The sequence below is a fragment of the Oryzias latipes genome, chromosome 9, assembly GCF_053564925.1.
Source record: "Oryzias latipes strain Hd-rR chromosome 9, Olatipes_Hd-rR_3.1".
NCBI lineage: Eukaryota > Metazoa > Chordata > Actinopteri > Beloniformes > Adrianichthyidae > Oryzias > Oryzias latipes.
The window spans coordinates 28,042,713-28,331,070 of record NC_136245.1 but is presented as its reverse complement, the minus strand read 5'-3'; the positions used below and the strand labels follow the sequence as shown (position 1 = coordinate 28,331,070).

Genomic DNA, 288,358 nt, shown 5'->3' with positions numbered 1-288,358 from the left:
CCGCTCAGGCTTTTCAACAATATGGACCATGCTGTGGGGAGACGGCCTCACATCCAAAGGCCCCTAAAAGACAGGCAATACAGAGTTACTGACTGAAGAACAACACCTGAACTTATCTCCTGATATTAAAATCAAATAAAGCATTTATAAACAGATATCAATTTAGTCATCACTGGACTATCATGGGATTATACCTGCAGTCTGGACCAATCACCAGGAAGCTTGGGCTCAGGTATGTCTGGATAGAATGCTTTTTTAACCCTGGTGCAAGAAAAAAACGCGTTGTGATTCATTCATTCAGAAAACTATGTAGTAACATGTCTAAATGCTTTCCATTGAAAGCAGAAATAGAAAAACGACTTCACACAGTTTTGCAAATAAATGTTGTCCATGTAGCAATATTTTGAGGATACATAATAATGAAAAAGTCACAAAAAAACCCTCACCAATTTCTTTTTTTGTAGCATATAAAAGTAACAATGATGAGTAATATGGTAATGGTTCCCAAAGCTCCCAACATTTCCAGGATCAATGCATCTGCTGTTGGAACAGAATATTTGAAACATTATTTTTGAAAAGAACAAAAATAACGGCTTAACCTCATATTAATGTATAACTGTAAACCATCTGGTCACATACTGAATGGTTCCAATGTAATAGAAGCAGTGCTGCCCGTGTCCTCGCCTGCTGATGTGTATGATTTCACCGTGAACTTGTAGTTGCCAACAGAGAGACCCTTCACTACATAACGCCTCATTTCACTGCTGGACAAATTTGCTAAAGGAACAAAGCGGAAACCAGAAGGTAATGAGAAAATGTCAGTTCAAAAGGTGATCAAAAAAAGTCTTAAAGGTACAAATGCATATTTTGGTCCACATTTCTGTCATCTTGACGTGATACATAACAAGTGTTTGGTTTCCAACAGCTTTTACCTAGTAGAGCAAGCTCAGAACCGTTGCTGATGTAAACGTTGTAGCCCAGGACGAAGCCTCTTCTGTCAGAAAGAGGAATTTCCCCCCAGGTGATGACAACCTTTGAATCCTGGCTTTTGACAGAAAGTGGGACTGATCTGGAGGGAACTGTGGAGACCACAAGAAAAAGATGAAGAAATTAAAGACAGGTTGTCGTGTAACAAATAGGAACACAATACAGCGGTGCATCGCTATAATGCGTTTCACTTTTTGTGGTCTCGCTGTTTTGCTGAATTATTTTCAGTGAAATTTTGCTTTTTGCTTTTTTTGATAGTGTCCTGATTGGCTGTATATCATTGTCAATCAATCCCCTCCGCGCCACGTCTCCTGTATAGAATGCATTGAGCTCGCCAAATCTACATAAATCTTTGATCATGAGCTGATCTTTGGTTTCATTCTATAATATTGGACTTACTTTTCTATGAATGTTTAAACTTAAAGATTTTAAACAGGACACAAAAGTGTGGAAATGTTCATGTCTGTCTGAGAAAAGTGTACAAAGTGAGGGGTTTAAAGGCTTACAGCAGCTATAATAACTGTAAAAAGATAAAAATAAAGCTGGCTACATCTCGGTTTACTACCGCAACAATAAAAGGACCATTGTAACACTGTCTTGACCGTCTTGAGACAGCAACACACTTACCAAGTTCCTGAGTGTATCCCTGCCAGCGCGTGATAAGCTGTGGAGAATCTGAAGGGCAGCTGTACAGGGAAAAGTTGTATCTCACTCCTGGCTTGAAGTTCTCTGATGGTAAAAAAGAAAAAAAATTCGTAATTTTAATTATTTTGTCAGATATTTGTGCTTTTAATATGTGAGACGCCCAAAAATACAAACATAGCAGACTCAAGCCTATGTCAACAGTGACATTTTGCAGCATTTAAAACTAGGGTTGGGCGATGTCCCTTAAATTGGCCGTTGACGATGTTTGCTGTCAACCATCGGGATGGACGATGACATCGTCGGGGGGGGGGGTATTTTTACATTTTTCGTTCTTATATAATTGCTATTCGTTATTTTGCTTTTTTCATTTTATTTCCCAACTAATGACTCATCCGCGATGATCCAGTATAAACTGAGGGAAGTGACTTTAACAAAAAAAGTAACAAACAAAATAGAAAAGAAGTAGTCCGCTCCCGCACTTCACTAGTGAAGTGGACCGGCGGAGCGCGGACTTGCAGCTTTGTGTTTGAGGGGAAGGGGTGGGTGCTTTGTTACATGAGCGGTATGTGTGGGAGATTTAAGACTGCGATCCGTCCCGCAGCTCTAGGGGTACAAGCAACCGAACTCAGAACCGGTTCTAAAAGTGTGTGTCTGAGCACAGCTCGGATCGTCAGCACACACAGCGGTTAGAGCTTCAAAGCAGAAATGTCGCTCAGTCCTTAGAAAACATTCAAACAATCACGCGGATTTGTGTTTCCAGTCGTGTCCCGACTAAATAAAGGCTGATGTTATTCCCACGTTTACGTGCAGCCAGCAAGCAGCACCACCCAAAGCTAATGTTGTTAGCCCGTGTTAGCATACTGCTAATCCTGGCTTCGTTCAGAAAAAGCACTGACCACACGGATTAAAATTCAAATGATGAGCGAACAGGTGTTTCATAATAACCGTAACATTATTAAAAGCACGTTTAGAAGATCATCTCGTATTTTACCGAGCTGACATGTCAATGTATATAGCCGCTCGGCGCTGTTTAACATTGTTTTGTATTGAATTGCTAGATTCAATAAAGTTTGAAAAAAAAAGCCGCTCGGCGGAATCTATATCCTTCCGGTTTTCAAACCCTACTGCGCATGTGCGAATGATTTATTCCGACGGAAAGTGTGACCTTAGTGAACGTTTTTATATTCTGAAAACATTTTTCTGGGCCCATATACACGGTTGGATTCTAATCCGACCATTGATCCCATCAAGATATTTTGTACATGTAACCGGGCTTATGGTGTCGACGCGCAATGTGGGGGGGGGGCGTGGCACCACGATGGTGGTCTCTCCATCGGGATGTCAGTCACCCATCACGATGGACGATGATATCGTCCATCGGCACAACCCTATTTAAAACTAAAACAACAGTCCCTTTGTAAAAGCTTGCATGCCTGGCATACCTGACTCAATGGAGACATTTGTGCTCCCAGCAGCCACTCTGATCCATTTCACAGGGCAATCGTGCTCGCAAGAGGTATCAAGCCATTCTACCAAATAATTACATGTGTTGGTGGCATTCTGCTGCCAAAACAGAAATAACCTGTTATTGGTAAAAACAGGCTTGGACAAGACCAAGGGTTGCTCATCTGTAAAGACAGAAACACATTTGATTCATTACATTTCATACATTTTTATAAATATATCAATAACTTTATAAAACATATTTTGCTTTTTCAAAACTTTTTTCATGTGGACTCAGTTTCTACCAACCTATAAATCGTAGAGGCACACGTGAAGGAGGAGACGCTCCTTTGATGTTTTTCACAACGACGGTTGCAAAAACTTTCTTGTTGACGCCAAGAGAAGCCATTTCTGTGAGGTTGACTCGAACAGAATAGGTGTTGGGTGGCAGGATTTGTGTGTGTTGCTCAACGTCTTCTGGGTTCCAAAGAGTTACTTCAAAACCTGTGACTCGACCGTGGCTTTGTTGGTAACCCAAAGGCTAAAAGCAGTCAAAAGAAGAAAACATTACTATAGAGGATTTTTGAATTTCACGGTTGACATATCAGGCTTCTTAATGTCATATAGCTTCCATTTCAACCACAATCCAAAAACTTCAAGAGTACCGTTTTTTTCTGAGCATGAGTTGTGTTTTTTTGTGTAGTTTGACCAAGGGTGTGACTCAGGTGAGACTTATATGTGATTTTTTGTTTTTTTTAAATAGATAAATAATTATAGGCTGACATGTTCGTTATTTTCCCACTAACAACCAGTAGAGGGCACTGTAGGTGTGTGTATCAGTATTTTCTATTAAAAGTGGTGCACAAGAAGAAGCACCAACCTGTCTAGCGCAAGACTCGAAAGAGTTGTTTTAAACTCCAGTGCGACTCATATATGACTTTTTTTCTTTATTACCGTACGAGTTTCTTGGTTGCTGAGACCTTTACTCTGGGGTGACTTATAGTGCAGAAAACATGATACTTGATTTAGCGGTCATTTACCTTCCAAACAACCAGCCCAGTCCTGTCTTTGTTCATCCACATCCACACGTCAGGAGGATCTGTGACTAAAAACACAAAGACGTTTTTAGACTAAAAAGACTAAAAACACATTCTGTTAGACTGCTTTTAAAAGAGTGCAGTAACAAAGAAGTATACTTCTAAATCCTTCAAATATTCTGAAGTTGTCTGAGAGTTTGGGTTTACAAACATTACCCTTTAACTGAATAACTGAATCTGGTCTAAACAATATCCCAGTTATTTGACTACCGTGGTTGAATTCACGTAAAGCAAGAAAAACTGATGACTAATTACTTAAAAAGTGACAATTAGATTATTTACCATCAGTTTGGGTTTTGAATGAAAACGTCTGGCTCCAGTTTCCCCATTTCCAGAAATATTTTTGATGTCCACAACGAACGCGAACAGTGTAAGCCTGATCAGGGTGCAGGCCAGACAGCTTCACAGACCGAAGCCCCACACCAGAGAAGACATGCTGCACACACAACATATACAATTAATGGGTGGTCAAAACGTTTCAAATGCTGTAAAAATTAATGATAGAATTAAAGTACACATTATGTTTTTTTTAATGTAATGCTAAACTTACAAGGGTTTTGGACTCATGATTGGTGGACTCCACCTGGCAGTTCAGATCCAGGGTGAAATAGCTTTCATAGGTCCACTGCCACATCACAGTAGCATTCCAGGCATTGACAACGGAGCTTAGATTAACTGGTGCAACAGGACGAACTGAGAAGAAAAAGCATAACTTGCAGACTTGAGTCATTTTGAATAATTCTACAATAGAGCAAAAAAGTATTTGACTTTCACTAATTTTGCATGTTGTGTCACGACAAATAATGAGTTTAGTCTAATGTAATGTTAATCATTGAAACAGTTCAACTGTAAAACACAGACTGGAAATAAGAATCCAGGAAATCCCTTTTTTCATTTTCAACTAATGTATTTGTATAATGGCGCAGAAAATAAGGTCAACAACCCTGGTTGGTAATGACAGAGGTCAACGGTTTCCTGTAAATCAGGGCAACCCAACCTTGATCCTCACTCTGCTTGTTTACCAGCTGTCCCTGCACTTCTGGCTGTTGATTACCTGGATCAGGTGTGCTCAGTCAATTAGTTTGAGGAGACACTTTAGTTCAACTATAAGTAAAGGATAATCTCCGAAAAAGTGTCCATCATCAGAAATTAACGCACACCATGGAAGCCTGAACCGTCCGACGCAAATGCACCGACCTCGACTGCAGCGGCAAAGGAAAACAATAAGAAAAACAATATATATGCTGATCGTCACGACGGGTTAAATAAAGCATCAGATCAGAAAGTTCACCTCTTTCCGCTTGTTTTAGTCAAGATGATGAAGCTAAAGCTTGTTTCAAAGAAGCCAGCGCAGTGATATAGAACATTAAAACTATGTGACCGGAACTTCCTTTTTAGGTTTGCATCATCACTGTGGATTATCACTTTTTAATTCAAACTCAGCAGCCAATCAGAATCGAGTATTCACCCGGACCATGGTATAACGACCATTAAACACTTCTCTCATCTTTTCATGTCGGGACAACTTGTAGAATTATTGACTGACAATTACTTTTTGCCTCTGTGTAATTACTTTATTCTACGACTACTAAAAGTTGGAATTTACAATAAACCAACATGAAAAACATTTAAATGTGCTCTGTATGGGTAAGGGTGAAAGAAACCAACTCAGTACCTCTATGAATAAGCTCAGCCGAGTCACTGAGACTGTAATGTCCGAGGCTATTCTCAGCCATCAGTGTCCAGTTACCATCCCACAGAGGCAGCCTGCACGTCAGCTGTAAATCCACATTACAGTTCCTAGAGGGAAAACAACAAAACAAGAACAATCAAATCTGATGCTCTGTTGAATTAAAGTGGAATATTGTTTTTACATCCTGAACCACAGGGAGACAACACAGAATTTTAACGCACTTTCAGACTATTCCTGTAAATCCATCAAGAAGTCTAACTATAGACATACAGAATGAGGCTTTTAATCATGCTAAGTGTTTTATAATTCTTTTTTTTCCCGTACATTGAACACTTTTAGGAGAAAAGCAGAAGGACACATCATAAATGATTCAGAGATAATATCTGAAAAGCTAAGTGACATGGGACAGTTGCTTTTCCCAGAAAAAACCCTTTCACTTCTGCAGATAGAAATCTGTTTTTAAGTGTCCAGAAGGAGCAAGGTGCATTGCTTTATACCATTTTGATGGTCAACTTTGTCTCACAAAATAACACAACACTTTTATAACATAACAGTAATTGTTAAATGCGAAAAACAATTAATTAATGATTTATTTGGATTTAACAACTCGTGTTTATGTCACAGTTTAATCAAAAACCACTCTGTGAAAGACATTAGAAAAACTGATACCTGGAGTTCAGCTTTCAAACGTTTACACATTTTTTTTTTATGTATTCACTTTGTCAAGTTAGACTGTACCTGCTGTTTACTGAGTAGCGTGTTCTTCTACGCCCACCAGTCAAGTGACTGTCGCGAGCCTCTTTCCAGTGGCACTCAGCAGATTTTAAATCCTGGGTCTCGCACACAAAATCACTGGGAAGAGGTGGATCTGGAATTTGGTCAATAAGAGCAAACTTAGAACACTGATATAAAACAGTAAATTATATTTAATGTATATTTAAAACCAGCTGTGCAATAGTAAACTACCTTCAGAGGTATTGGGCAAAGAATTTTTATTTTAAGTGTTAAATAAAAACTTTTGTTGTACTCTCATTATTGTCATTAACTTATTCTAGAGAAGAAAAGATCATCTTCCTCTCATGAAAGCATGTACATCCTAACAAGTCGAAGCATTTTTCTTACATCCAACAAACATGACAGCTCCGTCCAGTGAGAGATCCTCTAGACGACAGACAATGTTGCTTCCTGATACGCCAGTTGGTTCCACATTGACCAGCGTTGTGGCATAACTCCGTCGACTCAGTCGTGTAACATTCATGACGGTGTTGCCGTAGAGCATCTCTTTAAAGGTCTTTCCCTCCTTCACGATGCAGCAGAAGGTCATGTTGGAGCCCACTTCTACCACTCTGTCATGTGGATACATCTGCAAAGTGTTGTTGCTGGGAAGATCTCGTCCTGAAAAGAATAGATTAAAGAATAATAAAGGGAAGATAAAAAATACAGTGAGTTGGGATCTGAAGCACTTTTATAGACGAAAAGCAAAAGTTAAAGTAGCTTTGGTGAATTCATGATTTCCAAACTAAGATGAAAGATACAAATTTTCATATTTATTACTGACATTCATTAAAATACGTGAGTGTAATAAATATCCAGTTAACCTGGAAATGTGTCCATCTTGCTCCATTCACTTGTTGCCAGTCCATCTCTTGAGCGGATTCTGACCGACAGTGATGTACACTCCAGAGGTTCAGCAGAGGTCCATTTCCACTCATGTCGACCGCTCGCCTGATTCATTGTTGCTGAGATTGTGTCCTACAAACGATGCAGGGAGGACAATGTCATGTTTGATGTTAAATAGCTTTAGCAGGAATAAAATCAACGTTGAAACCGGGTGCACCAAAACCTGTCCACTATGACTGGGTATCACTGGCAAAATACTAAATTAATACAACTTTGGACTCAACCCACTTTAAATATTTGTTTAATTAGTTTTCAAATTCAAAATGTTCCTTTATAAATTAATGAATTTGTCAAAAATTAACAAAATTGTCTGATAAAATACAAGAAATTGCTTTAAAATAAAAGCAATTTATTGCATCTTTTAGGTTAAGTTTAATTTTATTTTATTTTTTCATGTTTTATTTATAAATGTTTGTCAATAAAAACAAAAGCTTCTGAATAACACACATGAAAGGCAAAGCTGTAAGTTGTATTTAAAAATGCTAATTTTACCCTTTCAATCCTGACTTTAGTTCCAGGTATAATAAAAATATGTTTTAGTGTTTTTTCCATTCGATGTGATGCTAAAATAAGCGGAGTCTTGAATTAGCGGTAAATGCTATGTTTAAAATTAGCAACATAAAGGGGTTAAGAATTTGTCTTAACAATGTTTAACACCTATTTCCTCAGAATTTGTTATTTTCTCTACATTCTGACTCAAATGTAACAACCAAACGGAACTGAACATAAAACAAATGTTGTGTACGCACATAGAAAACACTGGTATTGAATTCTGTTCTCAGAATGATGAGGTCAAAGGTTGAAGCAGCTCCTCCAAACCAGGATATGGTCAGCTCCTTGACACTCAGGTCAGCTGAAAGGCTCACTTGCTTTGGTACAGTAGGAACTAGGAAATCAATTCAAAACAGTATAAATACAATGTAACCCAAAGAGTACAATATTAAAGATCAAAGTTTAGCAACAATAATAATAGACTGATCACTTGTACTTTTTTAAGAGTAAATGGAGCATCAACTTAATCTAAAATAAGAGCAAAGTACAAATAATAATACTAATAATAGGGTGAATAATAATAAGGTAATTAGTTGAGTTCTTACTGGTTTGGGCATGGGTGTTCAGGGCCAAGAGGTTAACAAGGACACAGATAAGCCAGGGAAAGCTACAGTTAAGCTTTAGGGTGTGTTGAAATATTAGCTTGGGCATGATTTTCAACTGGCGATGGCAAAGCTGATGTTAACACAGACGGCCTCTCCACTACGGCACACCAAGCATTCTGGGAGACAAGATCCAGGAAGAATAGCCCTGCAGAAAAATACAGAAAAACAGTGTCAACATCAGGGACTGAAGGTGTGATGGTCACAGATCAAATGAGTCAAGTCATCCGACAAAGACTTTTAATGGACCGTAAAACTCTTTTAAATGTCAGAATTATTTCCATTAAATATATCGGTGGGTTTTTGTGCACCTAAAGTTTTTAATTCATGTTGTTTGGGTACTTAGGTTTATTCCCGTAAATCCAGAAAGGGTGTTGTGTCTTTTTATTTTAGAGCCCAGACTTGTCTCCCTGGTGAGTTTGTTGATGACACAAGCCAAACCGAGAGGTACCACTGCCAGGAAGAGGGTAAAGTCAACATTAGAACACCCACACAATCCTGACAGGTGCTGTCATGTCAGACACTGATGTCAACAAGTGAGGAAACTTGTTTTAGATCAGCAGCTCACCTATTCTCCTCTATTAGAAAGGCAGGCACATTAAAACTGAATAAAAATGGGAGTAACCAGCAGTCAAACCTGAATTTCAAGCACACACATCAATTACAATACTTGGTGGAAAAAGTGACAGCCTTTTTACTGTTAGCATTTAGTCACACTGTGTTAAAGATTTTATTTTGTACAGCTAAATCACAAAATATTGATAAATGACACAAGTATGTCAAAATATCAAGATTTATGTGTGAAGTCTAATTTTAAAAAGTGATAAGAAAAATATGGACCACGTCCCATGAGCAACATGCAGCAATGGAATTAGAAGAAAGTGTGTGTTCAACTAATTCAAACGGATGATCTCAATAGAATTAAAACACTAACTGTAAAAGTTTGAGTCATGAAGTAGCTTTAAATACAAAAGACTCTTCACAAGATTAACACAGACAGAATACATGTAACCACAAGAAGAGCTATTGTCCGGCATAATCTATCCATCGTGGGGAAAAAAAACCAACGTGGAGTAATTGTACTAAAACATCAACAGGGCTTTGCCACTGGGAAGTTGTAGCTTGATCCTTGTGTTGTCTGGAACTGCTCGAACTGCGGTTTGCCTTCCTCCCCATGAAATACAGTGTTGGCAGCAGCATCTAAATATATTTATAGACTCAATAAAGTGGATTGTAGTTTTTTTGGGGGGAAAGCTCTGACAGATACTGTATACAGCAAAAGATTTGCCAAATTTTTTTGAAAATTCAACCTTTTATTGCTGCCCCACCTTAATATTGCAATAAAAAAAGGCATCAATAAATTGTCATGAAACCTTTGGAAAGATCAGCTGCATCATGCATTTTTACTTTTGTGGATTTTAATCAAAGATAACAACAAGACAAACAAGTGTGCTGTTTTTAAGTGTTTCTAAATGTAAATTATACTGTTTTTTTTTCTGTCTCACAGTTCTGAGACAACCAATCTTGTTTTCCCTTCAGGCAAGCAGGGGCAAGTCCTGAAGCATTTAACAATCCTCAGAAGAAACAAAACTATGTTTATATGGACAAGAAAGACAACAACAAGCGACAACAAGCCTGGTCTTTATTATGGCGCAAATGTGTTTCAGACTCAACTGATGTTTTTTTTAAAGTACCACCATCTTCATTCCTCTGAAGAATCAAAACAATTTACAGTACTACTGTTTATACATCACAATTGTCTTTTTGCATCATTTTAAAACAAATGATTTTTGCTACACACCCAAGAAAACTTTTCCTTTTTTCAACATCTTAGTTCTTTCAGTCTTTTGTTAGAGCCAAGAAGATGGGAAAAACATTAGGCAAAAATGAAACTGTACTGAAATCGTGTAATATTCTTAGGGGATTATTCACATTCTTTGAAGGCCTTGTTGGTTTTCTTTTTTTCTCTTTTCTAAAGCAATAAGGAATTAAAGTTCCTTTGGGGGAACATAAGAATGCATCTGATCTTAAAGCAGGACATGAAGTTATGCAAATAAGAGGCTATTAAAGCAAAGAATTCTCTTCTCTAACATTAAATTTTCAACATTTCCAAATGAGCTTTTTCACAGGGTCTGATGGGAAAAAGAAAACTGTGCAAAGACTAAAGCAAGATTTTATGAGAGGCTTTTGCAAGACGCAATGAAACCTAAAATATAGCTTTTAAAGAGGGGGGGGGGGGGGTAAAAGTTAAAGTCACACTCAGAGTCCAACAGTTTCTGTTTAAGCCGTACAGAGGACTTTCTTGGATTCTAAAAATTTTAAGGAATTAACAAACTAAATCATAGCCAGTCTCATTTGGTGACATCATTTGCTTTGATTAAAAGAGATTTCAAGCCAGAAGCATGACAGACATCAGGACTCAAAACCTGATCTTCCATTGGAAATAAAATAGATCATCTTAAAAACCATTGACCTGAACATCTATTATTTCCATTAATAACCATAAAACAGCTTTTTAACACAGAAAATCAATCTGAAGTGCTTAATGAGATACATACACATTGCCAGCATTTATAGCATTTATATCACCAATTAAAATATTAAACTGAAAAAATATCAAGGACAGTCTGAAATTCAGAGTTTTGGGTCAGTTTCCTACAACTACAACTAATCTGCAGCAACAGCCTTGGATTTGAATTATATTCTCTACCTCTCTAAACCCTGGAGGGAATAAAGGTGGGACTTATGGGAAGTAGGGGGAAAAAAAGAGTGGGATTCTGGGAAACCTCATCAACAAACTGAAAGCTTTGGACCCCCCTCCCTCCCCCAACATATACAGATCAATACCTCTCCTGTGGGCTCTCATTCTGGTCCTTGCATCAGTAATAAATGTGACCACAAACACAACCGCAAAGGCACTGTCTGTACTTAAAAACCAGATACAAACACCATCAATGTGCATCCAGTTTTTAGGGTGGAAAAAAAAAAACACAACTAAAATTCCCATGTATGACTTTCATTATGACCGGCTCTACACAGGACCCTTTGACTGTTTTACTCTTTCACTTTGCAGCTTGCCAAAGTCTTGTGGAATGAAGCATGGAAAGTGCGACAGATGTGATCACATAGAAAGTAAAATGTTAAAGACTTTCAAGCATTTATCTAAATACTTCTTTTTCATTTTTTCAACTATCAAATTTGTATTTGCAATGTTTTACAAAACCAGCGTCTCAAAGCAAGTCAATACGTCAAATATCTTATGACGTGCTGACAAGTCCGTTTCACAAAAGAAACTATTATTTCTAAAGCCATGAGTACCCATGACGTTGGCTATACCTGTTAGACCGCACGTGGATATAAATTCTCAATATGTCAGTAAGGAAACACATTTAACTGTGCAAAATTTGAGAAAAGCCAACTTATACCGGTACTTAAAACAGACATCAGGAAAGGTAAACATGATGATTTAAGAAACTTGCCTAGAGAGAAGGCCACAAAGCATAAATATCAATTTCAAAACACCTAAATCTTACTAATAGGACAACTAGTTCCTAAATCAAATTTGCTTAAAACAAAAACAAAAAATCAACTTTAATTCCCTATTAATTCCTGCCTCTGTAAAAGCAAGTAAATTAAAGTACAACCCAGGAAGGTCAGAAAATCTATACAGTGGTACTTTGCTATAATACAGTTCATCTTTGATGGCCTCTGAATTTTTTCTTTTAACAACACATTGTGTTATGTGTTCTGATTATCTTTAGACGATTGACGACCAAGCCCCTCTATGTCTCCTGATGAGCACAGAATAAATTCATTCTCCAAAACTGACATAAATCTTCAACCGTGAGCAGATCTTTGTTTTCATTGTACAATACTGGACATATTTTTCTATGAAGGTTTAAACTTTGAGAGTTAAAACGAAAAAGAAAAGTGTGAAAATGCTAATGTCTGAGAAGTTCATAAAGTGTGTAATAAGCGGTTTAACAGCCTTAAAACATCTATAACTGTAAAAAAAGAAAAGAAAAGCAGACAATTTCACGGCTTTTGCCTATTGTGGGTTATTTTTAGAAAGTAACCCCCATAATTACCGAAGAGTGTATTTAACAGTACAACTACACATTTACTTTCCCACTGTGATAAGAAAATGTGTAGGTTTTTCGGATGAACATAATAGACCTTGAAACACAACTCTTTCCATAATTGGAACCACAAATAAATCAAGAATCAAAACACCTGAAAGTAAATTCCCCCACCAGAAAACGAGAGAAGCTTTCTGCTACTTTTTTTGCCAAGAGACGCTCAGCAACATTGTCATTATCCTGTCGCAGAATGGCCACTAGAGCCAAAACGTAAGCACACAGTGGCTCTCATGCACTATAAAAGTCAGAGGATATTTTGAAACATGAACTAAAGAAGCTGCTAATTATCCTTGACCTTAAAATGTGACGAGAAGACCGGATGCTGCTGAGAGACTAAATGAACAGGGAGAGTAGCAATCATGGAATGGTTGTCCTCTGACCTCACTGGAAAAAGGGACATTCAGTTCTTTGTGTGTGTGCTGCTCTTGGACTACATCCAGACAGCAGTTCCTTCCTTCCTATTTTACCAACACAAATCTTTGGAGCAACAGGAAGAGAGGAAAACTTAGCCTCAAATAAATTATATTTAATATGAAAATAACCACCTTGTTTATGACACACAGAGTCACAAAAACCATTTTTAATGCTGGCAAAAACAAAATATCTGTTTTAATCTGATCATTTAAGTTTAGCTGCTTTCTAGGAAGACATTTTTACTCACTTTCCTAATTTTTAATCACAGTTGATTACAGTTACATATCTTTAGGTAATAATTACAAATATTATGCGACATAAAGTTAAAATGGTCTTATAAAAAAGGTTTTTCTACCTAAGAAATGTCATAACATACACATATAAATGTATTTGATTAAAAATAACAAGAGGATAAAGTTAAAAGAACTTTCAGATTCAGGTTAACCCAAAAATTTAAAAAAATAAATAAAAATAAGAATGTTATTAACATGTTAAAGGGCTGGTTAACATTAAGTTATGGAAATTGTCACATGTTGTCTAAATTGTCTAAAGCACTTCTTAAACACAATCCCTTCATTTCATGGGCTCGTAAGTAATTGGACAATTGACTTCCATGCTATTGCGTGGGCAGGTGTGGGTAATTCCCTTGTTATGTCATTATGAGTGAAGCAGATAAAAGGCCTGGAGTTGATTAGAGGACCCGTGCTTGCATTTAGAAGATTTTGCTGTGAACAGACAACATGCAGTCAAAGGATCTCTCCATGCAGGTGAAAGGAGCCATCATTAAGGCCTGTTCACACCGGGACGAATTTCGCCGGCGATTTTCGCCGACGTTTAACGCCTCGTGACTAAACAAAGGGCACCAATGAGAGTGTGCACACCGACGCGAAAAAACGCCACGCGACAAAGCGTCAAAAAAAAAAACGCCTCGGGTTCGTTTTTTTTTTTTTCGACGCGTCCCGTCGAAATCTATTCGACCAATGAGAATGGCGCTTTTGCACACGTGTCTGGAGCTTCTGAAGTTACAGTAAAACACAACTTGGGGGCGCTCAAACACAAAACTGCCTTGCTGAGCACACATACCAGCGAAGAAGATAGACGCCAAGTAGCGTCAACACTGCCGCAAAGAAATAATGACGGACATTCTTAAGTATCCCCTTACCAAGTACCAGTTGGAGCTACTGATGCTTGAAATATTCATGTTTTCTTTGTATTATTCTGACAAGCGCGTAAATACTTGCTATCTTCTTCTGAGTGAAAAGCGACTTTAAGAAGTGTAAAGTTGCGCAGCGCCACCTTGTGTACAGGAGTATTTCTGTTTACATTAAGCGCCATCTAATGTCAGGGAATGAAATTGCATGTTCGCTCGGCTCACCGTCAGCGAAAATCGCCTGGGTGTGAACACAAAAAACGTGGCGAAAAACGCTGGCGAATAACGCCTGGCGAATATTCGTCCCGGTGTGTACGGGCCTTTAAGCTGAGTAAACAGAAAAAAACATGCCAGAAATTGCTACAGTATTAGGAGTGGCAAAATCAACAGTGTGGTACATCCTGAGAAAGAAAGAAAGAAAGAAAGAAAGCACTGGTGAACTCAGCAACGCAAAAAGACCAGGAAGTTCACGGAAGACAACAGTGGTGGATGATCGCAGAATCATTTTCATGGTGAAGAGGCACCCGTTCACAACAGCCAACCAAGTGAACAACTCTCCAGGAGGTAAGCGTATCAATATCCAAGTCTACTATAAAAAGAAGACTGCATGAAAGTAGATACAGAGGGTCCACTGCAAGATGCAAGCCACTCATAAGCCTCAAGAATAGGAAGGCTAGATTGGACTTTGCTAAAAAGCATCTAAAAAAGCCAGCACAGTTCTGGAAAAACATTCTTTGGACAGATGAAACCAAAATCAACCTCTACCAGAATGATGGCCAGAGAAAAGCATGGAGAAGGCGTGTAGAAGCTCCTGATCCAAAGCATTCTACATCATCAGTAAAACACGGTGGAGGCAGTGTGATGGTCTGGGCGTCCATGGCTGCTAGTGGCACTGGGACTCTAGTGTTTATTGATGACGTGACACAGGACAGAATCAGTCCAATGAATTCTGAGTTGTTCAGAGACATACTGTCTGCGCAGATCCAGGTGAATGCAGCCAAACTGATTGGGCGGCGTTTCATAATACAGATGGACAACGACCCAAAACATACAGCCAAAGCAACTCAAGCTTATTAAAGCAAAAAGTGGAATATTCATGGATGGCCAAGTCAGTCACCTGATCTTAACCCAATTGAGCAGCATTTCACTTGTTGAAGACTAAACTTCAGACAGAAAGGTCCACAAACAAACAGCAACTGAAAGCCGCTGCAGTAAAGGCCTGGCAGAGCATTCAGAAGGAGAAAACCCAGCATCAGGTGATGTCCATGAGTTCAAGACTTCAGGCTGTCATTGCCAACAAAGGCTTTTCAACCAAATATTAGTAAGGACCATTTTATTTTCAGTTATTTCATTTGTCCAATTACTTGGGAGCCCATGAAATGAAGGGATTGCGTTTAAAAAATGCTTTAGTTTTTCACATTTTTCTGCAATCTTTTTGTTCAACCCATGGAGTAAAAGCTGAAAGTCTGCACTTCAATGGCATCTGAATCCTTACTGTATATATGTTTATATTTTATACTATATAATCTTTAGAATAAATTATGAGTCCCATATTGCTGCCACTACAAACTGGTTTTCTAATGTATTATTGGATTATGTAATGTATTATTTTTGATAAACAGATATAAAGGAAATAGGATTTTATTGTTGATAAAATACATTGAACTTGTTGTTTTTGTGGTTGTAAAAACCTAAATTAATAGTCCCAATTACTTGGGGTTCAGACGGCGCACATTTGTCTGGTCAATGTCTACCACATATTTGATAAAATGACCATCCTAATGTTGTAGTGGCTCATTGATAATATGTCGCCCAGATATTGACCTGTGATCCAAAACAAGGGTGGGCTGATCACTAAGCGATCAATCATCAAACTATATTTTGAAGAAAAACAAGAAAGAAAAAACGAGGTGTATGTGGTAAACTTAATTAGTTTCCTATCCATGTAGCAATTAGGTCTAAGCTTCCATGATGACATTTTTATACAAGTAGACAACACGTCTCCCTAATAGGGAGGGATGTGTGTTGAAAAAAACTTCCTTATTTCATTTATTTCTGTTTTTACTCCTTAAGACTTCTCTTCTAAGCTTGCAGAAGAGTCCATGTGGATCAAGCTATAGCCAATCAAAGCTTTAGACTGTCAAAGCCTCCACTGATGCAACAACTTTCCGGAAAATCCCCAGAAGACAAGAGTTTTGAAAATGTTAAAACATCAGCAAAAGCATCTTTATTTATCACTCATGGTTTCTTTAAATCAAGCTGACAGGGAATAAGATGGAATAGTGAAATGCAGCTACTAAAGCCCTATTTGTGATGTTTCTCGTTATGTACAGAAAAATGATGCTGACCGTTAATGATTCCATCAGGTTTGCTCCTATCTTTATTTTTTTAAAGATGAGCATATGATTGATCATTTTAAGATCAGCCCAACATTGGATCAGAGGCTAAAATCTGGGTGACATCTTGCCAGTGAGCAGACTCTCTCCCTGCAACGTCAACATAGCGATTAGTTTTGCTAAACACCTGTCCAACCTTGGCTGGACGTACCTGTGCTGTCTAGATTCAATCTCACGCCTAGATGAGGTCAAAGCATTGGTTTTCAGATACGTAGAGAAGAAGGAAATTGGGACGGTGGGTTTGTGTGATGAAAATTCTAAGGATGGAGTTAAAGGGAGAAAGATGATTTTACTATGTTGATCCTTAAAGAGCGCAGCCAAAAACAAAAAGATATTTGTTAGTCTTTTAATAAGACGTGTTTATATTATGCAGTAGAATTAAAAATGTAATTTGTATCAATACCAACTGTGATGTAATGTTTGTAGGGACCACAAGCCACAATTTTACAAAGTCCGGAGATAAAGGTTGGTGACCACAAATGATAGAGTTTCCAATTCTGGACACAGAAATAAATTAAATAGCAATTATTTTACGTCTTCCTAATCGCCTTTGTTTTGCGGATAGAAAACAATTGGAAAACTCGGTAATCACAGGTAGATATGTCAAGGGGTTTATTGTCTCTTTCGATAAGAAAAGTGGCTGGGAAGCTCGGCTGGTAGAAGGCTGCCACGCAGGAATCCGGGGTTCGATTTCCAGAGGGAAATAAACAATGCTACTGGGAGCAATTACCATATCAATGGTGAGAAATTAACATCACCCAGTGGGGGTCCTTCGGCGAGACCCTTAACGCTGCCTCCCGAGCGCGGTTCGGCTGCAGCTCACCGCTCCCCCAGAGGATGGGTCAAATGCGGAGAAGAATTTCCTCATTGTGGAATAAATAAAGTATCAATTATTACTATTATACCACATCTTCCCTATCTGTGCTCTTAACACCATAAATTTGTCACAGGACATTATTCAAGTGATTCCACAACTTTTAATATTTTTTTGAAGATCATTCAATTTATGTTATTAGGTGCTTTACGTCTGCAGAGTGCAGCTTATTATTCTGTATTAAGGCCTTGAACCTCTGACTGTTCCTTACCCCGCTCATTAACATTTTTTGTCACAACGTGATGTGTGGGATTCAGGTCTGCAACGACGAACATTGCGCATTACATCAAGTTTCCTTAATGTTTAGGGGGTGGTTTGGGGCATCTAATTTATCTTGTTCCTTTCAGGAAGCTGTGAAGTTGTTTCGACGTCATGAGATAGCTGCCGTTGGCTCACAAATGTCTTCTAAGTCCACTGTTCTGAATCGAAACCAAAGTATAAGCTATCCCAGTAAGCAGTGCGAGCCATATTTTAACACTATACATTCTTCAATGCAGAAACCAAAATCGGAAATGAACTGAACATGCACAAACGGCATGCACAGTGACACCCTTTGCAGTACTTAATGTTTGTCTTGCATCAATATGAGGCAGGCTTGGAGGTCAGGGATGTTTGCTACGTCATCATGAATGATTGGAAGCTGAATTTTGCTCCAAGTAAATGTGGCAAGAGGTTGGAGAAGATTGTTTTTCCTCCTCCACTTTTTACTATTGATTCTATAGCTGGTGAAGCAGCAAAACCCAAAATCTTTAAACAGGATACTTTTGAACAGAAATTGAGGTATTTCTTTTTTTTTTTTTTTTTTAGTGTTTACACTTGTCTATCTCATTCATAAATAGTCATTGTAATGCACAAATCATAGTTATTGTTTAAATGAAATGTAAGTCACTATGTATTCATTTGAACCTAAACCTGAAACATCTGAGCCATCAAAGGGAAATAATGTGAGAAAGAATACTTTTTTCATTTATAAAATAATTTAGCCTTTGTGAACATACAAGCATTATCACAATAGGTCTGATGGAAAAACAAACAAAAAAAACGTTTCAGACAAAATAAGTGAGTAAACCAAAGTGAAGAAAACATAGAAGCTCGGATACGCTTAAATCAACAACCCACGACAAAAGAAAGAGCTGTCATCACGCTGACATCCAAACGTGTTGATCAAAACAGCCCAAAAAGAAAACAAAATATCCCAACTCAACCATCACCCTTTCTTTAAATGAACTAGATTTTCCAACGAATATATATATTATGTCCAACTTCATCCTCATTGGACAATTGCATCATTAGCATTAGCATGTGAGACCGACGACAGATGATGGACTAAAAAAAACACAAAATAAAATAAAAACTGGGCAATGTCTTTTAAACATTTTACAATATATAAACTGCTGTTTTAAATATTCAAAACTGACATTTAGCGTTTACTTTGCTTCCCATCTCCATACAGGCCACTGCTGTCTGGGGTTTAAAAAAAACACATCGCCAGTTCGGGCAGCGGCCATCAACAAACTCAACGGCTAAATAGATATAAAAAGGTTTTGAAATAATGTCGAAATTACCTGTTATGCAGGGAAATGTCTTTCACAGCAACCGACCAGCGGTATTTTTCGTTACTAATCGAGCTATAAAGACGTCTGAGATATTTTTAACTTGGTGCCCCCACGTTCCGCAACGTAGTTTTGACTTTTCCCTACCTCTCCAGAGTAAAACTGGGATTCCTGGCATGAAGCTAGCTTGGATCATGACTGACGTTGTTTCTGACCAATGGCCTTTCGCACAGTGAGCGACTGGGCGGGGTCTGTGCTGCGGTGTGACGCAAGGCTAAAAGGCGAGAGGCAGAGGCGAGTGTTTAGAGACCTTGAAACCAGGCAGAGAATTCAAATGTCGATGACACTTATTTTACTGAACTATACAGCAATTATGAACATTTATTTAGCAGAAGCTACTAAAGAAGTCACAAAGTCGGATTAGCTTTTAAAGTTTAAATACACTGCTTGATGTAGAGTAAACCAGTTATTACAAAAAAATCAACCCAGATTTAAAATATCATTAGAAAACAAGTAACTTTTGTTTCCATCAGGTAAAAAAGAGGAAAACACTCTTACTTTGACGTAATTTAAAAAAGGCCCCAGGCAGACAATAATTTTGCTCAGCACTGTTTTTTTAAGGCTCTGATAATACTGATAACAATACAAGTTTAGTTATTTTACAACCAACCTTGTCTAAATTAGTACTAAAGTAAATGTACATGTTTAAGTCTCAGGACAAAATTTAGGGGGAAAAAAGGCAGACACCAACATTTAACTCTATAAAAGCCATTTGCAGTAATAATAACCCCTAAGAAACACTCATCAACCCAAAGTGGTTGACACATATCAAACAAAATGATCTGATTAGGATTTGAGTAAAAAAGCCAGGGAAGCAAACTGAAAACAAATTAAAACCAACACGTCAATTTTAATTAAAGGAATTTTAACATTAAATTCAGATTTTTTTTTTTTGACAACAGATTTCTAATTTTATTTTATTTTTCATATCTGAAAAGTTTATTTTATTTTTGTAAATTTTTAAACCAAATTCAAATAATCAGTAGACCTGCCTTTTTGTTGCTTTTATGAAAGCGTTTCTGTAGCATAAAATAAAAATAAATGTCAATACCAGAAATGCTTTTTCATTTTCAAGAGGAAGCTGCATTTTTTGACTCAAAATTAAAATGGAAAAGCATTTCTGGTATTGACTTTACTTTTTAATTATGCTACAGAAAAACCATCATATGCTTTTCTTGATCTGACATCAGCATAACAGTTTGTATTGTCAGAGGAGTAAATACACCTCCCAGCCAGTAGGTGGCAGTGTGTTGTTTTTACTGACACCCCGATACCAGTGTTGAAGACATGTGGGCGCGGTTTTGACGGTGCAACAGCGCCACTTTTAAGCATTTAATAACAACACAAGAGGAGACTACAGAGCGGTTTATACCGTGGAATTTGACAATAACAGAGGGTTCAGTTATGCCCGAAAAGGTAAAGCTCGAATGTTTTCCGGTAGTTATTACTGGATAACGTGTTGAAAACCAGATGAAAACTGATTTTTAAATGTTTTGTCCTCTGCTGCATCCAACAGTTGCTAGGACGAGCTGAGCTTGGCTTGCTAACGCCCGCGTATCTTTTCTATAAACACCAATCAGAACCAAAAGATTTGTTGAGTGCACACTATTAATTTTAAATGCAAGTTTGTTGTATCTTTCTTAATAGCCAATTTCTTGGTTTTACTCACATATAAAGTTTAGTTTGCAGAAACAGAGTTTTTTTTTACTTGCTTTGATTGCTGTTCTGGAAAACGCAGGAAAACTTTTCGTTTTTCCCCCCTTCTGGTTAATCTTTAAGTATTTGTAATTGTTCTTATTTTTTAATTTTATTTTTTATTTGAGCATTTTGATAGTTTAACACAAATTGTCAGTGCAATCAAAAATAATGAGTTTACATTTACTTGCTTTTAATTGAAGTACTGTTAAATACATCACGTGTAATACCTTTGTTTAAAAAGGAAACCTCACTGCGTGCATGCATAGAACAAGAAAATAGTCAATTTGTCTGTTATTCTATTAGAAACATGGTGGCCTAAATGAAGTAAAAGTATTGGGTATTTTGATTGAAGGACTGCCTTATTATCATCCCCAGGTCAGACAATATGGTTCAAGACAACGCACAGATTCGCCAGCAGGGTGCCCAGGACTTTATGGCGTACTATGACTTCGCCTGTGCCAAGCAGGAGACTTTTCCTGTCCCTGCTGTTAAAGTGAACCTTGACAAAGGGATGCTGAACTTTAATGCAGACCGGCTCAAACTATCTGACTGGCCACCCATTCTGCAAGCAATATCTATTAACAAGCACCTTCACCACATCGCTATAAGCAGCACTTACCAAGCTAGTAACACTTCAGGAGATACAGGTAAGCCTGAAAGTAACAGCAGTGGTAATGGTTAAAGAAAAACAGCATGTGTGAGTATATGGTCTAAGTTTGGATAACAATACCAACTGTATGAACCGTCAGTTTTGAAGAGGAGGCAGCATAAATCCACCTTTAAGAGGAAGATTCCAGCCATTCGCTCAAAGGAGATGACATTCAAGCTGTGCAAAGCCTTGGGAGACTGTTTAACTGTTTCCTCCAACCTCAAGACTCTGCAGCTTCATGGACTTCTGCTGAGAGAAAGGGACCTCATCGCTTTGACAAAAGTAAACAGACATATGGTTATTATCAGTATTTTTTTTTTTGCAAAGAGAAAAGGGCTAATATATTACACATTTATTATAGGACAAGGATAAGCTGAAGTCTGATAAACAGAGTTCTAACTGCATGTATATGTCCTGTTCCAGGGTTTGGCAAAAAGTGCTTCTTTGAAAAATCTCTCTTTAGCTAACTGTCCCATCTCAGATGAGGGATTGGAAGGTATGTATTATTATTGTAGTAACATTTATTTATACTTAATGCCTTATTCGTCTATATTTATCTCTGTTTGGATGTAAAACTCTGTTGATTGTATTGTTTGTGCATTATTCTTGCTTTGATTGCTTGAAATAAACCATTTCTAATCCAATATTTTCTAAACTTAAAATAAATTAATCACATGTTAAGTCTTTATTTTTTGTAATATCTGTATGTTCCAGTCATTTGCCAAAGTGTGAAGTACTCTACAACCATCAAGACAATTGATTTCACAGGATGCAGTCTTACATGGAGAGGGGCAGAGCATTTAGCCAACATTATTAAGGTATGATAGATACAATTACATTTTTTTATGTTTTCTAAAAGGCAACACAAAAATCAAATGGAGATTTATTTAATTGTTTGACTCTTTTTTTTCCTTCTTTCTTTTCTTTACCAGCTAAATACTTCATAGACATTTTTCTGAGATAAAATAAACCAAGGGAAACAGGCAATATGCAGGGAGTGTTTTACATGTTGACACATCATCAGTTTTCTGGCTTCCATTTTTTTTAAATGATTTGATTGTACTAATTGATATTGCTTATTAAAGATGATCAAATCATTTTTTAATAATGATGAAAAAATGTATATTAAAAAGATGTTTATAGCGTTTGGTTTTTCAACTATTAGTACATCTACTGTAGTCGTGAAATGAACAAAGTTTCGCATTTCACTTCCAACAAATGAATCGATTTGATTTCAGTTCCCACGCTCACAATTCAAGTTATTTTTTCTTTGATTTAATGTCACTATATTTGAAAAAATATCTATTCCGTAATGAATTTCTAGTTTTTTTTTCAAAACAAAAGGAACAAAGAAAGAGAAATATGTCATACATTTGAAGAATCGATATTGCAATTTCTAAATGAAGATTGATTTCATTGGCTAAACTATTTAAAATTCCAATCAAAGGTTCAGATAGCAGCATTGTCCATTGTTGTTTCAGTATCAGGGAATGCAGAGACATGGTACAGCATGGGCAGAGTCTTTGCGGTATCGCCATCCACAGCTGGAAGGAATGAGCGGTCTTCGGCGAATCACTCTTAACTGTAACACTTTGATTGGCGATAGGGGTGCAGCTGCTCTCGCTCGTGAGCTGGCTGAGGACCTCTGGATTAAAGGTACATAACCATTAATCATATTCCTGTACAAAGACTGGCTGTGGTGTGGGAACTTTACATTTTTTTGTCTGATTGAACAGCTTTGGACTTACAGCGATGCGGCCTATCTAATGAGGGAGCTCGCCGTTTGCTGGAAGCCCTGAAAACAAACTCCTTTCTGTGTGTGCTGGATATCCGCAGTAACCCTTTAGTTGGTAAGACTATTCTGTTCTTTGTTTTCCACATCACCGCTTACATACGCTGTTAGTTTGCATTTAACTACTCATTTATAAAAGCCTCAAGATGTGATCAATTATTTTTATGATTGCATAATTACTCTGTAAAAATTAGGATTTTGGGGATGTTTTAAGGCATCATTTCTCCACAGATAAAGCTTTGATGAAAACGGTGATAGAGAAAGTAGAAATGAATGCAGACGGGCAACCACTGGAGGTTAGTTTCTGGAAGTAATGTATTTTTTAAAATGCATCCATATGTTATTTTATATATAGACTTAAGCCATAGCTTTTAATATTTTATTTTGTTGCAGTACCACTGGATCAAGCCGGCTGCTACAGAATCGCAGAGAGTTTCTTCACTAAGCAAACTTCACTCAGTCAGAGAAAAAACTTTGTTTAAAAAAGGTATAAACATTCCCTCCTTTTGAATCCTCCTGCAGTCTGTCCAGAGCGAAAGAGGGATTGGTTTGAGGCTTCAGAGGAGTCAAAAGGTTAGGGGTGTGGTTACCACAATAGGAGACAACTGCAAAGGAGATAGAACCTCTAACAGGCCCACTTAAGTTTGAGGGAGGAAGTCTCAAACAGCTGTTTGTTTAATTTCATGGACCCATTTTAGTTGACTGTTAAGTCAAACACGAGAGCAGATCCATTTGTCATGATCTGCGTTATATTCTGTTTATGTGGGCGAGTCAAAGTTTCATTTTTAATTACAAAGTGGCGTTTATTTTTGTCAGGTAAATCAAAGGTTTTGCTATTTCCAATTCCTGTGATTGAACAGTTTGTTCTGCAAACGGTTCCTTACATCAACTTGTCTGTGTAATGTCTTTTGTCATCTCCTGAGAACTTAAAGACGAGAAGAGAATATGTTTACTGTATGATCTTTTCTGACTAATGTAGCTAAAAAAATTCATAGAATTCAGATGAACTGCTATGGAATGAAGAAAGTTTTTGCAGAAGTCAAGACAAAATTAGGCTTTAGATTTATTTTAAAAAAATTAAAGACTTTTTAAAGGATTAAATATCAGCTAACTTGAAGTTGTTCTTATCTTTTTATTGCTCACTGGTACAAATATAAAGAAAAACAGGGTTGCTTATTTTTTTAATAGTTTTTTTCTTTAAAAGTTTATTTATAAAGTTGTTTTGTTTTTTTTATAATTGTCAACAATCTGTGTGCCAAAATCTGTCCACCCTCTGAAGGGAACTTCATGTTTTTGTCTATTTAAAGTATCTTATCTCTGTATTTACAGCTACAAAAACTCTTGCTTTCTTTTCTTTCCTGCTCCAGTCACTGCTAAAGGCACATCTCCCGGAGGTCGATGTTCGGGTGAATCTAGGACAAGAATCAAGAATTCCCGCTCCTGCTCTATCCCATGGCGGGCTGCTGCCCGAGCCGGGCGTCAGAGGTGAGATGTCAAACTCTCAAGTGAACCAACCAGAACAATTAAATGAAAGTTTACTTATTTAAAGCACCGTTTGGATGCATTAGTCATGTGAAGGCTTCAAGATGGGTAATGCCTTTTTTTCAGAGGTCTGCCTCCTGGAGTAACAGTAACAGACCACAGTTTTCAGGTATTTTTCTTTTCTTTACATAAAAGGGAACAGAAAAATGTCAAAACATTTTCCAAAACAATGAAATATTAAGCATTCAAGAGGCTGCGAGTCCTGGTGTTTATTATGCTGTTTTAATGTTTCATTAGGCTGCAGCTACTGTAAAAATCACGGTGGAGGCCGATTCAGAAGAAGAGGGCAATGATGATGAACAGGAGGAAGTGGCGGCGGAACCGGATCAGAGAACATCTTTTTATTTCCGGGACAGAAACACTGAACGACAGTTTGAGCGCCTCCAGGTTGGTCCAATCACACTTACATACTGTTGCTCCAAAAATGATTTGATACTCCTGTTATATTAGATGGAAGTAAGAGTAATTATTGTTTGACAGATGAATAAAGGTGGAAAGTGCAGATATTTACAGTGTGAAAATGTTTAGTTCAGATTATACTTTGTAATTTGAATGTGGTAAATTATTTACTATAAACACTGAGCAGGTTTATTTAAAAGCTAAGTAGAGTTTGGGTTTTATTAGAAGTATGTGTAAATATTGAAATATATATGACTAAGGCTTAATAAATGCAGAATATAAACATTTATTCTTGAAATGTGCGTGCATTTGTGTCTGTGCTTTAGAGACACGGGGTGATTGGGGAGAGTTAGGGATTAAGGGTCAGAGTTCATTGGGGACACTCCACTTCCTCAGTCAGCTGATCCCTGTTGAAACCTTTAGTTTTATCTCAAAAACAGGATTTTGGGGGTAAATTGTTGGCTTTTTAGTCTTCAGCTGATTGTGGTATGGTGTCCATCCCCTAGATGGAGCTGAAAGAGTATCGTCTCAGGCTGGCAGAGGAACGCAGGGCCAGGCTGAAGGCTGAGTCAAGACTATTGGAGGTCATTTTTTGTATTTCTGCTTCTTCATTAGTTATAACAAAAAAGAAACTCAAAAATGTACAGTAAGTCAGACGTATTGAGGTGATAATGCTCCCCTTGCTACACTGTCCTCTTCTTTCCGGACAGTTTGAGTTGGAGAGTGCTCGCCTTCGTGATGCCAACCGCTCCCTGACAGAAGCCCTTACAGCCGCTCGCTCAGCATCAGCACCGTCTGCTTTCAGCGCTTTTGAAGATGAGGCGGTCCTTCAAAGCATTGAGAACTCGTTCACTAAGTTCCATGCTTTCCTGGATCTCCTTAAAGATGCTGGGTGAGACGCCACCTGTTTTGTTTTATCCATAAATGACATGTAGCTTGGGTAAATCTGTTCACTTCTGGTGTCACAGTTTTCTTTACTTTTGGCTGGAGTCCTTTTAGAATTTTTTGAATAATTCTAAAAAATGTGTTGATTCAACAAAAATAATTTATTTTATTTTATTTTGGTGGGGTTGGATGTTTAACTGGAAAGAAATGCAAATTTCATTTCTAACTAAATTCTAAATTTATTGGTTTGGCTTTTTTTTTTTTAAACTTGTTGAGAAAACTTTCATTTATGACATAAAAACAATGTTTTGGAGGTTGCATGCAGGCTTCATGCTCTATTGCATGCAACTTAAAATAAAATCCAGCTGTAAAAGTTTTGGTTGTAGGCCAGGTAAGACAGATAATCTCACATGTCACAATTGTTATGAGATTTTGAGTGACAGAAGGCTTGTGTTCTGCTTTTACACGCAGACAATTTTTATTTCCAGCATTTGGAGGAACCAGCCATTTTTTAAATTTTGTTTGTAAATTCTCTTTTTTTTACCTACCGTAGTCTGAATTTGCAATTTAAAAATATAGTTTTGTATATTTTAGGTTCCTAAATTTTGTATTTTATTTTTGAAAAGAATTTTCATTAAATCTTATTTTTTTCTTTCTGTTCATCATGTCTTTTGTGTTATTTTCCTAATCTCAGCTTCATAATCTTCATAAATTTCTCTGCCTAAAAATTCAATTTGTGCTTGATGATCCCAGATTTCAATAATCACTGATTAACTTTGAATCTTTAATTTGATTGATTGATTGATTGATGGATTTCTACAATATCACTAGACTTGGTCAGATAGCGTCAATGGCCGGCATTGACGGGTCCGATTTCCAGCCTTTTGGGCGACCTCAGCTCTCCTCAACAGTTGGACCACATTTCGAAGGCACTGCCTCCCTCTCCACCATCGGGCCCAGAGATGTCCACACAAACAAAGATGCTGACCTTTTGGTAAGGATTGCAATTAGTTGTTACACTCTGCAGGTTTATTGTTTGGTGGTTTTTTTGTTTTTTTACACTAGTTTATTTATGTTAACAGCAACACTTTAAATTCCTGCTTTTTCTGCAGCACGTTTACAGAAATAGATTTTTAGCTCAAAAGCAAGGCCAAATAGTGTTTATTTCTGTGTGGAATTGCATTCATTTTAACCAAAAACTTTTCACTTTTGATTGTTTATGGAAAAGAAAATTGTTGCACAAAAAGCTGACTCTCAAAGTCAAAGGATGACCGATCTGATCAAAATTTCAGCTGAAATCATTTTCCATCTCATCAGATTTGTGAGATGCCATTCCATGAAAACCGAGAATCTCTTTTAATTCCATTGTAATTTTAAGTTAGCTTTTTTAAAGCTTGAAAATGTCTTTATTTATGGGTTACTCCATTTTTTTTATGTTTTTGGCCTTTTAGGGTTCCAATGGGATTTCTTCTGTCCCTGCTGACACAACACCCTGCAGATCCCCATCTCCCGTACGGCCATCTTTGAACACCGACAGCGGGCTTCTTCCATGCAGTCGAGCCGTTGCCCTGACAAGAGACTCTGCAGTGAGCGTAGAAAAAGAACCTCATCAGTATTTAAAGCCTGATTTCGAGCCTGAGTCTGTGTGTGAGCGCAGTTACAGCAGCCAGAAATCCTTTGGTAGTAATTACTTTAGCAAAACCTTCCAGACTCACCCAAACCCACATGAGAGCACTCGCAGCGGTTCCCATGGATACAGCCCCAACAGCAGCTTTGAGCACAGACATGCCTCGAGACAGAGCAGCGTGTCCCATGTTGGGTCATCCGAAAGCGTCTGTGACATTTTGAGTGACAAATCCGAGTCTGTGAGGTCCTTTGGAACACGAAATGGAAACATGGTGGCAGGTGGTCCGTCGGAGTCCGAGATCAGAGACAACATTTTTCTCTGGGAAAGGAAGACTGGAATCTAGTCGACAAAAAATGTGAAAGTTTCAAATATTGTTCTGTTTTTAGCATTTTAGTGCTGAGCGATGAGGGATAAGCTAAAGTGTGGAAAAAGTTTTATGGGATTGAGTAGAAATAATTTTTTTATTGGAACATGTATTTTGGTAAAAGAAGAATGTTTGTTCTTGAAGTCTTCTTTGTCATTTATTTTCTCCAAATGTAAACAATAAAACATTCTTGTTTATATTTCCTGCAATATTTTTTAAAGTACCAGTATTGTTTGGTGAATATCGATGGTGATCTAAACTATTTCACTGCTTTTAAGTTGTTTTTGTCCAATGAAATTCCTCCTTTCTTGACGCCACCAACTCAACCTCAGATTCTCAATTGTACCGGGGTTTAGTTATATTTTATAGGGTTAGGGTTAACCCTAACCCTGTTTTCACCCCTTTTCCAATGTTTTAAATAGTTTATATATATTTATATTCTTCATTCATTTTAAGTGGAACAGCTAGAAATGCTAAAGGCCTCTCACATTACACCGCAGGACCTTTATCAGGTGTGCGATAAAGACAAGCCTGCAGTGCAGCATATGCACAATGTGTTGAATGAGTGATTTCCTATCAATGTACTGATCCCTCCGATAGATGGATTATCAAAGCTCTCCCGCTTTTATGGCGTTATAGAAAGTTCGACGACATTAGCTTATTGTTATCGTTGTAAGGACACAGTCCCAGTGTGGCTGCAGCCTGGCAGGTACTTTCAGTGGAGCTGGATCCACATTTTATGACTTAACAGATCTGCGGATACAAAGACCACTGAGGGAGCATGGACTGAGTTCACAATGTTATCCAGGAGGAAACAGATAAAAATGCATTCTGGGGAGTGAGATAAAGGAAAAACAAAACACAAACTGTGACACAAAAGTGACCCACTTCAATATTTAGTAAATAGTTTCTACATGGGAGCTTTCTGCTACCTGGTGTTTGCTGTGGAGGCCGTATTTGACCCTGCTTGGGTTAATATGCCATGCCTTGGAGTGATTCTGGCATCTTGTGTGTGAATTAAACTCTTGTTTCATTATTACATAAGTCTGGCCCTCCAACTACACAGGAACGCCAAAAAGGAGAAGACGATTTACCCCACTGGTAGATTTCAGTAAACGTGGAAAGGGAAAAAAAAGTGACGTTTTACCCAATCTCAAGATATTTTATTTCTTTAGCTTTATTTTTAATCAGCAAAGTCCTGAGATAATAATCTCTGTTTCAAAGGAGCTCTGGGAGTGAAAAGGGAGTCACTCCTACACAAACACGCCAAAGGACAATCAACGATGAAATTCATAAAACTATTTAAAACATTCTCATTTCCAGTTTTTTTTTTAAACTGCCCTGTAGGAACAGTCCCTTCAACTCCCAAGTCCTTTTGGAGATTGTTCCTCGTTGTCAGTACAGAATACTGAAAAGCCACTTTCCCAGCTTCCATTCAAACGTTTGGTACTATTAGTAGCAAAGATTCTTGCAATCTTTAAAAAAAAAAATCGAGATATGAAAGAAGCAAATGCAGAATACCTTTATATACTAACATGCACCAATGAGTGAGTCTACAGTACTTTAGTGCTGACCAGCCCACATGTGTGTAAAGTTCACAGTGGTGAGTGTGTGGCTTACAGTTTGTGATGAATCGCATGATACACAGATACCAGAAGTTTCTATACTTGATTTGGGGCATTCATGTAGATAAGATCTCCATAATCTAAAATTGATTTTAAAAAGTGGCTTCCACCAGTTTAATTTTGATTTTTAAAAAAATGCTGTTTGTAAGAAAGGAAAGTGTGAGTCTCTGTGTGGCTCTGCACTGGACCTCTGTACCCCGCCTTTGGCCGAAAGCAACCGAGAACGCTGCAGCAACCCCGAGAAAAAATAGATGGATGGATGGACGGAAGAAAATTAAATGAAAAAAGACCCCTTTTGTGTCCAAACTTGTTTCCTGTTGCAACAAGTGAACAGTGCGGTTTCAATGTCAAGCCAACCTCCTTGACATGAACATTTGAACCAGTCAAGACTGTATGGATCATTTCAAAATATTGAAATTCTGCTGTTTCTAAAGGGCCAGACTTGTTGAACTGCTAAAAACAAGACTTGATATGCTACTATCGCAGAACAAGCCACATTCAGCCTTTATATGACCCGTTATCAGTCTGATAGCTGCATTACACACTCTCATCAGGGGGTACCTGAGGTAATGTCTCGCCCAATAGCAGATCAGCATTCAGACCGTCAAGGCCAAGAATCAAAGCACCAAGTCACCGATCAGCTCTGTTTCTTTTAAGTTACAGTACAAGATGTAGTTTTGTTCTCATTTCTATTTGTGAATTTGCACCATTTGTCATTTGGAAAAAGATTTTCTGATTTATGCCAATCTAAGTTCATAAAGAAACTTATTGTTGCCATGAAAGTATAAAACATGACCGAAGACCAAAAACAATACTTCCAAAGTAGAGCAAAGAAAAAAAAAGCTAAGCAAACAGAAATCTGATTTACAACACGTAGTCCTTAGTTCTTCTTGATACAAGTTTAATTTTAGATTTGTGCAGGTAAAAGATTACATGAGGCTGACCTAAAACAAGAGATGAGTCTCTGCACGTATTCCCTTTTCAACATCACCTTATCATTTCAGTTAGTGGTGCATCCACATTGTGACGCAGTCACTTTGATCAGCTACCAACCAAACAGAAACACAGTATTCTTTAAATACTGTTATCAGTGCGGCATTAATGTAATCTGTTTATAGGTTGAGCAAATGATCAGTCAATAGTTCCATCAAACCAAAGTACAGACCAAAGTGCACCTATATTAGGGCATGCTTATGTTGGTGGTGTTAATAAACTACTGGAATAATTTTATGTTGCTGCAGGAGATCAAGTTGAAAGCTAATATTCTGTCAAATGAAATGAGAATACACAGGTTCTATGAAAGGACAAGAGTATTTAATGGTTTACAATTTTATTACAGCATCAAATGTAATGACAGCTATGAGAAATCGGACCGTTAATGTACAGCTCCACTCCTGAGAGACGTTTCACCCAAACTCACCGACTCCCATAAGAATATTGCATCTACATTAACGACTATGAACACATGTAAGATGTTTGTGTTTTTTTGATTTATAAACGTCTTCACTAAACAGGAAACCCTGCAAATAAATTACAAGCATCGCAACATCACAACACTGAAGCTTTACATTTTACGACACACAACATACATTTGTAGTTAAAACTGTACAAATATTGCCACTTTCCTTGACAGTTTTCAGGAAAAACAATTTGAGTGGTATAAATCACCATTAAGTACAACAATAAAATTATGATTGCAGTAATTTTTTTTCTAAGAATAACCTTTTTTTTTTTTTACTCTATTACAGCAGTGTTCCTTTTTTTTTTTAAATGCAAAAGCTCTACATTTTCAGTGTGGGCCAGAACTGTGTGGTTGCACAGGATAGACAGGAATGTTGTTATTGGGAAAAGGGTCTCTTTGGGCCCAGCAAACAAAAGGCAGATTCAATCCATGTCCGAGCCCATTCATGCATTCGTCCTGTGCTCATCAGTATTTGCCAAGCTCACACTGAGCAGCAATAAAGCCATTCTAATTAGCGGGTTGTCCGCTCGAAACAAGCCCCCTCTTGATTTGAAAATGGGTTGCTTTCTCGTAGTTGGTCCACATTTCGCTTCCCCGGCAGTTCCTGCTTCATAACATTTTCAAATGCATGTCTTCCTCGTCCGCAGCCTCCTTTGGTGACCGTTAGTTGTTTTCCTGAGAAACTGCGGTCTCCTAAGAAATAAAAGCGACACAGATTGACTCGTCAGCATCATTAGTCAATGAATTATACCCTTCAGCCACGCTTTTCCAGAAGTTCAAACATTGCGCGGAGCGGAGCTCCATGTGGACAAATAAAATTTTCCATTCAAACGTGCCTTGCTGGATGACCCCAAAAAGACAAAATCAGACCACAAAACCTGTCCCGCACTTTGGGCATATTTACTTATCTTATCTTCACTGTTTGATGTTGCAATCAAATGAACTAACGCAAAAGTTAATGCTCAAAGTGTGCTTATACAACCTGAAGATAAGCTCATGTTGGCAGGGTGGCTAAACAAGGTAAACGTCTACCTGTAGATGACGCTTTCAGTCAGAACAAACTTGTTTCTGAGTTCATGAGCCTCCAACGAAAGGGCTCAAATCATTGAAACACAATTTATTTTCCTTTGCTAAAAAAAAAAGTTTACTGTGAGAAAGATAGTTTGTTGGAAAGGAAAGGAAGAAAGGAAACTTTCTTTAAGCCATTTGCCCAAATCTGCCTCAGTTGCTAACAAGCTGAGTTTAACAACAGTGGAAAACTATATAAACCTCCCACTTCCTGCCTCTTTTGTGAGGATGCCTGAGTTAAAACTTTCCATAGTTCCTGTCTGGACGTGTTTGTTACAAAACAAAACTGTTATTTTATAGGAACACATGATTTATGCTACAAATTATGGATCTAATCCAACACTGTTTCAAGGTTGCAGTAAAAGTTTTGCACAGATTTTATTTTACTGACATCTTTTGTTAAACTATTTATTTTGTGGTGACTTTCGTATGAAAAGTGCTATGTAAATAAAGATGGATTTGATTTTGATCTTCGTACACATTAATGCAATTAAAGACACGAGAAACAAGTCTTACAAATGGAGTCCTTTCTCCGTATTTGCTCCAGAAGGTCATTTTGACTGTGTTCTTGTGTCCTGTCCGTTGGTCAAAAGTCTGGCAGGTCTCAAACGGGGGGCTGTACAGGTGCAGACTCACTGCACACTCTGTGTGGCTGACATTTTCCACGCGATGCAGACCGATGGAATCTGAAACCGGCACGAAGAAGAACATTTATGGTACAAACTTTTGCCTGGCTCCACTGAGATCAAATCAAGATTTCCAGCAGTACAAACCAAACATTGCACTCTACTGTAAAAAAAAAAGTACGTTGATACTGATCTAAGAACAGACGTTAATGATCAACTCAATCACAAAAGGATCTGAAGAAACAAATCTGTTTGGTTTCTTACCATTGATGTAAGCAACCTTGTTTTCTTGGAGGACTCTCTGGGACTTTGTGACCATGTCTCCCTGCGACTTGCCGTCCGGCCAATGAAAAAGCGTCTCCTTGAGCTGGCCCTGCAACAGCTTCATGAAACAGTGGGAGTTTGTGTGATCGTGGATGCTACTGCAGAGTGGGAAAGAACAAACAAGCGTGCAGCATCAGAACATGTCCTCAAGTACAGAGTTGATGGATCGGCATATCTAAATGTATACTTGTTCAAAAATCTCTGTGGTAATGTATACATTTTCTGAACCATAACACCTTAAAATTATATATTTTTTTTGAATCAGTGAAACTCACCTTCCATGACCTTCACCCCAGCAGAGAATCATAAGATTAAACTTGTCGTTGCCTTTATCCACCAGGTTCCTCGTGTACCTGTGGACAGGTGAATAAACAGACGCGTCTCTTAAAATCCAAGTTTTTCTGAAGTAAAAAAAAAAGAGACTTTCTACTTTCTAATCTCTCAGAAATTGTATCTCTCAACAAAAATTCAGAAATTGGGATTTTCATAATCAAAATTTCAGTCTAAGGTAAAGCAGGTTTGACAATTTGTAATCATCCCAATCCCATCGATCTGTCAACTGCTCTTCAGCCATTGACTGCTCCCTCATTCTGCGGGTGTGTTTGTGTCCTCAGCATTGATTGGATGGCGCAGTCACAACAATCCACGGGACACTGCAGCAGGACGCTTTTTGAACAAAACCTCCAAAGAATGAAACTAAGAGTTCTGGAACGAGGAAAGAATCTGTTCTTCATCCTCCAGACCCTCAGCCTTTCAGTTTGAACTAATCCATCAAAGTATTCTTTTCTGCCTTAAAAATTCAATGACATTTAAATACAAAATACCCTTTCAGTGTGATTAAAATAATATTAAGTCAGTATTCATTCTAATTTAGTAAAAAAAAATGTTAAACAAAATAATAAAGTTCAAAGATGCATCTGTGTAATAAAAAAGTTATTATTGCAGCATAAAATGTTGTGAGTTGAGAGGCTGGATCTCACCTGTACTGGTCAAACTTTGCATATTTCCTCCACTCGTGAGGCTTGCTCTCATAGGACTCCATGAGGTTCTGCACCTCCTCCACATTGATGCGGTCGCTCTGGAAGATCTGGTGCAGAGTTTTGATCAGCTCGTCTAGAGTTTCGGGCTTCACCAGCTCGGTTTGCTCCATCTCTGTGCTGCAGAGGGGTGGGGGTGGGGGGTTCTCTGTCCGCGTGCGTTCCACTTCGGCCTCAGGGAAACTACTACTCAGTACTTGTGCCAACTTCGCACGCTCCTTTAGTTTTTATACGCTGGGACCAAAATTTGGGGACGAACCGTTGAAGGACTGTACCATTATTGGTGGGGAAAAAAAGGTGAACGCCCACAATTCACATACATATTTAAATAAAGTTAGAGACTACATACTACATAATACAAAACAAACGATTGTTTATTTCCTCCACATAAACAGTTGTATTTATTTTAAAGTACATGGGGTTTTAAAGGGAACAGAGTCATTTCATAGCTTAACTTTCACTTGGACTAATCCTTTGTGATTTCTGTTTTACCCAACACCCCCTTCTAACCCCTCGTTTTCGTTTCCCATCAACTCAAACAATTTATAAATCACTGCAAAATGTTTTTTTTTTAATTGTTATTATTTTATTTTTTTAAAGCGGAGTGGATATTTCTGTTTAAAAGAGACATTTTATTTATTTGGACTGATGGTTTTGTTGAGGGGACAAACTCTTGTAGTTCTGTTCAGATTATTTCACAGATATTGTCCAGTAAAAAATATTTAATAATTTTGAAACTGATAAAAAAACCAAAGTATCAAAAATACAAACTAGTTGACCTATAAAAAAACTGTTTCATTTTCTGCAGATAGATGGTCAAAATGTTGCTCAAATCGTGAAAATCTGTAAATATGTTTTTGGATGGTCAAGATTATTTAGACTTTTTTCTCATCAAAATGTTGTTTCGCTCTTTGGAGTTCTTCTTCCTTCAACTGTAAATCACTCGGAAACACAAACATGTCAGCCTCTCACAGTTCTTTGTGTCCTCCACAGCGATAAAAGCTCTTATTGTGAAAAAGAGTTAATTGCTGGTTAAGTGAGGTGAGAACAAAATGTTCACTCTGTGTTTATTGTCTGGAGTTCTGCGTCGGTGAAATGCAAAAAATATTTCAAATGGAAATAAAATGCTGAAAAAAAAACTACTTTTATTGGTGCCACTTCTATTTAAAAAATACCAATATTTTTTTAAAATCATAATTAGAAGTTCAGAACGTATTTATTCATTCAATTAAATTATGCAACTAACTGCATTTTTATCAGATCTGTAAGAATAGTGAAGCATAAAGCTTTTTTTACCCGACATTTGACAAATGTTATTATCCTGTGTGGGTGAGGAGGCGTCTAACCAGCAGCATGGAAAGTGGAGAACTTTCTTTAAAAAAGTTTCGCTCTCAGCTGCCACATCATCAGTCCCAGATGTTTTCCAGCCCCAACCCCTGGCATGAACCTCAGTCTGGGACACATGAAACAATAAACCTTATGATTATGTTTTACAGGCTGAACAGTAGGGCATTCCAGATGCTTCCTAATAGTGCAATAAAAAATGCTTATGCAATACTACAAATAACAATTATAAATTTGAGCAGAATTAAAAGTTAAATATGTGTCAAGCATATAACTTGACTTAAGAAAAAGGTTTACATTTAAGTAAAAACAACCAACAGGCAATGAACTTATTGCCAGAAAACTGAAAAATAACATAGTAATTATAATTAAAATAAAAGTGGGATCTGTGAAAATGTTAATTTTATTTGGACCTGAACTTTTGTAGCAACCCAATAGAGCAGAAAAACACCTAAATTAAAGAGCAGACAAAGTGACCCGAATGAGTGAGAATATTTATAGACACTTCTCTTTGGAGTTTCCTATCGGGAACCAATAATTACCTCAGATTGCAACGTTTTGTCTAGATCTTCTTAATGCTTCTTAATGTCTCAGGCCATTTACACTTAAGGCTTTTTATTCATTTAATTATTCATACACTGAATGGTGAAAGTTTTTTTTCTTTTTAATTAACTCATCAAAACATTCATTTCCTGACGGTGGGAGATGTCTGTTACTTTGCATTCCGTTTTTTAAAAAAATATAAATCAAATTAGACTGTTTTTTGTCTTTGACAGCTTATATGACCACAAGAGAAAGGTCCCAATTTAAAAAAATGACATTTAAAACAAAAATAAAAACAAGAACACTTTTTTTCATCACATATAAATGCGTTTGTGTTTATGTGTAATTGAACTTTAACAAATATGCCATTTAGACCAATGTCATCCTCATTTTTGCCTCACATTTTAGTAAAAAAACTAATATTTAAAACCAGCATACATAAGATTTTTACTACAACATTTTTACCACACCCCCAAATGCAAGATGGGACATTTGCATAATTCTAGTTTTTTCTGAGCATTTTTTCAAGAGTTTATTGGTATTTCAGTATGAGGTTCCATTTGCACAAACGGAACCTCATACAAATGGAACCTCATAATTTGAAGCCATACTTTAGGTAATGTCAAACATTTGTGTGTGAAGAGGATTTATTAAAAACGAATGCAATTTTAAAAAAATGGGAGTAAAAAAAACAGTTTGACATATTATTAATAGAATATGTAGTAAAGGCACACAAAAAAACTAATAGAATTAAAAAATAAATAATCAGTAAAAGCAAAAGAAATGTATGGTATAAATGTTCTTTTTGCTTACTTGTTTGTTTTCTAGTAGCTTGAGTTAGATGTGGCATTATTATAAGAACAAGCTGTGACAATTGTGTTGTACGCTCAAGTATGCCCCCTTGTGGATACATAGCAACATTATTAGATAAATTGAAGTTGATGTAAAAATGAAACCCTTGAAATAATAATTTAATCCACATAGATCTGCACTAAAACACAACTATAAAAAAGTGATAGAGCTAAATAAAACACTTGACTGATAGAAACTTCCACTGTGAACTGTAAAAGTCCAAATCCCTGCTTACACGTTCAGCACCTCTCTTTTAAAAAGCTATTTCTGATATTGAGTTTTAATAAACGGTCTAGATTTGGGATCTTTGAAATTGATAGCACCTTGAGTTAACATTTTAATTTTAAAGAAATGTAAATTAAGCATTGATAATTTGAATTTCTTTAAAATTTACAGTAACAGCTTGCACAAACATAGTTACAGTAAGAGAGGTTAGTTTCATCAGTAAATGTTAATTGCAAACACAGTTTATTTTTTTTTTTTTATTTATTTTTTTTTTTTTAACTTGTCCTGTCCAACAGCTAGGCAAACAGATGAGAGCTGAGGGCCTCTTGTGTTGGACATATTTTACTTTAACAAGAGGGGTTATTAATCTTCAGACAAACCAAAGGTATGTCTGAATAAACCCCTTTTGTAATTGAGGCCAAAATTTATTAATTTCAATCATGTTTGAAAATCTTTGGTGTTGGACCGGACGGAAAAGGAAAGAGGGGAAGAAGAGAGAGGGACGTTAGAGAGGGGGGGGGGGGGGTAGGAGGGTGATAATAGGAGGGGAAGGGGGGTAAGACCATGAAGCAGCATAGAGCAGACAGGCTTACTGGTTGTTTATCGTCACGGTACGGTTCAAATGTAGTACAAAAAGGGCGGGGCCTGTTCACACACACTCAAATATTATCAACACACCTGCTAGCCGCAAAAATGTCCACATGTCAACATGCACACAAAACAGATAGTGTTCACGAACGCATACCTATGCCTTTAAACCAACTAGTGTGAAATCTTTCATTCATTCAATCATGCAAACTATTAGTGCAAAGGTGAGCTAACACCTGTGCTCAGGTGAGTGTTTATGTTCTTCTAAAATGGATGGTGGAATGTGAAAAGAAGGAGGAGGAGCGCCCAGCCACCCCCACACCCATACCCCCGCCGCAGCAGCAGCGGCAGCCGGAATTCCCCCAACGCCACACGGGAACAGGCAGGGAACAACCGCCCCCCGGGCGACCAAGACCGCCACCCAGGCCAGGGCAAACACAGTTTACCGAAGAAACTATACCCTTTGAAATGAAAATTTGAAGAAAAAAACAAGTTTTTTAATAGCATATAAAAAAAGACTTCAAAAATCAAAATCAAGAAATATCCACACTCTGTACTTATACCCAAGCCTTTATCCGGCTGTCAATAAGGCAAAAAACAAGGTCAGCCCAGCAAAGGTCAGTATTCAATCACAGGGCATCAAAGGGACAACATCTCACACTAACTCCAAAGGGCAATTTGAAAGGACCAAACACCCTGAAGCATGTTTTGAACTGAGAAAGGGAGCCTGAGTAATCCTACACCAGACTAGGAAGAACATGCAACCTCTGCACAGGCAAGACACATTTTTGGATTTGGCATAAAAACAAAAACCCAGAAAAGCCTTTGGGCAATATCCAACCTCCAATTTATTAAAAGTTTGTACATCTTCATGCAGTTCCTAATCCAAGTGTTACCGGCTTTACAGAAATATTGTCTGATTCTCTTATATGCAATTAATTGAAATTTGTAGACCTTAGATTGTGCAAATCTCTTTAGAAATGTGTTACATTTAGGGCCGTGGGAATTAAAATGACCTCAAGTACATATTTGTTGCAGCTTTTATTTTGAAATTTTCTCAACTTTTCAATGATCCAACCCCATCCTAATTTCTCCTCATACGTTATGCCAGAACTACTGAGCAATTGAGGTTTTGAGTGGGTGGAGTTAATGTAAATGGGAAATAAATGTGTGGGGGAAGCAAGACATCAGCTGACTCACATCTGACAAATGAATTTCCATGTTTCTTCAATTTACTATCTTGTGTTACTTTTTAGCCAACTCAATATTACCATACTTGCCATTGCTTTTGTACTGTTATATATATAGACATACTTTGCAGAAGTGACAGGTTCTGTACATCAAGTTCACTCTGATGTTTTACAAGAGAACTTTAGAAGGCTGGCTTTGGTCTGGAACAATCTTTTGGATCATTCCCTTGTTGACTGACCTAGTTTTGGACCAAACTGTGTGGCTCTAGAACAGATGGCCTCATGTTTTAGTCTGTGGAATGTTTTGGTCCACTGAGGAGTTCATGGTCATGTCAGTGACTGCACCGTGTCCAAGTTTTGTCCAACACAAACCCGAGCTTGACTGTCTTGCTTGATTTGTTGGTCTGTTTTGGCAAAGAAAAACATCAGCATCTTTACTTTTTGTTGCCAGTACAAAAGAAATTGTTCCATTTTTAGATGTTTTTTTTTTTGCCAAGCCTCACTTCTGCTCCCATTTTTACTTCAACATTTCCTGACAATTCCCCTGAAAAAATGACTCCACGTGTTCGTTTTTTCCACATTGTATTTGCTTTGTCATGGAATTCATGTCATTTATGCTCCATGACAGCTGTTAGGGTCTACAAAGCCCCTGGAGTTTGATATTTTTCTGAGCATTTTCTGACATTAGCAGGGAAAAAAACTTTTTTTTTGCAGAAAATTATTTTTACATACACGTCTCTAAAGCAGACAATAATCAGGCTAACAAAAGCTGATGTTAACAGATACCCTGTTTGATTATCTTGACGCAGCATCCATTTCTCATGTTGTTCTTTAAACTTTTGTTTTGTTCTATTGCTGCTAAATTACTAATAATTGGATGAAAAACAGATGCTGCATGTATGAAATTATATTTATCAATTAAAACATGCTGAGCTCAATGCAAATTTTTATTTGTGTCTTAAAAAGCAAAAGGTAAATCACAGAAATGTACAACTTTGCATAGTGTTCTAAGAAACAACGTCTTAGCCTAAAAATAATGTTTTTATAATTTGATTTCTTCCAGATAATTGACATTTTTTTCATTTTAATTTTTTTTTTAGTTTAAAGAGGGAGGAAAAAAAAGGAAAATACAAAACATGTTAATGACTTTTTTCAAACTTGATGTCTTTTTGAAAGATTTTTGGTTTTGAGGATTGAAGGAAAAATATCCTAAAGTGTAAACAGATCATTTACATAAACTTGAACAAATGATCATATAAACAAGCTGACTGTTGTGATTCAACTGGTTGTTGAGCATTGTTGTGTGTTTGATTGTTGTTGACTTTTATGGTTGTCTTCCGAATTGCATAATGTAGTTAGCTGGTCAACAGTTATCTATGGAATGACCATCATCAAAGAGCTGCACAAATGAAGTGATAAGACACACTGATGAAAGCGTAGGGTAAGACACGTCTGTTGGTCTTCTTTGTGAGGTCTGCTTGTGTTTGTTCACAGCCTCTCTGTCACCTTTGGTATACCAAAATCAGTATTTGTTTTTTAAATAATGCATTCTTTGTTGAATTTTTTTGTCTTGTACCTTCTAACAAATGCAAAACAGTTTATTTTTCACAAATTTAATATTTTTTACACAAAGCCGCTGCAAGGAACTGTACAAAAAATTAAAAGTAGGAAACAAAAACATAGCAAAAAAAATTTAATGAAAATTCTAAAATGAAATCCCATATCAATAACCTCAAAACAAAAAAAGCAACTGCAGTTTTACATACCAGTAAATGTTAGTCAGCTCTGGATGACAGAGCATGTCTTTGTAGTGTAACTCCTTGATAGTTCCATAAATAAATTACTGTACTGAAATTTGCGGAAACTGATCTAAAACATATACTTAAGTTCAACCTTTATGCAACAAAAAAAGAAATAAGAATTATCTCTGGCAGTTATTAGTTCCGCCCAATCCATTAATCAGTCAATTAAAAATAATGAAATTCAAAGACACAGTTGATCAAAGTATTTCAAAATCAATGCATAAAGCACATCAGTTTTATCTGCCACTCAATATGCAGATTTAAATAAGACAACCTAGTTTAAAAGGATGTGAGCTTTTTCTCATTGTGAAAATTCACAACAAAAACAAACAAAAGATGTGTTTAAATCATTGACTGTATATGAGAACATGCTGTCAAGAACAATAGATAAAAAATGCACAAATAATCATTTTAAGACAACTATTACAAATCACCTGCAAAAACTAGTTAGAAATGAATTGCTTTAAAAATACAATCTTTGAACCTTGTTGCTTAATTTTGACTGATTTTGGAAGTAAGACACAAAGTTGTTTGTGTTTTTCTAAACTTAATGTCGTGATATAAACCGCAAGCATACTACATACACGCTGTGTTACAGACAAGTTTAAACACAGTACCTTTTTAAAAAAATAATTTATTTTCATATTATTTATATATATATATATATATATATATATATATATATATATATATATATATATATATATATATATATATATATATATATATATATATATATGTATTTTATTTTGGGGCTTTCTTTTCAGAATGTAAAAGAGGCAGACAAGTAAGTTCTTCTTTCTGTTCCCTTTCATTTCATCTACTTGTGTAAAATCTGTTGTTTTTGCTTTTATAGAGAAATGAAAAGATATAAAGGATGTAAAAGGGGTTGGCAGTTGTAAAACAAAGAAGCACTTAAAAAAACAAAGATTAAATTCCAGCAAATCCCTGGGAATATCATTTTTTAAAATCATGTATTTTTATTTATTTATCTGAACGTGTAAACATTTTTGGAAAGGTGTCATCTAAACTAAAGCAGGGTCAATAATAATATTAAAGCAAAAATGTAGAAAAAAATCTGCTTTTTTTCAGGAAGTGTGTTTAAAAATATCTTCAAAGAAAAATGTTAAAATAATAAAAAGTACAGGTAACTTCCTTTAAAAAACACACACACCGCTTTAAGTCACAGACGACAGAATTTTGGCCTATTGCGGCTCCTGTAGACACAGGACGAAGGAAGATGACTGGTCCTTTGACGTGGAATATTTCCGTACAGAGACGATGGAGGAGTAGCGACTTGCAAGTCGAAGCCTAACCCGTCCTAACTTCACATCCAGACGGGATATTTTAGCTTGAAATCCTGGGTTTTTCTGAGTTGACGAACAGCAGTCAACGATAAACGTCTCCACCTGTTTCGTTTTAGCTACAATCATGATTAAAGCCATTTTAATTTTTAACAACCACGGGAAACCAAGACTTTCTAAATTCTACGAGCATTATGTGAGTAACAACAGCTTGCTGTATGTCATAAAAAAGGTTTTTGACGCCCTCATTTTAGCGAAACCTTTTCTGTGTAATTGTTTAATTATTAAGGCTACGGGTTAGCCAATAAAATGTACACATTTTGTATTGTTTTGACTCCTTTATGGCTGTAAATGAAAATGATGATGAACGGAAACGGTCAAATCGCTGTTTCCGCTTTAGCAGCGCTCTTGTAAAATTCTTCAGACGTAAAGTCCGCGTATATATAATCCAAGATGTTCCTTTTGAAATATGAATAATTTATTAAACGAGCGAAGGTTTCACATTCGGGCTCGTGCGAACAGAATCTCCTTTCTCCTCGTCTCGCGGGTTTTCACCCTGACTCAGTTTTGGTGATGATCATCATCATTAGTAACTAAGTTTATTGTGTGTGTGTCACATGACTGAAACCACTTCCTTGTGAGCAACTCGTGTTCCCTTTAACCTTGCATCTCTGTAGTCTGTAGAAATCAGGCAGCAGTGATTTGAAATGATAGATTTACATGGTAATTCATCAAAAACAAGCCATGTCCGCTTGATCCCATAAGTGGATTAAGATCTTTGTGCAACCTGTACATGAATATTACAACATCAAGAGGTTGGCCATTAGATACCACAGAGAAAGCAATTGCTTTAATCAAAGTAGATGTCCTTGTTTTTTCTGTTTTTTTGATGCTGCAGATCAACAGAGATTTAGGTCTCTTTCAATTTTCTGACTATTAACGACACAAAAATAAGCTTGTTCTAACAAATTACATGTTTAAGTTTGCTGTGCACAACACAGAAAATGTTGTTGCTTTATAAAAAGTATAGAAATAGCTGTAAGTTGCAAAAAAAAAAAAAAAGGGGGTGACGAATCTTCAGACCTAATTTGAAAAAATCCTGTTAGCAACAGTGGATTGCATGTTTTATGAGACTCCAGGCGGTGCACAGGAGGCACAGAGGGTTGTTTGAACAGCCGTACCACCCTGTAAACACAGCTTTTACCAGAGAAATCTGACTGACGTGGAGCATTTCAAATCAAATTATTAACATGGATAAGTTATTTGATTTGCTTAATACAGACAGACCTACATTTGCTTGTATTTCAGAAGGATCATTGCAAATTGATCGGATTACACGCGAGCTGCACAATCGCCATCTGCCATATTCCAGGCTGAGGTGTTGGCTTAGTGGCTGCTGGGATATAATATTTCACATGGTCACTACAATGAGCTGTTCAACATTTGTTGTTTGGTTTGCTGAAGTCGCTGTGCAGGCACAGACCATAGAAAATGCTCACATGTTGTGATCGAACTGTAAATGCATTCTGGTACAATCAGTTTGGTTGCATCAGCCATTAAACTAAACCATAAAGGGAATAGTTTCTAGATGGGCAGAGCAAAACTAATTAAAACAGTAAAGTTGAAAGCATTATCTTTCCATTATCTCGTCCAAACACAATGTTTCCACCCATAAAGGTCTAAATTACATTTTGCTAGGCTTCTAATACATTGTTGCTGTTGTGTTCAAATGAGTTTACAAGGCAACATGCTAAGAATGCATCTTTTTCTATTTCTTAGCAGTGTATTACCATGGAAACAAACTTTATAAAACACTACCATATTAAGCTGAATGGTAGTGTCTCCTTTTTACTCACAGGAATGAAGGAAAGGCCATGAATAATGAATTAGTTGCATGTAAACCTGATATTGAATGACTCTTAATTCCCGTCCGAGAAGCTATAACTGCCAACCTATGAGAGGCATTAGTGTTTAAAGCATTTGTTCACAGTTTTAACAAATTGTTCAGCCAGAAAAAAACTAAAAACAAATTAAATAAGCTGACGTGTGTTTCAGTTATAGATTGCAGAAAACCAGCTGTTTATCATAGATCACCTGACTCCGACTCAATTAAAGACTAGCAAAACCAACAAAAGTAGTTCAGGGTTCATGTGTGTGCTGCTGCAGCAGCCTCACTGCTGCGCTGGCTGGTGTCATGAAACTGTGAGGACGGCTAAAGCTGCAGGTCTCATGCCAAGTGTCACATGGTGTCTTTAGACTTGCAGGCATCTGCAGCGAGCACAGCTCTTTCTCCAGTGGTGAGCCAAAGGAGAAAATAATAGCTCATAAAGGCTTTGAGAGGACATTAGCAGCCGACGGCCTCACTGTTGAGTTTTCGAAATAAATATCACTTTAGCAATATATTCCCTGTAAGTTTATTTTGTGCTTTTATCTCCATTTTTATAATGTTATAAACCTTTTCAGAAGGTCAAACAGAAATGCCTTTAGCTCCTTTATTCATTGTGTCAGCTTGTCATAATTCCTGCTTTCTGTCTGACTGGATGATAACTGGTGATTTAAACAAGTTGCAGAAAAAACTCGAGTGACATGTTCTTTTTCCAGCTCGGTCTGGCTTTATGCAAATGAACAAGGTTTTATACATGAACAAGATTTATTTATTGTCTATTTTGTTGTTTATGTTGCCTATTTATCCATTTTATCTTGCAGAATGAAGACACGGAGCAGCAGATCATAAGGGAAACCTTCCACTTGGTCTCAAAAAGAGATGAAAACGTCTGCAATTTCTTAGAAGGAGGAATGTAAGTTCTGCGATGCCAGGATGTGGAAATGAAAAAGGAGCAAAGGAACATAATCTTCAAAATGCTGTTTTAAAAAAAAAGTTAAAGACCCACTCTGAGGATTTTTTTATGGTGTTTTAAATGTTATTGTAGCATTTTTCTAATGATGGACATATATTAAGATCATTGGGCGTAAAATTGTATCTTTGAGTATTTGTTAATTCAAATTGCTGTGAATCGGGAGCAGATGAAAAAGATGCTGTTTGAAAAAGATTGAACAGTTTTCTCCGCGTATTCGTGGAGGTTAGGGACCAGAGACTTCCGCCAATATGCTGCAATCTTAACTCATCAAAAACCCTTCTGAAACATTTCTGATACTCTGTGAAACATTTATTAAAGAACGTTGCTCAACATGGTTTTTTTAGTCATTCAGAGTAATAGACTGTACTGTAGCGTACTTTATAATGCACATTAGGAGTGCCAGTCTGTTTCTCTATGCCTAGAAAGCAGGAGCCCGTACTTCCTTAAGTGCCAAAGGGCATCTTCTTCCAGAAGAGGTTGGTTTCATCCATCATTCATTCATCCAGATGATAATTATACTTCCTCAGCGTATTAGGATATTTTCAAGCTGCTTTTGAGTCAGCTGATGCCATTGGGGCACAAACTTTGGTTATAGCGATTCTGGAACCAGCTGTTGCTCGCTGGGAAATATTCTTCCGCAGCCGGGGGGAGGCCGACTGGCCAGCTGGCTCTTCATCTCCCCGCTCCCCTCCTTAGAAATTCCCGCAGCACAAGTCTCATACAAGCATCTTGAGTTGTCTGAGCTTTTGTGACGAACCAGAGGAGTCACGTGATTAAAAAAAAAAAAAAAGGAATCTGCGAACACGTGAAACAGCGAATATTGAAACCCGAATTGGCGGAGGAACACTGTAGTTGTGATGTAGAAAATACGACTGCTCCACTTCATTCTGATGCATCCTCTTGTAGATGAATAGATCCATGTACATCTTTGTTTTCCTCGTCTGAGCTGTTATCTGGCTCAGAACTGGACATCTCCAATACTTCTCTCCCTTTGTTGTTGCACCGATCATGTTAGGTTGGGGTGAACTCCTGCCGCTCTGCTGAAACTATGTCCTAGAAAACGGCATAATCATAATGAAAAGACCACTCTCACTGGGAACGCTTTAACAACAGATTAAAAGATGATCAGAGTGGGTCTACAAGAATCTGAGTTGCAACGCTTTGCTTTGTTGGCTTAAAAGCTTTTTTCTTTTCTTGCTCTCTCTTTATAATAAAATGAAAAACTTCAGACAAATTATATAAACACTTAATAATAAATAAAAAAACATAGGTTTAGCAAACAAATACTCCAAAAAACACTGGATTTTCTCTTTAGTGAGTTCTCAAAAGTTACAAGTCTTTTTGTGAGAGAAGAAAACAGTTGAGGAGCTCTTGTCCAACCCAGTTACAAGCTTTATCTCTTCCCGTCTTATCTCCAGCTATTCGGATATATTGTGGGCAATCTTTATACGCCTGACTGAAAACATCCTGTTTTTTTTTGCTCCCTCAAAATTCTGTCGTAACATGTTTACGGTACCTTATTATACTAGGTTGGGCTTTTGATAAGAGTGTTTTTTTTTTCTGCTTGTTTTAAAGAATATTACCTATTTTATGCTCTTTTCCAAGAGATGGTGATAAAACCTGAAGAGAGTTTCAGGAAATGTGCCGTCAAGAATGTTTGCTAGATATTTTCCCTTCGCTGTCATCGTGTTCTTTCTGTGTTCCAGGCTGATCGGGGGTTCGGACTACAAGCTGATCTATAGACACTATGCCACGCTGTACTTTGTGTTTTGTGTCGACTCTTCAGAGAGCGAATTAGGCATTTTAGACTTAATCCAGGTAAAATAAATCGGACTTTCAGAAGAATGTATACTCTTTAGTTATCTTCTCTCTAACTGTTCCCTTTGTTTGTCAGGTATTTGTAGAAACGTTGGACAAATGCTTTGAAAACGTCTGTGAACTTGACTTAATTTTCCATGTAGACAAGGTAGGAAAATCTTTCACCTCTCTGTGATGTAACACGTTTATTAGACTGTTTGTTTCAGCCTACCAATCCCTTTGACCCTTTTTCTTTGTAATAATTTCCCGTAGTTATTATTGCCTGTTATTATCTGATGACTTTCTGTTTCGCAACTGCAGGAACTTTTGAGTCAACCATAAATACCATACCTGCTTTAGAGCCTCCACAAATAGAGAAACCTTTAAACCAAAATGAAGTTTAGCCTGTTTTCATTTTATTAAGGAAGTTTGAAAAAAAATGTGTTGTTTGAAACGAGCTGAAACTCAGGGAAGTCTTGTAGAAACTTTAAATGATTGATGATTTGTAATTTGGGTTTATTTCTGCAGGTCCACAATATTCTTGCTGAAATGGTGATGGGTGGAATGGTCTTAGAGACCAACATGAACGAAATCATCACACAGGTGGACGCCCAGAACAAGATGGAGAAAGCTGAGGTATGAGGTTATCTGTCACTTTGTTCTTTCCTCGGCCTCCCTGAGGAATGTTGCACAGTATGCAGGCATGTGTGTACGCTGCACTCTGCATGCTACTCTTGGTCACTCTGTGGATGCTCCCCACCTTCTCTCAAGTGTTTGTGCTCTTTTCTGGCCTCTTCTTTGACTGCTTCTATGCTCTCAACGCAGCTCAAACCTCAGTAGATCCTATACTCTAACCCAAATATACAAAAACAGATCAATTCACCTCCAGAATCAGTGACCATTAAATCCTCCTTACCATTGAATGACATTCAGCTACATACTCATCACGTTGAGGGGAAAGTTTGGAGATTTAGATTTTCTTTTCTTGAGCCGATATTTTCAAAGTCTTCGCTCAGATATCTGTGCTCTGCAAGTACATTTGTTTGTTTTCCATGCAGCTTCGGTCAGAAATCCGCTTTCATTTCTCTATTGGAAAGACAGACAGCCAGAGACAATTTCACTAAATGATGGTTTTCTTTTTCTACGCTCAGTGTGGATTAGAGCCTCTGATCGATAAACTGAGTCAAAAATATGTCCAAGCACGTTGTGTAATGTCTGCACATTCATTTTGCAAATACTTTATTTCCTGTTGAGAAACGACCCTTTACAAAATGTGTACCGTATTTTTCGGAGAATAGTTACATTTGATTTTTTATAAATCAACCGCTAGAGGGAACTGTAGGCAAGTGTGTCAGTATTTACTACTGACCGTAACACAGAAGAAACGCCGCTCAGTCTTACTCCGAGCTTGACAGATGAAGACTTTAAAGGATTTAGGGATTTAAAGTGATATAAAGGGTTTAGCTGACTTGTTGTCATGCTGCGGTTATCTTATTAATTGTTCATTTACTGCGATAATATACTAGAAACTTATTCAACTCCTCCTATGTTTTATGGAGCTAAATACGGTTATGGTAGTGAAGCGTGCACATATTCATTCTATTATTTGTTATCTCTTCCATTATTATGATTTGCCTTTCAAGATGAAATGTCCGATTTTGTTTCCGTATTTTGTTAAATAAATTCCTCCTAAAAGTGTGACTTATAGTCCAAAAAACACTGTTTTTTCTAAGCTTAAAGTCAATGTTTGTATTATTAGATTTTTTAGAGGCTGTTCAGCTGTGTGTGCTAACTGTAGAGTTGTAAAATCTGAGCTGCACTGTTTGTTTTAACCCGACAAAAGCTTCTTGTTGAACAGAAATTGTGTAAGGAGAGTTTTTTTTTACTGTTCTTGTATCATCGTAGCTGCTCTGTCTCTTCCCTTCTGGACCTATCGTAGGCCACAGAACGCTCAGAACCAGGCACTTTTCATAGAACAGTGTCTGTCAAGTCTCATCAATAACCAAAAAAATCCAATTTAGTGGCAGACGTCATATCTAATATTTACCTGAATCTTTCGTAGCAATGTGTTTGAACCAAAAGAAACTTCAGCATTGAGCGAAAGTATCAGCAATACGTTTGCAGATGTGGCATATGATGGGTCCTATCACTTTCTGTGGAGATAAAACTGTTATTACTTTAACCTGCTTTAACATTCCTCATTCCTCTTTTTTCCTGACCCTGTCCAGTTCTTTCCATTCTTCTCTCTCTTTACAGACGTTTATCTTTCAGTCTACCAGGCAGGACAGGTAGACACAGGTACTGCTAAATTTACAACCAAACACCCTAACTCTAACTTAGCTTCCCTTTGAGTCTCTCCTCATGCCCCCCACCCCCACCCCATGCAATTCTAGACGGATGCCACTAACAAGAAGAAGGAATCTTTCACAACAGACCCAAAAATATTACAGGTTCTCTCTAAAATCCAAAAATACAGGATAATACTCAGGCATTTGATTGTGCCAAACACAATAATCTTGATAAGAAATTCTAAACTGACATCCTGTAGATTAGTGTTAATGCTTTGTAGGCAGGAGCACTGCAAGATTTCATTTTAATGTCGGGTTAACCTTTTTAAATCTTATGAGTGAAGTATCCCCTCCTCACTGCCAGATCCAAAATGTATTTGTCCACATCAGATTAAGTTCTTTTTAAAATTTACATACAGGATAAAAAAAACCCAGTAAAAACTCAAAGTAATCAAGCTGAAATTGTTTTTCTCACTTTCCAGTGTCCTACTTTGAGGTGTCCTAATGTTTAGCTTATTGGACATTACATGTGCAGCAGAGTATCTTTCCTGTTGGCTCTCAACACAAATACTTTTTTTCTTTTTTCTTTTTTTTACAAATAAGCTGCTCAAACTGTTTTTAAAATCAAACATGCAGTTTTCTAAGCTTCCATGACGTGTTGCAAATTTTAGCTGCAACATGTTTGTCAAACACAATAACAGAAGAAGGTGGTCTTTATTTCAAACACTTACATTTTCTCACCACCAAGGGGCATTTTTTTTTCTCTCCATTTCATCTGATTTAAGTCCCACTCCGATCTATATATTTTAAAGGCGTTCCCAGATTATGATTAAATATTTTTTTAAATATGGGGTCATTTTCTAGTGTCTGCAGAGCTGCAGTAGTTCATTATAAATTGTCTTCTGAGTCGTTGACATGACCATTGGAGCAGAGCAATGCCGCTCCTCCTTCCCCTAAGAGCTCACAGCCCCTCACACACATATTGGAGCTATTTAGTTGTATAATTTTGAGCCAGATACCAGCTCGAATGAGCAAAATGGAGACGTACGTAGATCTTGTCGTCTACAAGTGGATGGATCAGCATGGATCAGCGATGGTAGCTTGTGACCCACCCGGCGTATTTTCTACATCACGAACAAGCTCGTTATCAAACACTTTATTTTAATCATTGGGAATAAAAAAAAAAAGAAATACTCAAAAATCTGAGTTTATTCTTCGTTTTGCTCATACATGACCTCCTTCATCACAAAAATGCCAAAGGAACATGTTAAAAACACCCAAAACACAATTTTCATCAGAGTGGGCCTTTAAGCTGAAGTGAAAATTAAGGATTGCAACCGACTCGCAGTGTTCATATAGCTTTACCTGAAATCAGTGGGAGGCATTAGTAGGTCTTTATCTTCACGTAATGTTTATCTTTATTTCTGATCAAATGAAAAACAATAAAAAAATTAAATTTTCCTTTATTCCACTTAGTTTAATTCTGTTAATTATCTGGCTCCTTGAATGATATCTTTCACACATAAAAGTCTAGAAAAATGAGATATTAAAAAAAGGCCCCTAAAAAGTAAAAATAATGTTGGGTTAAAAGAGTGTTGGAATTAAACCCAATACATCTGACATGAATAAAGCTGGAAAAAAAATAGGAATCCCAGGAATCAATTTGCCTCTGAAAAAAAAAAATCTTTTGTCAATATAATTTTACTGTATTTCTTCTTTTATTATTACGCATAACATATGTTCTGTCGTAACAGGGTACATAAGTTATTACTTACTTTTTTACTTTTCCTATTTTTGCACATTTTGAACACCCCTCATTCTTTTGCACATTGCTGTCATTCTTTTTGAACTGCTGTAACAATTGAATTTCCCCAATGTGGGATCAAAAAAGAATTTCTCTACATCTCTATCTCTATCTTAGATGAACACAATTCCATTGGATATATTTTGGATGTTTTTGGGTCTGTCGATAAAGATTCATTTTGAACCTCTCTAACTGCAGTGGTTCTTCAAAGTATGCTCACACTCGACTAAAAAAACTAATTTCATTCAGTTTCCACAGATGTGAATTTGCTCCAGACAAGCTACCTTTATACCCTTGAATTTTGTGTATTACATTTCACCATTGACATTCACTGTTGGAGGGCATTGCATAATTTTCCTATAGCAGTTTAGCTGCTATAGGCTTCCCGCCCTCTCAGTTATGTAAACAAAAGCTGGACATGGCGCAGCATTCTCTTTCCTCTGTTCCAACTATGCATTTAGACAGAAACATGCTGTCATGTTTAGGTTTCTGTGAGGTCATTTAACCCAGTAAAGGTACAGTATCACTTTTAATTATCGGTATTGTAAAAAGTCAAAACATACATTCTTTACATGCATCTATCAAAACATAAACGTCCATCTTCATGTCCAGATCCATTTTTCTGCTTTACCAAATCCTATCCCTCTTGCTCTTATTGGTCCTGAAGAGTCCAGTAGGGTCCTTTACTGAGCATATGTCTCTGTAACTAATGTCCTCAAAAGTTCTGAATTAGTGGATAAGAAGTCTTGTACACCATGTCCTCACAGTTGATTCTTAATTGGCTCTGGTTGTGATGTTCATTTTTTCTAAAAGTTAGTAATGCATGTGCATAAGAAGCTACAAGGCATCTGAATGTATGTTTGCACATGTCGTCTGTCTCAGTGCTTTTGCATTTTGTAAGCAGTAGTTTCTCGTCCAGGTGTTTGTGTAGCTCTGTCCGTCCTGTATTCACCGTTTAGTGTTTTATTTATTTACTTTTTGGTTCTTTGTTTCACTGCTTAGTTTCTTATCAACCCTCTTGTGTGTTTTGTGTCTGCGTCGTCTGTGTGCGTAGGCCGGTATTGCAGGAGCACCCGCTCGTGCTGTATCCGCTGTGAAGAACATGAACCTGCCGGAAATGCCCAGAAACATCAACATTGGTGACATCAGCATAAAAGTGCCAAATTTACCTTCCTTCAAGTAGTGGCAGTGAGATCCAGAACCTGCAGATGTCCACCACCGTTTACCATGAAGTAATCTGTTTACCAACACCTAACTTAAATCAAAAAAGTTTGAAGGTACTGAGTGATTTGACACTCCCTTTATTTCTGTTTTTTTCCTGTTCAAAGATAAATGTAAAGAGTTTTAGCCATTTGAAAGGAAAAAATATATCTATATAATTATCTGTGTTACATTCCTGACACATACATTCACCTTTAGCAGTTCCGACTTATTGCAGTTTCTGACTAAAACCATTTTACTTGAACAAATGTTTCGCTCCAAAGACAAAGCAAGACAATTTGTGACTTTTTGGTTGATTTTTTTTCACTCCAGATTAGAAAAGTCAACCAAAAAAAGACTTGTAAATGGGGTAATATCCATTTCAGAATGGGGAAAAGATCTGTTGACGTTTAAATATGAAATTCAGAATACAAACATTTCAGATACTGTCTGAAAAACATGGCTTTATTAAGTGTGTATTTGGTGACAAAAAAGTTTTTTTCTTATTTGCACAATATTGTAAAAATATTTATCATCTCTTGTCAGATGTTTCTAAGTTCTTATCTATTTCTCTTCTTTTTCAACAATAAATGATGAAAATCCTTCTTTGCTGTTTGTTGTTTTTGATGTTTTTTGTGTACCTAAAGTGTATCTAAAGCGTCCAAAATGTTTATTATCATGTGTGAAACTTTATCTCATTAAAGTAGACCAATAAGAAGACCAAAAATAAATGGCTAAAGATCCAAACCAATTTTTGTAATCCCATTTTTGGAGCTAAAGTCGTAGATGTGTTGGTGAATAAAACTTATGTCCATTTTAAAACTTCTGTTAATGTAATCTCTATTTAAAAAAAGCCCTTGGTGAATAAAAGTTGAGTAGATGTTAACATTCAGGTTTATATTTCTGCAAAATTGTAATTTTTCATTCCAAATTATTGCTTGTCATCTGTTAGAACATTATAAAAAGAGTGACCAGAAGTTTAAAACAGTTTGAAAGCATGAATGATTCAATGTAGAAAGCTTTCACAATGGTAAACCAATCAGTTACAGTTTTTCAGTTCTGCAAGATTTCCCACTTAAAAACGGAGAGGTCTTCAGTATTCATCATACATTCATTTTAGCTGTGTCAGACAGAATGTTAAAGAAGAATCTTAGAAACTACATTTGAGAAAACACTAGATTGCTTCTGCAAACATTTGTAAAGGAACGTGCAGCTCTCAAAAACGTTGAACTATAGCATGGTACTGGATTAGGACGCCACCTGTCACACTACTTTGATTCAAAATAAAATGAAAATAATCGAGAACAGCACCTCAGGGAGAAAGTGGCAGTCCTCATGAACTAACAAATGACTAGTGAGCACAAAAGTTGGCAATTTGCGGCAAAGTCAATCGCTGTTGAACTCCAAACTTCATGTCAGCTCCAAAGGCATGGGGTTTATGGGGTTTAATTGATGGACATTTCTGGGTTTAGAAGTTGCCAGGAGACCTCTGTCTGACTACGTTGCGCAGAGTGTGAAATTTGATGGGGGGAGGATTATGGTCTGGGCCTGCTTATCAGGAGCGGAGTTTATCATAGATAAAAGGAACTTCGAACGCTTTAACAATTTTTTTTATTAACAGTTAGAGGTGACTCTTGAATCTATTTCAACATGGCCATCCATGGGTGCACAAAGCAAGATCCGTAAAGGCATGGATAAGTGAGTTTGGTGTGGAAAAAACCCAGCTGGCCTGCACTGAGACCTGACTTCAACCTGATGAAAGACCTTTCATGATTCATTACAGCGTAAATTGTGAGTCAGGCTTTTCTGTCCAACATCAGTTTGTACTTCAATTGCGCAGACTTCCCTATAAACACATTCTAAAACCTATGAACCTATCCAGAGGAGCTGAACCTCATATAGCTAAGGGTGGACTGACATCAAAAGCAAAAGAACAAATACTTTTGGGACAAGGGTGTCAGTTTTCATACATTATAAAAATGTATTTACTGTCACATTTTTAAGATAAGACATTAGCTAAAGTGAACACTTAAAAAGGGAAAAATGAAAAAGTTTTTAATCACCAAAGTCATCTGTTTAGGTTTTTCTAGGGAGGAATGTGACATTGGCTTCCAACTTACAATGTTACGTTCTGAGTAAATGCATGAATGTCTGATATCCAGGAAGTAATATGGATTCATGTCCATAACCTGTCAATACATTTGGAAATCTGCGGTTATTTAGGATATTCATTTTCTTTAGATTTTCAATGATGTAATGTCCAAGTTTTTGTTTAATTTTATTTTTGTAAATAACCATCGTCCTTCATTTTTAATACGTTTCGTTTCCTCGCAACTCACTGCGCATCCTTACTGCGCAGCATTGACTGTCACGTGAGCGTCATCCGGAAGTAAAAGTGTCAACAGTTAGGATGATGCTTTTTTGATACTATTTCTCAAAATACAGAATTAAAAAACGGGGGAAATGGCTTCTGTCTTAAAAGAAACACAAAGGTGAGTCCGTTACGATTTAATTAGTAAATAACCTATCTTCGTGGTGCTAATCTTGTTCGTAAAATACTTAAGAGCAAAACACATCATTAGCAACATGCAGTTGATGCTAAAGTATTAAATCCTTGAGTACAAATAAGTTTATTTTGCTTAAGAAAATAAATTTGCTCCCTTGTAGTTAGTTTTGCTGACAAAACGTGACAATGTTGTGCTCAACGTGATCATCATGCACGACTGACCATGATACAATATTCTTTGTCAATGGTAAAACCTGGTGATAAAATGAAACAAGTAATACATGTACTTATAAAAACCTGTCATTTTCAATGTGCCAGATACAGACTTTGATCCCTGAACACTAGAAACATTGAGGTTTTCATTTTGCAGCCTTATGTAAATGAAATTAATTAAAAAAAAACATGATACACTATGGTAGATAGATCAAGAGTTGATAAGACAGGATGCAGAACTTCTGTGGAACTGATCATAATAGTTGTGATTAAGTATCAGTTAATTTCTGATGTTTTGAATCAAAATCCAAGCAAACCAGATTAAGATGATTAGGACATACAGTAGAGGGACAGTAAAATTATTGGTAAAAGAATGTTGGGGTTTGAGCTGCTTTCAAAGGGGTCCAGAGGAACACTAACTAAAAGGAGCTTCAGTGATTTGGAGCCAAACTTCTAACTTTTCTGTTTAAAAAAAAAAAAAAAGAATTTTAACAAAACTCAGACTGAGATATCCATATCAGTCTGATTGTTAAAAAAAATGGTAAAACTTTCTGGTCATTTTTAGAACAATTTACCACCTTACTACTCCTTCACAAACAGCATAGATTATAGTTACTCTATAATCTATTTTTGACAGTCACACACTATCAACAGTGACTATTTTTCTTTATAAGATTGTAGAAAGTAATGTGATCCTAAAGTAAAAAATGAATCAAATAAGGCATTAACTACAAAAAGGAACTTGAAAAAATTAATCAACAAGAGAAACTAAATGAAAAAGATTAGAAAAAAGACACACATTTTAACTGAAACATTCAACTAGACATTGAAAGAAAATTGATCTAATGGCAAAAACTAGTATTTAAGTTTTAAATGCTTAAAAATCTGATAAATTTTCTTTTGAAAGCCAACATATTTCAGCAAGAAATGCCAGTTTCTCAAAAAAACTAACAAAAACATAATAACTGGTTTTACACAAGCCTTAAAAAGTACATTATATTTACTGTGAATAAATAATAGTGGGATTCAGTGATGAATCTTAATTCTGTTCTGGGGAAGGAGACGAAGTCTGGGTTCAGAGAAACATGCACACTTTCATGATCATTCCTACTTTCTGGTTGCATTTTAGGAAAAAAAAAAAACACGAGGAGAAACAGGATTTACCAAGTCTGCAGTAATAGCTCATCAACTCGTTAATAAAATATAAATGGAACACTGAAAAGTCTGTTTTAAACTAATTCAAGCTGCAATCAAAGGCGATGTTTTTATTTTATTTTTTGTATACCTGTTTAGTGGCTGTGTCTGTAGAAACCCTTTACACCAGTTATTTATGCCTAACCCAATTTTTGGTTGCACCTTTCACACTTAATTTGCTGGTCGTATTTACTCTGAGCTGCACAGAGCTGGTTCACATGTATTGACTTGTGCCCATATCAACTCACGTATATAAATACATAAAAGCATCAAACCTGCATACTAACCAGAATAGTTTTCCCCAATGTAGAAGTCTGAACCCATTATTCATCAATGTTTTTGACACTTGTGTCTGTTCTGTCTAAACAGCATTAAAGAGGCGGTGACCTTCATCAACACGGTTGACTTGAATAAGTTCTCCAAGCTCATCTCGCGGATCATTCAAAAGCTTCATTTGAAGGTAAAAGGAGCACTTCATTCTTGTGAGGAAGCGATGGCGTGTCAGAGAGAGCCGTCTGTGCCTAATGACAGTGGAGCATCTGTCAGGCCTTGAATTCCCATGTGTGACATGCTGCTGTTTACCCCACTGGAGATGCCGTCCAGCTTCCTTTATACCTGCTGTGTTCACTGACCTGTAACATGCTGTATGACGATATGCAATAAAATATCGTTAAATAAAACAGGTGTTAATGATATTTGTGGTGATAAAAGTTTTGCCTTTAACCACATGACTTTTTGTTTTTTATTTCACCTTTTTCATATTATTTGTATCAAATGATGCTTTTGTTTAAAACTGTTTGTGCCTCATTTTGTTGGTGAAACTTTAAAGTGTTGAAGCTAATGCTAAAGTGTTGAAAGTAGCTTTTCAGTGTGACTTGTTGAAAGTTAAATTTATGGACAGATGTGTTTTGATAGTGACAGCCATTTGTTTTCTTCACAGGGGGAAAAACCATTCAGTGAAGAAGAAGAAGAAAAAGTCCAGGTTGCTCTCTCATTGGACAAACGGGGTCTGAATTTAGTCCTGGAGACAACTGCTTTTGTACTTGAGCAGGTCGGTGTTTGACCTTTTTTGACAGATTTCTTACACTTTGAATTCAGTTAGTATAAATGTTATACTGCTACTTTTTAAATGGCTTAATGTTCTTGAGATATACAAATATTGAAAGAAGACCAACTAAAAGTAGTCCTGCGTAATTAGACTCAATTGGAATAATTAATAAACATATATTTAATTTTTATTGCCTGTTTTTTAAAATCTTAAATGTTACTCAAAGTGGGTTTTGTTGGAAGGTCATTAGCATAAACCAGAACTGGTTTTGTTGTAAAAAATTAAATGTTAAAAATTCTGGTTTAAACTTTGCCTAACAATATGTAATTTAAGATTTTTTAGCCTTAGACAATATCCTGCATTTCCAGCAGGGGTCAGTGTTGTATTGTTGATGAGTTTGTCTGGCAAAGTTTTGATTTTTCCTACCAGTGCAGTGTAGTTTTATTGTCTGTTGCCTTCTGTTCCTGCTTTTAGGCAGCTTACCATAACATAAAACCAGCATCTCTGCAGCAGCAGCTGGAGGGGATTCATGTGAGCCCAGAAAAGGCTGAGGTGTTTGCGCAGGCTTGGGCCACAGCTGGACCTGACCTCCTGGAGAAGCTAAAACGTAACATTTTTGCTCCTAAGAAGGTAATATGATTGGATTTCTCATCTTACACAGATTGTGTTAAATATGTGGGAAGCAGCACTGACGTAACACAGTTCAATAAATATGGTGTTTTTGGCCAAAATCAAAACCGTCGTTGTTTTGTAGGATAAAGTTTCTGCAGTGCGATAGTTGTTCATTAAAAGTTCACCTCCGCAAGTTGTGGATGGGACTATTTCTGCGTAGCAACTCCGGCCCCCTTCCCCTCCCGGTTGCTGAGAGCGCTTTGTTTACACTCTCTCCCACTAGCTTACAGCCCCTCACATCCCCAACCTAAAGTTACAGATGAAACAAAAATGGCGAGCTATCCAGCCGTACAGTTTTCAGCCAGATGCCAGCACATTTTTTATCAGAGTGGGTCTTTATATCAAAGAATGCACATTTGTGTCTTAAATTCAAAAGGTTTTTCGTCATTTTTGATGGTAAATTGTTGCATTATACAAAAAAGAAGTTTATAATGTTTTTATTTTTGCTGTATTTAAAAAACAACATATTTCTAAGAAAATAAAAAAAAAATATTACTTTTCTGATGCCTAAAAAAGAATCTCTATTAGAGTTTAATTTATATTAGACCTGCTCGGTTGAACAAGTGCAATTTGTACAAGTGAGTGCCTAAAAATGGCTTAAATGAACATAAAAGCACATTGGTGCTTTTAAAGCAATAAGATAATGTTGATTAATGCTCCTGAGGAAGCATGAGACTGCTTCCAATTGGATCACATGAACCATGATAAACTAAACTATATTGGATTATTTTTTTGTCATTATTTTGTTGTTTTTAAGATGGTGAGTAACATGTATAGCTCAAGGCGTCACTGGAGGCTTTAAGATAATCTTTCCTCTGCTGTTCAACAAATTAGTCACATCAACTCATCACTAATTAGCTTTTTCTTTCCCATATCTACCAACAGCAAGTTACGTGACAAAATGTCCCTGTTTTCTGTTGTGATTGCGAAGGAACTCTCTGAATTAATGTTTTTTTATTTAAAATATAATCCTCTTAAAAAAACACAAACAGAAATGTTTCTAAATTTAGTGGGATAGGATTTAAAGTGGAAAAAAAAAACCTATCCAACATTCAACCAAATGTCTGTGCTTTTTTTAGTAAATTAAATTCTCATGCGTTTAGTTAGATTTATTTTCCTTCTACTAAAATGAAATTGGATCACATAATGGAGCTGTAATGTCAAAGACTTGAAAAATGTGGCCAAGCCTTTCCCTTCCTCACACCTGTCCTCTGATGCTGTAGAAGCATCCAAACCCAATAAGTCACATCTGTTTTATTATTATTATGGCCTCTGTCTGCATCATAAAACACTTAAGTGCCTTGCCTTGACTCAGTGCTGCTAATTCATCACACTGCTGCCGCTGACTGATAACATTTCCCCTCAGTAAATCACACCAGCAGGTGGGAGGTTGCTGAGATGAGTGTGATGGGACACTACAAGGTTTAAAATCCCATGGGCTTGTCCATAGATGTTTTATAAAAAATAAAAAAAAGGGTTGGACAGAGGTCATTAGCAACCCAGTAACACAGGATACAAGATAACTGGTACACATTTTAAAATAAATTTTGTGTTAAAATCAACTTGTGGAAACATCTGGATTTATAAAGCACCAGTTTAAAATTGAGGTTGTCTCAAAGTTCGACACAAAAAGCAAGAAACATCAAGTTTTAATAATTACAATTCAGTCACCATATCATTCCATTAAGGTCTGATTATAGTAATTGTGTAATAACAGCCTTTATAAATGACCAAACCAGATTACATAGAGGGATTTTCAGTGTAATCCCTGGATTGAGGAAGCAAAAGGGGACATTGGAAAAGGAAAATCCTCAATGGAAGATGGAAAGAAACCACCAGCACAACCAGACTCAGCATTCAATTCAATAAATCAAACAATACTAGTTAAATAATTGAGTGAACATGTCTCTATAGGGTAATATTTTATAGACCAAACATAAAGTTACAGAGCGATAAATGAAGACATTTTTGCTATCAATCTACATAAACATATTTAACAAATTGGTTTTTGGTGTGATCTTTTTTTTTTTAAGTTATCGTTCCAGTCAGTGAAGGGGAATCCAAACCTTTTGCAAAGAAGGTCAGGAAAATAGCAGAAATAGTTATCTTATTTAGAAGTACATACCATTGTGGTTTTCACAGAAGCAAATAACTTCTGTTCTTCTCGTTTGGCCCTTAAGGCTCTGAACGTCAAGCAGCCACAGGCTGTTGACACATGTTTACAATGCCTATAACATAATTTAGCCAATCACAAGAAATGTTACTTCTCATGGAAATTACTGGAGGCTTTATATTACTGATTTTATGACAGGAGCCGGTAGAAATTTGAACGCCTGGCGCATTGGGCCCAGACTTTGGACATGCCTGTTTTAGTGTTTAGTGTTATACAGAATCCTAAAGTAAATGATTGTGTTTGGCGGAAAAACCTTTAGTCTCTGTTAGTAATTCAAAGACTCTCATATGCTAAAAATCCTCTGAACCCATCTACGACTCAGAAAACTCAAGTTCTGATACTTTTTGTTTCACTTTTCACAACCTTTTGATGTTTTTTCCCCACAGTCAGTAAAAGAAAAGCACAGAGCCGTCTTTCCATGTTCCCGTCACCTCCTTTGACTGTTCTCAGTATGTTCATGAAAGTTCTCCTTCTTGCACATCAAGAAACGTGTCACCACTCTTCCCGGTCGCTTCCTCACTCTCAATTTGGGAATTTAACTGTTTCTGCTTTTCTCATGAATAGTCCTGATGCTCTTATTTAACATGAAACACAATAAAATGACCAAAAAAAAAGAGAAACTTTTATGCATTAACAGTGTAAGAAGGCCAACAATTGCTGGTCTTTGTGAAATCCACCTGCAGTGTATTTATGCAACAGATTTGGTAAAACTAATTCTTGTCTGTTTGTCTTCTAGCTGGATTATGTTGGCTGGCAGTTGAACCTACAGATGGCCCAGTCCAGCCAGGCCAGACTCAAGTCTCCCAGCGCTGTCCTTCAACTGGGGCTCCGCAGCGAAGACTCTGTGGTATGAGCTCATGGTTTGCAGATTCCTGTTTGTCTCTTCCCTTTATCTCATGCCGTCACCGTGTATGCATAGCAGCCGCAGCATGCAGTGCAATTAGGTTATTATTTTGCACTCAAACTACCCAAGAAGAATCTCCCGAATGCCCTTCTCTAAACAATAAGCAGCAAACTTCATTCTGTTTGTCTCCAACAAGCTTTGGAGTGACTGGAGCGTAAAGACCAGAGATCAGGGAACTTGTTATCTGAAACAACTAGGGTCTCTTTGTGGTCTAGAGAGCCTTAACTAAAATCATGCAGCATGTGTGTTTATTCTGGAGATGAATTTAAAGTCCATTAGAGATGATTAGCTTTGCTCTCCACATTCTATGCAGTTCTTGCATATTTTAAAAAACCCATTTGTGAAATACCCTGATAATCCCTCAGTCCAAGGCAGTTGTAATATAATAATAAAAATAAAAAACACCAGGAAATCTGAAGAAAATATTGTTTTGACAGTAGATTTGGGTAATGCCACATGCTTACTCTGACTGACAGGACTTTATAATCCTCTTTTACTCATTTCTGTCTTTTCCTCTGGGAGAAATGCTGCTCTGCTAGCTCCTCAAAATCGGTTTCCTTGTTACGGTAAACAGTTTTCAACCTTTGAAGCGCGTGGCTTACATTTATTTATACTTAATCTTTTATTTCTCCTAACAAGATCTCAACAGTTACTCGGTGAAGCTTTGTTGGTGTTTTAACAAACAAACCTAAAGACTGTAAAGGCTCCATGCTACTGTTGTCAAGGATACAGGAAATGTTAGTTATGGTCTTGAGGCATTCATTCTTTTAAAACAGTTTCTGCCTCAAATCTGTGAGGCTGATTATCCTCTGAGCCTGGATAGTGTTGTTCCAGCTGACTAGCCAAGTGTTTTTCCTTGAGTGCTGCTTTGTATTCAGCCCCTGGAGAATGCCGGCTCAGCCTAAACGTGGAATTAACCATGACATATTTAAATTCTGCCATCTTAAATGTTGGCCTATAGGCAAAAGCTAAAAAAAAAAATGTCTTTCTTTATCTTTCTGAAAGCTGCTGCAGTGAGACTCTTTTAATGTTTGGGACTGTTTTCTGCTGTTTTCCTTGGGCTTAAAAGGGAGATTAATTTATTTAAATCCACTAACACAATTCCCCTTGTGGGAGAAGATAGCTTTGGGGCTAAAACAAGGCAGGGTAAACGAGGAGAATCACTCAACTTCAAGGTGCACTTCTACTTTTGACCTGCTGAGGGCACTATTGTCTCACAGATAGTTTAGCATCTCATGTGAACAGAAATAAAAAGCATAGAATTCCTCTCACTTTGTATTGACTCTTTTAATTTTCTTAGGTGTTTTCTGATGAATGTTTCCTGACAACATCTTAGTTTTTTCTTTTACCCTGAAGAGTTTTTGTGTGTGGTTTCTTTGGAATTTTAAATGTAAATTAGTGAAATGAACACAATTCAGTAGAAACTGTCATACTAATTTTTTTTTTTTACTTCTTAGTGTCCTAAAGAAAGAGACTATAAGGAAAACAGCAAATTGGGGAGAGTAGAGGATTATGATGACGAAAACCTGGGTGTGAGTAATGAATGCAAAGAGGATAAAGGTGACAAAATTAGCAGTAAGGAATAAAGACAGTAGCACTTTATGTTGATTTCCTGGAACCCAAGTAGAGATTGGGGCTCTCCCCTTCAAACAAGCCTTTTATTTCATTAAAGCTGTCACCGAGGAGGGGGAGGACTGCCAGAGCGTCTCATATCTCTTTCTCTAAACAACATGTGACATGCAGAGCATCTTGAGTAAAGTAGATCTGAGAAGACACTTGAAATTAAGAGAGCTCTGATTTTAAAGACCCACTCCGGTGAAAATTGTGTTTTGTTTTTTGACATGTTTTTGTGGTATTTTTCTGATGATGGAGGACATCTATAAGTCAAAAAGAGTCAAAGAGTCAAAGAGTATTTCTTTATTTAAATCATGCGGGACCATGACCAAGAGCAGATACAAAAAAAATGCAGTTTGAAAGTATTTGTGACGTAGAAAATACGCTGGGCGGGACACAAGCTCCCTGCTCCCAGTGAAAGGGAGGAAAAGGGCGGGCGGGGTTGCTACCATGGCGTGGTCCTGCCCACAAGTCAAAGGCGAACTTCTAATGAACTACTGCCATACCGCAAAAACTATGCTTTTTATTTTGGCTAAAATCTGCATATTCATTGTTAAAAGACCTCTGGGAATGCTTTTAAAATAGCTCAAAAGGTGATTGGAGTGGGAAAGAATTAGGTGCCTTTGCTGTAGGTTTACAAGCATGTGTGGACTGGACATATATTGTATGATAAGATAAATAAATCACCCTTTCTGCGTCTGTATAGAAGTCACTGTATCACCCCACTCAAGGGAAACACTTTTTTAAAAATACATTGAATTTGTTTGAACCGTGTAAATGCATTGCTGGACCTCATTGGCCAAACAAATGAGTTGTTTCTGCCAATTCCTATAATGTTTTAAGAGCATGTTTACAGCGCACCCATAAAGATCAGTGTTTTATTTGATGCAGATATGTCACATCACTTGTGGCGTAGTTTGCTCCCCTGTGGAGGGAAGAGCTGACGCAGAGAAATAGTGTGATTGATCTGCTGTCAGAGGGGGAGTTAAAGAGAAGATTTGATTCGAGCAGAGAATGGAAGGGAGAGGTAGAGGAAGAGGATGCAAGCAAAGGTGAGAGGAAGGACTAAGTCGCAGGAAGATTTGAGATTGACAATGAAAGGATGACAGCGGGAAGGCGTTAAGAAGTAGTGAGAAATGTTCTAAAAGTTTTCATGGACCCAGCTGAAATAGTAATAATTTTTAAAATGAAGTCCAACCAACTGGGAACTAGCTTTATTGCTTGTTAGACTACAGTTACGTTTTACTTTTTATCAGCACATTCTGATGTCTTTGTAGTTTTTGGATTTTTTGATTGGTAGTTCTGGGCCTGTATAGAAAGAGACTCTTTCTGTTTTTTCATGGTGCATAAACCCACTGCAGAAGGCAGCATGTCCTTTTTTTTTACATGATCTTTCTGTTTAACATTGAGATAATGAAGGAAAAGAGCACTCAGAAACATAGGTAAACTTTCCTTAATTTAAAGTGTTTGCCTGTGGAGAATGAATAATGTACGATGTGAGCACAAAGACCAGCAAGGATTGGAAAACATTTTCACTTCAGGGGAGAAAAATCCTGCTTAATAAATGTTAACCTGTGGTTATTAGCTTTTATGAAATTTCTAAATTCTTTATATGTTTAATACATTTCATAACCATGTCCTTTTTCCAGCTCACCTAAACCATTTTCTGACTTCCCTGTTGAAAACCAGTTGCTCAAGTTTGAACAGAGTGCAATAACTGTTTGAACGTTTTCATTTACCTTTTTTCGAATAGCGTTTACCATAAAAAAACAAGATAAATAAATAAACTGACAAGTTGCCAAGTTATCTTGAATGATACAATCATTTACTATTATACAAAGTGGATAAAAAGAAAAAAGATTAAAAAAAAAACCCACTAAAGACAATGAAATCCAAACAAGTCAAATAAAAAAGGTAAATAAAATAAAATAATTTGCCACTAACTACTTAGTATTAAAAGCCTGTCTAAAAAAATGTTTAGTTGAAAATTGTAATTGTTTCGGTTTGATATCATGCACATCTCTTAGGATATTATTCCAAAACCAGAGTCTGGCACCGGTATCTGCTTGGTGTACCCACCCCCCTTGGGTACACCCCAAGGGGGGTGGGTACACCCCCCTTGGGGTGTACCCACCCCAAGGGGGGTGGGTACACCAAGCAGATACCGGTTGGAAGACCTTAAAACTCTAGAATGGCTGCAAACAGTTACAGGCCGGAGGAAGACGATTGAGAGGTTTACAAACAAACAAAAGTTTAAACTCAACTCTAAAAAAAGACATTTCTCTAGAAAAGTGGGCCGTTATGGGAATAGTGGTCCTTCAGTTAAGTATTGGTGAAGTCCTGTGGTTGCTGAACTTTTTCCAGCTTGCATTGTGTGGACAACAAAGCAGTGGAGCAGCATGTTGAAGCTGAAATATGGATGAGATTTACTCATAAATTGAACAGTGACTGATGGCTCATCTGCAGTACCAGTTGTTCCATTATAAAAATTTGGCCTTGGAATCATTAGCTAAGCATTAATAATGCAGTTGCAGCGTTGCACTTGAATATATTGCAGTCAGAAAAGTCTTGGGTGAACCTGGAATGACTCAGACGGTGTCTTTAAAGAAAAAAAAAAGCAAGAATTGAAGAAGGATGCACGCTCTGGCAGCTGATCAGTTTTTAATCTAACACTATATGAACTGGAAATGCACAGACAAATATTAACCACAGGGATCCTTTAAGCAAAAATATATAATCGGTTAATCAGAAGGGTGTCAGACTTAGACTTAGTGATAATAAAGTAATAATTATAAATTTTATCACATTTATACAACTTTTTTTATTAATTTATGCCTTAAAATCTCTTGAATGTCAGACCCACCTCACTTGTATCTTGTTGCTGCTTTAATTAAATTTAAAAAGCTGAATTAGAAAATTGGATTAGCAACCAACTGTTTGTTATGTACAAACATGCCTGTCACTCTGATGCATCAGAAAGTTAAAATAACTCGCTCCTTTTTTTTTTTTACTTTGAAAGGAGCAGCTGCTCCTCTGCTCAAAGGTACGGTGACATTTATAAACCTGTCCATGCGCTGGAAACACTGCCACTGGAGGTTTTAATATTCACCTAGCCAGGCTGCAGGGGCAAGCTGAGAACTGCACTAATACAGCTGCTGCTTCTTTTGGCTTTTTCTTACCCTCCACTTGGGCTTCAAAGAATATCTGTGGTTGCCAGGCTTGATGATAGTTGATAACCTACAACTTTTCCAGGTTTCAAGACTCGTAGGAAAATGAATGTACAAAATGCTTCCTTCAGTAAAAACTTGCATTTTCTTTTCCTCACCCTACAGTGCCTTTCATCAAGATTTATAGGTAAGAACAGCTTTTTAACAGATCAGTGATCTCCATTATGGCCAATTCTGCTCCTCGCTGTAGAAAAACTAAAGTACACTGTCAAGTTTTATATATATATAGACCAGTTTTACAAATCTTCCTCTCTGCCTTTAGGGGCTTTACTGTCTACAGCATTTTATACCTTTTTTCCTTAAACCCTCTGCGCTTATAGCACTGGACTTTTTCCTTAAAAAACACAAATAGAAGAGTAGTGGAGGGCAGAAAAAGCAGCTGAAGAAGAACCCCTGCTGCGGGGACACTGAAAGCAACGGATGTCAGCGAGGAGAAGCACAATAAACATTGGGGAAATAAGATCTTGAAGGAAGTCAAGAATCTTCCAGGTGTTGGAGATAAAAGCCTTTCCTCTCACTCCATGAATGAGTACCCAAAAAGAAACAAACACTCATACTCAAAGATCACTTCCTTATGAACCAGAAAAAAACATCCAGTGTTTTGAAAAGGTCATTTAATTAGAAAGACGATTCATGTTTAAAGGCCCTCTGCAATGAAAATCCTGTTTTTGGTGTTTTTAACATCATCTTGGGGCATTTTTCTGATGATAGAGGACATCTATAAAGAAAATTAGTACAGGGGGTGGGCCACAAGCTCCCAGTCCCGAGCTCTCAGCTACAAGAAGGGGAAGGGGGGCGGGGTTGCTCTGCGCCAATCGTCCTGCCTACAACGATCAGGCAAATTTCTAGTGAACTAGAGTACTGACACTATACAGAAACTATATCCTAGAAAATAACACAGATTTATTTTTATTTAGGCTAAAACCGACATAGTGTTTATTAAAAGACCACTGGGATCGCTTTAAAAATAGATTACAAAAGATGATTGGAGTGGGTTTTTCAGCTAAATATTTAGCTTAGTCATTTTCTCCCTTTTTTTTTTAACTCAAAACTCAACAATTCAGTTTTTTGGGGATCAAAACATTACTGGAATATCTTTCAATCACAAACTCATTAAAGTCTGAAAACTACAGATTGTCGTTCCTCCAGGTCATCTTTGTCTTTTAATGGCTTTACAGAAGAGCCTCTTGTTAATGTCTTGGGTTTTTACTGGGCAGCCTGCTCTTTAAATTCTGTTAAATTCAAATGCATGACTTCCTCCAGCTTTAAATGCCTCAGTTCTTTTCTTAAAGGTCACACATTTTAATCAAACCAACAGACTGCAACACAAACTATGTTTTTGACTGGATAAAAGAGATGAGGCATTTCATTGTCTGAATGGAGATAACTCTTTAAACATCAACTTTTAGTTAAGTTGTGACTTCAAGAAATCTCAAACTGCACTCATTTTAAATTTCTCATCTGTTGAGAGTCTGTAAGCATCTTTGTAGCCCCGCTGTTAATTGCACTCATTCACACACACACATGTCTCTGAATTGTCAAGGGGATGTCATTTCTGTCAGATCAGAGAGTTGCAGCATCTTTGACTTGCATTACGCTGCTGTTCAAGTTTCTCTCTTGCGGCTCCCAAGACAAAAATCACCATTCACGGTTCCTTCCTTTCTTTTATTTAAACCTTATTCATAAGTTAAGATCTAGCTTGTTTTTATTTTCTTCAGGAGAAGTTTTGTGTCAAGCTGTCCCCAGCTATCTACATGCATACTCTGACAAAACTCCTGTTTGTGGAAACCTGCCTGTTTGGTTATCAAAGCTTTCAGACTTGAAAGGCTTTTTCTTCCTGTGATTCTAATTTACTCTCTCTGTTATGGCTTACAGCCCTGGTGCTGTAATCAGAGAAACGGAAGGTCTTTGTTCCAAAGAACATAGATTGCCCTCGACATACATTTCAAGCAATCCAAGTGAAGGGTGCACCTTTATTTGTAAATGCAGTTAGCGGAAGAATGCAGTCAACAATCCCTTTTTGACTTTTTGCAAGGAGGTTCTGTGGATAAAAGCCCTCACCTTGAGCATTGCATGATGTTTCTGTCAATCCTGCATCATGAGCAGCAGGCCAAACTTGAAAGTCAGCTCAGTGCTTTCATGATGAGTTACATAAATCCCGCTTCTTTCCTCCCACATGCTGTTGTCATGTCGACTCTGCAAACAACACATCCTGCGTATATCCAACCTGTTCATTTATCGTTTGAGGGATTACATGACCCAATCAATATATTGGAGGGTTTAGATGTAAATAGTACCATGTTCAAATCCTTCACTCAATGCCACCCACCAGCCACAAAGCACAAAAGCAGCTTTGTCTCAGTCTCTACTTGCCTTGCTCTACATGTCCCAAGATGCTTTGTTACTTTGTGTGCACATCTTTTTAAGAGTCCTCCTTTTCTCTCTCCATCTCTCTCTGTCTTTTTCTCCATCCCTCCCTTGCCCTTTCACTTTCCCACTGGTAATTTGTTTTTTTTCTCTGGTGGGATTTGGGATCCCATTCATTGGGAGCACATTGTTCGGCTCTTATCCACTGCGGCGTTTGGGCCCCGAGAGGCAGAATGGGTGACTGTGGGTGCTTTCGTCTCTTCCTCCCTCTCTCTTTCTGCCCCCATCTCTCACCAGCTCACTCCCTGCTTCTTGCCATGCGATGATGTCATGGCTTTTATTTGCTGTGGGGTACCCATTGATTCTCTCTCCTTATTACCCACTCCTCATACTTCCCACTTCTATCCTGCTTTCCTCCAATCCCCAATCCTATACCTTTTATTTTCCTCTTTTCCAGATTTTTTTACGTCTCAAAAGGCACTGGGGGTATTTGTAGATGCTTGGATGTTGTTTTGCACACCCACAGAACATGTTTGACACCTAGATAGGAATGGCATCAGGATCTCAAATCCTACCGCAATTCCTATTTACATATCATTGGTTTAATGTCTCCCTTTATTCCTGTATCACCCATTCCTGTGATTACTATTCATCCCTCACCAGGCTGCTCAGTTCAACACACAGCTTCTGCACTAATCATTAATCCGTTGATAGCATGGTGCCATTCTGCCAGAGCTTATGACGACAGTGGTAAAGGAAATCATTTCAGTTTTTTGTTGTCGTTTATTTTGGAGAAGCTGCTCTGCTTCTTGGCTGAACTGTGGGTGAGAAATCTATTTCAGTTTAGACAAGACGCACTGATTGCAGAAGCATGGAGCCAAATCACATTCATTCATTTCAGAGAAAATTGTTTGATGGGCACAAACGGCTGAAAAAAGATGTGTTTTTATCATCTGGGTTTCCATTTAAATGCTAAATACTAGTAATAATCTAGACCTAATAGAGTACAATGAACAGGTTGTATTCTCTGGGTTTTTGCTTTTTCCTTTTTTTTTGAGTCTGGGAAGTATTTTGTATGCTTACATCACAGTAGATCTAAAACAAATCAAAGGATATGAGCATCAGGCCTCTTCTGTGCTTTGAAAATCTGAATATAATGAGTGGGTTGCAGCTCAGCACAGTTGTCATTCAGCATACAATGATAGAGTGCAGAGTGCTTCCTTTTACTGTATGAACAAATTGTCAGTGTCTTACTGAAAGGCCAGTGTCTTTGAAGTTCCACTGGCATTTGAATGTTATGATAAAAAGTAGCTTCAGGATGACGCATGTTTATCTCCAAGATGGGTGTAACAGTATATAGTATAAAAGCTCGCTGTGTGTCAGTCTGAAAGTACCACAGCCAGCAGACAGCTGGATTGATTACACGCACACAAAGTTAGCACAAAAAGGACGGAAATGTGTGTTTGGTCGAACGTTTCTTGTTATGACCACGTTGGAAAGGAGCATACAGTATAAACCAACTCTGTTACCATTGTATTTTAGAATTGGAAAAGAAGTGAAACGTCTTCAATAATGAAAAATAAACCAAGTCCAGTAGATTCCTTTTTTCCCCCCTACTACTTCAGTTTGCAACAGTAAAAGCTTTATGACTAAGAAGCCTTGCTCAATTATGCGCTATTTCTTTACTGCATATGTGAAATTGACGATCTTCAAATCGGTAAAGCATTGGGAATGCCCCATAAGTTTTTAAAGACCCTCCAATGGTGTTTTTAACATGCTTCTGTGTAGGCCTGCACAATATACCGCAAATTTATCATTATCGCAATATCAAGCTGTGCAATATCCATATCGCAAAAGACAGCAAATTTGCAATAAATGGTTACCTTAGATGTGGCCAAACAATCTTATAGCAGCTTGAAGTGTTTAATGGATTGAAAGAATCCCTTTCTGCATTTGACCAATCAGATGGACCCCTTCACGTTGTCAACTAATCGGATGGCGCCCTATTATGTTGTATGTTCGCCTCCTATGTCAACAAGGGTCATTTGCAGTATAATTTTTAAGCTGTTGTAATGGAATGGGAATAATATTTTTGGTTGTTTTGCTAATTGTTTATATACCGCAAATTATATCGTTATCGCAATATTAATCACTGATATCGCATATCGCAAGTTTTCTTCATATCGTGCAGCCCTAGTTCACATCTATCCAATTGAAATCCAGCTGGAAACCAGACGGCTTTCAGCGTGTCTTTGGGTTGTGTCAAACAGCCACTACCTACATTTTGCGCTTTTTCCTGGTATGAAATGTCGTCCTTTCGTGATCCATGCGTGACATCCATAGATCAGAAGTGTTTCTGGCGTTCGTCCATGTGTGTCGAGGGTTTCGGCCGATTTACGTGAATTTAGTTTTGAGCTGTTCAGAATTTGTTCAGAATTATTTGTCTGTTCAGAATTGTACAGTTTGTATTTTCCGTAGTTTATACGCTAGGCCTGCACAATATACCGCAAATTTATCGTTATCGAGACATCAAGCTGTGCAATATGCATATCGCAATAAATGGTTACCTTAAATGTGCTAAAACAAACTCACGGCAGCTTGAAGTATTTAAAGAATCAAATAAATCCATTTATGCGTTTAACCAATCGGAAGGACCCGTTAATGTTGTTAATCAATCAGATTAGCCCTTTATGTTTGATGTTTGCCTCCTACGTCGACAAGGGGTATTTGGAGTATGATTTTTAAACTGTTGCAGTTAAATGGAAATGATGTTTTTGGTTGTTTTGCTATTTGTTTATATACCCCAAATCATATCGTTATCGCAATATTGATCACTAATATCGCATATCGCGAGTTTTCCTCATATCGTGCAGCCCTACTCCTGTGGCATTTTTCTAACAATGGAGGGCAAATGTGTGTCATGATTCATATCATGGTGAATCACGAGCAGACGAAAAAAATGTTGATGGAAAACGCTTGTAGCTGTGACGTAGAAGTTAGTACGGTAAGCCACAAGCTCCCTGCTCTGCTCCATTCTGATGCATCCACCTGCAGACGGCTAGATCCATGTACGTTTTCATTTTCCTCGTCCAAGCTGGCATCTGGCTCAAAACCGCATGGCTGGATGGCTCTAATATTGCTTGCTATTTTTGCTGCACCGGTAATGTTAGGTTGGGGGGTTTGAGGGGCTGGAAGCTAGTGGGAGAGCGAGTTAACAGATGGATGATTGAAAGTGGGGGTGGAGTTGCTCCATGCCAGCAGTCCCCCCCACAACTCAGAGGCAAATTTCTACCAAACTTCTGTCGTTGTGCAGGAACTAAGTCCTAGAAAATGACAGGATTTCTGATTTTGGCTAAAAAAAGCATAATCTTAATTAAAAGACCACTGGGAATGCTTTTAAAATAGATCATAGATAATCAGAGTGGGACTTTTAGATTTAAAAATGTATGTTTATCGATTTTTACGAGTATTTTTATTTAGTTTTTGTTTAATTTGCATTTAAAGGTAGTTAGATTTTTTTAAAGGGAAATTGTATCAACACCACTTACCCATTAAGTCAGGGGTGTCAAACTCATTTTCACCGAGGGCCACATCAGGATAGTGACTGTCCTCAAAGGGCCAGATCTAACTCATACATGTAACTAAATGTAATAAAAACTAAACGTAACTACTCCTTAATGTTAAATTACTCATTTATTTATTATAACTTTTTAAAGTGACAATTACAGTTGCATAGAAAACATATGTTTGCTTGTAACTCTAGCATAAATCCTTTTAAATTTAATCCTGTCAGGTTAGGTTACATGGACAGTGTTTAAGTCGTAATGTGTAGTTGCACAATCCGATATTTCAAGTCCAATTCCCCCTAGATATGAATAAATACACACCAATTTTTATTTTTTATTTAAAGAAATGAAAAACTTGTATGCTCTTGTGGGCCACATAAAATGACATGGTGGGCCACATCTGGCCCGCGGGCCTCGAGTTTGACACATGTGCATTAAATAAACGTAAAAAGTCCTTGGATGTTGCAACTACAGTAATAATAAAATATTAAGATTTTGCTTTAAGCTGTTGGTTAGAAAGAAAGTTTTCTGGATTTGATGGACAGCTCTGTGGTTGCAAGTTACTGTAACTTCTTTTCCCATCTCCTTCTCTCCCACACAAATTTCAGTTCCCTCCCCACCCTTCCCCCTCCTGATGTATGAGAGCGACAGTGTCTGCATACCATGGGGGCACAGGGTGGCTGCCTTGGCAATGGCCTAACTGTCACACAGAGGGGGAAACAGCCCTTACAGTCGTAGAGTAGCCTTTACTCCTCTTCTGTGGGCTCTCTCTTTCTTACAAAACCATCCATCTATATAGATGCAACTCAGTTGCCAATGCCCTCCCTCTATTCCAACCTTGTGCCCGCCTAATACATTAAAATAGCTACTGTTTCAAAATGGGGACCTTGGCTGCAGGGGTTGAGTGGCTTTTATCTGAGGACTTGGCACAGTCATTGTTAGCCAAAACTCCCACTTTAGGATGTTGGCTTGCGGATTTCTTTCTTTCTTTTTTTTTTTTTTTTAAAGTTAAGCCGTCCCACTTGCTTTTTGGAGATTAAAGTTTGCCACTACTTTTTTAGATGCTGCCTTAGTGCTAGCATTAAGTTTAAGGAATAACTTGACCTGTAAAACTTGGATTTGTGTAATGCATCCAAATGCATGGTTGTCATTTTTGAAAAAAGCCAGAACCTCAAGCAGGATTCTCTAGTATTAATTCATATTATGCATTCAGAACCCAGCCAGTGCAGCTTTCTTGTGGTGGCTGAACTTCATTATCCAGCCCTGTTGGAATGGAAACAGAGAGTATATGTTTGGCAGCAGAAGCTGCTACATGACAAGGCAACCTCCCTCTTTCACCATATCAGACAGCGGTTACTTGCTGCCACCAACATAATCGTCTTGTTATGGCTTACAAACGGCTCGTGTTCCTTGGCTTGTTTACCTTGGCTCTTGAGCTGATCATGTCTCCATTTTCTCTGCCTTCCAGTGTGGCGCTTCCTGATTTAGAGGCTCTTAAAAACGAGTGGTTTCAGCATCAAATAAAAAAAGACTATGGATACATTTAGGAAACTGTTAATATTAGGAACTTGGGTGGTTAAAATATCATTTGACTTTTATTGCCACTTTGGTTTTCTATGAGTCATTAGGCAGTTATTCATTTGTATTTTATAAAATGAATAATCACTTAAGCTTAACACATTTATAATTTCTAAATAATGTTTGTTACAGTAAAAGTCTTGCATCAGAAATCCAAGAAACCTGTTGGCTTTTTCTTTTTCAGACCAAATCAGTTAAAAAATATGGACTTTTTCAGAGTAACCAGTGTTTCCAGTGTTTTGGGATGATGCGATCACACAAATTTCCACAAATTCAACCAATTCCCACAGCTTTTTTCTCAACGCAGCAACTTCTTCCAGTCACTGTAACTTTGCCACAGCTTTGGCCAATCACTTTCATTTTGAACAAGTAATGTTGCACTCTTTACATTGTAATTATAACATCCCCACTTCCATGTGATAATTGAGATTAAGTCAACTCATAGAAAACCTAATGATCTGTTGATAAAGATGTGTAAACAAAAGCACTAAATGTACAATTGTTCAATTAAACGGTTATAAACAACTATTTTGAAACAAAAAATAAGTACTCTTAGGCACGAGTTGATCCTTTTGTGTAAATTTAATCAAGCATGCTGCTAAATGTAATTGTTTGAGGTTTACAGTTGCTCCCGCACAAACATGAAACAAAAGTTTGCTTTATTTTAAAATAAATGACTGTTTAATCTGGAATCTCATGAATGCCGTGCATTTCTGGGGTGACATAAAGTTAAACTTCAATAAACTTGGAAAAAAAGAAAAAAACTTTCAAATTTGTATGTCTTCCCTGCAGGCTTTAGTTAAACAATATTATTGAAAAATGTCCCAACTTTTAGTTGGAACTTGAGGCTTTTTTGTGATGCAGCAATCATTAAAAAATCTCCACAAGATCCTGGAGGAGCTGAGTATCTAAATAGTGACTGGACAAGACTTCTTGGTCCTTTTACCCTCTTTGTCATTTTATTTAGCCCCAATTTTGTCGATATTACCAACATTTCTAGGTATTTATGAGGCAGTTTGTGGATATCATTGGTCTGCATTACAACTCCAAGTGGTGCAGCAGCAAAACAGATAATTATGACCTTTCCAAAAAGAGATACTTGACTTAATTTAGCCTTTCACATGACTTTTTTTGATGTAGTCAGTAATTAGTTGCCAGAAGCTACAAGCACCCCACCTGAGATCCACTCTGTTGTGTCGAAACAGAAATTAAGCCGGTTCTAAACAAAAGATGTATTAATTAAACTGCATTGTGTTTTTTCTCTGGAATTCTTTTGGGCAGTTGAAAATGCGACATGAAATTAAGATAATCAAATCAAGTGATGCTATAGTTTGTTCTTCAAGAACTATAAACTTAGTTATTGATGAGCAAAGTCTGGATGCAAGTCAAGACTGGAAATTAAAATGATTCAAATAAACCAAAGAGTATTGTTTTTTTTGTCTAACATTTAATCTCAAGCAGCATCCAAAATATTCTAAATGCAGTACCAAAAAAACCAATAGAAATTGGACAAGTAGCCCACAGAGGAACTGTTTCCTGTGCCCACAGATAAGCTGTCAGCACTCATTTCAGTTCAAGGTTAAACAGCTGGTAGGTGTCTAAGGTGATTTGTTTCTTTTCACTGTTTTCACTATCCATGCAGGCAGTGTAGGAGGCGTAAACAGCATGGAAGCATTGAGGCCTTTCAGGAAAAAACCTGGCGTAGTTTTATTTTGACCACAAGAAGATTTTTGTCAGTATTTTGGCTCATTGAGGAGTTTTCTACATGGCTCTCGTCAACAGGAACCAAAACCTAAAGGCTGATTATGGAGGTAAAACATTTGACACAAGCCAGGACCTCCTGACTTTAATTGTAGCAGGGAACCTTTGGGAATGGTGAAGTATTCTCAGCCCTTCTGTTAAAGTCATCTCTGTCATGATTGCCACAATCACTTAAGATCTTTAAAAATGTGTCATAAATAGAAGTTTAACTCTTAGTAAACACACCATTCATACTCAGTAATTTATGCCAACTCTAATCAGATGAGAAGACGCAGGCACACTGAGCCGCGGTGGTCCAGTGAGCCTCAGAATTGAGGCAGAATTTTGAGAAAGTAATGAAGACGGCCAATTTAAAGAAATAAAATCTGAGCAACACAACGTTTATTCCTGATTTGTTTATCCAAAGCAGATATTCACAAATTAAACATACTCATGCCACTGAAGTGTAGAATGGTTATAAGCTTAGTTACAGTTAAAGTGCCGTTTCTTGTTTGACGTGTTTGGTTTGTAGGTTGCTGTTTGAGTACTGTGGTAGTCTGCACTTGTGCAAGGAGTATCAGGGTGGAGTACCTGTCTTCACTGTACTTAATTGGTTTAATCCACCCAGATTCTTGAAAATCAGTGGAGGATTAAAACAAAGTTCCGGGTATTTTTGATCAAAAAGTGCACTGTGCTCTGTTGAAAACTGGTTTTATATAATTACATAATCAATATGGCAAATTTCCAAAGTTTTCATGAGATAAATATTATTTATTTATATTTTTTCTTAGTTAAACAACTTTAATTGAAAGCGTTTAGCAGTTTATTTTTAGTTATTGAGTAGAAGTCAAATCTATTTTTGGCTGATCTGCAGGATAAAAGGTTATCACATGAATAAATGTAAAACCAACTTTGAAGCTTTTTTTGTTCATATTTGCTTCTTCCCTTACCACATTCTCACAATTATTCGTGCGTTTTGCTAACTTTGCCAGTTGTGCCATCACTCATGCATCTGTTTTTGACTCAACCCTTCTCTGCACATTTTCTGCTCAGCTTTCATTTGCATCAAATGATGCATTCAAACCAAGCAGTTTTCACGGCTGTTTGAGGGTTATCCCGACTGCAGAGTCTACTAAAGACTTTGAGAAGCCAAAACAAACAAACAAAAGAACTTCATTTTTTCCTATCTAATAGGCCCAGAATGGAATGTTGAAACCTGTGTGATAATCTTTGAGCTATATTTTATTTTCAAAAGCCAACCTTTCCAACTCTTGTTTGAAAGGCTGACATTTTAGGAATGCTCTTTTTTTTCTCAGATGGAAAAGTGTGTTTTCAAAAAGCCAAAATGGCACTGCCACAGTTGTCCACTGTTGTGGGTCATCTGTGACAGACATTTAAAGAAGGTAGACTCCTTTTGTAGACGTATGACCTGTTTAGAAAAAATGAAACAGATGCTTGCACTCCAACAGCACCTCTAATGAACAAACATCTATTATCTCCCAGAAGAGCCGGGCTTATTTGTCCACATAATAATTGCAGAAGGGAGTACACTAGTGTCAAAAGCCCATTACAGCTTTCCTATTTAATATCAGCAACTATCAACATTCTGAAACATATTAATTATATCACATGCATGTCTCTTTATTAGGTTGCTGCATGATAGACTCACAGGAACAGGCTTCAGGTAGCCCTTATGCAACCCTCTACAACATGATGCCATTCTTGAAAAATATCTGCTTCATGCGTTAAAGGTTCAGACTGTTTCAGTATTGTAACTGTATCCAACAAGCTGAGATGTTTTTATAGGTTCAAGATCAGATTAGTGATTAATTAGAAGTTTATAGACTGGAGGCAGCCTCTCTCTCTCTCTTTCTCTTTCTCTCTCTCTCTCTCTCTCTGTATATATATATATATATATATATATATATATATATATATATATATATATATATATATATTATATTTATATAACTTGAATACTCAAGTTAGCCCATATTAGGATAAAGAGGCATTACATCTATGACTTTTTTCACTGAGTCATCTTTTTCTCTTATTTTAGTAAGATTTTTTGTCAGTTTTTATGTCAAGTGAAATACAGCTGCACGGTGGAGCAGTAGTTAGCCTCACAGCAAGAAGGCCCCTGGTTCAAGTCCCAGCTGGGGGACATGAAAACAGAACAACAATGAGGGACCTTTCTGTGTGGAGTTTGTAAGTTCTCCCTGTGCATGCAGGGGTTTTCTCCGGGGACTTCGGCTTCCTCCCACAGTCCAAAAACATGCTTCATAGGTTCATAGGTCACTCTAAATTGTCCATAGATGTGAATGTGAGTGTGCATGGGCGTGTGATTGTGGCCCTGCGACAGACTGGCGACCTGTCCAGGGTGTCCCCTGCCTTGGCCCGGTATAGGCTCCGGCAGCCCCGTGACCCTGAAAGGGAATAAACGGAAGAAGATGAATGAATCAAAAAATGAAATACATAGAGGTCAGAGCAAGAGATATGTAATATTAAACTCTCATTTTCAGCAACACCTCTCTGCAAGCCTAAAATATTCAACAACAGTGAAATTGTGGATGCTTGCAGGAAATCCTACCATTTCCAGACTAGGATTTTTTTTTCTTAAATAAACGTGAAGAATTTTTTTTTGTGACCATCACCTCACAATCCCTTTTGAAAGGTAACAAACTTCCACCCTACTTTTTTCCGCAAATTGAGCAAATGAGTCCAGCTTCTGCCCATGTAGCAGGAAGGTAACCTCAACATGCAACACCTATAAATGTTTAATTAAGTTCTTTCTGAGCGTGATTGGAGTTTCTACAGTTTTTTCAGTCTTGCATACAGGCTGTCTTGTCTGAGAATGGCCTGATTACAGGTTTCTATCTCAGCGGAAAAAATATGGGACAGTTTGAAAGAGCCTTTGTTTCAATACAGACAGTGCAGTGAATCATATTCAAAGCTGTTTACAAGGCTGTCTGTTTTATGATAATGTGGGTCAGAGAAAATCTATCAAGATGGTGAGAGAAGAGATGGTAAAGTATCCCTCATTTTTCACTCTTGTTTGTCAGTTTGTGCTCTTTTTCCTGCCACCTCAGTCTTTAATAGCGTTCATTATGCCCATATGCTAGCTATTCAGATAGAGTATATTTGTAGCTGTATAAACCTTGTATGTCTGATTTATTCCAAATCAACCATTTAGCTCCTGTATGAATAATGAAATATGCTCCAAAAAGTCATTTTCTTTGGCTGGACGTTTAAGACTGATAGGCACAGTGCAGACACTTATACAGACAACATGCATTTATATGGAAATGTGTAAACACTGATTCATATCTCTGATTATGGAAGAACATAAAAGTTGTATACAATAGCATCTTTAAAATCCTTTTTCTTTTATTTTTTATGCTAAGATATTCCTGCAGTAATTTAAATGTGTAACTTAAAATGTAAAGATACATCAGATTTACCCTTTGAGTTTTTACATGTTACCCCATGATAGGTTTGAAAGGGAAGGGTCATTTTTAGGAAACCAAGGTTCGTCTTTTTTTATTATTTTATTTTGTCTAAACCTTTAACTCTCTCCATTAGTTTAAGATCGTAAACAGGCTTTTCTGCTTTGTGCATTTAACAATATTAAGATATCCTCCACTAACTAGGTCCAAGTTTTTTCATTAAGAATTCCTGTTTAATTAAACTGCAATAAACTTAAACACACAAAAATGCCCTTTAGAGTCCTCCTGAATCAAACAGTTAAATAAGCCGCCTTTTTTATAGCACTTTTCATATAAACGTTTACAACACACAGGGCTTTACCCCAAGTACGATACACACTAACAAAACACAATAAAACACACAAACAGATAAACAAAAATCATGTAAAAACTGAAAAATAAGAGAAAATAAGAATTTAATTACAACACTGCCATCTACTTTTTATTAAAATCACGACTAAGTAAGGAGATACTGGAAATAAAAAAAAAATAATAACAAAGGTAAAAGGTTAAAATACAATGTTAAAGATAATTAAATAGATATATAAAAAAATGATATTAGATGTTAATAATTAAATTTGTAGTATGTACTGTAGTGCGAGTTAAAAGGTTTTTTTGTGGTAAATTTCATCAAATAAATGTAGAAATAAAAAGGTTCAAATTTAATATTTTTAATGTTAGATAAACCACATCATGGCTTGAAAATAATGATAAGCAAAACTAGTAAAGTACTAAAATATATAAAACTGAATCCTACATGTATATTTATTTTAAAAAGATAAGTTTCCAAAGTGAATATGAAAATCTCTTTTGAAGCAGAAGGTCTCAGATGCTCAGGGAGGTGAGTCCACAGGCATGGACCAGCAGCCTCACCAAGAGTTTTGGTTCCTACGGTGGGAATTGTTATCAAACCCACACCCGAGAACCTAAACAGTTCTGAGTGAAAGATGGAGAACATTAAGAGATTCAAAAAACCCAAAAACGGATTCTTAAAATTGATCCTAAAGTAGACAGACAGCCAGTACAAATACCTGAAAACTGAGATAATGTGAGCTCTCCTGTTAAGAGGCGAGCAGCTGAGTTCTGCACTTATTCAACTTTGTTTATCAACTCCTTAGCAAGACTGGAGAGGAAAGGAGACCATTATAGAAATCAAGCCTTGGAGACAAAGTCTCTATCAGTGAGATAGGATTTATGTGTAGGATTTATATCATGACACCAGTCATGATATACTTATGTTTGGCTCATGTGTTAACATCTTATCACTATTAATGTTGGCCTGTCTGTGCAGCTAATAAACTACAAATCCCACAATGCACTGGCAGTGTGTTTGTCTTTAAATATATATTGAATGTTTTGCAGACTTTGTTCATTTCAGGTTGAATTTGTGCTACTAGGTCATGTGGAAGTTTTCAAAAACACTAAACTAGTCCAGTCTTTGACTTGGACAATTTTAGTTAATATTGGCACGCTCTGTTTTTTTGTTTTAAACTGACAAAAAAAGGTTGAACATCATCCACAATATTTACATTTTTTTAGATGTATCTGTTTAAAGTGAAAAATGCAAAGCCGCATGATGTGTCATAACCTGATAGTTGGTTAATTCCTATTTCACAATCATGCCTCTTCTTATCTCAAATGTGTTTTGTGACTTAGTCCTCTCAACTGCCACGTGCTACTAAAATACAAAGTAGCTTGGAGTCCCAAAAAGAGAAAAGTCTCGAAGCAACTCCTTATTTTAAAATTTTCTGTCTCCCCCATAAACTCTTTATTAAAGTGTATAGTTGTGCAAGGCTTTAAGATATTGCTGCATGATTTAGATAGTATATGAATACAATTTCTACCTAACTGGTTTTCTTTTTAATGTCTGTGTAGACTGATTAATGATAAGTGCTTCTTACAGCAGCAGTAATTGTATTCTGAGGCAATTAGCAGTCCACAATCTGCTGTCTCACTGTTACTGTTTTCTAAATGATATAGGAGGAGAGCAAAAAGTATGAGCACTTCAGTTATCATTTCCTATCAGATCCTTACACCCAGAGTCCTTTATCATATAAACCAACAGTAGAGGCAAGCCCGGTCACTTTGATAACAGTGGAAAAACGAAACAGGAAAACATAGAAAACGCCTGTTGTTTTTTGTAAAGGATCTTTTTGTAATTTTGTTCTTGCCAGGATTTTTTTTTTGGAAGAAAAAAAACAGACATGCAGACATTCAATGATGATTTTTCTTATACATTGTTGCTAAGTGCACAATGCTATTGCTTCTGCTCAGAAGAGTCTTCAGAATCTGTTTTGATGCATGGATTTGATGCAGGAATCTCTCAAACACAGTAGGGTTGATGTATAATCAGTTCATCTCGTCTATAATGCATATCCAAAATGTCCATCTTCATTTTCATCTTCCCCACCGAATACTTCCACTTACTCTGACAGTCTCCTTGGTCGTGTCTTCTCCTCGCATTGGAGGGGTGTGCAGACATGTCTGGACTCCCTTCTGGATGTTTGAAAGTGTGTTTCAAAAAGTTTCTCGTCAGCTATAAATATTAGAGTGAGCTGAATCTGAAAGTAAAAGCAGTCAAACTGACAGCCTTGGCTTTGATGGTTTGGTCTTTCAAACAGAAGGAACCAAAAGGTGGGTCAGGGAGCTGGGGAGCACGGCAGTGTTGAACTGAGTGCTGTGCTTCTGTCATCTGCAACTTAAGCCAACATCATGGAAAACCAGTGTTGTCTTATTTCTCTGACACTAAGACAAAAATGGCACATATTCAGGAGCAACAGAAGCGCTCAGCACTAGGTTTCTGGGTGGCCTGGAACCTTTAATATTCAAAATTTGAAGTGAGTGCAAAAAACCTTTTGAAACATTGCAGAGTTTCAGATTAAAATATTTAATATTTTAGCTGATAGCTTGAATGGAACAGAAAAAAAACAGATAAAATATGAATATTGTGCATTTTTTCAGCTTTTACTTGTGTTTTCAGTTTAAAAATATTATTGCTTCTTAAGACTGTTACTTAAATTGGTAAACACACATTTGACCATATCGTTATTTTTAAAGCTATCTATGATGCAAATTGTATTATTAGTTGGTAGGCAATGAATTTAAAAAAGACATTATAAATATGCAAGTTCAAGTGTGGTATTTTTGAACTAGTTGTGATTGACTCAAAAAAGTAATTGAAGCTGAATATGTGTTAAAATCTATTCATCTGTGTTTCTCTATGTGTCATATTAGCCACACTGATCATCTTTGATCTATTTAAAAGTGTTCCCAGTGGTCTTTTAAGTATGATTCTGCCATTTTTAGCCAAAAAAAAACCTGAGTTATTTTCTAGGATGTACCTTCTGCAGAGCAGGAGTAGTTCATTAGAAATTTGCCTCTGAGTTGTGGCTGTTGGAATGGTGTAAGGCCACCGTCTTCCCATCATCCATCCGTTTACATGCTCTCCCGTTAGCTTAAAGCCCCTCACAACCCCAACCAAACATTACCAGTGCAGCAGAAATGGCTAGCAATATTGGAGCTTTCCAGATGTACAGTTTTAAACCAGATAGCGTTTGTAGCCCACTGATTGAAATGCTATTTTAAGTGTACTTTTCTTTTTACACGTCCTCCATCAAAAATGCCAAAAGAACATGATAAAAACACCCAAAACATGATTTTCATTTGAAGCAGGTCTTTAATAAAAACAATAAATGTATTTATCAGTAATTTTTGTTTTTTTGTGCCAAATGTTTATTTTCACCTTAAGGATTTTAATTTGTACCATGCAATTTAGTGCTGATATTTTTTGGGGACAATGTTGTGCAAAGAAGGTTGTAATTGGAGGTGAACAAATTCTGCATTTGTCAAGGAGGCCATTTTTCTCATGAGGACATTTCATTTTTTACCAGACCAGAGACATCTTCTCACTGCTGCATATGCCATATGGTAAAACCATTGTGTGAATCAGTATAAAGAAGAATGCCACTAAATGAAAGGGCGGATGTTTTCTCTTTCAACAGTTTTGGAAGATTTTTCTTTGTAAATTATTAGGCCTGTAAGAAGGACCCTGTAATCTTTTATATTCAAGAATTGAACAAGTGTTCACAGCTGCTTGCTGCCACTGCCTAGCCATTCTTTTCAAAAATCCATTGTTCAAACTCTTTGGTAGAAGTAGATTGGTCTTTTCTGCCTTCAACATTACTCAAGTTAACTGACATTTCATTTTTTTCCTTCTACTTTAATTTTTTTTAACAATTGCTCAAGTTTAGGTAGCCTCCAACATACTGGTTGACTGGGTTGTAGCTGAAATCTGTCTTCCAGGAGAATCCCGTCTAACAGCTGAGCGACTGAGATAGCTGAAATCCTTTCTTTGAGCTGTCTCAGTTTGACCTCTCAACCCGCCTCATGCTGCCACCCCATCAAGGTGCTCAGCTTTGGCCTTTTCAATAATGCGGCCCCAGATTTGCAGGGATGAGTCTGATGTTAGTCTAACACTTTGCTATTAAAGTTAGTCCATGCTCTAATTGGAGTGACATGCGATCTCCTTCGGTCTGCGCTTATTGTCAGGAGAATAAAGTCCAAATACCAAGAGCTGTCACAGTTCCAATAGCTAGATTGAAAGTGGCAGAGTAAACTGTGGCTGACCTGTCAGGGATTCATGTGATTAGTGCGACACACTGACACATTCCCTGCCTGATGCACTTTATCAACATCAGCTATTCATTCAGGCTCATTCTTTCTTATAGAATAAATCAGTTGACATGCATATTTAAACTGCTCTCCACTTCTATTTTTACAAATATTTGTCACCAGTTCAAGGTTCTCTTGTTTTTAAAGGCCTGATTTAATATAAAATGCCATTGTGACCCATGTACTGCTTCACCTTCAGCCCCATTGTTGTTCTCTTGGAGCTAGTAAGAAATTTTGAAGGCGTGTTTGCATTTTAACTAATACACGGAACCAAAGAGCTCTAGCTTACAAACATGTGTGTCATGGAGAGGTATAATTACAGTCTGAAATGTGTGTTTTACATTTAGCTTGCAGTAAAACTGACCTTCCATTCACACATAGACGTAGAAAACCGGTAATTGCTTTTCAAGACTTAACTCAGTCTTAACCTGCTGTCATTACTTGGTCATTCCAGTCACTTTTAAACCTTTGAAAAGATGATTTTAACCATTTACGCCATAGATTATAGCCTTTTTTTCCCCACCACTAATCTCAATTAACCAATCTCCATGTAACATGTTACAGCGAAAAACAAAGCTATTTTCCCATGTAACTATTAAGTCAAATGCACTGGCACGGAAGGAGCTAAAATCCTTAATTACCACTCGTGATCTGAATATATTCCCAGATTTTTAATGCACATTTTAAATGCTTCCAAATGGCTTCATGAATTGGTGGTGGTTCAAACCCCTTGAGGTTGCATTGCTTTTCAAATAAAGCTGTAGCATTAAAGGAAACACATGTATAGATTTTGGGGGGGCAGAGGATATTTTCCAGGTACTTTTATGACTATTTAATTTACCACTGTTGACATTGCATTGCCGATGGCATTACAGATATATATATTTTGTTCACTGCTAATAGTACGGAATGGTTGTAAGGTAGATATTTTAAATGCAAATATCTACCATAGCCATCTAAGAGACTACCAATGGTTGGAATGATCTGCTGCACTACTGAGGATTTCCTCAATTCTCGGCTCTTCCCTTGCACATTTGTCACTGTGCTTTTGCACAGAGAACAATGCAGAACTTGACAGTTTGTCAGATGGGCCAGAACATTCCAGTATGGTGGGTGTAAAGGAATAATCCTCATTGTTTTAAGACTAGTACAAGTGTCAGAACCCACTTGTTTATGTAGGCGTCTTTTGTTTTTATGTCTCAGAAGCTTTTGCCCAACCATACATTTTCTTGTGCGTGCCTGCAACGGAATAAAAAAGCTGAAATATTGTAGACATGCAAGGGAACCAACAACTCTTTGTGTCTTCCTGTTTTGTGTTTTGCATTTAAAGAGGCAAGAAACTCTAATTGCTGTGACTTACCGTAACTATATTTAGGGGTGTTGGAAAAAACTCAAAGGTTGAAAAAGGTAAATGTTTTTTGATACAAGATTGACCAAGCATACAATCAGTTCATCCATGATAAACGTTAAGTATAGAACTCTTTCTGACTGTAGAACTTTACAGATGTCACATTTTGGCTTGAATAAAATGCCTTTCAATAAAATTGACCAAATACATTTTTTTTGGGAGCTAATGCTGTTGTAAAGTTGTATAGGGCTAGTGGTAATAACAGAGAAGATGATTATGTTTTGTTTTTTTAAAACGATTTAGGGGAAACTAAAAGCACGTAAATTATGCTTAGTCGGTTTTGCTTGCTGGGTTACAGAAAAATTTGGAAGTAGAATGTGTCGACAATGGCCAAAGGTGTTGGGAATGTGAGCTTTGATATCAGGCCTGCTCTGTATAGTTATCTCACCATTTTCAGATATTGCCTTAAAGCTTTTGCCAAATGTTCAACCTTTTACTTCCTATTGATTAATGTTGTGTAGCTTCTAGATGCTACAAGAACCAAAGAATTCTTAAAATATTACAATGATTGTTAGATTTAAATGAAATGTGTACCATAAATTGGTTTTACATGACTGCATGTGTCAACATTAAAAAAACCAGGGGGTAAACAGGAAAGTCATAGACTTCTTCTCGACTTTTTCTGTAAAGGCTTGATAATGGCTGTTTATAATAATGCTCAGACAGCATAATTTGTCCTAAATAGTTCCACTATGGATCATGGACAAAACTTCTAAATAGAAAACAGGATCTTGATTGATTAACAGATAAATATTTGGCCTTTATTTCTACTGGAGGTGCTTTTAGTAAGCTCTAATTAAGTTGCCTAGAATGTTGCCAAATTAGAAATTGAAGTGTCATTAGTCAAATATCATGCTTGAATAAGTGAATTTCATTTTTGAGCGTTTGTAAAAAACAGTTTAAGAACAAATAATATGATTGGAAATGTATTTTAAGATTGGAGTTTAGTGCAGAATGGCTTAAATGGCTCTTGACATGTTCTGTGAAACTGCAGAGGAAATGCTGTGTAGAATGAAAGGTGAAGATGACAAAGACAGAAGAAAAAAACATTAGACAGAAATGCAGGTTAAACGTTCTTCCTGCAATTTCAATGGGAATTTATTGTTATTTCCATGCTAAAAGGTGCTGAACTGCACTTGTGTCCAGTGTGAAGCCTGTAATATTAGCAAGGGGCTAAGAAAGACGATAAAAGAATTTTCTAACATATCCAAATATTGCATGTGCTTTTTGATATGGAAACATCCATTAATGACTATTTTAATGAGCAAAAATGATGGGAAAAAAAGCACATTTCCTCCTAGATGCATACTCAGTGCATATGATGCAAGATGTTTTCATAAGGTCATTCCAGTGTGTTTATGTGCTTTCATTTCATCCCCAAGTCAACCATTAAGAACAACAGGTGTGGTCTACATTGCTGGTCTAATTCTCAGCACCTGCAGAGACTGAGAGAACAATGAACAATGAACAAAACTGTCTGCATGTCTCTTCATGCTGCCTAAAATGGTTTAGTGCTGTCTGTTTTGACATCTCTTTTCAATCTGTGCTGTGGGGAATGTTTTCTTTTTTTTTTCTTTTTTTAACTGCAGTTACATGACTCATCACATTTTGGTCTTTACCTGCACCACAATAATGTGCACTTCTGACAAGAAATGTAATCATCGACAGTTGGCTAGGAAATGACAAAGTTATTTAAATCGAGTGGTTTCATGAATACTTCAAAAAACTGTTGTTTTAGTGATTGCATTTGTTTCAAAGCCTACCTTTTTTTTTAAAGAACAAATGGTATTTTGGCTTTCTATTAAAAATAACATCATAAAATCCTATATATATATTTTTTTACAATTAAAGCTGCTAACTCTGTTTTTAGGTCACTTTTACTAACACAGAGAAAAGCTAAATCCTATTGTGATATTGTTGTTGCAGTTATTAAAAGGGTGAAGTCATCTATTTATTGTGAAACCCTACTTAGCTTAAAAAAGGCTGATTTGTATTGGAATAGGTTCATTTCAAGCAATCAAAACAAGAGAATACTAAAAAAGACGAACAAAAATAAAAACTTAAGATGATTCATTAGAATTTTAATGGAAAATACAAAGTTAAATCTGAAGAAGATACACTTCCATATTTATATATCAACATATAAAAATGCTGTTATAATTACTCTTAATCATTAATAGACATATTTGCACTTTTACATACATAGTACATGGCACACTATATCAATTAAATGTGAAGTTTGTCAAGAAAAGTTTATTTAATGGCTTGATTAGGAGAAGGATTTCAGGATATGGGTTTACATTTTTTATTTAAATTTTCATTAATTCTTTTTTTTTGCATAATTTGATTCCTAATTTTTAAGATCCATATAAAGAAGTGAACCAGACATTTGCTGAGGGTTAATGAATTATTGGGTGTCTCTGCATGAGTGGTAAATGTGGTTGTTTGGTTAACTCGTCAGCCTCGCTGAGATTGCCACAAGGCAGATAGCTGAGACTGAGGTTAGTGACGGTTCCTTCTGCTCATCCCAGCCTGCAGACCTGCGAAACCTTGATAAGACATTTGGATTTTAAAGACTTAAAAAAACTCTGCGGTGTGAGGAGCAGGACGAGGTGATTGTCAGGAGGAGAAGGAGGAGGCAGAGGTAGACAAGAAGGAGAAGAAGGTGGAGGAGGAAATCACATTGGAAATTGATCCAATGAAGGCAGTTTTCTCTTTCTGTTGCCATCCACGTAAAAAAAAATCCCCTCAATCCTTTTAGTTACAGTAGAGATGGTAGAAACCCTCTCTGAGAGAGATGCACATTGAAAAAAAAAATCTGCCTATTTAAAAGTTCATCTGTACATGCTGGTGGGTTGGAATTGTTAATTCCATCTGAAGGCATATTTTAGCTTTTGGGCATTTTTACTTATTAAACTTATACTGTTTAAAATTGACAAACTCAACTTCTAAATTAGGTGTCCAAAAAATTAAGGTGACACTTCAGCTCATATCTCTGCAATGACAAACAAGATTGTTATTAAAGCAGACAGTATAAAACATCATGGATAGCTTTTTACTCCCTCCCTACAAATAAGGGTTTCAACTGGAAATTGCATCTTTAGTACAGCACTTAAGAGAGGAAAGTCATCCATCTTTAAAAATATGACACATAACCTGCTCGCCGGAAATTCTTTTGCATCCCTCTGCAAAATGTTCCTGATGAGCTTCCTGCAAAGGAAATCACCTTTTTACCTGAAAGAGCAAGAGCCCATTTTCGGAGGCTCTGCAGATGACATACAGCAGCAAACTCTTCTGCGTTTAAAGCCCTAACAATTTGTTTAAGGAGATGGGAAAAGCAGGTGAGGATGTTGGTTATGGATGTGTCTCGTCTGTGTACAAGCTTGTTCGACTGTGCAGACATGCAGCTAGAATAATTTAGATGGTAGAAACGCATTTATATGTCTGTGCATGAGGCATAGTGTGCTGTCAGGTTAAAATAACATGAATTGATGGATAGTGGGAGGATTGGGTGGCAAAAGGAAAGCTGGTAAAAGCGTTGACATTGAGGATGGTAGTCACTGGGTTTGTTTTGATTTGCTCATGAAAAAGTTTGAGATAAAGATGGAATGCAAAAAGCCTCCTTCTGTTTTGGCTTTCTTTACACCTTTTCACCCTCCAAGGGTGAACCAACAGTCAGAGCATTGAATTGTGACTTGAAAACATGAGGAAATAATAACCACATCCTGCCCAACGGAAATACATTTTACTCTTCTGCAGAAATGTTCCATTTTACCTGTTTTTGAAAAAAATGCAATAAAACAATTTCCCTGTAGAATATCTGCAATAAGTAAAATCATTATTCTTTTTACAATTGTTACAGATGTTAAAGTCTGTCAAGGCTTATTTGTCAAACTGAATAAATTCTGTACAGTGGATTGATTGACAATTGTCTACAGCCAATCAAAACACAGTGTGCTGGAAAATAAAGAAAACGTGAAATTTAGGCTGAAAATAATCTTCAAAACAGCGAATTCAATGAAATTCAGTAGGTTAAAGCTGGACGTGAGAAATCAAACCCAAAAAACTCTTGGACGTTTAGTTTTTTTTTAATCAAAGACAGTGCTAGTTCTTGAACGTATACTTATCCAGATGGATTTCTTCTGGATTGTTTTTTTTTTTAAGTGCGGCTAAAATAAACAGGTGGACAAGCAATTTCTAACTGTTTTAGCTGGACAAATTAAAATACTTCTTACATTTCAAGCCCTGACCTGCTTTCTTGCGAAGGTAAATAATAATCAAAGTATACCAAAACAACATCTTTCTCCGTCTAACTAAATATATACCATTACTTTAGAGACTCTGGCATTATCATATTTTAAAAACAACTAGCAATAATGGCGTATGTTTTAGGCGGCTTAGACTATCAATGAGTTTCTCTTTCAAGTTGTTGCAATTGTTTGATTTGCAGAAAAAGCAGCAGAGATACCTTTGGTTTCTCAGCAACCACTGTGTGGTCAAGAAAGGCCTCTTTAGCCATACTTAATCCTGAAGCACTAACATTCATTTACTCCATGTCCCAAAATGTTTTTCTGTTCCTTTAATGTTGCATTTCCAGGGTTTTAATTCAGTGTTATTTCTTGCACTCACCTCATCCACCAGTGTGTCACTGGCTGAGACACCTGAGACATACCACAAGAGGTGATTGTTTCACTTGTGAATGAATCTCACTGCACAGACTGAGCTCATTATGCAGCGATTTAGAGCTCCGGCTGCCAGCGGCCTCTATTCTGTATGCTTCATATATTATTGAATTGTAGTTTTACATAAGTAAAGCATCCAGTTGGCTTAGGGCAACGTAACATGGTACTATAGGAGAACCATGCTTAAGTTATTTATTTATAAGACTTTCAACAAACAGTATTATTTGTACAGAAGTTTCTAGTCTTCTGGCAAAATGTAGTTTATATATTTACATCGGTTACACTGAACAAACTTGTCAATATTTCTAGTTTATTCCTTTTTTTGTTGTAACTTTATCAACATTTTGTCCGTATTCTGTCAAAGTTTTCTTTTCAAGTTTTTCAATTTTGGTGTGTCAAATCTGTGAAAAATATTCACTCCTAATGGTGTCATTGGGCAGAAATGCAATGCCCAATGACAGCATTGCATTTTTCCAGTGCTTTTACACTTGCATCGTCAATGGAAGTTAGCTGCAACTAGCCTTGAAAGTAGTATTTTGGACTATAAGTAAAACATAAAGTGGGGCAGTATTTAGTCAGCCACCAATTGTGAAAGTTCTCCAAGGAAATATAAATACAAATACATCCTTGCAAGGATGTATTTGTAAATTATGGTGGAAAATAAGTAATTGGTAAATGTGGTAAAAAACAAAAGGGGTAATAACTTTGTTATATACCCTTTGTTGGCAATGATGACAATCAAATGTTTTCTGTAAGTCTTCACAAGGTTTTCACAAACTGTTGCTGGTGTTTTGGCCCATTCTTTCATGCAGATCTCCTCTAGAGCAGTGATGTTTGGGCCTGTCGCTGGGCAACAATTTTGTTTCTGCTGTCCTTACACAGCTCTTTGATCTTGGCCGTAATGGAGTTTGGAGTGTGACTGTTTGAGGCTGTGGACAGGTGTCTTTATATAGATATCCAGTTCAATCAGGTGCCATTATTGCAGGAGGATAGAGGATTGTCTTACAGAAGAAGTTACAGGTCTGGGAGAGCCAGAAATGTTGCTTGTCTATAGGTGACCAAATACTTATTTTCCACCATAATTTTGAATAATCTTTAAAAATCAGACAATTTGATTTTCTGGATTTTTTTTCTCATTTTGTCCTTCATAGTTAAGGGATACCTATGAAAATTACAGACTTCTCTTATCTTTTTTAAGTGGGCGAACTGGCACAATTGCTGATTAACTAAATACCGTTTTGCCCCTTTGTTTATAAAACTGTAGTTTGTTCTTGCTTTGCAGACCAACTAACATTTTACCTTTTAGAAAAGGTTAAAAAAAAACACGAATCCACGTTTTACATGAACTTTTGCTACAAGGGGATTTTACTTGTAACATCCTATATTAATATGACTTAAGTGAGCCTCAGTTCTTGAAGGGTTTTGTCACATATTCTTCTCAGTGTAGAATAAAGCGCGGCTCATTAGCCTAAAGCACATTGTTCACTCTGAGTGATTCCTGGCCAAAGCCAGCTCACAGTTTGGAGGTGATGATAGCTGTGCCAACCTTTAGATAATCGGCTTTTCCCCAAGAGTCCATTAAAAAGAAAGAGCAGGTGCCTGTAGCATAGTGACACAAAGTCTCTAAAAGAGTTTGGTAAATGGGTTTTCCATTTCTTATCCTCTTATTTTTGTTCCTAGTTGTGAAATAAAGAAAATCTTTGAAAGGATTTTTGTTGTTTCACTTTTATTTATTATTTCAGTTGTCCCCAATCAAACACATAACAAGATTTATACAAAAAAGTTGTGTAGAGTCAGTACTCTGACAATTAAAAAAATGAAGTAAATGTTAAGAAAACTATGTTACTTAGTTTATAAACCGTTCTAAAATTGTTTAAATTTAATTTAGTTATGCTTTCTGGTTTGGTTATCTTTGATTTAATACATTAATCCTCACCTCGGGTGTTTACTTGACACAGTTTGCTCATTGTATTTCCAAAAGCATCTTTTGTTGTTAGATTGTTTTAATTTGTATTGTGTATTTTTATATATAATAGTTGTGGTGTTATCGATGTGCTTTGTGCATCGGTAGATTATAGGAAAAGCACTGAGCACTATAGAATAAAGATTTATTTATTTGTTTTGTTTTTGGAATGTGCGTGCTACATATAACCTTATTTAGAATAAATTATTTTTGGTATTTTCAGTGATCTTGAAGACAGATCTGCATTTCTGCCATTGGTGGATTTCTTTATGAATGATTATGTTATAGGAATTTTAGTATCCTTAAACTTAGAACATGACCCAGATTATTTCTTTGCTATTGTTATTATTAACCTTTATTTAACCACATAATAAAACCACTGAGATCACAATCTGACCATGAGGTCTTCAGCACATGTTATAAAACAAAGCTGTTAAACAATAAAAAAGACAATAAAAATAAAACTATAGAAGAAAATAAAAATTGTACATAAAACAGGCTTTTTAAAGGTAAAAAAGTTCTGGCTTATTTCAGTTTGTTGTGTTCGAGACAGAAGATGCAGCAGATCTAAAAGCTAGTTTCCCAAGGTCCTATCACACAGGAAACAAGCAAATGTTATTAGTCACTTGAACAAAGAGCATAATGACTGATTGACCTTGGCAGGAGAGAACCTAAATAGATGGAACAAGGCCAAGCTGAGTTTTGCTGATCAGTCCTCCAATGGGGATACCTTTGGATGCTCATTGAGGGCCACTTTGCTCTGGTATACAGTTCAAATTCACATTCAACTTTATTTATATACCGTAGCACTTTTTTCTGCTAAAAAGCATCTCAAAGTGCTTTAGTGCTTTACATCATAAAATAAATAATAGTAAGATTGAAAAAGTTGTTAAAATAGAAATCATAACAAAAAATAAATAAAAACACATAAAAACCCAACACACATCCCACATACACAATCAAAATAAATTAAATGAATTATCAATAAGATTAATAAAATCAAATTTAAACATGTTGACATGTAAAATTTACGTAAAAGCTATACTAAAAAGATGAGTTTTGATTTTTTTTCTTAAAAGCCTCCACAGTGGATGAATGAGAGGACGACAGCCTGCTATAAACCACCAAGCACATATGCAGGGTTTTGAGACGGAAGGCTTTTTACAAAACATCCCCATAGTCCAACAAAGATAAGAAATGGGCAGACACTCTGAGTTCATGTTTTCTGAGGGGAAAACCTAATTTTATTTCTCTGACAGAATCCAAGCTTCACCCTCAGCTTACAGATCAAATTTGCAAAATGTGCCTAAAAAGACCAGTTTTGATCTGATGAAAATCTGAGGTGCAAAGTGCTTAAAACCGTTTTTATGCATTTACTTTGGATAGTTTTTACCAGTTTGAACTATTTATGTGAAAATACCACGACTTAAATTTTCTCAGCACTGAACGTCAATTTTAGTGAGTGCAATGAGATTGAACAGCTGAGAAGGCCAGCAGTAGGTACTGGGTAACTGAGGAGGAGCAACAGTAAAGGATCCTATCATCGCCATACAAGTGATATACATATATATATATATATATATATATATATATATATATATATATATATATATATATATATATCACTGTATATATATTTGACAAATTACCTTATGAGCATAAATAAAAAACAGAATGAGACTTTAAATTGAGTCTTGAGGTATTCCTTTTAGATACCTAAAAAAAACAAAAGGTGGATCTATGCATAATACAACAATCAGTAATTGTTGAGTTTAGTTTTGTATGGAAACATTTAACATTTTTAATTTACATACAAATTTGGATCCATGCCTTTAGCTTGACCTGCCCTATAAGCTGCTTGACCGTTTCAGATGTTTGTTCACCTCTCGGCTGTGCCAGGTCTCCTCTCCTGAAAGTGTCAGGCTAATTAGGACACATTTCTGGTTGTGTTGAGGCAGGCAATAAAGATTTTGGACGTTAAGAAAAGGCCAGCATTATTCAAAGATGCAAGAGGTGATGGAACAACAGAGGAATGATGGAGCAATTTTAAAACCATGAACAGAAAAAAGAAAAAACGCAGTTATAGACATTCAGGGTAACATAATTTATAATTTACCACACAAAGGTTCTTGTATCTTCTCCAAATTGAGTCCATCTTCTCCTCACCACTTATCTTTTACTTTGGTCTCTGCCTGCTTTTTAGACTGTGAAATGGAGAGTATTTCCCCCGTTTCTCTCTGTATGTTAATGAAGCGCTAATCTGTTCCTGAGCGAGAGCCTTAATGAGGGCGACGTGCTCCTTATTCTGCAGGCTAGCTCCTATTAAGCTACCATTATGGAAATAGCTCTGTACTTCGTGCCGTCCAGGGACTGGACTCAAATGTATGCCTTATTTCCACTTTTGAAGCTTTCTTCTCGTTCCTTAACAAGGTTGGGTGTTCCTCAGAGGGAGCCCGCTGCAGATAAACAAACAGTAATGACGAGCACAGGGAGAGGCTTCACACACTTTGAGGTCTGGCCTTTTTCAGATGCTGAATACTAGCAGAGCAAAATAGGCCACTGAGGAGAAATTTTTGGAGAGTATCATACGTCTATTCAAAAATATGCAAAAGTTGGCCACGTTATCATTATTTAACATTATAATGATTTGTAGGGCTTTTTTTTAATTGCGCTGGCACCTAATTCATCTTGTAATCTCCTGCTATTTTATGAAGTACATTAAGAAACTGAATTAACAGGGATTACTTACATTATTTTCCACTGAATTAGTGCATTCCGTTCATTGCGTCTCATCCCCCCACCGTTAACGCCTGCTGCTGATGATAATTCTTGGCTTTATTTAAAGAAACGCCCAAACCAGATTAAAAGTAAGAACAGATGCTGCTTGAAGCTGAAGACATTTCAAAGCTCAAATCAAAGGATATTTTCATTTTATTCGTTTTGCATGTATCTAGGCCAGCCCAGCCCCTGACACTCCCACAGACCACATATGAGAGGTGCTGGGGTGGGTGACTGGAAAATAGATTTACCCTTTTACTGGCTTTGATCAAAACTACACTTTTACATTCAGCTTTTACTCTTTTTCTTCCTCTCCTTGATTATTCTCGCATATTTTTTGTGCCATTATTTGTTATTTAAGTAATACATGTGTGTTAAATTACAGTATGGGCATTAACCAACCTTCACACCATTCTAACTTTCTCTTTTGTTTGTGGATCACACATTTGTCAGGTCACCTTTGATCACTGTGGAACAGAGAAAATGATGCTACATCATAAATATGTTACAAAAGCAGATGCTCTGCAAGGTCCTAAAACAGATCTGGCCAACTTTTATATTTTTATTCTTGTAGTTTAGCTATTCTCCTAATTTCAAAAAGCACTCACTCAATCATTTCCTTGTTTTACCTAACTTTAGCAAGACTGCATGCTGTTTCCCTATACCTCCCTTAAATTCAAATGACTTACAATAAAGCAGACTTTTACAAAAACAAATTCTACCTTCTTAGCTCTTAGTTTACATACAAAGTTGTGAAACTTTAAAATTAACAAATGTATTAACTGAACCGTACCACTTTTTTGATGTAGTGGGCAAATGTCTGTTTTTCTTACAGAATGTTTTTTTTTTGTCTTCATTTTTTTTCAGTTGAGGGGATATTTATGTGTTGTCAAATAAATCTAAGTGTTATCTTTAATTTTGGAACCACTTTTATTTGTGCAATGCTTAACTCCTTGAATCCTTACATCAACTTTTGTTAGTCAATAAAATATTTGTATGTAGTTTCTGCAGGAGTTGAGAAGTTTAATAATACTTTCCCCATTTTATTTTATATTTTAATTTGTTTTATTCAAACATTTTTGTCAGGTCGTAGTAAAGATTATTGTTTACACTGTGTGTAATTTTTAGAGAAAATTTTGAGATGGTTATTTTTGATTTGAAATATCAATTTTTCCTTTGAGTCGTAACAAATAAGTAGCCGGGATTTCCTCCCAAAAGCTTTCTAAATGATTATTTTTCAGAACATATGTTCGCTTATTTTGCTGCCGTGCCTTAATTGGAGCTTTAACTAACGCAAGTTATAGGATCTGGCTAATACATAAATGTATATGAGAAATGTTATTTTTATTTAAAAAACCCACAGTTTTATAAACATACTTTGGCTTATAAATTAGGAATTACCATAAAAGCTTGCAAGATCGATTTGTCATAATTTTTAGCAGATATAAATCCACATTTGGATGAGGCAGTGAAACTGTGTCTAATCAATAGAGCAGGCTTTTCTCCCTGATATATAAGTTTAGACTTAAAGGCTGTTGTGCCGCTGGCAAGCCAACAGCCGCAGAATATGGAAGATGATTCTGTGCAGACGTAACTAGAAAGCTGATCAAAGAAAAGCTCTGTTTCTACTCTGCAATGACCACAATATTGGGAAAGGAGAATAGTGGATGAAGATTGTTCCTATTTCCTCAGAGAAGAGAGTTAAAGAATCTTCTGCGGTTGAATAATTATCGGGCTGTACTGTATCTCCCCATGGGGTTCATGAAGGGAGCAGGGAAACTGGAACATTTGTCCCTCAGTTTTACAAGAATCCCTATCAGTACAGAAAGAACTTTATTGTCTTTAACCCCATAAATATGTTTTTAATTAAAGTTGTGGCTTCTGAACGGCTTTCCTGAAGGATGTGGTGAGGATGTTGATCTCAGTCATTCTCAGTTGGCTCACAAACAGCACAGAGGAGCCCAAATATCCTCATGGGTCCTCTAAAGCTCCACCATTGAACTCCTACTGCAAAATGTGAGTTTGATAAGCACAAACAAATATTTGAGCCTTCTTGAAAGTTTGTTTAGTAATATTGGTACATGATGAACACAGAAACTTGAAACTCTTCCCCCTAATCTGCTTTTGCCTCGGTAAATAATTTTTAAAAAATGGATTAGATTTATCTGCACTTGTCCAGACACTCAAAGTGCTTACAATGTCTCAATTATTCATTTGCTCCTCATGTATATTTGGTAGAGGATGAGGCATGGCTGCCAGTACGGCCCCTCTGACCATCGCCAGGACATTTATACGCATTCACACACCAGTGGAGCCTCACTGGAGGCAGGGAGGGTAAAGTGTCTTGCCCAAAGACACAACGACAGTTGACTGGGGGAGCGGGGATTGAGCTGCCGACCCTTCGATCATTGGACGACCTGCTCAACCTCCTGAGCCACCGCCGCACCCAGGTGTCAAATCCCAGTTACACCTTTGAGCTAAAGGCCGTGTAACACAGCCACTACGTACATTTTGCGCATTATGTCTGTGTGACAGACATAATGCATAAGATATCTGTCGATGGTTTTGCCCGACGGGTCTTTATGTGAAATTGGTTTTGAGCTGTTAAAATGTTTTGGTTTTCGCGTATTTTATGTAGTTTACATGCAATTACTATGTAAATCTTACGCAATTGTGCATGATTTTTGTGAGATGTATACACACATTTGTGGCTTTCCACAACAGTCTTGCTTATCCACATATCTCTAATGGACTTTTCATGCATGTACTACGCATGATATGTGCGCGTATATGGCGCACATATCACGTTCAAATTACGCAATTGGCGCAGAAATTACTACTGTATGACATATAAACAGCGCAATAATCATACACGTTCATTTTCTACGCTGATTTATGTGTTATTTGCGTGGTTTATTTGTACTTCTGTGGTCTTATCGTGGTTTATTTGTGATAAAAATTTCACGTAAAGACCACAACTTTTACACTTTTCCTACTTATATTCACGTTTGTCCAAGTTTCATCTGTGCAAAATACACAAGGCTGTATGACAGCCCTAAGGTTTTAGCTTGTGTAAAGAATTGACAGGTATTTCTCTGTTTAAAGCCTGAAAACAACTCTAAATTGTTGTAAAACCTCTTATTTCGCTAGAATATTTTTTAAAGGTGTCCTTACACTTTGCCAATTTAAAAAAAACATTTTTTTTTGCTTATCCTCAAAAAGTATGTGTATTGCTGTGTTGTTATTTACATTGTGGGCCTCAGAACAACAGGGCTTTTAGGTCTTTGAGTTACAGAAACACAACTCTAGATGCTGTGTGTATTTGTGTGAAATGCCTGCAGTCAGAGAGTGAGTGAGTTTCTGTCATTCAGCTTCATTGAGAGACCAACTGGAAGGACACAATCCCAGCTTTGTGTGCGCGTCCTGCTGCTATTCTCTGTACTGTACTGAAAGCTCTCTTGGGAGTCAGGCGTGTGAAAATCCCTCCCTTTGCCCACCTAGAGACTTTGAGCAATGTATCTCTGTGTTCATGCTAGACAGAGAGAGTAGCAGTGTGAAAATCATAGCGATGTGTGTGTGTGTTGCTGTGTGTTTTCTCTTGTGTAGGTTGGGATGTGGTGGGTGAAACGGAACACTGCACAACAAACAGCCACTGTCTGTGTTGGACATCATAGAGAGATCCTGTATTCATCTTTTAATTTATTAACTGTGGAACATAATGACCTGGCAAATGGTCCCTTTTATAGTTTTCTCTAACTTTTCCAGACTTTACGACTTTGATCTGCACCCTACCTCTAAACCTTTTCATCATATAAAGCTCTCTTGGCGATTCTCATGGCACGTTTTGACACACCGAAGTTGGAAATTTAATGATGTGAACTTTTCTATTTCGTAGTGTTCTGTAAACAGTAAGTTTTGAGAAAAAATGTTGAAAAACCCAAAATTTATGGTTTCAAATTTGTGTCGTGAGAAATATTTATAAAGTTTAGTTTGGCTTTCTGGCATAGCCCCAATGCAATATGCAACATGAAAATTGTATTTTAAACATTTACAAAAACATTTCTGCTGATTATTCAAATACAAACAGAAAACATTAGTGGGCTTTAATATTTGATCTCATGGTGCATTATATTTTTACTTTCATACCAAAGTTCAATTACTGAAAAGAAGTTACTTAAAAGCACAACTACAATATATATATATATATATATATATATATATATATATATACATGTATACATTTTTCACAAGTCCAAAATAGTCTTGATTGCAATCAAAACAACATTAGGACGAACTCTTTAATTCAAATCTTTGGCTAAGACGTTTGATTAAAAAGCAAGTCCATCCATCCATTCATTTTCTGAGCCTGATGAATTTATTTCAGTGAAACCGGGTTGCTGGAGCCTATCCCACCCACTGGTGGGCAAGTACACCCTGGACAGGTGGCCAGTCTATTGCAGGGCCACGCTAGCATTTTAACACTTCAGGACAATTAAGCATCATCAATTAATCTCTGAAGCATGTTTTTGGACTGTTGGAGGAAACTGGAGTGACAGGAAAAAACCCATACATGCAAGACGAGAACATGCAAATAGAAAGGTCCTACTTTGGATTGAACCTGGGCCTTCTCACTGTGAGGTGAGAGCGTTGACCACTGCGACACCATACAGCCAACAGCAAGTCATTTTTTTAAAAGTATTTTTTTAGCCATAACATTTTGCAATTGTTACTTAAATAATCTAGTGGGTCATCTGTGTAAGATCCAGTGCCTATAACTAAAGTCAACAGGAGATAAATCTGTGGTTCATGAGGTTCCAATTGGCCAATTTATGCCCTAATATAACATCAGTCTGTTATAATGGAAGTGTTTTTCCAGATGCAAAGGTTTGAGTACGCCAACTAAAATTAGTAACCAAAATAGAGGAAGACAAAAAAAAAGCCCCATTGAGGTAGGAAGATATCTGGCACTAACATCACTGTGTCTTCCTGTTTTCTTTTCTCGGCTCTGGGATTCTGATTTGAATGGATCCGACACAAGGAGCCTTTCATCATAAACAAGGCGCTCATGTCCATGTTGTTTTGCCAAATAGCATGGGAAGAGTCGAAAGGCATATGTGGGAACTGTAGGGTTGGAAGCCCGGTCACGTCTCATTGTGCCCTACCACAACACAGGATGGGGTGGATTCCAGTTTGGATGGATGGTGCACGAACACAAGCAAATAACGATTAAACACATGCACTTCCGCGGGACTGACAGGACATAGGTGACCTCATCCACGTGAAGCAAAACCACAGGCAAAATATCCAGCATCCAATTCAGTCCACCGCGAAGGAGGTTATTTGTTTAGCCACAGGCGCTGCCTCCTGCTGCTGGTGGTAAATGTCAAGCCTCATCATTACTGAATTCGAATTTAGTGTACAATTTAGCTCTGTAGTGGCAGTGTTGTTCAGCTAAATTATTTGTAGCTTTGTTCTTTAAGTTTTTCTTTCTTTGAGTTTTTTTTGTCCCCGTTTTCTTTTTTCTTGCCTCCACTTAGCACTGTAGATAGTGTCTTCTTTTCAGGGGATCGCATATTGGAGAGATTGATTCACTCTTCGCTTCCGCTGTACTTTCTTCTGTACTTTCTTCCATCTGTCTGCCTTTTCGGTTTTGGTATTTGTTTGTGTTTGTGGCCTTGCCTCCCTGAGCATGTAGACATGTGCCCTGTTCTTCCTCTAATTGGTTCTCTGTATTCATGAGGGGATGCAGAGAGAGACAGCGAGGCTGCAGCCAAAGCTGACTCTTAATAAATGTCAGTCCACAGCTGGGCTATGGACCGACGGCTCACTGATGGGCTGCTTATTATAAAGAGGCAGTTAATGCAAGAGGAGACAGCAGCTGAGGCGAAGTTTCACAGATAAAGAAGAGGAATGCATCTAGGAAGGAGGGGGGGGGTGGAAAAGGGAAAAAGATGAGGCAGAAATCAGAAATACTCCTGCAGGAAAACCTCACCTCGTGCCGTTGTGGCTTAAGGGCAGTGATTGTGAAAGCGCCTGGTGCGTCTGACCGGAGGGAGGTCACACACAAGCAGGGATGGACCTTTTGTTCGTCTCAGCAAGCTTGTGATTTACGTGCATTTTTCCCCCTGTGCTATAGAGTGAATACATGTTTGTTGCCATTCAGCAGGGTTTGTGCAGCTCTTTGTTTGTGTCTGCAGGGGGATTGTTAGGTATGTGTACATGTCTGGTGTACTTCCACATATTCATCCTGTCAGACTTGGAGTGACTCCTCTCCTCCCAGCACCTGTCTTCTCACACAAGTCCCAAGATTGTTTATTATCCCTCCCACTGCTTTTTGTCTGATTGTTTCAAAGTCAAACAGTCCCTCCCCGACATTTTTCTCAGTATTTATTTTTTTATGGTTTATTCTACATAAAAGCGTTAAGAAGACGATTTTATAGAAATTAATGAATAGAAAAATACATTTAACTTTAGAGTACAGTCTTTACTTGCCCATTTTTTCCTTTCAAAAGTAATCTGATTAGACTTGCATCTGGGAAATGGTTTATTTTACCAACTCTTATATACGTTTGGTCGCGCCTGAGTTTGTGTGCATTTAACAGCTTGTTCTCATTTATGCTCAATGTACCAGAGGTGACTGACAGTTTGGCATGTTTGGCTTTGGCCGCCTTTATTTGTTGCAGTCAGTAGGCTTTTTTTTTCTGAATAGCAGGCGTTTTTGAGTCCCCTGTCTGTCACTGTGCAGGGGCTTCAGGGCGGTTTTGTGGACAGTTGCTCATACCCGAACCCCTCCCTGCAGCCTCCATGTTTACTGCATACGGGACTACTTCAAGCTGTTTTTGAACGGTTTGGATCCTAAAGGGGTTCGGATTAAACAAGAATCCTTAGTTTTCATTTCTGTTTTCTTTTTATTTGTTGAGATCTGGACCATTAAAAAAAGAAAAGACTAACCCTGCTTTTGCAAATTGCTGTTTTTTCTGTTGGATAAAAAAGAAAAAAGTACTGTGGTAATTGCTTAACCCAAAGCCTCTACTACCAAGAATTCCTAATAAGGTTCTAGGTCTAATTTACTGTTCACGTAAAAGAAAATGTCCCCCTGCACTTCTCTGGTGTCAATGGAGCAAGGTTATTATGCAGTTTAGCTAAGTTTCATTCTACTTTTAAATTTTAGTAACGTTTCCAAGGTTTCAAAAATGTATTGTTATTCGTATTATTTTTTTAGAATATGTGGGTGTAAAGCTCTTTTTCCTTACTCCACTTTTGTTGGATTTTAGGAACATAAAAACCATCAAACAGTAGCATTTTTGCAAAGTGCCTTTTTTTCCAAAAGTAAAACTCTAAAAAGGCCTCTTGCATTGTGGAGCCAAAAGAAAAAATGACAAAAAATGTGTTAATTGGCAAACCTCTAAAAGTTAATGTCCAGATTCTAAAACAAAATGTTTGCCTTAGCATTGATTATTCTGTTCTTTTTTAAATGAAACTTTGATATTTTTCTACAAGCGGATACATGTTTATAATTTGTTAGACTTGTTGGGTTTTTTGGGGGTAAATTGCAGTTGTTATAATCTAGTGCAGATAAATGCCAATCCTTTTGTCATTTGTTGTGTTGCTAAATGCTAAATGAATTGCATAATAGAAGAGTGCAGCATGGCTGTATCCGATAAATTCAGATTTTAATACATACTGACATTTTCCAAATGTTAGGAGTCAGACATTAGTGTGTTATGGCAGCCATTGCTTGTTTACAACATGTCGTAAGATTACATATTTATTTAACAAGTTGTTCAATTGAGTTAGATTTGATTGGCATAATTAATAGGAAGCTGTTTAATAGAGGAAAAAGCTTCAGGCTGAAAGACCTCAGTATCGTCTAGTTCATTGTTACCCTTCAGTAATGCTTACAAACCTTATCTCACTTTTTTCTCTGCTGCTCAGCCTCCAGTCATAAAACTCTTTCTTTCTTTTTAATCTATTTCAGAACATTTCAAGTAGTCTATTTAATTATAATAATGTAGTTTTTAATTCAATTCAATTCAATTTTATTTGTATAGCCCAAAATCACAACAACAGTCGTCTCGATGGGCTTCGAAGTAAAACATGAAATCAAAAGGATCACGAATACAAAGAGTTCAATAGAAAAATACTAAAATGAACTAACAAACTGACTAAGCTATACTGGCATCCCTGCCCTTAGACCCCCCTTCGCGGTAAGGAAAAACTCCCCAAAAAACCGGATTCCGGAAAAAACGAAGAAACCTCAGGGGTGCCCACATGAAGGAGGGATCCTCCCCCAGGACGGACAGGCGATTTACCAGAACTCTTAGAGAAGAATTAACTTATCTAAATCTACAACTACATATATAAAAGTCCAGCAGACGAGCTTCATCCAGCCGTGGTTGTGGGGACAGTCAAAGGCGCGAGTCGAGCCGGAGACAGGAACCACAGCCAGGTGTAGGAGCAGGAGCAGAGACGAGGTACTCGGTCAGGTACAGAGCAGAGACGAGCCAGAGATGAGCCAGAGGCAGGATCCACAGCCAGGTGTAGGAGCAGGAGCAAAGGCGAGGTAAACGGTCAGGAACTGGAGCACGGATGAAACAACTGGAGTCTGGAAGCACTCCCACTCCCCAGGAGGGAAGAGGAAAAGAGGGACAATACATGAATCGCACTGTACCAGACAGAGGCATGGAGAACTAAATGATAAATTATGATCAAGAATAGAGGAAAGGAAGGGTAGAAGTAGAAAAGAAAAGAGGACAGAACCCCAGTGCACCATAGTTACCCCAGCTTCAACTTCTAGCAGCCTTTTAAAAGAAATAGTTATTATTAAGTTTAATTTAAACAAATTAACATTAAGTTAAATAATCTCTGAATATTAACTAGTCTGACAATAAGCCTGTCCAAATAGGAATGTTTTCAGTCTAACTTTGAATGTAGAAACTGAGTCGGCCTCTCTTACATGAGCTGGGAGTTTATTCCATAAGACAGGGGCTTGGTGGCTAAACGCTCTACCTCCAATTTTAGGCAAAATCAAAAAGCCTGTGTCGTTTTTTTAGGACATAGTTTCTACAGAGTGGCAGGAGTTCATTTGAAATTTGCCTACGAGTTGTGGCCGGGACTGTTGGACAGTGACTTCCCATCATCCCTTCATTTACACACCTTCCTACTATCTTACAGCCCCTCACAACCCCAAGCTAACATTAGCGGTGCAACAAAAATGCCGAGCAATATTGGAGCTATTCAGCCGTACAGTTTTGATCCAGATGCCAGCTCGGACGAGGTAAACAAAAACGTGAGTGGATCTATTTGTCTACAAATAGATTTATCAGAACGGAGCGGAGCAGGGAGCTTGTGGCCTGCCGATTGTTATTTGCACTTATACCATGGTCCAGGTAAATACTTTATTCTGATTGACTGCTAGGTGTGGATTAAAAAGTGATAACGCACAGGGATAATGCACACCTAAAAAAGAAGTACCGCTCACAAAGCTTCTATTATGTTTTAAATCACTGCGCTGGCTTCTTTAAAATAAACTTTAGCTTCATCGTCTGGACAAAAACAAGTGGTAAGAGGTGAACTTTCTCTCTGAACTGATGCTTTATTTACACCCATCGTGATGATCAGCATATACATCGCTTTCCTTTGCTGTTGAAGTCGGCGCTTTGTCATGTTACCGTACTTGGTAACAAATAGTCCGCTTTTTGTGAAAAAAAGTGATCCAAACTGAAACAATAACAAGAATAAAGTTATAAAAACTGATTGAATATTTATTCATTTTGTAAGTGACCATTGTATAAGCAGGACAATGGGCTTAAAAGTCTGCATTATCAGAAATTGATGCACCTCGCGGAAGCAACCATCCTCCTCTTCGTGTCAGATGGTTCAGGCTTAAAACTCAGTTTTGATCTCAACTTTATATACTGTATATATAGGTATATATATATATATATATATATTCATTGGAGTGGGTCTTTAACCCTTGTGCTATCCTAGGCACTGTAACATTGGGAGTTGGGTCATCTAGACCCACTAGACAGTGCGCTGAACCTTTATTCTTCAATGATTTGTGAACCTCACTGGTGTCCATGGATTACATGAAATCTTTACACCTTTATCCACCTTTGTCATGGTAGGGAGAACACATCGATACAAGGGTGGGGTCTTCTAAGATAGCTAAAGGGTTAAACTTCCCTCCATAGCTGCTAGAATATAAATTTCAGTCAACAATGTTTGCCTGCCGACTGTTAGTGGAGTCTGTAATGTAAAGCATTCATTGGTTTATTCTTCCTCTTGACCGCCGCTTTCCTTTCAGGAATTTCCACTGCTACTGTCACTCCAGAGTTTCAAGCAGCTTCAGTCCAGGCTGCTTTCATTTGTTTCTGCTCACTGTTGGAATGAGCAATCAGATGCTACCACAGCAGGCCTGTGTCTCTGCACCTTCAAGACACTCTGGAAGACTTTCCTCAGGGAAAACTGACATCTTCAGCACACTAATATGATCAAACAGCACTTACCTTTAACTTCCATGCATGCTCTGCCTATTGATTTGGTGTGTAATGTGTATATCATCATTTCCAAAGCTTGAATGTTGTTTCTCACTAATAACATACTTTGGATAAATGGGTCTGTTAGATGACTGAATACATCAAACTGGCATTCTTCCCACCCACCTGAGGTGCTTAAGGTGGGCCAATGTTAACAGGGTGTATTAGACACATGGACAGACATGACTGATTTGACACACCTTTTACACAAAAGACAACAGCCGAGATCTTTGCTTAAACAAAAAAAGCAGTTTTCTAAGCACAGCTGACTGTCAGTTTGAGTGTCTGTAAACCATGTAGCTGCAGAAACATGGACACAAACATCAGAAACATCCCTGCAGGAGGGGATTTTTTAGAAAAGACAAAGATTGAAACAAAACTTTCTGTTTTTTAGTTCTAAAATGAAGAACTTAATTTGTATTAATATAAAAATGTGTTACGATGGGTTTGGGGAAAAAACAAAACCTCTACCCAGTTGCATCCACGCATGCAAAACCAAGCTCAAGCGTGTCCCTCCTGAGTGACTTCTGGTGATCATCCATCATCCAGATGACAGAATGCAGCTCCGTCAGGGAGAGTTTGTGAACGCACAGACAGAAAGGTGACAGACAAGCTGTGAAAGAATTGCAAACTGTACGTTTTTTGACAGACACAACTGCACAAAGAGTTGACCGACAACAGGGTTAGAAAAGTAGCCAAGCATGCAGACAAACTGTTATCACTCATCTCATTTTGTTTTCTTCTGTTTTTACATTTGTACCCATGGAAACGTTGGAATTTACAAACAAACTTTATGGTGGTTTGATTGATGACTGTCTGGCTGTCTAGTGAAGCAAAGCCATACAAGTTTGTATTTGTGTAAAAACTACAGTTATGGCAACCAAAAAATGGGTGTATTTGTTTAGTGTATGTCTGTGTTTGTGTATCTATATGTTTAGACTTACCAAACTCGGACAGCCTCATTCTCCTGTGATTTTTATCTTTCACTCTGTCTATTTATCAGACGTTGTCAAGATTTCTCTGTCTGGGAGAGGTTGACGACCGAGCAACGAGTCCAGTTGGACAAACTGTCAGGAATGTCTAAGCAGAGGAATCGTAATGCTCCTAGGTCACTGAAGACATCCCTTTCTGTAAAATCATCAGCTGGTGAAAGTACAGCACCTTTTCATTCTCAGGACTGTTATCTTTTCATGCTGGAAATAAATGTAAAAGATAAAATAGAATGTTAAGAATAGGTCACTCTCATTACAGAAGTGCAACTACAACAATTCAAGATCTTTGAAATTAATGTTTGCACTTTATATTTATTAATTGTCGTAAATTATGTCACTCCACCACATTTTTTTACATGTCCATTTATGGTATCATGACAGTTATCATTAACTTAATTAAAAAAATAAAAACCATACATGTAAAAATCTTTTTAGTTCTTACATTTTCACTGTAAAGCAGAAAGAGCAGTGGAATCGGTGTTTATGGCATTCTTGTTACCAGAAGGAGCAGGAACCTTTTTGCTTTGTAGATTCAGAGCTGCACTGCATCTGTGATCAAGTCGGATCCTCTGCTTGTTAGAGGAAATTAAAAATGACCAAGAAACAAAATGGAGAAGCTATAATTGTTAACATCACTCAACTTATTTTTTCTCAGTTTCTTTTAGGAATTAAATGATCTGATGGTGTTTTATTTCATCAAGATATCATAATTTGAAATAAAGTTTCCACCATATATACTCAAAAACTAAAAGAGTCTGTACGTTTAACTTTTTCAGTTTTTACAGCCATGACCTGGTGTGAATATGACACATGTCTAGATAAACCGACAAGCTCTGGGTTAAAGGTGCTCCTTATGGGCCCCATCCAGCCCTGCAGAAACAGCCATAACAGCCACCAAAGGGACCTGGTTTTCTTTCCTACCTTTAATGTTTTTGACACGACTGGGTCCTGGCAATTTCAGCAGGTCTGACAGTATCAGCAGGATAAGGATTTCATGTAGGTAAACGTGTGGTAGCTGCAGAAATGTGAATCTTCCTCCTGCCTGAGGGTTAGGCTGACTAAAGACTGAAGCTTCAGGATTAAACAGGGCTCCCTTTTTATTACAAGTTTACACTGCTGTTTGCAGCAATGCTAATTATGACAAAGTTCTAATTTCTCATAATTAATTGCAACATGTTCCAGAGATGCAAATGCAAAGAAGCTCACGGACAGAAGACAGCACAAAAAACGAACTGAATTAGTTAGAACTCATCAACTAAGATGAAACGAAGAGCAACATCAATAAAGACCTTTAAAAGTCTATAGAATCAAAAACCTCAAGTTTGTTGCATGAAGTCAGTTGTAAGATATTTAATCAATACGTGAGTTCTTGTACTTTACCTACAATTGTTTATTTATACGCATCTACAATGCAATTCAATATTTTGCTTTCTTCCAAACACATTGATTGGCACTTCACATCGACACATGGGCCTTATTTCTTTTTTTTGCAGCTGCTGGATATTGACTCTTTCCATTCATGTTCCATTCATGCTGCACCAAGGCAAATGTGTGACATTCAGCTTTCTTGATATTTTACCAAAACCTTTGAAATCACACAAAATAGATGAGAATTAACGTTTGTCTTTAAAACAGGTTTGTTTTAAGATGCAGTCACTGAATGTCACTATGCCATTCATTTCTTCCCTCCACGCTTCATCTTTTTTTTTTTGTGTGCCAACTCTCAGCTCCGCTGTCCCATCATCCCCTCCGTGTGCTTCTTAGTCCGAACCATTTCAGTTTCTTAGAAGCACTTATGAAACCAAATTAAGTTTAAAAAAAACTTGGCTATGACAAGGGCATCAGATGTGTGCTATACTTTACTTCACTCCAGTAAATAATTGATGGGGAGCTCCATTTTGCTCCAACCCAAACCCATTCACAAAATGTCCTTGTGGTATTTCACTTCCAAGTGTTGCACTGAACACCACAGTCATATAAAACTGATGCATCTGATACTTCTCTGCATTTGATCAAATAAGGGCAAAGTTTTCCCTTATTTGTTTTTTTTCTTTCTTACTTCTTGTGAGACTAAATAGACACTTTTTGGGCGGGTTCTTCTTCTTTCACTCCAAATGTAGCTTCAGTGTGGTCTTGTATTGCAGACTATCATTTAAAAAAACAGGGAGTAGCAGGATTAAAAGTTATGTGGTCCCCAATCCCCGGGCCGCGGACCGCTATTGGTTTATGGGACAGTTGGTACTGGGCTGCAGGGCAAAAAAGAAAAAGAAAAACACCCACCTTTTTCCTGTTTTATTTATAATCTGATTCTGAAGGTCTTTTTCGTAAAGCTACTGATTCTCTCCACTACATCTGACTTATTCTTGACGCATGTCAAATCTCTCTGTTACCTGTCAAAAATCCCTCCGCCACTTTTCCAAAGTGGCAGTGCCGACCACTAAATTGACACCTCCAAGCAAGCAAAGTTAACATAAAACTAAGGTATTTTGGAAAATTTAATTTAATGTGTGTCAATATTTCCATGGATTGAAGTGGGCATCCTAATTTTTTTTTCTAGCTTCCAGTTTCCTTTAACGTTTGAGAATAAAATGTATATCTTCATCATCTTTCTTGTCTGTGTCGTTTAAGCAACTTTATTAGCGGCATCCTCTTAACATTAGACAGCCAGTCGCTGAATATTCTGCATTATTCTAATTCTGTGGAAACAAAAATGTTACAATAAATCCATATTTGGAGTAAAGACTACTGGTTCTGGTAAATGCAGCTTTCTATGTTCTTTAAAGTCATAGGCTTCTCTTCTGTTTCCTCACTGGCTCTTTTCTGCGAAAACGAATCCAGTAGTTTTGCAAATTTTCTTCAAAATCAGTTTAAATAAAATGGAAAAAATGTAGTTTTTTTTTTCTTCTCTGTGGCCAGATACTAATCCCTGGGGGATCGGGGACTGATCGTATAGAGTTTGATGATATTATAACTGCTGGTTATACCTAGGGTTTTCTTACTTGCAAAAAAAACCCCATATATTTATATGTTGTTAAAAGTCATTGAATGATTGTCTTGTATTCTTGCTGCACTGTTGTTTTCTTGGCGATAAAGAGGCGGTAATGTGTGCACATATATGTGTGTGCATGATGGCAGCCTGGATGATGCATCCTATCCCCATTAGTGCTAGCCTAGATCTGTCAGAGCGTTGTTGGGTTACTGCCTAGGAAAATCTCAACCCTCAGGAAGAATATGATGGGCCAAACAAACACGCAGAAGTACAAACATGCCCACATCCTCCAGATTTCTCCTGATCTCACAGGCTGCACTTTTCTGATAATCTTTCCAATCTAACAGCCAGTCACATATACGTTTCCACACTTTGATTCTTATGTGTAACGTTTGGTAAGTTTCACTTTTTTTGATGCTCGGTTTTGACTGACACATGTCGAAAACATCACATTTTAACTTCTGAGAGCAGGCTGGTGCTTCTGGATTTCTCGTTGCAATGTTACTGTGCCCCTAGTGCGGCAAAGGGTATTAACCAATATAAATCATCAATCCTCACCGCTTTCTCGTAATACTGTTTATCACTGTGGAGATCAATAAAAGAAGTGTGATATGAGCTGAGATAAGTGCTGCTGGTAATGCAAGCCATTCCTCATTCAGATAATTTAATCACATCTATTCCATCAAAACAAACTAGTTTTCAAAAGTCTCCTGTCATATGTTTTCCTTTTTTGCTCGCTTTGATCTGCATCTTTATGGCATCCCAACTCGCTCAGTTACAGCACATTACCAACGTTTTTCTTTTCTTTTGGGGGCTGGCTGCTGCCGCTGTTTGTAAGTAAACACTGAACTGTCCTACATTTTCCCTTATCGGCGGAGCTGCTGTGCTTTGACAAGAGCTTTGTGCTCGCTTTTAACATCTCTTCTAATTAATTTATCTCTCATTAATGTGCTGTGACACATAGCCTCCCTCTATCAAACCAACCAGTCAGTCTGTTAACTCACAAGCCCCGAAGCCCCCTTTAATCCCTCAGTGTCAGACCTTTGGGAGGAGAACTTCAGATAAGTCAACAGTCAGTCGCTTCACTTGTTGTTTTTCCCTCTCCAAGCATATATTCCCTTTCTCTTTTTGTTTTTCCTTTATCTGTCTTTTTACACTTTCCACTATCCTTACCTGTACAAAAAAGACTATAAATGATCAGAATTCATTGTTGCAGTAAAGCGAGGGTCTTGCTGTAAAACCTGCTCATGTTGATAGATTATTTCCCTCTGATTGGAGGGATGATTACCGGAACGATGGCTGCTCCTTCAAAAGCCTGAAAAAAAGGACAAGCACATAATGAAAATGAAGTCAATTGCTTTATTATAAATTTTAGTGTTTTAAAGTGGAAGACAGATGCAACAAAATGGGGAAAAAAAATATTTTAACTTGAAATTCATGGGCAAAAACCTCTGCTGCTCTTGCCTCATCAGTAATTAAGGGATTTCGTTGTTACCCACACAACAGCCGTGTGTTGTCAAGCTTTGAGCTTTCTGTTTCATAGCCCTATTTCAGACAATGCTGTCAGCTCATTACACTGATTTTCTCTAGACTGTTTTTAAGGTCCAGCCTCAATAAAATAGCTTCCAAAAAAAAAAGGAACTGCATACTTGCAGCAGTTTCCAAACTTTTAAAGATTTTTGAACAATGTTTTTATAATTTATTCAGTTATTTCTCTGTTAAAACTCTTTGTGAATATGTGAAAGTGTGCACCTTTTTTGGCCTGCCCCAGTCAACTGAGTTTATAAAAAAGAATTAAGATGGAAAAAATGTTTGTTAATTTCAAACATGTGTAAAACAAATAAATAGCTGATTTTTCTGCTTTTTATGATTAATAATACAAATAGGATCAAATTGACTGAAAATATAACTATAACATTATTTGTAGTTACTAATTTAATCCACAATATAAAGTTTGAAAATTTATAAACTGTGATTTTCTTGACATCAACTGGTGCTAAAAAACGAATTCAAGTAGAAAACAATTCTGACGGACTAACGGAAGTTAAATGCTTTTATGGTCAAATATGGAAGCTGTTTCCTCCAGGCGATGGGGAAAAGGAGCCATCTGGCTTTTTGTCATCACTTTACATAAGCTGGTTTGGGGGAAACATATGGTGCAATTTGGAAATCTTCTAAGAAAAAATACCTTGATCATTGCAAAACAATGCCAAACCACATTCCTGACGTACTCAAACAGCATTGTCCCATCTGTAGAAAACCGTGGCGGTTAAACTGGCAGCAGCATCACCTGTCATCACCTGAATACATTAGTGAAAGAGTTGGGACACAAATGAGGCAATGCACTTTTAAACTTGTTCTGTGGGAAAATATCTATCTTTAAAATGGGTAATTATGGGCCTCCCTACAGCGTGGGGGCGGGTCTTCCCGAGGGGGCCCTGACTCGTGCCTGGGGCTGGGGCGGAGGGATGGTCAGGACTCCTGGGTGGTGGCGGGCCGCCTGTCTGACGCTTGGGGTGCCCCCCTGGGGCGGTGCCCCTTATTGGGCCCCCCGGGGCGCGGTTGGGAGGCTGCTCTACGGGTCGGGCTGGGGCTTGCACTCTCTACCCCCTGTGCCCCCCTGCTCTTTGGCGTTGGGGGCCGCTGTAGCGGTCCTGCTGGCCCTGCCCGTGGTGGCGAATGCAGGCTATCTTTCTCTATCTGCTGTGCTGTGCGGGTGTTGGGGGGTCCTGGCCGCCGCTGCTGCTGCGATGGGGGCCTTGGTGGGGTTGCGGCTGGGTTCTCTCCCTCTTTTTACTTTACAGCACAGGTGCTATCTCACCTTTGCACAAACAGTTTGCGTAACTGAAGGAAATGTTTCACATGTGTTAGTCTGAATGCATAAGTATGCGTGTGTGAATGTTATTGGTAGTATGTCCAGGTAAACTTGTGTGTGAACACTTTTGGAGCCAACAGGTGTGTTTGTAACGTTTGATGGTGTGTGTGTGTGTGTGTGTGTGTGTGTGTGTGTGTGTGTGTGTGTGTGTGTGTGGACAGGCCCCGTGAGCTTTTTTAATATTAATAAAGTTTAGCTGAAATTACAAAAGGGGTTTATTTAAATAGACATCTGGTGTATCATGAGAAACATAACCCCTGTTGTAAAAGTAAAATATGTCCAACACAAAAGACTTTCAGCTCTCATCTGTTTGCTTAGGTGTTGGACAGGACAAGTTAAAAAAAAAAGTAGTTATTATGTCAGAATATAATTTTACAATATTGAACCTGTCTCAAAAACTTGCATGTATCTTTTCTGCTTTGTTTTTGCGTGTGTTTGTGTAACAAAAGAAAGGATGAGTACATAGAACAAACTTAGTTTTAGCTACTGATATTTTCTCTTTAGTCTGTCTTCATTAAATATTATGGCTTAATTTCAAGACATTCTTTTTTTATTCATACATTTTCAAAAGCAGCTGAAGATTTCCAGGAAATGGGGGCAGCAAGTGAAGCAAAAGGAAAGAACATTGAAGTAAAGCAGAGTGGAGAAGAAACGGTGACGTTTGCTTCTGTTTATTTTTAAGCACTCTGATGGATAAGACTTGGGGATGGTACATGCTGTTCAGAGCACAGTAATAATTAATGAAGGTTTTTATGAAAGAGCACAAGAAGCCAGCTCAGCAAGTTTCAGTTATGACCCTTTTGCTTGTGCTCTTATCTGTTTTTTCTAATCTGCTCTGTTGTTTTCATACACCTGCATCCTATTTTTATTTTGTAGTTAGTTAATGTTGGTCCTCTTCTTTGTCTTTACAGGCTCAGGAGAACGTCTTTGTTGAGTTTAACCACGACGAGCTGCTTAAGTTCTACAAGCAGGTCTGTTTATGACATATGTATATCTTCATTTATATGCTTATTTCTTTTTCATTTCTTCTTCATAATTTTGTCTAAACATTGTTTATCAGGTTCTCAAAAAGTTTTCCTTTTTTTCTTTCAGCTTGAAATGGTGCAAGGACAGTTGGATTCCCTAACTTAATGCCTGGTACTTTATGTGCAAAAAAAAACTGTTAGCGTGACAGTGACTGCTCTTTCAGCAGATAAAAATTCAGAAACTCTTGTTTTTTTCTTTGATTTATTGAGTGATGGGCCAAACAGGGAGTTATTTCGGAGTTCTCTGCAGTCACCTATAAGTTGTTAGTCAGTAAATAAAATGAGATTTTATGGTGGAAAGCAACTTTTCTTTACATCAATATGAATTTCCCTTAAACAAGCTTCTTAGTGGCAATTTTCTATAACCTGCTTTGAGTATTGCTGGATATTTTTTATGTATTACTTACAAAATGTGATATCAAATAACAAACCAATGTATGCAACTTGATACAGAACAAAGTTGTTATGTAATTTTGAAAAAAACAACAACAATGCTATTAAATTTTTCAGTGAAAATGAAACAGCCGTTCAGGCTGTTGTTGTTTAGTTAAGCCTCATTATTTCTAATTAGAACCAACCTGGACCTGGTGGTTCAGCAGATGGGAGTTCTGGGATGCTCTACGGACCTTCGTTGTGTGTTTGTGCGCTGATGGACTCACACTGTATTCTTGTTTGTGTTTTTATCCATGAACAAGGACATATTGACATCAGCGGTGTTGGTAAAGAGGAAGAAGGTGAATCTCAGTGTACCTGCCAGCGAACATATGTCGCAAACACAAGCAGGATCGTCATTCAGCAATAGGATTATTAGCTTTGTGTCTTATCGTAAATACAGGAAATGGGCTATTTAAAATCATTTAGGGTCTGATACTTTCAGGCAATTTATATTAGGAAAAGGTTTAACAGCTTAATTTGTTATTAAGACAATTAAGCTCAAAATATTATTTCTGAGTATTTCTTTATTCGTTGAAAATCAGGAGCCACCAAACAATAGTGTTTACAAAAAAAGGGTATCATTGACAAAGATAATACAATCGGCAGACTACAAGCTCACTGCTCCGCTCCATTCCGATGCATCCACTTGTAGACGACTAGATCCATATATGTCTGAGCTGGCATCAAAACTCAGAATGTTGTTTTGGATAGAACTAATTTTGTTAAGTTGAGGTTGTGAGAGGCTCTAAGCCAGAGGTGGGCACTGAGGGCCGCATTCCTGCATGTTTTCCAGCATACCCTGCTCTGGCATGTTCTAATTGGCTGGACACACCTGAACCAGGTAATCAGTCATGAGTAGGGCAAGGCTATCTTGAAATCATGCAGACACACCGGCCCTCGAGGCCTGGAATTGCCCACCCCTGCTCTAAGCTAAAGGGAGAGGGTATAAACAGAGAGCTCTCAGCAATGGGAGGGAATGGGAGGCGGGCTTACTCTGTGCAAACAGTCCCGCCCACAACTTGGAGCCAAATTTCAAATGAACTCCGGTCGCTTTGCAGAATTTATGTCAGAGAAAACATCTGTTTGTTTTTTTAATTATTGGCTACAAATGGCATAATCATAATTAAAAGAACACTGGGAACAGTGTTATAATAGATCAAAAGATGATGCTGAATGTGTTCGATTTAAAAATCTGATGAGTCAGTTAAGTAAATGGTTCACCATGATGAGGGTAGATGCTGCAGCTGCTAACTCACTATAACTGTCCCACTTTTTTTCCCACAGGCTTCCTTCAGTAAATGTTTCTCCATCTGTAATGGCTTTAACAGCTTACCTCATTTAGCCTAAAAAGTCATTAGGTCAATTTGAAAGAGGTCCCATTTCCAAGGTTTACCTCTTGATGTTAGTCATTCTGCATTTAGTCTGACACTTAATTTTTCAACATTTTCCCAATAAATGCAGCATATTTCTTGAAAAAGTTCATTATTTTAAATAATATTTTGTCATAATATGTTTTAGATAATTCTGTTGAATCAAACCTTCTAAAATGGATTTTTAGCTGTTATAAAGTCCCACTCCAAAAATATTTTTATCTCTTGTAAAATCCTTCTCAGTCGACTTTTTATTATGATTATGCAGTTTTTAGCCAAATACAAAAAGTCTGTGTTGTTTTTAAAGGCATATTTTCTGCAGCTCGGCAGAAGTTTACCAGAAATTTGCTTTTAATCGTATCAAATACTTTTTCTTACTCCAATTTGGTATATACTTGTTTAATAATTGATAACTAAATTATTATGTTGTAGATGTCCTCATATACAGTATATACTCTGTTATACATGTTCTATTTGCCACCATGTGAGACTGCCTGCAGCCAGAGGGAACACCTTGTTCCACAGCATGTGAACAGATGGCAGGGCCAGGCAGGGCCCGCTCCCTTAAAAAAAGCTCACAGAAAAAGAATCTCACACGTCAACACTCACACTGAGACCCAGCAGCACCAACCAGACACAGTCCCAACACGAGCGTCACGTCTGGTGAGCTCTGTCCCGGCATGTCACCTGTCTAAGCTGTTGGGTTTGTGCTATAAAACAGACATGTTTTTGTTCGGACTACACATAAATGCTGGTAACTGTGTAGCAGTTAGTTGGGGTGTGTGTGTGTTTTTTTTAAATACACGTCCAGTGGAATTACCTTAATACCTTAATTACCTTAATATTTGGCTGTGAGTGACAAAACGGAACTACAAAACAAAAGCCTTTTTTCTTCTAGCTTTGGGATGTGGTGACTGTGGTTATTGTGCTAGGTCCATCTTTGGAGGAGGGCAGGTTTTTCTGTTAACATGAAGATAGAACACTGCTGCAACTCAGTCCCAGCTGCCTCTGCGGGTGAAAAAATGGGGCACCCAGGTGGCCAGCACAAAATATCAGGGTCGTAGACCTCTTGGTGAGCCCCTCGAGCGAAATAATGCACATTTTTCTACAGGCATGCTGTGGGGAACAGGTTGCAGGGAACCCTTAAACAACAACCCCTTATACATGCAGGCCTTAAAATAATTAAGGTTTTTCAAAAACAAGATTGTTGCATGACATCTTTAATTATTCCATGAGAAAAAAACCGTATGCAACAACACAAAAAACAAGGAGTTAAAAAAAAACAAAATGCAAGAAAAGATCATTTAAAAAACATCTTTTAGATTATTATGTAATTTAAATACTTCAATAATCTGTATACCTGTGGTTGTGCTTTTGAACACAGTCTTCCTCTGGACAGCAAATAACCATACGAGTGTCTTGAAATGTCACCACCGCTGTATGAGGAACAGTCCTTCACAGTGGCCGAGGAAGCTGAAAAGCACCTAACGTCGTGGCCCAACAGCGGAGTCGCATTAAAGCCGTGCAGTGTCAAGATCAATCTGGTTTTTCGTGCCGCCTTCTCCTATGTGCTTGGTAAAATATTTAGCACATCCTCACTCACAGATGATGGGGCAACAACACTTGAAAATCTGACCCACTTTTCAATGTGGCTACGATCAACTTCCACTGTTTAGTCTGATTTAATTTAGATCTTTGCTTCCAGGTCACAGACAGTTCAGCCCACAGAAAACACCTAATATGCTTTTTAATTAGAGTCTGTCAATTAATCGTTTTACATGATAACAGGTGTTCCAAGTAAATGCCTATGTAGGAAGACATAAACAAAACTGTCTAGGCCCCTGATCCAGCTCATGGGGAACTAAATCTGTCTTTTAGCATACTATTACTAAAAGAATTCAATTACTGATTCAAATATTGGTCAAATTTTAAAATGACAACAAAACCTATAAAGGTACCTACTGTGGAACAGTGCTCTGCTTGAGCTGCATTACACGAGTATTTTTTCATCTTAAATGATCATCATGCACTGATTAAAGGAAACATGTCTAATATTAAAGACAAAAATTGTTTTTCTGAGGTAGACTGGTTAGATAGTTTCAATTAAACAAAAAACAAAACCTTCAAGCTTTCATCGTGGAAGATTGATGCCATAAAACCAACCAACCAAACAGATCTTTAGTTCTTGGCATAAAACTGATCCGGTGAAATGAGCTGAGATCTGAGAATGAACATTAAAGGTTTCCACTCTTTTTTTTAAAAAAGTTGTCTTTATTATTTTATTAGGACTAGATTAAAACTAATCTAAAAGTGCATTTTCTGATGTAAGGAGCAGAAAAATCTAAACAACTTCATAAGCTGAACTATAACATATTGTGTCCTGAGGGTATAATAGATTGGGAGCATTTTCAGGCACGGTACACCACTTTACTGCAGATAAGTGAGTTCAGCACCAAATGACATGTCACTATTTTTCTCCCTAAAACACATTTGAGGTTGTAAGTGCCTTTTTATAAATGTCCCCGCCGTTTTTGTCTAATAGCTGAGGCATGAATCTAACGACCTTCTTTCTTGTATATCGGATCAAGGCGTTTTTAAAAGAACAATTTTAGGTATCAGAATTAAACTGATTGACATTATCTTATTAATACGATGTGTTAAACCAAAGAAAATGATTCTGTTTGATTGAAAACTGCTCAACTTAAAAAGATTTGTTCAGGTACTTCCTGATATAATAATGTAGATCCACTTAATGATGATTTTGTTTTACAAAATACTGTTATAGAATGAAGTAGGATCTTTTTTTTAATAACACTGACACAATTTTTATTTTATATCATTTTAATTCCATTCCAGTTTTAGCAGGCATGTATGTCTTTTTATGGATTACGATGTGTCTATGCTTCAGATCTCTATTTGGATTTAAAGTATTTCATGGCTTTTATGGTTTATCTTTTGTACATTTTTACCTTTTCTATCTTTTAACCTATACAGCGCCTTCTCAAACCTTTAGCCACAGCATTTACCTCCATTTTATATTCATCTTTTGATTGTTGTTGTTTTTAGTCTAAGGTGTTTTATGACCTTTTACTGTGTTTACTGTGTCTGTGTGTCAAGTACCCTTTGTGTACCACGCATGATGAAAGGTGCTTTACAAATGAAATGATTTATTGACTTTCTGTTGGTTGGCTGGATATTTGTCTTATTCTACCTCTTTTCTTTTTGGATCATTTCAACTTATTTTCCATTGTTTTGTGTTTGTTATTCACAGGAAATTGCTTTAAAAGGGATGTTGTCATGTTTCCGATTGGATCCGTTGTTGAGTAAAATAGAAGTTCCAATTATCTTGTTGAACCTCAAGTCTTCTAGGTGTTGTGGATTTAATTTTGCTTACATTAACACCTTGCAAAAGTGTAAAAATGTTCAAATCTATTATGCAAATCCTAAGAGAAAAAAAAGTTTCTACTGAAAACTGTCTAAATTTAAAATACCGGTAAGTATCTGTTCATATGTAAAACTTAAAGTAGTATGACCATTTTTTATTTAAGGCATAAAAACACTAGTAGCAGTTCAGTTGCTTTCACTGTTGAGAAAAAAAAAGTAATGAAGGTAAATTTAGTATTATAACAAAAAATATCACCAATTGTTACTTTTTTTTGATAAATCTGTTTATATCAAACATAAAAAAAACTTTTTATTCTTAAATATAGTGTACTTCTTTGAGGTGAAATCAGGAAAACACATAAACACACATAAAGTTTCTATTGTTTTTAGGGAATCAAAGAAGATGTAAGAAAAAGGACTTTACTGGTTTTAATCAGCAGAAAGGATTTGGACCAGTACATGCAAATATAAAACACAAATAAAAACTAACTAAATAACTTTTATTTAAAGAGCATAAGGCACTGTAGCCTAAACTACTTTAAAGCACTTGTGGCTGATTTTTTCTTTTTCTTTCACAAAGTAGCTCAAAGGGAAGCCTTTGCACAACTCACCTGGTTACATTAATTTAACTACGTGTTGATACTCCCATTAAAACATTATTGTCTTCATTAAAACCATTGCTAATCTAATCTAATAGATTATTAAAGCAGGCTCTGCTTCCTTAGAGTTTACCAACCAAAACCAAACCCTTGTCACATTTCCGAAGCAGATCCTGTCTAAAACGGAGAAAACTTAAGTAAAAAACAAAAACAAAAATGGCTGCATCACTTCCATTAAACTGATAAAACGTATTTTTTCTAAGATTTTCTGTCTGCACTCTTCCAAACGAGCCACATCACAAATGTTTGTTTTCTTCGGAAATGACTTTTCTCCTTTGAATCCTAACAGGTCATCTGTGGTAGCCCTCTATAAAAACAAACATTTTCTTTCCTAAACTGTATTTTGCCAGTTTTTAGCCCTCTCTCAGTTATTACCCTTTTGAGTTTTGCATCTTGCTGTTGTTCAAAAAAACAAAAGATGTCTTTACCTCATGTTTATACAAAGTGTGCTAAATTCCACCTAAATCCCATCCCAGTTCTCATTAAATGAACTTGTACTCCTTGCCGCTCCCTTAAATCTGCTTTATTTTTCCTCTTGCAATGATTGCACTCATGTTTTTGAACATCCCTCCAGGAAGATCATGTGCTCCACCCAGCCTTAAGCTGACCCAGCAGTCCTCAAATTCCTGTACAGATAACTCTGTGTTTCTCTGCCCATAAGCATTTAGCAGATTGAATTGCATTTAAGCTTTTGTCAAATCACAATAACAAAAAAATAAAAGCTTTTAAATTAAAGCTTTTAATTCCAGCCTAACATGTGCCACATGCTTCTGCAACATGTGGCACAATTTAGTGCTGAATAGTTTGTTTTGTCAAATGCATTAACAAATGGCTTCAGTATGCTAACATTCTGGTACTTTATTAGCTTCAGTTCTCCCATCATCATGCTTTTATTTCTTTGCCAGCCATCCTCTAGCTCAGGTTCTCTGATTTGCTTCCCGCCTCACAGGGTGCTGTTTTCCTCATTCATGGTAGTGAAATGAAAATGAACTTGATGATTGAGGCTGGAAGCTGGACTTAGATCTGTCACAGTTGGCAGCGAGTTACCTTTATTTCCATGCCAAAGCTACACTTATATCTTGTGGGTGCGTCAGCGCTGGCAGCTGCAGCTCTGAAACTTCTCATTGGTTTCCATGAACTCAATGGGTTCCTGTTCATCAAGATCTCAGAAAACAATCAGTGTGGACAATGAACGGTATGCACTCTAAAAACTCATACGTGGATGAAATTGTTCTTTTTGAGCAAATTAATTAAATTTGCTAATTTATTTACTCAAAAATAACAGTTTCATCAGTGTCTCAGTTGCTATGGTAACAATGCAAAAATAAGTCAATGCACTTATTTTTAATAATCCATTTTTAAATTATTTGATGACCTGATTAAGAATCATGCAACACTGGAAGTTACTATAAACAATTACATGTTTTTTTTTTCACATTGAATTGGTAAACAAGAACTACTTTGTGTCTCATATCTATATACTTAAAAGATCTAGTTTTAAGAAAACAAATTTATTTCTTTACAGAACATTATTGCAATTTTGAAGTTGGGTATCCCTTTTTTCTTTGAATTTTCTGCATGATCTTATTTGTTTCTGTGCCTCAGACACTCAGAGTACTTTCAGGAATCGTATACCAGTGCCACATAACAGCTCAACCAAAAGCTACAACATGGCATAGCCTCTCCATTCCTTTGTGTAGGGCAGGGTCCATGTGATGTGACCAGAACTGCAAGCTATAAATTATAAAGTACATATTTTTTCTTCCAGGGACAATGTATTTTTAACCTGAAACCCAGAAGAGGGAGAGCGGGGTAAAGAATTGAAGGGACTGTGGGAAACTGAGGTATCTGCAGCCACGTCACTTGTGCTCAGCTTGTACATCGTCATGTAGCATTAAGCTAAACAAGAAATCAACTGTCATCTGAATATTCATGTCAATATATAATAAAACAGAAACTCAAGAACAATGAGGCTGCCTCATTTGGCTGCAATGGTTTGAAAATTTGCTTTAAAGCTGGACCAAACAAAAAGTAAACTAAAGTGTGCGGGCGTGCCTTTCTGCTCAGGTAACAAAGTAAATGCTTCTTCATTCATGAGTCCACCATCCTCCTTGTGGAAAGCAGATCAAGTCTGATCTCTTTTGATCCAAGTTCTTATCCTCCTTTCGACCCTTTTTACTTTTTCCAAGTCTGAATTCCTCCAAACCCTCCCAGCTACAACCACGATGTCTTCCTCCAACTGCCATCTTTCCCCATCTCTTCTGCTTTTATGCTGCCTTGCAGGCTGCACAGTTGGCAAAACAAATAGCCACTCATTCAGCTTAGGCTTCTTTGGACCACTGGCCTTGGTGGCAACTCTGGGCACCCAGCCCATTCTGGCTGGGTGGAGTCTGGTTCCCATTATGGAGCCAATCAGGACCTGTCGGGCCTTACTCATGGTGCACATCGTTTGCTCTCCCCACCATTACTCGAGTGAGTCATCTTTTCATCTTGCTGCCAGCCACAACGCTTAGCCAGATGGGCAGATTTTCCAATAAACAAGTTGCTGTTTTGATCTCGCATACGATTTCATAAAAGTCGACCTTGGCGCGCGCAAAAAGCACCTGGTCCAAAATATGGGAAGTTAGCTGTTGCTTCACTGGACATGTTTACTTTCCACTGCTTTGATGCATCATTTAGCATTTGCTTTTTGATCAAGTTAGCTCCACACTGAGAGTCTGAATAAATCTCAAAGACAAGCCTTCATACAACATGACACCAGAAAGTCACATCATTTCAACAAAGTAGAAATGATATTTTGCCATTCTTTCACAGATTTGTTTACTACCAGTATTTAATAGTTTACTAGTTGATTGGGCAATAGAGAACTGCTCATTTGAAATGGAAAAGGATTAACTTATATGTGCATGGATCATCAAATAACATCTGCACACAAAGAGGTGACAGAATTACACTCTTGGACAGGAAGATGCAAATGCATGCACTAACATGCACTCTGGAAAATGTATTTATTCTTTGGTTCTCCATTTTTAATATGTGTTGCAATTTTGTTCTTTTATTCACATGAAACATATTTTATTTACAAATATCCTAAGACCAAATTAAACATATCAGTAAGACTTGCCAATGATTCCAAAATAATTAGAATTTAAAATTTGCGCCTGACAAACTTCCATAACTAGGTGTTAGAAATGATTAGGCTTTGATGAGTTGTTTATTATCAGACTTATAATATTAGGCGTTTTGTCAGTTTGCTGATGTGGTAATATAATGTAGAGAGGGAAATAGATAAAAGATGTATTTAAGAAAGCAGTCCTTCTTCTCTGAAGTGTTTGTCCCAATATCGTCATCTAAAGTCTTACTCCACTGTAATACAACTGTATTTTAGTTCCTACACACTTTTTTGGGGGGGGGTTACATTTCAGTGATAAAATGTTGGGAGGTTTCTTCCTTCCTTTCACTTTTGATGTAGCTGTAACTGTTGTAGCTTCCATCCTTCCTTTGTTAAAATTCATTTGTTTTTCTTGGTTTAATGTTATTTCTTCTATTCTATCTAGATGTAATGTTTATTTGTTTGTTTGGTATTGAGCACAGGGGCGTGAACAGGAAAGAAAAACGTTGTCATGTACAGGTTTATGTCATTGCTAAGCGCTTCAGAGAAACGGACAAACAAAAGAAAACTAAACAAGTATTGTTTGCTTGTCTGTGCTGTCAGACAAGTATTTCCAACCAGCAATGAATGAGTTTCCTAAAAATATGTCTGCACCACATGACACTCTGAACAATGACCTGTTGTCAGATGAGAGAAGTTGGGTTTTAACCACCTGCATCAAAGAATTGACAGAAAATTCAGTTTTTATTGAATTGAGATGTTTTTAAAAACCTCAGATTAAATCGACAAAAAAATTCATTATCTATTTTTTTAATGAGATATAGACAGTATCAATTATGATACGTGTAGATATAGGTACGTTTTTGCTCTCAACAATGTATGTTCAACAGTGAATGTTCAGGATAAAAGCACCTTTTTTAGCCACCGTCTCAGATTTGATCCACACATGGTAACTGTATTACAATAAATCAATTATAAATTAATTTTGAATTCTTTCAACATGGCAGGTAGTCATTTAAAAAAACACATAACAATAGATGAGTTATTCTCACTATAAAGTTTTTTAAATTAGCTAAACTTTTCCTGCCAAAAATGAGATTTTATTGAAGCAGCCATTTTGAAATTTGACAGGAACAGCTCTCCCACTGCAATAAATACTGGAAAGGTTAGATCTTGCTGAAGAGATAGGGGGCTCAGAAATGTTTGTATAAGATAAAATAGTTATATAGGATTACTGTAAAACACGTTGGTAGAGGATTTGGGCTTTTTTTTTTTTTTTTTTTTTGCTGCTGTAGATAATGGGGTTAGGATCTTACATTCTGTGCTAAAAGCAAGAACAACCAAAATAAAACATGAATTTATTGATGAATGTATACGTATATATATATATATGAATGTATTGTGTTCAGAAATATATTCAGCAAAAATTACTCCAAAACTTGAAAAAATACCCTGCTGTGTAAGATCCAAGCTAAATGTGGACACTTGCTAATGGGAGCAATATTTCTTTTTAAAGGTCGGGTGATGATAATTTTAGTATTTACAGGGAAATCTCACATCTTTGTCTCCTTTCTGTGGACATGAGCTCTGATCTGGCTCAACACAAAGAGCTGGGGTTTTAAACTGCGGTGTCGGTTGAAGACATCTCCACAGGCAGCAGGCTCCACCAAGACATGACAGCACCGTCTCCCCGTCTCCCCTTCAGTGTTTTGTGGCTCTCCTTCACCCTTCTTTCTGTTTCTCCCACACTTGTTTGCTTCTGTCCTCACAAGCGCCTCCACGTCTGCTCTGTGAATGCATGTGACATCACCTCTGTTGTTTGTTCTTTCTTGTCCGTTCTTCATCCTTTCCTTGGTTCTCTTTGTTCCCGGGTTGTACAGATACAGTGGCAGCTGCCTCCCACTCCTTTGTTTACAATCCTGCAAAGTAAAATCGGTTTTAATTAGCGTTTTGATGGGATTTTGAGCCTAATGACAGACAGCAGCCGATGGCTGTCATTTTTATTTAGGGTAAAATGAAGTTGCAGGGCAACAAGTGATGGCAGCAACACAAAGTCATTTATTCTGGCATTGTTTTCCAGCTGCTTTGTTGCCATTTATTGGTAGTTAATTTTTGCAACAGTTGTTATTTATGTTGATTTTTTTCAGAGCACCGTGAAATGAGGCACGTGAGCCGCTCTGCCCTGCTATGAACTCTATAAGGTGCTACATGGTGTGTGTCCGCTGCATCTGTGCGGTGTGTTACATAGATAGTTACAACACAGATGGTGCAACATTCCTTTGCTCACGGCAGAATCACAGACATCATCATCTCTTTTATTTGTCTGTCAGTGTCATTGTTTGTCTTTCTGCAGTGGTCTCATTGTCTGTTGTGTTGTTTTGCTTGTCTGACTGTTCCTTTCTCCTTCTGCAATCTTTGTGCCACCTGCACTGCAAGTCAGGCAATTTAGAGAAAGTTTTGGTTTCTGTTGTTTGAGTTTTGGATTTTGTTGGTCCTGTTCTTCAAAAATACACCAAGCATATACAGTTGGGTGTTGTGGTGTTTTATAGGTAAACTAGTTGCACAAACGGGTGGAGCTTTTGTTATGACAATTGAAAAATGAAAGGCCTTATCTTAGCCCTGTCTGTTATTGATCTCGTGGGATGTGTGGACATATTCTTATATGTGGTTTTGCCTCTAATTTGTGTTTTTGTTTGGTTTTCCCCATTTTGTATTCCCATCACTTTGATTCATTTTGTTAAGTCCTTTCCAGCCACATGTATTTTATCTCCTCTGTACGTCGTACAGCAGCGTGCACCAGCATCATGTTCATGTTCCTGATCTACCTTCCAGTTATAACCCTTTTCTGAGCAGCTTTTCTTTACCACTGCCTCTTCACAATAAAAAGACTTTGTGCAAATCCCAGGTATGTCTTTTTTGGGACCTGCACTGCTTTTTTTCCTCAAAACATGTCTGGTAGTTAAATTAGAAATTCCTAACTTCCCTTGTGATTTGAGTGTGCTTAATGTGCCCTGGTGATTGACTGAAGACCTGTTCAGGTGTACCTACCTTAGCTGAAAGACAGTTGAGACTTTCTTCAGGAATACATTTGACCGGACCTTGGCCAAAGCAGATTTAGAAATTGGATTAATGGAGTGTTAGAGTGCAGAATTGATATGAGGAAACCAAAGGATATAGTAGATCTCTTCAAAATGAGAAAGTGAAGGATCCAAGCTTCTTGGAGCTCCATCACCAAAACCAGGTAGGCCACAGAAACCAGCAAGCTGCTTCTTCCCTTTAAAGGAACTCGTCCTTTCAGAAGGCACATCAGGGAAAACAGAGTGTAAATTGAAGCAACATCAAGCAGTATTCTCCTGCGTTCATCACAATGTGGCATGCGTCTACTTACCTCCTCAGCTTCTTTTAGAAGGCTAGTAACTTAGGAGCTGCTGTCAAAAGGTTAGAGTTTGGCCTTTAAAACCTCTTTTTCTGCTTTCCTGGAGTTATCCTAAAGGTTTGGAGCAGTTTTTAACATGTTATTGTGGCGTTTTTCTGACATATTTTAAGAAAATTAAGCATAAAATTGCAGTTCTGAGTACTTATTCATTCAAATGTACGTCTTCGTTTACCTCATCTGAGCTGGAATCTGGGAATCTGTACTAACAGTTCTGCCCACACTTCAGAGATGAATTTCTCATGAACTCCTGCCGCTCTGCAGAAACTATGTCCTAGAAAATGACAGATGTTTTTTTTCCAGCTAAAAACTGCATAATTATAATTAAAAGACCACTGGGAACATTTTTACAAAAGATCAAAAGATGATTGGAGTTGAGTTTTTAGACCAGCGTGACTCCAATTTAAAGTATAAGCATTTTTAAGAGATGCAAAACATTTATATGAGATTTTTTTGTGTATGTATAATTTTAATGTAAATATACTACATTGCAGTTTTTATCAAAGTTCCATAAAATGGGATTTTATCAAGTCATTCAATGTGAACAAACAAAAACTGCCTTTTGTTGGAAAATTATGAAACGTTTTTCTTGAAATGTGGTTTAGAACAGTTTCCTCCGCTATGTTCTCATTTTTGAGTGAGATTTTGTGCCGAGACGTTAACGTTAAAGTCCCATCACTTGTCAAACACCCGTTAGTGGGAAATGTGTTCTCTGAATTGGACCCATCCCCTGAAGGAGCGGAGAGCTGCAGTCACAGCTGCTTTAAGGAACCCTTTGGTGGACTTTTAGAAACTGCAGCTAAAGGAGACTTTTGTGTGATGATTGTTTCATAGCAGCAGTGGCAGAGGAAAGGTGACTCGTCAGTTCACTAAAACCCAGGGAAGTGATCTTTTGAGCTGCTTCCATGCACACCAGCTTCTATTTTAAAGTGCTTGGGACACTGTTATGATGAAAGAGACTGTTGTTCCAAAAACTTGCAGATCTAAAGAAGAGAGGGGTGGGGGAGGTGAATGGCTTAAAAAACGAATTTCCTTTACTTACTTTACAGAAGCAGCGTAAAAACAGGAACAAAAAACTTTTCTCCTGACTGTTGCATTTTAGCTGAATTTTCTCAAGTATATCCCAGAAACCTTTTTTTTTGCTACTCACTGGAGCTTAAAAGCAATCCAGGAATCCAGTGCTGCTGTTTTTAGTCTGTGACAGAGGAGTTTAGGTGCGGGTTGAAGTTAGAGGGTGCAAGAATTTGAGAGGAGGTGAAGGATGAAAAGCAGAAAAGTAGGACAGAGAGCTGGCTGACTCCTGCTGCTGCCTTGACTGGTCTCATGTTGAAGCTGATGGCTTTTGAGCATGGCATGCAACCAACCAATTCAGTCCAAATTTTCTGGAGTTGGAGATGAGGAATTCAGCTCGCTGTCAAGCAATTGCTTCTATTTCAGCAGCTGCCAAGTCTAATTTAATGCTGTTACTGCAAATATTTCAATTAACTCGTCATTTTAGAAAAGGAAAAAGGCTGAGTTTACTTTTTCTAGTTTTCAAAAGCACATAACCCTCAAAATGCTATAAACAGAAAAATGTTTGTTGTACCAATCCTCAGATAAAGAATGAACAATAAAGATTTTCAGCTTGTAGCCAGCCGACTGAAAAGGATCAATATGAACATGTTTGACCTTAAACTTAGATCCATCCAAAAAAAAAACAAATATGACATTTATAAGGCACTATATCTACTAGAATAACTAAAAATGAAAGTGTACCTGTGAAGGCTTTGAGCAGGGGTGGGCAAACTTTTTGACTTGTGGGCCACAAAGGGTTCTAAAATTAGACAAAAGGACCAGACCAGGAGCAGAAGCATTGAGTGTTTTGGTAACCCAATTCATGAGAGAAAGAAGAGTAGCATAAGAGAAAGAAATGACAACGGATCTTCATGAACACATGTTTTACTTTAGCCCTTTTTAAATCAATAACACCAGTAAAAAAAAAAAAAAAACACTGCTGGCTGAGAAGAGATTTATGGAAGATCTTTTCTTGAAATCGGAGGAAAGATGGAGGCTAAGATGAAGATGTTGAGGTTGGATTGGATGGATTTAGGAGACGGTTCAGACAAGTTGAGAGGAAACATGACAAAATGTTTGTAAAAGGAGGCTGAGGTAAGAGCTGCCAGAAAGTGGTGAACAGGAAGACCAAAGCTGCTGGATGCTGCAAAGGTGATCATGATGTTATTTAAAGTAAAAGCAGAGAGTTCAGAGGAAATGGTTAAATATGAGAGAATATGTTGTAAAATTGCAACATACTGGAGTTATTTGCCTTTTAAGTTGTATTTATTTTGTTTCGTAGACTCTAACAAAATAGTTAAACTGGAAATATTTTATTTACCACAGACAAGACCTACCCAACGTATCTGAAGAAAAGTGAAAGTTAGACAAATAAATCCCAAAGAAACTCATGTTTGAACTTTCATTGTTGGTTTCTGCAAAGCCATGGTGCAGTAGAAATTTAGCACAATATTTCTTTAGCCCCAGGCAGTTTTTTCCAAAGTATAAAAATACAACTATGTTGATATATTATGATGAACTTGATTGGGATGACGTTTCTTCTTAGAAGTGATTCATGCGATTGATGTTTTTCTCACTCAAAGAAAACAACACACTCTTCTTCCACGCTTGTGTTTTTAACAAAGGCAGCTGAAGATTCCCCGTTTCTCATTTTACTTGGCAGCTTTGTTGCTTTGTGCACATTTTTAAAAAAAGCATCAAAGATTTCTGTCAAAAGCAGAAGAACTTTATCTCCTGCTTTCCTTCCCTCCCATCTTGGCCTCCTTGCAGAGCAGCAGCTTGATCACATGCAATGCTTGCATGCACGAGGGCGAGCGCTTTTAGAGGTGATATTGAGTCGAGTGGCTCCACACATCAAGTGTGCGTGGAGGTCACAGTTATATCATCTGGTGCCCTTTGATTTATGTGTTAGCTCTGTTCCTTGTTGCTGTATTTGTACATCTGCAGTTGGAAACATTCACATATCAGATGAATCTTCAGTACTTTCCCTATTTTAATATTGCTGTATTTTTCAGAGCTCTGGGAATAGCAGGACGCATAAAAAGATGCTGCGTATGGAGTCCTATACTGTTCATAATTAAATAAATAAATATTTAATTAAATAAATAAATATGACCTCATGCAAATACACAATAAACCTATAAATCTCTCATAAATATATAAAAAGATCATGAAATTGTGAAAAACCTGCACACAGATTTTAAATTAGCCATTATATTATTCAATATATTTCATTTTGCTTTAAAAAACCTGTTCATTATTTTAAAAAAGCATTTTAAAATATTCATTTTTAATCATGTTGAATATTATTATAATTCTGTCTTTTTTCAGAACCTCGGATTTCAAAATCAATATTTTCCAGAGTAGCTTTGTTTTTATTTCATGTTGCTGTTTTTCACAATGGCTTATTTATTTCATGAAGAGCTTTTTCAGGAGAATGGGTCTGTCTGTCAATCAGTGAAAGTGGGCGGGATCTAAACGTTCATTGGCTCATCCATGGAAATCGACTCATATTCCTCGATTCCCGCTTAGCAGTGTGCCAGTCAGAGAGATTACATGTTTCAGTGATATCTGCACGGCTTTGCTGACATTAGAGATCAAATAGAGACAAACAATCTGTCTGCTGCACCAAACATTGACAACTCTGTTTTTGTAGTTTGAGGGTTTGTGTGGACCAAACCACAGAGGAGCTCCGGTCGTCCACCTCTCGAAGTCCCCGGTTGAAACACTCCTCATTCTTACGCCATTCACTCAGAGCTCACATCGTGCCTGATGTCGGCTCGCAGGAGGTGAGCTGGCGGACCGACAGACTCAGACCAGGCAGCTGCGCAAAGCGGGACAAGCCTGCTGTCAGGCCTCCTGGACCTTATGATACGTTTCTATTTTCATTGAGACAATCATTATAATCAGGTCCTCTGATTTTATTTTTTCCTCTCAGGGAAAATGTTGAACCTTTCCTGCGATGACTTTTCTGACATCTTAACACTCTCCATGTGCATTGTGCATCCATGCATTGTTACTGAGATAAGCACAAGCAACCGCTCCATGTGGCTATAAGGCTAAAAACATTAGCTGGTAGCCCCTCCCACACGCGGCATGTTGCGCTCATGGAACTCTAGTTCATAGAAGCTTAGTGGAACTCCAACAACCACTCAGCCTAACTTAGGCCACTACTAGATGTTAATGAGAAGAAAAAAAAAATGCCGAACCGACCACAAAATCACCTGAATTATGCACATTCGCCCAAAGCCACTTTTATTCGCAAATTTAGAACCAAAACTGCCCAATTTCGTGTAACACTGTGGATGTGTTGAGGTGCATACTCCCCCTAGTGTTGAGGGGTGTGCATTGCGCCGTCACGTTTGCTGAAGCATCTTTTTTTTTTTTTTTTTTTTTTTTTTTCTTTTTTTTCTCAACTTGTCCTGTCCAACAGCTAGGCAAACAGATGAGAGCTGAGGGCCTCTTGTGTTGGACATATTTTATTTTAACAAGAGGGGTTATTCATCTTCAGACAAACCAAAGGTATGTCTGAATAAACCCCTTTTGTAATTGAGGCCAAAATTTATTAATTTCAATCATGTTTGAAAATCTTTGGTGTTGGACCGGACGGAAAAGGAAAGAGGGGAAGAAGAGAGAGGGACGTTAGAGAGAGGGGGGGGTAGGAGGGTGATAATAGGAGGGGAAGGGGGGTAAGACCATGAAGCAGCATAGAGCAGACAGGTTTACTGGTTGTTTATCGTTACGGTACGGTTCAAATGTAGTACAAAAAGGGCGGGGCCTGTTCACACACACTCAAAAATTATCAACACACCTGCTAGCCGCAAAAATGTCCACATGTCAACATGCACACAAAACAGATAGTGTTCACGAACGCATACCTATGCCTTTAAACCAACTAGTGTGAAATCTTTCATTCATTCAATCATGCAAACTATTAGTGCAAAGGTGAGCTAACACCTGTGCTCAGGTGAGTGTTTATGTTCTTCTAAAATGGATGGTGGAATGTGAAAAGAAGGAGGAGGAGCGCCCAGCCACCCCCACACCCATACCCCCGCCGCAGCAGCAGCGGCAGCCGGAATTCCCCCAACGCCACACGGGAACAGGCAGGGAACAACCGCCCCCCGGGCGACCAAGACCGCCACCCAGGCCAGGGCCAGCCGGACCGCCGCGAGGCCCCCAGAGCCAGAGAGCAGGGAGGCGCAGAGGGAAAGAGAGCGCCGCCCCAGCCCAGCCAGGAAAGCAGCCCCCCGCCGCGCCGGAAGAGCCCAACGCAGGGCCCCACCGGAGAGGGACGCCCACAGCCCCAGACGAGCACCCCACCACCACCCAGGAGTTCCGGGCATCCCCCCGCCCCGACCCCAGGTACGAGCCAGGACCCCCCAAGGGAGACCCGCTCCGCACTCCAGGCAGCCACCCACCCGGCCCACGGTTGGTCCAGGTAGGAGCAAGGCAGGGGCCCGCCGCCCCCGCCCAGGAGGGGGGAACCCCGGGGAAAAAAGGGCGGCCCACAAGGGATGTTATAAATATGGCCCGACCAGGCTCGGCCATGTTGGAAGTTTGGCGGGGCCCAGCGCCCAGGGGCAAGAACCAGGACCCACCCCCCAGGGACACGAACACCCCCGGCTCAGGTGTAATATGAACCCCCCCACCGTGCGGAGAGAGCACCGCCGGGCCCAGGGAGCCGGCACCCAAGGGACACGGCCGCCATCGCCAAGGGGCCCGCACCCCCCACCAGGGAAGGGGTAGGGGACAGATGGACCCAGGTCCCACCTTCCTTGTAAAATGTGTGTGCGTGTATGGGTGTTTGTGTGCATGTGTGTGTGTTTATGTTTGAATGTATATATTGAAGGGGGAGGGGTGTGTGTACTAAGGGGGGTGCAGTTAAAATTGGCGAGTAGGGCACTAAGGGGACATCTCCTGATTACTCACAGTGATGTCCCCTCACCCTCCACACCAAGGGGCCCTAAATGTCTAAGGTGCGGTTAAAATTGGCGGGTAGGGTGCCAGGAGGACATCTGCTGCTTGCTTGCAGTGATGTCCAAGCACCCCCCCTACCAAGGACCCTACATGTCTAAGGTGCAAATAAAACCGAAAGAGGGGGGGCCCACTCCATACGGCAACCATAGGAGGGGGGCCACTCCCAAGTAGCCCCCCCCCAAGGCGCATCGCAGGCTAGACCCCCCACCCCCTCACCCTAATATGAGGTTATATAAGGAAGGGGGTAAGTTGGGGACAGCTGGTAGACTGTCCCCCGGTGGTCAAACAGCCGTCCCCCAGCCCACCCCCAGCAAAGGGGCCAGGGCCACCCAGCCCAGGGGCCCACCCCCGGAGGCGCCGACACCCCAGGCCCGGCACCACCCACCCCACACAGAGAGAGAGGAGCCAGAAAGCGTCGCCCCCCCCCGGAGCAAGCCCAGGCCCCCACCCCCAGACGCCGGCCCTAGAAGAGCTCTGGTCAGGCCTCGACGGGACCGAGGAGGCCAACCGGCCGAGGCAACCACTGATTGCCTCAGCGGAGACCCCGACCCGCTAGCCCCCCCGACCCGTACTAATAATGGACAGGAGTGCAGAACCACAGTGCGTGCATGTAGCTGTCGGGTAGATTATTATCACAGTGCTCGCAAATGTCTGAGTTACTGAGACCCATCTTGAACATCCTCTGTCCAGTGTAGTAAATTCTGTGAAGAGTTTTGAGATGGATTAGCTGCAGATTTGGACTTTTTGTCAGTTTAAAGGTGTTTAGACAAAGTTCTGACCAGAAGCTTTCATCTGTGCTGATGCTCAAATCTGCATCCCATTTTTTTGTTGGAAGGGCAATATTGTTATCTAAATTACATAAAAGTTTGTATATTTTGGAGAGAGTTCTATTCATTGAAAAATTAATCAGAGTGGTAACTACATCTGGTAGCTTTAAATCGTCGTCTTTAATTTTATACTTTTTAGTAATACTTGATTTAAGTTGCTGATATTCCAAGAAGTTATTTATTCCATGTTTGTCTTGAAGTTCCTGGGGGGTTATGAATCTTCTATCAATAATTACGTGCTCTAGTTGTTTTATGCCCCCTGCTTGCCAAGCTGGGAAGTGAATCATTTTTTTGTTAATAAGGATGTCCGGGTTGTTCCAGATGGGTGTCATTTTGCACGGTTGAATTGATGATTTTGATATTTTGAGAAATTCCCACCAGGCTGTTAAGGTGGCATTTATATTAATGCTTTTGAAACAATCCTGTTTTTTAACTGTTTGGCTAATAAATGGTAGCTGTGACAGGTTGATCTTTCCACATAACGCCTGTTCCAAGTCTAACCATGAGTTGGTTTCTGGATTATTTTTTAACCATTTTAAGATGTATTGTAATCTATTTGCAAGAAAGTATTTGTGGAAGTTAGGTAATTCTAATCCTCCACAGTTTTTTGCAGATTTTAAAGTTTTTAGACTAATTCTTGCAGGTTTGTTGTTCCATAGAAAGCTTGATATGGATGAGTCTAATGTTTTGAACCATTTTAATGGCGGTTGTGTGGGAATCATTGAGAAGAGATAATTAACCTTGGGTAAGATTTTCATTTTAACCGTGGCTACCTTGCCCATAAGGGACAAACGCAGGTTGGTCCAGCGTGTTAGATCGTCCTGTATGCTTTTCAGTAATGGGGTGTGGTTTAGCTGCACCAGTTCTGATAGTTTGGGGGAAAAGTAGATACCCAGATATTTGATATTTCCTGTTTTAACTGGAATTGTGAGTCTTTGTTCCATATTCCTGTTGAGTGGTAATAAAACAGACTTATTCCAATTATTGGAATAGTCTGATATGGAGGAGAATTCATTTATGATCATTGCTGTTTCATTTACAGAATGTAAATTCCTTAAAAACAGTAATATGTCATCCGCATAAAGACTAATTTTATGATGGCTGTGTTTGGTTTTTATTCCTATAATGCTCTCATTCTGTCTTATTGCTGCAGCTAAAGGCTCAATGAATATAGCAAAAAGAGAAGGAGAGAGTGGGCAGCCCTGTCTGGTTCCTCTTCCAAGAAAAAACCTGTTTGAGGTCTGTTTATTAGTTCTAACTGATGCATTGGGGTTGTGATATAATATTTTGATCCAATTGATGAATGCTTCTCCAAAACCAAACTTCTGGAGGGCAGCAATAAGGAACTTCCAATTAACTCTGTCAAAGGCTTTTTCAGCATCCAGCGATAGTACCGTCATTTCCTGGTTTTTAATGGTGGCAAAGTCTATTATATTAACTAGTCTACGGACATTATCATCCGAGTGTCTGCCTTTGATGAATCCAGTCTGGTCGAAGTGAATTATGTGAGGAGTGATTTTTTCTATTCTCTGTGCTAGTGCTTTGCAGATAATTTTTACATCTGCATTGATTAGAGAAATAGGGCGATAGCTTGAAGGACTAGTGGGATCTTTGTCTGGTTTTAGAAGAAGAATTATGTTGGCTGAGTTCATGTTAGGTGGCATTGATTGGCTCTCATTAATAGATGTGACAGTTTTATAAAATGTTGGTGCCAGTTGTTCCCAGAATTCTTTATAAGACTCAGCAGGAAAGCCGTCAGGCCCTGGTGCTTTACCATTGGGCATAAGTAACAGAGCTTCATGAAGTTCAGACGGCGAGAGCGGAGAATCTAAGTTTGTGATTTGATCCTCATTTAGCCTGGGTAGGTTTACATTATTAAGAAATGAGTCAATACTTTGCTCTGACGGATTGATCTGCGGTGTGTACAGGTTTTTATAAAAGTTTTCAAATGCGTTATTAATTTTGACCGGGTCATGGGTGACATTTCCTGTTTGGTCCATAATAGAGGTGATTGATGATTTTTCTCTGTTAATTTTAAGCTGATTAGCCAGAAATTTGCCAGATTTATTAGAGTTTTCAAATCTTTCAAGTCGTAGCCTTTGTATTTGAAATTGTGTTTGTTTATTAATGATGTCATTTAACTGCAGCTTTAAATTTTTCAGATCTCTCAGAATGTGTTCCTGTGCAGAAGCAGCATAAGCAGTCTCCAGGGTTTTGATTTTATTTTCTAATTCTAATAAATCTGCTTTCTCTTTGCGTTTTTTGTGCGTTGAATAAGAAATGATTTTCCCTCTCATGACTGCCTTTGCTGTTTCCCAAAGAACGCACGGTGGGATGTCTGGAGTATTGTTGAAGTCTAAGAAGGTTGCCCACTCTTTTTTAAAGAATTCAAGAAATTCCTGGTCCTTTAACAGAGACGTATTAAACCTCCAGGTTGTACCAGAGGGTGTGGATTTTTCCCTAGAAATGTTTACAGAGACTGGTGCATGATCACTGATAATAATTGGATGGATATTGGAGCTTTGAATATTTTTTAAAAGAGAGTTACTGATTAATAAATAGTCTAAACGGGAGTGTGAATAGTGAACTGGAGAAAAAAAGGTGAACCCTTTAGTGTTTGGGTGACATGAGCGCCACGCGTCGCAGAGACCCAAATCATTCATGTACTGCTTTAGAATACTTGCAGATCGCCATGTACGCTGATTTGCTGCTGTGCTGAGTCTGTCAAGTTCAGGGTCCAAAACAAGGTTGAAGTCTCCTCCTATAATGATTGTGGAGTCAGAGTGAACTGAGAGTGAGGTGAAGAATCTGTGAAAGAAGGAAGAGTCGTCAACATTAGGACCATAAATACTCACTATACAAAAGTCCTTATTCTGAATGGATATATTAATGATTACAAATCTGCCTTCTGGGTCAGTAACTGTATCCTTATGAGTAAAATTAAGATTTTTATTAATTAAAACAGCAACTCCTCGTTGTTTGGAGTTGTAACTGGCAGAGTATATAACTGGAAATTGTAAGCAGCACATAAGGTGATCCAAAGAATTTGATAAATGGGTCTCCTGCAGTAGAGCTATATCTGCTTTTAGACCATCCAGGTGATTTAACACTTTCAGTCTCTTTGGCTCAGAGCCAAGTCCACGCACATTCCAGCTAACGATGTTAAGACTGTTCATAACTGCTCTGACTGAAAAGGTGTAAAGCTAAGTAGTGCTTGTGTACCAGTCCGTGTGCGCGTGCCCGCATTGAGAAGCGCTGTGCGCGTGAACGTTTTCTGGCTATGTGAGCTGCGTGTCGCGTGCGTCCTATGAGAGCCTGTGTGAGGTGATTGCAGTATGTCGGCGTGTGTGTGCGGGATCGCATGTGCACGCCCCTGTGTGCGCTTGTGTGTGCGCGCGCCCGTTCCGTGAATAAATAAATACTTACCGAGGATGAGTTGCTTCCAGGTGATTTACATATAATGAGGGGGGAGAGGGGGGGGGGGAGTAAAGGAAAGAAAAAAAGAGATAGAAGGGAAAACGAAAACAACAACAAAACAACAATAGAAACATCAGTGGGACTGAGGTGACGAAGAAAAAAAAAAGACTGTTTTCCTGCGATCGAGGTGTGGATTATTGATGATCCGGTTTTCCATTCATTGAAGTAAGTTTAGCGGGTTTCTTCTGGGCAGCGCAGATGTTCTCAGCGCGGATCTGAAAGCCTTCAGCACAGCCAGGGGGTGATCTCCGGGTCCCGGAACAGCCGGCCGTCCACGTAAAGTTTGTCAACGGCCACAATCGCTCTCGAACCAGCAGCAAGATGCTTCCTCCTCAGCGGGAACAGGATCTTCCTTCTACGGAGGATTTCTGCCGGGAACTGGTCATTCACGCTGTAATGCGTGCCTCTCAGTTCCCGTCCGCGGCCCTTCACCAACTCCTTCTGTTTGAAATGTTCGAATTTAGCCACAATAGGACGCGGGCGCTGGTGGTCGGACCTTCTTCCTCCGAGGCGGTGAACCCTGTGGAAGGAGATCTTCTGCACCTCCTCCTGGGGGAGCTTCAGGTGGACCTGTAAAAAGGATCTGACGGTGGCCTCGGGGTCTTCTCCTGCCTCCTCTGGAACCCCCGCGACCACTAGATTGTCCCTCATGCTCCTCGACTGAAGATCCAGGAGGGTTTCCTTTATGGATCGGTTCTCCTCGGAGAGACGGGCGGTGTCATTGCTCAGGGTCTTCACGGTCTCTCTTAGGGCCTGGTTCTCCGCTGCGAGCTCCCGCACCTGCTGCTGGCTGAATTCCAGAGACTCCCGCAGACCTTGAAATTCTCTATGGAGGATCTCCAGCAAATTGAGGCGGCCATCAAAGCTGGAGAGCTTTTTGTCAATCGAATCCAGGATATCGCTCATTCCGCTGCCCGGAGAGGACACAGCCCCGGGAGAGTCCTCAGGCCGTTCACGCTTGGCGGAGGGGGTGGTGGTGGCGGTTCTGGGCTTCACCATGTTGCAGGTATTAAAACACTCGTCAATGAAATTCTCCAGGTCCTCCAGGCTGACAGAAGCTTAATACTCTTAACAGGTTGTGTTAGTTAGCAGGAAATATTTTAATATGGCGGAAAAATGAAACAAGATCGAAAATGTTTGTTCAAATGCTTACGCGCCGCCAAGTCGACTCACCACACTCGTCTCGCTGGGTCTCGCGATACTACAGCATCACCCGGTCGATGTAGTTGGGGTGCTGCTGCTCATGTCTGAGTAAAGGAATAGCCAATCACAAAAGTGTCTCCACCTTGTTTAGTTTGATTGACAGACAGACCCATTCTCCTAAAAAAGCTCTTCATGAAATAAATAAGCCATTGTGAAAAACAGCAACATGAAATAAAAACAAAGCTACTTTGGAAAATATTGATTTTGAATTACGAGCTTCTGAAAAAAGACAGAATTATAATAATATTCAACATGGTTAAAAATGAATATTTTAAAATGTTGTTTTAAAATAATGAACAGGTTTTTAAAGCAAAATGAAATATATTGAATAATATAAAGGCTAATTTAAAATCTGTGTGCAGATTTTTCACAATTTCATGATCTGTTTTATATATTTATGAGAGATTTATAGGTTTATTGTGTATTTGCATGAGGTCATATTTATTTATTTAATTAAATATTTATTTATTTAATTATGAACAGTATAGGACTCCATAGCTGCGAAGTAGATTTAGTCACTCATGTTAAGTTTGTTTTAGCTTTAAATGAAGTTAAAGTATTTGGAATTTAAGTACATCAAAATCCTATATTTATGATCAATGAATTTGGAGCTTAAATAAAATAATTTATCATGTTTATTATTTCTCCTTTTATATATAAGATTCAAAAACTCCTAATGGTCCCTAGGAAAAGCTGGAAGATGACCAAAGTACAAGATTATGAACCTAAGACCTCATAGGGAATAAACACACCAGAACTGCTCAGGTTTGTGATGAGCATGTCTGACCCATTGACTGTATATGAGAACTGGACGGACTGGCTCTTCCCTCCTCGCATTCCAAACAGGAAGTGGACGCTGGTTCTAAGAAGTTAAAATCCCATAGACTTTTAGAAATGAACATCTATTACTCAGTCGTTATATTTGTCAGAAAAAAGAAAAACATTCTTGGCTCAAATCCGTATTCTTCCTACCCCTCCGGCTTCTCCCTATCCTTGCATCTAGCCCTCCAAAGGGAGAGAGATGGAAAAATAGTGTCTTCAAATTCAGATTTTACTACCACTCAATGATGTCATCACCAGTCATCTAAGCTAGCGCGTAGCTGCAAGCACTCAGAAAATGTATGGCAATGTTGGTTTTATAATTTGATAAAGTCATGCCAAAACAAAAAGTTAAAACTTACATTTAAATGTAAACTTAATTTTTTTAACATGTTATTGCTAGTCCTTATTTTTTTAAAATGAAATATCTTATTAGATGCCTCAATAAAACTATGTGGTCTCTCGTCGAACAATTGGAATGCCGTCTGCCTTCAAATGGTAGGGGTGTGGCCTTCCAACAAGCTCACTCCTGATTGGCGAGAGTGGTTGCCATAGAAATGTTGACTCAGACCGACTCGGACCAGTCACGATGCCTGGCTCTAAGATGGGCGACGTCCGTATTGTGAAAAAACTGAATTAACCTTAATGTCGTTGGAGCTGGGAATAAGTCATTTTCTATGGCTGACGTCACATTCTCTCGGTCCAGTACTCATATGGTCTGAATCAATCGCTTCTATTATTTGTTAAAGTCTGCAGCCTGAATGCAGATGTTTCCTTGAAGTACGTTTAATTTGAATATTCAAAAGTAAAGGTGGTTTGTCCCTTAGCCTGTGTGGAGACCCACACCTGCCACTCTGACCAGCTTCTCTCCTGTTTTGTGGCGACTTTTTGCCAAAAGACTTGGATGCTGCATTAAAACTCCTATTTTGACAAAGCAAGACAAAAAGATCAGTTAATTTCTTAATCCACACAGAAACCCCCACAACACAGGCCTGTTCAAAGCACGCTGCCCCCATTGCATTATTACACACCAGATAATCCTGTTCTCCAAATCCCAATACTTTGAATTCCACAGAGAAAATCCTATTTGCGCTGCACGTTTCTCCATATGATTTAGCATACAGGAATCCAGTGTCCTCCAGACTGTATTTGTCTCTTCTCAGTGAATCCCCATTTAAATCCCTGCACTCTATGCATAATCACCAGTGACATAAGTTTATTATTGAACGCATTGTTTCCCTTAACATGTCACAGCAGACACAAAACGCAGACAAACGGGACACTCTCCATCCGTCTCTGCTTCCTCCTCCGCCTGCTCCTATGTTGTTTGGCTGTAACAAACTTGGTGGTTTATTTATTGCTCCTTTGTTTATTGATAGAGTTCAAGTTAAGAATTCATGAGGGTGTAGTCTTTCCTGTAAAGATGTGTTTCAGCGGAGGATGGCTGTCAAATGACCTCTTTATACATCAGTGTTTGGTATTTCCTCCACAGAAAATATTCAATTGTCACTCTCTGCTGATACTCAGCCCACAGCTTTTTTTTCCCTCCAAATATTATTGTTCATATAGAAATAAACTACAATATTAACCGTTGATAGTGAAGGATTTTGGGTTCTTGATTTTTTAAAACATTTTTGGTGTGTATTTTGAGACTTTTTGCCTTGAGTTTTCTGTCTTAAGCCTTTGAGGTCTGCTTGCCCTTGAAGTTTTTCTAAAATTATGATTTAATGAACCTCCTTCCTTTCTGTTGTTGCAACTGACATCTCTCATGTTGGAGCCTCGTTTTGTTGTCAGTCAAACTGGTGCAACAATTCCTGAAGCGCTGCAGAAATTCTCTTTGACGTACAGATACGTTTGCATTAAATGGGTTGAAATATGTTTTTATAATCTACAATAAATAAATCCGTAAAATTTTTACTTTAAGATTTATTCACAAAAAACATTTTACTATCAAAAAGTTTCTATTTAATTTAAGGCCTTTTGATGGCCGTTGTTTTCTTTTGGAGTCGGTTGTATTTAGCTGTGTGTCAGAAGCATAGGTTAAGTTGAGTATTGAGTGTTTCTGCATGTAACTGATATGAGGTCTGTGGTTCTGTGCTTTCTGCTCAACTGAATTTCTAAGTGCTAAGCAGGCATCGTGGGATTTCTGGAAGGTTGCATGTTTAGTCGTTTGCCTCGACCATCTGCCTCTCAGTGCTCTCTGTGTCGGCACGTAGCTGTTGAGGTATACATTCTGCATTCATGTGGAAGAACCGGTGGATAAAAGTGTTTGGTATGTGGTTTAAATGAAATGCCACAAACTTACGTTGGTTTTTTCCGAACACTGAGTTAAAGTTACACTCACAAGAAAGTTTTAAAAGGTTAAAATAACCAACTTTTCAAAATAAACTATTTTTTTAATTATTTAATGGAACTCTATTTGAATTTTCTCAGTGAGTCAAGTCCAAAAAAAATCCTGATTTGCGCAAATCATGACACCTCCACCACTGTGCTTCATTGTTGATAAAATAGATGTTACTGATCTGTTAGTCTTTTACCCATTCATACAGTTTGACAAAACAACCTCATTTATAGGTGTCATCAGAAATTCTAAAATGTGCTGACCCGTTTTTGGAAGAAAGTAAAATTAACTTGCAACCTATATATATATATATATATATATATATATATATATATATATATATATATATATATATATATATATATATAATATATATATATATATATATATATAATATATATATATATATATATATATATATATATATATATATATATATATATATATATATATATATATATATATATATATATATATATATATATATATATATAAAACGCCCCTCTCACCCTCCGCGGGTGGTTTTCTCCTCCAAGCTCGGGTCCTCTACCAGAGGCCTGGGAGCTTGAGGGTCCTGCGCAGTATTTTAGCTGTTCCTAGCACTGCGCTTTTCTGGACTGAGAGGTCTGAGGTCTTTCCAGGTATCTGTTGTAGCCACTCCTCCAGCTTGGGGGTTACTGCCCCGAGTGCTCCAATTACCACAGGCACCACTGTCACCTTCACTTTCCAGGCTTTCTCCAGTTCTTCTCTGAGTCCCTGGTATTTCTCCAGTTTCTCCTGTTCCTTCTTCCTGATGTTCCCATGGTTTGGCACTGCCACATCCACCACAACGGCTTTCCTCTGTTCTTTATCCACCACTACAATGTCTGGTTGGTACGCCATTACCATCCTATCAGTCTGGATCTGGAAGTCCCACAGGATCTTTGCCCTCTCATTCTCTACCACCTTCGGAGGTGTTTCCCATTTTGACCTTGGGGTTTCCAGTTCATATTCTGCACACATGTTCCTGTATATTATTCCAGCCACTTGATTGTGGCGCTCCATGTATGCTTTCCCTGCCAGCATCTTACATCCTGCAGTTATGTGCTGGATTGTTTCAGGCGCCTCTTTGCACAGCCTACACCTTGGGTCTTGTCTGGTGTGGTAGATCTGAGCTTCTATCGCTCTGGTGCTCAGGGCTTGTTCCTGAGCTGCCAGGATGAGCGCTTCAGTGCTGTCCTGTAGGCCAGCCCTTTCTAGCCATTGGTAGGACTTCTTGATATCAGCCACTTCAGTTATGGTCCGGTGGTACATCCCATGCAGGGGTTTGTCCTCCCATGAGGATCTGTCCTCCAGCACTGTATCCTCTGCTCTCCATTGCCTGAGACATTCACTGAGCACACTGTCAGTTGGGGCCTTGAGCTTGATGTACTCATGGATCTTGGATGTTTCATCCTGGATAGTGGCTTCTACGCTCACTAGTCCTCTGCCTCTTTCCTTGCGGCTAGCATACAGTCTCAGGGTGCTGGATTTGGGGTGGAACCCTCCATGCATGGTGAGGAGCTTTCGTGTTTTAACATCCGTGGTCTGTATCTCTTCCTTTGGCCATCTTATTATTCCTTCAGGGTATCTGATAACTGGCAGTGCGTAGCTGTTTATTGCCCGGGTCTTATTTTTGCCATTGAGCTGGCTTCTCAGGACTTGCCTCACTTGTTGGAGGTATTTAGCTGTTGCAGCTTTCCTTGTTGCCTGCTCCAGGTTGCCATTTGCCTGTGGAATTCCGAGGTACTTGTAACTGTCCTCGATATCTGCTATTGTTCCTTCCGGGAGTGAGACCCCTCCTGTCTGGACTACCTTGCCTCTCTTTGTCACCATCCGGCTGCATTTCTCGAGCCAGAATGACATCCCAATGTCAGTACTGTAGATCCTGGTGGTGTGGATCAGGGAGTCAATGTCACGCTCGCTCTTAGCATATAGCTTGATGTCATCCATGTAGAGGAGGTGACTGATGTTGGCCCCATTTCTGAGTCGGTATCCATAGCCAGTCTTGTTGATTATGTGGCTGAGGGGGTTCAGACCTATGCAGAACAGCGGTGGGGACAGAGCATCACCTTGGTATATCCCACATTTGATGGACACTTGTGCAAGTGGCTTCCCATTGGCTTCAATGGTGGTTTTCCACAGCTTCATTGAGTTTCCTATGAAGGCTCTTAGAGTCCTGTTGATGTTGTACAGCTCCAAGCATTCAGTGATCCATGTGTGTGGCATTGAGTCATAGGCCTTCTTGTAATCAATCCAGGCTGTGCACAGGTTGGTGTGTCGTGACTTGCAGTCTTGAGCGACTGTTCTGTCGACCAGGAGTTGGTGTTTGGCTCCTCTGGAGTCTCTACCAATGCCCTTCTGTGTGTTGCTCATGAATTGATCCATGTGCCTATTTATCTTGGTTGCAATGATGCCAGACATGAGCTTCCATGTTGTGGAGAGACAGGTTATTGGCCGGTAGTTGGATGGGACTGCGCCCTTTGAGGGATCCTTCTAAATCAGGATCGTTCGCCCTTCCGTTAGCCATTCGGGGTGAGTCCCATCTCTTAGCAGCTGGTTCATTTGTGCTGCCAGGCGCTCGTGGAGTGCGGTAAGCTTCTTTAACCAGTAGGCATGTATCATGTCAGGGCCCGGTGCTGTCCAGTTCTTCATACCTGAGACTCTTTCTGATCTGAGCTCGAGTGAAAGTAAAGTTATTGGTCTCTTGATTTTTTCCAGAGTGCTTAATAAAAACAAATTTAGATGGTTTCTTTGAGGCTTGAGGCTTCTGGCACATTAGAAACCATCAAATATTTGAACTTTTATCAAAGATTTCATACCTGTAGATTTCATACCTGTAGGTTTTTATTTATTGCTGAACTCGATCTCTGTAAATTAGTATATCACAAACACAGTGTGTCATACGCAATCAGGTTCTTCTTTGTATCATATATCATTTTTTCCCCATAAGAAGTTAAAAGCTGATTTTTTAAATTTTCTTAGACATCAGAATGAGACTGCAGGAGTCGGCTGAAACTTGCCCAAATAAATAAAAACATTTAAAAATCGAAAATTTCAGTTGTAGGGTTAAAAACAATTATTTGACAAGTTATTTTTACCTAATTTCAGGATTATTTTATCCATTTTCTGTTGACTCAAAAGTCAGAACAGCTTTTGAAATGTAATTTAACCACTTTCTGAAATGAATTTTTTAACCTTACTTTACTACAAAACACTCAAAAATCTACTTCTACATTACTACAAAAATCTCACAATCACTTCTTTGAGCTTCTCCTGTGAGTAATATGCAAATGTCAGGCTAACAGTCCACAGAGAAGGGAGAAGACACCCGAGCTCAGGTTCAGAATGGCTCCTGTCTATGCTTATAATAAGATGATACCATTTACATCATTGAGACAACTGTAAATAAATATTTATTAGCACAATGCTCACAAAAAGGTATACCTTTTGAAGCAAACAAGCCATAAACACATCCATAGTATTTAAAGGGGAGGCACCAAGATGAAATTAAAAAAAAAAAAGGGAGAAAAGAAAGTCATTGGCTGTGTCCAATTTCCACCCTAATGCCTAACTACTAAAAAACTATAAAGTGAGAGTGTTTTGCATTAACCATTTATGAATCCACGGAGTTCTGAAGATGAAAACATTCATGGTTTATTAAAAGAATACATTTAAATACAATTTTTTCACAAAATTTGTTAAAACGCAATGCATTGTGGTCTATATTTGCCAATCTTGTGAGCAACGATGCACAATGGTTTTTCGCAAAGACTTTTGGAGAATTTCTAGGGCACTCGATTTTGGAATTGTAGATTTCCAAAAATCGAGTGCCCTAGGTGAACGCGCTATATAGTAGACATAGCTTATTTTCCATTCCTGCAGTCAGCAATTATCTTCATTGATGAACATTTACACGTTATTTAAATCAAAAGTTTATTTAATCTCTTAAAGAATTTTCATATTTATATCAATATTGTGTAAGTATCTACATGTAAATAAATATAGGATTTTTCTAAATCTAGATTCTTTTTTCTACACATGACGGGTCTTTGTCCTCTTCAGTCTTGTGGTTTAGGGCCTGGAGGATGCTCAAATGGTCCTCAGAGAGCAGCACAGCTCTCTGGGCTCTCAGCCTGTCTGCATTGTGCCCCAGCCTGCACTTGTCCAGTGATCCATGACTGAAGCGCCATCAGTTATGATGGTCTCCATAGATTGAATGAAAAAGGTGATAAAACTGTGGTTTTATGTCAGTTTTAAAAATGACCCCTAGCACTGTTTTATTCTTGTAAACTCATAGAATGAAAATGGTTGGTTACCTCAAACCCAGCAGGAACAAAAGATATGGAATGAACAATTAAATTAATTGTAAAATATTATAAAAGGACATTATAAAAATCCAATTTTACAGAACTATGAAAAGAAGAAACTAAAGATGAAAGAATCTGTGAAGGACTACAACCAGGGGCTGATAAAAGTCAGAAATCAGCCTTTAGGAACTAAAAGCAGATGCAAACATGGATTTTTGCATTTAAAAGAGCTTTTCTGTTGAGTCTTTTTAATTTAAACTAAAGCCCTTTTATGCTAAAGAAAAATTCAAGCGATTAAATTAAAGCTTTTTCAGTATAAGGGTTTTCTTTTTTGTGAACCACGGTCATATCTCCAGGTGAAATTAATTGAATGTAGCAAAGAACATCGGTAATTTAGTTTGGTTACTCAGGAGAAGATTAAGAATCTTGTCTTTAAAGTTTTACTGTCTTTATCAACTATTAGGAATAAAAAAAACTGCAGCAGGAGAAAGACAACGTTTCAATAATGGGAATGTCTTTATGTGTGAGCATAGGTGGTGGCTGTCTCGTTGTAAATGAGTTTTCTCCGTGTATCTACACCCAATACTTTGTGTTTGTTGCCGCCTGTCTTGTTTAAGTCTCCAAAATCTAGGAAGACCCTTCGCAATTGGAGATCGCTAAAAGCCTTTGAGCAGAGAGCAAGCACAGGTGTGTGTTTACTTTGCTGTGTAAATTGCAAAGAGAGGGTTTTGTGTAAGTTCGTGTTTGTGGGCAAGTTGAATTTTAATCGAGTTGCAGATAAATATAGAGGGAAGAGGACAAATGAAGGGAAAGGGGGTGGGAGGGGAAGCATGCTGCTGCAGAGTGAGTGGTTTTTTGGAACCGAACGGGTAACCTGCAGCGATGTCAGCACATTAAATGGATAAGAGCCAGCGGGCATGTAAATGGACGGATGAGATGAAAAGCATGGGATGAAGAGGTGAAATGTGGGGATGTAGAGGAGAAACCAAGCAGGAGATAGCCAAGAACTTCACAAGTTGGGAAGGATGAAGAGCAGAAGATGACCCCTGGGTAGGGCCCCATGTCCCACATCAATTAAAGAGGAAGTGTGAATCACATGGAAGGAGGGGGGGGGGTCGTGCTCACAGCACATTCATCAAACCATTTACTCAGACACAAGAATTTAATACTTATATGAGTCAAAAGTAGTTATTAGTGCCTTTGATCACAAAAAGAAACCAAGATTGAATGTTTGCAATTAAACAAAACACACAGCATGTGGTTTTTTAAATTAAGGAAATTTGCTTTTTAGATGTTTTCTTAAGTGGGATGTTTTTTATGACATTTTGTAACGATTTGCTGCAGTTTTCTGAAGCATACTGGAGCTGGAACATTTTAATTCAATTCAATTTTATTTATATAACCTAATATTACAACCATAGTCGTCTCAGTTTTACTGGATATGGGGAGGCAGGAGGAGGGCAGAAGCCTTTGTAAGGGTGGCAAATGGGAACAGAAAAGTGGAAGGCTGTTACAAATGAAAGAATCCAAAGTAAGCTAATTTATTGTTGTTAATAATATTAAAACAGCAGTTCTTTAAGCTAAGGTGCTATTACTAATGCTACGTTCACACCAGGCTCGGAAACGCACGTTCAAGCGACCAGTTCCAAAGAAAAGTCTATGGAAACGCACATTCTGTATATGCGCGTTTCGAGCTTCTGAGTTCAAAACTCTTGTGTGGAAGTGTCTCTTCGCAATTTTTCTAGTCAGTTTTTAGGCTCAATGCACGTTCAATGGCCATGCCTTGAAAGTTAAAACCAGTTGAACTTTGACCACATGCTAAAAGCACGTTGAAGAAAGTCTGTTTAATGCTTTCTTGAACATGCATCAAATGCCCCTTTGTGTATGTGGCATAATGCTTAAAGAAGCTTATATTAATCGTTTTCTATTCTTTGTCAATATTGATACTAATACTTACTCAAAAATTGGGGGGGCAGGTGGAGGAAGGCCCCTCCCAGCTCTGCCCCTGATACCAGAAGAAGAGTAATAAAGTGATTGAAACAAAGAGGAGGCCCTGTGATCAAATATGTGGGTCTGTTTCCCAGACGAGTTGATGTTACAACACTATTCAAGCTCCATGAACTCCAAGACTTTTGTATGTCACACATGTGAGTGAAAGTTGTGAAGCTTTTAGTCGTGAACAAGCCTAAATTTAAACCAACATTGAAATCCCACAGTGCCTGCTTGAAATAAAAAGCTTTTGTGAAGGCCTGGTTTGATGGGTGTGGTGGATCTAGAATGGGCTCTGTTGTGTCCAGCACGCCTTTTGTTTTTTGTGTATTTTCCTGCTTTTACCTTTTGCTGATGAGCTGTCAGCAGCTCCTCCACCCTCACAACCTCCACCGCGCACACTCTCTGTGGAGGTCGACGCAAAATGTCAAGTGTGATGGATGCTCCACTTTGCACGATTTACAACCTTTGACCTCTCGCATAAGAAGGTCAAGTCAGGATGAAACCCAAAGGACATTAAAGGCCCATCCTGAGCTGAGTCAAAGCATTCTCATTACAGAACAATTGTTTTTTTCTGGTTCAGCATCGTCACCAAGATATTAGTACACAGATTTGGGCAATTCATCAGGTCTTCTCCTCTCATGAATAATAAGGAAGAATCAGATGGAGACCACCACGTCATTCATATTCATGGGCTGAGCCTGACATACGGGGAAAGTGGTCATTTGAATTTCAATAACGTGCCAGATATTTTTGAATTGGAGAATTTTAGATGAAACAATTCCCTAAACCCTCAATGGATTGTTCATCCAGATTGTCCAAAAAAATTCATTTCTAACCATCCGGGGGAACCATCGATGACCTGTCACAAACACAGCCTGATCCTTCACCTCTTAACCGCCCACTCTGAAATCATTCACCAGCTTGGAGATGATTAGTTTGTGTGTGTGGGGCGTAAGGGAGGATGAGAGGAATCTGGCGTACAGTATGAATTTCCATCTGGAGTGACAGGAAATCAATGTGGAAGTGCAGCCGTTTGTGCACCAAAACCTGAATGCATCTGAAACATAATTACCTCACAGATGACCTTGAGGGCCTTGAAGAGTTTGCATGTGCGTGCGCACGTGCACATCCAGCTCTACATATGGATGCAGCAGCTGGCATAAATGCTGCTCCCACAAGTGTTAGGCTGATATAAATGTGCAGTTGTAGCAAAAATAAAAAGGTTCACAATCACTGCAAGACATTCACACAAGCTCCCACATTTTTCTTTGTTTTTTTTTTTACAATACAATTGACTTTCACAAATGCAAAATTGTTCGCAGATATTTAGCAGAGAGATGGCTACTGTGATGATCATGCAGAGCTTAGAGTTGATCCATTTTTCCCTCCATGCTAACTTCAAGACTTAGTCATTTGTGCCTGACGTCAGTGTAGGCCTTCTGACTCATTGCTGGAGGACTAACCTCAATGCCACCCTCTTGAACTACCCTTTGTGAAGGTGTTCAACTCTAGGTCTGGAGGAGTAACGCTCTGCTTCTACTCCAGCTACCCTTGCCTCTGCCGCTCTTTTTGGTAGTCCTTTATTGAGGGATTTTTGTGCCATTATTCCAAGGGCAACACTCACTGTTTTTAATATAAAAATTTTTACATTTTTATGTGCTCAAAAAATTATTTTGCACTTGAAATAGAAAAATGCACTTGAACCTCAAAAATAGGTGCAATCAAAACAATTTTTACTCAAGAGAAATTCTCTCTTCTGCATTCAGAACAGAGCAAAGCACATATGTGCCACAAAAGCCAGCCAATCACAGACATGGCCATGAAGGTTGATGCTGATTGGTCAAAAATTCTTCTGATTTCGCACAAACTTTATCCAGTCTACAAGCTGATGGGAAGAATTTCTTCATTAACCAGCATTAACCTTCGTGTCCATGTCTATGATTGGTTGATTTTAGTGGCACATTTGTAACGTGGTGACCTACTCTGTTTCGAGGGCAGATGAGAGAGAATTTTTCTCGCGTAAAACATGTTTTTGAATGTATACATTTTTGAGTTTCAAGTGCATTTTTTTGTTTCAAGTGCAAAATAATGCTATTAGTTTTTCAGTTTTATGCTCAGTGTTGCACTTTGAATAATGTCAGGTAAATCCCTTTAGGTGGGTCCTTCCAAAAGAAGCTCTTGGCAGTGGGCAGTAGGAAGAGCTAAGCTCCATAAAAGGTTTTCCCTATAGGGACTTAAATTAAACTAGAACTTAACCTTTGAGCGGCAAGATGCCACTTAGAAGTTATTCCTTTTTTTAACTTGTCCTGTCCAACAGCTGAGCCAACAGATGAGAGCTGAAGGCCTCTTGTTTTGGACATATTTTACTGTTACAACAGGGGATTTGTAATCTTCTGACACACAAAGCGTATATTTAAATAAGCCCCTTTTGTAATTTAGACAAAACTTGATCTATATTGATTGTATTTGTATTTTATCTGTTTTTTTTTTAACAAATGGAAAAGAAGAAGATGGAAGGAAGTTGGAGAGAGGCCGGGTAAGGGCACAGAAGAAAGGGGGATTAAGGAAATGGTATCATTATAGAAGGGGGGGGGGGGTAGAATCATAAAGCAACAAGTTGCTAGAAGTTTATAATTATTGGTCAGGTGTCAATGTTAATCCAAAAGTCTAAAATAACTTAGATTTTAATCTTGAATTTATATTGATCATAAATTTTTGGGATTTGTGTGAACTGTAATTATTTTTTTATTTTGCTTTTTTTTTTTTTTGACTTGAAAATATGACTAAGAGTCTGACTTTTTCTCACTCAATGCGCTCTTTTCTCATTTTAGTTGACTTTTGAACATTAAAGTCTACTCTCTTTCACATTTTTTGGTCTTGTGTGTTTGAAATTATGAATCATTCAAGCAAACTTTCTAAACTTGTTCCAAAGTAGCATAAAGGGCAGGAGGAATTGGGTGCTAATAAACACAAACTAAGAAAGTCCATTTTTGTATGTTATGTCACATAAGCATCTTAGAATTTACAAAACCAATCTTGGATAAAGCTGCTTTAGTTTGACTGCTTTGTAAAACTGTAAAATGTTTCCATTACATACTTTTTTCTGTGAAAATGAACCATGTACAAGAAAAGACTTAATAGTTAATACAATTGGCAAACGTATTTCCAAATAATTCTTAATTTACAAACTTTGACAATGAGTTCACTTATTTGAAGTGTGTAGATTCTAAATTGGAGTTGAAGTGGTTTGATTCATATTTGTATTAAAAGACAGCAAGGGGTCAAGAGCAAGGTTTGTGATGTGCCATCCTCGTGTCACATTTGGATTTGTGCACCAATGATCATCAAGTTTTTTTGAGCCCTAAACTGTACTACAATTAGCACTTTAAATCCAGGAAAGCATCCTGTGGCACAAATTCTGCCACTTTCTTTCCATTTTCCAACATGACAAATGACCACTTTCATCCAAAAAAGCACGATATGTAAATTTTTTAAGTTTTTTTTTAAATGCTTGGTGCAGCAGGTTCCTGTTACTAATGTGCTTATGCCAGGACCAAAGATCCATTCAGAGTCAACACACCCAGTAACTAGAATCTGTGACTGGACTGTTGGCCACAGATTTAGTTCTCTGGTCATATTCAAAATCATTATATTACCAACATGCCCACATTTTTAAATAAACACACCCTGATTTTATATGTATGTGGGGGTAAATTTCCTGGTGTTGTAACATTGCTGATAAATGTTGCTCTGTTGTGTTAGCTTCTGTTTTAGTTGTTATTGGACAGTTTACTCATATAAATTGTTAAAGGTAAAACGTTTTCCTCAAATGCTTCAAGTTTTACACAAGTACATAAATACACATTAGAAAATACGTAATTTTCTGGAGGGAAAACTGACTCCTGCAGAGAGAGAAAGATCCAACCTGCAGCTGAGACCCTGTAGATCCCGGTGCACAGGAGCAGCAGGGGGCATTCACATGTGTGTGTGTCTGCGCTTGTGTTTGTGTGTGTTTGCACAGATACTTGGCAGCTGTGCCCCACAGCTGAGCTGTGACTGACATGCTGGTGGCTGAACTGATAGGCAGGAATTGGAGGCTGGAAGCTGGTGGGGCAGTTGATGAGAAAGAGAAAAACCTGGAGTGTGGAAAATATTTGTGTTTGACACCGTAAGGGCAAAAGTTAAACAGTAAACAGAGGCTCGCTATGGACTGTGCATGCTGATTGTTTACAGGTGATTTATTTAACATTATAGTTTTGGTTAAACCTTATCAAAATGTCCTTTTAATGTTTACATCAACATCGCTTTAGGTGACTGCTGCTGCCTTGCGTTAATGCTCTAAAATCTAATGAAAATAAAAGTGATGTTTTAATATCATTCTTTCAAAAAAACGAAATTTAAAAAATAGAGTTGTTTATTATGTGTTTACTTTGCTTTACTTCCTGGCTTTTGCACACGTGTGTTTGCTAAGCCACACCCAAACAGAGCAGATGGCCAATTTTTTCCCATCTCTTCATCACACGTTGTGATTATGGCTCCAGGTAATCCATGCGGTTAATATCAGCACAGAGTTTTGAGGTTTGACATAAATATAGATGCAGCGTCATTGTGCTCCACCAAGGAGCTGACAACGTCAGCACGAGCAGAGATGAAGGTGAACCAAAGTGCATGACGAAACACGGCGCTGTGTTTATATTTAGAACACACCTCATTACGCCTTTAAGTGGAGTGCATGGGTTGCTGTCACAATGTGAGTTCACAGAAGCAAACAACGTGAGAATTGTTTGAGAGCTATAAAATATTCCCTCCTTTCAATTATCACAGTTTGAAAGTAACAAACTCTGATACATTCAGTGTTTACTGCAGCTCACATGCAATTTGTGCTTTCAGGTATTTTGATTTCTCAGCAAACTAAGCTTTACGCAGCTTCTCATGACCTATATTTCTCAAAAAAAACAGCTAATTTTTCAAAAAAACAAAAAAAAACAACAGCCGACACCAACTTTATCCTCATACAAGTGGCGGTTCTTCTCAGGTTCAGTGGCTGACTTCCCACTTTGCAGAGGGGAGTGATGATCTGGACTCAGGCAGCACCAATTAGCCGAGCTTTCCATACACAGCCTCAGCTGCAAAAACTAAATTAATTGGACAGACATTACAACAAGAAATCAATTTGTTCAGACCGCAGGCATCCTCAGACGAGCACCTCCAGAGCTGCAGTGGGAGTTCGAGCTCTGATTGGTTTCAGTATCAGTGAATTTCACCAGAAGTTCTCTGATTCTCAGTAGGCTGCAAGCTTACCGCATACTGGACAAATACAGCACAAAGGCTGTTTGTGAAATCTCTTTCAGAAGACACAGACCCCCATCAAAAATAAAGAGATTTCCTCCAAATACTTGTTAAATACCCACTCCGATCACCTTTTGTGCATTGTCAAAAGCGTTCCCAGTGGTCTTTTGTTCAAGATTATGCAGTTTTTTTGTTTTCTTTTTGCCTAAATCAAAAAACCTGAGTTGTTTCCTAGGACAGTCTCTGCAGAGCGGCTGTAGTTTATTAGAAATTCCCCTTTTTGTTGTGGGCAGGACCAATGGCACAGAGCATGCCGGAAGACCCTTCCCATCACCCAAGAGCTCTCTGTTTAGATGCTCTCCCGCTAGCTTACAGCCCTTCACACCCAAAACATAATATTACAGGTGCCACAAAAATGGCAATATTGGAGCTATCTAGCTGTACAGTGTTGAGTCAGATGCCAGCTCAGTCAAGGAAAACAGAGGCAGACATGGATCAAGTTGTCTACAGTGCATTAGAATGAGTTTAATTTTTGTCATATGTGTCCTCCATCTTGAGAAGAATGCCACAAGAACATTTAAAAAAAAAACACCAGTTTCATCTGAGTGTGTATTAAAATATTTTTTCAAAATGAAATTATATTTACCTCTTTAGAATTCAGACATGTTTTTTTGTATAAGTCTATGGTGGGAAAGCAGCATTTGGGTTTGTAAGTTGACCTTGATCAGGCAACAGGCAGTCAGTCACAGCTGTGAGTTGATGAATTGTATACAGCTCTGACAGTGTCAGACAGGGCACACAAATAATACTTGCAATCTGTCTAAAGCTGGTACAAATGGACTGCATCTAAAATGGTATTTTTGCTGTATGTCTGGCTCCTCAAACGACGTTCTGCCATCACACGCACGTTTATCTGACGCTGCAGTCTGTCCTTCCATCTCCCACACAGTGACCTTTGCACGTGTGTGCTGCAGAGGTCAAACATCCAGCTGGGTGACTTCTTTGCAAAGCAATGTGATTTAAGACCAGGCAAAAAAAAGCAGACTTTGAGCACGCCATAAAAAAAAATGTAGAAAAATGTTTTTCTTGTTTTTTATTTGCTCTCCATTTAAATCTGTACAACTGAAATCTGAACCCAAACCTGAAAAATGAGGCAGCTTATCTGTTAGAGACAGAAATGGATACCATGAGATTTGAAAAACAAAACTCAGCTGGTCAAGAAATTCTTTAGAAAAAGTCCCAGATGGATTATTAGATAAACAAACTTAAGTGAAGTATGAGGAGAAAAAAAATTACGGGTGATGACAGAAAAAAGCTTTTGACATGGGAAAGTCTTTAAAAACTACACAGCTGGCAGCAGCAGCAGCTTCAGTGTGGAAGTGCAGGTGTGAATAGGTCTGAAACCATCAGCTCACATACATCAAGAGTGCCAAATGATTCCTCAGCTGCAGCAACAGGCATTTTCACAGCACGGTCCCAACTTGTTTTGACTGAAAACAAATAGCAGATGCCAATAGAAACTTACATTCCTCCTGTCGTAGTGGACAACAACACAAAGACGGGTGCTGTACCAAAAGAAGCTTACTTAGGAAAACTATGAGTAAATTTTTTTTAATTCGTTGAGTGCTTTGCTTTTCTTTAAAATATGAAATGCTATCAAATACGTCTTGCTAAATATTTGTCTATATATATATATATATGTTCCACAATAAGGTTATTGTCACAAATGCAACTGCCACCACATGATGAGGAGACGTTTGCAGAATCTTCCAGATTAGCTGCCGCCATCCGATTTGCAGAAAGATCTTTGACGTGGTCATGAATGCAGACACCGGCAGTTAGGCGTTAGTCAGGCGGGGATGATGTCATCACGAAATCGGGTGGCCACACGGCGATGGCAGCCGGATCAGTTTGATTGGAACAGCAGCTTTGATTTGACGATGTGTAAATTTCTCCGGATGGCCGCCGTCCATTTCAAGTGTCACTGTCTGCCAGCGGTTCAGAAGCCAGTGGGTATATAAAAAGCGGGCTATTCTGCACCAATGGTCGCTCGTAACTCAGATTTTGAGCACACATTATAATCTTGTCAATTACAAATTTATACATTTTTAGACAACACGTCTCCCAAGAAAACCAGCAAGGGCAAAGTCTCAACACCCAAGAAAACTAACATGCAAGTGGTCCAACCGCAACAGGAGTCTTCATGGATGAAGAGCATCAATGCATTAATGCAGCATCACTGCCATCTCCCCATTTATATGCAGGACTTAAGGTGGCCGGGACTGCCAGATTTGTGTCTGGTTATTGCCCCTGGCCTATGTCAACAGCCCTCGTCGAGTGCCCACGCTGCTACTGGACGATTTCCAACAACGGGATGGTGGCAGTGAAATGGCATCACGGGGACTGGATGGTAGCTGGAGGGTGGAAGTCTGACATCGGACGATTATCAGACGATTTTGGGGACCTTGCACTCTCCTGTCAGTTGATTCCTGCCTTTCTGACACCCACCTGTCACTGAAATGCCACGGCGCGACCTTGAAATGTGACGGATGACCACTGACCAATGTCAAAAAATCATCTGGACGCCACAGAGTTGTAGCTTTTTCTCAAAGCATCCAGACCCCCATGGGGTATGTAAAAATGCGACTGCCGCCTCCCAATCACAAATGCTGCTCCGCTGCCACCTGCTGATTTTGCTGATAATCTTGCATTTAGGTCGCAGTGCGTGGCAATTTGGGATTTGTGACCGTAGTATGAGCCAGTCACAAAACCATCTGATCTTAGAGTGATTTCAATCGAAACTAGCAGCGTTCTTCAAACACTGTTTTATTTCTATAGGATTTTCAGACTTAAATATATGTTTTACCCCCCCAAGACAGCTAATCTGTTCAAGCCAAACTTATAATGATAAGGTAAATCCCAAACTATAATGATAACTTAATGAGTTTATTTTAAAATACAGTATCTGTCTGCACTTGTTATCAGATGCACGGTCAGCTTTTTTCCCCGTACCTCAGGATTCAGACAGATCCTCTGGGGAGCTGAGAGGCTGCTTTGCGCCGACACATCTGTGCTTCAGCGAAACACCCTCATTTCATATCACAGATTCAGTTTGGGACGACAGCCATCGCTACACACGGCTACATCTGCATTTGGTCTCAGAGTGCTGGGCTCATACTTCATAGATGTGTGAATTTATGAAGTGGTTTGTCTTCCACAAAGGAGCAGCTTTTACTCAGGCATCTGGTTCAGAAACATTCAAGCGCTTCTGTGTCTTTTCTGGAAAAGAATTTAAGGAAATCTTGCCCTTTTTAATGTTCTTGACTACAGCAGCAGTTTCGGTTCTTTCCTGCACATATTAACTTAAACTGTAATGTTTTAAGTCATGAAATATGAACATTTGCAGTTAATTTACATTCCTACTGTTATAGTGAGTAAACAGAATGTAGGTCATCTGCATCCTATCTGCTTTACATTCCTTTTGGCACTTTCTTTAGCTTACAGTGAGTATTTTCAAAATCCCTTTACATCACCAGCTCTAATGAATGTTTTTACTGAGTTTCAATAATTTTTCGCATCTTATCGTCTCGGAGCAAAATGTATTCTGATGACCTTTCTTCCTCCTAAAAAAGGAAACAGAGCAGTCTTGTGGGCGAATTTCATCTTAGCCTCAATCCGAGCAAGGATGTTATACAAGCAGATGTACTTCCCACGTACTGGAAGTCTTCTCTTGATTGTGCTCCTGTTTTATTACACAGATCTGGTAAACTCTTTGTTGCTTCTGCTTTCGCTAAAGGTAGCCATGGTCACATGCACTCATACGTACAGGTTCTGCTGGGTATTTCGGCTGTCCAAGCCCATTGAAGGTTGTAGAGAGGCAGCTACATCTTAACCCTTGTGCTAACTTATGGGGTCCAGATGACCCCACCCTTACATTGACGTGTTATCCCTACCATGACAAAGGTGGATAAAGCTGGAGAGGATTTCATGTCTTGTGAGGTCCAGATGACCACACTCCCAACATTAAAGTGCCTTGGATAGCACAAGGGTTAAGGGCAGTGCCGGTGTGACTTGCAGTTTTTTGAGGCTCACATGGCCACCTTAGTGGGCTGTCATGAAAATGGAACGTACCATTGTATCGTGAAGTGTATTGTTTTTTTTTGTTTTGTTTTTTTGAAGAGACATTTATTTCGGTTATGTTAAACAAACTGGGCTGCACGGTGGCGCAGTGGTTAGCGCTCTTGCCTCACAGCAAGAAGGCCCCCGGTTCAAGTCCCGGCTGGGGGACATGAAAAACAGAACTTCAGTGGGGGACCTTTCTGTGTGGAGTTTGCATGTTCTCTCCGGGGTCTCCGGCTTCCTCCCACCATCCAAAAACATGCTTCATAGGTTAATTGGCAACTCTAAATTGACCATAGGTGTGAGTGCGGGAGTGAATGGGTGTGTGAGTGAGGACATTCTACCCTGCAACAAACTGGCAACTTGTTCAGGGTGTCCCCCCTGCCTTCGCCCACAAGTGGCCGGGATAGGCTCCGGCAGCCCCGTGACCCCGAAAGGGATAAAACGGTCAAGAAAATGAATGAATGAATGAATGTTAAACAAACAGACTTAAAAAACATCAGTATAAGCATTGACACTGAACAATGTCAACATAAACATTGAAAAACATAAACATTGAACAAAATTACCAGAAAAAGGTGTTGGGTGAAGCCAAGGCTTATTTCCCCAACCCCGAATACAAACATCACATCTACCTAAAAATTGTTAGAACCTTGAATAAGAAAAGAAAAAAGAAGAGGAAAAAAAACAAAACAAACAAACACAAACACTTCTCAAAATTACCTCATAACTACCAGAGTCTCTCAGTCCAGAAGGTATTTTTGATATTTTTTAAATTTATACATTTTCTTAAACTGAGATATGGAGTTTGCATTCTTCAGTTCGTCTGATAATAAATTCCACATGTTGACCCCCTGAACAAAAATACTATTCCTTAGTGCATTAGTTCTGACCACTTTGTTTTTAAACATATCTTTACCCCAAAAATCATAATTATTAACTTTTATTTCAAACAAACTCAGTATTTTAGCAGGTACACATTGTTTTTAACTTTAGACATAAAAATTCCAGTACTAAGATCAACTAAATCCAAAAATTGAATTGCCCTTAATTTTGGAAATATTTGTTTTGTGGATTGATTGTATGAAGAGTGATTTACAATTCTAATTGCTTTTTTTTTGCAGAATAAAAATAGGTTTTGTGTTTGACTTGTAACTATGCCCCCAGATTTCTAAACAATAGGTAAAATAAGGAATTATGAGGGAACTATATAAAATATACAATGTAGCTGTGTTTAAAAATACTTAACTTTATGTAGAATGGCTAATGATTTGGACAATTTAGAGAGAACATGCGTTACAGGACACATGTCAGATTTTTCGTTATTGAAATAAACATATTGTGAAGTATTTGTAGGGATAACATGAGTTACAAGCACTTATTATGTAAAGATGGGGGTGCCGTATGGTGCCCTTCACACAGCACTCTCAAAACTAGTAAAGTCTAAGCACTAACCCCTTACCTTCCATGAATACTGCATGCATGGGATGGGAACATTATTAGTCGTTGAGCGCCCATACAAAATTAAGCCCTGATTGTCTGATTTCTTCATTTCCTACAGTATGACTGCATGCACTCCTCATGTGAATAGCACCAACGGGCTCATTGTGCAGCATGTTTGCATTTCACCACCGTATTTTCTGTACCATAGGGCACAACGGATTATAAGGTGCCCTGTCAATAAATGTTTAATTTCAAACTTGTGTCATATTTAAGGTGCACCAAACTCTACATTGCATTCAGCAAGACAAGAGTCAGAGATAAGTCCATCAGAAAGTTGGACTTTATTATCTGTTCACAGTAAATCTAGAACTTGTTTATGACACACTTTAGAGTATTCACAATACCTTTAACTCCCAATCTTGTTTGTAACACATAAAAAACAAAATGATAACACTAAAGCAAACATTACTGTGCCTGTGCTAACTGCCAACCTTATTAATAACACATAAAAAACACAGTCCGACACCGCTACACATTAGTCGCGTTAGTGTATTCACATCGACCCCCTACCTTGTTTGCAACTTGTAGAAAAACAGACTGACATTTTGTGCTTCACGGGATCACCGAGCGGTCTATGATTTTTACTTTCCACGCTGACCACCTGGATGCCCTGCACAGGTTTGCCAATTTTTGCACTGCAGAAACCCCACATCCACCCGCAAGGGCAGTTGTGACTCAGGCTTATGTCAGTTGCTCCAACAGTTTGTCAAATGCTTTGCTATTCCTGCTTATTACAATAAACCTGAAGAGTATCCAGGTTTTAATTTTCAAAAAACTTTCATAACCTCTCCTTGGTACCAAGGCTTTCCATTTTGAGGTAGACGAACAGAAAGAAAAGTGTCTTACTCCAAACCTTTTTTCTTCCTGTCTGAACCTAAAATAAGCAGGTAAATCTTTACGGACTTTGGCTGAAATGTGTTCAGATGGCTCCTAAGCATTAGCCAGCTGAAATGTTATCAAGATGCTCCTGATCTTTATTGAAACAAACATAACGAAACTGCCAAAGGAGGATAACAGTTTCTCCTTAGCTCAGAGATCCAACCTTTAGACTCAGGGGAAATTGAATTTAACCCATGAGAACCCATGGGGACATCAGTATAACAGAAAAATATCAGAAATAGATTCTGTTATCCACTTGGTTTGTGGTAAAATACACATGATTTTATTTTTAAGAAAAAATGGGTTCTTATGGGTTAAAGCAAGCTTACAACTTTGTGTTGTCAAGTAGATTTTTGGTGTGTTTTTTAGAATTGGTGCTGAAAGTGAAGCTCAGTCACAAGAATCAGCTTCTTTTCACTTTTGTGCCAGACAAGCCCAGACACTTCCCACTGACAGCAACTATCAGGCACCATATCGTCTCAATAAGGTGTTGGATGAACGACCAGCACATCACATGCTTGAATGATGACAAACTATAATAGGATGCTGTGGTGTGTTTTCTTTTTAAAGTGTCAGTCCATGACACTTGGAATTCAGAGGAACAAAGACAGTACAGTAACTAATAACAACAAAACTCAGCAGTGCGATTGATGACAGCAGGGTAAGCTTCTTTTATCTAAATTGTAGGATTGTACCGCTGCACCGTGAGCCCACCACAAGCATCCATAAACACTATAACAACAGAAGCATTGGAGGATAAAATGGTTCTGGTTATTCAACCTTTCACCGAGCAGCCTAGCCTGTTGCAATTAAAAATATTTAGTAAATAAAGATCTCATTATTTATACCACCTTGGTTTTAGTTTTCTGTCTGATTCATCTTTTTTATTTGGTTCATGTTTTAGAATTGTCCCTTTTAGTTTTCTTCTGCATAAATGGCTAAACCAAAGAGTCAGATTCACTTAAATATAAGTGGTGCAACCCCATTATTAGTTTTAAAAAGAAACCTCTAATGGAAATCAGGGGCATCCATTCAGAGCTTAAAAATCAATCCATTGGTCTAATCGATATATACCCTCTGTTCCCAAAGAAACCAAAAGGTGCATTAAGAAGCATTTTTTTCTATTGTAATTTCCTGCATAGTCAAGTTTTCAAAATATTTCTAAAAAGTAAAGAATCACTTGGTAATTTGAAAGAAGTTGTAAATATCACTGAAGTTGGAGCACCTCTCTGTAAATGTAAATGTTGTCTGACTGTTGATTTGTTTTTCAGAGAGAGATAAATCATTCTGTTTTCTTATTTGCCCTTTAGTTATAATGTACTGTATGTGACTGCCATTTCTTCTGTTTTTCATTAGTAACACCTGTCAATCTCAGAGTGGTTTTAGATAAAAAAAGATGTTATTAATACATATATATTTATATTTGAAACAGGTTTATTTTGTTTTATTATTTAAATACTGGTTTAGTGGTTTGCACCCTCACCTCACAGCTGAAAGACCCTAGTTCGAACCCTGAATGGGTCCTTTTTGTTTGGCATTTGCATGTTCTCCTGTTTTTGTTTATTTCTTTCCAGCTTCCTCCTACAGTCCAAAGCCATGCTTCATAGGTTATTTGGTAACTTTAATTGTCAGTGCGTGTTGTCTGTCTCCGTGTGGTCTCGTAATGGACTGGCAAACTGTTCAGGGTGTACTTCACCTTTGCCAAACCACTGCTGGGCAGGCTCCAGGAACCCCATGACTCTAAATAAGCAGGTATATAAAATGGATATATGGGTTAAAATACTTAAAGATTAACGCCATTGATCACCTTTCAGATTAACCAAGGTTTGCTTGATCAGTCATTGCAAAAGTTCATCCAAGGAAATAAAGACATGACATGTCAGAACCAAACAGCTAGTAGTAATTCAGAACAAGTTGGAAAAATCTAAACAAATCAACAAGGCTCTTCACCCTCAGACACTGAAAGTATGTGTGGGAGTACACTTGTAGCAACAATGAACAGACGATCATGTAATGGATTTGATTTAGATCTCTGAATATAACCTCAGTTTACAATTTGTTTTTCAAACACGTGTAACAGGTATATCAGAGAGTAGACAAATGCAGCTAAATCTGACATCAACAATACAGAAAAAGAGACAGGGAGTTTGCTTGTTTCCGACAGTCGCGCTCCTGCAGTTTTACAGCGTTAGAGCGACTTGTTTACACTTTCCTCGGGAAAATGAAAAACCTATACAAAGCAATAAATCAGGTGGCATTTTTCATTTCTGTCTTTGTCACGGTTGTTTTGGCCCATCACCGAGAAGCACCTATTATAGGAACTGAACAGTCAACAATTCTGACTTTTTTTTTTAAATTCTGTTTCATTTATGACCACATGCCACTCTCTGCACCTGCAACAATGAATTAAAAGGTCTCATGCGACTCATGCTTTCTGTTGCACTCTTTGCATAACATATGCTGTTGTGATTAAACCTGATTCTGGGATTTGATTATGAAAACACCAGGTGTGTTCTGGGATATTTGGAAAAGAGCTGTGTGTGGTCACATTATTTGGTCCCCTCATTGATGACAGAATTTGGAAACCAGGTCACAGAGTTTTACAAAGTAACACTGATTGACCGCCAGCTCACACATTTTTTGGAGGCGCTTTTCTTGGGTCACTGTAAAAAAGTTTCTTCAAGTTTTACAGAATTACCCTGAACTTTTAGAATAATTGCCCAGTTTGAACCTCATGCTATGTTCTTTAAGCTGGTGCCGTCTCCTCTTTGGTTTATCTCTTCTTTCTGATGCTCATTGTGTCCTTAGACTTAGTGCCTATAATGGATGTGTCAGTTTTGTGCACATCTAAATGTGCATAAGGCTGATGGTTGAGGAGCAGACTTCAATCCCATTCCCTGAGCTCCCCTTCAACATCACCCATGGGCTTTGTTTTTATCCCCATCCACAGCTCCCTGTTAAGCTCCTTGCCCAGTTTGCATATGCGCAGGGCAACAGCGATGAACGCACAGTGCACCCTGAAGCCTTCTGTGATCCAAATTTACACCGCCTTGCCCTTATTCCCACTGCCAATTTCTCCCCTGCATGCTTGTCAGCGTGTGCAGTGCAAGGCTTATGAAGGGAGAACAAGGCTTGGCTGTTTTCCCTGCTCACTCTGCCATCAGAAGTCCCTGAGGTATACTCCTCTTACTGCTTCTTTACAGCCTCAGGCTTTTTTCAAAGAGCGAGAGACAGTTGCTCTTGCCCTCCTTCCTGCGAACCTTTTCTGAAAATATTCTGCGGGATTGTTTTTTAGGTTTGGAAATTTTAAGCTGAATGATGCATGCTTCAATACGCTGGAAGTTTACAAGAATATACTATTATTGCAAGTCAGAGTTCAGCCCACTGCCTATTCGGACTCATTACTTAAAAAATGCATTTGGGGACTTTAATGGCTTCCTAGTCAAATTTCATTAGGCGAATGTTGGCTTAATTTTTCTGGAATTCTGAAATGTAATTTTAAAGTTTAGGAGGTAGAAACGTAACCACGAGGCGGCCCAAGCCATGGTGTCATTGGGCCCATCTTGCTCGGATAAATACAGGATGGGCATCTGATGTAAAAAAAAAAAAAAAGAAGAGGAAGTTAGGAAGTGATCTAAAAACCTAGATGAGTAATCAAAAAGACTTGACATTCATTATACAGTAATTAACTTCATTATTTAATACGTTGAGTTAAAATATTTTATTTCCTATATTTATTTAGTAGGTTTTCTATGAAGCCCGTAAAGGGACGTAGAAGTAAAAATTAATAAAGTACTGGTTTCTCTTGCGAACCAGATATTATTTGGTTAGCATAAGACACTGGATATAAAAAAAGTAACACTGGTTTACTTTCATATGCATCAGAAAACAATTTGGTTGCTTACCAGATCGTTTCTCAGCAGTTTTCCTGGTTTCTCTCTTAGGTTATAAGGTATCTTAGCTCTTTTCGTTCACTCATTTGCAATTTTTCTTGCTTCACAAACAGGGCACTTAGTGGATATCGCATTGCTGTTCAAGTGTCTGAAATATATTCACGGTCATTTAACAATGATAAAATGTGACCAGAATGCTTTTAATAGACGTAATGCCTGCTTTTTGCAGTAAGGTCTGGCAAGCAAAGTGGCTCTTTCTCGGTGCAGAAGATGCAAGATGCTTTCCTCAAAGTGCAAAACAAACCTGTAAAAAACAGAGTCTGAGAAAGGGTTCATATCTGAATGTGGGAAAAAAAACGTAGCATTGTGGATATTCATGAGCCACCTAGGTGGTTGATTTTTTTCAGGGAGTTTATGTTATAAAGATAATAACAATTTAAAAAATTTTTAAATAATACAAAAAGGCTGGTTTCAACACATTGATGCTTATTTATGCAAATTGTGCATCAAACCACTTTGGCTCCAAAACTACCTTAATTTAGCAGCTACATTAAAGCAAAACTTGAAGTGAAATTGTTTTATAGCTGGAAATAAATTCAGGCATCAAGTGGTCAAGAACCTTTTTTTCTACATCCATATTTTACTGTAACATGTTTAAAATGCAGGGTTATTTGTAGGGATTTGCTTCTGTCCAATTCCCATTTTAGAAACAGAAAATGTAACTGACCAAAACAAGCCAAGAAAAATAGCAGCTTTATGTGAGCGTATAAACGTAACCCAATCATCTAAAAGCACAAGATTACCTTTTAGATTAATTCTCTGCGTTTTTAAAAATGTTTTACTGTTGATTGAAAATGTTTTACTTGCTTCCTTCAAATTAATTGTTTCAGTGAACAGATTCTGAGTGTCGTCATGGAAATGACTTGCATACTTACACTCATATGTATCATGCCCCGGCAGGTTAATGAGGAGCCGCCCAACATGGAGAACGGCTGTTAGGGGGCCAATTGACTCTCATTAATGATTCTTACAGCAGATCATACTGAATCCCCAGTGACACATCACTTAGGATCCATTTGTGTTTGTGTGTGGGACAGACAGATGGAGCTGGTTTTTATGGGGCTGCCTTTATCTGCATGTTGACCTGGTGTTTTTCTTTTTTCTCGTAAATAATCGCCTCTGTCTTTTTCACCTTCAGTCTTGCTTTTTGCCTCTCAGTCAGTTTATCTGTGAAATTTTATTCAGGCAGAAAAAAGTGAAATAAACAACAGGATGCTTTCCACTTGAAGCAGCAACTGACACAGACAGCCTCTCTGAGTGGATAATGACTGACTGCTGGGTGCAACAACATGGATTAGAGTGCAGTTTAGATGGTTTCAGCCACAGATTGTGGAGGCACTTAAAATGAGCACAGGCAGACTATGGCCAGTCCAGTTGGATTAACGTAATGAGGGACTGGTGTGGAATGGGTCCTGATGGTTTATGTGAGGTTATCTCTGCTCAGCGGCTTCATCCTGGTTGGTTGACCGCTTTAAAACAGAAAAGAACCATCAAGCTTTGGGATTGACAGGTCATAATGTGGGATCATGAGCCATGTTTGATTGTTTTTTTGCTGCGGCTTTAGAACAGATGGACACGCTACATTTACAGCAACTGTACTTAAGCAGCACTTCAAAATGTGCCAGCCAGAGCGCTTGGCAAATAAAACCAGCAGGAACATTTTCATGACACTAATATTATTTATGAAATTCCAACTTTCCATTTCATGATTATAGTTTGACACAGTGCTGGGAAATGTGTCTGCGCTGAGACAAAATGTGTGACATTCAAAAAACCAAAATAATAATTGAAATAAAACAAAACCTGAAAGAAAATAAGTAAAAAGAAAAAAAAAAGCTATTTTTGTCAATTTTTTTTGGTTACAAATAAAATAGTGCCCATGCTGCTATAAAGGGCAACAAAATCTATTGAGTATTGCACTTAGACTTTGCACTGGAAGTAAATGATGAAATGTCACAGTACTATTAAAAGGTAATAGTACTCTGACATCCTAGTTTTTCAGGAAAGCTCTTTAGAAGGGCTGAAATGCACATTTCAAACAGCGATATTTCAAAATGCTTCATTGGAAATCAGCATGAGGTCAGGGTGAGCCTCTTCAGAATCACAGTTCAGCGATTTATTTAGGCAGATCTCAAAACAAGCAAATACTAAACAGGTTCTTCTCCATTTGTAATACTTTATAATTTACTGTACCAATCATGACTGATGGTCCAACAAACTGTCATGCTGAAAATCAGAGCTCCAGTAGTGAAGTATTTACAATTTTAACACCAGATAACCCCAAAAATGATCAAAGTTAAATTATTGTTTTTACGACACACTTAAGTTTATAACATATAAGTACTAATGTGAGTTTTCACAATTATAAAATAATTGACATTTTCTTTTAATCAAAACTCAAGTTATCAGCTACAACCTGATTTTAAGGAATCCCAGCCTTACTGATTATTTTCTCAGTTTTTTTGTTTTTGTTTAAGACCAACCTGAGAATAAAAAAGGGGTAAATACTGAAGTTGGGAAAACATAGTAAACAGAAGTAAACATAGTCTCTAACTGAATGAGCTATAAAAAGAAAATTCTCCACTCGCTCCATGAAACCTTCGAGTTCAGGTCTTCTAACAGAGGCCTGGGAGCTTGAGGGTACAGCAGAGTTTCTTAGCTGTTCCGTGAGACTTCATTCCTCTACAGAGATCTCAGATTTTGTTCATGGAATCTGTTCCAGCATGTTCTAGCTACATGAGGGACCACTGTTGCCTTCACTTTCCACTCTTATGCTGATCTCATCTCATCCCTTGGTATTTCTCAATCTTGTCACATTCCTTCTCCCTGATGTTACTTTCTTTTGGGATTGCTACATCTATCAACATGGCCTTCTTCCTCTTCTTCTCTGGACTATGTCTTGTCTGTTGGCCAATTCTATTTTGTCCATCTGGAAGTCCCACAAGATCTTAGCTTGATTGCTGTCAACTGCTTTAGAGGTGTTTCCCATCTCGACGTGGGGACTTCCAACTTATACTCAACACAGATGTTAATGCCTCTCTGCTAATGTGTTCTTCCAGGTATGCCCTACCTGCTAGAATCTTACACCCTGCTGTTATATGCTGGATTGTCACAGATGCATCTTTGCTCAGCCTGTACATGGAGTCCTGCTCCCTGTAGTAGATCCTGATCTCTCTTGTACTTACAGTCCACTCCTGTGATAACATGTTCAATGTACTGTTTTTGAGTCCAGTTCTGTCTGTTCTATTTGCTGGTGGTAGATAGATACAGAGTAGGGATTTGTCCTTCCATGATGATTACTGCTCTTCTTCCTCCAGTTTCTGCTGCTTGAAGTATCCACTAAGCACATCAACACTTGAAGCCACATTTCTGATGTAACATTGGATTTTTGTTTCATCTTGGGTAATAGATCTGGCGCTTACACATAATCAATCTCTTTCCTTCTGCTTACTGTACAGTCAGGGTGTTGGATTTGGGGTGAAACCCTCCAAGAATTGGAAGAAGCTTCCATTGTGTTGTGTCAGTGGCCTCTATTTCCTCTTTTAGCCGTATAGGAAACCCAATTGTTCCTGACATTTGAATGGGAAAACAGAGCGAACTGCTGTTATTAGCATTGAAATATTCTAGGTTAAACACATTTTTATTTTACATATTTATTGACATATGCATTAAACCTTTAAACATGTGATCTGTGACTCATTCAGCTCCTCATTAGATACCATTGTGCTCCTGTCATGTTAAAGGAGAGCTATCTGAATCTGAATCTGGATCTGTGACCAGCAAAACAACACAAGGGTGCCTGGATTGAAAGAGCACAATGCAGCTTTGTGGAAGCAGCGACACGCCTCATTAGCTGCACCACAACCTGGTTATCTGATCTCCATTCAGCCTGACTTGTGCCAACGGTTGGACCTCATGACTCCCCTCAGAATCAAAGGCAGGTGTGTCAAACTTCCTGCCAAAGCCACGGCTCATGACAATGAGGTGCCAGAGAGGTGCTAACAATAGAAACTGGAGACAGTTGTTTGAAACCTTCATAACAAGGGACAGTCTGCAATGATTATGTGCAGGAGATGAGATCTCCTTTAGTGATGTGCTAACATTTTTATCACAAAGGTGTCACTGTCTGAGCTTTCCTGGTATTAAAATGTGTTTGAATGCAACCTCAATGAAAAATCTACATATTTAACTTTTTTCTTGACTTTTGGGAGTTTGCTTTAGCCTCTTGGATTTTTCAAATATTCTTTTTTTCAATTTTGCACAGAGCAGGAAACTGCCAAAATGTTGGTCTTTGAAAGGGCTTTTTTACACCTAAAAGCAGCATCTGTGCATCAGCAGCTCAGCTTTGGTCTCATCGTCATTCCCATGTTTCAAATGTTCTCGGGGAAACTTCAGACTGACTTTGATGACCTGCTGTGTGAACAGCAGTCTTTTTTCACCTTGAAGGTGAAATCATCTTTGCACATATCTCGCACAAAATGTAAAGACTTCCCCTTTCCTCATTTTAGGAAAATGGTTTGTTTTCAAATCATTTGCTCTAGTAGTAATACAAAGTATGCAAAATGTAGTTCATCTGTCCTATTCAATATAAAACATAGTCCCTCAATTAAGATTAAAATGCCAATTAACATCGATGATCATTTTAATATTCAGTTATCTATATCATTTTTTGTCTAGTGTTTCACTTATCTGTTTAAAACTAGTTTTCTACACAAATACCATTAAATTATTCAAGAGTATTCATTAAAAAAACATCTTCCTTCGCTTCAAAACGTTTTGATTAATTATTTGGCTTATTTCATGCAATTAAAGAAAAATAACAATGGAAATAAAGACAATGAATAAATAAAAATACTCCTACGGATCTAGTTGTGATAATAATTCATGAATTTGATTAGAAAATAAATAGAAGAGAACCCTGCGTTATAATTACTCATAATTACTGAGTTTGAGTTTTCAAATAAAGTTTGATTATTGCTTGAAAAGGAATGGGAAAAACAAATTTGTGTAACCCCACCCCTATTTGTGTTTCACTGAACTTTTATTGACTTAAATCTTTTAATACAGTTGCCATAATTCAGTTCTAAGCATCTATTTCAAGTTGTGAAGCTTTTTCATAAACATGTTTCATAGGTAAATAGGTTACTCTAAATTGTCCATATAGATGTGAATGTGAGTGTGCATGGGTGTGTGATTTGTGGCCCTGCGACAGACTGTGCAGGGTGTCCCCTGCCTTCGCCCACAAGTGGCTGTGATAGGCTCAGGCATCCCTGTGATCCCAAAAGAAACAAAATGGGTTTAGAAGATGAATGAATGAATGATGAATACCTTTTTATTTCTTTTTAACTTAGGAAGATAAATAGATTGATGAAAAGCTCTGGGATTAACACAGACAAGCCTTATGTTAAATGTAGAATTTCAGTTCAGAGAAATTATTTATCATCTTAAGGGAATGCTGGTAGTTTTAAAAGCACAAAAGAACTGGAGGTCACAAAAGTACTGCAGTCTTCTTCAGAAAAAGAGAAATATTTCCTTTTAAAGATTCTGGAGCTCTTGTGTATAACAAGTACTTAAACGTTGCACAGAAGTTTAGAGAAGTTTTGGCTGCAAAGATGAAGACAGCCTCAGGCAAAGAACAAGTGAAAAAGTCAAGGCCATATCACAGGTTTCATGACAAGAATTTTATTTTCTTTTTTTTTTTTTATTACATTTTGCATTAAATTAAAGAGGTTTTTTTCCATTTCTTTACAACATACATTAAGCTGTGAATCAGATGTTAAGGAAGTGGAGAGAACAGGGCAAAAAACTTTGTGACATCACAATACTTTACAAGCTTACAAAGTTCAAAAGTTTGAAAGGTTGACAGTAGAGTTGGTTTGCGTCTAGTAGCAGTGTATTATAACAAAGGTGAGAGACAAAAAGGCACACACTAAAGAACCTCACTGTCCACAGCAGGCTTCACACATCAGTCCTAAAACCATCTTTAAAAGTCTTTAAACCTTCCTCTGATATCAAAACGCTTGATGCTCTCATTACTTGGTTCACTTGTCCCTACAGGAATGGAACCTTCAACCTTCACACAGAGAGAGGTCGCATTGCTCACATTCTGTGAGGATATGTGAATCCCCCCCCCCCCCCCCCGACTCTCTAAACTAAATATTTTTAAAACAGAAATATTTAGTTTGGAGCTTTTTAAGAGCTGGGAAGTCAGTGGTTCACACACTGAATGCACTGGAGGGTGAAAAAAGCTGTGAATGTTTCTGAAGTGAAAGCACTTTAATGGCTAATCTCGGGCCACATGTATTTTGAAGGTTTACTGAATTGCTGGGATAACTGTCTTAGCTGCCCACCCAGACTGATCCAAACACAGCACCTTGGCTTTGGCCCGTGCTTTTGACCTGTTTTTCCAGTTGCAACCAAACTCTTAAGCGTTTCTGCACACATGCAAATCCAGTAACAGATCCTACATGTCCTTGTTTTAGCTGTGGATGGAGACATTGTTGGCTTTCTTCCATTGAGAAAAACAAGAAAAACTTTGACCTATCTACACATACAACTAGGGAGTGCTTCTCTGGTTTTGAAGTGTTATAGTGACAGTGGGGTGATCAATAAAAATCCCAGAGTCAATGAACAATACAAACAAAAATATTACTAGCCAAACTCTCAGCAACTCCTAAGGCCTTGATAATGAGAGTTAGTGAAGCGACATAAAAAAAATGTCCTCAGATTGTTTTTTCTTACAAAAAAGGGGTTAATTAGGGTACGCGTTTCACTACTGTTGATTTGATGTCAACTTTCATCACAGGAACCAGCCTGTTCATACACCTGCCTAAGGAATGACTGCACAGAAGTAGCTGTGAAGTCTGTTAGTACACTGGGGCCAAACACGTGTCTCCAAATGTATGATGCTGCGGTGCTGTTGTCGCATTTTTATTGCAGTGCACCAGGCAGACACGTTTGCCTTTTTAATGAAAAACGAATGTTCCATCAGTCAATCAGTTCACCATCACTCCAAACAGACAGACAGCCAAAAACCAACAAAAAAAAAAAAAAAAAACAATACTAGGACTTTTAGCTTGTAGAAAACTGAAAATCGGAAACGCTCACAACGTCTTCATCGAAACTGCCAGCACAACAAAAATGCTTGCTTTAAGCCTTTAATGGCACAATCAGAAAAGAACCACAAAGATTAGTGTGCATGTTTGTGCGTGTGTCTGTGTGAGTGCAAGTGTTTTAATCTGTAGGAGAGAAGAAGCAGATGGAGGTAGGGACAACCCCTTCCACTCCATCCTCTGGATCGTCCGTGTGTTATGTCTAAGGACCGGTATGACAATAATAACACCTACATTCTTGAATTGCATTTTTATCAAACCAGGAAAATATAATGTAAGAAAAATAAAATTAAAAAAAGTACAACAAGTAGACAAAGTTAACAGCTATTAAAAAAACACATTGTCACTACTTTAGGGTGTAAGGCACAAATTTACATGTGGAAAAAGAAGCAGGAGATACAGATGTTCTGTTGTTTTCATTTTCATCTGCTCACCTGTGTGACACCATGGATGATTCGTGCACAGCTTCAATTTGGTGTCTGTAGACCTTCCAGTAATTTTGCATAACCGCATATATATATATTTGTTTCTAAATGTACTAATAAATATATACGCAGGATGCAACATTGGGCTGGAACTGAGGAGCAGCATCAGGGAAAATGTTCCTGACTCCAACTCAACCACAGTGCTAATTGGGAGGGGGGGATGCTCATTGGAGGAGTGAAAGGTCGTCTTTTCTGATTGGTCTCAACAATGGAAACTCTGGTCCTTAAAGGTGAAAGTCCTGGTCTGGCACAGTTTAAATAAATATCTCCTCCTTGCTGCAGAAGTCACGTATACCTCAAGTTGTAGGTCCCACTGAGCACGCAGTAAGACCTGGTTGACCTTCAGTCAACAAGAAAGTTCTACTGGCTCCAGTTTAATGACTTTAAATATGTTTCTCATTTGTTTAATCAATATTAAAACATCTCTTCTTTGCCTTGTTCCTGAACGAGCCTGGAAAGTCTTTTTTTTTCATTTTCCTTTTTTTTTAAAGCACTTATTAAAAATAAATACAACAGGCTATTACTATTAACAGTCACGTGTTATTCAGTAACCAGTACAGTAAAGGATTCCTCCGGCCAGGCTTTAGGTCAAACCCAGGCAGGCTTGATTGCTGTAACACTGAGAGGCGTTTCACAGTTTCCAACAGAACTCAAGCAGCTGAGTGTCTTTGAAGTCCATCTTTCTTAGTTCTTGCTCCCATAGATTCTCCAGTTGTCATTGTACTGTACAGCAATTATTCTCCAGCGTGCTTTCGTCTTGTGTGCTTTTATTGGCACGTTTAAGAAGTCGCGGTGACCAAAGACAAGGCGCACAAGACAGCCACCGCCTCAAATGCTACACAGTGCCAACAGTTTCAGGGACAGGCGTCCACTTTTCTTCAGTAGCACACATTCCCGTATGTGTTTTCAGTGGAACTGGGCACCAGCCAGAGCATGAGCTCAATGATGGCATTAACAGACAACAACCATTTTATATGTACATATTTATATAAAAAGAAAGTGTTTTCTTAGAAAAAAAAAAACTTTTCCACTGTACTGTACACCAAAAACAAACAAGCCAAAGCACGAAAGAGGAGATATATGTTGTACAGTATTCCCTGTTATTTTCTTTCCTTCTTTCAGAAAACAACTTTCAGTGCTGTCTGTTCACATTGGACTGATAGAATAACAAGCTGACTATGTGCCAGATTCACTGGACTTGACTTTTGTTGAGAGTGAGACTACAGAGGGTTTAGGAGGGACGTCAGGCCTGAGGTGTTTGACACCTGTTCGAGGCAGTGAACCATAGGAGCTCATTCCGGGCTGCCTTGACAGCGAAACGCCCTGTGCTGTCATTTGTATTGAGTCCACCCTCTGGGGTGCAGGTGGTGGGGTCTCCACACGGAAGCTGTGATGTCTTGCCAAATGGGAGGAATTAGATGAGTTGGTGTTGTGCTTCTTGAGGGCAGAGGACCCGGAAGCAGCAGATGCAGATCCTTTCCGGAGGCCATAGACTGATGAGTGGACCTCCAAGCGTTTGCCCATCTGTGGGACAGCAGGGGGGATGGTGAGAGAAGCTTCTCGCTGTGGCACACGAGGTGGCAGCATCCCATCTGGATCAACGTTTAGGTTGTGACAGGGATTCTTTACTGTCTTGTACTCAAGAGTGGCTCCCTGGTCATCCATAATGCTGTGGGCCACATTTAGATCACTATGATGAGGTTGCTCTACATATTCATGCTGGTAGGACTGCTGCAGATGAGGCTGAAGCTGGTGCTGATGCTGCGGAAGGGGCAACACCACCACACTGGGGATGTGTCCTGGCGATGCCCTCAGGGGTAAGTCTGTGGAGATGACTGGAGAGCCCATGGAAGGCATGTCCTTGGTGCAAGCGTTGATGATATTTTGATTTCTTTCCCACTCACGACTTCCCCGGCTGGTCTTACGGCGTGGCTGCATGGGCGTGGATTCAGGTGTTGGCAGAGCAGCAAAGTCCAGGTGGTGCTGCTCCGCTTTTATCAGCATCTTCCCATTTGGCGTCAGTCGCCCATTGTGTATGAGAGGGGTGAGAATCGCCTCCGGGCGACCCTCTTTTCCCTGCATCTCAAACAGACCAGTAAGCTTGGTCACACTGTTCATTGATCCTCGTCGGGAGTGCAGGTGCAGGTTGTCCTTTTCCTTGCGGCCTGCCAGGTCGATGTCTCGCCGCCGGTGGTCGCAGACGCAGTAGACAATTAGGCCTGAGAAGAAGGCGCCCATGGCAAATGCCAGGATGACAGCTATGGCCAGCAGGGTCACGGGAACCAGCTGGTCACGACCCTTCTGGTAGCTCTCACGGATCACGCCTAAGGAGACACAATCACAAAAGGAATTGAGCCCTTAAACACAAGGACACTTTGCAGAACCTTGTGTTGGAGACAAAAAAAGATCTGTTACCCAAGACAGTATATGACAAATCAAAGTGGAGAGAACAGGAGTTAGCTGTAAAGAATAAAAGACATATTCTGACTAAAAATATTAGATTTTAACGTCTTTTTTCATGAATGTAAATGGGAAAAAGGATTTATTTCATAATAAAGAGCTGATACTCAAAAAGATAAATATTAGCTTGAAGTAACAAATGGGATTTTTTTTTCAGTGAATCCAATCATGGGCTGTAAATGTTTTGGAGGGGTGATTAGAATTCTCATTTTAAATCCCAGATAAAACCGTCGCCTGGAATGAAAGAGATGAGAGCTCAGATAAAGAAGACTGCAATACCCTTTCTTCTTATGGATGCAAATGTTAGAATTTTCATAATGCTTGGATTCAATCTCGTGAATCCCAGAGAACACATGAAAAAGCCTCTGATTAGGTGCTAAATCCAATGAGCTGTATCATCACTGTCATGTGAAAGCATGTCTTATTTAAATAAAGCCAGAGAGGCACCATGATATAGCAAATCAAAGATAATTCAATAACAGCAGCTGCAAAGTATTTAAAGGGCTGGGTTGGGGGGTCAGAGTAAGAAATTGTGTGTGAAAAAATAGGGTCACCATGAATGGAAATGTGGATGTGCAGATTTTATTTACGGATAATGACCTACAGCCTTTTGGAGGATGTAGACATCTGAGAGAGCATGCTGTACTGAAGCTTAAAGAGACCAGTCCACAGCAAAACTGATTTATTATTCCCTCATGACCCACGTCCAACACATCGGCTACCACAGACAGGATTAGGCAGGTGGACTTGATCACATGAAAGAACCTCTGTGAGCACGACTGGTTTTGATGCATGCATGCACCACACTCATCTCATAACGCAAGATATATTACAAACTGAAGAGTGCTCACATATGAAAGATTTCTGAAATTCTAAAGGCCATGCTTCTTGTCTTAGCTAACAAAAACTACTTGAAAAGTAAAAAAAAAAAAACAAATGGAAATGTCAGCCAGTCTAAAGAATTTTTTGAGGGAGTCTGGAACAAGTACAATATACATGCAAGTCCTTTAACATCTTTTTATGAGCAATAGTTGTATTAAAGTGAAACTACCATGAACTGAAAAATACAGTCACTGTTTGTTTCTTCTTATAAATAGGACTTGTTTTGACTTACTTTAGTGAAATAAAATTAAATACAACATTGTAAAAAAATTATTTTACTATTATTTGATATTAAAGGTTCATTAGTTCCAAAAAAAGTACAAAATACATCCTGTGAAATCCCTCTTTTTTTGCAGCAAACATGTTGTTCACCTTTCGGCAAATCTTTTCAATGGTTGCCTCAGCTGTCACTGATTCCCAGAGATGGTTTGGCAGAGATTTTTACACTGGATGCCCTTCCTGCCCTAAAAAAATCCTGTATTTTCATCCAAGCTGGGGACCGGCATAGGGAAACCCAGACTTGATGAAAGAAAATCAGTCATCATTTGTCCTAAACTGAGATTTTTATGCAGAATCCCCTTTTATGTCAGAATCATGAGCTTCTGTTCTTCTTGCAAACAACAAAAGAAACACCAGAAGTTTTTAAATTGAATCAACCAATTCCTATTTCTAGTAACTCCGCTAAAGGTTTGTTGACCTGACTTGCTAAATGTTATTTACTCTCAGGCAAATCATTAAGGAACAGTTTTTATGGTTTACTATTGAGAGAAAATGCTCTCCTCATGTTTTTCAATAAAAGGTCTGAACACAGACAACATTATTTTTGTCTGAACATAGACAGCACTGACATTACTTTTGTCAGTGTCACCTTTTTTTCCAACCTGATTTTCGTTTGTTACTTATCACAGTGGCTTTTTTGGATCTTTTAGTTCCTTTTATATTTAAGTATATCACGTTAATTTCATTGATAATTTGTTAAATCATTTTAGCATTTGATACGTTTTTACTATTTAAGATTATTGCTTTTTTTTCTGCTTTTTTGTGTGAACTTTTTTGCTTAAAACATCCAGTTGAATCCTCTAACCCTGATTAAAAACAAAAATGTCTTTTTAATGATCAGAAATCATCTTTTTTCAGCCAATGTTTACTATAAAATCTCTTTCTGAGCAAAAATGAAGCACGATAGAATCTTTATAGATTTCTGAGATCAATCTGTGTGCAAATAATCTAATGTAACTGTAAAAACAAAAGTTAACTTTTCTTTGTGGGAGAGTAGAGACAGCATGAAGGAAAATAACCACACCATATGGAGAAAAATAAATTCTGGTCAGAATATTTCATAACCAAAAATGTGTCCAGTCATAGGGCTGTTGTGAGAGGGATTAGTATTGTGTGACTGCAGAAAAACGTGACGCACTAAAGTCATGTAACTAAATGCTCTGCCTTCCTGGTGACACATCTACTTCCTGTCTCATCCATTAACTTCTCCAAATGAGAGATACTTTTCTTTGCCGTTATCTTTCACTTTGATTACTTTTCCTCTCATGTTCTGCCACTCAGCGACTTTTCTCATGTTTCAAAGTGTTTTTCTCTCGCACCGCCCAGCCACTACAAGTGATCTATTCTATTCTGTGGAAACTGGGAAAGCTGTAATTACAACCTCCTGGTCTTTGAGTTATTGTCTTCTGGCAGAAACATCAGTAAAGGCGAGTGCCTTTTGAAACTTTTTGGTCTAAACATTTCAGCAAACAAAAAAGAATGGGGTGGAGGGGTGGGGTTCAGGTTGACTTGACACGAGGAACCCTTAAGATCTCCAAAAAGCAAATTCCCACATTGTAAAAACAGTATCGTAAGAAAGCAAAACGTGTTTTATTTCAAGAAAAAGTGTCTTATTTTCTGTCTTGCAAGAAAAATATTCCTTTTAAGAAAGTTTTTTTCTAAAGAAAAAAAAATTACCTTGAGAAACATGTCTTGGTGACTAGAATTTTTTTTCTTGGCAGATTTTCTTTTTTTTTTGCTTATTTAAAGAAATTATTTCAAATTTAATTTTTTTTAAACTTATTTCTAGGAGGCCTGTTTTTGTTGTGAGAGCAGGAAATTTGAGAAGTTTAGTTTTCCTCAAATCTTCCCGTTGTGCTGTATAAGAACATGAACTATGTTGGGTTGTTGGGAAATTCTTAGAGGTGATTTGTTTTTTTCTAGCCAATTGGGTTTAGGACTTTTTTTTTTGATTGACAAGAGAAACTGGATCTTCGCTTTGTTTCTTCTCTTCTGTCCATCACTCACTTTTCTCAAACACAGACTTTGACTTTTAGAGGGTGTCTAGCCCAAGGCCACAGGTATAATGCAGACGATGGGAAAAGGGAAGAGCTTTGACGACTTCTCCCTTTTAGAGGGATTGTTCATCTGACATCAAAGGGAGTGAAAGTTGCCACAGAGGATACCTCAGCTGTCTCGGTCAAATCATAGGACTTTAGGCTTTTAAATCAAGATGAAAACGCCATTCACTTTTCTGATGGAGGTTTACGATCTTTGGCTACAGTTCTAAGGTCATTCCATGGAAATTATGAAAACGTTTTTGAAGCACAAAGATGTGCAGCTTCAGGCTGGTTCTGTTGGATTGTACTGACATCTAGTCTTTTGGTTTCAGGTCTTCCTCACCCCATTGTTGGGCATTTTAATCATTTTTAATTTCTCCCAGCCTCAGGCTTTGATACTAAGCTGTTTGTTCCCATCAAAACAAACTGGGTTGGCAACTTTTACCTGAAATCATCAAAACTAATGTGCTGTGACTGGACTGTGGAAGCTCTCCTTCTATCTGTCTGACACTCAGACACTCAAATTCTCTTCTAATCTGCTCACAGGCATCATGAATTTAAGCGCTCAGAGCATTTCTTTGTGTTGGGGAAACTTCAAAGGCAGTTAAACATCACAGAGGGGTTACAGAAAGGCCTCCTAACCTCTAACCTCCAGCCATTAACCAAGCATTGTCAGGAGAAAGGAGACAAATCTTCATCAAACTTAACCGCACTCACCGATGTTAAGACGAGAAGGCACCAGACCTCGAATGCGACACAGTGGATGCTTCCTCCTTTTTTATTAGCTTTTTCGCTCACAGAGAGAACATTGGTGCTTACATGTCACCAATTCATTAGGTTCTATTTAAGCTCTACTTTGGATATCATCCCATTAAGCATTGTGTATGTTTGTGTTCAAGAGCCACTTGTGTTAATGGTATTATTCAATATTAAAGCCATCGCCAAGCTGTCAGTCGGTATACTGAATACTGATGAGCTGGATAAGGAAATTAAAACCCTAATTATATCATTTTGAACCTCAGGTATTAACACTGAAACATTAACCCAAAGCAAAATCCCTACATGCAAACTGTAGTGTTTAACTTGATTTCAACTATTGCAGGTTATTTTTAGGATGTAACTCCCATGATAAACATGGACCACTGTATACAGAATTTGCGGTGCCTATTAGAACCACCATATGATGAAAAAACTATGACAAGTTGAAAAAACAACTGTTTTAATTGCATTGCAAGACCTCTGGTCGCGTCTGACATGCTAATCGCGTTCAGTCTGAAAGCAGCTTCAGAAGATTTTAACACAGAAACACTAACAAACAAAGACTGGGCTTTTATTTTCTTCATGAGTGGTTCCCTGACGATCACCATTAACATGACATAAAATTGAATAATGAGGGATGAGAAAAAGCTTTGAAAGCACCAACGGATGAGCCGTCATGATACGAGATTCCGTCTCACATGGCCCAAAGACAAATCACAGCTTTTGTGCAGGCTATCAGTGGTGAGGGGGTTCTTGCTGAGACGCATAACCAAAAACACAAAAAAATGGAGGAGTGAGTGGCAAATGTGCATGGAAAACAAAGGCTGTCTTGGAGAACAATAAGCTAATCAGTGGAGGAAATGATGGCTTGTGTCTTGACGTCAGTCAAGGGAGCGTGCAATGCTGGGAAAACATCCAGTCAGAGTTTTTTTATTATGACTAACAATTGAGCGCAAAATAATTCAGCTGTCTCAATCTCAGGCCAGTGAGGAACACAAAACCAGAATCCTTTGTTTAATTTTAGGGTGTTAGAATGACAGGAATATGGGTCATACAGTAAGAAAGTGTAATTAGTTCTTTTTTCTTCATTGCATTGCTTTGACATGCCTTAAAGGGCCATTACACCAACCTTTAACCTAAATCCTATCATCCTTTCTCTTACAGGATTAACCCAAATCCAATCATTCAGCTGCAAGGACAAACGAAACTACCACCATTAAATTTCCCAGCGAGCTCAGGCTTTTAGGCTTCTTAAAACTTCACCAGTCATATGCTCAGTTTGACAGCAGTGTGCAGTAAAGTGAACCTGAGCCTCTGTTACCTCAGATGGTGAGGGCTCGCCGCCAAAGGAGAACGATTTGTGCTGCTTGGCACTGTTGTGTTGCTGTGGCTCCAGTTGCAGAGCTAATGTGTGGATATATTTTGTGGTTAACCTCAACCTTCCAAATCAAACAGTGTCACATTATATCTATTGACCTTTTTCTGAGAAAAGAAAAAAAAACTTGAAGTCTCTGTTTTTTTTTACACTCTTTCCTTCATAGAGCCTCCCCAAAGGTACCTGTCGCAGAGGAGCTGTCAGTTACATCAGATGGTGTAACTATGATAATAATCAAATGGAAGCAATTTTTTTAAGTACAGATAATTATAGCGGCTTTTTTGTCATAACAGTTATGGTGGATAATTTCCTTTTTCTCCCTCTATAAACCTCAAACATGTGATATCCATTTTATTTTCCTTCAGGTTGAACTCAAATAAATGACATGATGAAAAAAAAAACATATCTACAAACTAACCACGTCACCTGGGAAGTTAAGAGTGTAAAAAAAAATGTTTTCTTTAGTGGATCATGGAAAGAAAATGTCATAGTAGCCAAACTGTATATTTATTAAATCATTTCTTGAGAATGTTCTCTAGTATAAAGAAAAGTCAGGGATAGTAAAATAGCCTAATTTTTTGATTAGTTCATGAAGTTTCATTCTACATTTTTGCCATGTATTGATATGTCATCCTAAACATGTATTAGTGCTACCCATTGACTGTATATGAGAACTTCAGTCACCTTTTTTTTCTTTTCTTTTTTTTTGGTGATATGGATGTCGACATGTTGGAACCAGAAATCATCTGTAAGCAGTTATTGGTCAATATCTGTCTGAGTCAATGTTTCTATGGCAACCACTCTGGCCACTCAGGGCTTAGCTTGTTGGAAGGCCAAGTCCCTGCCACTTGAAAGCGGGCTCTGGGAGAATCCGTCAATCAAACGCTTCAGAGATTTGATGTGAGACCACATGTTTTTTTGAGGCACCTTATTGACTAGTTTATATAGGCAACTTGAATAACTTGCACGACAGGAACAAATATAATAATAAAAAAAGAATTAGTAGAAACATGTTTGAAAAAAAAAGTTATTCTGACAAATACAATGACTGAGTAATGGCTGTTTATTTCTCAATAGAAACGTATTGGGCCTCTTGAAACCACCAGGTACTTTCTGTTTGAAACGCCATAGGGAACTTCCAAGAATCTATATACATTTCGAATCGGAAGAACGATAATGTGGGTGAGATGAAACATATGTCTTTTTTTTAAAAGAAACAGTACATGTGTAACATCTATGTTCTTTTCAAACTATAATAAAATCTATTCAGTCACAGCAACTTTGGGAGGGGACAAAGTAATGTATCAGTTCTGTTATGATTGATCACTATTTTTCTACACAGATTAAAAAGGGGAATATATCAATGTAATGAAAATGGTGAGTAGTGTCATGCAGAAACAAATTTCTTTATGAAAACATGTCCTAGAGGGATAATATTAATGCATATGTTCAAGTGTGTTGTATTTGGGCAGATACTTTTGCTTGCATTCCCAGAGTTAGGATGGTTCATTTCAGTGGAAATGTGTTACTAAATGTTTGGTTGAGTCAAAATAGCTTGTACACTTTCACTAAGGTTATGATTGAGTTTTTTTCCTAATTGTTTTTAAGCATTTTTAATATCACATATTTGATTACAGCTACTGGTACTACAAAAATTAAACATTTATTATGTGTAAAGATAAGTTCAGCCTTGAGAGGAAAATGTCTGAAAAAAAAGGGGGAAATGATTCACCCCATGTAGGTAAATTATAGTATATCCACAGCCGGAACATTGTAGTGATGTGTGTCTTTTAAAGGATAATGCAATTTATGTTTAAAGCAAAATCACATGTTCATCCATATGGTGACTGCATGGTTTTTCTGTTTCACAAAGTCAATCCAAAAGGACGTGTGTCAGGAAGGTTATAAAGCTAATTATGTTCCCTTGTGTTTTGAGATTCACAAATGCAATGTGAAAATCTGTAGATCATATATTTTCTGACTTGTGATTGAGTTTTTCACAGTAGGTGGCTTTTATAACCCAGTCCTGGAACTCTTGAGTTACATTAAAATGATCCTTTTTTACTTTTGTGACTGATTGGTTGTTTAAGAATTTAGTGTGACTGAATTAACTAAACTAAAATATTCCACTATTGTAGTGATAAATGCATTATTCCCATTGTTACTCAAAATAAGGAGCTGCTCCTGTTGATGCTGCAACATACGATTTATTTTTTTGACTTTTTAAATGTGAGAGTAATATAGATAAAATATAGAATGTGCACTCTTATGGAGGGATGAACAGTTGTTAAATCTGTCCTTCTGCAGCACCTCGGTGCATCTTAAATCCAATCGAATTCTCCTCCTCACCATCTCGTTTTTTTCATATCTCTCAGCAGCTTTTTCCATCTCCCATCTTTTATCTTTGGTATAACCTTCCTTGCTACATTATTGTTCCGCTCTTTTTAATAAATCTTTATCATGTGGCCGTGTATTCACTCATCCCCTGTGTCTCCTTCCCTGTAGCTTCTCTCCGTCCCTCCTCTCCTTCACCTCCCCCTGTTCCTTCTCCCTGAATAGCAGCTGTAATGAACCTATAAATTGGAGCAACACAGCAGTATCTACAGGTCGGGGTTGGGGGAGGGTGGATGTAGGGGTAGGGTTGGGGGGGGGGGGGGGGCAGAAATTGACAGAAAGGAAGACAGGTAGGAAAAGGGGGGGAAAAAAGAGGAGCTGCGAGTGCAGAGGAGGAATCTTTCCCTGGAGATATGGCTCCAGCCAGAGAACAGACACACTATGAGGGGATGAACCCGGAAGATGGAAATGGAGAAAGAAGAAAGGAGGAGAGAACCAGGGGGAGGAGGTCCTATAAATTGGTTTAGGGACTCATTTGCACCAGGTAAGGTACAGCCTTGGAACGTGCCACCCCGGTCAGATGAGGGGTCCTGTGGAAGGGAGACTGATCACAATGGCAGCAGATGGTGGTTTTAGGCGGAGGGGAGGGACAGGGTAAGCCATGGGAGGAGAAGGGGGGAGGTCCATCATGAAGTAGGTGAAACGATAGCAGAGACAGATGAGGGCCAGACGGACCCCGCTCAAATGTACTGTGAAACACGAGCAACCTGCTGTTTACTGCGATGTTCCCACTGGAATGCCAGACAATGCTGCTGCTGATGCAGATGCTGAATATCATCACTTGACAGCATTTTCTAATTACTCTGGTGGTGTGGGGCTAATACATATTTCCAGCACTGTAATATTCATTAGCAGATAAGATTCCAGCAGTTCTTGACTGCAAATGAAAAAGTTGGTGGGTAATTTTAATTCCCTTCAAGTCGCTAACAGGTTGGCAAAACAACTTTGGATGCAAGATGATATTTATTTTTTCTTAAGCATAAACTGAAGATTGATCATCTGGTAAAATCTTTATCAGTTATTGCATAAGTGCAGAAACTTATCATTGCTATAAAAATGCAAATAACTGATTTAACATTCCAAAACAATTTCTCAATACGTATATAATATATCCACTTATGCACTTGGTTTGCAAAGTTTTCACAGTACAGTTGACACCTGAAGCCAATAACACTGGGGGGGGGGCACAGGAAGGAAGGGGAAAGAGGATGGGTGGAGCGGGAAATGAGTGGTGCTGGCTGTAGTGCTCAATATGCCATGCTCAAAAGCATTAAGCTGTATGGAGGCAAAACTGTGCTTAATACCATCAAAGCAATCAACAGAGGGAAAAAAAGACATTTAAAATAGCAAAAAAAGGTGAAAAAAACAAGATATAGTATTAAACCAAGCCATGCAACATATCAAGAAATTCTCACAAGAAATAAAGAAAAAAGCAAAGAAAAAGACCTCATCAGAGCAGACTGTCTGAGGAAATAAAAATCAAACTTGATCTTCAGAACAAGCTGAATATGTGCCCAATAAAAAGTGATAAAAATAACAATAATCATACAGAAAGAAAAACAGCAAGAAGCTTTTTTTTTAGAAAACAAAAAAGTGAAGCCCTGTTGCAGTTACCTGAGCATTACCAATTTCAATCAAATTCAATAAAAAAGCATTTGAGAAAAGAATGTTTTATGGAGAAATTTAACCCAGAAATGTTTTCAACCATTCTTTGTGAGGTTGGAGTAATTTTACACCTTCTCAGGTAACGGCAGCACGTTGTGATGCTGGCTGTAGGCATGCTGTCTGAAGTCTCTGCTACCATTGTGTTTGGATTTACCCAGTGGTGCTTTACTGCTTCCAGCTGACATTGCAGTCACTACTCTTCCTCTGTTCCTTTCACAAACAGGAGATAGTGAAAATGCATCGCTAAAGACTGGAACCAACCTTTCAGAATGAGCAATATTTGGGTTTTATGGAGCCCCACTTTATGGCTCTCATGTGGTAGCCCTACCACAGGCTCAGTCCTATCACAAAGTACTTCTGAAATCCTTTGAATTTATTTATTTAGCACAGGTAGAATCAACCCTTCAGTCTAACTTGTCAGCACTAAAGTTGTTCAGAGACTCTTCAGCCCGTGTGAATGAGGAGAAATTCTGTGTGTTCTCTTTTCTGGCTGTTTTTACTCCCCAGGTGGCAAGAAGAAATTTTTCTTTTTGCAAATCAACTTAAGTGACAAAATAACTCAAAGCTGAGCAGCTTTTTCTGCGTGTTTCATGTATTGAGTCTGTAGAAAAACATCAACTGATACAAAAATTCATTTAGTTTAATTCCTTATTTTCCTAAAGCAGATGTTATACTGCTTTTAATTGAAAGAAAAAATAAGCAAAAAAGGGACATGTTACATTTACTTCTAATGGGGTCTGATTTTAACGAATTGGCAGCATCACAAAAACGTTTATTCTCCAACCCCTCCAGTGTGCGTTGTCCCTCTTACGGCCTCCCGTCGTCTCCTCCCCTTCTATCCTTTTCTCTCTGACTCATTTATCCAGTGAGCCGTCCTTGAGGCGGCGCAGCATTAGGCAGGTTGTTAACACAGGAGAAAAGGGCGTTCAATGTCGTGTCACTGTGTTGCAAAGTATGACAAACCAAGGGACCGGGCCATCTACTTGAGGAAATAAATACATTGCCATCCTCCTTTGCGGAGTGTAATGGTCTGGATATTACATCTCCCGTGGGACATTACAGTCCGAGAATAATAAATCCACCCAATAACGTGCATGTATGTGTTTGCGCGCATACATGCATCCCTAATGTTGAATGCGTGTGCGGATTCACGCGTGTGTGGTGCATTTGTGTTTGTCACATTGCTGTTGAGGTTTCCAAGCACAGCATGAGGCAATTTGTCCCCCTGAGAGAAAGCTATCCGCCGTTTCTACACCTTGTCAGCTGGAAGCAGTCAAGCAGCTGTAAATCTCAATTACATGAAGCTCTCCTTTCCACTAACACCCCCCCCCCAACCCCAACCCTCCCTTGCTCCCTTGCCACAGGTGACAATGGACAAAAGCGATTGCTCGCCGCTGTGTTCCAAGGCTTACCATTGGCTTCGGATTGAGTCTGAGAGGGCACGGCCAAGTAGGGGTCCTCCCCTTTGTCTGAACTCATGGGGGGATCCTTCCGCTCCACCATGCGGCCCCGCCCTAGGGGGCCCTCAGCGGCCTTTGGAAGGGCCGGGGTGGGAATTGAGAGAGAGTGGTGATGGTGGTGGTGATGGTGGCCTGCTGGACACAACACAGGTTAACTTGCGCCCACGGCAGAGCAGGGAAGCTAGGCTGCACACACATCGACTCCTCCTTTGATGCTCAAGCACACATAAACACATACAAGGACAGCTGCTGAGCTGTGTGAGCTCCAGTATTCCCTCTGTGACCCTCAGCAACTCATTAGGCAATGTTAGTGAGTTTCCCAGGATTGATGTGTTTCCTTTTCTGTCATTTTTTGTCTCTGTCGTCCTCGCTGTCCCTCCTCCTGTTTTGACTGTCACGTCAGCGCTCTGCTGGGCCTGTCAGCCTACAGTGCAATTGTTTTCCTCCACACTAACCACAGGGTGCCTGTCTGTCATATGTGGGACAAAAATCTAACTTTCTCCCCATCGCCCCTGATGGGGACAGACTTTTTCTCTGCTTCAAAGCAGCTCCAACTCTGTTCTTCTTCTTCCCACATTCTACTTAAAGTTTAAAAAAAAAAAAGTGTCATCAATTTGCAGCCTATTTCCACTGAGCATGATGCCAGCAAATGCCTTTCCTAACTTTAACCCTTTAAGACCGAAGCTTTAGCTCCAATGTTGGCATTCTTTACACTACCTTAACTTATCAAACGTTTATGCAATTTAAGTCATTCAAGCGGATTCTGAAGCAGAAAAAGCAGCACAATATGCAACACTTTACAGTAGTGAAGTGCTTATATTATCAACGTCAATCAGCTGATTCTGTCAAGAGGACCTGGTGGCAGACATCAACAGCCAGAACCCAAAGTCCCCCATATTGCTAAAACAAAACCCTTTATTTTAACTGGCGACCCTAAAGCAACGTTCACACCGGGCTCGGAAACGCGCTTGCATATATAGACACGCTTTCAGAACTCTCACGTTAAGAAAGTTCTTAGGTCCAATTCCAAGCTCTACATACAGAATAAGCGACAATTGAGCATGTCAAAAGTTAGTGGAACTCTGACCAATCAGGAACTCAGATATGGTAGTTACGTATGTGTAGGGTCCTTTTCAAAACACAGAAGTGCCAACCAGTGAAAATCGACCATGATTTCTTCAACATGTCATACAAGCCCAGTGTGTTTGAGAATAACAACAGCAGGGGTCTATTCTGTTTTAAGTTTTAATTTTTACAATTCTGAACCTTTTTATGTTAGGGTTGTGTAAGTTGTTTAATTTCCGCTTCCAGGTGATGATGTCAGTCGCCATCTTATCTGCGGCCAGATCTCTCTCGATTCTGTCGCGAGGAATAGCGGTTTTGTGCCGTTATGCAACACTTTAGGCATGTAATGTGTTGCACATTGGTGCAAAGTCGAAGTGAAAAGCTGCTTTTTCCGTGTCAGAACCAGGTGACATTGATCACATAGATGGTCGAAAAGTTACGGTATCTATTTAAGAGCGTATGTTATTTAGGTGTCGCCGGCAACGTCTCCGGAATTAAAGGTTTAATGCCCAACGTTGACTTGAGTGGAGAAAGAAAATACTAAAATAGAAGAAGCTGAGCTGTCATTACAATCCTTTTTCATATTGGCTCCCAAATTTAGGGAATTCCTTTACACTTTTTGTGACATCTTTTAATCCAAACGGCCACATCAGTTTAACAGGAAAACACCTGAAATGTGCTCTGTGGTCCACTTGGTCTGTGGTATATCCCACATAATTTTTATTTTAAGATAAATGGGTCTGTGTTCTTATGGGTTAATTCTGATTTGGACAATGGTCTATTTTTATTCACATTTTATTAATACATTCATTTAAACCATGAACATTCCAAAAAGGCACCACAGCTCCAGTTTAAGTTGGGTATCAAATCAGTAACGTTCCTCCAAAAACAACCGTTCAACCTCCTAAATAAAGCAGATGAGTCTTTCCTCTGCTGAATGAATCAATTGTCAATGTGTGGGTGATGGATCACGCTTTCTCCTCTCCTTCTGCATTTGCTCATCGCTCACACAATCACTTTCTTCCCCGCTTGCCGCCTTAGTTTGCATTTTCTCCCATAAGCAGAGTTTTTGCGGGAGCTTTGTCTTACTGCTTTATTTTTTTAACCATGATAATCTCATTATTTTTCTACATGCTTACAGTTGAGCCACCCTACACAATTTTAGCAAAGCAATACATTAAATTTGATATAATGCATTTGTGTGCTTTAAAGAACACACAGGCTTTATGACATAAAGAGTGACAACACTTTTATCAACTGCCTCTTGTGGAGCTCAACCTCCAGTTAGCATTCTGACAGGCTCTCTCTGTGGAGGAGGTGACAGCATGTGAGTGTGTGTCGGTTTTGGGGATGTGTGCGTTCTAGTCCAATATGTGTTTATGCTTGTGTCTGGAGATGGAGGGGAGTCACTAGTACGCATACAGACACCCACTCACAACAGCACCCAAAGCCTCCTCCTTCTCTGTGTGGCGTGGCAATCATTAAAATGATTTATTTAACTATTGGCCCAAGGCTGAGAGATTAGTGTGACAGGCCTATTTTATAATTCATTCCCCCAAAGCCAGGGGAAATGCAGTGCAGGCAGATGACACACATAGAGAGACCTCAGAGTCTCCCAGCTCCTCCTCAGATCTTAAACTGCAGGATGCACGTCCCTCTTTTTCTACAGATTAAAAGAGTGGCGAGGATTTCTGGTCTGGGGAGAAAAGACTGAAGCAATATCAGATAACATAGAGTTTAAAATAATAACTGAGACTTTGGGGGTGGTGTTGTAAAGAGGGTGTTGCCTGTGTAAGCTTCTGTGCTTGAAAATGCACAGAATCGTCACATTCTGCACAACAGGGGAGCACAGAAACACAGATGCTTTCACGATGACCCTGGATCTTACAGGAGGAAAATCACAGCGGGAGGAAAAAGCCACAGAAGGGTTCATAAAGAGAACACTTTCTGGACAGACTTCAAATTTTCTATTTCTCTCACTCTGTATGGATCTGGTTTGATCTGGAAGTATGTATGTCAGAGAAAGTGAGACACAGCAGAGCGATTCGTCAAAAAACCCAAACTTCGATCAGATAAACCAAAAAGGTGGATGTGAGTGTAGGTGTCGGTGCTATGGATAACTTTGCCGCAGGCTAATCACATCTGTCGATTATTTTTGAAAAAACTGTACTTAACACCCTGCAGGATGGTGTGATACTGTGTGACGTACTTATGAGTAGTCTGTGTTTCACCTTTTGTAAACAAAAGCACTTAGTTTCAAGAACAAAAAATATTTAATGTGCGAAACTTTCTTCTCTCTTTTTTTGGTAGAAATTAGTGAAAAAACAATAAAAAAAAAAATCAAAAATGACCTCAGAACATCTGTGTTGCAACACATTTTCTGCTACATGCCATCAGGTTTATTAAACACAAAATAAAGTAGTTAAAGTACCACTCTGACCATCTTATGATCTTATTTAAAAGGGTTCCCAATGTTTTTTTTTTTTATTATGATTATGTCGTTTTCGGCAGAAATAAAAAAAAACGGTGTAATTTTTTTTTAGGAAAGCTAAGCAGCCAAATAGTTTTGAGCCAGATGGCGAGGAACACAGATGCCAACAAGGAAAATTAAGACAAATATGGTCGTATGGTCGATGGATGCATCCGAATAAAGCGGAGCAGGGGGGGCTTGTTGCTCACCCAGCGTATTCTTTTTGTAACACATGAGATTTTTTCAAAGGGGATGCTGCTGATTCACAACAATTCGAATAAAATATATTCAGAAATGGAATTTTAATCTTAATTTTCTTAATACATGTTTTCCATTATGAGAAAAATGCCACAAGAACATGTTAAAAACACCAAAAAGCACAATTTTCTTTGGAATCGGTCTTTAAACTGATCCAGTCTTTTTGGAAACCCATGCAGAAGTTTTTTATGTAGATATTTATTTCATAGGATTTAACCAATGCTTGTTAATTGTCTCAAGGCACCTTTCTCGGTAGCTGTTCCTTTAGTTTCCCTGTTAAAATCCCTCTTTTTTACTTAAACTCTTGTTTATTTAGATTTATTACAGGCTAAAAGAAAGACATGGATCATTCACAAAACTAAATAAGAAAAAACCTTTAGACTAATGCCTAGGCTCTTCTAAATAAGAATGCAAAGATGAAGTCTAGTCAATAGAAGCACAGAGACGATGGACACTAAAAAGGCAGGAAAAAGGGTCCAACAAAACTACATCGGGGCAAAACAGAATTGGTGCTTCTCTCTACTTTTACTTCCTTTATTCTAAAAACTAAAGGTGCTACATGAGGATGAACACAATGAGAGGGAAAAGTAACTTTCGTTGCTTTCATTACCTTCATAACCAGATGGAATATCTATCAAAAAGAGGGAATGAAATCAATTCGATTAAAACCTTGAGTCATTAATAACCTGTCTTTACACACATGGGAGGAGTTTTCATTTACTTGAAAGGGGAAGATTGAACTGAGTAGATGAAGAGGTGTGGCTACAGTTTGATTGAGGGGAAAAAGCGACTCAGCTTCTATTTCTCATTTGATTGCCTTGTGCAGCGTGTGTGGGACACTTACCATTCAGAGCCACAAAAGTATCTGCAAGAAAAAGAATAACGAACCTTGTTACTGTGTGCAGCCATAGGGGCTTATATGCTTTAGAGCAATAAAAAAAGCCATGATTTTTAGAGTCATTTGAGAATGACTCACTCTCTTCTTTTCAGTTTTAATCAGCAGGAATCTAATCAGAAGATGAAAGTCTGGGAGTCTGAGTTTCTTTGGCTAAACATGCACTTTGAAGGAAAATTCATGGCCTTTATTTACCCAATTACTGATTGCTTTGAAGTGTTTTATCTTCTTTATTTCTGTAAGAAAACTCGAGCAGCTTGGGAGAATACCAACAGTTTATCACTGGTTTAAACCCAGACATTTCTAATGAATAGTGTTTTGAAATCTGTTGCATCTCACACACAAAAACTAGTTCCTATCTGTCACTAAATGTCTACGTTCCTGATGAGAACCTTTTTAAAAGGATGTCTTTACCCAGTAGAGCACAACACTGGGAAGTGGAAAAACCACAGAAACAGCCGGAAAAGGACAGGAGAGGACAAGAGCTGAAAGGAGCAGATGGATGGAATAGGCTGAGAGACAGGCATGTACGGGAGAACAGACGGGAGAGAAAAAGGTGAAGAAGGAAATGAGTGGACAAGGAGAAAGAGTGGTGATGGGGGGAAGGAGAAGAGAAGAGAAGAGGAGTCGGAAAGATAAGAGTGAAGAGGCCCTGCTTACTTTGGCAGTCTCCCAGACCATCTGTGTTACCATGCTCCACGTCCTGCTCAAAGGCTAATCTGCAGGGAACAGAGAGGACACGGTCAGCAGTGAAAAAACTTGCCACACCTAGAAGAGTAACAAGACAAAAACACATGGCTGTGCTACAATACAGTGTAAAGAGCAAAAAGCCTTGTTTTGGAATAGAATCAAAGGAAACGCATGAAAACCGCAGATCTAACCTTATGGATGTATGGGATGCTGGCAGGCAAGTAAACCCATAGCAGGTGCTGGGCTTTCTGCCAGAAATGTTGGCAAACATAGATTGGTTTTGTGTGAAGTGGAATTAAAAAGTTGTATTTTTTAATCTTTAAAATATTATTTCTCGTTACAATTATAGCATAATATTAAAACCTCAAAAAGGGTTGGCTATACGTCAAGCTGAATCAAAAACCAGTTTAGTACAAGAAGATATTCTGTAACTACCCGCTTGTCTTTGTTTTTTTTTTTAAAACTAAAGGCAAAATCTCTTTCGCCAGGATCCACAAAAATGAAATCAAATATAAAATTGAGCTCAACATTTGTTTAAAAAGTTACAACTTTTATGTAATTATTTATTTTGTAAAATGCACCCTGCTTTTATTTTTTGGAAAACAACAGCAACCTCTTCATTGCAGCTCCGTATAAGGTATTTCTACGTGCTTGTGGTAATTTTAACCAGACGGCTCGTCTTTTGGCCTCAACAACCACCTTGCTGCTATCTCCAACTTCAAACTCACTCTGAAGACGTGACTACAAGGGTCAATCTGCTGAATTCTTAGCAAGAAACCACTTTATTTTTATAGGAACCTCATGACATGCAGTCTTTTTCTCCTTTCACACTCCATGTAGCTTGGAAACAGACACGCAGTTACAATCACATGGGCCGAGAACAGAGCAATGATGATAACCATGCCTGAGGGTCGTCATATGACTCAAAGGAAAATAGTTTTGTAGATTTTTTTTTTTCTGACGCGTTCTGCACTGAGAGCTGCTTTTTCTTGAACCACAACCAAGCAAGCTGTAAGGAGATCAGTGAAACAAAGCGGCCCAACTGTCAGCCGCTATAACAATCACAGCAGCTTTTCACAGGGCCTGCTCACTACTTCTCCTCCTCTGCCTGCCCACCCACTTCTCATCTTCCTCATCCTCCACTGGCCACAGCAATTGATTGAAGAAGAATCATTTTCCAAGACGCTATCACTCATGTTTTATGCTCCGATCAGGGTGAAAATACAGACCTCACATGAACAGGTGTTTGGATCATATTCAGCCACCCTTGTTTTTGTTTTTTATTTCCAGAATTAAAATCAAAATCCATCCTTCATCAGTCATAAATCAGAATGATAAAACAACAGTTAAAAGTAAAAAGATGGGCCAAATTGCTATTATGGGAGATTTAGTGCTTTATGTGGATCCTTTGACAAGTATGACCCATCAAAGTGTAGTTGTAGATCAAACCGATACCTCTCAGGATTGCAGAATCTCAAAAAGACAGATAAAAAAAAGGGTGACTGTAATCCCTTCATAGGACATTTCCCTTCGAAATCATGCACAACAGTCACCCAGCAACAAGAGCAGCGTGCTCCCTTTAATATCTGGGGGTTCAGTTAATCGGCTTATCTGATTTGCTTATCATTCACAGATATAATCACAAAGATGCAGAGTGGCAAAAATGAGCCTGATGTCTGCGGGGTATTCCCTCCAGACATTATCGCCACACCCAACAGGGCCAAAAGCTGATTTGCTTTTTTTTTGTGTGTGACAGTCTTGTCGTCATGATTTCCAGACTTGGTAAGAAGAAGATTGGAAGCTTTTAAATCCCACCGGCTTTGAGATGTATCAACAACAAGCATTTGCACTACATGTGATGGGTCAGGGACTTCCGGGACAGATGAAGAATAAATGAACCATAGAGTAAATGCTGTATTGGTTCAGGGGTTCGGTCCTTTACTACATTCTAGCAACAGATGTGAGATGTGTTTGAATGTAGTACTACAGACGCTCAGTTCAGGGTTAGGATCCCACTGCTACTGCATACATATTTAAAGCTGATTTAAGCCGCACTGTACAGGACTGGAGGGAACCGAAATCTGTTTTATATTATCTTGCATCAGATGTGATTATTAAGAGATGTGATGTTGCACGGAGGGGATTTGGTTGCTGACTTGTGGGTCAGACATAATAGTGTTAATTATTCATATCAGAAGTGAACTGAAAAAGGAAAGAATATACTGTACATGCTGCTGAACACATATGCAAATATGTCCTCCACTTTGATTTGGAGTTGATTCCTAGTAGGTCACAAATCAGCATATGGCCACATTTTATCCTCATTTGATGTGCAGATTATGGCAACACAACTTTGTATGTGTTTTACTAAATAACAACCATTCAAAATCATATGCAATTATATGCATGAAAGGGGTGTTGACAGTGGAGCATATTGCAGAAGAGCAGAGTGCAAGCTGTTTTTAGGCAGTAGGTATAAGAGGCATAACTCCACATGGGAAAAACTGGCACACTAGCATCAGGGCCAGATGGAAGAAGAAAGAACAAGAGGCTGGCAAGAGAGCAAGAGTATGACAGAGGAAAGATGGAGACATAAATATGGATCAAAACATCAACTAGCAGATTGTTCTGCGGTTCCTTCTATTATTTCTAACCTTAAAAATATTATTCCATCTTTTAGTCCTTCTGCTTTTTTGCTCCTAAGTAGATGCTCTGTCAGAGCTGTCCACAGCTTCAGAATCATAAAAGAGGAGTCTGCTCCTTTGCTGCTTATGTTTATGTGGAGCATTTGCATACCAAACCAGTCACTTTGCGGCGGGGGGATCATTCATCCTTAAATAGCTGGTGATGCAGTGGTCATTTTGTCATGATTTCATCTGTAAAATGTTTTTCCCACCACAAAACTCCATCTGCAGTTTGTTCAGAAAGCATGACCTGGTTCTGTGTCATAACTGCAGCCACAATATTATAGTTGTCGTGGCCAAGCTCTGCATATCCAACCCAAAGCCTGGAGCAAACAGCTCTTTTCTTCCATCCATCCTTCCAAGAGCCCCTTCAGCTTGAGGTGACTGCACTTAAACACCATAAAATTATAAAGCTTCAGAGAAAAATGGAACTATGTTTTAGAGAAGGGCGGAATACCGATTTGCTTGTTAAGTTTAACCAAGTCCAGAGGCCAGATGGATGCACTCAAAAAACAAAAACAAAACATCATGTGCGTGCTTTATTCCACATGGTTTTTAGAAAAGGAGATTGTCCAGTGAGCCTGTGTGAACCTCATCCATTCTGAATGACATCCATACCCATGTTTACAGGTATTTGATGATGTGATAAAGTGCAGATGGAAAAATAAAAGACAAAGTTTAGCTTTGAAAACAAAACAAACTTCAAGACAATGTCCCCTGGATTAATGAGTACCTTCACCAACATAATAAAGAAAATCTAAACATAAAATCTGTAATTTATGCTTTGTAGTCCTGCTGTAATGCAAAGCAAAAAATCAATCTTAAGAAATAAAAAAAAATAGTATTTAGAAAATATGTTTTCTTTTTTATTTGTCAAGAAAAATAGGAAAAATCAAGAAAGTTTTATAGCAGCATAATGAAGCAGATCTGACTTTAACTTTTTTAAATTTTTTGCACTGTTTAGTAAAGTTTAACTCTCTTCAGGGTTTCAAAGTGTTTCCAAAGATTTAGATTTTTTTAGGCTTGAAACACTCATCTAAACTTTTAAATTGAGATGGCACAAAAAAGTTTGCTGTAATGGGAATTTGTCTAGTTTTACCAAATCTAAACTAGAAGATTTAAACAATAAAAATCTATATTATAAAATAAATATTATTGTGGTTTACTTAATTACTTCTTACTTCTTAACATAATGGATTTTTTTAGGGAGCCTTTATGTGTTGTACAAACATAAGAAATAAATATAGAGAACTCTTGCTTTTTCTCTTCTTTACTGATGAGTTCCATCTAAATCAGGGGTCGGGAACCTATGGCTCGCGAGCCATATATGGCTCTTTTGATGGTCACATGTGGCTCGCAGACAAATCTTTAATTATAGTTTTTTTTTTTTCATTAGACCAGTCCTTCTCGGGCGCGATGCGATGCCAGAGGCGCGCAGTAGTAGCAGTGCTTAGAGAGAGAAATCTGCGCCAGCGCTATCAGTTACTATTATCTATTATTTCACAGAGTTTGTACCAGCTGGAAACTTGTGAATTGACGTGCCTAAAACTGCGCGCTCCCATCTCTGAGAGAGAGCGCGCAGATGCGGGGACGGGATGTGTGAGGGAGAAAGCAGAGGGTGGGGCTGAGGTGTTGTGGGGACCGGCAGGTGAACCGCGCAGGGATTGTAAAAAAGCTGCCCGTCACTCACTGCAGCGTGTGAGTGTGTGTTTGGCTCCCCGTCTGCATGTGAGCAGTCTGTCTCACATCTACAGAACATTCAGACCTAAGATCACGTTTAAAGTCTCAACGCCTGAACGAAGCAGAAACTCACCACGTATCAACCAGACTAGACCATCAGCAAAACTACCACGAGAAATACTAATTTATTAGCAACAGAATGACAATGTTATTGAAAAAGAATCCACAGACTTATTGTACTTTAAAAATGTTGAAATTAAATCAAATGCACACATTCATTTGTATATTTAGTTTTAAACAAATTGTCGCGGACTGAGTTGGATGGCTGTTGGGCCGCGTTAAAAGTTCTGGAGCTCATTGAACGCGTCAAGCAGAGATCTGATTGGCTCTCAGTTCTGTCGCTCAGCCTGTTGTTAGGTAGTTTGGACCAATGGGGTTCAGCTATGGGCCGAATAAGAGAAATAGGAGGGCTGATGCGGCAGTGAGAGAATATAAAGTTGGGAGAAGCGCTCTCTCTCGTCTCGGCGGGAGAGATTCAGGAGTTGCTGAATTAATTTAACGGCGTTTGTTGCGGTCTGCAGTAATCGGAATAAAGAACTTTAAAAGAGGTTAAGTCTCCGTGCCTCAGTGTGGGGAAGGGACACTACATTATTGTATGGCTCTTTCGAAATTACATTTCAAAATATGTGGCATTTATGGCTCTCTTGGCCAAAAAGGTTCCCGACCCCTGATCTAAATGATGAGTTTATTCGCTCAATTGTAATGCAAACTATGCTTTTCCTATGCAAATTGCTTAAAAATGGGAGTTTCCTCCATTCATGGCTCAAAATGGGAGTGGAAATCAGGCTTGTGCACAAATGTAAAGTTCCATGATGAATGAGAGTTATGAAAGAGAAGCATGCATATGCATGACTTTGGAAATGTGGGGAAGATAATAAAAATTCATTTTACCCTTTGTCATTCATACAACTTTATTCATGAAGAATGTTGTTTTTGTCATCAGGCTCCCAACGTATCACTGAATTACTCACATTTCTAACTAATAACTTGTGTAAAAGGACATTTACAATAATTTTTTTGGGAGGAAAACCTATTGACTATATACTGACACATTTTTGAACATTTCAGACAGTAAACTGTAAAATTCTCATCAATGGTATTTAGCTGGGAGTCTCTTTTGAGAGGATCAATAAATACAAAACATTCAAATACAGTTTTTACATTTTCTACTTGGTGAGGGCAAATAATTAACATTATCTGCATTTTAGAACATTGCAATCATCACATTATGTTCTCCGTCACAATTAGCCAGTGATAAATATGCATGGTCTGTGTATTGTCATGGGAATAACAGTGCACACATAAAATGATCTTCTAAGAGGAATTTTCCAATGTTTTTACTGGTTCTTCAATTCAATCAATTCTACGCTCATTTCCATTTTCCAGTTGTTTGTGTTTTGGTTTTGAAGAAACCAAAACACAAAAAACATGATAATTGTGGAAAGAGATGAGTAAGAGAAAGTTATACATCTTGAATGTACATTAAAAAAGCCCATTTCTAATCCATGCACTAGAAACTGGATAACCTAAACTGCTATTTACGTTTTAAAGCAGGCCAGCTGTTTCAACCCGGTTTGCTTGCTTTTTAACTTCACTGTTTATTTCTGTTTCAGTGTCAGTGGACAGCAGGATTCTCCTTTGGTAAGCAATAGCCTGAAACCCCTTACATTCTTCCTCAGAAAAGTAAGAGCCTAAATATGCTTTTTTAAAATCCATTACAAGTTTAAAGAACATTTTATTCGGAAACTGTAATTACAAACATCTCTGTGACATGCAAATTATGAAAATGTTCATTTAAACCAATATTATTTTTTCAATTTTTGGAGTCCAAAGGCAGTTCGGTTTGTCCTCCTAGATCAGTTATGGAGGTTCAAATCATTCGGCTATGTCACCCTCCAACACCTTTGGTTTATTACACCTGAGCTTTTCAGTCACTGATCCTATCTTCATAAAGGCATTTTCATAAAAGTGTTCTCTGCTGCTCTGTGAATGATGGTGGCTAAAGAGAAACCTGTTGCACGACCTCGTTCACCTTTTGAGGGGAAACGCATTAAGTGGCAGCAGATGTTTGGGGAAACCAGAACATGTGCAGTTTGAACAGATTCTGTGGTGTGGTGGAAGTCAAAGTAGCATTTTGCTTTTATGTTTACATGCTCCTTATTTCAACCACCCACCAGTATTCTGCAACTTTAAAAAAGATGGTCAACTTTTTAATGCTCACTTAGTTGTTTTTCTTTTAACTATGATTTATTATAAGTTTTAATCACAAAATGCTGGATACAATTTCTAAAAAGATGAAGTAAGGTTTTGATTGGATAATTGGTTCCATTTTTTTCCACATTTCAGCTCTCTTGGGATTACATCTGTATTTACTTACTTGGTCTTCCCAACCACCTGTCTGCAGGCCCCCTCTGACACCCAACCGCAATAAGGATCTCTGGAAGCTATGCAGGACCTGGAGGAGAATCACAAACACCATTGCTTTATGCGCCAGAAAACTACCTTCAGGATTTGCAAGCATGCATCACACTTACTTCTTGCAGCGTCCGTGTCTTTCGCATCGAGACAGTGGTACTTTGACCACACACGAGGTGAAAGCAACCCACATAGCGTGGTTCTTGCCATCAATCTGCATGCCAATGATGCGCTTGTCCTCTACTCCATCTATGCTGCACCTGGGGAGCAAAAAAAAAAAAAGATCATAAAACTTGGAATGTGTTGAGAGATTTCCCAGTGATTCCAACGTTCATTTAAAGAGCAAAGGATGGAGATTAGGATATCACACAAAGACAAAGTGAGGTCAGCAGAAACACTGCCAATTCTAGACGAGAGCAAACAGGGTCAGGAACTGAGTGGGAGATAAATCAAGATAAAGGAAGGGGTGATACAGATACAACAGATAAACAGACAGATGGGCCCTCTGAGAAGTCAGCAGCACCTAAATGCATACCAGGATCCCGTATTTCACCACAACGCCATCCCTGCTAGTTGCCTTTGTCCCCACAGGGGCGCACTAATCCGGGGGCGTGCCAAGCCTCATTCTATCCCTTATCTCCCCTCCACTCGTCTCTTCTTTCTGCCATCCAGCTCCTGGGATTTAATCGCCCGTCTCCAGAGCTCTGGTCCTGCATTAACGCTCTCAATTAGGGCTTAGAGTCCATCTACACACGGTAATGCACTGCAATCGGGCATGATCCAGTCAGCCAACCAGCCGAGGAGGCAAAAAGTCACTTACTGTAAGCAACTAGAGCCAGATGGCCAAAAGCAGATGAACGCTCAACAAGGGAGGAAACAAAGGAAAATGCTGAGAAGAGGCAATGAGATCCAGCGAGTAACCGAGTAAAGGAATAGAGATGACCCTGCACTCCTTTCCTCTGCGTGAAGCTCATCACATGGCTACAGTATGTTGCACTGTAAACCTCAAAGATCTCCTATCAACTCCTTTTCATGTTCTTTCTTGCTTCCAAGCTGTCCTCTATGATCTCTGTAATTGTTTTCTCTCCCTCCTGAGTCTGTGATAACATGTGTTCTCTTTCAGCCACTACCAACCAACACACACTTGCTTTGGCAGAACCTTCTGCGGGTGACCTTTGCTCATTGCCCATGCTTAAAGATGCTCTCCTCTTCACATCCACACACAAAATCTTGCAACCATTGCAGCCCAACATGTGAATAATGTATTAACAACAATCCTAAATAGGCACTGAAGATAAACACAGACCCCAGCGTGAGCAGGAGTGTGTTTCCTTTAATCAGCCAACATTATGGTGGACCAGGGCTCCATTGCGGTCGGGAACCCTGCTGCTCCGTTATATCCAGAGCCTTAGTGTCTCTGACTTTAATTTAAGAGCTGCGGTTAGGCAAAGTGTAACCTGATAAAACTCCTTAAATGATAGAGTAGCCATCTGGTTGACTGGCTTCACTACAGAGCTTTTGTCAGGGGGTCTGACTGCAGAGATGAGGCTGGTGGGTTGGCTATGTTGATAGATTGCGGAAAACACACAATTAAACACAGTTTTACTCCAGAACAGGCACATATGCATCAACTGGGTTTTGTGTCCTCATAGCAACTGTATCCTCGCGTTGTACAAATAACAGCTACGTACTTGTCAGGGTTGTAGACGTTGACCTCCTCTAGAAACAGGCTGTTATTTAGGAAGCCATTGTTCATCTTGGCCAGGAATTTGAGGATGATCCCTTTTTCAGATCCCAGGAATACCACAGTATTGTTTCTATGGGGACCTGCTTCGTTGTCCACCACAATGCGTGTCAAGCGATACCTGGAAAAAGGAATACCAGGAAAAACTAATCAGTCAATTGCTTCATTAATTAGTCAGTTTGTCTGCCAGCAGAGAAACGGGATAGCTCTCTGAGAGAGCAGCAGATGGAGACGCACATCACAAGCACGCATCGTTGTAAACTCCAGAACAGCACATCCACTTCTAAATGTCATTGTCGTGATCATAATTACACCAACAATCAGTCAGTCAGATAATGTGATATCCATTGTGTAGGTCGGATGTCTGAAGATGACGACAGGGGGACGATTTCATTCATCGATTTTCAGTTCATCATCAGATTGATAAAAAGCCTTTTTAGCTGCCTGTTTAAAAATCATTGCAGCCAAGTTTCTCAAATAACAAACAACAAACAGAAATGTTTTTTTCTCACTGACACTAGCTGATAGCTGCACACTGAAACTTTATAGTACGACACGATGGAGACAAGGATTTTTACATTTTCTTCATACTGATTACAACTGATCAGATAATAGGAATTATGTAATCATTGATTTGATTTGATTTAATATATTGGTTGATTTCAAGCATTAAAATGGAATAGTACAAAAAAACAAAACAAGTTGACATCAAACCCATTTCAGATATTTAAGAAGATGATGCCATCTTCTTGACAGTGTAATTACTTTTAATCATAAATAGACGTAATTGCAGTTCTTCACTAGACTAATTAAAAATAATGATTATCAAATAAAGCCAGTTTTATTTGAAGGCATTATATTCATGGATTTATTCGTGTTTATCTACTTTCTTATCTACTTCACTTAATCTTCCTGAGTAAATGTGTGTGACATAAGATTGTCACACTGTTTAGCAAATACAAGTTCTGTGAAGAGGCTGCTTTGAAAACGTGTCATTAGAATGGATGTAGCCTCAGTTTACTATTCATTTTCATAAAAATCTGGCTGTGAAACTTTGAAAAAAACGAGCATCACTATTAAATTGAAGGTTTTTTTTTCTCCAGACAAATATTTGTACACATTTGTTCACTAAAACAGAAAAATGCCAAAATATTTTCAAATGGGGGGCGTAATGGTTAATGCTCTCGCCTCACAGTGAGAAGGCCTCGTTTCAAATCCCGGCTGGGACCTTTCCGTGTGGATCTTGCATGCTCTTCCCGTGCATGTGTGAGTTTTCTCATGGCACTCCAGCTTCCTCCCACATCCAAAAACATGCTTCATAGGTTGCTTAATTGCTATAAAGTGTCCCTAGGTGTGACTCTGTGTGTGTGTGCATGGGTGTGTAATTGTGTGGCCTTGTGACACACTGGAGATCTCTCCAGTGTGTACCCCGCCTTCACCAACAGTAGCCAGGTAAGGCTCTGGCAGCCCTGTGACCCCAAAAGGGATAAAGCAGGTTAAGAAAATGGATGAATAGATTTTCAAGGACTGCTGTCCTGCATTGGTGTGTATCGATGCTGATGATATATTTCTAAACTCTTTGTAGCCTCAGAGATGTGGTGATGACACTGACTGCATCAAAAAATGCTTTTAGACGGGAGTTTCAATAAACAGCTTATGGTTTTTGCAGTTAACAGAAGGAGATGAGATTTAAAGATTAGACATGGATCTCATCTGAAAATCTAGCAAGTCCACTCATATCCTCATTATTGTTTGCTGGACACCTATGTCCAAATGACTTTAAATGTTCTTAATTTTGTGTTCTAGCTGTCTTTACCAGGAGTTCCAAGGACAGAATCAGTGTGGTGTCATGAAATCAATTCAATTCCACCAAGCTAGACACAGTCTTTTCATATTTGAGATATAACAGCAGAAAGGGGTGTTTAGTGATTGTTTGCCAGCTGAGGTCCCTGCCTCTGCACAGGGAGTCTGCAGACAGAACGTTTTGTTTTACTGAGAAATAAACATGTGCTTGATATTGGGGGCATCCTCTCTGGAGAGCAGAGATATCTGATCGTAGTTCAGATTTCATTTCTAGTTGACATCAGTGAAAGCAGCAGACCAAACTGAACCCATGAGAGATATCCCGCCTAAAATATGTGTTATCATGGAAAATACCTGCAGATCTCTAGGGGAGTTTCGTCGCAGCTGAAAGTTAAGAAGAGGCTATTGCTTGTCAAGGATTCAGAAAGAAGCGGCAACCTTTAACCCTGTGCACTGTGCCTGTTTAGACCCAGATCCAAAGTAATACAATTTTCAACTTTTTGTTTGATTGTGGAGGAATGGAGGTATTGTCCTGTAGGATTTTGCCAGGAAGCTGGAATTATGTTATCTACCTGTTATGTTATCTGACTGAGTTAAACCGGAAGAAAAAGCAAACCCCACTAGAAAAACAACAGAGTTTGAACTCAAGTATCTTGATTTTGAAAGAGCATCTTATGAACAAAGCCTGGGGAATTGAAAAAGGAGAGATTCAATATAAAAATAAACAGAATGAGTGCACTTTCATTACTGCATAGTCATTCAGGGAGAATTATAGTAAGTTGGGAATGTGTGCTCCCTGCACTTAAACATGAAAGTAGGTCACTGGCTGTTTGTAATGGAGTCCTACTGTCATTTAATGACTTTGAATCTCTGAGTAACACTTGAAATAATTACCGTCCTGGGCTGAAACGCTCACAGACTCTCTGATGCCAGCAGCTTTTGGAGGGTGAGATGCTTACCGAACCATGGTCTTGAGAAACCAGGGCCTGTTGGCGATGGAAGGCACGGCCTCGTCCATCAGAGGATGCATCTTGATGAAGTTGAGTGTGTCGTCAGGGAACTCATTAGATATCTTATACTTCTCCATGGATGGACTACCAGCACAGCTGCCAGGTCTGCAAGTGAAGAGGAAGTGGAGAGATAATGGGAGAGGATTAAAAAAGAGTGGTAGATGGAGAAAAGAGACCAATTGAACAAAACACTTGACGATAAGAGGCTAGGATAACAGGCAGTCTCACTTTCTTAAAATCGATGAAAGTGAAGCCGTAAATGACTGAACTCTAATTTCAAGAGGCTCTGGTCAAACAGGAGAGCACACAATGTCCTCTTTTCTCTAGATTAGCGGTGAGGCTCTGTGACACTCCCTCTATCTGATTCTTTTATAGGGAGCTAGAGAGTTTCCTATAAAAAGAGGAGCTGCTTTTGATAGCACATCCTCAATTGCAGGCATGTCACCTCAAGCCTATAAAACCCCTTTACAGCCAGGTCTTTGATACCCTTTCACGGCACAGAAACATCCACAAGTTTACTGCTGCAAGCATCACACAGTTATTATGTTGTTTTTAATTAATTTAATCATTTTAATTAATTTTCCAATGCAGCAAATCAAAGTTAGGCATGAAGGCAAGTCAGCAATCACGAAAAGCCCCAGAGTGCAATGTGGCTCACATCAGAAACCCACATCAGCATGGCACAAAATGTGGTATAAACTCAAAAAGAAAAACCATCCTCAATGACTTTTTAAGCAGCTGTTAAATTTCAGATTTACAGATTCATTTATTTTGATTATTGCTAAAGCAAAGACAACATCCAAACTGCTACCGTCAGTATACTGTTTATGCATTTGCACATATGGACAGCAGAACGGGACCAGGCATCTCTGAAATACGAAAATCTGCAAATAATTTAGAACGAGCACATGGAGGAGCAGTCTGCTGCAAGACCAGACCTTGGTGGCATTGATACAACTCTCTGTCTGCTTGCCTGCAGATAAAAAGGACTGAACATGCCTGGGGATGCAAATGAAATCAATCATATTCATTACCACAAAGAAAAACAAGAGAAAAACAGGGGCCACGTCTGCTCCTTGAAATGCCTGACCTTGCTGAACATAAACCAGTTACCACATGCTAATTGAGGTAAGGAGGTAAACTTACTCATTTGCACAAAGCATTCGGATAAATACAGTAGAGGTTCTCAGTTGGCGAGCAGTCACATCCCTAAGTGATACTTCTTTGAACAAACACAAACACACACTGTTCCACCAATTATCGGAGCCCTGATCTTAGCGGTAAGTCTTTTGTTTTTTTTCCTTAAAGGTACTAAAAAAAGGCTCTTCAAGCTGTAATTAGTGAGTAACAAATGGAAGATTGATCAGGTTGGTACAAGTGTGAAATGAACCAGGCCCTGAGGTGATCACACGCTTCATTTATTGATGCCCGGGCAGCTCTGCGTGGGAAAAAGCTGAGCGCCCTAGGTGATTGTTTTTACAGTATGCAGGTAAGGAACAATAAGGTAAGAAGTTCAATTGCTGACTTAAATAAGTCCAAATGAATAAAAAAAAAAGCCAAAATTATTACCAAAACGTACAACACACACTAGATTATATTTTGGAGGCATGTATGTGTCTGTGTCCTTGTGTGCAGGTTGTACCTTGGTTTGGGAACCTTTTCCTCAGGAAAAGGCGTCCAAGTGGAGTCTGGGGATTTCTGCTCTTTGAAACGTCCCGTAAACGTCTTGGCCACTTCAGCCATGTCATAAGCACACACCGCCGAACCGGGAATACTGCCATGACAGAGAAACACAAGAAAACTAAATGTGCAATCTGCTGATGGAAAATTTTGATTAATCTTAATTCAGTTTCTGGAACATCACCAAAACTAGGACAAAATCATTTGTGACACTATTTAAAAGGCATGATTTGCTTCAAATTGTAATTTGAAATTTCATGTTTTGAGGATTAATATTTCTCCCTGAACTGCAGAGTTGACGAACAAAGTCCTCAGTGAGAGATCCTCATGAGGACACACACTCCCTTTCATCCAAACTGGGTTTCCCCATGAGTCTTGTGGCCTTAAAGTTCATCCCAAGGACAATGTTGGGTTCCAGAAATGGAAAACACATTATCTTGTTACAGCTGCATCCTTCTCTACATGTGAAATCAATGCATAGCTGATTATTGAGTCACTTCTCTATTTACTGTGCATCTGATTTCAGAAGTGAGCTGTTTACAAGATGAAAAACACCATTCTCTCTCTTTGCTGCCAGGATTTTCATGCTATTGCATCATGGGTTAAATCTGTCATTGAGGAGACCAAAACACCAGGGCAGCATTGCAGATAGCAATGTCAGAGAGCTGTTAGTTTCTGGCTCAACTACTCCATTACGGTAATTACAGTCTGTGTTGAATATATATAAATGTAGACAGAAATATTTCAGTTTATTTGACGTTTTTAATGAGGCAGATTGAGCATGTTAATAAGTGGCATGTCCACTTGGCTGCTCCTTCAGACAGACATTTTTTTACACAAAACTCTGAATGTCATCTGCATTCTCTGCATGATTCCTCTAATTTCAATCCTCCAGTATAAAACGAAAATACTAACACTTTGATCAGAACGGGAGCCCACAGAAATGTTCTGAGATGCTGCTTTATTGGATTTTAATGTCTATTAACCACGCTCAATTGCTTTGTCACAAGCAATTGTCTTATCTGCTAAAAAGCAGCCATAAAATAGAAAATTGCCATATGTGCAGACTATCAGACCTGCTCCATGGTTTTGTGGTAATTTTCAATTTAGATAAGAACTCCCACTGACAGTGAGAACACATCCGAAAAAGGATTATGGACAGAAAAGTAGGGGTGAACCACTGCATGTCGGGAAAGCAGCTAAACTGTTTTGACAGAAGAGGTAAATGTTGACCCTGTAATGCTCATAAATTACATGTCACCTAGAGCCACAGCAGGGGCCAACACTGCCAGTATTAACAAAGGTCATACTGTTGATGAGGGCATTTTAGAAGGTATTTCAAACTGAGGCAGTTAATCCAGATAATAAAGGGAACGTTCAAAACAACTTTGAAGAGCTTAAACTCATTTGAAATAAGGATAAAGGAAATTCTGCACAGTTGTGTTTTGCCACAGAATACCTGTTGTAAGGGGTGGAGAAAGTCGCCAATACCACATCCCTCCCGTTAACATGAATGACTTCTGTCACGGCCTGCAGGATGTTGAAGTAGAAGTGGGAGTCGCCGGGGATGGAGCAGTTCAGGCGGGACTTCAGAAAGGATGTCCACTGCTTCTCCAGAACACGGGGCGAGCCGCCGCGGTCGTTCTTACAGACCCTCGCAACCCGAGGAAACACCACCTGTTCGAGTCATGCACAGATTGAAAGGCTTTGCTTTAATAGTTCTAAATCAGATGACATGTGTCAATCTGTGGCGCCTGTCAAAAAGGGAACTGCACGAATTTAGCACTGCACCCTGCAGCACTGTCAGACTGTCAGGCAGCGTTATCAGCGAGATCACTACCGATGTTGCAGTGCAAAGAATACATCATGTGACGTCACTTTAGGCAATTTATTGCATTTTCCTTAAACCTCTCGAGTCAGTCCACAATCAAAAGATGTATTTGAAGTTGACAGTAAAATGGTCCAAAAAAAAACTTTGTACAAGATAACGTTTACAAAATAGCCTTAAAATGTAGAAGAAGTGAAAACCGCAATGTTGGCTAATTAAACTATTCACCACTGTATGTTTAAGGTTAATTTGTACAGATTTTATGATGAATCATCACAAGGTGTGGGTTTTTTAACTGAAATATCACAGAATAGAAATGTGAGGTGTGCTCATACTTCTCAAATTAAACAACTAGTGAACTGACAGTCTACTTTAACAGCCTTTGTTACTGCTTCAAGTCACAGATTTCGTGTTACATCCCCTTATTGTAAATTAAAGTCAGAAGAGCAATTGCTGATGTGCTGTTTGAGAGTCAGCACCTGGCAACAGAAAGTTTCAGCTTCAAATTGGAGCCAGTGGTGTAATTACAGCCTCGCCTTGAAATCTTGTTGGTAGTGTTGTAATTAGTTGTTGTCAAACTATACTTTACAGCTTTAACTCCAGCATCAACCTGAAATTGATAGTGCAGATGGAAGCAAACATGCATTTAACTGCAGATCTACAAACACACACATCTTTACCAATACCAGACACACACAACACAATCTATCATTTCAAAATCGACTTTGCAGAAATGTCATAAGGTCCTGTGCAGCTCTGTGCAAGATTATTGTAAAATTGTTTTGCATTATAGGGGATTCTTCTTAGTTAAAGGTGAGGCTAAGTCAGTTTTACCTGTACTTGTTTTCTTTTTCTCAGAAAATACAGTTTGTGTCTGCAAAACTAGTGAAAATATTCACATAAATAGGACTTATACTGTATAAATACCTCAGCAAACACCTATTTACATTTTTGAAAACAGATTTATCCATTGTTTTGTTTTTTTTTAAACCACAGCCTCCCTTTTAAACAAAGGGATACACAAATAGACTTTTGGCAGATATTTCACTATGGAAGCATGGATGGCTGTTTACATTTTCAGGGAAGGCCATTCTGCTGTGCAATAATGAAGAGATATCATTCACTAAATGTTAAATTGCTCTGTGCTTCATCAGTTCTCCCACCACATGCATAATTACACTGACATTACTTTCAAAACACCGGGCAGATTGAGAGGCCTGATCTGTATTCATGCTCTGTATAACACATGGCAGTCACTTCTGGCAGCAAATCCATTATTTCTGTGTTTGTGTTACCTCAACTTTGTTCTCACGCCATCCCACATATTGTGTGCGTGTCTCCTAATTTATTCTACAAAGTACGTATTCATTTCTGACATCCCCACAATATGAGACTGATGAGATTAATTTAAAATTTCCTACGTAAAGTAACTCTTTTCAAAAGCTCGCCTCTTTGATTGCAATGTCTTCTTTCGTAGAGAGGTGATTTTTTTCTCCAGAAAAATTCAGATGATAGGTCAAACAGGAGCACAATGGCTATATTAAGACTCAAAATGGGACCTCCAGACAATAATAGATTCTGTTTTGAGTCTAGTTTGGGTTCAGCATCCTGCTTAGTGTTGCTGAAAACTGTTTTTGGCAACTTAACAACTCCTGAAAGCCTCATTCTCATTATGTGATACACCCATATCCTGTTAGCTTCCCCAGGCACTTCCTGATCCTCTAGGTAAATAGGAAGTCACCTCTGATTAGAGATCAAACAATGGAAGGACAATAGGGTCTCTTCTTACCTTTCCCATTGTATTGTACTCCATAGCAATTTCCCGAAAGAAGAAATAGATGAAGTCCCCATAATTAACTGCCTGAACAAAGTAGGGCTCTGCAAGTAAGAACAAAAAAAGGTACAAGTAGTTTTACTACTGTTTTTGTACATAAGCATTTAAATTATCACTTATATTATACAAAAAAGGACTAAGCGAGCTTTAGTAGCCTCAACTTATCATCAGTTAAACCAAGTAAACATGAAAAGACAGATCTTTGTGTTCTATTTGGAAAGACTAAACTTGTGCTCCTTTTACCTGGGGGGCAGAGCACTTTCATCCATGTCAATGTGGCTAAATAAATCTGCAAAAGCAAAGCATGCAGCATCTAACACAATTAGTTTCCCACCTTCCTAATATATTGTGGACCAAAAGTGTGTTTAGACAGTCTTGCACGAACATCATAAATCACACGACCCAGCTCAGGTAGTCTGATGTTGTGTCAGTGAACTTGGCGCTGCCTCCCCACAGAAACTTTTGCTTTAGAGTGTCCCTAACTCACCTTTGAGCCATTTGGAGTCGTGTTTGACAGTGCGCAGAGTCGGACTGTCGCCAAGGCTACGGTAGATGACTGCATCGATCGCTAGAAAGTCTGTTACAGTGGCTGAGTACAGCTTGCCATCTGGACAGGAAACACAAAGGCAGAAAGCAAAATGAGGAGGAAATATGGAGATGAAGAGGCACCAAAAGATGAAAAAAATGGAGATGAGAGCCTTTTTTCTAAAACAATAGCTACTGAAGGATTTTTATACATCTAAAAAAGCACAAACATACTTCATATGACTCAGTTCTGGGTAATGAGTGAATCACAAAAACCAAAGGGATTCTTTGATGGACAACAAATAGACTGTGCACTCTCTTGAGCATGTTGTGCATTCGTGATTACCCAGCATAACAAACACCAAAGCCATGAACTCTCATTTTGTCTTATGCTCCACTAAGAAAGTCAAACAAGTCCCTGCACTTTGGTATACACACACATCCTTCACAAACACAATGCACTGCCAGACTGAGCTCAGCCGGCTCGTCTGTGACCACAGTGGAAACTCAAACGACGTAATTGAAAGGATAGCGGAGGAACCCTCTTGATTACTCAGAGCTTCCAGCTCCATCCACGCAGCTCTGCTTCACATTAACTGCTCATGCTTGGCATTTACTCTCGTCATCCGCTTCAAAACAGCACAGACAGTTCATCAATACTGCCATAAATCGTTTCACGATTAATATGAATGAGGACTGAATGTCTTTAGCAGCCTCTTTCGCACCCGGCCAGCACAGCGCTGACTCATTCTTCTCCCATCAGCCCTGAAACTGAACATGTTAAACTGAATCAGAAACAGAGGGCTGTTTTTTGAGGGACTGTTACTACTCATACATTTGCAATGGTAAATGGAGTATACTTATATAGCGCTTTCTAGCCTCTTTCAAAGGCCCAAAGTGCTTTACAGTCACAGTCCCATTCACCCATGCACACACACATTCACACACACATGGCGGCTCCGCCGCCGAACACTGGCGCCAACCTACCACAAGGGGCAAAGTGGGGTTCAGTGTCTTGCCCAAGGACACGTAGACACATGGGCGTGCAAGGCGGGAGTCGAACCTGCAATATTACGATCATGGGTCGACCGCCCTACCGCTGCACCACGGCCGCAATGACTGACAAGGTGGGATTGTTTGCTCCAATACCTGGAAACCCTTGTGCTATCCTAGGCACCTTAACATTGGGGGTGAGGTCATCTAGACCCCACAAGACAGTACGCTGAACCTTTTTTCTTCAATGATTTGTGATCTTCACTGGTGTCCATGGATTACATGAAATCCTCTTCGCCTTTATCCACCTTTGTCATGGTGGGAATAACACGTCAATGTAAAGGTGGGGTCATAGGATTGCACAGGGGTTAAACATGTTTCTAAACACTTTTATCATGGATTAAAACAATGCCAAATACTGATAAATACTGTCAAATGACTTCTGCACACAGCAGAAAATTATGATTAATGTTTTTGCATCATGGAAATCAGCTTGTAGCAGAAACTATCAAACAACCCTAATGTACTTTTTTTTCATAGAGTCCTGTCTTTATCTCATTTAGACCTGAGCTGCTCTCTAAGCACTGGAACTGCATTAGCCATATATTGCATCAGGTTTTAAATGGGTTAGTAACAAACCAAAAGGAAAGGGAACAAAGATCTGAATAGAACAAAGGTAGTCGTGTTCGAATTAAGAGAAATGTTTAAACGTACCAGCAAAAAGGGCCACATTGGCGTGCTTGGCATCGTAAGGACAGCGTGCCATCCCACTGATCTCTTCTCCCACTGCATCCAGGGTCTCCGTCTAGGATGAAAATGGGGAAGGAGGTCAAGAGAAATCAACATAGCAGATTAGGGGTTCATGGATGAATTAAAATGTGTTTAAAAAAGGGTTAAATTGGTAAAATATGGTTACAGGTCAAGAATAAAAAGCCCCAAAAGGTGGACACCTTTAACCTCATAATGACCCTGAGAGGCCGCTTTATCATTCCTCCGAAGTCAAAGCCTCATATCTGGGAATATCTGGAAAACTGTCATGGAGACGGATAAAAATAAATAAATAAATAAATAAAACATTTTCCACATTTTTACACTTTGGGTGTATATGTTTGCTTTCCCCTGAAATCTTTTATCTCCTAACTGCACTGATGTTAAAGACATTTCTACAAGGCTCTGATTTCTCAAACCCATTTAATGCAGCGCTTTCCTCTGCCCTGGTTTCTAAAGCTTTAGCTCAAAGAAAAAAAAGGCACACAGCCCTGAGTGCAGAATGAAAGAAACTCTCTCCATTGCACTTTTAAAATAGTAAAAGATACAGAAGTGATCATCTTAGTAAAATTTAGTAGTCGTGACTTTCAACTCTGTTCTGCAGGACTTTTTATCTCATTTGGTGCATTTCTGTAGAGGTCCTAATTTTTAGTTAACACCCAGGAGATCAAAATTATTACTTTTAATGCCACAAGAAATCGAATTTGCACAGTTTGGTTCAGGCGCTCAGTATTTCTTAATGTCTCATTTCTGCATAATCACTGTCTTAGAGCCACTAGATTCAATCTCAGTGGAGTATGTGCAAACCAGAATTTAGACAAGTTGTCCTTGTTTCGAGCTCAGACTGGTTGTGATGCGGTTGGCAGAGCATGGCCAACAGTCTGATGTGGGTGAAGGGTCACCATCATCCCTCCATGGGCAGACTTGTCTTCCCCAGCATGCCTCAGGACACTCGCTTAGCCTGGCTGAAGACCAGGGGCACACTCACACATGAGTGTACCACAAAAGAGGAAAAAACAGCCATACACTTACAGACCAGTGGCTGTGTTGAAGAAAGATTACAAAACACAGTTTGACTGCGGAGTTCATGCTTTCTTCAGTTTCTGACTGTATATCGTCTTGCTTTTTTTCCTCCGTTCTCTCGACAAAGGGAAGTGCAGTTCGGCAAGGCTTCTAACTGCTTACACATACTTTTTCTGGTCTCTAAGCAGGTCGTTTTGTTTTCTGCTCCTATCTCAGCGGAAACGGCCATCATCTGCCCACTATAAAGGTCACACACTCCGGCGCAATGCTGGAGAAGCTTGCCAAAGAAATTGTTGAGGATGATTTGGCAGAGAAAATCACAAGTGACCTTTCAGAACAAACACATAACCAGCAGCAGCAGTGATTCTTTCTTCCTTCTGTCCTCCCAGAAAGCTAAATGAAATGATAAATAGAGGCAGACTCCTCACATAGGGAAAATATTGTAAATATAGATTGCGCTGGGTTCATCACAGTCGACACAGGTGGTTTAGGATCAGCTCTGAAAGTTTCTGTATACATGGCAAACCAGTTGAGCTTAACAAGTCATGAACGCAAAACAAATACTCCTGTCCTCGTCAGCATGACATAAACATACGCTCGGAAATCTGTCACACCACCGCCGCTGCCTCCGCCCCTGCCATCTCTTCACTTGATTTCACCAAGGTGGTGACCTCTGTCTGCTGGGCTTGGCTGCCTGTCACTAATCTGTTCCTGCCGTTTGAGCAGGGGAAGGCACTCCCAGCCCTGCCACAGATATGCGCATGGCTCCAGCCTCCTGTAGGGCTGGCGTGCCTGCAGAGACACCCTTCTGCTTCCTTCCATGACATTAGACCCGTCAAAAGCAATTTTTAGTTTTTAAAAATGTATATATGCTGACAGATCTTTATATCTGCCAAAAATAAATATTCATGTCTAAACCACTATGTGCATTTTTTTTCTGTTGTTTACAAGGCAAGCACCATTATGCTGTCAACTCTAATAGCTGCAACAAATAAAGAAGTGCATCCTTTTCGCAGTGTCCAAACAATTGGAGAAGTGCTGCGCTGTCACCTGCACTGCCTCAATAATTTGCTCCTACTCTGCATCAAAGATGACTGAATGCCCTCCAGCCCTGGTTTGAGGTTCAGTCTAAACGGATGAAAAACACCAGCAAATTATTCACATGTTTTTTTATGATTCTGCATCGTAACAGATCAATAAAAAGAGAATGTGGAAGAATGATATGGACATCAGGAATATTACAGCTGATTCCACTGCGTCTGATGATTTTCACACAGGTCAGCAAAGCAAGCCTGTCTGAGGATATTTTTTTAACTATTTTTGTTTCAACATGTTGATGATTAGAATACAATCTATATGATATAAACTCAGAGATAATAACAATAATAATAGTAAGAACACATTTTTGAAAAGGAGAAGGCAGGAGCAGAAGATAATACTATAATTTAATTATGATTATAGTTTAAAAATCACATTAGTTTTTAGCCTTTTCAGTCTAAATAATAGCAATTATAATAGTAACAGTAACATTTACACATATCACTACCCATGTTTACTATTACAATCTTTGGCCAATATTCGTAATGTCCACATAATCATCTTTATAGATGCTAGTATTTATCATATTTTCTTGTGTTTTCCTATACCATATGCTTGTTTTTACATTGTTATTGTTCAAACCGCAGACACATTTTTATTGCACACACAGACACAAAAAATCCCCTAATGTTGGTTCACATTATTGGTAATTGAAAAATTCCAGCTCCTCTTAAACTTTGGCAATTTTAGCCATACGACAACTAATTTCTGGATGTAATTTGGCAATTAATAGTTATGTACAGACTTGTGCTACACGTATTTTTTTTCCCAGACAACCCCCCGTGCCCCCTGCCTTTGCTACCAAACTGCATTCCGTGGGCTTAGCACTATCATGTGTGTCCAACTCAAAATAGAGTGCGTTCCGGTAAATCACTCAAAAGTAACACCACAAATGATCAGCATGAGAGGGATTAGTGGGAAAACGCATTGCTGTTTGCTGTGTTGTGATTTTTTGGATTCCTTGCTTAATATGGATGCTGTTTTGTGCTGCTCCTCTCTGGAGGCCTGCATGTCCCCAACCTGTCTGCAGCCATTGTGGCCAGAGTTCACTGCAGGTCACATCTACATTCATTAAGAAACTGCATGTCTGTGTGGTTATTGCTTAAAACCACAAGAGTAGAACAAAAGTAGCTGATATGTCTTGTTGGTTTATTTTGACCCTGAGGGTGAGTCATGGTGTTTTTGCTGTTTTTGTTTTTTTTTGTTTAGTTTTTGTTTATTTAAACATCAAATTTGTAAAAAAAAAAAAAAAAAAGAATCTGTTTTTGCTGTTTTTAAATTCTTATCATTTTCCCTGTTTTTCTAGTTTTTGAACGTTTATTTTTCACTTAGTGAAATCAAAAGTTTTATTTTGATAAATGGAAAAATTGTGATTTTAAATAAACCGTCATATGTTGACTCTTATTCTCGGGTTTGAGGATGTAACTGTGATAGTTGTCTGGCTAAACATGAAAAATGTTTAGGTGGGACTAAAAATTAAAACAAAATCCTTAAAACTGTGTTCCCTTTGTGCCGTGGAGATGTATAAAAAATCTTCATGACAAATAAAATGTTAAAAAGCTATTGTATTTAGGGAAATGGGGAAAACAAAAACATATCATGTAATATTCTTAACAAAGAGATGGACTTAAAAACATTGATTAATCAAATAAATTGTTACTTTAATAAATGCAATAATAAAATGTTAAATAGATGAATCAATTGAATTTGATGTATTTCTGTTGGTAAACAAGTTCAACTATTGTTTACTTTAAATAGCTATTTATATGAAAACTGTTATTCTTTCCCAAAATCCAAAAAAGGTTGGTTTAAGAATAAAAGTTTGGCCAATACATCAATATTTGATGAACTTCTGTTGAGTCTGGAATCAACTCAAATTTGCCAACTAATCAAATGAATTCAGTTTTTGGGCAGAAACACCAAATTTTAACGATTGAAGAGTCAGTTAGTTTACAGTATTGCAACAAAAATCTTTCCTGATGGCATATCTAACCTGTCCTGTATGGCCTTTTTTGTGACAGATGTTTGAATGTGCATTAGTTTGTTGACATGAGCAGCTCTACATACTCAGACATTAATATTACTTGCTTCCTCATGCACAAAATCAGACTTTTCCTCAGTCTAAGATCTGACAGCACTCTAACCTGCCAAGTCTGCTGCCATGGCACCGACACTCCAAGCCCTCGAACTGACACAACTCTTAGGGAAGATGTGAGGCTGTGCATTACTGTAATACTGGCACGTTTTGCCAAAAACACACACAAGCCATAATGAGGAAATCATGGACAGCACTTTTTGATGCGTGTGCCGGACACTTTGGGCTCCAGTCAGATATCAAGTGATCATGTCGAGGTCAAAGTGGCATTTATCTCATGCAACACAGATCAACAAGACATGATGTTTCCCATGTAAGACTGATAATATCCCACCTGCTACTATAAGCTAGTAAGAATAAGGATTTCACAATTATACGCGTTTATAAAATAATGTAATAATTGTTGGTTTCATTTTCTTTCATCTACTAATTTGAAGACCTTGAACCAAAGGTTGAAACAAATAAGGACATTTTTTTTATTCTTTTATGCAAAAGGGTATGTATATAAAAATATAAATTATGTATTTTTTTCCCTCAGAAGAACAAAGGTATTTGTCCATACACCCTTGTATTTTTGAGTAATTTATGATTTGGTCTAAGTTGTCTGAGTAACAGATCGTTGACCTGGAACTTCCATCTGGATTGAGTTCCAGCACATGTGCTCAAATACAATCCATATTTTCCACCTGCAACTTCCATAAAGGTCAAGCGCTCAAGTTCACACACATAAAGTTGTGTAAACTTCAAAAAAGACAAATCTCCTTTGGAGATTAATCTCCACGGCCCATTTCTCCTTTCCTTGTTTCTGAGTGCTGAAAGATGAAAGCTTCCATCATCCTGTTATACATCACAGCTGGAAAAATGAAGTCTTCCAGCTGCTGAAAAAAAAAACTAGGAGCTTTGACAGAATAAGAAGCCCATTCATAAAAGATCATTTAGCTTTTTTCCTTCTCACAATGTATGGGTTTTTATTTTCAAACTGATGTTAAAATAAAAAAATCTAAATGTAAATCAAATCAAAATGAAGAGAGGTGAGTGTGACTGTTATACTTCATTACAAAAAAAGACAATTAAGCTGTAACAAATGAGGGTCCATCACCTGGGAGTTTCCAGGACTCCCCACTGATCGCCCTGCTTCACCTGGCAACACGCTTGGTAACTGACTCCATTCATATATCAACACAGCTGGACTGGGTGTTTATTATTTCAACACAGCAAGGGAGTGACAGTGGGAGAAAGCAACAGAGGGAAAGATGGCATGGCGGCGGGAGTCATGGAGGGGGGTTGAGGTTGGCATAAGAAGAAAGGAGAGCCGAGGTGGGAGGGTGCGTAAGAAAAAAAGGAAGATGGGCGCTTTGTGGTGCTAAAGGAGGAGACTATGTGAAGCAGTCAATGTGTTTATGAGCATTTTTCTTTAAACAGATTTATAGAAAAGACGGAGGAACTTCACAGGTGTCTAAAAGAAGACAAACTTCGAAAGTGGGTGACAATGAGGAGGTAGCATTACAGAGAAGGTGTCAGAGAAGAAAACATGAGATGTTGCTGGTTTGGCTGGCACCCTCTCAGCTTCTTCGCCCCTCCCATCACCCATTCTCCCCCTCTATGCCTCTATTCCCTCTCGCTTGCCCTCGCATTGCTGTTGATTAATGTGGGATGACTCTGAGCTCCAAACAGAGGTCCTTTTCAGGGCTGTCACACTGGGGAGATGGAGAGGCAAACTGTGGCCAAGGTGGATTTAGCCACAAACACACACACACACACACACACTCAGCAGGTTTGACCAAGCAGCCTGGAAGAGCACCGCGGGCCATCAAAGGCCTGGGATCTGCCCAGAGTCTGCCGGCCTGCCAGCAGAAAGGTTTGTGCGTGTGTGATGCCTCTCTTACGGGTGTGCATGATTCGACAAAAGGGGACACTTTTTTAACAGGTTCATGAAGTGCATGCTTTTGTAAGAAACTTAGGGAAAAAAAGATGTTAGCATTGGAACTAAATCCTATTTCAGCAGTGTCACATTTGTCACCCAAAGGGTTTTAGAGGACACAGGTATGCACACAGCAAAATGTGTGTTTTTAATCAAAATAACAGGTTTTGTGTTTCAGTTTTGTCATGTTTAGTCTGCTCACTATACATTTATTTAGCATATCTCTGTTTTTTACAGCACGCCCCTTTAACTCCAGCAGTCTAGCAGCAATATCAGTGCTGTAAAAGCTCAAACAAATCTCCAATCTGTATCCAGAGGCGCTGTAAAAACTAACCACCCCTGATAAATGCAGCAGCATAAATTCCACTTTCCCTGCCCTGCAGGACGAGTCTGTGAATTGAAAGATGTCCACTCTGTGTGCTTAGCATGCTGAACCACAAAAACCAACGGAGCAGAAATGTCTTGCTACTCTGATAAACAGATCTAGTGGACCAAAGCAGGAGAGTGTTCCCCACAGGCTACACAGATAGCATCTATGTGTGCTGTTGCTGTCGCATCACATCCTAACAAAGCAAACAATAACGTTTGTCAGCACGGAGCTGCTGCACAATCCCCTCTGTCCTTCTGCTCCTCTGACTGAGCGTTCTCCTGTTCATTTTATTCTCGACAAACTATTCATGGTTTATTCCTGAGGAAAAACAAATTTAGGACAAAGTTACATCAACTGTTGGTTAAATTCAGAATTAACTTTGACATTTGTTTTTATAGTAGCTGTAGACTTAATCATTTCACTCAGACAAATTGTGACAGTGGGTCCCCACAGTTGTTATTTTTTTTTTTTATATCTTATTTTGGGGAAATAAAGTCACAAGCGCAGATTAACATGGCACATTTAGGCACATCCTAATTTTTGTAGGGGAAACTAATCAGAGATTCACTCCGCTCTCATCCTTGTCTTTGTGTGTGTTTGGGGGGAGTCCTAAACCGTTTTTATATCCGCTGCACCGCAAGGATCCGAAACAAATCAGATCCCACAAAACTGAAAAGAGGAGCTGTGATTGAAATATAAAAAGACATGAACCGCAAAACTATAGTAAAAAACATTTCCAACTTAACAATAATATATTTGCAGAGAAGCTTCTTACCGAACTTTGAACAAAGTCAGAAATCAACAGGTGTGTATGTTTTTTTGTAAAAAAAAAATTAAAAACTAACACTTATAACCTAATAACCACGTTAATGTTGTTGTTAAAAGCTGAGAAATCTCTACAACTGTTTAGCACCTGAGTTACACCTTATCAACATTTTACAACTATCCTGCCAAAACAGAGGTTCACAGGGTCATGCACTTGGTTGGTCTGCATGTCTATTTTCATCTTTTCAAGGACTCCTGCTCTAAAGTGACTGTCATTCTCATAATGACAACAGTCGTAAAAAATGAAACTCAAACGTATTACCTCCAAACAACGTGTAGAATATATTTAATGTATTATTATTATTATGCCATCCATCTGTGTTGGTCATTTGTTTTTTCCTTTAAAGACCCAGGGTTCCCAATGATCTATTAATTGTGATGATGCAATTTTTAGCCAAAATCAGAAAACCTGTGTCGGGCAATAATTCATTAGAAATTCAACTCTGAGTTTTGGGTGAGATTGTTGGTGCACAGCAACCCCACCACCCGTTGCTGAGAGCTCTCTGTTTACTTGCTGTCCTGCTGGCTTACAGCCCCTCACACTCCCAACCTAATATTACTTCTACAAAAAAGGCTGATTTACAACAATTCGAATAAAGAAATACTCAGAAATTCAGTTCTGACCTTAAATTTCTTAGTCATCCAAAATCAAAAAAATGGCACAAGTACATGTTAAAAACACCAAAAACACTATTTTCATCATAGTGGATTTTAAACCAAATATTTTCTCTTCTAATAATTTACTGTTTGTCTACCTTTTCTTCGCCAAATCATCTTCTTTGTCCTCCTTTTCTATGCCAATAACAATAAAAAGCATTGTTTCTTCACACAGTTTCCCTTTTCTGAAGAAACCCTGAAATATTAAAGGAACACCTGGGAGAATATGACCAAGGAAGAGCTCCTAGGACATGGTTGAATAGGATTTCAGGACTGTGCCCTTGCCTGCATTTCACAGTTGTAGGAAAGAATGCAGGTTGTTGGGCTTCTGTGCTTCTAAACTCAGTGTGTCAACCCAGGAATACAGCTTTAGGAGGAGTCCTGCTGATTTTTGAGACTCATCCATCTACATTCACGCAGCTTTAGTTTGCCTTCTCTAAACTCACACAGCTGGAGTCCAAAAATACCTTCAAGTGTCTTGGAGCATGGCAGAGTAAGAAAGGCAGGGAGGGGAGGATTCTTGAAGGGTAATATATCTACAGTGTGCATGTCAAATGCCTGTCATCAAGGTGTTTGAGCTCTTGAATTTGGGTGCCTGCTTACCTTGTAGGTCCGACAGGAGGGGTTGAAAGCGTTTGTTCCGCACACAAACAAGGTGTCTTCATTTTGCTGCAGGAGGACTTTGATGAAGTTGTGACACTCATCCTTTTTTTAAAAGAAAAAAAAAAGATGTCTGCAGTGACATTTGTGTCTTTTAATTTTTTACACATGAGGTTTAAGAAAAAGAAGGGTTTTCTTCGCCTGTTTTGAAGCACAGCTGGTACAAGAGCATTATTCATAAATCAGGGCATTTTGTGTTCAGGAACAATCTAAGAATGTGTGAGAAGTAATCATGAAGCATATTTATAAGTTAATGTATCTTTTTCAATTTAGTAAATATAAACATGTGTTCCAATAAGTACACGAACAAAGCTTACATAAACTCTAAGGGTGTTTTATTGCATTTTTCCAAATGTGTGCACATTGTGTTAGAGATAGCAGAAACATTGCAAGCTCTTAATTTAATTTTCATTTGATAAAGCGAGACTGACTTTGGAGGTGTTTGGTGGAGCATGAGGTGACATTTGTTCTATTATTGAAGTTAGGGTGTAAGAGCAGATAGGAGGTGTTTGAGTCTGTGTGTTGCTTTCTCTACCTTGTGTTTCCCTTTCATTCTGCAGGTGTCCACATCTGCCTGTCTGGACTTCCATGTCATTTTCTGTAAAGAAGAGATGGACACAAAAAAATGCCAATTAAAATAAGGAAAGATGCCAAAAAGAGAGAGCCACTAAACAAAACATTAAAGGACTTTTCATTTTTTTACCCCAAAATACAAACTGAAAATTCTCCAAAATCTACTTAATCTTTTTCCTTTAAGAGGTTTAATTATTTAAGCTTTACTAGCTTAAAAAGACAAATATTTTACTTTTAAGTCAACTATATCTTTTTAAGTTCTCAAGTTACCACTAATTTTGCACAAAGGACAGCTGATGGTTTCTTTCATGTTTTCAAAAAAAATGAGAACATTGCCGATGACATCTTTATTATTCCCATTCTGTTTCTATGTAGTGCTTAAAAAGAAGTATAACTTGAAGGAACAACATTTGGATCATATGAAATAACTGATAAACAAACATTTCTTCCGATTTTAGTTTTTTTTTATGACAAAGAATTTTTTTGTATTTAGAGGTGATCTTTTCATCAGAACACCTTTGATAGCCTTGAACTTTACGTTTGTTTCATGTCTTAAAATGTGATGAATAATAAACCAAACATAGAAGTAACTTGAATGCAGATGCAGATATAAAGCTTGTATTTGGAACACAGTTTTTTAAAGTCACATGGATTATTTAAAATACTTAATTGTTTGTTCATTTTCTCAACAAAACACTGACTGCGAGTACACTTTTACTAAAGAAGTGCAGTTATGAATGAGGCTTGATAACAGGCCGAATAAAAAAAAACAACCCTGAAACTCCTTTAAAAGAGGGAAAAAGCAGCTCTATGCAGTTCAATAACTTATCAATGCGTTGATCAATAGCCATTATCCACTACACAATCATCCCTGATTGTCCTCATGGAGCACCTGTGTGTCATGAGCTAAGGATCAGCTTACCTCCTTCAACATGTCAGTCAAAGAGGAGAAACATGACACTGACCTCTGGAGCAGAACCAGAGAGGAGTCTGCCCAGGGACGGGTCCTACCCCAACCTACACTTATCAATCATTGCTAAGCCTCGCACACACATCTAGGCTCCTGCACCAATCTGGCCCCCTCCTTGTGTGGTCTGGGGGTCAGTGTGGAGCCACAGGTCCAGACTGCTGCGTAACCACTGCTGTTGTTCAACATGTTTAGAGCTCAACCACTGATTAAAGACCTCAGTCATCAATCAATCTGTGCCTCTCACACCAGCCTTTCATCTACAGCCCGCTCTCATTAAGACCCACTCTCTGGGCTTTGACATTGAAGTGGATGAAGTGGGCAGGGAAGTGTTGTGGGGAGGGGGGAGGTTTGGTTGCAATAAGGACAAATGATGCCACACAAGGCTGGGTATAATAAAGTAGAGTGGGGTTTTGACACTTTCTCATAATCTGAATCTAAGCAGGGGTCATTATCCTCTCCCCACTTCTGCTATCCTTTTTTATTTCCCCCTCCCTGCCTCAAATTCCTCTTCTTATCCATCCATCCCGTCTTTCAGCTTCCGCTTCATATCCATAAGACCTTTCGCTGTCCCACGGAGGAGTGTGGATGAAGCAGGCAGTTTGATAACTGATTGATTGGATAATCATCTTAATGGGGGCAAGCACGGAGGGCTGACACCAGCGAGCAGGTGCGTGCGTACTAACAGGCACGTGGATGCAAACATGTAAACACACAGAAACAGAGATATTTGGGGTCACTCAATGAGTCTGACATCCCACTCACCTTATTGAAAAAGATCTCGTCACTGTGAGCAGTGTCCGTATCCACAGTGTAGATGTGATCCCTGCAAGAGATGAAAGGAAGGCAAAAGAGACAGAAAATATAAGAGGTCAGACAGCAGCACTAAAAAAAATGAAAAAAGATTAAAAATCAACCAATAATCCAACCATGTTTCCCCCTGCTTCTATATTTTGCCCTGGAGGCTACATCAGAAAATGGAGCTTTGAATAAACGTTGTTTAAACTTCAAAAATGACAATAAACAAAAGGAGGTCAGAAGTATTTGCTCTGCTAGACAGAAACAGTCAACAAAGGTTTAGAGCACTGTGGCACAGGCCTGGCGACAAAAGCCCCTTTGTCCCTCAAAAAGGTCCTGATAGGGGGTTGGGGAGGGGGGGAGGTTGAGGCGAGAGGTGCCAAGTCACTCAGAGCTGTTCGGGTCAATTAAGTCTTGTGTTTGAGCCACAGGAAATCTATACTAACACTCATTACAGCTCAGACAAGAAGACTTATGTGTGCTGGCCTGGAAATATACAGGCGTCTCCTGTATTACGCAGACCAGCCATAAAAGCCCCAGCAGGGCATATGGAAGACATAAAACGCAAAAGGGTTAACTAGATCTCAGACAGATGGACCGGCTGGTTAAACATGCATGTCGCCACTAACCATGAAAAGTTATTGTGCAGACAACTAGAGGGTGTGGAGGTGGTGTGAACGGAAGTCATAGAAAGAAAGGCTGACTTGTCTTGTTTGAAGTGAGAATCAAAAGTGACCAAACGGTGCTCTAATTTGGTGTAGATTAGCTGCCGAGTGTGGTTCTAATCAAAGTGTGTGCAACAGTGGCATCGTCAGAACCCAGGATTAATTACGTTCCAGCTCCCTAACCTGGGCTCAGTCTACCAGCATGCCTCATTCTCTCATTAACCAAATCTAATAAAGTCTTTGGCGAAAGAGGCACCTTGAAATGAATCCACTTATATTGCTGTCCTGGGGGGCCGCTGCCATGTCCTCAAGGACAAAACCCTGTTACTTGTTTGTAAACTGCCACAAAGCTCATCCAGAAGAAATCACCTTTTGATGAATAAAGGAGTTCTGCTTTCTTCACAGATAAAGAGAAATTTCAGAATAAATTGTGGGTAAAATTTGTTTAGGAATTGGATTTTTGTCTTTACAATAAAATGAAATATTTCTGACAGACACTCACAGACACTGATTTACCAAAAGCTGACACTAGTGCTGTAAGCTTCTTCTCTTTTCAAAAGAAAAACAAAAAAATGTTGGTTCTAGACAGACAGACACACAGACAGACAGACATTGCCATGAAATATATTAAATAAAGTTATTTAACTACTCAGATTATTTTTGTTCTTACATTTTTCTAGACCAGGTGGATAAAGGTGGAAAGATTTCATGCAATCCATGGACACCAGTGAGGTTCACAAATCACTGAAGAAAAAAGGCTCAGCGCACTGTCTAGTGGGTCTAGATGACCCAACTCCCAATGTTAAAGTGTCTAAGATAGCACAAGGGTTACACTCCCATATTTTTCTTTAGAGAACATTTGCCCTTTTTAAAGCATCAGACAAATTAATCTGGAGTTTCCATCTCTGAAAGACAACTAATGCAGCTTCAAGCTGAACTTTGTGGTTGATCAAAAACAGATGGGAAGTCTGGATAAATCCACTCTAAACTACGCTGCGAAGCAACACACTATAAATTCTAGAAAAGCTGCTGTAAAAAACGCTTTTTTTTGCAAAGTTGTTAGGTTTCGCAGATTGGCACCCTTTTTAACTTATGAGGTCCAAAACAAAGTGGCAATTTCTTTTTTTAGTTTAAGAGTGACTAGTCAGTTCCAACTCTAAATTACATGTTTAAAAGCAAGTAAATATTTTTTGTTTTCATCCTGAAAGTTAGCATGGAGATTTTTTAAAGTAAGTGTCTTTCTTGGAGACTTTATGAAGACTTTTCTTTAAAAGTAAAATAATAAGAACTTTTCAACTATTCTCAACTACCACTACTTTTAGACTTTATTTCCTAAATTATTTCTACGATTTTTTTGTCATCTTGGATTTATTTTCTTTAATTATTTCATCAAATAGTTCTAAATTACAAGAAATGTAGGATAATTTTTTAAAAACCAGCGAAAGAAAAGCTGTAAAACGTGTTCTAAAAGCACTTTTAAACTGAAACTAAAAAAAAAAAAGACGAAACTAAATCAAAAGCTATTAAATTAAAGGATTACTTGATGGAGTTAGTGCAATCCCCTGGGTTATTCCAGTGCCTGCAATCCTAAAACCACTCATGAGAAATCCGTAATTGGCTGCTTCATGATTTTCAACAGTAACTTTCCCTGCTCCTCTTTTGTGGGGCTGACGGCGTCCTTGAAGGGCAAGGTCCTCCAGCTGCAGGGTTTTTGGTTCCAGCAGAGATTAGAGGGAGGCGAGCCGTGAGGCGTCCCTCAAACATCCTGACAGGGGATGGAGAAGGACAATAGGGTGGCTGTGTCTGTGTCAACAGCAGCTCCCCAAACACATCCATGTGTAGCAACGGCTGCCCCCCCAGCACCCCTCTGGTTTTACCCCAGCGTGACCACACAGCCTCTCTTAGCACTGCAGCTGAACTCATATTGTTGCACATTCTCTTCCTTTGCCTGTTTAAGATAGTTTAACTTGACCAACATAAAAAAAAGATAAAAGAAAAAGTAACATTTTACAAAAATAGGAACCTCTAAAATGTAAACTATGTTGCCTCCAACTTAAAAGTACACTTATGTGAAAAATAATATTGTATAGTTTTGCTTCAAAAACACATTAAACAATCATGTATTGTATAAAACACTGAGCAGACATTTAACCAAGCTGCAAAAAAGGGACATTTCTGCTGGGCTGTGAAAATGTTTTAATGGTGTGAACAGTGCTTTGTTCTGCTGACCAGTGGATTCAAAGTGAAAAAAGGGATTTCCTCTTGAGCACAACCAAAACTGAGCAACGTGCTGCGAGTGAACCCTGCACAGTTTAAAAAATGCCAAATGTTAGTCTGAAGACTTAATTTCTTGTGACAGCCTGTTTTTATGCATATTCAACATTCCTTGGAACATTCCAAAAGTGGAGGTTTTGATGGTTTTCCTGTGTGTAATTAGAACAAATGTCACTGACCTGTGCAATTTTTTGGCTTGGTTTGATTTTTATCTCCTCTTACTATTTTAATTCTGTGAAAATCTTACTTTGAATCAAGGAATTTTAATCTCACAAGAAGTCAAGTCTTTTTTTTTTGTTTTGTACCAACTTTAAAAGAAACTCTAAAATATAAACGGACGATTGGCACATTTATTCTTAACGCTTTCAGACATGGATGGTGCTTCACACCTTTTCTTACTATAGGGGTGCTGTGACTCCAGCTGAGTTTGTTAGAACTGCAAGTGTCTCATACTTTGGTTGGATATAGCGATGGTCCTAAACAGCTGGAATGAGACTGGTAATGAGCTAAAGGTTTGGTTAAAGCAAAGGAGAAGTTTGCAAGACTGTTTTATCCTCCCTTATGGACAATTACCAGAATACATGTTTGTTCACCTTTCAGCATATCCAATCAGGGGTCGCTAAGGTGAATCAGCTTCCACTGATTCACACATGTGGTTTGGCAGAGATTTGTTTTAATGGCCGAAGCCCTTCCTGACACAATCCTGTTGTTTTTTTCAGGCTAGGGACCGGCACAGGGAGGACCCAGAATTGGGCCCCCTTGAGGCTAGAAAGTTAGGCAATAAGATAAAGGGTCTTGCTCAAGGACCCACACTGGATGAAGCTCACTGCGGCCCATGGGAAATGAACCCTGGTTTGCCATGCCCAAGTCCAACACGCAGCCAACTATGCCATCCAGCCGCTTAGGTACCAGAATACATGAATGTAAAACTCTGCGCTAAAAAAAAACATTTCAAAACATAAGCGAAGCTGAGAACACTGAAAGGGCAACCTATAGGGCACACCGCTTATGATTATCAATGAATGGTCTATTTTGGAACTTATCTCATATATAAGGTATAAGGCGGGTCAGGTGAGCCAAAAGAGCCTACCTTGTTTGCAACACAGAAAAAAACAGACTGATAATGTGCTAACACCCAATCTTGTTGGTAACAAAGAAAAACAAAAGTCCAACAAAAACACCTTGTTTGCAGCTTGGAAAAAAATAGACTTTTGACAGAGAGCTGGGTATCTCTCAAAATTGCTTCGACGTCAGTAAACGCAACCAGATTTAATCCACATATAAGGCGCTCCGGTCCCTAAAATATGGCACACCGTCTTTTTTTTTTTTTTTTAATTAAGGCTTTTAAGTGCGCCTTATTGTGTGAAAATATGGTAGTTACCTGAATTTATATGCACTTTGGTTTTGTTAGCTTCTTTTTTGTTAAGTTATCATGGGTATTAGAGAAATTTCCATTCGAAGGAAATGCGAATTGCATACATTTGATGAGCTAAACTGCAACACAAGTGTGCATGAGTGGTACTTCACCAAAGGGTGACATCTGTACTTCAGCAGGCCTCTGAATGAGTGCACCTTGCTATTTTAGATTTGTGTCACATCGCCAAGGTCAATTTCAGTTCAGCCAGGATGTTAAATATCTCCAGGCCTTTCAGATTTTATTAAATCAAATATGTCTGTGAGCCGGTGGTACACTGCTGATGCAAGAAACATAAAGATCAAGAGGCTCCGGTGCCCAAGAGGAAATCTGAAAACACAGGAATTTCTGCAGAAAATGAAATGACAGAGCCCATTGACACAGAGTAAGTGCAGAACATTGGGTTTCAATGTGAATCACTTGGCGTAGGCTTTACATTTCCCAAAACTCTGTGACAAATATGAGTGAGTATGGTGGAAAGTATGCAAATGTTCAGTTCGCCACAAACATGGAGGCAGTGTGAAAGAAGGGAAAGTATTAAGACAAGACAGCAAAACAGCTGGGCATGGGCCGTGGTGTCAAATCTGTGCTGGCAGAGTGACATAGAGGTTCTGAATATGAAAACACAGGCTCTTTGTGAGGAAGAATGTCGTTTTCACAACGACACATTCCTTCGAGGGTGACTGCAGGCCAGACTGGTCCATCTGCCAGGTCTTTGTCAAACTATCTCTCAATTCAGCCGCAGAAAGGAGGAGAATATGATTAACATGCATCCCACACCTTAAGCCACCATCCCACTTTTATGCAAACGAAATGCCTGCACGTCCACCCTCCTCTCCATCTCCCACTCTCATCCCCCTTCTTCCCCCATATTCCTGTCTCTTCATAACCGGATCATGGGTGGTAAAGGAGAGCCCATTGTGCATTGTTTTGGCTCTCATTGGTTCAAATACTCTTTACAAAGTGGATGGGAGGGGACTGGAGAAGCCAGCAACCACCTTTGGGGCTGTTGAAGGGAGTTGTTGAAGTTCTGAATGAGCTGAGGGCACGGAGAGGCCCTCAGTGATGAGGTGCCATGAAATGCGACAAGCCAGGGTTCACCCACCCCCAAGCCGAGGCAGGTTGTTCTTTTTGAAGGTTAAGATTCTCATTATGGGTTTTTACATTCTCCACTCAGTTGTCTTTGTGTGCACATTTTTGTGTGAGGTTGCTTGGATAGGGTGAGGGGCATGTTGTGAGCATGCAATTGTGCAAGCATGAAAAATAACTGCATAAAAGACGTGACATTCTTTTTGTTTTGTGTCAAAGTACTGCCCAAATTTTCCCACAAGGAATTACTGCGTTCTCAACATGCAGTTTTTACTTTGAATCAATCATTTGCAGTCTTATTTCATCATCTATGTCAGCCGAAAGATTTTCTAGCTCACAGGAGAAAATGTTATATTCAAGATATTCATGGCATGCTGTAAAAGCAAAACCATTAATTGCAAAAATTGTCATTAGTCTGGTATGCAGCAGCATAAAAGATGTGCTTCGGAATTAAACATTTTCAGAAATGACCAGGCGTACCTCCGTTAACTTATTAAGTTACGGAATTGGTGGAAGACAGTGGTATGCATGGAAAATGTACTGATTCAAATGGTACTTTAGCACATTTTTGTACTTTAGAAGAGAAGACAGAATGTCAGTGTGGAGGTTTATGCAGAGAAGGACTTTTTGATTAGAAGCATTAACATCCCATGAGGTATTTTCCTGAATAATTTTGAAATCACGTCAATCTCAGCCAGTGTGTTTATCTTACCCTGTTGTTCCATAAGATCTTATTAAAATAAAACTTCTATATATAAAAGTTGATTGGTTAAGTGTTTTTTTTAAATCATTTATGTGTTAAATTTTTAAAACATAGTGCACTGTGTTTATTACTATTTTTTAAGCTATTTAAAATACATATTTTTAGGTTTAGGCATCAAAACAAACAGTTGTCTTACAAAGAAAATGGGTAAAGATTTAGGTTAAAATACTCTTAATTAGAATAAACATATATTAAAAGTTTCTGTGCTTTAAAAAAAAACATAATTACAGTCATTATACATGTCTTTACAGTCACAGATCTACTCATAATTTGATGTCTGAGTGCATGTTTAGCCAAATAAGAGAATTTAGTTGACGTTGTTGTAAAATTGGGTCCTAAACACCAGACAACATGACTGCTCTTGTTAACACGACACTTCACTTTTCAGGGTTTTTTTCAGTTTATTTAGCAATTTGTTGCTTTTTCAGGCTTAACGGATCACCCTTGTGGGGGGTTTTGACCAAACTTTCGTATGTCATGGTAAAATGACATTGTAGTTTTGTAAAAAGTTAAAAAGTCATTTTTTTAAAGCAACATTTGACTTTTTACCTCCTTTTAGCTAATTTAGACGGTCCTCTGTAGTAACACGTCAAACTGGTTAGCTACTGTGTACTCTGACTCCTTTCCTGCTGTAATATTACAATCACACAAATTGTACAAACAGAATTCATATGTTTTTATTAAAGGAGCTGCGGCAAACAGACAGATTGAACAAGCTGGAGGTGTTTAAAAAAAAAAAAAAAACTTGTCCTAATTTTCACTTTAGGCAATTGTTATTTCCGGAGCCATGAGCTTTGTTTCAGAGCATGAACATGGCTGTGTGTCGTTGATGCTGCGACTAGAGAGAGAAGAGGCAACTGTGTAATCCCAGTCATTAGTGGGCTTTAACAGGATTTGGTGGTGCTACAATAATGGAAACTCTAGTGGCCTCCAGTACGAGAACCAAAGAGACCCAACAGGGAGCAAGAGCGTCCACAGCGGCACAACTGTGTTAGTGGACTCAACTCAGAGAAGGTAATCTGGATTTTTGAGAGCCAGTGTTTGTCTCTGTGTGACTGCAAATGGTAGCCACAAATTTTGCTCCTTCAGTTACCGCTCTCTCACACCGATCATTCTGTCTGAGGTCTCTCTTTCGGTCATTCCATCACACACACACAGACACATTCTCTCTCTAATTCCCATGCTTCCCAGCCTCACAGAGGGGTGTAAACAAAGTGTGGTTGGTGTTACCATGGCAAAGACAGACTGCAGCCCAAGAATGGCGACAATGCCCTTCATGTGGAGAGACCCTTGGCGTGCATGCATATACAGTAACACATTAACGAATGCAGGCTCAGGCTCAGGTTGTCTCACTCAGCTCTTAAATAATACACTGACTTTTAAACTAAACTTCTAAATGAAACTAAAATTCATAATTTCTGTAATTTTGAGTCATATTTGTTAACTTTTTGACAATGTAGAGATTAAATATGATATCCAAGGCAATGTTTAGGGTTACATTTAACCTTTTGGTCAGAACTTATGTTCTGGTTCTTGCTTTCGTTTTTTAATTGCAAAACATTTTTTAAACTAATAAAAGACATTCAACCCCACTTCAAACTTCAAATGACTTCAAAACAGTCATTCTATGCACTTAAATGAATGACTACAGTTTATGATCACTAATCAAGAATTACTGATTCATGCTGTTTTGTATACTGTTAAATGAGGAGATTGAAGAAGCTTGGCATTCCCATTACAAAAAAAAAGGAGGGGAATGCTTCACCTTTCATTATTAATGACTGCTACACTGGCCTCAATCAAATGATTTTTTTTTGCAAACACTGTGAATATTCACTCTTTAAGGACCAGCTTTCTTCACACATACAACCCTGAGACACAAGCAGATATTTTCCACAAAAATCAAAATGATAAATCTGCCTCTGAGCTGCAATAAATTCCCTGTACATGCTGCACACTGCGTCCCCTCCCCGTGAAATATGGACCTCTGGGATGGGCTGAGTCCATCCCTCACTAAACAGTTTATTGCCCTTCTTAAACGTTACTTTGCTGCCGAACGGCTGAAGCTCACATGACGGAAGACAAGAATAAACCCCCAGACCTTAGATATGAAGAAGTTTTTATGGTTATCATCTGTACTCATATTTACTCTATGGGAAATGCATGACTGGTATCTGCAATGAAAATAAATATTAAACAGCCTTTTTATGCACAGTTGGACCCATGTTTATCATTTTAACTTTTTCCACATGTGGTCTCAACAAAGATTGGTTTGCATTAGAATGTTATCAAAAAGGTAGGGTTATTCCAACAAAACATAATAATAAGAAAAAAACATATATATGAACAATTTTCGTAAATTAGCAGAGACAATTAGTTTTGCGTTATTATGCAAAACTTTAAATTGTTTATGTGTTACATATCAGGGAAAAGCTGATGTGAAAAGTCGCTCCGCGTCAGAATCAGCTGACTCACCGTAATCGCTCAAAGAGTAACGATATGTCAAAGAGTGTGTTATTTAATGGTCACCGGCGACATTTCCAGTACTAACAAGTTAGCTATAATAAATGTAGTGGTTGTGAATATTTCTGCATCATGCAAGCCAACAGAAGTGGAAGAAAACAATTTTTAAAGACCCACTCCAATGACAATTGTGTTTTACACATCTTCTTGTAGGACATATATAAAGAAATTAACTTTAAAATTGTGTTTGAGTGTCAACGTGATTGAGTATGTCTTTATTCAAAAGGTAGTGAATGAGGAAAGCTTATAATTGCTTTGCACAAACTACATAAGGTAGGCCACAAGCTAAATGCTCTGCTCCATTCCAATGCATCCACTTGCAGTCAAATACATCCATTTCCTTGTCTGAGCTACCATCTGACTCAAAACTGTACGGCTGGATAGCTCCGATATTGCTTGCCATTTTCGTTGCTACACTAATCTTAGCTTGGGGTTGTGAGGGTCTAGTGGGAGAGGGAGTAAACATAGAGATGCTGGGAAGTCAGGGAAGGCTTACTCCACATTAAGTCATAGGTAGATTTCTAATGAACTCCTGCCTTTCTACGAAAAATATGTCCAGGAAAATGACCGTTTATTTTTTTTATTTGAGCTAAAAATGGCAAATTCATAATTTAAAGACCACAGGAAATGCTTTGAAAATAGATCAAAAGATGATTGGAGTAGGACTTTAATGTTGTTAGTCTGTTTGCAGCCTTTGTGTTTATACACACTCAAACAGCAGGTAGCAAAGAGAATAGTGGAGTAAAAGATCATTTTTACCCCAAAAACAATTAAACTCCTCTACGTAACTGAAATCAAATCCTTGTTAAAAGATATCTGAAATTCTTTTATCCTGTTTTCAACACCACCAGTGAGAGAAATCTCAAAGCATGACAGTAATTTTGACAATTTAACAAACTAATAAAGTCCCTAATGTCTGATTATGCCAAAAGCTAGATTTTATTTCCCTGAGTATTTTTATTAAAGTGGGACTTTTGGCAGGAAATCTGTTTGACATCTATTTGAATTTGTGAAGAGCAGCTATAAAAAGCATAGAGAGAAACATAATGGGCGATAATCCAGTGTGAGTTTTCTTAAATGTGAACAAACAACAGGGCTTTAAAACAGCCTGTGCATGTAGAGACTGGAGTCTGGTCTCCTATCAAGCTTTAGTGTCCCGCTGGATAAAACACTTGATGGAAACTGAGCCATGGAATAAGATGCAGAATATTAAAGAACTAAACCCCAGCATGAGATGAATTCCTAATCAACATTCAATATATGTGAGTCTAAAAAGGCTAATGGTATTTTATGAATATTGGAAAAGTCATATCACCTCATCAGACGAAGCCATTTTCTTCATTACTTGTCTGCATAAAAAGACTGAAACAAAACTGCCAGGAAAATACATTTTATTCAAAGCTGAAAAACGAAGGATAAATGATCAATCACTGCATCTGTTGCTGAGCTCTTCTGCTGCCAGACTCGACTCACTCCCTCCGTATCTACTCTTTGTCCTGTGACAATGTCATCATTTTAAATCTTTGTACACATTACACCCTTAAAAGTCTTTTCTTTCTTCTGCTGATGCCAAAACAGAGGCCAGTAGATTTAACACACTGAGCAGTCATTCAGACACAGGCTAAAGCAGTGCTGGGCTTTGGACTGTGATCACAGAGGCCATCTGCAAGCTGCTGCGCACCAAGAACTGAGGCGCAGTGGTCTGGAGGCATGATGGCAGAGCAGTGTGATGCTGGCCCCAGAATAAACAAGCCATTTAACTGGGCAATTTTTATAAAAGCAGCAATTGATGTTACTCGTTTTTTCCCCGTCACATTGTGTGTTGTCTCCTAGCTTGAGTCTTGCCGACTGTTGGCTTACTGTCACATTGATTTCTAAAGTGGTAATTGTCACTGCTGTTTCCCCAACACTGTCATTTAACTTTTGCATGTCTTCATCGATATTTTGTCAGAGCCAGTCGATGTTTGCGCCACGGCTGTCTTTTGTGCGTTCAGGCAAGCGACTCTCAAGCTCCACCCTGGATCAACTGTGGTCATCCGACTTGATTTAATCTCAGGCAACCGTTCCTCTTGATGCAGGGGGTCACATACCAACAAGGCCATGTGTCAGAATTCCTGTCTGCTCTCAGTGAGGACACAAGCAGGGGACCAGCTGGGACATGCTCACATTCACACATGCATGCAGACAGGGCTGCAGGCTGTGGCTCCTACACCCACCAGGACCCAGCATCCTAAATGTATATCCACACATGTGGCCTGAGAGGCTGCATTTAGATCAACGAGACAACTGTTCTGCAATCTAAACCCCCCTGCTTTCCCTGTCTGCCACACACCCTTATCCCACACACACCACTCCAATAAACCCGGTGTGTCTCATTTCCTTTTTTGACCCTCCAGGCCCCAAAAAGAGCAGGTGGTAAACAGACAGGGCTAAGTCTCTGACAGCACACACACTTCCCCCTTCCCATGTGTTTCCTCTCACTTTCACACACCTCCTCTTAATGACCGCAGATAAGTTAAAAAGTTCTGCAATTAAGGCAGTTGCCTCCCTCCACTGCTTTTAATTTGACATGCTTCAGATGAAACAAAGACAGGCCTGTATTTGTGCCTCCAATCAAGCCCGCCACTCACTTAGCCACATACCTCACAGACATAAGGTTTCTTTTTTTTAAGACATTCCAGTCAGCACAGCACACATTCAAATCGCAAATGAATGACCGGCCTGTTGATGCTTTGAAACAGAACATGACAGTTTTTTTCTACGTTTGCTTTGCGGCTGGATGAAAAATAACCATTTTTGAGATGGTTATGACAATAGAGGAAGAAAATCACCATGGATTTTCTCCAAGGCTCCTGATGGTGCAATTGAGCTATCTACTCTCAAAGGACAAGTCTCACAAAAATAAAGACGCGCAGGTGAAAACACAATGACAGAAAGGCAGGAAGCAATAAAGACAGGTGCCAGACAGAGAAAAATAGATCTAAGCTAGGAAATAGAGGGGAACAAAATCAATTGAGAGTGCTGTCAAAATAAACTGAAACACATCTCTGTTTAGTTGTAGGCTTATTGACAACATAGAATTTGAAAAAAAAGAGACCATAGAGGATGAACCGAGACCTGATAACAAACCGGAAATTCTTAACTTTGGTATTTTGTTTAATCTTCAATTTTATTCTGAGTGAGTTCTATGTCTGCTTAAATCCTGATGAAAAAGTAAAGTCTTCAGGGACACTGCAAAGTAAAAGGATACTTGGCAGACAGCAAGCACATAACAGAAAACAACTGGAAGGTAGTGAAAGGAGCAGTTCACACCACAAAGTCTTGGAGTTTCCCTCATTAGTCTCTAGTTTTACCAAAGGAGAAAAAGGAGAGCACATCAGGTCTCTGAAGTTCAGACTCCAAGCTGGACTGCTGTTGGTTTCACAGCTTTCAGCTAGTACCTTTTTTAAAAATGTGACACATTCAAAAAGTAGCTGTAAGATCAGAGCTAGTGTTGAAAAATGTGATGATTAAATCAAAAATTTGAGTTTTTAAAGATAATAATGTAGAGAAGAGAAAAAAATGTCAGACTAAAAAAAATCAACACTAACCTGGCAGCAACGTATAACGTCCTGTTCATGATCAAGATGAGCTGGATGTCCAGTTTGTGCCTCTGCGTGTTGTTTCTTCCAGGTTTATGGCCCACAAATGCTGGATACTGTTTTGTATCTATAAGGAGAAAAATCCTGACATCAGGCAGCAGTAAATTTCATTGGCGTCTTTCTGGTTTAAGTTTAATTTCGACCTGTGTTTCCTGGTGAGATGAGGAGACATTTCCACAATTGTGGGTTAGGCTCCCACTGCAACCATAAATTGTTGGCTATAAATATGCTGCACAGCACCATGCAATTGTCTCTTTGTCAGAGGCTTTAGATGAAAGCACTCGGTTTGAATAAACGACCCTATAGAGGAGCACAGGTTTACTTGAGACTGGCTTGTTCCTCTGCTCTGGAGGCCAAAACGTACAGCAGTACACCCACAGACACCAGAGCACGACAAAGGTAGAAGCAGGTAAAACCAAAGAACACAATGACCGTATCCTTGGAGCTTTTCAAAGCTCTTACTCCATCACCAACAGCATTAGGAACTTGACAGAAAAATAAGGGATTATCCCTTTGATGTGAGGTGGGCTCAGCTTTCAAATGCTGCCTTAAGTCTTTCGTTTTAGGCTGTGTGGAGAACCTATCCTTGGACACCAATTTGCACTCCTTTCCTTCAGAACGGGTTCAGTTTCGGAAAAGTGAGGGTTGCATAATTATAAGAGGACATAGAGGGGAAAAAGGATAAAAGACGTGAAAGGAATACTGCAAAGATAACTTTTATTGTAAAGGACAAAGACGAGACTCAGTGCTCAGGAAAAAAGGAGTGTTCACACAAGTGGAGACATTTAAAAATGATATACTTACAGTTGCCGTGTGAGATGCTTATAGGCTCGCTGTCTTCGGGGAAACCCGCCCCGGCTATTTGCAGAAGCGTAAAGTAGAGTAACAAGGCCTCCGACCTCATGGTCGCACCAACACTGCTGCCGCTGCTGCTGCTGGTCCTCTGCTACAAAGTTTACTCAACCTGTGGACACAAAGACAGAAAATTGGAAAATTAGATTTAACAATTAGTTTTTTACAACACGAATTCCTGCATTTCTGAAATACAACCAGGGAGATGCTATATAATTCCACCTGTATTAGTTGTTTATGCATTTTGTACAACCTGTTTCTTTGTCAGAGATATATTTACATGCATTTTCGATGACTCAAGTAAGCCACAGTGGACCCAGAGCAGAATTAATTGGATTAGGGTTGTAATATGCGTCATAGATCGATGTCAGGCTGAAAAGCTTCTCTCTGGCCCTCTATGTCAGTGTGTGACAAGGTCTTAGAGAAGTAGGAGGGCTTTTCTGAGATTAACTGGCTGTTGAGTATCAGTGGTGATCGGAGATAGGGATAGATTGCACAGTAGGTTCCCTACTGCTGTCTAGGGAATTCTCTTAAAAGAATAGTAATCTTGTTGTCAAACACATACAAATGAGTGACAAACACTGGCAAAAGCAGAACACAAGTCAAGACCACAAGTCAAAACCCCAACAGTGATTGAGGAGACACCTTAAGGTCTTATCTTCTGGTGTCTTTGCACCGACTCATTGTTCCCCAGTAAACATGACAAAGCTGCAAAATGTCAAGACGATCTGCATTCATTAATTTCGTCTACCTTCAAAACAAGGTCTCCCAACCTTCATTTTCATTCTAAAGTTACGTTCACACCCGGCCTTCAATAAAAAGTCTATGTAAACATGTGCACACGCACATTTTGGATATCCGTGTTCAAAAACTCCAACGTTTTTAAGTTAGCTTGCAGGCTATACGTACAAAACGAGCGGCTATTGAAGATTAAACCACTTCAACTTTGACCAATCAGGGGCCCGGCTTTAGTAGTGACGTATGGCTGGCATCCTTTTCAATACCTTTGGAAATGAATCGTGAAAAATAAACTAATATTTGCGATTGGTGCCCAGACAGAATTATGACACCAAGTCTTTCATTTACCAAAATAGAGCAGTGAAAGAAAAAAACCTGTACATTTCCCACAAAGTCTCTTCAAACTGTGCGTACATGCACTAGTATTGGGTGGTGACAGACCTGTGTGAACATTACATAAGAAAGGATCATAAAAAATCCCCCATTCAACACATTCTTGAAAATTTGCACCATAGAGGAATGAAAATAAGAGCACATTTATCTTTAACTCGTCTTTAAGGAGATAAAGCAAAAAGTTCTCACATTAAATTAATATCCTTTTATGAACTGGTCACTGAACACTGTCGATACAAACATGTTTTTACTGTTTTTCAGTAATTATGTTATTTTTATCCACAATCTACGGATGATATCAGTCTAAAATTGATAGTTTGTCATAGTTTGAAATGAAAATAAAAAACAAAACAGCAAAGTATGATGGGTACAAACTGAAGGTAAGAAAAGGGTTTCATAAAATCATAGAAGAAATTTTTGTCAGGGAGTGGCGGCGTTGCGCCCAATGTACAGTAGACCAAAACAAAAAATTCCATGAAAAAAGAAAAGATTTGACAAAGCTGATGACATGACAAAAGCAGACACTTATACACAAGGGGTAATTAACTAAATGAAAACAGCTGTGGATAATCAACAATAACCTGGTAAGAATGGTCAACTTCTAACACATGTCAAGAACTAAGGAAACCTCACTAAAAATCCAAACCAAGTGATCAATCCACACAATTTTAAAATCTAAACATAAAAAAAGCTTAGCTTGTGCTTGGAGTATCCAATAATCTTTAAAAACTGTATTTTTAATTATAATAGTGGTCAAACATCTAATTTGCTAATGGCACCTTCCATGTAGTAATGGACTTTTGAGCACTACATTAACTTACTGTTTTCATAACACAAACCACGGCAAATGAACTTTTCCCACTGCAGTTTCCAGCCACCATAAATCATCCTCCACAATTATTGCATCTCTAATCTAATCAAATAAAGCATTTAATTTGCATCAAGAAGCTTCTCTTTTTTCTGCTGAAGCTGTAAGGATGAAATGTAGCTAGGCGGGTATAGAGCAGGGGATATTTAAGGGTTGAGGAATTGAATAGTGAATTTTATTTGCTCCACTATGATAAAAGTTGTTTATCCCACGCTGTATTTTCCCTCCATTGTATATCCGAGGAGAGAACCAACAAGAAGGACTCGGGAGGAGGGGAGGTTACTTTTCTCTTTTCTCTGTCATGTTTCTCTCTTCCCCCCTCCTTCTTTTTCTCTCCATGCTTCTGTGAATCTCATTCAGGAGTGGAATGAAAACACTATTCACTAGTAGATTCATTTTACCACTGAGGAGAATACCAATACCAAAGCCTGGATACGACCTTGATCTCAAAAGCTTCTCGCATCCTCTTCCTTCTTTCTCACTCCTTGGCCTCTTACTCTATATTTTGTCTTCTTTGTACCACATTCTACTGTATGGTCTGTAGGAAAATACACAAAAATAGGTTTTCCTTATCCATATTACTCTCTATCCCACTTCAACGGTTCACTGAGCTCAACCGAATGCTAAAGCTTGTCAGAATGTTAAAAGGTTATTGAATTTTCCCATATGGTAGTGTAAACCTCTTTGCTATGGAGGGTTACATTTTGTTTCTGATCTGAACCTTGACCCAGAAATTCTGCCATAATAGACTGATGGATGAGAAGGCAGCAGAATAAGAGAGGTTTGCCCGGAAGCAAAGGAAAATGGTGATTGATGGATAGAGACCGTTCTGACCAATGGAGCAATATCTGACTTAGCCAGAAGGACTTTCTCAAACTGTACTTTTTAGACACTATCTTTTTGTTTGTAACGACACCAAATTCAGAGTATATTTTGACAGGTTGTCTCACTTTTTGGCATTTATTTTCATGGTTTAAATTGAATGTCAGGTGCTTCTACCCAGTGGGGGCTGGAGGTGAAGCACATCTTTCATTTACATCTGCAGGCTTTTAAATGGATACTAAAAGCCATCTCTTTCTGCCACCTGTGATACGCAAAATACATTCAACACCAAAGGACTTAAGTGAAACCCATGAGCCTTGCTGTGGCCCTTTCATTACCAGCTGCCACGCATGAGTAAGAGCATAGAGAAAGACACAGTCGGCCCTAACAGAATTACAGCCTTTGGATGGAGGAGCAAATTGTTTCTGTGTGTGTGAGAGAGCATGAATGAGTATGTTAAACTCTCATCTAAAATTCTGTACAATACTGTTTAAACACACAAGCTTGGAGCTCAAAGTTGAAATATAGTTCAGGATAAAATTACTTGCTACCACAGAGGACCAATGAACACTTGAAAATATGAGGAAATCTTCTTTTTGAGATAGAAAACCATCCAAAAAAGAACATAAAAAGTAGATCTTTGTACCTGCTGCACAGCCTTTTGACAGACAATACTATTTTTGAGAACATTAAGTGCTATTTCATAACACCTCCCACGCAATCCAAGTGAAAAAGTAGAAATCCAGAAAAGAAGGTAAAAGAGAACCTAATAAGGCTGGCAGAGCGGCCTACCTTTAGTCATAAACACTACACCCACCCTAAGATCCATCCGCAAACCACACCCACATACGAACACCTATACATTCTAAATCAACTCAAAATTGCTCTCAGCAGCATTCCCAAAGCATGTGTGATTTGAAGCTACAAGCATTTATCACAAACACACAGAGCTGCACATAGAGCACCCTGGGGGTCAGCAGTGCCAAGTTACATTAGCTCTAACAATAAACACATTGGTTGGCCTAATGATGTTATTGCTGCTCTTGCATCAACACCTTAGTTAAGAGCGCTTGGAGCTTCAACATACTTATGATGCCACACATACATTATGACCTCCAGCTTAACCCAGAGGCCTTCAGGTGAGGAAATGTTCTCCGACAGTTTAGGGAAAAGCAAAAACAAACCAGGAAAAAACATTTTGAGAACGTTCCAGTTGAATTTTTAAGCCTCCGCTCTTCCAGTGCTACAAGTGAAAGACGGTCACTTGATCACCTGCAAATAAAGAGGCTGATGATGGATAGTCCTTTTCCAAACTGGTTCTACACAAACAGTTACGTCATTTTTTCCTTTATTTTTTAATTAGGTGGTAAAACCTCCTACAGTCAAAAACATGCAACTTAGGACATTCATTTTCTCCTTAGGTGTGTGTGCGTGTGTGCACATGTGTGAGGCCCTGCAGTGAAGCTCCTGCCTCCTACTTAATGACACTGAAGTCAGGATGCAGCAGACACTCAGATCAGAATCAAGCAAGTAAAAAAATATGAATGAATCAAGAACGAATACATTATAATTTGTTTTTGTCATGACATGACCTCATGACAGGTTTTAAGATCTCTTCGTGTGGTAAGTAGAAACTTGGCATGTTTTTGAACCACTATAATGGTGACTTTACAAACATGACTTTACAGATGGGCCACAAGGTTGACTGTCATTACTTAAATTTTTGTATCCGTTTGGATCCTGGTGAAATCTAGAAGAAGCCATTTATATTTTATTTTAAAGCAACACCATTTGTAAAAGCCTAAACCTCTAAAAAGTTTTAATGTGAAAGCATTATTCTGGGTAGATTTGTGAAAGGGGTTTTACAGGAAGTGGCAGAGATGGAGCAGCTTAATGGCCTTGATCTGTGGTTTGCAAAGAAGTTCTGCAATCTGTGTACTGGAATTTGATAAAACAGGTATATAATTTGTTGCTCTGTAAAACAGAAAAGAACAACTTTTTGGAAAGTGTCCTTAAAACATTTGAGTTATTCAATTTTTAGCTTGTCATTCTCTGCAAATTTTAGACGGAGGAAGAAAAAACCGAATCCAAAACTGAGATCAAACAGATGTGAGTTCTCAAGTACTGAAAGTGATCCTCTAAATTGTCTGTATAACAGAGATGAATAGTTTGTACTTTTCACAGATGCTATACTTACAAAGAAGTGGCTGAATAACAGCTTCACAATTAAAGCAGTCACATTTAACACAAACACACAAAGATATGAATACATTCCTAACCAAAACAGCATCTGTCACAGCTACAAAAGCCATGCAGCTACAGGACCTGTGTCCACCCTCACTTATGACACTTGTTGAAGGAAAACATGCTTGGACTGATTTGTGAAAGTAAAAGAGAATTAGACCACACAGAAAAGGCTGAAGAGACAAAGTCAAGGTGAGAATAATGTACCGAATCCATCAAAAGGGGATAGAAAATGGGCCACATCCAACCACCTACAGCTCCCAAATGGGGGAGGTTAGCCTGGCAGGTGTTTAAACTTGTCAGTTCTGGCCTGATAAATCAAGAGAAAAGGCAGGAGGAGCTGTCTGCCTTGAACATGTGAAGCCATGATAAGAAGAAGAAACAGGGAGACCAGCCGAAAAAAGACCCCGCCTCCAGTTCACGAGAAGTGTGCATGTGTGTTTCCTTTTCTTTCCCTGATTTTCAGCACTCAGATGTTGCTTTCAATTGAATATCTGGGTGCAGGCAATCCATCATGGTTTGATTATTAAAAGACAAGGAAGTGGACATGAATGAGGCACCCCGTCGATGCAGGCCAGTTACTGAATCAGAAGCCGAAGTACGAGAGTTGACGGATTGATTCTGGAGGCAGGCCAACAACAATGAAGGCAAAAAGAAGAAGACAAAAAAGGGAGAAGAAAGACACAAGAACATCAAGGGAATAATGGCAAAGCGCCAACTTGGAACAACAGCAACCTAACGAAGACATTCTAAGACTGATGATAAGCTATCTTTATAATACTGTTTCTGTGATCTAAAAACCATTAAGCCTGGACATGCCTCTGTGATTCTTAGTCATTAAAGGGAATTACCCGGTGTAATGTATTATATATCTTTTTTCAGGAAGGAATGACTAGACTCTGTATAGCAAATTCACACAAGTATCAAAATGAGCAAAATATATTCTGAAATCCAAAGGGGAGAAAAAGCCTCTCTTTTTTTTCCGCAGTCTCAGAAAGATCCAAGGTAAAGTAATTTTTACCAACCTCACCAGCAAGGAAAATTCAAAGGATGAGGGCTAATAACTCAACACCCTACATAGTGTTTAAAAGTAGGTCAGGAGTGTAGTTGATGCAGACATTTGTTCACAAAAATGCTCCTAAATCTATGAGCTAGGCATTTAAATTAGGTTGAAACCATGAAAGCACAACAGGGAAAAATCCTCACTTAAAAAGCCTAGATTTAGATGTCTGTTGTTTAACAAAACAATATGAAAAGTTGACACATTGTTCAAAATCTCCACACATTTAGAACTACTGCTGGTGAATACTAAATAGTTGAAAACCAAATTTCTGGTACAATGATGATAACATCTCATGAAATTGCTTAGTCTTCAGTGGTTAACAGGAATCACTGCATAAACGAACATTCTGCATTTTTTTCTCTTTCCAACTTTTCTGCCATCTGTGTATGTTCTCAGTCCTTTCACACCCTTCTCCCCCAACGTCCTGTCTTTTTTTTAAATGTGCATTCACTGGTGCAGCACAGCGTGGGCTACCAACATTCTCTGAGACCCAGAACTACATTTGGGTTTTCTTTCAGTTTTGAGTGTTTAGGATTTTCAGGCACACATATGGACAGAAATCAGGTCTACAAAATGCTGGTGATGCCAATGATGAATGCAGACATGGAAAAAGTTATGGAGACACAAAAGGAAGTGCTTCTTTGCTGTTTCACAAGGGTGCTTTTCACATGCCTACTAGGTACAGTATCACTGCTATCTCCTAGCGCAAAGCTATAGATATGCATTTTGCATCCGATGGACATCGATTCATAGAGGCCTATTGCACATCACCGTAATGATGTCTTACAGACAACTTTCCCATACCTAATTGCATCGTGGTCTCATCAGGCCTTGCATATTGAAAACAATCAGACACTTTAAAACACCAGATTTACTTGTTCTGCTTGTATTCTATTTTGCATTTTAATGTATCCCATTTATTGTTTTTTATACTCGATTTTGTGTATTTTTACTTTTCTTTTTCTTTTTCTTTTACTTGTGTTCTTTGTGCATTTATTTATATACATCAGCATAGTGTAGATGACAAAGTAAGAATTTCCTTGTACCGTTGCATATGACAATGAACATTTTGAATCTTGAATCTTTTCCTTGAGGAGGTTAGGGTTATTAAATAATATAAACGATCATCTAGAAGTTGCATTAGTGGTTGTTTTAAGAGCTTTAGAGGCCATCTTTCAACTTTCAATAATCCAACAGCTGCGACAGACTGGCGACCCGTCCAGGGTGTCCCCTGCCTTCGCCCACAAGTGGCCGGGATAGGCTCCGGCAGCCCCGTGACCCCGAAAGGGAAAAAAACGGTATAGATAATGAATGAATGAAATAATGCAACAGAAGACAGGATGTTTGCTACTTCTTGGAATGTAGAATTTTGTGATTAGTAGTTCTCTGTGAACAAAATCTCAAATTAAACTAATTGTACTATTGTGCAATTGTGTAGGAGTATAGGTGGACTATAGTTAGATATCTTTCAGAACACTATTAGTAGGTTTCTAAAAGAGCAGTTATCTGAGATGTTCAGTAGGAATCTACAATAGATTTATATCAGTTATCTAATAGACATCTTGTGCCTGGTGGGTGGGAATCTTTCAGTTGCTCACTGTTAAATTGATATCAAGTCTAAGAAAAGACCAAAGTGTGACATGATGCAGGACACAAAACAAAAAGACAAATTGATAAAATAACTAACAGGAAAACACACTTTTTCAGGCTTACCGGTGTTTTTTTTAAATAAAATGAGGCACCAATGGGGTTTTACAACAGCTTTTCCTGTTTAAACCATCCTTATCTCTTCAATCTGTTATCCTTTTGGTGTCTTTTCATCTTTGTTAGAAAGTTAGGTCAGAAAAAAAGGTAAATGTGATGCTGGTTCCTGTTTGCTTTGTCTGGGAAAAGCCTTTATGAATCAAAACAAGCCCCCCCACCCATGACACACATACAGCCCAACACAAAAAAACTAATGATTAAGAGATTGACCCCAAAAGACATAAAAAGGATAGGCTTGCACATTCAAATACCAGAACCTTTTCCAGGGCTGCCAGTCACTGCCTGTGATGGTATTAGCAGCTCAATCAATCTGGACGCTGCTGATACAGAGCGCTGTTGGCAAAGCGGAGAAAATTACCACCGATAAGGACATGTTTGATGGCACACGGCCTTCCCTGTCTGCCTTTTGATCCAGTTATCTCTCAAGTCTGACTCAACTCTGATTGTCATATAGCCCCTTCACTCTCTACATATCAGGGCAAACTTGATTTACTAGTCGGTTATTTACAGTAAAGTTCATGTCTCTTGTGTGTGGTGCGAATCACCAACTTTTCCCTTCCAACTAAATCAAAAACATTTAAGCATTTCAAGTTCAAACTTTGCAGCTCCTGAAATATAGGAAAAAATGTCTAAATGTGACTAAGATAAACGGATCATTAACTCCACAGAAACAGACGCTGACATGACTGAAGCAGCGCCCCATGGAGCAGCAATGGGAGCGCTGAGACTGTCACACAGCAAACGGCACATTTTACATGTGGAAACTCACTTTAAAGCCAACTGCAGGACGCCTTCAGGCAGTCCTGCGCAATTTCATGCTATGCTTAGTCATGATGTGGACCAGGGAGCTCCAGCCTGTAAGGGTGGTGAGTAGAGTAATACTTCAATCTAAGCTGCCTGCGGCTAAAAAAAAAATGACAATATGTTCAGGAAAATCTGTCCAAAATCCAGTCTCTGCCCTCCGGTTTGTGGTAAAACCACTGAAGCCAACAGCAAGAAAGTATGATGGACAAATCTACTTCTGTGGGTCTCCACTAACGTATTTCATCAAAAATGCATGAGCACTGAACCTATTTTGTGCATGAAATGTCATAAAAGGAATAAATATGGTTCACCAACTAGGACAGGAGAAACCAAAACAATCTCCAGAAAGTTTTTACGCTAAAGGCAGAAAGGATTCTTGGTTTAAGGGACAAGCTGAAAGATGTTTTGATCCTCAGATTTTGTAGGTTTTCCCATACATAAAATGCAACAATTTGTCCATAAAATTCTTTCAGTATTTCTAGACCAAGAACTAAATGTTTACAGTTTTGAGTTGATATGAAAAGCTGAAGGAGATTTGGAGAAGATATGGGTTTTTGTCCTTATTGGACTTTAGTGGAGCAATAAATAAAATTGCATTGGTCATGACAAGACTTAAAGAAAAACCTCAATGCACTTTAATACTGTGAAAGTTAAGGGCGTCTAAGTCTGGCAGTTTTACTAAACCTTGAACTTCAACATAACCAAAGATAAAATGAGAAGTAAAAAAAAGTGCTAGTGTGCCAAGACAAAGCTAAAGTCCTAATCTAATCTGTTTTAACACTCAGCTGCAGATGTTTTTGGTTTGTTCTTTTCCTCTCCCTGAAGCAAAGCTGGAAAAGCAGAAACAGGATATAAGATAAAAGCAGGTGACATGCAGGGAGGTGTGATGCTTTTGTTGTTGTATCCATCTGGTGCAGTTTTCACATCTCCAAGCCTCCTGTTTCTACATAAAAGGTGTGCTTTGGAGTCGCGCAAGGTGTGATTCAACCTCTTTCTGTGCCTCATCGTGTTTTAATGCAATTATCATTGTTGTTTTTCAGCATTCTCTGGAGAATTTGGGGATTTTTTGTCAAAAAAAGCAAAAAAAAATCCTGGTTTGGTACACAAAAAAAGCAAAAATGATTTTAGGTGGAAAACTATCCACTTAGTCACATCAGATGCAACTGTTTTAGTCAGCAAGACTGCAAAGTCACCCTGATTAAATTTGCTGGTCAGAGAAAATCATTTTAACTCAATTAATGGCTCCTTTTTTGTTGGAGCTCTCAGTTTATTTGATGTAGCGTCCATTATGCTAAGTGACTGAGCCTGTGTCCTCACTGATAACTGGCTAACTGGCCTTCTGTTCCTCAGCAACAGACCCATCAGATCTGACTTAGCATGATGCTAAGCTCTGTTAAGGTGGCCATGGGACTGCATAGACCGTGTTCGCTTTTCTCTCTGCTGCCTTTTCACTTAAGAGTCTCTCTTCACTACATTTTAGCCTCCTTTTCTCAGCTCTATTGCATTTGTTTGCTCATGAACGGGGATTACATCTTCAAAGAAAACCTCATCCCACAGACTGGGTTTTCTCCCCGTGACAGGAAGCATAGTTTAAATTGGAGAATGGAATAAACTCAACACAATTACGGTCTGTGTTGGCCTGTGATATCGTGATAGTGATAACAGAGTATCTTGTTTTCTGTTAGTGCATCATTTCCAATAGCTTCATGAATCATCTGAGATAAAGTACGACATTCAATCCCGCTGCAACACAAAGCCAAAGTCACTACAAGAAAACACACTGTACCACAGCTGTACTGCCATTGTGCAGAATGAGCGCTGCAATCTGAATGTTGTTATCGCTAAATCCCACATTGAAGCAGCAATGCAGCTCGCAGACACCTCGGAATGAATGAATGACAAGACAGCTAAAAAGCCGTCATCAAAATCAGTATGCAGAGGAGGATGCATGGAAAGAAAACCTGATACACAATGCACTGCAAATTGCATGTTGTCAGTTTGAAGTAGGGTGCTGCTGAATGTCATTACATTATTATGTCATGGGATGAGGTAACACAATACAATAAGTGCAGTGATTTGCCCTGACATGGAAGAGACATTTAAAGTCTGGTTCTTCTTTGTCTCACAACAAACTGCTGTGGAAAAGAATGAAAACTCAAAAATAGGGCAGCTTAAAAACAGAGCATTCAAAGAGAAGTGATTAAAGGACCTTGGCTGCCAGGAAACTAGTGTCTCTGTCACTAAACATGATTAGTGGCAAGCCGATCATCGCAATTAGTGTGTCAGTGTACCCTGTAGTGCCACAGAGTGGTGTGCTCAAACATGTTTTCTGGAGGACGCACTTAAAGGCAGCACGAACAGACAAGCATATTAGAAACAGCACTTATAAAATTAATTAATTCTTATGTGCTGACCAGTTAAATGTCATTCTTGTCACATTGAACCTGTGTCAAAAATGGTTTAAATAACACATTTTACTTTTTGAGTAAACAACAGACGGCTCAGACTGTGTCCACAGAATCAGCACGCCTGCACACTAGATCCCTTAAGGTTTGCACACAAACTGTGCATCAGACTATTGATTAACCTCAGTTAACTCTTATGTGCCCTTTACTGCTCCAGCATTAGAGATGCCACGTAATGACAATTAACACTTTTTATCATGCTCAGAGAGCAGAATTAATAAACACCGAATACGCAATTCACGTAATGAAGCCAAAAGTGCACTCTTCCCACAAACACCCAATAATTAATAAAGAGAAGCTGGCATTACTTTTTACAGCAATATTAAGAAATAGCTCATAAAAAAGGTGAAAATTAGAACACATTTTGGATGGTAATCTACAATTGGGTCATTTAAAAAAATCTGTTCATTGTTTCTTGTCTAAAATTATCTAGTGTAGTAATAACAGCCCATGGAAAAATGAACACTATTACTGCACACTTTAAAATGACTAAACTTATAATGCAAAAGCCCATAGACCGAGTAACTGCCTTTAAAGGCCCACTCAGATCATCCTTTAAACTATTTTCAAAATCAATTCCCAGTGTTTTTTTAAATTATGATTATGCAGTTAATAATTAAAAATATGTATATCTTTTAAACTGTGGTTTTCTAAATCGTAGTTTCTGCAGGGTAGCAGTAGAAATTTGCCTCTGAGTTGTGGGTGCTGTGAGGAGCAGGGAGCATGTCCCCTGCCCACTGTATTTTCTACATCACAAATACAATCTTTTTCATACTCCATTCTTTGTCTGTCCCTGAATCACAACAAAGACAAAAGCTGCAAGAACATACTACAAACACCAAAAACACAATTTTTATCAGAGTGATGAGAAAGAGAAGCTCTTTCAGCACCTCTGTCTTTGCTGTGGGACAAGCACATTACATGAGTTGTTTGTTCTGTCCATTACAGGTTTCACAAAACACAAATGACGGTTCTCCAATGAGCAATCTTCCATGCAATGTCACAGTGCCTGCGTGATCACGAACATATTATATCAGCTGTGTCAAGAAATTTTCTAATGGATATATTGCATTAATGTCCAGGCTGGGGCCCTTTATCAAGAGTATAAAAGCTGCGTGTGTGCAGTGAGCTGGACCAGGACCTCAAGCAGATTTATATATTTCCTGAAATGTTATCATCTGAAAATGATACAACTTCAGTAATATTATATTTCTTTGTTTTTACCACATTATTTTTACTAAGTTTACACTCTATATTTGAACTATTTGAACAGCTCACTATTAGAACCTTCAGCAGACAGAGTCTACATAAAAATGCTGTGACTTTGAGTCGGACTTTGCCTGAAAACCTCAAACGATTACCCGCCTTTCATCTATAACCTTCTAACCTCTTCCATTGCCCCAGTGGGGCGACATCTAAGGATCTGCATTTATGACTTCCTCCTATCGTAAGGGCAGACAAGAAGGGAAATAAAGCGATTTGAACCAGCCTGAAAGTGGTGAAAGCCGCAACCTTGAACTATTGTTCTCAGTTTGAGTGATAATGAAGGATGGAGTGTGAAGAGACTGTGGAGTGAGACCATAATGATGGGCTGCTGCAAGAGCATGTGCAGCGTGGTTCTGTGTTTGGAGGTGTTGTGTTACAGTCTGTCAGATGGTGGGCGTGCACCTACCTGTAGAATTACAGGGAACCTGGAGCAGACAAGCCTGCCCACTGTTATGTTAAGCTAATGCCAAGATTACTGCCTCCTTTCAATCAGTACTATGAAAACATCTAGCTGCTTCATTGTCTGCCTACTCTCTTTGTCTGCAGCTCTGTCTGCCTGAGTGCCTGCCAGCAAACAAATCTCTGTCTGATGAAGCTGTTTCTGTTAATTTTACACATTCAGGACCTGCAGACGGAAGTGAAACGTTTCAGCAGAAGTTTGCAGATGCTGGATTGTTGGGAAGGACAAAAAGAACGAGGAAAAAAGGCACATCTTCCACATCAATCCTCTTTTCACTGAGGTTCAATGAATCAAGAGGAATGAGAGACAAAAGAACAACAATGCACTATGAATTCTGAATGACTGAGATTCAGATTCATCGCTACACGCCTTCAGCAGTATCTCAGATGCCTCAGTCAATCTCAAAAATGTACTTTGTGACTGACAGTCTGGTGTATTTAAAAAAATTGAACGAGTTTTTTAGATTTTATTGCAAAGGAAAGTTACTTAGGCTCCATGACAAATTATTTTCTTTAAATTGAATTTAAATTGTGTTTTTTAGTGGCCCACTAAGTAAACAAGCATGCTCCATGAGACAAACAAACAACTAAACAATTAAAATTCTAATGTTTATCACTCTTAAGGTCAAATACACTATAAATTTTAGTCTTCAAAAATATTTTTTACATTTGTCACAAAATGTAACTGTAGACACAAAAGTTGAATGGCTGTAGGGTTTCTGCTGGATCTGGAAGTACTCACATTTTCAGATTGTGATGTGAACTGTTTGAGGACATTATGAGTCTTTGCAAGCCCATTAAAACTAATATTAACCTTGGAAAAATGAATTCATTTCCATCAAAATTTCCACTCTACTTTTCATGGTTATTCCTCTCCTCCTCCTAATGCATTCTTAAACTCCTTTTTTCAACCCAACATGTGGGACACAATATTCATTGATATTAAATGGAGGATTTATAAGTAAATGTGAGCATTAAGTTTAAGCCTAATTAGACTAAAAGATCAGTTTGTTATCATCAGAATTTGTGCTTTGAGGGTTGCATTTCTGAGTATTTCTTTTTTCAGGTCGTGAACAGGAACACACGAAAAAGAGTGTTTTAGCGACATAGAAAAATCACGGGCAGGCCACAGGGGCAGGTATGAGGGACTGTAGGTACACGCGAGAGCGTGTTAACACATAGTTCAGTCATGGGTGACGGGAAGAGGGCGTGGGGTTGCTCTTCACCAACAGTCCCGCTTACAACTTAGAGGTGGATTTCTAATATACTACTGCTGCTCTACACAAACAATGTCAACAACACAGGTATTTTGATTTTGGCTAAAAACGGCATAATCATAATTAAAAGATCACTGGGAACTCTTTCAAAAAATCAATAGATGATCGGAGTGGGTCTGTAAACTAAAATTGTTAGAAACACACATTTTTATCTGCAAATGAAAGTATTTTAAACTATAGATAACTATGAATGGAAGTTTGTTGAGTGAGCTGAGACAAGGTTTAGTTTAATCCCTTTGTTTATTTGTTAAAACTGCAGGAGACTTTACAAATACTTTTTTTCTATCTAACATGAATAATAACAAAAGATAACGTACATGAACAACTTTGCAGTGTTTTTTTAAATCCTAAAAGTGCCAAATGCAAACATCCCAACAAACCCTCTCCAACATGTCAGCAAATTTTAGGAGTGCCACACTTTTATATATATTATATTCCTTGCAGCAGCTGCAGCAACATACAGCTACAGCATACATACTAACCATCTCATTTCCTTAGGAGGACTTGGCCCGGCTGTGTCTGTGCCCGCTGGCACGCTCACCTTAACGTTTCATCCTGATTGTCTCTGTCAAAGTAATTCATCATCATCAGCTAAAAGGCTGTGACCGGAGCCTCCCTCAACACCACATCTCCTTCTTTTTGTTTTTAGTTTGTCTCTTTATTCTTAATTTTCTGGCGTTCCCAAGTGTGTGTGTTTTTTCCTCTCCCTTCTGAGCTCCTCACTCCTTCTCTCCGTGTGGCTCTTGGGATAAATACTATCTTGGTTTTCCTCACTAAGACAATATATCTATAAAGATGAGCAGAAAGCGGTTAGCTGCACTGGCTGTTCAGTCATAAACAAATTGTGTGCTTCTTTTTTTATACCAAAGCATTTTTTTGTATTTTCCCCTTATTAGCCTTGCCTGGGTTCAAATTCACAAGCAGATTATGTCCAGAGGGGACTGTGATTAATGAGTTTGTCTGAATAAATCAACTTAATAGATTAGGAGACCCAAAATAAAAGAGTGAAGAGAAGCAGGAGTGAAGAAGCTGATGAGGATAGGGACATGGCTGTCCAGGGTTCAAACATTAATTCAGCTGAAAATCAGCAACAATAAGCAGACCTCAGGTGCTGCCACACTCAGGGAGGAGAAAAATAATAGGCCATGTGCTTTTTCTTTCTTCTTGTTTCCCTCATTCTGTCTTCCTATGATGAGTCCCTAGAGTAGCCTGCCCCTCCCTTTCATCCATCGCTCAATCAAATTCTCCTTTCATCCACCCAGATAGGATCCCATCCAGACTATTACCACCAGCAGCACCTCCATCTCTAATCCAAGGACAAAGCTTCTAGCTTTATACAACAAGCCCACGCTGGTGCAAGGCACCTTCACCTGCACCCAATCTCTGAGAAATCCTGCAACACAACAGGCTGGAGTCTGCAACAATAAAAGCTGGGTTGTTTTGTTTTTTTTGGCAAAGTTAGCAACCATAAAGACATAAGAGGATAAAGTTGCTCATCCGGCAACTGAACCATGTAACTGTTTGTGCTTTTGATTGCAAGTGACAGGAAATTCATGAAGGGAAACATCGCAAAGCAGTTATCTCCTCAATCAGTGAAGGAGCTTAAGAGCCCAGTCGAGCTGGAATACAAGAATACTAGCAGAGGATACTTAAACAACATAAACCTTTTTTCCCCAAAGTCAAAACACAAGAGTCGGCCTCCAACGTGAAAACAAACTTCATTTTTCTCATACGGTTAGCTTAACAGATAGAGCTCAGTTGTCCGGATGCACCTTTTAAGGCGGATTATTGTTGATTGCCTTAAAACTTAAATGATGCTAAATCTATAAAGGAAGGATAATGCCTCTTGGGACAATTACCAATCTACACACTGATTCGCATTAACGCTAAAGCCAACCTGCTGTTAAAATGGAGTACCATCCGGATAATATTGGACCTTGAAGTTCATTTGTGTCCAACTACCTAAAAATGAAACAGACCAGGCACCAGAGCAATATACATTACTGCTATGACCTGGTTTGCTGAAGTTTAAAAAACAAAGAAAAGCTCAAATCCTCCAGATTTCCACCTCAGAAGTCAGTGCATTAAAACAAAAAAGTAAATGCTTTGTTTACTGGTCAAGAGTTGTGCATTCAATATTAAAAATAAAATGTCAACCTCCTAAATGGGCTGAAATCTGTATTTAACCCATCATGTATACAAGAGCAGATCCTACAATTAAACTAGCAAAACTAAGGCTCCCTTAACTAGAAATGTACATAATTTAATAGCTTTCTCTTTTTATGAGCAATATGATCTGTAACTGCAGCAAATGAAGTAGAACAGCAGATGTAAATCACATTTATAAACTCCACGTCTGATTGTCATTGCGTTTTTTTCTTTTCTTAGCTCAGGATGGTAATTTTTAGTCTCATGTATCTGGCAGATCAGCGCCTTGAACATTTTCCTTTCCATTCTTCTCCAAGCCATCTGTGAAATGATACGCCAAAGCTCCAGATCACTGGGGCACATTAATGTGAATTTAAATAAGTGAATGTGAAACAACAGGATTGGCTGGGAGCACTAAAATCAAATATTTTCCAAAAAGCATATTTCATGCAAGGGTTTTGTGATTAAAGTAAAAGATAAACTTAATCAGAAATTATGGTGAGTGAAACATTTTTGCAGCCAGAAGTCCCTGTTTTCTTTGCAGAGCACTAAATGACAGTTTCATGTTAAATCCAAGTCAGTTCTGTTGAACTGAGTATCCGACATGTTGACTGCTTTCCTACTGCTGTTAAAACGCTGGATGACAGCTGAAGTGCTGTCAAAGCTAAAGCGCTGAGTAAAACCGCACTTTTGGATTGCTTCACAACAAATGCACAGTTGTGTTTCTAGTGTTTGTTTGCTGGTTAAAGAGAGTGGACAGGGCAACAGCAGAAGACAGCAGCAGCTAATCCCTTCAAGCTTCAGCATCAGAGTGTACCACGAGGGCAAACAAAGTGGAGAATAGCCGGATGGGGTCAGAGATAATGAGTGACAGGTTTATAGTAAAGTGCAGCAGAGAAAGTCCCACATGAAGTGAATTTATATATTGCTTTTTTTCATTAAAACAACATTTCAGAGCAATTTCTTCTTGTTTTTGAAGTATATGGGGGCATTGTCAACAGGGATACATGCCTAGGACCATAATCCATTCAGCAATTACCTTGCTTTGTACTTGGAAAACAAATTAGCTGTTTGTACATGTAATTTGTAAATGACAAGGACGTCTGAGGACCAATTAAGTTTAGCCCTACCCGTATGGTTCCTGCAACATCCCTTCATGCAATCTGATAAGTGAATGTCAGGATCATTAAAATCCTCTAAGTGTTTAATGTTTATCCAAAAAAAACGGATGAGATAATCATCAGATACAGTTTGACATCTATCAGAACAAGTTGATCCATTATTTCCAAGCATTTTCAGTTATTTGAATGACAACCAAGTAAACAAGAGCAATGAACATTTTTCATTTTGACTTTTCCGTTTTAGCCAAATACTAAAAGGGAACTTGCTCATTCAGAGAGCTTCACAGATTTAAGTGAGATAAATCCACAAAATGAATCGCAGCTGCAATTTTCCTGTTGTTCTTTACAAGTACGAAAAGAAAGAATAAACATGGTAATAATACACAATAATACATAAACATATATTGAATCGGTAGAGCCTTTCTGCTGTGTGCAACTCATCATCAGATTACACATGTCCCACCCCTCTCCAACTCCACGCACAGATAAGCATCTTACATGATACTGAATGACTTATATGAGCAACTAGAGCCCGTGCTGAAGAGATGTATGGATGCAACAACAACTCAGGCTAATCCCAGCAATGCGCCTCAGTGGGGTTTAGCTGAGGGGGAGGGACTTAGAAGAGAGAGGGAGAGGGGACAGGGACTTAAAGCAGTCATTGTCCCTCCAGGAACAGATTAACTATTTTAAAAGCAGAGGTGACGTCTATCGCTGGCTCGCTCTGAAAGCCAGTTGGTGCTTTTAAGCTCAGTGTGAGATCACGTTTCTACTTCTAATTGTTTATCTCTCTGTCTCAGCACTTCCCTGAACAAATTTATCTTCGGTTGAGTGCTCTCTTCATCTTTCCCACCTCAGTCCTCCTCTTCACAGATCTGCAGTCGCTTTTGTCTTTTTCCCCCAACAGGGGACCAACACAATCTCATAAGGAGCTGCTCCGGCAACAATCAGTGATGTCTGTTTGGGGAACTGAGCTGAGGCTGTAATGAAAACACAGGGTATACTGGGAGGACTGCCGTTGGTTATTATGGTGTTGCAGAAATGGCACCAATGAGTGAATGGAGGAAACGAGGCCGTGGTGGTTCTGTCCACAAGGAGCAGCAAAGTGAAGAGATGTGAGCGATATACGCAACCACTACCAGATGAGGTTGCTTCTAAGGGGAAGAAAGAGCAGAAATAGCATCCTAAAAAAACCCAGGTAGTGATAATTGCAGAGTTTTGTAATGTTTTTGTAACAAACAACACAAGACATTAAACAGGTACTTCCATGTTACTGTAGGTTCTATTCTGTACTTTTTTTACATTCAAAAACTTAACATGTAACTTGTGCAACAGATCGCTGTAAATACTGAAGCTCTGTGGTAATATGTCTCATGCGTAACAGTCTTTGTAGCAAATGCATGAATAGTTTATTTAGTGAAGGCCAGACTGCATGAATTCTTGGTAGGTTTTGCATGCTGCATGGCAAACCCTTTTACCTTGAAAAAGCAAAAATGATTGTGGATTTTGGAACAAATCCCAGTAAAATGTATGTGTCTACTCATGTTAGAGATTTTACATTATATTGAATCTTTAAATTAACTCAGAATTTAAAGTGAGATTTATAAATCTGACTTTGCATGCAGAGTTTCTGTACAAATGTACTAGATGTTTGTTTTTACAACATCGCCATGTCACATGACTTAAAACTCTTGAAGTCTAAAGTCAAGGGAGGTCAGGTGTTGTTAAAATAGCTCCTCAACAATGCAGAGCTGCCCTGATTCACTGAAGGCCTTACTGACATACATGGCATCCGATATATCCTTTTTCAGTTTCGATGATTCAAATAGTGCATTTGGGTTCACCACAAAAGGCAGATAGATGATCAGAGTTGTACACAAACAAAGCTTGAGAACTATGTGTATATTTTTTTAAAAAGTTTTAATGGGTATTTTACTAATAGAAAATAAAAGATAGTGGTGAGGTAAGAGAAACTTCTACATTCGGGACACATGCATCTTTACCAAAAAAAACAAAGAAAGTGTGGCAGAGAAAAGGCAGGGCATAGAAATGCTAATAAATTCCCTGTGGTCACCAAAGTGTTTTTATGAACTCCAAGATACTGCCTGAGATGCATTGAAGGAGACGAGGGAGAAGTTAAAAACACACTACACTCCGATCATTATATTTCTCTTTACCCTGTGAGTGTGTAAAAGTGTGTTGTGTTGGTATTATCCTAATTCACCACAGAGTCCTACTTCCCTTTCTTCTCTTACACAGTAAACTGGTCCTCTTGTGAGATTTGCATTATGCATGAATTCTCTGCATAGACCATCAAGGGGGAAAATGAGGCTTGAAAGCAACAATGGAAGGAAAGCAAACTTTGTGTGTATGTGTGTAATCTGGAGTTCTAATGAAATATTTCATGAGCCCCTTAGCACTTTCCTAGAAACTGCGGGGGAGTCGGTCTCTTCTGCAACGCATTGCAGGACCGCAGAGTCACAGAGAAAGCATCCTTCTCATCCACTATTCCGCAGTCCGGTAAAAAAAAAGCGTAAGCCCTGATTATACAGACATACGCTGAATGCCACACATGTTTACATGAGCACACATGAGGGCCGTCATGTCACTCTGCCTGTCACTTTCTTTCTTATTCCCTTTCACACACACATTCAACCCAAAACAATTCAGCTGCATCATAGTGAGGCCATCTTGATGAGGGATGCACAGTTGAGAGACAGCTATTCATGGAGCGGAGTCACTCAGTCTCCTCAGCGCTCTATCTGGCGCAGGCCCCAGTAAATGTGTGCTGTTGGCTGCAAGGCTGTGTGGTCCCCATAAGAAAGGCCTGTGTGGCATGACCTCAGAGAGACTCCCCTTCACCAGACCCAGGCACTCATACTGACACGCACACCCCCTGTTCCCAGCGTTCCTGGCACCAGCTAACCCACACTGCTCCTCCTCATCACTCGGTGGATTTTCTTCCCTTATCTCCTGCTTTACAGTTTCTGTTCAGATCTGTGCACAGACATGGGATGGGGGAATCATCTCACAAGCACATGATGTTTCACTGTTTAACAAATTAAAACAAAGCACTATCATTTACAGCTGGAAGAAAAGGTAACAAACTGTAAAAATGGTCTAAAGCGAGCTGTCATCATTTTTTATCATTTAGTTTTTTCTAAAATAGGAGTCAGGTTGTTTTCACTAGTTTTCTTGCTAAAGTCTTAAAACAATATGTGTTCACAGAAATACTTCATGTAAGTAGTGTTAAATCAAGGTGGGCTTTGTTTTTGTGTTTTACAGAGAACATGTAAACTCCACACAGAAAGGTCCCAGCTGGCATTTGAACTACAGCCATTTCACTGTAAAGCGAGTGTGCTAACCACTGCGCCACCATGCACCCCAAGTTAATGTCCCGTAAAACAAAATTAAACAAGTTTCAGAAATGCACAGAAAGTTACTTGTCTTATACCAACTAGATTGTCAAACTTTACAACTAAAAGTTGCAAATTGACAAACTTAGTAGCAGCTCTATAACAGAGGCAACACAAAGAAAATCGAATAGGCTGGTTTTGGAAAATCATTTTCTTTGTTTTTTTCCACAAAACAAAAGATAATTTCCAATGAATGGATGATGCTCCACTTCACTCCACATGTTCTTGTGAGCATTTCACTACAGTGAAAATATCTAAGTTTATCTTAGTCATTTATTAATATTATTCTACAGATGAAAAACATTTGTAACCTCAAATAAACTTTTAAAAGGTGTATCTAAATAAGGATTTAATCAAAAGGAAGTACAAATTGATAACAAAAAACTCATGCTGTGATTAAACCACAAGGTACTTTGACTCCTCTTGATGCTAAGTAAGCTTCAAATTAGATTCTTAGTAATTAAATAATGTAGGGGAGAAAAAAGACTGAACTCCATGTTGATTTGAGTGAGTAAAAATATAGTCATTCTGGATCAAAGAAGAGGAAGTTAGATTGCAGAGGAAACAGCACACAAAGGTGCATGGGTCAAATGCTGCTTCTGAGCTAAAAGCTCACAAACTGTGTCATCATTTTGGAAGAAAGAGCCACTAAAGCTAAAACAGTGTATTTTAAAACACTGTAGAGATAGGGCAGCCCTCCCTTTTTGCAAGGACCTTGGTTTACAGCATAACATTTGATCATCTGTGCAGTCTTAACTCCAGGATGTTTGTACCTCAAAAGTCTGTCTGACGCCAAAAAAATAAAATAAAATCTTGACAATGAATGTTTAAAAATGCATTAATTGTATTTTATTGTTGCGCAATGTTCACCAAAGTAAAAGCATACAATGAAGCGAATGACTTGTTTTTCTATCAGTGATCCTCTCTTTTGTCTGTGCTACAAGCATAAACACAGATTTGCAGAACTATGGCAAGAACATCTTTATTTCTGCTGCTGAATAATTAATCTTTATGAGATAACAACAAAGAAAACCAACATTAGTTCTTATTAAAAAAGAAGTGAAGCTCAAATGTGATGACACTGTGCTCTGCGGTAGGGAAACATTGTTAGAGGCGTCTTTAAAAAAAAAAACCTTTGAGGAAAAGCTAAAGATACTCAATATTTAATGAAAAAGCATTATCTTTTCTAAAAGAAAGTAAGGGTTCATGATTTAGGATTGAGACCTCTGTGCAAGATGTCAGTCCAAATTACAGCTGAATCCCTGGTGAATAGGGCTATTTCAGATGAAAATTTACTTCCAGAACCATGCTAGGGGAGGGGAGTTTGTTCTTAGAAGGGATGCTGCATGGGTTGTCATGCTGATGAATAGACTGAATTATAGATTACCTGCATCATCCTACCCAACCTCCACCTCTCCCTCACTCTTTGTCAGAATGTGATGAGCAAAGAAACTTAAGAAGCAGCTTTCGGTGTGAAACGTTATCCTTCTCCAGGGGTTTGAGCCATTTTGTTGAATTTGCATCTTAACCACCTTCCTGAGTAATTGAAAAAGTGGTGTCAGAACCCAGAGTCTTGATCTCTGATATGGTAATTACCTTCCATTTATGTCAGTGACTTTCAGCAAGTCCTGAGATCCAGCTGCAGCAGCTGTCTTTGAGGAAAAAGCATAATGACCTGCATATGTCTCCCTCCTTTTGGAGCCTTCAAAATATATTTGGCGAAGCATTTTCATCTGTGGTTCACTTCTCTGATTATACGATCTAGTAAAGTTGTCCAATCTTCTTAAGAGGCGAAGGGATATAAAAAAAAACAGTGAATGAGGAATGGGTTCAAAGATAGGGGGTAGACCTTCTTCTTTTGTGGTTTCATCCCTCTCTGAAATGAGTTCCAGAAGCCAGTTCTGCCCCGACATCAACTCTCACATCTCAGCTTCTGACAGGGCTCTGCTGGTTTTCTGTGGGGAGCTTTATGAGTGCTTGGAAATACAGTTTTAGCCAGAATGAAAAAGTTCTTGGTGTTGATACGCTGTGAGAAGCAGAAAGAACAGCTGAAACTGAAATAACCTAAATGAAAAAGCACATAAAATATTCCCCATAGACAAAAAAACACACACACACAAAACTATTAAGGAATTACAATTTGGCGATCTAATAAATAACTTGCAGTCTTTTATGGCAAAGTTTTTTCAAAGATATGGTTTCTACAGTTTTTCAACTCTCCCAGAAAAACAACACATCTGAACCGCTCTAAGAAGCTTTCATCATTTGATTAAACAGCATCTTTCATCTGAATCTACTGTATAGATCCCAATGTCAAAACAAATTGAAAGACTACTTCCAGGATGAGGCAGATGAATTTGTTTGTCCTGGGTAATCTTATCCTGCAAGTATGCGCGGCTGTCAGCATGTTAGTAGGCGTGCATGAATATGTGCTTCGCTAAACCTGGATTTTCCAACCAAATAGCACTTGCCTCAAAAATAAGCACCCTATACTTGTGTGCACTGGGTCCACGATTGCCTTTTAGACAACACACTCTCCTAGTCATTAACACTGCAATCACTTGATGAGCTTTGGCGTAATTTTGTCAATTAAATTAGTCTCTTTGAGAAGGCAAACTAGCCACTTATCTTGACCAAGCGGTGAGGGGGAAATGGAGAGAGAAGAGGTTTTCTAAGACCTTTGCTGTCTCAGTTGTATGGTTTATGTTCTTTATGTCTTTAAGATAAACTATTCATTTTAGCCTCTTCGGCTACCGATTGAAGATTTAGTATTGGTGAGGTCATAAAGGCTAAAAGGCTCATAAAAACTGCTGAGAAAAAAATGAAGCTTTTGATTTAAAGAGCACAGAAAAGGGGAAACATTTCTGTTATCAGAAATGATCGTTTCCACCTTCGGTCCAACTCTTTCGTCCTGTGCAACGTCATCATCAGAGCCATGGTGCTAATTACATCAGGACATTATCTCTTAGAAAACATGCAAGTTTCCTTCTAAATCCTAATCAATACAGAGTTTGTTAAAGAGCCAGTAATGTCTGTGGCTCCATGCTTCACAGACACTAACGACCTCAATCTGAATCCAGCTAAGACAGCTGAAGACACCCAGCACACACAGAAATCAATACTGACTTAAAATGGCTCAGCCTTTTGCCTGCTGTCTTTCTGCCTTTTGCTTTTTAATCTCTTATTCCTTCTTTTTTTGTCCTTTATCCTTACATCATTTTCTCATTTGAACCTCACTTTTGTTATCAACAGTTTCAAATGTCATATTTCGTTCCAAAAACATTCCATACTTTCTCAATCATTTACTCTTCCCGTCCCATTCCATTTCTGCCCTGTCCATCTTTTCCCTTCCCTTTCTCCTCATCAAGCCAAAAAACGTCATTGTCCTTGGGTCGCAGTGAACAATGTCGCCCCACATGAGGCCCCTGTGCAGTTTCAGCCGTGAAGGCAGGGAGCACCAGCGAACACCCATAACTCAACGTTTCAAACGGGCTCCAGGGATAAAGGGAAGCCTCACACATGGCTGACTATATGGGTCAGCTTTGGATCATTTGTATAGGAGGAGGCCAGCAACCGACACCAGAATCCCCCACTAAATGTGTGTATATGGGCAAGCTTGTGAATGAGTGAGTGGATGAGAGAATGAGTGTGTCATGTTCCATTGCAACCTAAAGGCAAGACCCCCCCCCCAAGTTAGAGTTGATCCCAGCCAGCCATTCTATGGGAAACCTGCTCATCACCAATGCCAATTGCTTCACCCCCATCCTATACGCAACCGCACCCCAATGCTTTGTGAGGGATGAGCACAAAACAGGGGGCTCTTTGGGGCCACCAATTAGTCCTCCCCCATGGGGCGACATGGCCGATGAATAGAGGGACCCCCAAACCGTCCACGCATGTAATCTCAGCCTCCCTTTTTGGAGTCATAGGCACACAGATCCAACCTTGTTTTCACCAAAGTCTCCTTGATTTAAAGGCACGGCCCGTTGGTCCAAAAAATGAGCATCCGGATGCCAGTGAGTCACTTTGTCAAAAGAAGAGGATGGTACTTGTTTCTCCAAGCTGTGTTCAACTGTGGCTTTGGGAGGGGAGGAGAGCGGGCTTGGGAGAAGTTGAGTTTTTCCCATCAATCACCAAATGACACAAGCAACAATAGCAACTTGGAATCCATTACCAAAATAAACAAAGACATAGCAGGAGAGTCTGCGGCACGAACTCAAGACGGAGGGACAGCCTATGTAAACTAAAGTGGGGATTGAACAGACGCTGGGGGATCTATTGAATAAAGAACCCGATTGCTAGTGAACCGAAACACATGTCAAAGTGACGAGACGTCTCAATAGTTGTATTATTACCAAAACCAGCCCCTCTTCTCTGCTGTCAATAGGCACTAGATATTGAGAGACGGAAATGAGCTTTTAAAAGCAGTCTCATAATATTCATTCCAATACCTGAAATGAAGGCTAATTTGTCTCGGCGCCTATTTCGCTTTCATGACTCAAAATTATACACAGTCATTACATCTTGATTCAGACTTAAGAATGAATTTCTTGTCCTAACACTCTCAGGCTTAAATATTTGTGTTGTCTTCTTGTCTCTTGGAAAAATCCTTTGAGTTTCTATTGACATTTGGAAACTTTAATTAATACAAACACACAAGCAACTTTACAGGACATTACACCAATTTCATTTATTAATTCATTTAAATTTCACACCTAACCTTTCCTTTAAAATGCAAAGATTTGAGCTTTCTACTCAAAAACTAACCTGACGTTTACACGGTTAAACGAATGAACCTGAATTAAAAAATTAGCCATAAATCAACAAAAAGTGTAAAGTATACAGGTGAGCTTATCATTAAATACCCCCTCCAATGAAGATGGTGTTTTTTAACATGTTCTTGTTGGATTTTTCACATGATGAAGGACACATATAAAGAAAATTAAGATTAAAACTGCATTCCTGAGTATTTGTTTGCTGAAATCATTGTGAATCAGGATCAAACAAAAAACTGTAGTTGGATAAAGCTTGTAGTGGTTTCATACAAGCAATGATCAGCAGGCCACAAGCTTCCTGGTCTGCTCCATTCTGATGCATCCACTTGCAGACAGCTAATGTTATGTTGGGCTTGTGACGGGCTGTAAGATAGCAGGGAGGGTGTAAACAAAGGGATGATGGGAAATGTAAACAGGCTTACGCCCCCACTACAGTCCCGCCCACAACTCAGAGGTGAATTTCTGACTCGCTCTGCAGAAACTATGTCCTAGAATATGACAGGTTTTTGGATTTTGCCTAAAAATGGCATAATCATAATTAAAAGAACACTGGTAACTATTTTAAAACAGATCAAAGGATGATTGGAGTGGGACAATACGTTTCTGTAAAGTCACTCTTAAGTTGAATAATCTACTTTTGTTTTTCAAAATAAAGAATTGAGACCTCCCATAGGCAGCATTGCAAGGAAACATTTTCAAAAATGATCGTCTTCCCAAGAGAAGCACATAGGCTTTTTTTTCACCATCAACAAAATACAACTCCAACAAGCTATTTAACGCTTGACTGGAGCGTTGGGCCACCTTTTATCTTTGTTTCACTCCACATACCTGAGTAAAACTTTTCAATTCCAAAATGTTACGAGGGGGCGAGGGGTCTCCAGGTTTGTAATCCATGAACTACAGCTAACCACCTGGTAGAAAGCAAACACCCCTGATGTAGGTCATCCCCCTGCCAGGGTGTCACTGAAAGCATTTCTAAATGATCTTCTTTTATTGAAGCATCTTTTTTTAATCTTGTGATAGCGATGGTATGCCATCTTAAGGTGAAACCTGCAGGGTTCTGATGGTTTTTGCCTTTTTCAGTGCTGTGGAGGTGTGTATCTGTATGTGACGGGGGGGAGGATGAGGTGCTGCTAGGCAATAGATCAATGACTCTCAGTTCCCGTGGAGAGATATAGAACATACAGGGAAAGCAGCAGCTGGGGTCTTAAAATAGCTCCTCCAGTTGCAGCACATCTTTAACCAAAATAATAGCGAGACTCACCGAGGTCTACTTCTGTGTCATCCTTTTGTAATAACTCTGGTCCTGTCAGAGGGAGCACAAACAAAAAAGGGTTTTCAGACTGAGAAGACAGAAAACTGAGAGATGGCTCACCCTGTCTCTACCTGCCACCTTGCTAGACTGATGTGAACTCCTGATCTTAAGAAGAGATCAGGGTTTAAGGTGGCACAAGCACCCACAAAAAAAATCCAGGGATGTGTATAGAGAGCGTGTGGCACATCAGTGTCATCCATCAAACCTGTCAGTTTAGAGCAAACAAGTAATGGCTTCTGGGGAATGTGAGCCAGTCAAACACTCACAAACCTGCCCACACAGACATACATCACTGTCCACTTAAAACTTTCTGCTCTACAAGAAGAAATCACCTCAAAACCTTTGACCGGTGAAGAATGATCAGACTTGTGTTTCATAGAAAGAAATAATGCAGCAGATAAAACAATATCGTATCTCATATTGTTTCCTTCGTGTGGTCTGACAGGTAATTTCTTTGAGCATGGCAGAAGCATGTGACATTATCTCTTTTGAAAAAATGAGATGTATCTGGGTTTTTAACAGGATTTGACTGACAGGTACCAACATCCATCATTGATGTTTGTTGAATAACATCAGAAGGGACACAAACAGTTGAAAATGATATCAGAAGTGGCAATTTAGCAGTGATTTTTTCACCAGTTAACCAAATGCTTATCCAGCATTTGTCAATGCCAAATTTACCATATGGAGTTATTTTGTGGATTGACCTAAACATTTCTTTTTTTTTTCTCAGATGAGAAAGATTTTTTGAAAAAAGCTGTTTAGGTTCTTCCCTGCATCAGTGCATCTACCTTTCCTCAAAACATCATTTCTGAATCTAAAGCTGTGTTTTATTCGTTGCTGCATTCTTCTCTTTGCCATTATTGATTGTCTTCTCTAAACCAAAACGTCCCAGGAGGATGCTGACGTTCTTCCTACCTGACTATATATAGAACATCAAAACATAAAAGTGAAAAAAATACTGATTTTTGCAAACAATGAAAAAAGAAAAAAGGATTTCTAGTCACAACATGTTTTTAAATATTATATAGAGGCAGCTTGATAAGAAAAGACTCAGCGATTCCTTGACCCATAAAATAAATCAGCGCATTAGCATTAAGTAAACAGGGAAACTAAAAATGCAACCTTAAATAGAAGTAAAGTAAATAATTGCAACGATGATGATTCCTGACAACCCAGCTCATTAGAAGGAGAACTTTTGAGGAACCTCAATCTCATTGTGCAGAGTACCGGTAATCATCAAGAAGACTATACAGATCCCACAGAGTGGAAAAGTTAAGCATCCTCCCTTTTTATTGTTTCTCTGTGTGTTTTCTTTTATAGTTTCCCCCCCTGCTGCAAAGGATGTTTCTTCCAGCCTAGTTTTGTTCTCCACTCCCTTCAGCTCTAACCCTCCTCCCACCTTAACTCAGCTTTCTCAGGGTCAATTAAGCTACAGTAACCTAACAGCAGTGCACCCTGTCACATTCCATCCAGCCACCTTCAGCGAGTGAATACAACGTCAGTAAAACAAATGGGCTTTGAGGAAACCTGCTTCAGCAACTATTACCATATCAACGACCCACTTCCTAAAGCGCGATGAACTACCTTGAGAGACCTTCTTTGGCCTCAGGCTGCCCTATGTTATTAATGTGTTATAAAGAAGAGGTTTGCATGGCTGCTTCCAGCATGATCTGCTTTCCCAGCCTTGCAAGGTTCACTTTATGAGAGGTCAACATATCTACACAGACACATTTCTAGGCATGTGTGTACAAGCTCACAGCATGGGTGGGCATTGCCACAGAGAAAAAAAAAAGTATCAAGCAAAAACTTTGATGTGCAGAGATTTTTACTGAGAAAACACGCATACACTTTGAACTATAACGACACCCTGCTGTGTTGCTGAGAGGTCAACTGCTGAGGATACATCAACAGCGTTTCTCATATCTGCATACATAACTTCTTCTCAAAAATACTTCAGTGTTTCAAACATGTCAGCAATAGAAACCTCTAATCCATCATTCACACTTGAACACGCATTGTTCTCACTGGACTGTCGCTGCCCAATACCAGAGCATGTCCACCACCAACAGGAAGAGGCTTGATGTGAAATGTCAAAGCAGTACAAATCCCCCGCAAATCTTGCTCCAGGCGTTTTCTTCCACATCTCTTTTCTGATATGGTGTCCTATAATTCAGGCACAAACTGCATACATTTATTTCTTCTCCATGATCAATTTTCAAACAGTTGACACTTCCGTGAATTAAAAGGGACGCCATCCAAATGTCACTACCAAAGCTGAGACCCTGATTGGACGCAAATTGTGTATGTAGAGCCCAAAATCGGTTGCAGAAAAAAAGAAATGTGGAGCCAGAATTGTGCATATATATATACAAAATGACACTATTTTGGTTCTTCAAACTTGCTCTTGATAGATCATCCATTTCTCATCCATCAAGCAAAAACTGTCGTCTGCTTCAAACTAGGGATTCTTCTTCTCGCATCTCAGCGATGAAGTGTTGCTGTACCAGTGGCATTTTGTTGAAGAGCCCTTGTAGGACTTTTCTGAAGTTCAAACTTCATTTAAAGTGCAACATGTTCTTTGTTCTTGCAGTATTGCCTACAAGAACATTTTCGTTGATTTTCTCAAGTATGAACCAGCTTAGAAACTCTTTGCAGTTACAAAAAGAGCAGGTCTGGGAAGGAAAGTGAATATAGTTTACTACTTTCCTTAGAAAACTTTAGTCACCAAGTTCACCTGTCAAGCATAAGTTCAAGCCATGGCTGTAATCCTCAAATTCTAAAACCTGACTGATATATCCGCTTCTCTTGTGACTTGACTATCCATGTCCTTATACCTTGAAAAACAACCTTGCTGCCGAGCTGACTCAAAACACAAAAGCAGGAAGTATCGCCTGATTTCATCAGGCGCCTAACTTAAGTTTGTTTGTCTTATCTTTACGTTTGATCTGTTTGTTAGGGGATGTTTGTTCAACCGGCTCTATGTGAACAACTGTTGCTCATGCTTTCATCCTTGGCCTGTGAAACATGTGGGAAAACAATCTGACTTGACATAGCTCTAAGCCTCACTTAGTGAAACAAAGCAATTTCGTTTAGTTCTGGGCTTTATTTTAATATCATAAAAGGGGGAATTCTCAAATTGAAAAAAAAAACGTGACTCAACACTCAGATTTTTACAAACATTTTAAATGAAAGCTTATGGGGTTACAAAGTGATTTATTTATGAATTGTAACAACACTTGTTTTATTTTTCCTAGTTTAAAAATAGGTATCAATCGAGCCAAAGTGCATCAGACAAAAGAACCCTTAAATTTCTGTTTTTCTTTATCCAACAAATTTCTTTTTGGCTGGAATGACTCAATAAATTAAACAAGAAACGTATTAATTAAATTTGAGTGGGTCACCCACCAAATTAAATCATTAATTACTTCAGTCCTTGTCCATAGATCCCAGCTGACCCCTCATTAAACCATGTTGTCCAGCAGGTACCCGACGTCTGCAAAACAAAGAAAACCTGAGTCAGAGAATCCGGCTTCTCACGGATCAGATCTTCATCTCACCACAAAGTCATCTGACTCCCAGCACATGTCCGACTCACCGATACTTGATACACAGAATTCAGCCCAAATCCGTAACAGCAGACACCAGTGTGGAGTCCATACAAAACCCATAGGATGTCTTCAAACTCAGGAAACTTGTGCTTCTGAGTGATTTTATCCACAAGTTGTTTTCCTCTGTTCACTCACCAACACACTTGACTGCATGTAGAATTTGATTTAATACATCTGGAATGTGTAACGTTCAATCTTCGGTACTTCTGCCAGCAGCTTTTTATCTCATAGACATAATTGTCCATTATGCACAACCATAAAACCCCTTGGAGCTGGATAAAGTTCCATCAACTGCAAGGTAATAAAATCCACTATTTGTTCTCTGTCAAATGGCTGCAGTACAGGTGCGCCTCTCTTTCTGTCCGTTTGAGAGATAGCTATCAGTTAAAAGGGTAACTAAAACCTCTTTCCTAATCACTCCCTCCCCTTTTTTCTCTGCATTAAATCCCACAGTGAATAATGTCTCCCTTAGCTCTGTTTACTTGAACCATATGGCAGGCTCACTGTAGTCAGCAAACTTCCCAGCACGGTTTTTCGGCCGCACTCTTATGACCACATCATATGATTATTTTCATGCAGATCAGAACCATGAGCTGAACTCATGACAGGAGCAGTTTTTTTCCCGTAAAAGAGGAAGACACCAGTGATCTTTGAAAACAAGGGAGAAAGAGAGGAAAAGAGAGCATTAATGCTTCTATTGATCACAATCTCACCATCAGCTTGTGCGACCTCCTTAGATGTAACACAAGGCATCCAAGGGAATGAATTACCATTCCAAATGGCTATAAAAAGCTCTTGAGAATCAGCTAACATTCTAGCCACTAAAATCAATATTTCCCCCAACCACAATCTTACTTTAATCTTAATATGGTAGTACAAGGGATTAAAGAAAAAAAGCAGATGAAAAATTACCCAGTCAGTGTAGACAAGCACTTTCAATTTATTTATTGCCACCTAAATTAACTAAAGCTAGGCCACTACATCTTATCCACAGGCTGCACAGCAGAAACTAGTCCACAGCGACTCAGACACAAAAGAAAAAAGAGAATAAAAATAGCAACCAGCTGTCTGTTGCGTCACACTAACTCCAATAAGGGATTCCAAATAGCAATTAATTAATTAAAGCATCTCCTGTAAGCCCATCCTTTCCATTTAGTTGATGCTGTCACAGCCCAGACACTATTTACTGTAGTAATTAGCTCAGTGTTACAAGTATGAAAATCACCGTGATGAGGGAGGAACTATCTGACTGCCCCCAGGGAGGGACAAGCAGTGAAACAGAAAGTCACAGCTTATTACAGTTAGGTCTTCAGCAGATAATTATAGCCATATAGCCCCTGCTTTCAATTCATATACATGAGACTAAAGTGACATGAAGCCTAAAGCTCAATTGTGAGATGGAGTAAGCATGAAATACACCAAATGTAACGGTTTCTGTTTCTTTGCCCTTGTGCCTAGTTTCCTTTTTGTTCTGTGATGTTTTGAGTTTAACTTCCTGTTTTATTTTGTAGTGTTTCCTGGTTTGTTGTAGTTTTGAGTTTTACTTTGGTCCCCATCCTTCCTGAGTGTTTCCACCTGTGTCTCGTTTGTCTGTATGTATTTAAGTCTTGTCATTCCCTTCCTCCTGGGCTGGTCCATAGTATGTAAGTCTGCTCTCCCTGTTTCGAGTCTTTCGAGTGTTTAGTGTTTCAAGTTTCTAGCCTGCCGTATGCAGTGGTTTTGGTTTTGTGTCTTTAGTTTTGTTTATTAAAGCCCCCGTTCCCCTGCAACCTCCTGCCTCCTCTCCTTCTCTGCACCTGGGTACTCCCTCATCCGCTCCCCGTGACACCAATAGCTCTAAAATAGCATTTATTGCGTCAAAGTTTTAGTAAGTCGACGCATGAAGGGTTATAGAGGCTAAAGACTCATTACAAAGAAAATGATGTTTTTGGTGTTGTTTTTAACATGTTCTTGTGCTGTATTTCTTATGATGGAAGTCATATCTAAAGAAAATTGAGTTTCTGAGTATTTCTTTATCCAGATTTTTGTGAATCAAGAGCAGAAAAATAAAAATCAAAAGCATTTTGTGACTTAGAAAACACACAGGGCGGGCCACAAGCTCCTTGCTCTGCTCCATTCTGATGCATCCTCTTGTTGACGACTAGATCCATGTATGTCTTCAGTTTCCTCGTTTTAGCTGGCATCTGGATCAGAACTGGGTAGCTCCATTGCTCGCCATTTTTTTTGCACACCGCTAATGTTAGGTAGAAAGATGGAAAATGGGAAGGGGGCGAGCTTATTCCATGCCAACAGTCCTACTCACAACTCAGGGTCTAATTTCTAAAGAAAAACTGCTGTTCTGCAGAAACTGTTCTAGAAAATGACAGTGGTTTCTTGATTTTTGCTACAAACGGCATGACCATAATTGAAAGACCACTGGGAACGGTTTTGCAACAGATCAAAAGAAGATCAACATGGGACTTTAAATGTAACATTTTCGTAAACGTGCAACTCATGAAGTCTTATACATGGGTTAAAAAAGGTTGCTTTGTCACAGGCTTTCGGCGTAAAGTCATGTATTTTTAAATCAAGTATTTGTACACTCCTGCTAAAATGCATGAGCTATGAGGCATGTTGAGGTGTGAAGACAGGTGGATCTTTGTAAAAAAGATCTGCTGCCAACAACCACGTCCTCATTCTTTTCCGTGTCAACCAGACATCTTTTGTCTTTTGTTTTGACTGTGACTGCTCATTTATGGCACTCTGAGTCACCAAGAATTGCACAAAGCACTCATGCAAAGACCAACACGCTTGCAAAGTCCTTTACCTGTTAATGTGTGAAACAAATGACTGCTGCAGTGGCGCCAGACTCCGCGCACCACCGTGTCCCATCTTATCAGCCAGCTCCATGAAAGGCTTTTTGTTCTACACAGAGTCTGCCACAATCAACCAGTTTTCTTAGGGGAATTTGGCTGGACCAAGATGACTGCACAGAAAAGCAAGTTCAGCCCAGCATACAGGAAAGATGAAGATCAAAGCCAGTTACAGGCTGAATGACAACAATAGGCCTACACCACAGGATCAGCTTAATGCTCCAAACTCCCAGTCTTATCTAGGTCAGAGCTGAACCTCCAAACAGTTATCCCACCTCTTTTGCTTGCTACTTGATGTCTTTGTTGCGGTGTTTGCTGATGTAATGTACTGTAATTTTGCAGTGTAAACTCAAGATGGAGACCAGGTTCTGTAGCATCCTCACACTCTGAAAAGAATGTTAAGAACATAATTTTATTTAATCTCTGAAATCACAGTTAAAACCAACTTAAAGTGCTACTCCGATAATCTTTTGAACTATAGTAAAAAAGCGTTCCTAGTGATCTTTTTTTTTTACCAGTATGCCATGTTTAGCCAAAATCCAAAACTTTGTCTTTTTCTAGGACATCGTTTCTGCAGAGCGGCAGTAGTTCATCAGAAACTCACCTCTTGGTTGGTGTGGATTTAGTCCTCCCACATTCCCTTTCATCCCTTTCCACTTTCTCCTCTAGCTTACAGCCCCTCACAACCCTAACATAACATTACTGGTGAAACAGAAATAGCTATCCAGCTGTAAGGCCAGAAGCCATCTCAGATGAGGAAAACAGACGTAGATGGATCTATTAATCTGCGAGTGAATGCATTGGAAAACAGCAGAGTAGGGAGCTGTGACCTGCCGATTGCAGCATCTACGTCACTGCTAGAAGCTTTTTTCAATGGCATTGTTTTTTTCTGCTCCTGATTCACAATTATTTGAATACAGAAATAGTCAGAAATGCAATTTTAAGCTTAATTTTCTTTACATATGTCCTGCATTATCAGAATAATGCCACAAGGACATGTTAAAAACACAATTCTCATTGGAGTTGGTCTGTAAATGTTGAGACAGTCTACACTGAAACTGTTTTCCAATTAAAATGAGTAGTACCGTGTTGTAAAAAGAGATATAGTGTCAGAGTAAAACTGTGACATGTAAATGATTAAAGGGCTCAGAGAGATTCAGATACAATTCAATGTTCTTATCTGGTTACCAGACTAGTGGATCTCATGCACACAGAGGTAGCTGACCTGCGCATCAGGATGACACAAAGCCTCAGAGAAGGGAATGACGAGCAGGAAGGGAGGAATTGAGACTGGGGACTAATGGATTGGCTCGCCTCTACTTTTCCTACCTGTTGGATAGCGGTTTTAAAGCCTTTGTGCAAACAGGATTTGATGGTGGGAAAACAGACACATCCGAATAACAAGGCTAATGTACTGTGATGATGTCTGAGCAGTTTTGACTCATTAAACTGCCTTCGGAGGAGATGGGCGAACAGCCAGGCTTCCTCGCTCAGATTCTAAATTCAATTTATTAATCAGGGGTTTTATTCCTCTGTAATTCTACAATCAATAACCGCTATTTGTTGTATTATTGGACTAAAATTAAACATGGATACAAACAGAATAAACACGCCTCGGAATTTTATGAGAGTTGTTAAGTAGGGAAGATGAAAAGACAGCGTGTGTCCGCACCACAGTTAAATTTAACCAAACAGACCAACAGTTAAAATTTCCCAGCTTCTTTGCTCCCATGTAATCCACATAAACAAGGCACACATTTAGAAATCTACAAGAAGGCTGGAATAATTCAGTGAGCAAAACTAAGTAGGTTTAGAAAAGTAGCAAGCCTTTTTAAAAAATAACGGGAAAAAAGGCCCCCAGTAGGCTGAGATGAATGAATCAACTCAAGCATGCTGTGAACTCGATCAGAGTCACTGTGAACAACTACATTATCATGCGGGGCACAACCCCACTCTTCCTGTCTCTCAGATTGTCTGTCTTCTTACCTATCAACCTGCTTGCCTGATTATCTGCCCACATACAGAGCACCTTTAGTCCCAATTAAAGCAAGACGAATAAAGCAAAGAAAATCGTTTCCCTGTCCTTTTGGAAACAAAATGAATTTACTTTATTTTTGCTGTGAAATTCAAAGCTGTCTTGCCTGTCTTCTCCCTTTTTTACCAGCCTCTCTGCAGGCTGTTTGCTCTGCATGTCTTATTAAATATCCTAGTTAACTCTGTGAGGCTGGACATTTCTCTACGGCTTTAACCTACTCAATCCCAGCACGCATGTCAGAAATAACCAAGTGACTTGCCAGTTATATCCTTCCAGGAATTTCCCTCTGTTCTCAGCATATTTTATTCTAATTTTAGTATATTTTTTTATTTCAATGAAATATTAGTTCTTCAAAAGACTTGCTGGTAGCAAAAGACATCAGTTAGAAGCCTTTCCCCAAAACATTTAAAGACCCACTCCAATCATTTTTTTTAATCTATTTTAAAAATGATCCCAGTGGTCTTTTTATTACCATTACATCGTTTTTAGCAAAATCTAAAAACCTGTGTAGTTTTCTGGGACATAGTTTCTGCAGAGTGGCAGGAGTTTATTAAAAACACACTTGAGTTGTGGGAGTGACTGTTAGCAGGGAGTAAGCCTGCCCCCATTTCCCGTCTTCCATCTGTTCACACGTTCTCCTGCTAGCTTGCAGCACCTCACGACCCCAACCTAACATTACCAGTGCAAAAAATTAAATGGAGAGCACCTACATCTCTGCTACAAGCTTTTTCCAACTACATTACTTGTCTGCTCCTGATTCACCCTGAAGTGGATAAAGAAATACTCAGAAACGCAATTTTAGGCTTAACAATCTTAAAAAATATATACTCTATCGTTAGTAAAAATGCCATAATAACACGTTAAAAACACCAAAAACACGATTTTCATTGGAGTTGGTATTTAAAAAGGACATTCTCTTACTTATTTTCAACAAGTTGAATAGCAAAAATTTAATTTAACTGACCGACAGAGGCAAGTTCATAAAGTTTTATGGTTTCCTTGTGCTTGTTACACGTTAACTACCGAATAGTTAATGTTTGTGTCTTAACCTTTACTTTATCTCTGTGCCTTTTTATGCAGTCTGCCAAGTTTGTGAAACTGAGTACATACCAGAAGTGCATTCCAAGTATCTCAAAATTTTTCTTTTTTCATGTAGAATGCCTCCAAATTTGCATACAGGGCTTTCTTCCTCTCAGTGTAAGCTCAGACTGCTGTCACCCTGCACATTCATACATTTAATCAGCTACTGTGAGCGGTGTCCCTGCGCTGACTGGACTGTGAGCATGCATGTGTGTGTGTGTGTGTGTGTGTGTGTGCGCGCATGTGTGATGTGAGTGGGCCTTTGTGAGGCCTCCACTCAGCAGAGTGATGATAAGCACTCCCAGCCCAGCGCTCTGCATGAGCTGATGGACAGACAGGCCAGGAACACTGGGAGCCTTGTGGTTGGGCATGTGTGTGTGTATGTGTGTGTGTGCATTGTGGTAAAAAAAGAGAAGAAGGAAGGCAGCGGCTGGGGACCGGGGTGCGTGTATGCATGTGTGCGTTCCGTTTTTTCAACAGCCGTGCCACCAGACCATGCCACATGGCTGCAATTTGTTCATTAGCTTTGTAATAAATGTACACACACACACAGAAGTAATATTGTTCAGAGTTCTGCCTGATTGGATTGTGAAATAGAGGACCCTCCGGGGAATCACTTGTAGTCTGCCAGCCACTGTGACCGGGAGAATTTCTTAACAAGGACTGGGGGAAAACCAACCGAAGCATGGTTATTCTTTATTTTTTGCTTTCCACTTTGAATAGAAACTTTAATTAATTTGGTGTTAATGTGCTTTTTAAGACCTACTCCAATGAAAGATGTGGTTTTGGTGTTATTATATCATGTTCTAGTGGCATTTTTCTCATGATGGGGGGCACATATAAAGAAAATGAAGGTTAAAATTGTGTTTCTGACTGTGATGCCAGCAAACCCTGCCACACCCACAAACAAAATGTTGCCAGTGCTGAGGGTGCTACTGGTTGCTACGGCTGTGGCTGAGGTTCTGCTCCTGGAGCTGTGCTGTCGGGACTGGCAAAAGAGGAAGTCAAGTCTTCACAGCCTTTCAATGCTCCAGTCAGGCAATTGGGCAGGCGCCATCTATAGAAGCCTCCAAAGGGAGAAACCAATGGACTTATTTAATGTTTATTTGTTTTGCTTTTATTGGTCATTATTCATTTTGTTCCACTTTTGATGATTTTTCTTTTCCACCAAGAGACCAAGTTTTGTATTTAGTCTTGTCTCTATAGTCTTTGTTAAATGTCTGTGTAGTTATGTATTTGAGCCGGCACTGGGCCAAAGCTATACGGCTAACTCTGATATTAGTCTCCATTTATGCTTCACCGGTAATGTTAGTTGGGCTGTGAAGGGCTGTGCGCTAGCAGAAGAAGATGTAAACAGATAGATGATGAGGATGGGGGTGGCCTTACTCTGCGCCAACAATCCCACAACTCAGAGGCGAATTTCTAATGAACTACAGCCGTTCTGCAGAAACTATGTCCTAAAAAATAACACAAGCTTTTTGATTTTGCCTAAAAAATGTATAATCATGATTAAAAGACCACTGGAAACTCTTTTAAAATAGGTCAAAAGATGATTGGAGTGGGACTTTAAAGCATTAGGTTAAATGGAAATAATCAATATTCACCTTAGGCCAATTACAAAACTGATCATCATCATCAGAAGAGCTACAAATGCATGCTTCAATAATTGCCCGTTGTCTCCAGGATATCGGTTGGCCAGTGTTTGAGCTAAGCTTGCCCGACTGTCCTTAGGGGCAGCTCATAGACGTCTCTATCATGATGTAGGAAGCAATATTAGATTATGTGATACTTTATCCCCCAGAAAGATAATAGAAACTTGGCTGTGGAGAAAATCTAGAAACTAGGTCATAAATCTGTCTGGCCTCTTTTGGCTTCAAGATTGAAACCAGCAGCAAAGCTTAGGAGAAGAAGCTGCTTCTTCCACATTCAGTGAAGCTTATAGCCTCTGGGAGCAGATGACTGCTGCTCCTTCATGAGCATACAGATCACCTTACACACACAGGCTTTCCTCCGCTTTGATGACTGACACACACCCCACACACATGCATTCCTGCCTCCATAGATACTCAAGAGCATTACAGATTTGGACTCACACACATGCACTATTACCCCCCCATCCTCCACCTGGATTAATTCACCTGCTGCACCTGAGAATGCTGCCCCCATGATGTCACCCGCAATCCCATCACTTCAAAGGCACAAAAGCACTTCATGTCCATCAGCAGAGAGCACAAACGCACCCTCTCACTTTTCCCTTTGTCCCTCTGTCTCATAACGGCAATTCCCCTGCAGAAAGTCCAAGCACAGAGAGGGGAGAATTACACTGTGTACTCCACAATCAGGTAATTCTTTGGTTTCTGCCCAGTGGCGCCCATTGCACGCATCACAGTAAAAATGACAAGCTTTCTTATTCCTCTTTAATCTTACTGACATGAAAGAAAGTGCCCTCCTGCTTGAATTTGAGTGCACTTAAAAATGTTTTGGATGTGTGTTTGAGTGAGTCTATTTGTGTACTCTCGATTGAGTGAAAGGTGGCTGTGTCTACTGAGGAGCCCATGATTACAGCCGCCTGCACTGCAAAAGCTCCCGCTGGAAATACTTACAGGCTGGGTATGATGTGAAAAGACAAGGCGATAATACCACCACCACATTAGTGCAAGGTTGGCCACTAAAAGACCCAAATGAGATTATGAGGTCATATGGGAGGTACCAAGTCTGCAGCCATAACAAGAAGCATTTCTCTGATCATAAGGCTTAATTTTCCATTATTTTAACTGAACAAAAAATCTGCATGTGGAGAAAATAAAACAGAGATGCAGGTGTTTTTGTTTTCTCAAGATTCTGCCTCTGGAATTTTTTATTTAAGTACTGTAATCTATCAGTGAATTGCAGTACAATAATGCCTAATTCACCATGCATTACCATCAAACCCTCCAACTGAGCATGAAACAGGAGGCCCGAGCCCAATCTTCCATTTCAGCTCAGGGAAAACATTTCAATTTTAATGTAAGGCGAAATAACAGCAATTCAATGTCCTGTGAAAACCCAAGATGCACCAAACCCATGTCTCAAAACGATACCCACTGTGAAAATATTCTTCTCTTCTCTTTAGGAAGCAAAGAGCAGGAAAATGGAAATGGTTCACACACTAGTGTGTGAGGGAAAAATTGATAAGATGCACTCTCAGGAGGAGCAACAAGATTCAATGCTGAGATAAAAATGGAATCCATTTTGGTTCTTGAATCACTCAAATCCTCAGTGTGAGAACCTGCACAGTGTGTTTGGCTGCCTTTTCTCTGTCATTCACTTCCCCTCTTTCCTTCACTTAACTGCGCCCAACACTTCTTCATAGCTTTTTCCTCCCTGTCTCTGCAGTTACAGTTCCTCCACAGTTTCCCTCATTTCTTTTCCTTTCCACCTATGCCTCCCGTCACTATTCCTCACTGTAACCAGCGAGGCACCCCAACACAGTCTCAGGTCCTGAAACTATGGCAACAGAATGAGAGAGCAAGCTCTCTCTATGATTAATAGATGAGAGATGCAGTGCCAATCGCTGGGGCCTGGGAGGAGGGACAGATGCACTCAAACAACGCCACACAAACACGCACACATCATCGCAGAAAGAACACACAGTCACTTCACACACGCACACACTCTTTCCTCCCCCACCATTAGCCACCCTCCATGCTTTGTGGTACCGTACACACAGAAAAAAGGAAGAGGTCTGACGTTATCAGCAGTGTCATGGCTTAAGAGCCAAATGTCACGGCGGTAGTTTGACGCTAAACATCAACAGCGCGTTCATCCTCGCACTGGTCTCCAACATATAAAAAGTAACCACAGACACAGAAGCGGATCTGGCGCTCATGAGTCCACGCACAAAGTGCCTGTTCCTGTGACTCACAGCTCAAGTCTGCACCTGTAAAAGCAAAGCAACAGCAGGACGGAGAACTGGGACATCATATTTTAACACAGTGCGCTGTGATTTACATCATCTGATGTGGTGTGCAAAAACGGGGTCTTTTTAAGGCCAGTCATTCATCCATTTCTCGGGCATTTTCACAAAGCCCTGCTGCTTTTGGATTATCCCCTCAAATGCATTTGCTTTCCATTTGAGTAATGACAGGCCACCAAAGTGAGCTGTGACAAAGGTATTACCAGATGCTAATGTTCAATAAATGGAAAGAAATAAAGGACTTCAACTGCGGTATAATCTGATTGTATATACGGTTTGTTTGGCGTGCAGAAAAAGTGTGTTTTTCTCTCGTCCACTCCTACAGCAGAGATGTACTGGCTACCACTTTTTAATTTACTTAATTTCTAACAACAAAGGCTTGCCAAGAATCAACAACAGCTCTCTTGATTCCTAATGCTGTGGGTTTTTCTGGCAAACACATTTAAAAAAAAAAACTAAATCAATTATGCTAATCTATTAAGAATGAAGAGAGCTGAAGACATGAAAGGGTGATTCAATAAACAGTCATTTCATGGGCTCATAAGAGTTAAGGCTAAGTAGGAAAGAGTAGAAACACTTGGAAACATGGGAAAAACTGCACTGAATATCCATGGCTGTGTTTGTGTGTGTGTGTGCACGGAAGAACAGGTACAACAAGTCAAAGCAAGTGATTAAAGACTGATTACACTCTCAATGAGCCATGCTGTGGATACAGCATGCTAAACTCTTCTGCTTTATGATACATTGGTTGCCAATATCTATGGACAGTGAACAAAAAGGTCCAGTTTAAGTAAGGAGGATGGAGGAGAAAATATACACTATTCAAAGAAAACTCTAAATCTACCAATGACTGGTCTTCTCTCATCTCCGTAATGTTATTATTAGGAAGATTTAAATGAAAATAATTCATCAAAATATTAGCTCAGCATTAGAGGCCATTAGAACTCATAGTCGCATTAAATGAATGAGATGGAGAAAGCAGCAGAAGGTTAAATGGAAAAATGTCTGCGCAGAAGGGGAGTTACGTCATGGTTGAAAGTAGGTTAGAATACCTTCCTGTTTCTTTTTTCACGTTCTGAATCAAAACACTGTTTTTTTAAAAGAAAAGAAATCTCTGCCAAATGAAACAAAACTAAGCGAAACAAATGAGCTAACGCCCTTAAAGGGAAAGTTTAGTTTCTGATAGGCTAACCTGTATTTCCACATGACAAATGTGTGCTAAATCCTATATAAAGAGTCATGACTATCATTTCTTTGCCTGAAGAGGAGGTTTGTCATTTTGCATTAAGGCAGCATAACTGAAGAAGAAGTAATTTACAGAGATACGGAAACTGGAAAGCAGGTTAAACATCAATAAATCACAGACAGATGAGTAAGAAGCGTTTGATGTTTTTTGTACTATAATTGTCTCAAAAACAACCCACACACCAGGGACACGCATCAATTAAACATGGCTTTTATAAATTATGCATAAATACACAGCGCTGAATGCTGGGTATTGACACTGACTGAATGAGGAGCAGTGGTTAACAGATTGGTTCGAATGGTCTCATTGTTTAAAATAGAGGGCCAATTCATTTAAACAGCAGCAAAACCATTTATCAATTATTCAGACATGTGACGTTAAATGGAAAAGGTAAATATGAAATCCCTCGGCTTCTTTTTATTCTTCTCCGTCCCTCACACTTGTACATGCATACACACACAGTGTGACAAATTCTCATCAGTCACACACACTGGCGTTCCCATTGCTGCTGTTAGGGGATCGGCGGATCAAACGCTCCGCGGAGCATTGCTCCAAATACAAGCATCAAGTCAGGTCGTAGTTCTGTGTTCTGCTTCGCCAGGAGAACATCAGGCAGGCTGTTGTGGCAAAGGTAATTGCGCTGTATCAGCCCATAAGATCTCAGGTGTTGATTGTATGAATCCCCTCTGGTTTGTAGCCTTAATGAAACTTTGGGGTTCAGATGGAGAGTACAGAGAGAATAATGGCAAAGTGTTTTTTTTTTTTAAGTCAGCCACACTGTTTTATCCTTCTTCCTTATTCTTCCCCGCACAGCCTGCATAGATGCATGAGGTGCATGTGCACAGGAGGACCAAACACTTCAGCTTTATTAAGCAAGAAGAACAAAAGAGTGGCTGCCCTTTCTTTAAAAGTTGTTGTGAAAAACTACACGTCTTTGTCTTTTATGCATATTTAAACATATTTGGTTTAGAAAAAGACAAGCACCTGTCATTTGCTACAGATTTCTATTGTCTCCTTTGCACATTTCATAATCTGTAACTTATATTTAGAGTTTCCTAATCCATTTTTTTCGCATATTGTGAGAAGAGAGGAACCATGGAGTGGGTGTTGGCAGTGGGGCTGCTAAAATGGTTTGTGAGGCCTCTGCATGTTCTCTTGCTTGTAAAAAAAAAAAAAAAACATTCAGGAGCAATTTTTTTTAGAATGACAAACCTTTTACTAAAAGCTAGAGTACCTGGTCCAAACATTTCATTGATCTTTTTTTTTTTTTTGGCTCTGTGAGCAATTCTGACCCCCTCCACCACCACCACCACCACGACCACCACCCCCTGGTGGCTTAAGACCCCCAGAACACACCCTAGACTCGAGAGTGCGTGAGCAGAGAGGGTAAAACTATGAGTCCATTAAAAAATATATAAAAATAATTGGAATTTGTGAATAAATAAAAATATACAAAACACTACACCTACTTTAGTGAGCAGCATCATAAGCCCTATCAAGAAAATGTCTTTTTTTGGGGGGGGTGGGGGGTGCTCATAACATTTACTATGATTATGTGTTGCTCACTTTCAAACTAAATAATGCATTAATTAGTCGTATTTAGTCGTATTAGTCGTAATTACGTATTAATAACTGGTCAAATGCGGGGCTGATTTCTGATGTTTCAGAGTTCGTATGAACACAAAACACTTCATTCATACATCACTGTTATTCACAGTCCATTCAGTGTATCTCGTTAAAGTTCCTTTAACTGTACAGTTTACCAAATGTATGCGTGATTCTGAAATGATGACCACATTTTTGAGAAGGCTTGATATCAATGTGATCCAGAACCTCTCCTGGGAGACCAGCACGTATGTGCTCCATGCGAGTAAACAAACAAAAAAAAAAGGATTACGCACGACGGAGAATTCAGTGGAAAATGCCAGCTATTTGCAAGTTTTACAAAGTCCTCAAAATGCGTAAAAAAGAGCGTTAAGCCAACAAAGTAGGCGCCGTGAAGCTTGTGTGCACTTGTCGCCTGAGCCTGGCTGGCTGCATGGATCTAAGCCGCCTGGTGCTGGAGACAGACTGGTACAGAGACACACGCGCGTGAAGTTTAAGATAAACAAAGAAATCTTACCTTCAGCTCATGAATGGATACGCCTTGAAGTGATTCTTTGAGTCAGCGTTTTAGTAATCCATTAGATCTTGTCCTGAAATCAGTTGAGTCAAGTGCTCGTACTGGAAAAACAATGCGAGCGATACTTTTCTCTTTGCGCTTTTTTGTCACATGCCGCGCTTAAATCACACCTCATCAAATCGGAATATCCATCGGAAATCCACACTGGGACAGAGAAAAGGCGATGTTTCAGTTCTTAGATTCCTCTCAGGTCAACTAAACACTCGGAAACCAACGGGAAGCTACGGAGCTGTGCGTAGTCACTTCCACAAAAGCCGACGGTCATCCTATTTGGAGATGAAGCTTCTTACCAGACTGGAGCGGAGCGCAGCGAGACCAGCTGTCACCCAGCCGACACACACACACATACACGCTCACACATGCAGGGAGGAGCTATGTGGAACAGGAGCTATTGTGTCAATGGATCCAGTTATGTACAACTGACTTACTATTTTTACGCTGCGGCATGTCAAAAGAATGCACGTCGGAAAGGGGGAAAAACGAATAAAATGTGATGTTATAAGAGTCGTTTCGCGGCATAACACGTTTCTTGGAATTCAAACAAAATGCTTTGTTGGCTTTTGAAGTGTTACAGTGAACATAGGGTCGCTGAAGAGGCGGGTCTTTCGCGCTAACCCTCATGCACCGATGTAACCTGGATGCGCAACGGGTCCTCCTGTGCGCCCTCTCCTCCCTGGTGGTCCCTTCTAGTCCCGGGATGGCGCGCACGGCACAGAAACGTTTAGCCTTTTGTAGGAATTTTGAAATGAGCCTTTATTTTATTTGGTCTTCCTCCCACCATCTGGTCCAACAGCTGAACTCTGAAAACATTTGAAAAAGTTCAAAAAGTTGTTGCTGAAATTATTGGCACATGTGAACTGATGTCAGTGATGCATGCTCCACGTACTTTGTGTCTTTTTCACAGCCAAACAAGCCAAAACAACACAACAGCAGAGTTCCCCAACTTAACACAGCGTAGCAGTTGCACATGATTTCCGATATGCAACCACACAACAGGCTGTTTCACTGCCAGCACATGGGCTTCTTAAATCACATGTTAGGGCTCACTATATTATTATCAGTCATAATCAGGTGTATGTAAGTGCTTACAGGGGTGGGCTTGGATGTAATTGTGCTCCTAAGAAGAGGGTTCTGTTGCTGTCTTGTACTGCTGCACTGTGGTAAATTGCTACCTCTGCAGAACAAAGCCATAAGAGTCCACAGTTAGGCTAGTGGTTGTTCAAAATTTATTAACCTACTCCCACCTTTCAACACTTCTCTCAACAAAGCAAAGCTCATAGACGCTCATGGTAAAGAAGAAAGCATCACACCACAAACAATTTTTTTCTTTTTTTTCTGTTCAAATTTGGAATATATTTTAGGCAAACAATCCCTCTTGAAAGTGTAAGACCAAAGCTCCAAAAACCTTTTTTTTAAAAAGGAGAAAAAAACGAGGAAAAAAACAATGAAAAAGTAAATGACCCTATTCACTGCAAGAATGAGTAAGAGAATAACATGGATCAAGTCCTTTACAGTGGATGCATTAGGGAGCAGGGAGCTTTTGGCCCGCCAAGCGTATTTTCTACGTAACGAGTCGATTTGAAGTTAAGCTGCGTTTTTTTTCCAATTGCTTTTAATTCACAACAATTTGAATGAAAAAATACCCAGAAATGAAATTTAAATCTGAATTTTCTTTATAAATGTTTCCCATCATCAAAAATAAATGTCACAAAAACATATGAAAAACATAATTTTCCTTGGAGGGGGTCTTTGAAGTACAAAATGTGTTTGGGCACAGAATGAATCAAAGGTTGAGTGAGCTTTATTTTAAATTTCCATAATACTGAGCAAAATCATCAGATTTTCTTCTAGGTCATGTTGGGTTTGGTTGGGAATGAACGTTGACTCAGAAAAGTCTGACATTCATCTTCACAGGGAAATCATTGAAAATTGTAACAATATGTAACATTTTATTGAAACAATTTATTGACAGGCACACCAAAACAAAAAATGTCAGTGTCTCTTTTGTCAGTTCGGGCATCTGATGTCTGATACCATTCACAAAAACAACGCTGTTGCTTTTTTTTGGAGGTTGTCATTTCACTGCCAGAACATTTACAGGTCATTTCGTGATTCAGACTCTTTTGTTTTCCTTTTGAAGTTTGTGTTTTTTTCTTATCTTTTCAGTAATTAGCATGTTTAGAAATTGTTCTGAAATCTTAAACATCCCGAAATTCTATCAAAAAGCAAAATATTTATACATCATGGATAGTAGAGAATAAGAATTACTGATGAGTCACTGTTTTACAGCTGCCAATACAAACTACTAACATTAATTCTTGTGCTTTATTTAATTTAACAATTATAGATTAATTTATTGATCAGTTATTGATTTTAGACATTTTCTCTGTCTGAATTTTAAGGCAATTTACTTACAGTTAAAATTATGCTCTCTAAATTTTGACATGTTTAATACAGCATTGTTTCAAAGGCAGTCAGTGTTTACTTACCATGAACCGTGCCACACTTCTACAACAAAAAATGTGTTTTGTTTGATTTTTATTTTTTATTGTATTTGCAGATATTTACTCTTCATTGCTCTTACAAACATTCCTGCAGTAAAACTGCTTTGCATTGTGGGCGGCATGCAGGGTCGTAGTTCCGGCTCAGTGGTGTGCAAAATGCAACCCAGTTAGTTTGAACTCTGGAAATATGCTCGTGTCGTGGCTTATCTCACTTATCTTGCTAAAGTTGTCCCAGGCGCATTAAGACTCAGTGGAAGAGGTTGAAATGAAGCAACCGTCACAGCCCAGACATGGACACACAGCAGGCATAACACAGCAATTCTTCAGGGATTCAGTTGAGTTCTTATCCAGGCTTTTTTCCTGACTAAACGACTGCTGCTCACATACTAGCCTGTCTTCTCTCTAACCTCCAGAACTTGGTATAAACTTTTCTTTTCCCAACGTTACAGAAACCCTCAGCTCACTCCGCCAGCTTCTGTGATGTCTTACAAGCTATTCCCAGCCATGTTCTGGCCCGAAAAGACCCTGAACATATTGCAATTACCTTTCTCAGGTATATGGCATCATTTTTTTGTAACATGCAATTTCCTGTGCTTTTGACATTTCACATTTCGCCTCCCGCCTCTCTCCTGCAGATGAAAGCAGTAAAAGAAGCTGTACCAATGCGCGAGTGTTAAGAAAAGCAGCACTAGGAAAAGTTTTCCACTCATAACTCTGTTTAGAACTAAAAGAAAGCTGCAACAAAAAGGATACAAAACAGAAAAAGAACATGACTACCTTTACATCTAAGTTTAGTATTTGGACATAATGGGGCTTTCTTTGTGCTTCTTGACAGAATCCTCAGCAGTTTTTAGTCAATGTTGCCACCTCTATTTGGGTCGCAGGTCAGGCATTAGGCTTGGAGAGATTATTTAGATGCAGCAAAAGAAAAGGAAAAAGCGTCAGGCTCTGTCATAGTGTAGGGATGTTGCAGTGCCCTGGGCAAAAATAATCATTACTTGATGACAGCGCTAACACAAAAGGAGTGCATTAATGCCTTGGAGAGATGTGCTGCTTTTAAGATGACATTTCCTTGTAGACATTAACAAATTTTCCAACCATACAAGGCCGGATCACTCTCTGTACACAATACGCACCAGCAGCTGAAAGGGAGGGTGCAGGTTATGGGCTGGCCTTCCTGCGTTCCTGACCTGTTTTAAACAAAGAATGTGTGGAAAAAGTGTTGATTCCTACGTGTGATATAAGTATGAAAATACGGGAATGGATCCACACGGTGCACTGTCTTTTAATCTATGATATAAACTTTAAAATAGCGCTTTGTTTGTGAGTGACACTTCAGTTTGTCATAGGAACTCCAATGGAAATCTGCTTTCACAATATAGTTTACAGTACAAACACTAGACTTATTTATTCATCCACAAGTACAAGGAAGTGACCGAGCACTATATGTACATTACATCAATATCAACAAACAGGTAGATGAACGGACGGATGGATGGATAATGTTCTTTGGTACATGGTTTCCCAACCCTGGTGCTTAAAGTCACCCTCCAATCATCTTCTGAGCTATTTTAAAAGCATTCTCATAAGTGAAAAGCAATATTGGTGCCACACAGCCACACAGTTTTGAGTCAGATGCCAGCTCGGATGAGGAAAACAAAGACATACATGGATCTAGCTTGTTACAATGCATCAGAATGGAGCAGAGCTTTGACATCAAAACAAGTTTTCTTTTCTCCTGCATCCAATTCACCACGATTCAAATAAAGAAATACACAAAAACAACATTTTAGGCTTAATTTTCTTTATAAATGTCCTTCATCATCACAAAACTGCCACAAGAACATGTTAAAAACACCAATAAAAACAAAATTTTCACTGTAGTGGGTCTGTAAGTGTGTCATGAGCCATGTATGTTTTCTGCTTGAACACATTGATTCAGCTCACCATCAAGCTCTTTAGAAGTTTGATAATGATGAAAGGCACTGGAGGCATGTGAGTTTAAGCAAGTTGGGATTGGAAACACACTGGATAATGTGCCCTAAGGAACAGGGTTAAGAAACATTGCTTTAGAAGCTTTTCCAGGTGTTGAACTTTAACCTGCTGGATTCTTAGAGGTTGTTGTGTCTTTGCAGCAGCATGGTGTCCATCTGATGCTTGTTGTGCAGGCTCTTTGTTGTTGTGACCACCTTTTCCAATTTTCCCATGGCTGCTGTTCAGTTTCTCTTTTCTCTTCTTACTTTCACAAAAACTGAAACTTTGTCATTTTCCCCGACAGGTAGTAGGTATAGAATGTAGTTATAACAAGCAGCTTAATTGACCCACTGTTAATCTTTTTACACGCATGGCTCTTGCAGCTTTTGAAAGATAGACTGTTCAGCTGTTGCTGGCATAAAGTTGAAACACAGATGTTAGTCATGCTGGAAACAGACAGGAAAGTAGAGATTATGAGGATCTAGCCTTTCTTTAACACACAGTTGCAGATTTGAAAGTGATACTGTTATGGTGGATAAATTCAGTTTATTGCCCTGTACCTGACTGTCTGTACAACTTTTCAAGGTAAAGCAGTAAAGTGGACAATAATTTTGTGCTTTATTGTTTAAAGGTGTCTTTTCAGGGAATTTCTATGAGTCTTAAAAAAAACAACATTTAACCTTTTCAGTAAAAACAATTAATAGTTTTAGCCAGAATAGATTATTTTTTAAAAGATAAAACAAATATCTTCTTAAAATGTATCCAATTTTGTTTACTATAAAGGGCAGTGTAACACTGTTTTCATTTGGATTATTTCAGAATTCATTCTAAGATCATTTCATTTAAAAAACATAAGTAGTTTTTCACTGCATATTTTATTTTTTTATTTAGTTGCTCTTGGTTTGTGATGATCAAACTAAACTATTTTGGAGTCATGTTCCTTAACATTTTTCATTTTTCTGTTAACTGAACTGTGGACAAAATGACAATATTAAGGACAAAAACACCCACAACGACACAAAGTTCTGTTTTAAGTTCAATTTTTTGTTTCATTTTGATTTCACTTAACTTTTATTTCCGATAAAGGTTCCAAAATCCTGTTTCATAGAAAAAACCCTGCTTGCTGTGTTACACTTTGATGAATGCTATGTCTACATGGATATAACAGTTTTTATTTAGCACTTTGACTTAATAGAGCCAAAGGACATAGCTGTGTGGGTTTTTTTTTTTTTACTTCTAAAGCATTCAGCCTTCAGTGATGGGGTTTGTTATGCAATAATAAAAGGAACAGAAAAAACATTTTGAATTTAGTCATCTACAATTTTTATAGATTTGTGCAGCTGGACAAAAACAGTGGCTTTATTTCTGTTAAACATTTCCCATTCGGTTAAAGATTATACATATAGTTCAGAATTGCGTAAGTTTTCGGCCACATTGAACTTTTCAGCCTTTTGCCGAATTTCAGGCTTTAAACATAAAGATATAAAACTGTAATTTTTTGTGTAGAATTGACAACAAGTGGGACACAATCATGAAGTGGAACGAAATTTATTGGATATGTCAAACTGTTATAACAAATACAAAAACTGAAATATTGGGCGTTCATTCATTCATTCATTCATTCATGAATGAATGAATTCATTCATTCATGAATGAATGAATATTGGGCGTGCATAAGTAAATTATCTGTCCGAGATTGACATAAAATATTTATCCACTTTTGTTTTCTATGGAGCTTCAATGGGGCTCAGGTGGTTAAAATGATCAATCCAAGCTGCCAAACGGAAGCCGGGACAGACCATTTTTGATGTGTGCAGAGTAACATGTTTTTCCCAAAATTTGAATCTTATTTAAGGGAATTACGTCAATATGTTTATTGTAGTTTTTGTTATATTAATCTAATTCACTATAAAGTATTAATGAGTTAAGTTGCTAGCAAATGTATAGACTGCCCTTTTATTCATAAAAGACTTCAGTGTGTTTGATCAGGAAATACATTTTCATGTGGTGGTCAGTACTTTTCCTTAGTCTTTCTTAGTTGTGTTCATGTTTTTCTATATATATTTTTTCATTATTTGGAATGTACTTCGATAAGTTTCCCATCCCTATTATAACTTGCATTAGGTTTTACACTTTAGTTGTGGTGCCTGATTGTTTGAACCTCGACAAATGGATTTAAACCCTGAGTCAAAGTCTAGTTCCTTCAAGAAAAACATCTAGCCCAACAGTTCAAACTAACCCTTGTGCTATCTTAGATGACCCCACCCTTACATTGACGTGTTCTCCCTACCATGACAAAGGTGGATAAAGGTGGAAAGATTTCATGTAATCCATGAACACCAGTGAAGATCACAAATCATTGAAGGAAAAAAGGTTCAGAGCTCTGTCTAGTGGGTCTAGATGACCCAACTCCCAATGGTAAAGTGCCTGGGATAGCACAAGGGCTAATAACCTTAAGAAAAGCTAAAAAGAACAATTAAACATGACAAGATGTTAATTTATAGTATTTAATAATGTAAGAATTGAGTATCTGTGAAATACTTAGATTCATATCTGCTTTAATTCTACTTAATTATTTTCTCCTTAGTTTATTTGTTACAAATTTTGTGTACTCTATTTGTACATAAACCTCCCAAAGTAATAAAAAGACTGTTGTGTGGTTCACAGTACAGGTGAAGACTCTCACAGAGCCACTGATTAAGTAGAAATGGCACCAGTACTTCAAAAAACTGTAATTATCTTCCCTCTGAGTTGCATAATAATGATCATCAGACCCCCAAAAGGTAGCTCATACCAGGAAATGTCACTTTCATCCACACTGTCAGTGGTAAATATGTGCATTTTATTCACATTATTACACACATGCAAACATTATCTCTACTAAGGTATCAGCGAGCCTAAAAAAGCCCACAAGCATCACAGAAGTACATTCATTTTCAACACCATCCCTGTACCAGATAACACTCTCACACAGTTTAATTGGTCTCCAGGAAATTTCAAGCTGACTTTGTCTTGTGCGTCTTCACTTAGGCAGCTGAAAGTTTTGGAGTGTGCATGTTTGAAAGAATAATGTTACCAAATTTGATCCATGGCATGAGTTCTAGCTTGATAAGCTTTTGCATGCTTGCTATGAACAGTCATAAACTGACATTTACCACTTTAAATCATCAGTGGTGCCATCATGTGCAAACCTCTCTATAACTATCAGTAGCTGAGCAGTAAAATGAAAATGTGATGACATAATACGGTATTGATATGTTCTCCAGCCCTGCTTAACTGGACAAAATGTATCTTCTTCAGTAACTATATTGCCAAAAACATTAAAACCTGTATTAGAAATTGGCTCTGAGTGTAATTCAAAAGACACTTTGTGTCAGCATATATCTGCCAAATGCAGTGACATGGCTAAGTAAGGTGCGTTAATAAAATGCACACACAAACACAGACGCCATCCAGCTGGGCTCCGCCCCGGCCCTCTTCAGTTTCCTCTGTGCATCGAGGGTTGCATGAAAGCCATGAATAAGTCAGCATTTCTGCATGATAGCTCTGTAACTAGGAGTGACAGTTAGAGAGCATAGTCTTAAGAATCTCAGATGGGTTTTCGTGTACTCGTGTGTGCGTTTGTGGACGAGTACAAGGGCTGAGTGCTGGTGCATGTGGGCTTGTGTCCTCCTTGCCCCCCTACCCCCCTCAAATGGACGTCATGCTGCTGATGAGGTCTGAAAGTGAGGCTGTTGACGTCAGCTGCAAATTGAGCTGTGAGGTGAGGAACCATTGTGGGTTCACATATACAGAATGGGTTCTCACATAAACAGCTGTCAGCATGGGGTAATCTTATATGTAAATACCGAGCTCCTAATCTAATAGTATTAATCTGTGGAGATTTCAATATATATCTGATAAACCCCAGCAAAAACATAAAGCAACCGACAACATTATCAGCAGATTGTATGGGATGAGTTTACATCCAAGCATAACAAGACCAGGCAGAATCACTACTCAAAGTGCTACTCTTATTGATAATATATTCACAATAATATATAATACATTCACCTGAGCGGACTAATGATATGTGACATAACTGATCATTGACCATACTACTACTATTTGACATCAATGTGAAGACAAAGAAAATAATAAAAGAACCAGTTTATGTTGAAATATGAATTAAATATGAATTCTCTTAATAAAGACTTATTCAAACAAAACTGGGGCTGTGTGTACAGAGAGAAAGATGTGGACATCACTTATAAATGTTTTTTGGAAATATTTAGCTCACTTTATAACAAGAACTGTCCAATTCATCAATTCAAGAACAGATTTTTCGAATGCCCTTGGTTGACTACTGGTCTAAAAAAAAGAGTTTTAAAAAGAAAAAAAAATCTAAAAACACAGGTCAAGAGAAACTGAGCAGAGAAACAAGTCACACAAAAACAAACTAACTGAAATAACACAGCACAAAAAAGTGTACTTCAATAATCTACTGAATGAAAATAAAAACAACGTGAAGCGAGATTTTATTGGGAGATATTAAAAAACCTGAATAAAAATGGGACATAAGAGCGAACATACCCAGATTACTTTACAGATGAGACTGATCAAAGCTATGACATTAAAGCAGCAAACGGCCTGAATAATTATTTTGAAAACGTGGGTCTGGAGTTGGCAGCGGAAAATGCAAAACAAGCAAAGACAATAATCCACCCATTGAAAGGATCCCACACTTAATCCTTCTCTCTGATTTGAACGAAAATGAGCTGATATCTATTGTGAATCAATTTGACAGTAAGATTGTGAGGATCTACTGTATGACAGTGGTGAAAAGGGTGATTAACAGTATCTCAAAGGCTCTAACATACTCATTATTACAAGCTGGGAGATTCTCAAACCAAATGAAATAAACAAAAGTGATTCATATTTCTAAGAGCGGAGACAAACACCTCGATACAAACTATAGACCTGTTTCTCTTCTTCCACAATTCTCAAAGAATTTGGAAAAATATTCAATGATAAATTAGTTACATTTATTGATAAAATGGCGTATACTTATATAGCGCCTTTCTTCCTACAAGGACAAAGCGCTTTACAGTCACAGACCCATTCACCCAGTCACACACACATTCACTCACACATTCAGACACTGGTGGCGGCTAAACATAAAATTGTAAATGAAAACCAATATGGTTTTCGAGAAAACAGATCAACCTCATTGGCTATCATTGATGCTGCGGAAGAAATCAAAAATGCTCTGGACAAAAAAAATATGCAGCTGGAATTTTTATTGACTTCAAAAACATCTGACACTCACAATCATGACTTCCTACTTGACAAACTGGAAGTGTGTGGGATAAGAGGACTAGCACTAACTTGGGTCAAAGTGATCTAACAGAAATAAAACAATTAGTCAAGATTGATTAATTTACATCAGAAACCATAGAGATAAGTTGTGGTGTCCCACAAGGGTCAATTCTGGGCCCGCTACCATTCAATATTTACATAAAGGTTGTATTCAATGTTTCAAAACTTTTAAAATTTATATTAATTGCTGATAACACAAATACATTCTATTCTACAGATAAACATAGGTAACTTATCAATGTGGTGAACACAGAGTTAAACAAAATAAAATCATGGACGGATTACAACAAATTATCTTTGAACCTAGGCATAAAACTAAAGTCATGTTTTTTGGTAAAGACAATGCCAATACCGAGCTCTCAATTAAAATAAATAATGCCTTAATTGAAAGCGTTACAGAAATCAAATACTTAGGGGTTGTTATAGATAAACTAAGTTGGAAGCCACACATCAGACACATACAAACTGAAGTTTCAAAAAGTATTTCAATCATGAATAAATCTAAAAAGATATTAGAATACAACAGTGGATATTTATTGTTCTGCTCGTTAATATTACCATTTTTTACCTACTGTATTGAAATCTGAGTAAATAAATATAAGAGTTCACTCCATCTTCTCTTTTTACCTCAAAAATGAGAATCAGAATTGCACATAAAGCCAGCTATCTAGATCACACAAATAATTGTCTCAATCCAGACTTTTAAAACTTATGACCTTGTTGATTATTATTTTAACTTTTACACAGAGCCAGTGGGAAAACGTTACCATTCAATAACAAAAACAGTTCTCAGAAAATGCAGGAGGCTACAAACCGAGGGGATGTAGGAAGTTCAAGGTCAAATTAATAGAAACGACAAAGAAAAGTTTCTGTGTGTGGAACTAAACTTTGGAACGGGTTAAGTAATGAGCTCAAACAGTGTTCAAATATCAAAAAATGTAAAAAGAAATGTATAAAGAAACTCTAATTCCACGAAATGAAGATAAGAGGAGTTGATGATCAACAGGTGTTTGAATAATGCCAAATAAATGTCTGAACTTGATTGTGGTGTTTTGATCAAAGCTCTTTTAATTACAACCAATGAATGTTACAGTGGTTAAAGTGCAATACTAATTACTGAAATGTTTTAATTACAACCAATAAGATATTAATTTTCTTTACTTGATCCGCAATGCTTAGCAATGATAACTTGGTTAATGTGTTCTAATTATAATCAATAATTATTGCTTATTGATTACCGGTACCTAAAGTGTGAATCATTAATGTTTACTGACAAAATGTAAGAATTCTTTCAGAATATAATCAATAAGCACTTGATTTTGTGACTTGATCTACTATATGTAGCAATGATATCTGGATTAATATGAAATTGTATTCTGATAAATAATGAGTATTACATATTTGTTACATGTGTGATTCACGTTAGTGTTTACTTCTGAGGATAATCAGCAATCAATAAGCACTTGATTTTGTTAAATCTTCACTTGATCGGATCAGAACCGGATCACGAAATGCATGCAAAACTATAAATAAAATAAATAATTAGGGGTTGGAAATATAAATTTGCTTCTTCCCACTCCTACTGCTTTTGTTTGTTTTTATCTCTGCATTTCATCACTTCTGTAATGAGTTTTATTAATCTGTGTGACTTTTTGTTTATTGAATTATCTACAATTAATGCTTGAAATAAACCAAATCAATCAATCAATCAAGCAAACATTCTAAACATTTGTATATGAATACAATTTTAAAAATTAGGATTTTAAACCACAAGGATCAAAGCCCTCTGCTGTTCAATGAATACACATTTTATTCACTACAGAACACAACAAATATAATATTTAAATTAATGTAATTTAGAAATTCACCAGAGAAATTCAAATTTTATACCTGTTAGATGTTTTAAATCAGTTTGGGCAGGTGTTTGGTTGTGAAACTGGAGCCATATCTTTTCTTTTTAAAGGCCTGATGACGTCTGGGATTTATAGTTCTTTAGTTTCCATGTTGGAATTTGAAATGTGACATTCTTTGACAATTATTAAGATTTTCAATGCTCAAAAAATATGTTTAATAGGTAATACTTGAAATTCAATAAGGAGAGATATTAGCAATGCAAAAAGAGTTGTGTTTAAGAAAAATGTAATAAGTCCCATAATATTTAGGTTAGGGTCTGGGTCGAGGACGTTTTACATGGTTGGAATGATCATAGATGTGTAAACCCCAGAGCCTAGATGCTTGGAGGCCATTAATAAATTTAAAGGCAGAATTGTGATTGTGATTGGCTGAGAGGAAAGTGGGCTATTTAGCTATTGGTTTACAGAGATGTCGTAATTGATAATGATGTGTGGAGCGATGCAACAACCCAGCATACCTGTAAGTGAGGTACATCTTCGTGGTTGGAATAGTGCCAAAACTTCACAAATCTAAAAAGAAATATATCTGATTGTAAAACATTTTATATTTTCAACAAATACTAGCTCTCAAGACACAATGGTGGGTCTAAACCATGGCCAAAATTGGCTCTTTTTTTGGAATTAGAAGCTTTAGTCGGCATCTGCCAATGACACAATGGATAGTTTTTACTGATGGAGGATTCTGGATGTATTCCTGGTCCCAAATATTAATGATATTCACACAATCATGCTGACAATGAATGCAATATCATCTGGAAGTCTAATGACCACAGAAACCCAACAATGTCCCCTGCGCACGGGGATTCCTTCAATTCCTTTGAGGGTTTTGTTTGGAACTTGATTTTTTAGGGAATATTTTTCAATACTTTTTTTACACACTCTTGCTCTTCAAGAATCTAAAGAGTGTTGTTGATCAGTTGATTGATCAGCTGCTAAACTTTCAGCTTAAACTTTAGTTTTATTTTCTGATTTTGTCAACTATTATAAACTCACAGATTAAATGTAAGATCATCTTTTGTGAGTAGTTGCAAACTTTTCTACTTTTCAATGTAATGTGAATAAAAAGTTGACTCATGTAGTTTTAAAGTCTTACCACCCTCCACAGTTTTTTTCTAAAGTGGCACAATGTCCTACTGAAAAGATAAAGGCAATTCTTTGAATTTGCCAATTGTTATTTCAGTCTTGATCCCAGCCCAGCGATCCAAATCCAGATCTGCATTGATCCCTAGCTTCTCGTCTTTCTCCGTGAGCCTGAGCTTGAACTTCACCTTGAGCATGGCAGCTGATTTAATGACATGTACACACGGTCGCTGCTGAATAAGTCATCCAGCCTCTGCTTACACACCCAAAGGGCTCATCTATTTTTCAGTCCAGGGATTTTTTTTGTCTCCCTCTTCTCAATGCAGCCCAGTCTGCTCATCCACAGCTCCCTCTCATTGCCTGCATGTATAGATATATACATATGCTGTTTAACATAATCGGACATAATTACCATTACACACTTTCTTGGTTCCTGTAAAGCCCTAATGGATTACTTCTATCGAATTGTTTTTGTTTGTGGTTGATTGTGGTGAAGTGGCTTGGATCCATGTAACAGTAGGAGGGTGGAGAACTGAAATTGAACTCGACCTTGAAAAAAAAACCACAG

At 38.6% G+C, this 288,358-nt stretch overlaps 6 protein-coding genes across 22 annotated transcripts in view; 3 read left to right on the top strand and 3 right to left on the bottom strand.

The window, feature by feature from the left end:
* Positions 1-19,454, bottom strand: part of lifra (LIF receptor subunit alpha a) — a 22,565-nt gene extending 3,111 nt beyond the window's left edge. The window contains exons 1-18 of one of the 2 annotated variants that reach the window (XM_078953198.1): positions 19,373-19,454; positions 8,643-8,847; positions 8,295-8,431; positions 7,464-7,617; positions 6,988-7,260; positions 6,604-6,733; positions 5,848-5,972; positions 4,723-4,865; positions 4,455-4,608; positions 4,116-4,180; positions 3,385-3,616; positions 3,075-3,260; positions 1,615-1,716; positions 933-1,079; positions 640-777; positions 447-540; positions 195-261; positions 1-63 (exon numbers count right to left, since the gene is read on the bottom strand). The exon at positions 1-63 is cut by the window's left edge and continues 3,111 nt beyond it. In XM_078953198.1, the coding sequence (XP_078809324.1) occupies positions 1-63; positions 195-261; positions 447-540; positions 640-777; positions 933-1,079; positions 1,615-1,716; positions 3,075-3,260; positions 3,385-3,616; positions 4,116-4,180; positions 4,455-4,608; positions 4,723-4,865; positions 5,848-5,972; positions 6,604-6,733; positions 6,988-7,260; positions 7,464-7,617; positions 8,295-8,431; positions 8,643-8,748 (2,316 nt within the window). In that variant the 5' untranslated portion in view covers positions 8,749-8,847; positions 19,373-19,454. Of the gene's footprint in view, positions 64-194; positions 262-446; positions 541-639; positions 778-932; positions 1,080-1,614; positions 1,717-3,074; positions 3,261-3,384; positions 3,617-4,115; positions 4,181-4,454; positions 4,609-4,722; positions 4,866-5,847; positions 5,973-6,603; positions 6,734-6,987; positions 7,261-7,463; positions 7,618-8,294; positions 8,432-8,642; positions 8,848-19,237 lie in introns of both variants that reach the window. The other variant, XM_011478931.4, reaches the window with a different exon arrangement.
* A 1,071-nt stretch (positions 19,455-20,525) lies between these two features.
* cep78 (centrosomal protein 78) lies at positions 20,526-28,440 on the top strand. Its single transcript, XM_011478933.4, has 16 exons — positions 20,526-20,701; positions 21,359-21,630; positions 21,733-21,914; positions 22,056-22,128; positions 22,347-22,450; positions 23,114-23,288; positions 23,369-23,482; positions 23,656-23,720; positions 23,818-23,911; positions 24,792-24,909; positions 25,033-25,075; positions 25,204-25,353; positions 25,872-25,949; positions 26,076-26,257; positions 27,082-27,244; positions 27,702-28,440. The coding sequence occupies exons 2-16, from the start codon at positions 21,369-21,371 to the stop codon at positions 28,218-28,220; spliced, it is 2,322 nt and encodes a 773-aa protein (XP_011477235.1). The 5' UTR covers positions 20,526-20,701; positions 21,359-21,368; the 3' UTR covers positions 28,221-28,440.
* A 2,718-nt stretch (positions 28,441-31,158) lies between these two features.
* cdo1 (cysteine dioxygenase, type I) lies at positions 31,159-34,598 on the bottom strand. Its single transcript, XM_011478934.4, has 5 exons — positions 34,327-34,598; positions 33,622-33,699; positions 33,287-33,444; positions 32,913-33,082; positions 31,159-32,021 (listed from the first exon to the last, which is right to left on the bottom strand). The coding sequence occupies exons 1-5, from the start codon at positions 34,494-34,496 to the stop codon at positions 31,992-31,994; spliced, it is 606 nt and encodes a 201-aa protein (XP_011477236.1). The 5' UTR covers positions 34,497-34,598; the 3' UTR covers positions 31,159-31,991.
* A 7,513-nt stretch (positions 34,599-42,111) lies between these two features.
* Positions 42,112-52,783, top strand: ap3s1 (adaptor related protein complex 3 subunit sigma 1). Of its 2 annotated transcripts, XM_020705782.3 has the most exons (7): positions 42,113-42,427; positions 44,938-45,029; positions 46,796-46,907; positions 46,984-47,055; positions 47,415-47,522; positions 49,143-49,184; positions 52,033-52,783. In XM_020705782.3, exons 1-6 carry the CDS (start codon positions 42,359-42,361, stop codon positions 49,176-49,178), a joined length of 489 nt encoding a protein of 162 aa, XP_020561441.1. In that variant the 5' UTR covers positions 42,113-42,358; the 3' UTR covers positions 49,179-49,184; positions 52,033-52,783. The 2 variants fall into 2 exon arrangements, with proteins under 2 accessions (XP_004072248.1, XP_020561441.1); XM_004072200.5 differs by lacking the exon at positions 49,143-49,184 and having other exon boundaries at positions 42,112-42,427.
* Positions 52,784-54,515: 1,732 nt separating this feature from the next.
* Positions 54,516-112,910, top strand: commd10 (COMM domain containing 10). Its single transcript, XM_004072201.5, has 7 exons — positions 54,516-54,670; positions 56,461-56,551; positions 57,032-57,142; positions 57,614-57,769; positions 60,721-60,831; positions 112,276-112,335; positions 112,457-112,910. The coding sequence occupies exons 1-7, from the start codon at positions 54,642-54,644 to the stop codon at positions 112,493-112,495; spliced, it is 597 nt and encodes a 198-aa protein (XP_004072249.1). The 5' UTR covers positions 54,516-54,641; the 3' UTR covers positions 112,496-112,910.
* Positions 112,911-167,208: 54,298 nt separating this feature from the next.
* Positions 167,209-275,323, bottom strand: sema6a (sema domain, transmembrane domain (TM), and cytoplasmic domain, (semaphorin) 6A). 15 transcript variants are annotated; one of them, XM_011478937.4, is made up of 22 exons: positions 274,902-275,272; positions 261,409-261,496; positions 257,950-257,991; positions 231,015-231,174; positions 230,160-230,277; positions 217,809-217,869; positions 216,039-216,101; positions 215,447-215,548; positions 206,801-206,891; positions 205,056-205,175; positions 204,524-204,612; positions 202,366-202,583; positions 200,869-201,000; positions 199,176-199,331; positions 196,361-196,534; positions 194,789-194,929; positions 194,632-194,709; positions 187,801-187,859; positions 187,090-187,110; positions 186,856-186,876; positions 182,405-182,584; positions 167,209-171,463 (listed from the first exon to the last, which is right to left on the bottom strand). In XM_011478937.4, the coding sequence occupies exons 4-22, from the start codon at positions 231,112-231,114 to the stop codon at positions 170,316-170,318; spliced, it is 3,072 nt and encodes a 1,023-aa protein (XP_011477239.1). In that variant the 5' UTR covers positions 231,115-231,174; positions 257,950-257,991; positions 261,409-261,496; positions 274,902-275,272; the 3' UTR covers positions 167,209-170,315. The 15 variants fall into 15 exon arrangements, with proteins under 15 accessions (XP_011477239.1, XP_023814064.1, XP_023814065.1 ...); XM_023958296.2 differs by having other exon boundaries at positions 261,429-261,496; positions 274,902-275,257; XM_023958297.2 differs by lacking the exon at positions 261,409-261,496 and having other exon boundaries at positions 274,902-275,310.
* Positions 275,324-288,358: the final 13,035 nt, after the last annotated feature.

Bases quoted from the DNA above. Each gene is read 5' to 3' on its own strand.
- cep78 (XM_011478933.4), top strand. From the start codon at position 21,369: ATGGTTCAAGACAACGCACAGATTCGCCAGCAGGGTGCCCAGGACTTT. The intron at 24,910-25,032 runs GTGAGATGTCAA...CCTTTTTTTCAG, and splicing joins GCCCGAGCCGGGCGTCAGAG to AGGTCTGCCTCCTGGAGTAA. The intron at 26,258-27,081 runs GTGAGACGCCAC...CAATATCACTAG, and splicing joins GATCTCCTTAAAGATGCTGG to ACTTGGTCAGATAGCGTCAA.
- commd10 (XM_004072201.5), top strand. From the start codon at position 54,642: ATGGCTTCTGTCTTAAAAGAAACACAAAG. The intron at 57,770-60,720 runs GTAATATGATTG...TTTGTCTTCTAG, and splicing joins ACATTTTTGCTCCTAAGAAG to CTGGATTATGTTGGCTGGCA. The intron at 112,336-112,456 runs GTCTGTTTATGA...TTTTTCTTTCAG, and splicing joins TGCTTAAGTTCTACAAGCAG to CTTGAAATGGTGCAAGGACA.
- cdo1 (XM_011478934.4), bottom strand. From the start codon at position 34,496: ATGGAGCAAACCGAGCTGGTGAAGCCCGAAACTCTAGACGAGCTGATC. The intron at 33,445-33,621 runs GTGAGTTTCACT...CCCACTCTGCAG, and splicing joins TGGGGTGAAGGTCATGGAAG to TAGCATCCACGATCACACAA. The intron at 32,022-32,912 runs GTAAGACTTGTT...TTTATTTCTTAG, and splicing joins ACGGAGAAAGGACTCCATTT to GAGACCGCAGTTTCTCAGGA.
- sema6a (XM_023958294.2), bottom strand. From the start codon at position 231,114: ATGAGGTCGGAGGCCTTGTTACTCTACTTTACGCTTCTGCAAATAGCC. The intron at 217,870-230,159 runs GTTAGTGTTGAT...CATCTCTTGCAG, and splicing joins ACGTTATACGTTGCTGCCAG to GGATCACATCTACACTGTGG. The intron at 215,549-216,038 runs GTAGAGAAAGCA...TTTTAAAAAAAG, and splicing joins GAATGAAAGGGAAACACAAG to GATGAGTGTCACAACTTCAT.
- ap3s1 (XM_004072200.5), top strand. From the start codon at position 42,359: ATGATTAAAGCCATTTTAATTTTTAACAACCACGGGAAACCAAGACTT. The intron at 45,030-46,795 runs GTAAGTTCTGCG...TCTGTGTTCCAG, and splicing joins AATTTCTTAGAAGGAGGAAT to GCTGATCGGGGGTTCGGACT. The intron at 47,523-52,032 runs GTATGAGGTTAT...CTGTGTGCGTAG, and splicing joins ACAAGATGGAGAAAGCTGAG to GCCGGTATTGCAGGAGCACC.